The 288358-nt window shown below is 48.8% G+C and overlaps 1 protein-coding gene across 2 annotated transcripts; it reads left to right on the top strand.

Moving 5' to 3' along the window:
* Positions 1–189063: 189063 nt before the first annotated feature.
* Positions 189064–287066, top strand: cd34 (CD34 molecule). 2 transcript variants are annotated; one of them, XM_072480281.1, is made up of 5 exons: positions 189064–189424; positions 240592–240669; positions 248912–249105; positions 277792–277932; positions 284203–287066. In XM_072480281.1, exons 1-5 carry the CDS (start codon positions 189355–189357, stop codon positions 284236–284238), a joined length of 519 nt encoding a protein of 172 aa, XP_072336382.1. In that variant the 5' UTR covers positions 189064–189354; the 3' UTR covers positions 284239–287066. The 2 variants fall into 2 exon arrangements, with proteins under 2 accessions (XP_072336382.1, XP_072336381.1); XM_072480280.1 differs by having other exon boundaries at positions 189072–189424; positions 284148–287066.
* Positions 287067–288358: the final 1292 nt, after the last annotated feature.

Here is a 288358-nt window from a genome sequence, read left to right as displayed (position 1 = left end):
GATTCATACACCTTCTGGCTGTGACTGCAGCTATCCAGCTCTGAAAACGAAACTAAAACACACACTGCAGCCTGCTCATAAACGAAAGTAAAAGGCTGATAGGACAGCCCAGCTCCACCCACACTCTGCCATCCCTGCAGTAATATGAGCAGCCAAACATTTCTTAAAGCGACATTCTCATGACACTGTGCATGGCCATCTATCCCCGGGGACTCACCTTACCTGTGCGCCCCTGGTGGCTTCCCTTCACCTCGTTCCATCTTTCAAAAACAGTTGTAAACCTTTTTGACATAACATTATGTCGACAAGGGGGCATTCCAAATGAGGAGTGTCGTTACAACGGGTAAACTCGCTAATTATATTGAAATGAGGTTTCCAACCTTCCTGGGGTGGAACCTCATTATACCATCGGCGGTGGTGGGAGTGGGGGGTTATTTTCTGAGCCTCGCGATATTCTGTGCCCACATTGCCGTTTGTCATACACGTTGTTGTAATACACAGGGACACAGTAGCCAATGTGTAGATAGATACTGCGGGTGTATCGGCAATATTCCATCCCCTCAGTGCCCGCACTTCCCCCCACCACATAATTAGAGGCCCCCCTCCACTCTGCACATGAGCTCCCACGGGGGCCTGCCTCCGAAACCACCCCCAGTGCCGACCTGGCAGTGCAATCCTGTGCCGGGAGTGTGCCCAAGGTAGTGCCCAAGGGCAGGGCACTACCCAGGTATGTGTCCAGCCCCCCCCCCCTAATACTTAACCTTTGCACTCCCAGAGGATTGAAATTCACTTTTTTAAAAAAGCCTGTTGTAAACCTCACCAACGTTTCGGCGGCAAGGTTTGAATATTCAGTGAAGGGGATCATGTGGCGGGGAGTTGGATATTGATACTAAAATGTATTCAAATGCATTAAAATGAGGTTCTCGCCCTTTGTGGGCATGAACCTCGTGACGTTGCTGGTAAAGGGTCGGCAAAATCGGGTAACGCAATCTCTCCGGAGGGAATCATGTTTTCCGACCCTCTCCGGATTTCCATAAGCGTCGCCTTTCCCTCTGACGGCAAACACGGGCTGAAAGCCTCCCCCAATATCTCAGCAGGATATCAAGTTCCTCAGGGCAGAGACCTAGGCCGTACCATCATCCCTCCATCATAAAGTCAGAAATGAGGATGTTCTCTGCTGTTTGTACAATGTTCAGTTGCATTCCTCGAATCAGTCCTTGCTCACAAAGGGCAAGACCTGGTCAACATTCAGATTTAGGCTGACAAGCTGCAAGTAACATTTGATTCATACACGTGCCAAGCAACTTAACTGAATCAGCCACATAAATACTGTGGCTACAAGAGCAGGCTGGGGGCTGTGTTTTCTGCACTGAATAACTCATATCCTGACTCCCCAAATCTTTTCCACTATCTACAAGTCACAAGTCATGAGTGTGATGAAATACGCACCACTTACTTGAATGAGTACAGTTCCACAATACTCAAGGAGCTCTACACCAACCGGGACAAGGCAGCCCGCTTGATTGGCATCCCGGCCACCACCTAAAACATTCACTCCCCCTCCCCACCACCAGAAAACCATGACTGCCTTGTGTACCACCTACAGGATACAATGCAGCAACTTGCCGAAGCTCCTTCAAATTTATCTGCAAAACCCCTGGACTTCTATCACAAGGGTAGAAGATGCGCAGAAACACCACCACCTGCAAGTTCCCTTCCAAGTCATACACGATCTTTACTTAAGAATCTTTTGCAGTTGGGAAGACTTCAGGCGGCGATCGCGAAATGAGGAGCCGCAGCAAACATGCTCCCGCACAGCCACAAAATCACAGCTTTTTTGGGAGGGTTTTCCCGAGGAATTTTCAAAAAAAAAAAAAAAAAAAAATTCTTTAGGCCCCGCGAATTCGGCCCTGCCCAGGCGCCAAAGCTCCGATCCATGGAGCTGGAGAGGGAGAGAACAAAAAAGGAGAGATTGGTCTCGGTGAGCTGCACGTGGAGGAGGAGTGGGGATCGCTCAGAAACGGCCTGAAAGTCGGAGCACAGAGAGGATCACAAGAACAAAATAAGAATTTTTAAATTCAACCTTCCTTGTTCCTCTCCTGCAAATTTTTTTTAAAAAAGAAAAACATTTTTAAAGGGAAAAAAAAACTTTTTTTTTTAAATCCCTTTTTATTTAAAAAAATCGTTTTTAAAAGGATTAAATAAAAACCCTTGGGGGTTTTGAGTAATTTGCCGTTTGGTTTCAGAAAGGCTTGCATGAAAACCCGCACATGGGGGAGGAATGGAGAAGCGTGCTGAAAACGGAAATAAACGCCATAAAGGAGGAGATAAAAACGGAGATGAACGCCATGAGGGAGGCACTCAGGACGGAGCTCCACACAATGATGAAGGAGATGCTGGCGGAGACAACAGAAAAAATGCAGCGAACCATCAACGGCCTGGAAAGGAAGGTGGAGGTGCAGGAGAAAACTATTCAGGAGTTGGAGAGGGCCGCCTCGGACCAGAGCGACAGGATGGTAACTCAGGAAACCGAGGTGAAAAGGCTGGTAACGACCCAGGGGAGCCGAAGAGGGAAAGTGGAGGACCATGAAAATAGGTCCAGACGGCAGAATGTTAAAATAGTAGGTGTGCCAGAGGGGATGGAGGGCAGAGATCCAACAGGATACGTCACACAAATGCTGGGCAAGCTAGTGGGAAGGGAGAAGTTTCCAAACCCCCCAGAAATCGACAGGGCGCACAGGTCGCTCCGACACAGGCCCAAAGCTGGGGAGCAGCCCAGAGCGATTATCGTGAAGCTGCACAGGTTCCAAGACAGGCAAAAAATCCTAAAGTGGGCCCGGCAGACGAAAGCGAGCACGTGGGAAGGGAAGACCATAAGGGTGTACCAGGACATTGGGGCGGACCTGGCCAAAAAAAGGGCTGAATTCAACAGGGCCAAATCAGCACTCTACAAAAGTAATGTGAACTTTGGGATGTTATTCCCGGCCAAACTCTGGGTAACATTTGAGGGGAAGGAGCTGTTTTTATACACCCCAGCGACAGTGGAGGAGTTCGTTAGAGCGAACAAACTGGGGGAGGGACAGCCACAACGGCCATCGTGAAAGCGACGGGGATGGAAAAGAAAGGAAGAATCGGAACAAAGAGCAGCGGGCAGACCGCAAACAGAGACAATAAGATCACGAACTGTACACACGTGTTTGGTGCACTGTGCGGGACTGTGCTGACTCATTCCCGGGCTCGTTCCACCTCTCAATGCAATGGGGGGGAGCGAAGCAAGGTGAATGAGGGTGAAAAAGACGGACAGGAGGGCGAGACAAGGGCTAGCAAAAGGAAGGCAAAACAGGACCAGAGCAGGGCAAGTGCCTGGAGGGGGGCCACCGTGCTAGCGAGGAGGGCTAACACGGGAGGGCAGGAAGAAAGGAGGGCCGCGGTGTGCTTCCCAGGGGAGAGGGAGCGCCTTGCACAAAGAGAATGGGGGGGCAGGGCAGAAGGGGGGAAGAACACAGGGGGGGGGGGACAGAGGAACAGGGACTAAGTGGGGGGGGGGGAGAGGAGTCAGGGGGAGAGCGCAGAACAAAAGAGAAGCAAAGGGAAGGGTGAGGTAGATAAGCAGCACAAACACAGGCCTCGGCAGGCATGGAGCAGGGCGAGGAACCAAGAAGGTGCCACAAACAGCCACTCGGGTGGGCTTCAGGATGAAGGGAGACCCTGGGGTGCAGGGGCGCAGCCATGTGGCTTACACACAGCTGGCGGCCATGGTGGGTGCCCCCTGGACAAAAGGAAATCCCGGAGCCCTGGGGCCCGACCTCATGGTGAGAGCGGTGACCGAGGCCATTTTGTATGGCCCCCTAATGAAGAGAAACCCTGGAGGGCAGGGGCGCATCCACCAGGTAAGTATGGGTGAGTCCGCAGGACCGGGGGGGGTTAAAAACCCCTCACTAGGATTGTTACCTGGAACGTAAGGGGACTCAACGGCCTGGTCAAATGATCCAGTGTCTTCACCCACCCAAGAAGCCTGAAAGCAGACATAATCTACCTACAAGAGATGCACCTGAGGGAGAAGGACCGACGGCTGGTAAGGAAGGGCTGGGTGGGACAGACATACCACTCATGCTACGGGACGAGGGCTAGGGGAGTAGCAATATTAATTAGTAAGAGGACGAGGTTTACGGAAAGCAAGACAGTTACGGACCCAGGGGGACGGTACGCCATGGTCAGCGGTGTCCTGGAAGGGGCACCGGTCGTACTGGTAAATGTGTTCGCTCCCAACTGGGACGACACAGAATTCATAAAGAAGACCATGGCAGAAATCCCCGACCTTGACACACACCGACTGATCATGGGGGGCGACTTCAACTGTGTACAGGACTCACTGACCGACCGATCAAACCCCAGAGCAGGGAAAAAGACTGGCATGGCTAGGGAACTAGGAGCATTTATGGAGCAGATGGGGGCGGTGGACCCATGGAGGTTCCTGCACCCGTGAGAGAAAGAATTTTCATACTTCTCACAAGTACACAAGGTATACACCCGTATCGACTTCTTTGCAGTGGGGAAATCGGTGCTTCCAGGGATCACGGGAACGGAGTACTCCGCGATCGTTATCTCTGACCACGCTCCACACTATATGGATCTGAGGTTGGAGACAGGCCGTGCCCAGCGCCCCACATGGAGGCTGAACACGGACCTCCTGGCCGACAAGGCCTTCTGTCAGGAAACATCGCGGGCCATAGGCGACTACGTGAGTAACAACCAAAACGGGGAGGTCTCACCTTCCACGTTCTGGGAGGCACTGAAGGCCATGATTAGAAGAGAGATCATTGCCTACAAGGTGAGCAGAGATAGGGAAGAGAGGGTGGCCAGGCAACAACTGGTTGACTCCATCCTGGAAGTCGACAGAAAATACTCCAAGGCCCGACCGTAGGGCTGCTGGCGGAGAGGAAAAAGCTGCAAATGGACTTTAACCTGCTATCCACTAGGAAAGCAGTGTACCAACTCCATCAGACACGGGGGACCTTCTACGAACACGGAGACAAGGCTGGCCACCTATTGGCTCACCAGCTGAGAAAGCAGGCAGCCACAAGGGAAATAGCGCAGGTAAAGGATAGCAGAGGCAGACTGGTAACAGAACCAAAGGAGGTCAATCGGGCATTTGAGACCTTCTACCGGGGACTGTGCACCTCCGAGCCCCAATAGACCTGGGAGAAATCATGGAGAGCATCAGCTCCATGCAGGCGGGGAAGGCACCGGGACCCGATGGGTTCCCGGCGACTTCTACAAAGAATTTGCATCACTCCTGACCCCACACCTAAGGGATATGTTCGCGGACTCACTGGCAAGGGGCACCCTGCCACCAACGCTAGCGCGGGCCACAATTTCACTGATACCCGAAAAAGATAAAGACCTGACGGAATGTGGATCATACAGACCCATTTCATTGCTGAACGTGGATGCGAAAATACTCGCAAAGGTCCTGGCCAAAAGGCTGGAGGGCTCTGTACCAGAGGTGGTCGCAGAGGACCAAACCGGCTTTGTCAAGGGTAGGCAGCTCACAGCGAACATCAGGCAGCAGCTGAACGTAATAATGCCCCCCTCTGGGGAGAGAACACCAGAGGTGATCGTCTCCCTGGATGCAGAATAGGCCTTCGACAGAGTCAAAGGGAAATACCTCCTTGAGGTACTGGAACGGTTTGGGCTAGGAGCGGGGTTCATCACCTGGGTGAGGCTCCTGTACAACGCTCTCAAAGCGAGCGTCTGAACTAACACCACCAGCTCTAAATACTTCCAGCTGCAGAGAGGAACAAGACAGGGCTGCCCTCTGTCCCCAATCTTGTTCGGGCTAGCGATCGAACCCTTGGCGATAGCCCTGCGGGCTGCGAAAAGCTGGAAGGGAATCCGGAGAGGAGACAGAGAGCACAGAGTCTCACAGTACGCAGATGACCTGCTCCTCTATGTCTCGAAGCCACAGGAGGGACTGAAGGCAATACTGCAAATGCAGTATTCTCGGGCTACAAACTTAACCTGGGCAAAAGCGAAGCATTCCCACTGAACCCAAATGGGGGAGGGAGGGAGCTGGAGGGGCTCCCGTTCAAAACAGCCCAGAACAGATTCCGCTACCTGGGGATCCAGATAGCCAGAGACTGGACACAGATCCACAAGTGGAACCTGACCAGCCTGGTGGAGGAAGTAAGAAGAGACCTTCAAAGGTGGGGCTCACTCCCACTCTCCCTAGCGGGAAGAGTGCAGACGATCAAGATGAACGTACTGCCAAAGTTCCTCTTCCTGTTTAGATCCATTCCGATCTTCATCCCCAAGGCCTTTTTCCAAAACGTAGACCGTCTAATCATGGCGTTTGTATGGGGGGTGGGGGTAAGAACCCAAGAATCCCAAAACAGACACTGCAAAGAAGGAAAATCAAAGGGGGCTTGGCCTTACCAAACCTACAATACTACCACTGGGCAGCAACGGCAGAAAGAGTGAGGGGATGGGTACAAGAACCTGACACAGATTGGGTACAAATGGAGGAGGCATCCTGTCAAGGAACGACCCTCTGGGCCCTGGCTACAGCAGCACTCCCATCCCCCTCAACAAGATACACAACGAGCCCAGTGGTAGCGGCCACGCTGAGAACATGGACCCAGCTCAGACAACACTTCGGGATAACTAAAATGTCCCCCATGGCCCCCATCTGCGGCAATCACAGATTCGCCCCCAGCTAAGCTAGATACCACCTTCAAAAGGTGGAGGCGGGACGGGGGCACATTGATGGTCGGGGACTTCTACGTAGGGCACAGACTGGCGATACTGGACGAACCGACGAGGAAGTGGAGGGTAGCAAAAGGACAGGAAATGAGACACCTCCAAATAAAACACTTCCTCCGCAAAGTGACAGTGGGGTACCCTGGGACCCCAGAAAGCACACTACTAGAGGACCTGAAAGGCACAAGCAACGAGAAGGGGGGGCTATGTGGGAAAATATACGGACAGCTACTGGACAGAGCCGGGACTCCACTGGACGAGATCAGACAAAAATGGGAGGACCAACTGGGGACAGGGGTCGGATGGGGACTCGGGAGCGAAGCACTGAGCAGGGTGAACTCCACCTCCTCCTTCGCAAGGCAAAGCCTAATGCAGCTCAAAGTGGTGCACAGAGTGCACCTGACCAGAACCCGAATGAGCAGGTTCTTCCCGGAGGCGGAGGACAAATGTGAGCGGTGCCAGAGGGGCCCGGCCAACCACACCCACATGTTTTGGGCTTGCCCCAAGCTTGCTGGGTTCTGGACAGCCTTCTCCGAGGCAATGTCCAAGGTTGTGGGGGTGAGGGTGAAGCCATGCCCAATAGTGGCAATCTTCGGGGTATTGGAGCAGCCAGAGTTACACATGGGGAAGGGGGCCAACGCCCTTGCTTTCGCTTCCCTAATCGCACGCCGGAGAATCCTGCTCGGCTGGCGATCAGCAGCACCATCCACAGCTGCAGACTGGCTCACTGATCTCTCGGAATTTCTCCACCTGGAGAAGATTAAGTACGCCATCCGAGGGTCAGAGGAAGGCTTCCTGGATACTTGGGGGCAGTTTGTCGGTCTGTTCCAAAACCTGTTCGAGGCCAGCAACGAGGAGTAACCTAATAAGAATGTTTTGTTTTAAAACACCAAGATAGATGAGTTACCAAAAGACTGCGCAACCCGGGGGGGGGGGGGGGGGGGGGGGGGGTAAAGGAAATTAGCGCAGGCGAGAAAAATCTGATATGTATATATACAACTGTTTGTAAATATGAGAAATGGCAATAAAAAGATTTTTTTAAAAAAAGAATTTTTTGCAGTTGAGTCAAAATCCGGAAACTTCCTCCTTTAACTGCATTGCGAGAAAACTTTCACTACGCACTCAGTAATGATTGCACAAGGTCTTCTCCAGGGCAATTGGGCAATAAATGCTGGTCTTATCAGTGACATCCACATCACATGACCGAATAACAAAATGGTGTCAGCCAGTGTGATGAATAGATTCAACATATACGTGGACTAAAAGATGGTGAGAATTAAGCATTAAGCTAGCCAACTTTATCTCTCACTGGTTCACCTGCTCCATACAGTCAACACGAGAGTCTGGAGATCCAGCAAACCGCCATCTCCAGTGCATGGAGTTAAAATACATTTCTGTTGACATTAGCAGCATTTATACTGTTATTCTATAGTTTTTGGCTTCAAATTCAAAGTCATCGTTGTCAATCCCGAGGAAATTATCTGGGTTTTTCTCTCCTGGACAGAAGCTAATTCAGAAGATCATCAGTTAAATGCATCCATGATCTGCTCTGGTATAGTTACACAACACAAACAGGTACACATCACCTATTACCTCCATTCATTATAATGTCAGTAAAATTGACCTTGCCAATCAATAAAACTGACAGTGAAGCTGCCTGCAATCCTAAAGGTGACTGCACGCTTAGTGCTCCGGCTTGTTTTGTTAAAGGAGTGTGCTGGCGGAAGGGGGAAGAAAAAGCTTTCAAAGAAAAATACTCTACCCCCCCCCCTCGACTGAGAGGAATGTTCCGTGTTAGCCCAATGCCACACACCCATTCAGGTTCTCTGTAGTGTGTCAGGAGTCATTGAATCCTGCTAAGCTGTCACCAGTGATTAGCAGAGTCATCTACTCCCCATAATGCAGTGCCGCCTGAGCACACAGCAATGCTCCCCGAGGAATTAATTTCTTCAGCGCATCGACATCCAGGAAGGAAAAGGAAGCTGATCTCCCTTCTTTAAAACCGGCCATTGGCCGAATCAACTCGTTGCTGATGCCAACTGACAGGGAATGGGTCGCTCTGATGTGAACTGTCCTGTCTCTGCAGGGACGCGGTTTTAACCTGAAACTATAACATTTCTCCTTGCAGTTAAAAAGCATTTGTAAAATCTACATTTGGAACAAGACGAGGAGATGTTTTGTTTGGAAAACTCTTCGCCTCACAAAGCTATGGGGCTGTATTCTCCGTTCCTGCGGCTAAGTGCCCAACGCCAGGGTGTTTCACGATGGGAAAATCAGCGACTCACCCGCACCGATTACACTACCAGTGAGGGGCTAGCAGTGTCGCCGCATGAAACAGTCACGGAATGCGTGAAAAATGGTGGGAGAATCGTCGGGTCGTGCTGGACATGCGCAGGGCTGATAAGCTGCAACTGCGCGTACGTCTACACTCCCCACACCATCCGCACCGGAAAAGATGGCGCCGGTTGTGCTGGACCGTGTACCCACCCACCCCGACCCCACAGCCCTCCTCCTGGCCACCCCACATCCCCTCCCCTCCCCCCCAGCCCTGGCAGAAGCCCCCCGGCCAGTGGCACAGCTCTCGGCAGAGTATGGCGGTGCTGGACACTGTCCGCACGCCCTCCATCTCTCTCTCTCCGCAACCGCCACACCAGGCTCACAATCTCTGAGACCACACGGGAACTTGGCCCATCGAAGGCGGAGCATCGCGGGTGGGCCCGATAATTATATGCAAACAGGGTTGCGACTGCACGAGGAGCACGTCTCAATGACGCCAATTTGGAGGGGACAGAGCATCGCGACCATGTGACAAACCGGCCGCGATTGTGCCATCGGAAGCCATTCTTCGTCTGATTTTGGGATCGGGCAAAGGGAAATCCCACCCATAACCTTTGAGTAGATTATTACATTTCTATACGTTCTCAATAATTCAGAGGGCTGACATTAAATTATCCCAACTTTTAGATTTTCCAAACCGTTTGGATTACACCTTCATTCAATGTTACATACAATTAGGAGCATTCAGCCACTTGGCCCCTCGAGCCTGCTTCACCATTTGATAACATCATGGCTGCACCTGATTGTGACCTCAAATCGACTTTCCTTTCTGCTCCCTATATCATTTAACTCACTTGCCAACCAAGAATTTACCTATCTTATTGATAGGATATTTTTGGCTCGTCCCATTCAAATGAAAAATAAAATTTAATTTATACAACACGGTAGCACAGTTGCTTCACAGCTCCAGGGTCCAGGTTCGATTCCCAGCTTGGGTCACTGTCTGTGCGGAATCTGCACGTTCTCCCCATGTCTGCGTGGGTTTCCTCCGGGTGCTCCAGCTTCCTCCCACAGAACAAAGATGTGCCGGTTAGGTGGATTGTCCATGATAAATCGCCCTTAGTGTAGGTGGTGTTACTGGGTTACGGGGATGGGGTGGAGGCTGAGCTTATGTAGGGTGCTCTTTCCAAGGGCCGGTGCAGACTCAATGGGCCGTATGGCCTCCTTCTGCACTGTAAATTCTATGATTATAATGGAACAAATACAGAGGCCCAAATCTTCTGATATGGGAAGAGGCCTCCGACTCAATTTACGAAGCTGATGTGATAGGGGCACTGTGGAGGTCCCAATGTATGCACAACCCTATATTTAAGTGGGGAACTAAAGTTCCCCAATGCCAGGTTTCCCCTGCCTGGATTACTCTGTGATTCCAATGTCCAATGACAGTGCAATGCAGACGACCAGAACCATGCAGACTTGGGCTGTTTGAGTTACACTTACCCTGGATTTTGCATGGATTAATTTAGAGGCTTATATAGCAGATAAAAAGAGCATAACCAGTCAGAGTTTCAAAGCACTGCAGAACCAAAGAACCAACAGTAATTACCCAGATCACCTCCAAAGGCACTGTATGGGTCAGGTCACATGTTGGGGAACAATGGGCTGGTTTCTTTGAGCCTCCGTGCCAAAATCGCGATCGGCATGGGGCAGAGAATGGGCTTCAACGACAAAATCCGGTCTGACGCCGCTCGCTGCGAGTTGCGCGCCCACGGTCTACGTGGCGTGGGTAGAGGGTCATTGACAGAGACCTCCCCGCACGATTCAACGAGGGTAACTGGCCGAGTTCTAACCACGTTTTGCCTGTCGGGAATGGCCAGTGGCGGCTGCGGACTCAGTCCGTGTCCGCCCTGGTGGGGGGCGGGTTGGATCCTTCACCGGGGGGGGGGTGGCCTCATAGACGGCTCCGCAGTGCGAGTCCGCCATGTCTTACGGGGCGGATACCGCTGGCCGCCGTCTTGCGCATGCGCAGACTCCATACCAGAAGTGTAGGGCCCCGTATCCGCAGCCAGAGCTGCGAGAAGCACTCCAGGGCCCTGCTAACCCCCGGCAGATAGGAGAATCACTCTGCACTTTCTTAAGGAAAGTCCAGAGTGAAACACCCGCGTTTTGATGCTGGCGTGGGGACATAGCCCCATTATTGGAGAATCCCATCCATGAAGAAGGATCTGCACAACCTGTCCACTGACGAATTTGGAGGTGCAAGGTATGAGACAAAGAAGAGGGGCGGTACATGGAGCCAGGAAATGGAGTGCATTGGGTGGTTAGCTGATTCAGCCACCCATGTTTGTTCTGCATCTCTTTCCTGATAATGTTTACCCCTTCCTGGCCCCTGGATATTTCTACCCCCTCCTGCACCCTGGATGTGCTTGTACCTGCCCTCACCTCCTCTCCCGACTCACCTTCCGTAATCCCTGACTGGAGTCGTCATTGTCGGTGAGTGAGCATTTTTATGAGGTGAGGGGATGAACACTGTTGGGAGTTCAGAGAAGGGTGAACACTTCACAGGGTGAGGGGTGGGCTTAGCAGAATCAGTGGAGTAAGGCAGTTTCAAAGGTGGACAGCGCCATTTAAAACGATGTAAGTCAAAGATAGATCTTAAGGGCCATGTCTTTAGTTGAGGAAGAAAAAGGGTCGTGCCTGTGCCGGGATCACCTCTGGCAACTGGCTAACCAACTCTGTTTGCCCTTTTCTCCCTGCTGGAGCCAGCATCAGAAGGTGCAAAGGTACCAAGTGGTAAGTAGATTAAATCAGAGTCATCACCTCGACAGGAAGATCTACACCATTGTATATCTAAACATGTATATAAATACAAAAACAAAGCACCTCCCAGTGGATGCTGGAAACCTGAATAACTATAGAACAGCTGTAAACAGCTAACGGGTGTAGGAACATCTGGGGAAAGAGAAACTGAGATAAAAGGCGGAATTCTCCGTTTCTGCGGCTAAGAGTCGTTGCCGGCGTGGGACATGTGGGGCTGGATTTAGCACGTCGGCAGGATGTTCTGTTTCGCCGGCTGGTCAATGGGCATTTCCCATTGTGTGGCAGCCCCACGCTATTGGAAATCCCCTGGGCTTCCGACAAAACGGAGCATCCCGACGGTGGAGATTCCGGTACCACCGAGGGGCTAGCACCGGTGCCACATGAAATGCCCATGGATCGCACCATAAATGGCCTGAGAATGGCCGGGACACAGGCCGCACTTGCGCACGGCTGACGACCTGCACCGGTCGCGCCCTACAACATGGCTCTGGCCGTGCGCGACCCTAACCCGACAACCGTGACCCCACTGGCCACTCGCCACCAGTCCCCCCAGCCCTAGCAGAAGCCCCCCCGGTCAGCGGCACAGATCCTGGGCGAGTGTGGCAGCGCTGGACACAGTCCGCAGCCAGCACACCGGGTTACCGCACAGTTGGGACCACACGTGGCCCATTCCATTTGGAGCTCGGCTCATCGGGGGCGGAGGACCGTGGGTGAGCTGGCTGATGAAGCGCTACCGCCGTTGAAATGATGCACGCCACGCATCGCGATGACGCCAGTTTGGAGGGGGCGGACCAACGTCAAACCGGCGTCAGCCCCGATCTCGGCGTGGAAATCCATCCTCCGCCCGATCATCAAACACGATTTTGGCATCGGGCTGCGGAGAATCCAGCCCAACATTTCAGTGAATGGCCTTTTGTCAGAATACAATGATATAATTGATTTTATTAGCGCTGTATGGTTTGCCTTGTGAATGAGGGCAAGAATCAATAAAAATGGATTCTGGGGCCTTATCGACATACTCAGGGTGGACCGTCGACAACAATCACATCTCCGCAGGCAGTTCCCCCAGTGGGAATTGTCAATTTACCAACACATTCCTTGCTTTCTTCGGCCCTTGAGTAAATCCTGGAAGGGAGGGTTGCAGTGGCTATGATGGGGACGAGAGGCAGGTGTGATCATGAGCCCTTGTTTTTGGGCAAGCAATGCGATTTTAAAAATTGTTTTGTGGGCAATGCGGGATCCAGTGAAGAATCCTGAGTGGAACAAGCCTGAGGCTTACCCCACTCATCAAGAACTAATTTCGTCAAGAGTTCCTTCAAACTTTGCCCATAATTAGAATATTTAAAGAGTAGGCACATAATTGGCATAATAAAGCACCTGTTTGAGGAATCCATCCAGGTCTGAACCCTAATACTTCTTTGCGTGCATTCTCAGAACCGAGACATAGAGAGAGATTCCACTCAATGATATGAATGCAAATCATTTATTGTCACAAGTAGGCTTCAAATGAAGTTACTGTGAAAAGCCCCTAGTCGCCACATTCCGGCGCCTGTTCGGGGCGGCTGGTGCGGGAATTGAACCCGCGCTGCTGGCCTTGGTCTGCTTTACAAGTCAGCTATTTAGCCCACTGTGCTAAACCAGCCCCGCAAGTCTTTAATTGCATAGTCGCTTTGATTATCAAAAGGAATTAGCAAAGGAGCAGGAAGAAAACAAATACATTTTCAGAAGGATGCCACGAGAGTGGAGAAGAAGTTTACAAGAATGGTTCCAGGGATGAGAAACTTCAATTATGAGGATAGATTGGAGAGGTTGGGACTGTTCTCCTTGGAGAGAAGAAGGCTAAGAGGGGATTTGATAGAGATGTTCAAAATCATGAGGGGGCTAGACAGAGTAGACAGGGAGAAACTGTTCCAGCTCGTAAAAGGATCGAGAACAAAAAGGCGCAGACTTAAAGTCATTTGCAAAAGAAGCAAATGTGATGTGAGAAAAAACAAGTGGTTCGTGTCTGGAATGCGCTGCCTGGAGGGATGTCAGAGGCAGGTTCAATCGAGCCATTCAAAAGGACGTCAGATGATTACTTGAACAGAAAGAATGTGCAGAGGCATGGAGAAAAGGCAAGGGAATTAAGTCATGATGCTTGTTTGGAGTGTTGGCACAGGCACCATCGGCCAAACGGCCTTTTTCTCCACCATAACAATTCTGAGAATCTGTGAAGAACTCGCTGTCCAATTTTCTCATTTTCGCACCTCAGTACTGCCCAACGAGGTGAGGGAAATCCAATCTCAGTTGCAAAAACTATCAATGCCACAAAACCGCTTCTATTATTACTCGGCCTAATAAAATATGCACATCCTTGTAACGTTTGAGATGATTGCTCCATTCTGTATCAAAGTAATGATGTATTATTGGGTTGGTTTAGGGATGTGACAAATCCATATTCGCAAATACCGCCGAAGCAAGTATCTTTCTCATGAAAGGACATTCAGCATTCCCAGTGCAAACGTTGTTATATAAAGTGCGGTAATATTTAGACTCTAGAGGGAGATGGAAGCTGTTTTGTTTTAAGTTTTAAATGCTAACTTTATTTCCCCCCACTTTGTCCAATAATATGAACAGCTCCAGGCTGCAGATGTGCTTTCGTTAATCAGTTTGTGGGTGGAGGAGTCCTCAACATGGTCACACCATAGCGTATGGCAGGAACTGTGAGTTTTCATTTATCAGGTGAGAATTGGCTTTTTTTATTTTTACTGGTGTGAAAAAACAGTGCCCGGAACTGTAAAAATAATACTGATACTTCAGAAATACATCGTCAGATTGTAGACTTTCTACTCAATGAATGAATGGATGTTCTTTTCAGTGGACCACTGCTTCCCTCCTCTCCGGAAATCACTGACAGTTATTGGAGTACAATCCCTCAATCAGCCCTCCAGTACCCTTGCCCGGCAAGAGTCTGCCTGCCTTTTCCAGTGTAAGTGGCCAAACAGGATCGGGAGCCTGGCTGAGTTTCCCCATCTGTATTCCATGGTCTGATTTCATTCCCAGCTGCAAGACCAGCTGACTGAGTAAAAGTCAGGAATTGGACCTGGGCCATTTAATGCTAACTTAATGGTTTTTGATATTTTGGAAATCTTGAAATCTGGCTGGGCCCATGCCGGTTTCTCACGTGCCTCCTAATTCTCCAATATAATGGGAAGGACATATATTACGAGCCTCGTTGTTACAGACAAAAAAATGTGTTCAGAGGCCTCAAACGTGTGTTAGCACTTTTGTAATGTAAATAAGGAGCCTCTTTGAGATCTCCACCACAATATTAATTTGTCCTGGGCACACATTCAATTAAACTGAGGTTTGCAGGTGGTCCAACCTGTGATTCTTAAAGTGACAGTGGTAATGTCACTGGCTGAGTAATCCAGAGGCCTAGGCTAATGCCCTAGGGACACGGGTTCAAATCCCACCATGGCAGCTTGTGGAATTTAAAGCAAATTAATAAAATATCTGAAACATAAAAGTAATTGTGACCATGGCAACTGATCATTGACTATTGCAAAAACTCATCTGGTTCACAAATTTCCTTTAGGGAAGGAAATCTGCCATCCTTAGCTGGTCTGGCCTACACATGACTCCTGACCTACATTGCCTTCTGAAATGGTCTAGCAAACCAATCAGTTCAAGGCAAATAGGGATGAAAATGGGTAACACATGTTGGCATTTCCAGTGATGGTCACACCCCATGATTTTTTAAAAAAGTTGCCTGTTAAACCACAACCAGCAATTTGCGAGTAAAATGTTTTGTCTATTTCTCTGTTTGAGAAGCTGATAAGTCCAGGACCGGGTGAAATGCATCTGAGGATACTGAGGGATATTAGGGTGGAAATTGCAATGTCAGAGGCCATAAGTTTCTAATTCTCCTTAGATACTGCCAGAGAACTGGAGAGTTCTAAATGTTTATACCCTTGTTCAAAAAGAGTGTATCAGGATAAGATTAGCAACTGCAGGACAGTCAGTCTAACCTTGCTGGTGGGGAAGCTTTTAGAAATGATAATTTGGAACAAAATTAACAGCCATCTGGACAAATGCTGAGGAATTAATGAAAGCCAGCATAGAGCTGTTGAGGGTAAATTATATTTAACTAACTTGATTGAATTTTTGCTGAGGTACTAGAGAGCTGAAGATAATACCATTGATGTGTTTATGAACTTCGAAAAGTCATTTCATAAATTGCCTCGTAACAGACTTGTCTGCCAAGTTAGAGCTGATGGAATAAAAGGAACACTAGTAGCATGTTTACAAAATTGGCAAGTGACAGGAAACCGAGAGTATGGTTGTTTTTCAGACTGGAGGAAGGTTTATAGTGGAGTGTCTTGGTGTTCAGACCCATAGTTTTCTTGACCTAAAGACTTGAACTTCGGTGAACAGGGCACAATTTCAAGATTTGCAGATGACGCAAAACTTACAAGTATTGTAAACAGTCAGGAGTCTGGTGTTAAACTTCAAAAATGACAGGTAGGCCAATGGGATGGGCAGGACAGTGGGATGGGCAGGACAGGTGGGAGATGAAATTTAAATGCAGAGAAGTGTGCAATGATTCAATTTAAGTGAGGAAAATGGGCAGAGACAATATAGAATAAGGGGAATAAGGGGTAGCATTCGAAAGGAGATGCAGGAGCAGAGAGGCATGGGGGTACATGTACACATATACATGTAATCATTGAAGGTGGTAGGGTTGTTTGAAAGATGGACAAATGAATCATACAGGATCCAAGACTTTATTAATGAGGACATAGAATAAAAGAGAAAAAAGGTTATAAGAAATCTGTACAAAACAGTAGTTCAGCTTCAACTGGAGTGTGTGTCCGATTCTGGGCACCACACGATAGGAAGGATGTGAATGAAGAGGCTGAGGAAAAGTCTCACGAGAATGGTTCCAGGGATAAGGAACTTCAGTTACATGGATTACAGGGGAAGTTCTCTTAGGAGAAGAGAAGTTAAAGAGGCAGTTTGATAGAGGCGTTTGAAACCATGAGGGATCTGGACCAAGTAGTTGGGGAGAAACTGTTCCAATTTGGAACAGGATACAGCAGGATACAGAACCAGAGAAAGACAACTGAAGATGATTGGCAAAAGATGTGATAGAGAGACATTAAATTGAGGCTTTCAAAAGAGAATTGGACAATTAGCTAAAGAGAAAGCAATTGCAGAGCTACGGGAGAGGGGAATTGTTCTTGCCGAGATCCAGCACAGCATAATGGTCCGAATGGCCTCCTTCTGTGCTGTACCATTCTATGATTCTATAAAACGTAATTTGTGAAGGAAGGGTACTGGATGACACACCTCCTGCTTTATTTAACCATTGGCTGGGCTAGCAACCTTTGACTTCTAAGATTTCCTAACCTAATAGTTATTAATTTTTCATAAAATGTAACAGGTACTATGACTATATTACGATTAGAGTCAAAAGTGTTTCTCAAGTTCAAGTACGTCCCATTAATATCTCTATTCTCTTCACATGTTCAATTTTGAAATCTTTAATCCCTTTCTCTCAGAATTGTTATGACAAGGCTTAGATTCTTCTGATCCAGTGGGGGGCATACTGACAGCAGCACGGACAACAGGGACTTCACAGAGGAAAGTACTGTGACTGGCAGTGACTCCATAGATGGGAATAACAGCAGCTTGACTAATGAGAGTAGGCATGGGAAACCTTAAAGAAAAGCAAATGTTTAAAGGAACAGGGCAAAGCATTAGTCTGACTTGGCATACAGCCAGACCCACATGGGAAAATAAGATTAATTCCAATACCCTCGAATTTCTCCCCAACACAAGTCATGCAATCAGAGCAGGAACTGACACTAGATGCAATTATTGCTTGTTTTTATTTACTCTTGTCCTCCACAGTTGGAGGTTGGGAGGGGGGGGAGGGGGGGGGAGGGCACAGTTCAGGAATCCTCTAGTTCAAGGGGAATAAATCTGAATTTATTTGAACTTAAATCATTCGTGCTGTTTAAAAATGGAAGACATATCCCTTGCAATATCTTGGTGCCTCATAACTTCCAAGAAAACATTTCTGAACATTATTGTTTTGCCCCGGCTACTGGAGGCTCATGAGAAGGGCAACTAGGGATGGGCAATAAATGATGGCCTAACTGGCAATGTCCACATCCCATAAATTAATTTAAAAAAAAAGAATGCATAGAATGTGGGTTTGCTCAGATGCCCACCGGAGGGTCCCAATTTGGACTTTGCAGGAGAGTGATAGTGAAATGAAAGTCGCCATAATCCCAGTGGATCGTAAACTGCTCTCCCCTTTTGAGAGAGAGAGCTGACAGGTGGTGATTTAACCTGAGGGTCACCACACCTCAGGCGAGGGGCAAGGTTGAGACATCAGGGACATTGTGGGTAACCTCAGCTGGTACGGGAATCAAACCGATGCTGCTGGCGTCGCTCCGCAGCGCCAACTAGCCAACCAGTCAATCGAGTTAAGAAACAGTTTTTGACCACTTGTAACTTTCTATCTTTGTATTTAATTTTTTTATTCTGGATTTTTCTGTGTGAGACTCTGTGATTGACTCTGGTGTCTTGTCTTTTATTCCACTAATATTTAGGTTTTCCCCAAAACATTCCAGCAGCTTTACCAAACTTTCAAACCTCAATCAGTGCTCAAACTGCATGTTCAAGGCATTTGTGCTCCCCATTCCCCAGGCCATTGAACAGATGTTCAGTGCACTGTGCAAGTTCCACCTCTGCTCCCTAATCTCCAGAGCAGTTGATGTAGCCACTGTTTAAATGGCTCTCTCTGTTTCTCTGGCACCGGACAAAGTAATCAGTCCCCCCCTATAAGTTGCTGCTTCACTCCCCCAAGTACATTAACAGCTGCTCAGTGCATAGTTAACACTTAGTAAGTTTGAAAGAATAAATCAGAGCAGCTCCGCCTTGGGGGCTCCTTTGAAATGCCGCCCGTGATGGTAAAATTCACAGGTGCCTTGAACCAGCCTCAATGACTTGTTAACCTTCTATTCATTGACCTGTAGAATTGACCCTTCAATAGCATGGGGGTTGTGCTCTTCTCATGCTTATTGACTGAGTGGCTAATGCTCTTTCAGTGCTCAGAGACACAGAAGGATTTTGTGAAAACGTAATGTTCAGTTTGCTGCAGGGGTGAGCAAGCTAGCCTTAACTCTGACATTTAACACAACTTATTGTGAACTAATCAAGCTCATCAATTTTGCAATTGGACCCCCAAGTCAACAAATCATAGAAGTTACAGTGCAGAAGGAGGCCATTCGGCCCATTGAGTCTACACCGGCCCCTGAAAGAACCCCACCGAAGTCCAGACCTCGACCCTGTAATCCAGCAACACCACCTAACGTTTGGACACTCCGGGACAATTTAACGTGACCAGTCCACCTAACCCGCACATCTTTAGAAAAGCAAATTACTGCGGATGCTGAAATCTGAAATCAAAAAACGCACATCTTTTGACTGTGGGAGGAAACCGGAGCACCCGGAGCAAACCCATGCAGACACGGGGAGAACGTACAGACTCCGCACGTACAGTGACCCAAGCTGGGAATCGAACCCGGGTCCCTGGTGTTGTGAAGAAATAGTGCTAACCACTGTGCTACCGTGCCTAGTCAGAGCGAGAACCACATCTTAAACTTTGGTCTAGCGAGACTGGGGCTCTGGCCCTATATAGATTATCAGCATATCCTTCAAAACACTTGAACATGGTCTGGTTAAGCACAGGGCTAAATAGCTGGCTTTTAAAGCAGACCAAGGCAGGCCAGCAGCGTGGTTCAATTCCCATACCAGCCTCCCTGGACAGGTGCCAGAGTGTGGCATCTAGGGGCTTTTCACAGCAACTTCATTTGAAGCCTACTTGTGACAATAAGCGCATTTCATTTCATTTCATTTCACATGCTGCAGGTAAACTGGTCCATTAGTGGCTGCTTCATACTTTGTTGAGGCTTCAAGGTCTCACCTGCCGGCTGGAGAGGCGGCGAGAGATCAGTACTACATCTTATCCATCACACTGGATATCCCAATACACCCCCTACCTCCAGGACATGACAAGCTGGCTGCACAGCTTAACCTGCCATGCATGCAGGCCCATCTCAGCTGGGTTAATGCCTGTTGGATGAGGCCTTTAAGTGGTCATTAATTGATCAATTAAGTGCCTCCATTTGTAGTAAGCTGGGAAGGTCAATTATGAGCTTCCCGCCCAGAGTTTATTTCCAGTGGAGCTGGGAAGGCAGTGTTCCAGTAAACCACCATCTGTCTAATGACATGTCCTTCCCACATCCAAACTGGCCAACAGCAAAAACACAAGATTCTTCCCAGAGTATCAAAGTCGTGGCAATGAGGGCAAAATGATAAATCAAGTGACTGGGATTCTTGCAACTTTGCTAAATTTCTCGGATTTAACCCAACTCAAACATTTCTGGTTAGTTTGTTCATTCCTAAAATCTCACCATGTGCACTCAGAAGGACACATTGTCCCCTGTGACTGAACACTGCTATTTTTGCTTTCCTGTTATCCGTCTCCCTCTGTCACAGTGGGAGGCAGGCAAATGCTTGACATCTGTGCTGAAGCCAGAACGACAAAACACAAAACTTTTTTTTTTCTAATTTGTTTTAATTAGTTTTTAAAAGCACTAGTTGTTAATCTGGTCGGAAAATCTGTTGATGAAATGTGGCTAATGCTAAACTGCAGGAAGGCTATGTGCCCTGTTCCGTACGTTTGTTTTCAACACAAGTCCTTCTTGCTGAACGAATGCGTATGTTCCTGTCAGGGTGAAATTTGTCCCGAAATGGTGCGATATGTGCAACTCTGTTCACTTCTTTCACACCTAGCATTTACTATTTGCATCCTGCTTCAGTACCCGCCCAGCTCTAATCAGCATGCAGATTAATGGCATTTCTCAGCATTACTGCAGCTATTTTAGGGGCTGCATCAAATGTTTGCAGATTTGTAGAGCTGGATTTTCAATCTGGGGTCAGGGGCCCAAGGCCTGGATCCTATCCGGGACCCGACCCGCGCCATGTAAACAACAATGACTCAACCCGATTGTTACACGCCAAGCCCTAATTGGGCCGAAGGTGGGTTCAGCGCTCAATTATTGGCTCCAGGAGCTGCCTGCTGGGATCTATCTCAGAAGGGTAGATGGCGGTCGTGACTGGGCTTGCCATTGCCTTCAGGAATGGACAGACAAACGAGTAGAGGGCCATTGGGCACCTGGTCTAAGTGACCAAATGCCCGTCACATTGGGTAATTACTCTGAAATAAAATACAGAAAATGCTGGGAAAACTCAGCAGATCCGGCAGCATCTGTGGAGAAAGAAAGAGAGTTAATGTTTCATGTCCGTATGACTCTTCTTCAGAAGCAATTAAAGTAATTCATCTGCTCTTCTCAAGTGGAGACAACCTTTCAACACTGCAATAACAGCTCAGTTTGACTATCATTTTATTGAATTGAAATAAGTCACAATAAAAGCTCCCTGTTGCGCTGCCTACAGCTGTGCACCAATGTGTCCCAGGGCATTTGCTCTTTCCACTCTCCGCAAGTTTGATTCTGGCCCTGTCCAGCCCATGAAGAAGCTCCTCAATGAGCTTCACAACAAGTTGTGCGCATTGCTTCACATCGTCCTCCCTCTCTTTGAAGCCTGTACATTACGGAGCTAATGGAAGACTGACCTTCCCTCAGAGTGCTTTCAAAGAGCATCTGCTCTCGCCCCCATAGGGGGCTAACAGGCAGGCAGGGCCACAACCTAAACATCCCATTTGAAAGACAGAAGCCTAGAGGTTCAGTCTTGCTGAACTTTGTTCTGCAGGCATAAAATGGGAGTTTTCAGGGTCCAACACAGCAAGAGGGGTACGTGTTGTGCAAGAAGTGAGCCAGTTGCCATAGTATCCCTACAGTGCAGAAGGAGGCCATTCAGCCTATCGAGCCTGCATCATCCCCCAAAAGAGCACCCTACTTAGGCCCATGTCCCCACCCTATCCCCGTAACCCCACCTAGCCTTTTGGACACTTAGGGGCAATTGAGCATGGCCAGTCCACCACACCTGCACATCTCTGGACTGTGGGGAAAACCAGAGCATCCGGAGGAAACCCACCCAGCCAAGGGGAGGACATGCAAACTCCACACGGACAGTCACCCAAGGCTGGAATTGAATCCGGGTCCCTGAAGCTGTGAGGCAGTAGTAATAACCACTGTGCCACTATGCCGCCATACTGGATTTACCCATAGTTGATATCCAGTGTCATGCCAGAAGCAGTTAAAAGCCAAATTAAAATATTGAGAGCAACATTAAAATACACTACTGGAAGGGCCCTTCTGTGAAATTGCTCTATGGCAGTAACAATGCGGTAAATTCACCCTGCACATCATGGCACTAACAGGCAGTAACAAATCTGCAGATAGTTATTTAAAAGTCCATGGTCACTCCTGATGCACCGTCAATTACCACAAGACGAGAATGGTGGAACAATCGAGGCTTTATTGAACAAGGTGTTGTGTCTCCTGTAGCTGGAACCAGAACGGCTGCAGCACAGAAGAGCACACTTTTTTATACACCGCCTGCTGGTGTATTCACCCCCTGTTAAAAAAGAGTCCGGCGGGGGTGGTGGAAAACATTACAAGTTAAGTCTGTCGGGGGCCTTGACCCTCCTCTGCGATCGCCTCAGTCCTGGTGGTGATGTGGGCACCCACTTGGTCACCTGTGACTCCGGGAGCGTGTTGTCCTCGTCTTCGTCACCCCTGAGTGGAACCAGTGGGAGGACGGATCCTGCTGGGGTGGGGGCTGCGGTGAGGTTTGCTGGAGGGAGGGTGAGTGCTGCAGGGGTGAATGAGGCAACCGGGGAGGGGGGGGCGGTGTCAGGTCGGGGGTTGTGGGTGGGGATCCCGCGGGTGCCAGGTCCTGGAGGGATACTGTGTCTTGGTGCCCGTCGGGGTGTGCCACGTAGGCGTACTGCGGGTTTGCGTGTAAGAGGTGGACTTTTCCGACCAAGGGGTCCGACTTATGGGTCTTCACATGCTTCCGGAGGAGGACGGGTCCAGGAACTGTCAGCCATGTTGGGAGTGAGACCCCGGAGGTGGACTTCCTGGAGAAGGCAAACACACGTTCGTGAGGGGTCTCATTAGTCGCGGTGCAGAGGAGCGAACGGATAGAGTGGAGTGCGTCGGTGAGGACCTCCTGCCAGCGGGAGACCGGGAGATTTTTAGACTGCAGGGCCAGCAGGACAGCCTTCCAGACCATCCCGTTCTCCCTCTCCACCTGCCTGTTTCCCCGGGGGTTGTAGCTGGTCGTCCTGCTCGAGGCGATGCCCTTGCTGAGCAGGAACTGATGCAACTCATCACTCCTGAAAGAGGATCCCCGATCACTGTGGATATAGGTGGGGAAACCGAACAGAGTGAAGATGCTGTGCAGGGCTTTGATTACTGAGGCAGAAGTCATATCGGGGCATGGGATGGCGAAAAGGAACCGGGAGTACTCATCAATCACATTCAGGAAATACGTGTTGTGGTCGGTGCAGGAAGACTTGGCAGTCTCTGGTGACAGTCCTGACCTCCTCAATGGAGTAGGGCAGGTTGCGGGCCTTGATAAAATGGAAGAAACGGGAGACCCCGGGGTGGCAGAGGTGATAGTGGAGAGCCCGGAGTCGGTCCACTTGTGCGCTGACACATGTACCGCAGGATAGGGCATCAGGGGGCTCATTGAGCGATACAAGATCTCATAATTATAGGTGGAGAGCTCAATCCTCCACCTCAAGATCTTGTCATATTTGATCTTGCCCCGCTGTGTATTATAAAACATAAAGGGAACCGACCGTTGGTCAGTGAGGAGAGTGAATCTCCTGTCGGCCAGGTGATGCCTCCAATGTCGCACAGCTTCCACAATGGCTTGGGCCTTCTTTTCGACAGAGGAGTGCCGAATTTCGGAGGCATGGAGGGTGCGGGAAATGAAGGCCACAGGCCTGCCCGCCTGGTTGAGGGTGGCAGCCAGAGCTATGTCCGATACATCGCTCTCCACCTGAAAGGGGAGGGACTCGTCGACCGCGTGCATCAAGGCCTTGGCGATGTCCGCCTTAATGTGGACTGAATGAGTGGGTGGGCCTTGTCCGCATAATTAGGGACCCACTGGGCGTAATAGGAGAAAAACCCCAGGCATCGTTTCAGGGCCTTGGGGCAGTGGGGGAGAGGGAGTTCCAGGAGGGGGCGGATTCGGTCAGGGTCGGGCCCTTGGACTCCATTTTCCACTACATAGCCAAGGATGGCTAAGTGGTTGGTGCGTAACACGTATTTCTCCTTATTGTATGTGAGATTAAGGAGTTTGGTGGTATGGAGGAATTTTTGGAGGTTTGCGTCGGGGTCCTGCTGATCGTGGCCGCAGATGGTGACGTTATCTAGATACGGGAAGGTGGCCCGCAGTCCGTACCGGTCAACCATTCGGTCCATCTCTCGCTGGAAGGCTGAGACCCCATTAGAGACGCCGAAAGGGACCCTAAGGAAGTGATAGAGGTGGCCATCAAGACGAGAGTAATGGAATAATCGAGGCTTTATTGAACAAGATGTTGTGCCTCCTGTAGCTGGAACCAGAATGGCTGCAGCACAGAAGAGCGCACACATTTATACGCCGCCTACTGGGCGGAGCCAGCAGGCAGGGAGTTACCATTGTACCTCTAATATACGGGAAGTGCCGTAATACATATAATATACCACGAATGGTGACTACCACAACTCCGTTCAGGTTAGTTGCTGGTTTGTCATCTTAGGCTTCTGGCTAATACCTGGGCCTTTCCGTGACTATTTTCTGCTTTCCATTGTGGAATTCTGACTTGTGGAATAACTTTGAATCTGAAACTCAAATGCTGGAGGTAGCGGGCGTAGTTAATTCTTCCACTAGGGAATCACTTGGAAGAAATCACAGGTGAAGAGTTGTATTTAATACACTAACACTAAGATGAGATATGATGGGAAAAACATAATTAAAAGAAAAGTTAGCACAAAATTGGTTACACTCTACTTGAACATTGTGCACATGGTTTCTTTCCGATTGTGGAGAATAAAATAAAGCAAATACTGAGCATTGATGTTATCTGGCAAAGTGCAGAAGCCGGCCTTTCAGACGATGTTTGGAGCGACTGCCTGAATGCTAACCAGGATTCCTTAAAGAGGTAGCTCAAGTACTCAGCTGAGTATCTCTTTCATTAGTTTGCATTGTTGTGATATTTTTCTGTTCTGACGTTGATTGTATCATTATCATGTTCGAAGAGCCGAGGTCGCCACCAAGTCATTCTCATAGTTTATTTTTCCCCTCAATTAGGCCTGGCGCAGTTGATTATCTTAAAATGAGAGAATCGTCTCTGTTTTCTAGATAACTGAAGTCGATGCCATATTCCCAGTCCCGGAGTGTTTATTCAAACTGTTGCATTGCGCTAGAGGTCAGGGTGGCCACATGACACCATTAACGAGCCTTTTTTCTTCGCAGTGGGAAAAATTGGTCAGTCCGTTCATGTTAGGAAAGGGAATGAAAATATTGGCCTCACTGAACATGGAACCAGTTACCTGTTTGATACAGCAAGTTGTCTAATACTGCAGATGTTCTCTGTGGAAACAGCCAGAGGTATATAGTTTAATGTACCGCGGGCCTTGATTGGCAGTACCATGTCTAAGGTGTGGTTGACTGCGAGGCTAACTTCAGCAGATGGCACAATTCTCTAACTGGGTCCCTGCTGCATCTGTCAGTGAATGCCATTCCTCTCCATCACTATTGATCGCTTGTGCCTATATTTCCTTTGGGTGGCATTATGGTGGGGGGTATAGTCTGCCTCTATGCTCGTCTAATGTCCCTGGAATGTCTATGGTGTTGTTGACTGCGAGGCTAACTTCAGCAGATGACACAGTTCTCTAACTGGGTCCCTGCTGCATCTGTCAGTGAATGCCATTCCTCTCCATCACTATTGATCGCTTGTGCCTATATTTCCTTTGGGTGGCATTATGGTGGGGGGTATAGTCTGCCTCTATGCTTGTCTAATGTCCCTGGAATGTCTATGGTGTGGTTGACTGCGAGGCTAACTTCAGCAGATGACACAGTTCTCTAACTGGGTCCCTGCTGCATCTGTCAGTGAATGCCATTCCTCTCCATCACTGTTGATTGCTTGTGCCTATAGTTCCTTTGGGTGGCATTATGGTGGGGGGTATAGTCTGCCTCTAATGAAATGAAAATCGCTTATTGTCACAAGTAGGCTTCAAATGAAGTTACTGTGAAACGCCCCTAGTCGCCACATTCCGGCGCCTGTTCATGGAGGCTGTTACGGGAATTGAACCATGCTGCTGGCCTGCCTTGGTCTGCTTTCAAAGCCAGCGATTTAGCCCTAAGGCTCATCTAATGTCCCTGGAATACCTTTCTGCCTTTCTTTATCCTCCTAACTGAAATCCAATTAGAGAGGGAGTACTCATTAATCCAGTAGTTTCCAATATTGAATGAGCAGGGAAGGCTTTAAAGGATTCCTCCTTGACAGATGATAGCCTCGCTGTCATTTAATCCCTATTTTAAATGGGTAAACTTAGTGCTAGATGAATAAACAATGGTAAGTCCAGGTGTTGACCTTTCTTAATTGCTTGAATCTGCACTGATGATAAAACACTCGCATTTTGCGTGAGAATGAAGACCAGTGAGTAATCAGGTCAGGGAAATAGTGTAGGTCAGCAAGCGAGATCAAAGCTGCACAGGAACTGGGTATGAACTGGGAGCTGGGTATGCATTTCTCTAGCTGTTGTAATCTGATGGGAATTGAGTTTTATATTGAGAATTTACTAGCTGATCCTATCAAAGCTCCATTCTAATCTGTGAATATGAAAATCACTGTTGTAATACTCATCATAAGAAGGTTACACAACTCAGAGTCACAGGTTGTTCACAGTCAGTGGGGGAGTTGCTGAAGGTGGGAGGAATGCAGATTCATGTCTGTGCCATTTTGATGAATGGATTACGGTTTTAAAATGAAGGACTGAAGTGTTATATCCTTTGAGGTTGACTCTGAATACACCGTCTGAATTGACCTCAACAGACTTTTATTTATAGATTTAATAGCAATCTATCCATCATTACACAGCATTAATGGCATTGTTTGATGGAGTGCAACCACTCATTTGGTTGCTCTCCTCCGAGGAGTTTGTGTCCGATTTACATCCGCAAGAAGCTCATTTTCCCAATTTGGCTTTGAGAAAATTCTATTTCAACCTCTGGAGCTTAATAAAATGTATACAGGTAAATAATTTCTCATCAGTCATTTCCGCACACGGACCTGCTGCCTCTGAGATTTGGAGGGTGGAAATGTGAAACCTTGAGGGGGTTGGAGGGCAAATGGCAGTTTTCCCTTTGCTGTAAACTGTGGAGCTTTGTCATGTATAAACTGGCTCCAGGCACACTCCTCAACCGATCAATGGCTGAAAGAGATTCTACGAACAAACAGAAAATGGGAATCTTGCCGCATGCAGAGCAGCAGCGAGGCAATGCTCACTTTAATTTCAGAGAGGGCTTCCTTTTCACATGCATTTACATTTACGTCTTGTAAATCTCGCAAAGAGCTTTAGAGCAGTAAAACACCAGCTGGTTTACAGGGGTGTCTTATAAATTCCGAGCGGTTCAATTCCTTCAGAAGGGATTATTGATAGATTACTCCTTAAATTCCAAAATAATTACCAGAGGACAGGAAATGGGAGGGTGGGTAAATTTTAAGGGGACTGGTGTCGTTGAACTACATGAACAAGGGCGAGTGAATGAAAATCAATCTCTTTCCAGATTGTGGAGATAAAATCCAATTATAGTCTTCTCTATAATACAGTTGTGGAAGACAGGAAATAATGTGGACTTCCTTTAGCAGTTGTGCTTTCCATTTAGGGTTTCAGGCTGGAGTTTTCTTTAAACTGATTAATGTTAATAATAAAGTAATAAGTTTCAAGTGTTAATATTTTATTTTAAGAAAAATAATTGTCATTTTGTCAGTAGCTATTAATGAATGTCTTTATCCTCCTACTTTGCTACCTAAAACTGTTTGGTCAGGATGATGAGTCAGCCTGGGAGGCAATTGTCTCCGTGGATACTGCCAGTACCACTTTGTGATCTGTGCTTCTGAAGAGAGAGACAGTTTTGTGTAGCGCACAATGACTTACGAGAGACGAATAGAGATGAAGTCAATGAGGCTTTATTAAGCGTGACTTGTTCCCCGCAGTTCAGCAACAGACTGGAGCTGCGGGGAGAACTCCTGGTTCTTATACTCCGCCTTCAGGGCGGAGCTAGAGATCAACAGCCAACCAACCATCTGTCAGCCAATGGCATCACGGTTTCACAGTCCCACATGACCACTAATGCATACTACCACATTCACCCCTTGTTAAAAATGAACCCGGCGGGGTGGTGCTTCGCAGGGTGGTAGGGGTTTACAAGGCTGGTCCTGGGAGGAAAAACTTTTGCATGTCATTACAGTGACCTACACTTTGCCCTACACTGGGCTATGTACAGGGTTTGTGAACTATTTACAATATTCGTAAGAAGAAGAAAAAAGAACATTCTCATTAAAGTCCACAACATTTTTGTGTTACACCGATGCCACGAGTCGAGCGGGCGGTCTGGTCTTCCTTGTCGATCGCCTCAGCCCTGGTGGTGGTGCCGGTGCTTGTTCCAGCGTTGTCGTCTCTGGGAGCTTTACGGTGTCTGCTTCTGCTTCACTCCTGGTCGGACATGGGAGGAGGACCGATCCTCCCGGGAAGGGGGCGGTCGCGGGGTGCGCCGGTGGCAGGGAGGGGGTGATTGGTGTCGGGGGGGTGTGCGTGTTGCCGGCGGGCGCCGGGTCTCGCAGGGAGACCGTGTCCTGTCGGCCGTCGGGGTACGCCACGTAGGCGTACTGCGGGTTCGCGTGGAGGAGGTGAACCCTCTCGACCAACGGGTCCGACTTGTGCGCCCGCACATGTTTCTGGAGCAAGATGGGTCCTGGGGCCGCCAGCCAGGTCAGCAGCGACGTTCCAGAGGAGGACTTCCTGGGGAAGGCAAGGAGGCGCTCAGGAGGCGTTTGATTAGTGGTGGTACACAGCAGCGACCGGATGGAGTGGAGAGCGTCCGGGAGGACCTCCTGCCACCGTGAAACTGGGAGATCCCTGAACCGTAGGGCCAGTAGGACGGTCTTCCAGACCGTGCCGTTCTCCCTCTCTACTTGCCCGTTCCCCCGGGGGTTGTAGCTGGTTGTCCTGCTCGAGGCTATACCCTTGCTGAGCAGGAACTGGCGCAGCTCGTCACTCATGAAGGAGGACCCCCTGTCGCTATGGATATATGCGGGGCAACTGAACAGTGTGAATATGTGCCAAGGGCTTTAATAACTGTGGCCGCTGTCATGTCGGGGCAGGGGATGGCGAAAGGGAAACGAGAGTACTCGTCCACCACATTCAGGAAGTATGTGTTGCGGTCGGTGGAGGGGAGGGGCCCTTTGAAATCCAGACTGAGGTGTTCAAAGGGACGGGAAGCCTTGATCAGGTGCGCTCTATCCGGCCTGAAAAAGTGCGGTTTGCACTCTGCGCAGATGTGGCAGTTCCTGGTGACTGTACGGACCTCCTCCACGGAGGGAAAATGGTAGAACCGAGTGACCCCCGGGTGGCAGAGGTCCTCGTGGAGGGTTTGGAGACGGTTTATTTGTGCGTTGGCACATGTGCCGCGGGATAGGGCATCGGACGGCTCGTTCAGCTTTCCAGGACGGTACAAGATCTCGTAGTTGAAGGTGGAGAGCTCGATCCTCCACCTTAAGATCTTGTCGTTTTCGATTTTGCCCCGCTGTGTATTATCGAACATGAAAGCTACCGACCGTTGGTCAGTGAGGAGAGTGAATCTCCTGCCGGCCAGGTAATGCCTCCAATGTTGCACAGCTTCCACTATGGCTTGGGCTTCCTTTTCCACTGAGGAGTGGCGGATTTCTGAGGCGTGGAGGGTTCGGGAGAAAAAGGCCACGGGTCTGCCCGCTTGGTTAAGGGTGGCCGCTAGAGCTACATCGGAGGCGTCGCTCTCGACCTGGAAGGGGAGGGACTCGTCGATGGCGCGCATCGTGGCCTTTGCGATATCCGCTTTGATGCGGCTGAAGGCCTGGCGAGCCTCTGTCGACAGGGGGAAGGTAGTGGTCTGTATTAGGGGGCGGGCCTTGTCTGCGTACTGGGAGACCCACTGGGCGTAATATGAAAAGAACCCCAGGCAGCGTTTCAGGGCTTTGGAGCAGTGGGGGAGGGGAAATTCCATGAGGGGGCGCATACGTTCGGGGTCGGGGCCTATTATCCCATTGCGCACTACATATCCCAAGATGGCTAGCCGGTTTGTGCTAAACACGCACTTGTCCTCGTTGTCTGTGAGGTTCAAGGCTTTAGCGGTCTGGAGGAATTTTTGGAGGTTGGCGTCGTGATCCTGCTGATCGTGGCCGCAGATGGTTACGTTGTCGAGATACGGGAACGTGGCCTGCAACCCGTGTTGATCAACCATTCGGTCCATCTCCCGTTGGAAGACCGAGACCCCGTTTGTGACGCCAAATGGGACCCTTAGGAAGTGGTATAGTCGCCCGTCTGCCTCGAAGGCTGTGTACTTGCGGTCACTTGGGCGGATGGGGAGCTGATGGTAGGCGGCCTTGAGGTCCACGGTGGAGAAGACCTTATATTGGGCAATCCGATTGACCATGTCGGATATGCGGGGGAGAGGGTACGCATCTAGCTGTGTGTACCTGTTGATGGTCTGGCTATAGTCTATGACCATCCTTTGCTTCTCCCCTGTCTTTACTACTACCACCTGTGCTCTCCAGGGACTATTGCTGGCCTGGATTATGCCTTCCTTCAGCAGCCGCTGGACTTCGGACCGAATAAATGTCCGGTCCTGGGCGCTGTACCGTCTGCTCCTAGTGGCGACGGGTTTGCAATCCGGGGTGAGGTTTGCAAACAAGGATGGGGGTTCAACTTTGAGGGTTGCGAGGCCGCAGATAGTGAGTGGGGGTATTGGGCCGCCGAATTGGAATGTTAGGCTCTGCAGGTTGCACTGGAAGTCTAATCCCAGTAATATGGGCACGCAGAGTTGGGGAAGGACGTAGAGCCTGTAGTTTTTAAACTCCCTCCCTTGCACCGTTAGGGTCACTATGCAGAACCCTTTGATCTGTACGGAGTGGGATCCTGTAGCTAGGGAAATCTTTTGCGTACTGGGACGGATGGTCAACAGCGTCTTACCGTGTCGGGGTGGATGAAGCTTTCTGTGCTCCCAGAGTCGATCAGGCATGGTGTCTCGTGTCCGTTGATCAGCACCGTTGTTGTCATCGTCTGGAGCGTCTGGGGCCGTGCTTGGTCCAGTGTCACCGAGGCCAGACGTGGTCGCAGTGTCTCAGCGTCTTCTTCGAACCCCGTGGAGCCGTCGATGCTGGGGTCCATTGTTGTCGTCCAAGATGGCGGCGGGGGTGAACAAAATGGCCGTCCCCATGCATCGCACATGGCTGGGGGGTCCCAAGATGGCGGCCGGGGTGGACAAAATGGCCACCCCCATGCATCGCACATGGCTGGGGGGTCACAAGATGGCGGCGCCCATCCTCCCCTCGTGGTGGCCGGGACCCAAAATGGCGGCGCCTGCGGGTCGCACATGGGGCGCTGGGGGGGGTTGGGGAGCATTTGGGATGCGCTGGACTCTTTCTTCTCCGGGGACAGCGGCGACCCCCCGGGACCGGCACACAGCCACGAAATGGCCCTTTTTGCCACAGCTCTTGCAAATCGCTGCGCGGGCCGGGCAGCGCTGCCGGGGGTGTTTCGCCTGCCCGCAGAAATAGCAGCGGGCCCCCCCGGGATGACCTGGCGTCTGAACCGCGCAAGCCTGTGAGGGGGGGGGGGGTTTGTCGCGACGGGGGTCCACGGAACCCAAGGGGCTGCCGCGCGGTCGGGGCCGTCCGCGCGGGCGTTTTGCGCGGCCATATCTAGGGAAGCTGCAAGGGCCCGTGCCTCTGAGAGTCCTAGCGACTCTTTTTCTAACAGTCTTTGGCGGATTTGGGGTGAGTTCATACCTGCCACAAACGCAACGCGAATTAACATGTCCGTGTGTTCAGCCGTGTTTACCGGCGGGCAGCTGCAGGCCCGTCCCAAAATTAGCAGCGCGGCGTAGAATTCGTCTAGCGATTCTCCGGGACTTTGCCGTCTCGTTGCGAGTTGGTAGCGTGCGTAGACCTGGTTCACTGGGCGAACGTAGACGCTCTTTAGTGCTGCGAACGCCGTCTGGAAATCCTCTGCGTCTTCTATGAGAGGGAAAATTTCCGGGCTTACCCTCGAATGCAGGACCTGCAGTTTCTGGTCTTCTGTGATCCGGCCGGGGGCCGTTCGGAGGTTGCCTTCAAAACATGCTTGCCAGTGTTTAAATACTGCTGCCGAGTTCGCTGCGTGGGGGCTGATCCTCAGGCATTCCGGGACGATCCTGAGGCTCCATAGTCCTTTAAGCACGCTTAATAAATTGTAGCGCACAATGACTTACGAGAGACGAACAGAGATGAAGTCGATGAGGCTTTATTAAGCGTGACTTGTTCCCCGCAGTTCAGCAACAGACTGGAGCTGCGAGGAGAACTCCTGGTTCTTATACTCCGCCTTCAGGGCGGAGCTAGAGATCAACAGCCAACCAGGACCCGGGATCTGTCAGCCAATGGCATCACGGCTTCACAGTCCCACATGACCCCTAATGCATACTACCACATTTTGAAAATGTATTTAGGAGATGTGGGTGTCGCTGGCTAGGCCAGCATTTATTGCCCATTCCTAGTTGTCCTTCAGAAGGTGGTGGTGAGCTGCCTTCTTGAACCGCTTCAGTCCCTGAGGTGTGGGTTCATCCACAGTGCTGTTAGGGAGGAAATTCCAGGCTTTTGACCCAGCGACAATGAAGGAATGGCAAAAAAACTTCCAAGTCAGGATGACGAGTAACATGGAGGGGAACCTTGACCTTCTAGATAGTAGTGGTCGTGGGTTTAAAAGGTGTTGCCTAAGGATCGTTGGTGAGTAGTCGCACCCCCCCCCCCCCCCCCCCCCCACCCCCCACCGGTGCATCTTGGAGATGGTACACACTGTTGCCATTGTTCGTCTGAGGTGGCGGAAGTGAATGTTTGTTGAAGGGGAACAATCAAGCGGGCTGCTTTGTCTTAGATAGTCTTGAACTTCTTGAATGTTGTTGTACTCATCCAGGCAAGTGGAGAGTATTCCATCACACTCCTGACTTGTGACTTACAAGTGGTGGACAGGCCTTGGACTGTAAAGAGGTGAGTTACTTGCCTTTGACCTGCTCTTGCAGCCACAATATTAATGTGGTGTTTCCAGTTCAGTTTCTGGTCAATGGTAACCGCCAGATGTTCAGTAAGAAGTCTTACAACACCAGGTTAAAGTCCAACAGGTTAACGCTGGCATCTTCACATTATGGCCCCCAAGATGTTGATAGTTGGGGGATTCAGTGATGTTAATCCATTGAATGTCTAGAAGCGATGGGTACATCTTATCCTGTTGGAGATGGCCACTACCTGGCACTTGTGAGATGCAAATGTCACTTGCTATTTGGCAGCCCAAGCCTGGATATTGTCCAGGTCTTGCTGTATTTGAACATGGACTGCTTCAGTATCTGAGGAATTGTGAGGAACACTGAACATTGTGCAGTCATCAGCGAACATCCCCATTTCTGACCTTGTGATGGAAGGGAGGCTATTGGTTGAGCAGCTGAAGATGGTTGGATCCAGAACACCACCCTGATGAACTCCTACAGTGATGTCCTGGAGCTGAGATGAATGTCCTCCAAAGACCACAACCATCTTCCATTGTGCCAGGTATGACTCCAACCAATGGAGGGCTTTCCCGCTGATTCCCATTGACTCCAGTTTAGCTCGGGTTCCTTGATGCCACACTCGGGCAAAAGCTGCCTTGATGTCAAGGGCAGTCACTCTCACCCCATTTCTGGAGTTCAGGGGTTTTGTGGCACTGGTAGAACCCAAACTAAGCATCAGTGAGAAGATTATTGCTGAGTAAGTGCTGCTTGATAGCGCTATTGATGGCCCCTTCTATCACTTCACTGATGATCAAGTAGGTTGATGGGGCAGTAATTGACCGGGTTAGATTTGTCCTGTTTCTTGTGTACAGGACAAACCTGAGCAATTTTCCACATTGCCAGGTGGATGCCAGTGTCGTAGCTGTACCGGAATGTCTTGGCTATGGTTGTGGCATGTTCTGGAGCACAAATCTTCAGTATTATTGCCAAAATATTGTCAGGGCCCATAGCCTTTGCAGTATCCAATGCCTTCAGCCGTTTCTTGATGTCACGTGGAATGAATTGAATTGGCTGAAGACCAACTGATGCTGGGGGCCCTCCGGAGCAGTCTGAGACCATCCACTCAGCACTTCTGGCAGAAAGATGCTTCAGCCATATCTCTCGCACTAATGTACTGGGCTCCTCCATCATTGAGAATGAGGATATTTGTGGAGCCTCCTTCTAAAGTAAGTTGTTTAATTGTCCGCCTGTGATGAATGCAGAATTCTAGATATATTGGATTATAAACATTTGGAAATTTAAGGGATAAAAGCCTGGGTTAGAGTGTGTTTGACTGCAGTAGTCCTGTTTTTAAAAGCATCTTGTTTTGCAAGAGCGGAAAGCTTTTAAGGGCTAGAGGTGAAATTGACCATCATAAAAGCATGGGCAATGCACTGAAGCTGACTACGGGGAGTCCCTGGGGAGTTAATGGCTGGGATTCTCCAATCCCACGGCCAGGTTCTGACGGCGGCATGAAAAGCGGCGGCAACCACTCCGGCGGCAATGGTCCTCGATCATCAGGTATGCTCCCCTTCCTTGGGGGCTAGGTCGGCGTTGGAGTGGTCTCCGCAGCTCCAGGAGGCGCGGCACGGCTGGCGCGAGTTCGCGCATGCGCGCCACGGCCACCGTGATTCCGCACATGCGCGTGGATTCCCGTCTCCGCGCCGGTCCCCGGGCAATATGGCGGAGCCCTACAGGGGCCTGGCGTGGAAGAAAATAGGCCCCCATGGAACCAGCCTGCCCGCCGATCAGTAGGCCCCGATCACAGGCCAGGCCACCGTGGAGGCCCCCCCTCGGGGTCGGATCCCCCCCGCCCCCCCCCCCCCCAACCAGGACGGCCCCCGCACACAGAACTTCCAGGTTCCGCCGTGTGGGACCATACGTGACCTATGCCGGCGGGACTCGGCCGAACTCGGCGGCCACTCGGCCTGTCGGATCCCGGAGAATCGCCGGGGGGGGGGGCACTTTCAACGGCCCCTGACCGGCGCAGCAGCGATCCTGCGGGCGCCCGAGAATCGACGCCAGAGAATTGGCGAGCTGGCATCGGGGCGGGTTGGGCAATTCTCGCGCTCCCCCGGGGATTCTCTGACCCGCCGTGGGGTCGGAGAATCCCGGCCAATGTGTTTTCAACCTGGGGAGTTGATTTGTTTTCAGCTTGGGGTGATGATGTCATTGCTGGGTGAAGCTGAGGCATTCAGATGTTTTGAGAAAGCATTTGAGTGAAATTCTGATCTGGCTAACACTGAGCCAATAAGAAATGCTTTTTCTCTCACAGTTGGATAGTTAAAAAAATGTTAGTAGTATTTAAAACAATGCAGACTTGTCAGAGGGCAAGGGGGAAGCTGAAATAAACCAGTTGAAACAGCTTTTTGAAGTCATCCAGTCAGAGTCTGCATGGGCTCTAACAAAAGCCAAGTATGCTCTGGCCCAGGTAAGGTGCTCTTTCAGAGGGTCGGTGCACACTCAATGGGCCAGATGGACTCCATCTGCACTGCACGGATTCTATGAATGTCTCAGGTTGTGATTTTCCAGTCCTGACAACAATGGGTTTAATGGCGGTGTTGGGGGGGAGGAGGTGGGGAGACAATGAGGTGAGAACTGAAAAATTGGTTTCCCACTACCATGAAATAACAATAGGAATGGTGCTTCCCCAGCCATCATGGCGGGCCGTCATTCCCACCGGAGGCCGGTGTGAAGTAATTTTGCTTCTTGTTCATGGGATGCAGATGAAACCCTGACTCAAATTGTTCACCCACACATCCAAAACATGGCGTGGTCATGTCAGGGCTCCCCAGGAAGAAGGCTTGTGGCAACTAACGCTGTGCAAGATGGAGGTCTACGGCCACAGCTGACCCTCGAACACCACGTATAGAAGTGGGTAGATGGAGCTTCTACCATGTGGATCTTCACTCTGATGGAGCTTCCAGGATGCAGATATTCACATTGCAGGTGTCCAGTTGCATGAGATACTGTTAAGTAGAAATGGTCTGTGCGGGGGGGGGAGATGTAGATTAAACAGGGAGGAGAGGAACAAAGAGGTGGGATGTGTGTGGAGGCCTTGAAGGGAGCAGTGAGTTGGTAGGGTGGGGGTTGAGGGTCCTGCAATGATGGGTAAATGGATGTTGAGAATTGTTGGAGAGGACACGGAAGTAAAACTAGATTCTTGTGGTTGGCAGGATGAACAAGTGAGCACATGTTAATTGTCACGGGGGTGGACTCATTGGGAAGGATGATAGGGGAAGGTTGTAGGGTCACTGTGTGGGTATGTCAAAGGTTACACCAGAAGGGCCAATGGTTATCGGGGTGCGGGGTAGGTCACAGGGGAAGGTGTTGGACTCCATCTGGAAAGTCACATAGACCATGGTCGCTTGCAATTATGTAGAGACAGGATGAAGATTCTAAGATGCACCTTGGGAGTTGGGTCAGTGAGGGTGGGTGGAGCGCACAAGCTTAACGACTACAAATCACAATTAATCCACATCAGACCTCATTAAGGTTCAAGTGTAATCCATTTACGAAAGTGTAAGAACATTAAGAATTATAGTGCATTGAGACAACTACATATGGAATCATAATCTTGTGGTCCCTACCACTTCTTCTAGGTGTTCCCCCAACATTTGCAGCAGGGATGGAGGCAGCCTGCTCACCACTTTGCCCTGTTGTCTTGGATATCCTTGGCCAGTGTCCTCTGGAGACCCACGGCTTACTTTAGGCTGCCCTGCTGTGGGCAGCTGCTCCCTCTGTTGTCACAGAGGACAAAGCTGAAGGGGCCACGGGCAAGGGGGAATCTGAAGGGCTGAATATCTTAGAGAGTCCTGAGTGGAGGTTCCAGGGGTGTTAACCAGCTACTCCTTCTCCTTTTGGGTGATAAGGGCCCCTCCCTGTCCCCTTGAGGGGAAGAGGAAGCTGGAGGGAGGTCAAGGTGCCCCAACCCCCTACCACACAGTCACAGCAAGATCTCACCCATGGCTACAGTGATAGAGGGTGGGTCTGTGCGCATCTCTGACAGAAATTTAACATTCCACCAGTCATAATTTTCTGTGGCATTTACCATCTTCCTCATGGAGACCTCCATGCACGCACAGGTCTGAAACACTTGAGCAGAGAGCAGGCGGATGGACTCCTCCACCTCACATGCTACTCTTTTCATGGCCTCCGTCATCTCTGCCTGATGTTACCTGCCCCTCGCAAATTCTTCAGCGTCTCAGGCTGGGCCAATCGCAAAGCCTCATCATTCGAATTGTGAATCGCAGTTGCCTCCTCTGAGTGCTGGTGAGCTTGGCTGATCCTGCCTTCTCCAGCTGTGGGCATGTGTCTGTCCAGTGTTCACCAGAATGTGTGATTCTGCCTGAACTAGATCTCATGCCCACTGAAGTGTGTGCCTCTGTGCCAGTGGAGGGTGCAGGTGACTGTTCTATAGGTGCAATTACTTCCCCCTCCCAATTGTCCATTGTCCTAAGTGGCAATTTTATCATGGCCAATCCACCTAACCTGCATATATTTGGACTGTGGGAGGAAAGCGGAGCACCCAGAGCACCACAAACACTGGGAGAAAGTGCAAACTCCACACAGTCATCCAAGGCTGGAATTGAACTTGGGTCCCTGGCATTGTGAGGCAGCAGTGCTAACCACTCTGCCAACTCGACGAGGAGAAACCTTTTCTCTCAGAAGGTTGTGCGACTTTGGAACTCTCTGGCCTCAGCAGGGTAACTGAATACTTTTGAGACAAAAGGTAGGTCGATTCTTTTTCGGCAAGGGAATCAAAGCTTATCAGGGGTCGATGGGAATGCAGAATTCAACGCAAACAGATTAGCCATGACCTTATTGAATGGTGGAGCAGGCTCGAAGGGCTGAATGGCCTACTTCTGCTCCTATTTCGTTATGTTTGCATGTTCATATCTGGAATGCATTGCCTGAGAAAGCAGTGGAGGCAGGTTCAATCAAGGCAGTAAAGAAGGATTTGGATTATTATCTGAAAGGGAAGAATGTGCAGGGCTACAAGGTGAAGGCGGGGTGGGGGGTGGGGTGGGAGGCAAGGAATAGCTCTTTGAGAGACATGACAGGGCGAATCACCTCCTTCCGTGCTCTGACCATCCTGTGATGCTGGGTTTCAACATTAACGCTTCACCTTCCATAGAAAGGTTGCCTACTCACTGTATAGGTTCGAAATGAAGAAGTCTCCTTTAGAGGAGATATTGAAGAGCTGTACAGAACAATGCAACAGCCTGTATCAGGAGGAGGGAAATTATTTTGCATTTCCTATTTAAATAGAGGAAGGAAATTATATGTTTAGCTCCTTTCTTCTGCATCCCTGATGTATATTCATTGTACGGAAACCTGTTTCCGAGCTTGAGTCACTGTGCTGAGTCTGTAACCAGCTTGTGGTAACAAACCTGGCAATTGTCCCTGTCTGCTTCTTTACAGGAAAGTGCTTAGTTTTTGTTCCGCGTTTGCGCAGCAGAGATGGGAAAGTGAGGCGGGGGATGGGGAGGATGTGAGGGGTGGTGGGAGTGGGAGGGGGGGGGTCTTCGGTATAAAGCCATCCCAACATAATGAATCACCGTGTCCCAACAGCTGTTTTGCATAACTAACGTTTTGACACACATAAATCAAGTGAAGTGTCCTGGAACCAGTAACGATGAACAATTCTGGATAAACTCCAAGAATTGAAGAGTAGCAAAGTATAAAAGGATCCACCCCCACCCCCCCCTCATTCAGTCCATTGCAAATTTGTGTCTGACATGAGCATAATTTTATTTTTTCAATGAATTTCAGAATCTATTTCTTCATGTAAATGGAGGGGTGGGAGGGCTTTGAAAATATAGGATTGTCACCTGTGCAGTTCTGGACTGGATAGACATGTTTTCTTTAATGCGTAGCTTCAACATTTTTAAAGATTAAGAAATTGCCAGAATGTCTTGTTTTTAAAGTTGGAAAAACCTTTTCTGCCTCTGTGTCTCCTAGTGCTGTACTTTATTCCAGCGCTTGAGAATAGAAATTATGCGGGAAATCGTTCTTGCTGATGTGTGACATGAAATTAGTATATTTTGAAAAGTGGAGGGAATTCAATGCTCATCAGTTACAGATGTTGCAACACTCAGATTGAATTATATTTGAGGGTTGGCTTATTGAATTTAGTAATAGTTTAGTTTCTGTATAATTCATTCTTGATGGTAGAAAAATGGCCTCTTTTCAGAAAAAGCTCTGATTTGCTCTTCCGTTCTGTGATGCCGGAGTTTGCTGACTTAATCATAAACCAAGTTCAGAGGCCAAGTTTAAAATATGGTCCTTGTTTCTTGCAAAATTATCTCTCTGCAAATGACAGAACTATCAGATCATTGGGTTTGTACTTCCCCTAAAGTGGTCCCTACACTCTCGTCGGTTTGATAATAACGACTTGAGATTTGCTTGTGTTGTATTTACTGCTGACTCACAAAGCGCCTGACATTTTCTGGTCAATAAACATAATGAAAAAGTGGATGTAAATAAATAGTGGGGTGATGTCGACAGAAAAAACCAGGGGAAGAAGCTCTCTAGTTTATTGCTTCTTTGACAACAGCTCAACCCTGCAAACAGAAATTATTAGTGCAAATTTGGGGAAAGGCAGATCAGTTTAATTTGTTCATACCAGATATGAAAAGGAAACTTGCGCTAAGTTGCTTGGCTTCTGGAGGTTATCAAAAAAATAAATGTGACTCAGACCTCGTGTGACTGACCTTAAAGAACAGGACAATACTGTTGAAGTATTGAGATAACAGTGAGAGAAAGAAATAATACAGAGGGGTTTTCTGCCTGAGAGCTTGGTGTATAGTAGCAATCGAAGGCTGTGGCTTCTGCTTTTAGAGATTTTTTTTTTTAATCATAGAATTTACAGTGCAGAAGGAGGCCATTCGGCCCATCGAGTCTGCACCGGCTCTTGGAAAGAGCACCATACCCAAGGTCAACATCTCCACCCTATCCCCATAACCCAGTAACCCCACCCAACACTAAGGGCAATTTTGGACACTAAGGGCAATTTATCATGGCCAATCCACCTAACCTGCACATCTTTGGGCTGTGGGAGGAAACCGGAGCACCCGGAGGAAACCCACGCACACACGGGGAGGATGTGCAGATTCCGCACAGACAGTGACCCAAGCCGGAATCGAACCTGGGACCCTGGAGCTGTGAAGCAATTGTGCTATCCACAAGGCTACCGTGCTGCCCACTGTATGACTTGGGCTGGGAAATTGGTGTGTGAAGCTGCATTGTGCCTCGATGTGGATTTGGACTGAAGGACCAGAAGGCCCTTTTTCCGATTCCATCTAAATCTGTTGCCCATTGTAGGTCTATGGGGTCTATGGGGAAAGAGCGGATTGCAATTAATCAGCCTTTTCAAGCTAAATTGTTCTTTTCCCCAATTTTGCACTAATAATTCTTGTTTTCAGGATTTGATCGTGTTCAAAGAAGCTTTTTCAAGGAACAAGCTATCGGGACCAATGGCCTCCTTTGGTGCTGTCTGCCTCTATGATATTCAGAATTGATGAAAACACATAGTCAGAGACCAGACCTGCCCAAGAGTACGGAAGACATAGAAGGTGCATGCTATACCCCTACCGAACAGCCTGACATGCAGCCAGATTCCTGGGCATGATGGATAATTGCAGTTATGTGTTTATATCAAGTTATTGTTTCTTGTGTGTACACATTCATCCATGCAGTGCGTGCATGTTCCTTGTTAACAACACATCTATTATTTAAATGAAATGCTTCTGTTTCAGAATTTAAAAAAAATATATCATTATTGCACGTGTGCATTGATTGATATGTATTCATTTGTTCGCAGTCTAACAAATCACGTTCAAATGCCATGATTTGCGTGACTTTTTGAGCATTTTATTACTAACTTTCTACAACAAGCTGTTTTGCATACTTTGAATGAAAACACCAGCCACAAAACAGATGGAACGTTCTCATAGCACTCGTGAGGGTCTCCCAGGGGATCAGAAGCCCTCAGCTGCATGCCCTTTGGGCAGGGTGGTGTACTGGCACTGCTGGTGCCACCTGGACACCCTGGCTGTGCCAGCTTTGCAACATGGAAGTGCCACCTGGGTGCCAGCCTGGCACTGCCACCGTGCCCAAATGGCATTTGCAGCTGGCATGGACGCTGCCAAGGTGCCAGGTTGGCACCGCCAAGGTGTAAAGCTGGCATTTTTGCGCGTGCACAATCGGGCCAGGGTGGCTGGTGTGGGTGTTGGGGGGTGGGGGGAGTTTGCAGGGGAGCCGAGGACCCTCCCATAGTGTGTTCGGGTTGGGTGCGAGGTTAGGGATCATTTTGGGGGCCTCGGAGAGCCGAGCTCCATACTGTACAAAAGGGGGCTATGTGCGGCCTTGGCCACGCTTTCCTCATTCAGGCCCCTTGTACAACACGAGTTGCGTTGAATAGCTCTGCGTTTGTTGCCACTTCAAGTGACGGGAAGCACATGGATAAACGTGCTCGCTAGGGGGCTTTGTTCCCTTTTGGGAAGATAGCACCAGTACCTCATTGTTGATCTGTACCCCACCCTTACTGGCACAACTGAGATCAGCAACTCCAGACAGCACAGGTATATCTGCATTCTATCTTGTGCCAACAACTTACACCCCAGCACTCTGATACAGTGAATTGGACCTTCACTATACTTGCTAACACTACCGTGCCCTCAAAGAAATCAAATTTTGATTCTCACAATTGATTTTTCGTGGTCCAGTGTAGTGCAAGTTAAAACTGCTGAATGGAAAATGTTGGCAAAAAAGCTGCGATCATAGCAAGAAAGGTCTTCAGTCTTTTCCTTGAAGCCATATTCAATGTAGAACAAAGCTGAATGAAGAACTTCATTTGCTGATTTGTTTTTTTAGTTCAAACTCTCATCATCAAATTCTTTCCTGCTTTCCGATAACATTTGTAATCCGATGCGTTAAATGGGAATAAATTCAGAAAATGTTAGAAATGCTCAGCAGGTTCGATTGGATCTGTGGAGAGGGAAACAGAGTTAAAATTTCAGGTCGATAACCTTTCATCAGAAGGGGGATGTCATGATATCCACATCAGCATATCATGGTGCAATCACACACACACTGATGGACAGGCAGCTGGACCAACCAGCACACACATAACATCGCAGCCAATCACCAGTGAGAGCACACGCACTATAAAACAGGGAACACCACAGTTCCCGCTCATTCTACCAGGAGATAGCTCAGAGCACAGAGCTCACAGCGCGCCACTCAGACATAGACCATGTGCTGAGTGCCTCACTAAGATAGTGATAGGGCTGGGTCCACAGGTTAGCTGGTGAAGCACGTATCCAAGCCAGCAGTTAGTTGTTACTGTTGATTAGACAATAAAACAGAGTTGTACCATCTACAGCCGTGTTGGATCATTTGTGCATCAGAACACCCAACACGACATGATACCAGTAGTGGACGCTAACCAGCGACTGTGAGACCTACGTGCACCCTTTCAGAAATCCACCATCCTGCTCCATGGAAAACATCAGCCTGCCGCAGCCACTCCGAATCGCTGGCAATCCCGGCGTAAACTGGAAGCTGTTTAAACAGCGCTTCCAGCTCTTCCTCGAAGCCACAGACAGGGAGAATGCATCGGACACCAGGAAGATCGCCCTCCTCCTCTCCACGGCGGGGCAACACGCCACCAACATCTATTACTCCCTGGCATTCGCGGAAGGCGAGGAAAAAACAAAATATAAGACGGTGCTTCTGAAGTTCGATGAACACTTCAGCGTGGAAGTCAATGAGAGCTTCGAAAGGTACCTATTCCAGCAGCGCCTGTAGGGTAAGGATGAGCCTTTCCAATCTTACTTGACACACCTCCGTATCCTCGCACAGTCCTGCGGCTATGGGGCCACCTCCGACTCCATGATACGGGAATAGATAGTTTTTGGGGTCATCTTGGACACCCTACGCCAGCAGCTCCTTAAAATAAAGTGCCTCACCCTAGCGACTGCCATCGAGACCTGTGTCCTCCATGAGAACGCGACCAGCCGGTACTCCCAAATCCAGGCGGCCGAAACGGCACAGCACGGGTCATACGAGGCGGAGCGGGTCCAGTCGATCGAGTTCCTCCCGGCCCGCGGCCCGGATGAGGGCGGCCATTTTGCGCACTTTCGGAGGCCTCCCCCGCTTGTACGCGCCAAAAGAGGGGACGTTGACGCAGAGGAACGTGATGCGCAGGCGCGCTCTACTCAGGACCGCACCGTGCACATGCGCCATGACGTCATGACATGCGGCAACTGTGGCTCCGCCCACTTAAAGCGGCAATGTCCGGCCAAAGCGCGACAATGCCTTCGATGTGGCAGGATGGGCCACTATGCTGCCTGCTGTCGAGCAGCTCAACCTGCCAACTCCTAACAATTCCGCAGGGACGTGCGGGCGATTCAGCCCCCCTACACTGAGTCATATCCAGATAGTATGCAGACCAGCGACACCGAAGACAGGGAGCCATTCCGCGTTGCGGTAATCCACAAGAAACGGATGTCCCCAAGTCGGAACCACCAGCCGCTGCCAGTGCACAGCATTGATCCGGGCGATGACTGGTGTGCTACCCTAACGGTCAACCCGAATTCGTCACCCACCTGAGAGACTTGACTTATGAGCCTGTTCGCACATTGGACTCACTGAATTGTTTTACAGTACTGTTAACGAGTTTTCTCTTCTTGTCGTTCATTGTTCCTGAAGATTTCTCTCGTCGTTTGTTGATTGCATTTGTTCTGTTATTGGTACAACCTCGTTGTTCTGTTGCACCTGACACCTTCCTCTGTATATAGTTTAGCCTCATGTACATGTTGTAAATATTGCACACACATACTCAGATGCACTCAGTTCACATTTCTATTTATTATCATGTAGGCACATATCCTTTGTGAAAGGGGGGGATGTCATGATATCCACATCAGCGTATCATGGTGCAATCACACACACACTGATGGACAGGCAGTTGGACCAACCAGCACACACATAACATCGCAGCCAATCACCAGTGAGAGCACACGCACTATAAAACAGGGAACACCACAGTTCCCGCTCATTCTACCAGGAGATAGCTCAGAGCACAGAGCTCACAGCGCACCTCTCAGACATAGACCATGTGCTGAGTGCCTCACTAAGATAGTGATAGGGCTGGGTCCACAGGTTAGCTGGTGAAGCACGTACCCAAGCCAGTAGTTAGTTGTTACCATTGATTAGACAATAGAACAGAGTTGTACCATCTACAGCCGCGTTGGATCATTTGTACATCAGAACACCCAACACAACAGGGGAAAGGTTAGAAATTCAATAGGTTTTAAGCATGTGGGAATGGGGGGAGCTTGGAAAAAGCGAAGGGATGGTTGGTGATAGGGCGGAAGTTGGGAGACCTTAAATGACAGAAGAGTTGGTGGGAACAGCCAAAGGTGATGGTAATAGTAAATAAAGAAAAGATGCATCTGGAGAAGGTGCGAATGACAGAATGGTAAACTTCTGCCATCTCAAAGCAAAACTAAGAGAATAACAAGGTTAATATTGAAACGTGCAAACTAAAGGCAACAAAACGGGGACAGAAATTATGATCTGAAATTGTTGAATTCAAGTGATTAAGTCTAGAAGGCTGTAAAGTCTCTAATTGAAAAATGAGGGGCGGGATTCTCCCACATGAAGGCAGAGTGTTGACGCTGTTGTAAAAACTGAAGAGTTCAACGACAGCGTCATCGGACCGCTATGTGTAGTGATCCTCTGCCCTATAAGAGGCCAGCACGGCACTGGAGTGACCCACGCCGCTCCAGCTGCCGATACCGGCATTAAATTGGCGCCGTGGGTCTGCGTATGCGCGCTGCGACCGGCGCGAATGCGCGCATGCAACATGGCATAGGGCTACAGGGGCCGGCACAAAGCAAAAGAGACCCTCACCACGAGAGGCTGGCCCACCGATCGGTAGGCCCCGATCGTGGTTGGGCCCCCCTCCCCCCCCACCAGGCCGCCCCAGACAGGATGGACGCCAATGTCCCACCGGGTAAGACCAGATGTGAACGCCGCTGGTGGATCTCGGGCTTTTTTGGGCGGCCACTCGCCCATCCCAAGCGGAGAATTGCCGGGGGGGCCGCGTAGAGCGGACCCCAACCGGCACCGTGCCGACCGCGCCAGCACCAATGGCGCCAATTCTCCACTCTCTGGAGAATCGGCGGACAAGTGTCGGGGGCGGCGTTGCTCGCATCTCGCCCGGCCCAGCGATTCTCCGACCCGGCGTAGGCTGAGAGAATCCTGCCCGAGGTGCGGTTCCTCCAGCTTGCATTGAGCTACATTGCGGATGGCCAAGAGCAGAGATGTCAGTGTGAGAGCAAGATGGAGAATTTAAATGACAGTTGACCAAAAGCTTAGGGTTTTTCTTGCAGATCATTGTATTGTAAGCAGCAAATACAGTTTACAAACTTTGTCATGTGAGAGTACCTTTAAGAAATGGGTGTTCAAGAAATGTACCTTTAAGAAATGGGTGTTTATTAGTGATGTCAGAGTGTGGGTGGAGCTGGGCTGTCTGTCAGCTTTTTACTTTCGTTTTAGGCTGTTTGCTGCAGGGTGTGTTTTAGTTTTGTTTTCAGAGCAGGAAAGCTGCAGTCACAGCCAGAAGGTGTATGAGTCTCTCTCTCTGTAATCTAAAAACTGTAAATCGATCCTTTGGTGATTTAAAACTAAGAACTGCTCTCAGTAGTGACTTTAATCTGATGTGCTTCTGTTTAAAGGTTTTTTTTAAGTCTTATGGATGTTAAAAGGGCAGCTTAAGGATTACTTAGTGTTGTATTCTTTGGGGGTTGTATTTGAATTAATGGTTGCTAAGATGTTGACTGTATGTTTTAAAAAGGTGAACTTGAGTTCATAGAATAAACATTGTTTTGCTTTAAAAAATACTTTTCCATTTCTGCTGTACCACACCTGTAGAGTGGGCTGTGTGCTCCCCATACCACAATCTATCTATTAAAAGTTATGGGTCAGGTGAATTCCGTGAAACACTTTGGGGTTCTCTGCCTGGCCCATAACAAATTGAAGGAAGCGCACATAAATCACGTTCACCTGAAAATAAACACTTGCAGCTTGATTGGTGAGGAGGGAGGTGATAAAATGGCAGATGTTGCATCTCCTGTGCTGGCAGTAGCAAATGCCGTGGGAAGGGGGTTGGATACTGGGGAGTGGATCATGACATTGTAGAGGGAATCCTTCAGAAAGGGAGGGAGGGGAAGATTTAATGAATGGTGGCCTCATGCTAGAGGTGAAAGATCAGGAGGCTGGTGGGTAGTGGGTGAGATCAAGGGGAGCCTTATCATTGGTCGAAGAGGGAGCGGAAGGTTTGAGAGCATAAGCCCATTGTATTTGTTGTATCCAGTGTGGTCGGCTGTTTCTCTGTCAAATTCTAATTTGTCTGTGCAGAAGCTTGGGATGTTACATTGAAGATGCTATATAAATCCAAGTTGTTGCTGTAAACTGACATGATTTCTTTTGGCAATAGTTCGGGAGCTGAATGGGTTAGGCTGATCTTTGTACAACCACTGTAGTAAGTATCACTATGCTATCCATAACCTCAAACTGATGATCCATTGGAACTATACCTGCTGCTCCGGTGTCTTTCCTGAATTAGACACAGTGGGCTGGATTCTCCCAAAATGGGACTATATCGCCACGCCAGTGTAAAAACGATGGCGTTTCACTCCCACGTTTCTGATAAAAAAGAAGAATTGATTCACTCACCTGCAGGGGGCTAGTAGGGACCCAGAGTGATTCACGCCGCCTTGGCTGCGGATAAAGGCCCCCGCACGTCTGGTTTCAAGTCTGCGCATGAGCACGGTGGCGGCCTCCAGCGGCCGCACCGAGTGCCATGGCGGACTCGGACCGCAGAGGCAGCTGCAAGATGTAGGCCCCCCCCCCCCCCCCGAACGGCCGTGCGCCCGAAGATCCGATTCGCCCGATCTGTCAAATGGCAGCCCATAAGGCACCCCCCACAGTGCCCGATCCCCCCGCCCCTCACCAGGGCGCACTGAGTCCGCAGCCGCCATGCGAGGTTCCCGAACGGCAGTAGGTGATTAGAACCATGCCGTCAGGAACTCGGCCGGTTGGGAGCGGAGGATCATTGGGCAGGCCTCTGGCTATGCCCCCCCCAGCCGCGCAGAGTACTCCGCGAACACGACGATTCCCGGAACCTGGAGAATCGCTGGATGGGCGCCGGGCCTGATTTTGGCGTGAAAGTTGATTCTTCGCCCCCGCGCCAAATGCGATTTTGGGGTGGGGCTGCGGAGAATCCAGCCCAGTGTCTGGCTCTTGTTGCAGAAAGGCATCTTGTGATACTTGCTTTTTGACTTCCTTCTGCAATTTTCAGATGAAAACTTGTTCACGCTCTAACTTGTGTGAGCTGAATGGCACACAGAGGGCAACAGGGCATCTGGGACCAAGAATCCTTAACCTTAATCCTTATCCAATGAGATTGAAGAGAGCGGGGTAGTGGGATTAGTTTGGGATTAATACAGGGCCATGGGGACAGAATGAAATGAAATGAAAATGAAAATCGCTTATTGTCACAAGTAGGTTTCAAATGAAGTTACTGTTGAAAGCCCCTAGTCGCCACATTCCGGCGCCTGTTCGGGGAGGCTGGTACGGGGCAGAGAATCAAACAAGAGTGATGGGTAGTCCAGGGACGGAAAGAGAGAGAAAATAGGGGAAGAAAGATTGGATTAAAAGAGACAGAAAGGAAAAGTAAGTTTTAAAATCAAACATTCTTAAAATCTCAATAATTTACCATCTAAAGGAATGAGACTCCACAGTTTTAATTGTTCATATTCTGGGTCAGAGAGCTGATTGGCATTGCTTTAACATATACATTAGGCAGGTATTTTCTACAGTGAGTTCTCTTGAAAATTAATGTGAAAATTCAACAACTTCTGAAAAATCATTGAATCATAGAATTTACAGAGCAGAAGGAAACATTCGGCCCATCAAATCTGCACCGACCCTTGGAAAGAGCACCTTACTTAAGCCCACACCTCCACCCTATCCTCGCAACCCCACCGAACTATTTTGGACACTAAGGACAATTTAACATGGCCAATCCACCTAACCTGCACATTTTGGACTGTGGGAGGAAACCGGAGCACCCGGAGGAAACCCACGCACACACGGGGAGAAAGTGCAGACTCTGCACAGACAGTGACCCAAACCGAGAATCGAACCTGGGACCCTGGAGCTGTGAAGCAACTGTGCGACCGTGCCCCCCCTGACCAACAGCGTCGGAAACACACTGATATTTTACCAGCAATGTGCAATCCAATATTGTAAATGCTGCCGCAATATATTGCCTTCCATGCTTACAGCAGTCCTCACCATAGCTAAGTTGAATATTGTAAATTTCAACTAAATATTTTATATTTTTGATCACTGGGCATATGGACTGAGTAATTGACTCCCCTCTTGTTTAGTGTTTCCCTTTACAAGAGAGGAAGATACCTACAATGAATTAAATGGTCAATAACCTTTCTTCCATCATTAGGTAAGAAGTGGGTGTTGTGTTCTGTGATATAACCATTGTAATGAGGTACACAGAACATCTCGATGTTTCATTAGAAAGGTGATTTATTGACAAACACATGGAAAGATAACTAAAAGATTACTATACAGACAATGGCGACTAAATGAATTCAGTGAATTCTCCTGGAACTACTCTAAGTGCGACTAGCCTCTCGTATGTCCTACTACCTACTTGAGGGTGTCTTCAGTCATGTGTTAGATGTCTGGCACCACCTGCTAGTCGGAGGTCATATCAATACGATGTGCACTGATATACAACTGTATACATTTATGTGTACATACATATCACCACAGTGGGGATGTTTACTCATGACTGCTGAATGTTCAGTACCACTTGCGATTCCTTAGATACCGACGCAGTCCATGTCCAAATGCAGCAAGACCTGGTCAATATCAGGCTTGGGCTGAGAAGCGGCAAGTACCATTCGTGCCATATAAGTGCCAGGCAATGACCACCTTCAACAAGAGGGAATCTAACCATCGCCCCTTGACATTTAATGACATCACCGTGGCTACACGACCATGATTACAGCGGTTCAAGATGGCAACTCACCATCACCTTCTCAAGGGAAATTAAGGATGGTCAATAAATGGTGTCCGAGCCAGCGACACCAACATCCCTGAATGAATTTTTTAAAAATTCTTGATTCTGAGCCGTTAATCGGAGTAGTTTCTGTTCCCTTCATTGTTGTTGATTGGAGAGAGGGGGGAGAATTTGTGAGGGGAAAGATGACAAATACCCTGTTTTATGGGCATGAGAAGCTAAGGGAGTCAAATACTGTTAGTGAGAGAGGGAGTGATTTGAAGGGATAGTTTCTGTGCGAGCTTTGTGTACCCACTTTACAAGGAGTGTATCCATCTCAGCGCAAGCAATTCCACAGAAGATACACTGGTACTTTTAAAGACATGATTTATTTCACTTATTTTTGACTTTCAACATTCTGGAATATAATACTTTTGCAGGCGTCATGGACAGAAAAGACATTGCTATTTTGAAACCAGTAAAAATGAAGGATTTCAGTGTTACAACATGAGCTGGCTAAGGTTACTGCTCCTGATGCAGTAATGATGGGACTGTATAGTGAAATAGGTCATAAATCATTTATATGCATTGGTCCCATGTTCAGTGTACAAATAAATCGAGAGAAAAATCTCCACTACTGAGATTAGGAACAAATATCGAGACCTCTAAATATTTAAACAATTGTAAATCATTCGCTGTGATGGATCTCAATTGGTACATTCCATTTTTCCATTTTGTTTTCCTTCTGCCCTATTTGAGAGAATGTTCTGTTCATGCATTAACTATTTAAGACCTGGAGCAAGCAATAAAGTATTGAGCGGTGAAATGGTAGGATTTGAGGGTAAAGCTTAGTGTCCAATGCATGGTGCAATTCTAACTGTCTCTAAACGCACATTTTGTTTCACATGTCAGACAGGGAATGACATTCCCGATGTTTGGTGTGTTCCCCTGTCCATTGTACACTGACCCTGGGCATCCGATTGAGCTGAATTTTAATAAAGTGTCACTGACTCTTTGCTCTCCGCAAGCACCAGCTTGGACATACTGTGGTAAACACCACTAGTAACATTGCATGTATTACGGTACTGCCCCTGTATTACAGGTACAACAGTAAATCCCCGCCTGCTGGCTCCTCCCAGCAGGCGGCGTATACAAGTGTATGCTCTCCTGCGCTGCTCCCATTCTGGTTCCAGCATCTTGTGCAATAAAGCCTCGATTGTTTCACCATTCTCGTCTCGTGGTAATTGACGGTACATCAATTTATTGCACAAGATTTTAAAAGATGAACATCTTAATCAAGCCTGATTGCCTGGAGCTGAGCCCTCACGCAGCCAATGCCACGCCCACCCTCGACCACTGGCTAGCCTGCTTCGAAGGCTACCTCAGAGCAGCCACTGAAGAACTATCGGACCCACAGAAGCTCCAAGTCCCCTACTCACGGGTGAGCCCTCAAGTTTTTCCCCTCATCCGGGATGCGTCCACCAACACAGAAACGATGACGCTACTAAAGGGACACTACATTAAGTCGGTGAATCAAGTGTACGCCAGGCACCTCCTGTCCACGAGACGGCAACTACCGGGAGAGACTCTGGACGATTTCTTGCGGGCCCTACAGATTCTCGGTAGGAACTGTGACTGCCAGGCAGTTTCGGCAGTCCAACACACCGAACTACTAATCAGAGACGCTTACGTCACGGGCATGAAGTCTACGTACGTTCGCCAGCGGCTATTGGAAGGGGGTACGCTCGATCTTGCAGAGACTAGGCAGCTCGCTAACTCACTAGAAGTGGCCTCCTGTAATCTGGAGGCCTACACCCCTGACTGCGCGGCACCCTCCTGGGCATCGTGGGCCCCACCAGCTGCCGACTCAAGCTCACCGCAAGCCTGCGCCGCGCGGCAGCCAGCCAACTCCGGGGGGCCCAAGTGTTATTTATGTGGCCAGAGCAAATATCCCAGGCAGTGCTGCCCGGCACGGAGTGCGACCTGCAATGGGTGTGGGAAGAAGGGCCACTTTGTTTCCGTTTGCCAGGCCTGGTCGGTCGCCGCTGTTTCCAGGCCCGGCATTACTACACCACCACGTGTGATCCAGGGGCGCCGCCACCTTCTCCACCATAACCCACGTGCGGCCCATGGTCGCCGCCATCTTTATTGCCACCTACCATGTGCGCCCCGTGGGCACCGCCATCTTTGGAGCCATTTTGGACCGCGCCTCAGGACCCCTGTCGTCTGGCCGTTCACTGCCTGCTGATCCCTCTGCTACCGCATATCAGCCTGGGACCTCCCAACATCTTCCACAGCTCGCCTCCATCACCCTGGATCAGTCTCGGCCCCACAACCTCGCGACTGCTATGACAACGGTGAAGATCAACGGGCTCGAGACGACCTGCCTCTTTGACTCCGGGAGCACAGAGAGTTTCATCCACCCCACTACGGTAAGGCGCTGCTCCCTCCCGGTACTCCCCGTCACGCAGAAAATCTCCCTGGCTTCCGGATCCCAATCTGTTGAAATCCGGGGGTACTGTGTCGCGACCCTCACCGTTCAGGGCATAGAGTTTAGCAACTTCAGGCTCTACGTCCTCCCCCACCTCTGCACTGCCCTGTTACTAGGCCTTGATTTTCAATGCCACCTCCAAAGCCTTACTTTGAAATTTGGCGGACACCTGCCCCCCCACCCCACCCCCCTCACCGTCTGTGGTCTCTCGAAGTCCGCCTATCACCAGCTCCCCATCTGCCTGGAGGACCACCAATACACTGCATTCGAAGCAGATGGCCGCATCTATCACTTCCTTAGAGTTCCCTTCGGCGTCACCAATGGGGTCTCGGTCTTCCAGCGAGAGACGAACCGAATGGTTGACCAGTACGGGCTGCGGGCCACCTTCCCGTACCTAGATAATGTCACCATCTGCGGCCACGATCAGCAGGACCACAACGCAAACCTCCAAAAATTCTTCCATACCACCAAACTCCTTAACCTTACCAACAATAAGGAGAAATGCATGTTCCACACCAACCACTTAGCCATCCTTGGCTACATAGTGGAAAATGGAGTCCTAGGGCCCGGCCCTGACCGCATGCGCCCCTCCTGGAACTCCCTCTCCCTCACTGCCCCAAGGCCCTGAAACGATGCCTGGGGTTTTTCTCGTATTACTCCCAGTGGGTCCCGAATTATGCGGACAAGGCCCGCCCACTCATCAAGTCCACAGTTTTCCCCCTGACGGTTGAGGCCTGCCAGGCCTTCAACCACATCAAGGCGGACATCGCCAAGGCCACAATGCACGCAGTCGACGAGACCCTCCCCTTTCAGGTGGAGAGCGATGCATCAGACATAGCTCTGGCCGCCACCCTCAACCAGGTGGGCAGACCCGTGGCTTTCTTTTCCCGCACCCTCCATGCCTCCGAAATTCGGCACTCCTCTGTCGAAAAGGAGGCCCAAGCCATTGTGGAAGCTGTGCGACACTGGAGGCATTACCTGGCCGGCAGGAGATTCACTCTCCTCAATGACCAACGGTCGGTTGCCTTCATGTTTAACAATACGCAGCAGGGCAAGATCAAAAATGACAAGTTCTTGAGGTGGAGGATCGAGCTCTCTGATGTGTTCAGTGAGTTGATTCAATGCTGACTGCAACTGTATGCAGTGAAACTAGAAACAGGCTTCCGACACAGGAAATGGTCCAACACTGTTTTATTGAACTTGCTGATTGCTGTACATAATCTGCTGTGGGTTGACACTCTATTAATCTAACTGATAACCTCCTACTGGCTTGACCAGACTAGCTCTCTGCCACATGGAGATGGTGCTCACTGGCTTGTGCATTCTAACTATCTCAGTAGCTGTGTCCTGTGAGAGAGAGAGAGTCTTAATGCCCTGTGGGCTTTCTAGTGATGGTGTCCTGTCTGGTGATTGGTTGTTCTGTGTCGTGTGTGTTCCTTGATTATCCTGTGTGTCAATCACTGCCTGTCTACATCTCATTATATACATGAGTGGATATTATGACACTCTCCACCTATAACTATGAAATCCTGTATCGCCCGGGGAAGCTCAATGAGCCCCCTGATGCCCTATCCCGCGGTACATGTGCCAGCACACAAGTGGACCGACTCCGGGCTCTCCACTATGACCTCTGCCATGCGGGGGTCACCCGGTTCTTCCATTTTGTCAAGGCCCGCAACCTGCCCTACTCCATTGAGGAGGTCAGGACCGCAACCAGGGACTGCCAAGCCTGCGCAGAGTGCAAGCCGCACGTCTACTGGCCAGATAGAGCGCACCTGGTGAAGGCCTCCTGCCCCTTTGAGCGCCTCAGCATGGACTTAAAAGGGCCCCTCCCCTCCACGACCGTAACGTGTACTTCCTCAACGTAATTGATGAGTACTCCCGGTTCCCTTTCGCCATCCCATGCCCCGACATGACTTCTGCCACGGTCATCAAAGCCCTGCACAGCATGTTCACCCTGTTTGTTTTCCCCACCTATATCCACAGCGATCGGGGATCCGCCTTCATGAGTGTTGAGCTGCGTCAGTTTCTGCTCAGCAAAGGCATTGCCTCGAGCAGGACGACCAGCTGCAACCCCCGGGCAAATGGGCAGGTGGAGAGGGAGAACGGGACGGTCTGGAAGTCTGTCCTGCTGGCCCTTTGGTCTAGAAATCTCCCTGTCTCCCGCTGGCAGGAGGTCCTCCCTGACGCGCTCCACTCCATCAGGTCGCTCCTGTGCACCACCATGATTGAGACCCCTCACGAACGTGTGTTTGCCTTCCCCAGGAAGTCCACCTCCGGGGTCTTGCTCCCAACATGGCTGACAGTTCCTGGGCCCGTCCTCCTCTGGAAGCATGTGCGGAGCCATAAATCGGATCCCTTGGTCGAGAAAGTCCACTTCCTCCATGCAAACCCGCAGTACGCCTACGTGGCACACCCCAACGGGCGGCAGGACACAGTCTCCCTCCGGAACCTGGCACCCGCTGGGTCCCCACCCACAACCCCCGACCTGATACCGCTCCTCCCCCCCTCGGTTGCCTCATTCACCCCTGCGCCATCCACCCTCCCACCAACGAACCTCACCGCAGCCTCCACCCCAGCAGTATCCGTCCCCTCACTGGATCCACTAAGGGGTGACAAAGACGAGGACAACACGCTCCCGGAGTCGCAGGTGACCACATCGGCGCCCACACCACCACCAGGACTGAGGTGATCGCGGCGGAGGGTCAGAGCCCCCGAAAGACTCAATCTGTAATGTTGTTCTTCACCCCAGCCAAACTCTTTTTAAACAGGGGGTGAATGTGGTAAACACCACTAGTAACATTGCATGTATTACGGTACTGCCACTGTATTACAGGTACAACAGTAAATCCCCGCCTGCTGGCTCCTCCCAGCAGGTGGTGTATAAAAGTGTCTGCTCTCCTGCACTGCCTCCATTCTGGTTCCAGCTGCAGGAGGCACAACATCTTGTGCAATAAAGCCTCGATTGTTTCACCATTCTCGTCTCGTGGTAATTGACGGTACATCACATACCCATCCCAGGGATTTAGAGAGGGAGCTAAAAAGCAAAAGCAGCACATTCAATCAAACATAACACCAGGGAACGGAGATGGCACAGGAAGAAGGGGAATCTGCTGCCTGATCGCCTGAGCGTTGTGGGGTATGTGCGGCCCATGAGATATTTTGTTGATCGTTGCCTACACGTAGGGTTATCACATTCCCCTGGTTTTCATCCATGTAGCTTTTTTCCTATCAGCATGATTGAAGTGATATGCATGTAAAACAAGGCCAAATAAGGTGAGGTGCATACTGATTGCTCACGACATCAACTGGGAGAGCCATGCACGCCATCTGCATCCAATCAAGGGTAAATATTTTGAAGTTGATGACAGTTCTATGAATATATGAATGATTAAGTATTTTCTATAACTTCTTATGAAATAGTTGGCCTGTATTAAATGTATTTAATCCTATTCATAGGGTCACAGTTAGTGAACATGCCCGATTTCAATCTTGCAGCCCACTGCGATGAAGGAGTGCCACTCCTGCGGCCCACTTACTAGCCTAGTTTGCCCATCACTCGTCTTACATGGGCAGCGCGGTGGCGCAGTGGCTAGCACTGCTTCCCACTGCGCTGAGGACCCGGGTTCGATCCAGGCCCTGGGTCACTGTGCGTGTGGCGTTTGCACATTCTCCCCGTGTCTGCGTGGGTTTCGCCCCCAATTCACAAAATATTTGCAAGTTCGGTAGATTGACCACGCTAAATTGCCCCTGAATTGGAAAATAATAATTGGGTACTCTAAATTTTTTGGAAAAAATCACTCGTCTTACACTTCAGTTAATGAGCTGGGGATCTCATGGACCAGTCTTGTAAATTAAGATAGTTTCTGGGCATCAAGCACCGGAGCAGGCATTGAACCCCCGTGTGCTGTAGGTATCATAACAGATGTCCCCTATCCACATGTGCAGTACCGTGTTAATTACTTGGCAACAGTATAATCGGCCAATAGACATCTGCAGTGCGTTTCTGCATAACAGAGGCTTTGTGGACATCAGCACTTTTCTTTTTTTTTAACTTCAATTCATTTTTTCCAATTAGGGTGCAATTTAGCGTGGCCAATCCACCTACCCAGCACATCTTTGTGTTGCGGGGCGAAACCCACAGAAACACGCGGAGCATGTGTAAACTCCACACGGACAGTGACCCAGAGCCGGGAAACATCAGGACTTTTCTAACTGATATTCAGACTGTAGCCACCGAAGCTGCTGGTTCTAGAATGGTCTGAGATATTTATTCCCCATCCCACCTCCCCAATGCCAAATTGGTAATTGATTATAGGAACCCTGAGAGAGGACTTCCCTCATCATGAGAGCTATTGGGCGGGATTCTCCGCGAACCGCGGGGCGGGGGGTCCGGGCGCCGAGGAGTGGCGTGAACCACTCCGGCGTCGGGCTGCCCCAAAGGTGTGGAGTCCTCCGCACCTTCAGGGGCTCGGCCAGCGCCGGAGTGTTTGGCGCCGTGCCAGTCGTCGCGGAAGGGCTTGGCACCAGGCCAACCGGCGGTGAAGGGCCTCCGTTGGCCGGTGTGAGTTGGTGCATGTGCGGGAGCCCGTGGAGCCGGTAAGGACCTGTTGTGATTCACGTTGGCGGGACTCGCCGAAAACGGGGGGCCGCTCGGCCCATCGTGGACCGGAGAATCGCCGGGGGGGCCGCTGCCAGTGGCCACCAACCGGCGGGGCACGATTCCCGCCCCCGCCAAAACCCCGGCGGCCGGCGGGGGCGGGATTCACAACCCGCCGGTTGGTGGCCACTGGCAGCGGCCCCTCCGGCGATTCTCCAACCCGACGGGGGGGTGGGGGGGTCAGAGAATCCCGCCCATTATGTCAATCAATGGTCATGTTGAGACAGTAGCCAGTCGAAGGACCGCAACATTCTTAGGCACAGATGATGCTGTCTCCTAGTTGTAAACATTACTGGCACCTAACTCCCTCTGACACAAATAACAATGTCTCAGGCTCTTGAGTGCAGTCCTCACCCTGCTCCAAAGCGCAGCAGATCGATCGGCTGATTCATCGATATTGAGGCAAAGACCAGCTCCCTGAAACAGAGTAACTGGCAACCTCAACTCCCGTCACCCTGGCAGTACTTCAATGCAACAACAAATTAGGATTCAGAGGATATTTTCATCAAACAAAATCACAAATATCGCGCAGTGTGTTTGGATAACAAAAATATGGATTGTGGAGCAGGTTATGTTACTTGAATTGTAATTTATGAGTTGTATTGAAAAAGAGGAAGACACAGGGATGTATATGGGAGACATGGGGAGGATGTAAATATGACTGTTCGTGCAATAAGCACATCTGCAGGAGAAGACTGGATGTGAAAATATGTGAGGTCATTTCACTTGCACTCTACCTGCTGTTCCACCACCTTACTTAACCTGCTGGGACCCCATGTTGATACCTTTTTTTATAGCAATGTTTCCCAACATAGAGAGGTGACCCTAGATGTTCTGGCTGGGCAATATTACTGGATGGGAATTCACAGATCAAACCAAACGCTTGAAGTTTTGTTTTAACGGTGGATAGGATGGAAAAGAAGTAAAGGCATTTTCAGCTTGTTGAGAAATTTGGCCAGACAATGCCAAGAGTTCTGTGAACATTTCTGGGGCTGGATTCTCTGTTTTGCAATGCCGTGAGGGCAATTTGCGATCGGGTGGAGAATCCAGCATCAAGCAAAAAACGGTCATTGAGACCCATTTGCATCCCATTAATGGGCCGGGCAACATATTCATCAAGTCGGCGTGATTCTCCAGTCCTCTGGGCGGAAATTGGTGCAAGTCTTTACAAACATGGCCCTGGCGCAGTGAACCTCATGGTGTGCTGTCAATGCCAGTCAGAATAGGCAGCACGGAAGTGTCATGTTGGGTGTTCTGGTTTACAAACAGGCCAACAATGCTGGAAGTGGTGTAACGCTATTTTATTAACTGTTCAACTATGCTAACAGACCGTAAACGTGGGTATAAGCAATACCAGCTTAACTGTGGACCCTTTCCTATCACTAGCTATGGTGAGGCACTCAGCACATGGTGAATGTCTGTGATGCAGGCTGTGAGCTCTGTGCTCTGAGCTGGCTGCTGCTAGAATGAGCGGGAACTCTCCTGTCCCCTGTCTTTATAGTGCTTGTGCTCTCACTGGTGGTTGGCTGCGGTGTTGTGTATGCTGATTGGTCCCACTGCATGTCCATCAGTGTGTGTGTGTGTTTGCACCATAATATACTGATATATATTATGACATCCCCCTTTTTTACAAAGAACATGTGCCTATGTGAGAATAAATAACGTGTAATGAGTGTATCTGACCATGTGTGTGCAGTATTTACATAACTATGTACATGAGGCTAGCCTATATACACGGGAAGGTGCCTGGTGCAGAAAAAAAAAGAAAGGTGTTACACCAACAACAAAACTAATAACGAATGCTATAAACAAACTAGTGAAATGCTGAAACAGGACGAAAGAACAAAGCATTGAGTCCAACATTGTAAGGCTCATAAATCAAGTCTCTGAGGTGGGCGACGAATTCAGGTTGACCGCCTCAAGGGTGGGTCAGGGGCCACCGGCTGAGGATCGGGCCGGGCCACGGCCAAGTGAGGAGGATGCAGAGTATTCGGAATCTCCACATCGTCCAGGTTGGGGACAACAGGAGGGCGTGGCACCGGTGGAGGATCGCGTAGTGAGCGTGGAACCAGACGAAGGGCACGCCGATTGTGGCGGCGAATGGAGCCATCAGGCAGACGAAACAGGAATGAGCGGGGAGCCACCAGCCGAAGAAACACAGCAGTCACAGACCAGCCACCCTCCGGAAGATGGATTCGGACGTTGTCACCTGGCGTCAGAGCAGGAAGATCAGTCGCTTGAGTGTCATGCGCCGCCTTGTGCTGCGCGCGAGATTGTTGCATCCGCTGAAGGACCGGAGCATGGTCGAGGTATGAGACGTGAATGGACGGTGCAGTTGTCTCGAGGGCGTGACCCATCAGCAGCTGTGCTGGTGACAGGCCTGTGGACAGTGGAGCCGAGTGATAGGCCAGCTCGGCGAGGCAGTACCTGCCAAATAGGGCGTTGAAAGTACACAGCTTTCTGCTGGACTTGTCCAATTGAATCTGCCAGAAGTCCTTTGATGCATTCAGCTTGGTGAATATGTTGGTCCGAGCCATCTCGCACGTGATCTCCTCACGCTTGCGGATAGGGTAATGCTCCCGCATGATGTTACGATTTAAATCCTTCGGGTCAATACAGATCTGGAGCTCGCCGGAAGGCTTCTTGATGCACACCATGGAATTGACCCAGTCGGTTGGTTCCGTCACTCTCGAAAGCACTCCTTGGTCCTGGAGGTCCTGCAGCTGCTGCTTGAGGCGGTCCTTGAGGGGTGCTGGGACTCTGCGAGGTGCATGAACCACAGGCGTGGCGTCCTGTTTGAGCAGGATTTTGTATGTGTAGGGAAGTGTGGCCATGCCTTCGAAGACATCTCAGTGTTGAATGATGATGGCACTTAGTTGCGCCCTGAAGTCCGCATCTTGGAAGTCAGACGTGTCCTCTGGAGAGAGGGAATGAATGCGCTGCACGAGGTTGAGGAGCTTGCACGCCTGTGCGCCTAGCAGGGAGTCCTTTAAGGAGCCCACGATCTCGAAGGGTAGGGTGACTTTTCGTGAGTTGTATGTCACCTCGAGTTGGCATGACCTGGTGGCGGGGATAACGTTACCATTGTAGTCGACCAGTTGGCAATTGGATGGAAGAATTGTTGGTTTGACCCCCAGGGTTTGAAATGCTGACCATGCGAGGAGATTGGCGGAAGCACCAGTGTCCAGACGGAATCTGATCTAGGATCGGTTGACCGTCAGGGTGGCACACCACTCATCGTCCGGATCAATGCTGTGCACCGACAGTGGCTGGTGCGTTCGATTCGGGGACAGCCTGTTCTTGGTTATGACAGCGACTCGAAAAGGCTCCCTGTCCTCGGTGTCACTGGTCTGCATGAAGTCAGGATCGGACTCGGTGAAGGTGAGTTGGATTGCTCGAACATTCCTGCGAGGCTGGTTAAATTGTTGCGAGTTGGCAGGCTGGGCTGCTCGACAGCAGGCAGCATAGCCAAGCCTGCCACAGCGTAGGCACTGTCGCGATTTTGCAGGGCATTGCCGCTTTAAGTGGGCAGAGCCACAGTTGCCGCACATCGTGACGTCAGTGCGTTCATTGTGCCACCGCGCATGCGCGGTACAGTCTTGCATGGTGCGGGCCTGCGCATCGCGTTCCTCCATGTCACCGTCCCCTTGTTTGGCGCATACAGCGCGGGGGGCCTCGGAAAGTGCGCGATATGGCCGCCCTCCTCCAGACTGCGGCCCGGGAGGTGTCGATTGTTTGGACCCGTTCCGCCCTTGGGGCCCTTGCCGCGCTGTTTCAGCTGCCTGTATGTAGGAGTACCGGCTGGTGGCATTCTCACGCAGGATGTCCGACATGACCCCCAAAACAATCTGGTCGCTATCATGGAGTCGGAGGTGGGCCCGTAGCCACAGGATTGCGCGAGGTTGCGGAGGTGTGTTAAATAGGATTGGAAAGGCTCGTCCTTACCCTGCAAGCGCTGCTGGAACAGGTAGCTTTCGAAGCTTTCGTTGACTTCAACACTGAAGTGTGTGTCGAATTTGAGGAGCACCGTCTTGTACTTGGTCTTGTCCTCGTCGTCCGCGAATGTCAGGGAGTTAAAGATGTGGATGGCATGTTGCCCAGCCATGGAGAGAAGAAGGGCTATCTTCCTGGTGTCCGATGCATTCTCCCTGTCCGTGGCCTCGAGGGATAGCTGGAAGCGCTGTTTAAATATCTTCCAATTTACCCCGAGATTGCCAGCGATGCGGAGCGGCGGCGGCGGGTTGATGTTCTCCATGCTGTAGGATGCCAGAATGCTGAGAAGTTGCAGGTAGGTCTCACAAGTGCTAGATTGTGGCCACTCCTTGTATCATGTCGTGTTGGGTGTTCTTGTTTACAAACAGGCTCACAATGCTGGAAGTGGTGTAACGCTATTTTATTAACTGTTCAACTATGTTAACATACTGTAAACATGGGTATAAGCAACACCAGCTTAACTGTGGATCCTTTCCTATCACTAGCTATGGTGAGGCACTCAGCACATGGTGAATGTCTGTGGTGCAGACTGTGAGCTCTGTGCTCTGAGCTGGCTGCTGCTAGAATGAGCGGGAACTCTCCTGTCCCCTGTCTTTATAGTGCTTGTGCTCTCACTGGTGATTGGCTGTGGTGTTATGCATGCTGGTTGGTCCTACTGCATGTCCATCAGTGTCTGCATGTGATTGCACCATAATGTACTGATGTATATTATGACAGGAAGCACAGTGGTTAGCACAGTTGCTTCACAGCTCCAGGGTCTTCGGTTCGATTCCCGGCTCGGGTCACTCTCTGTGCGGAGTCTGCACGTTCTCCCCGTGTGCGTGGGTTTCCTCCGGGTGCTCCGGGTTCCTTCCACAGTCCAAAGATGTGCAGGTTAGATGGATTGGCCATTATAAATTGCCTGTAGTGTCCAAAAAGGTGAGGTGGGGTTACTGGGTTACAGGGATGGGGTGGAGGTGTGGGTTTAAGTGGTGTGCTCTTTCTAAGGACCGGTGCAGACTCGATGGGCCAAATGGTCTCCATCTGCACTGCAGATTCTATGATTCTATGTTCTAGATTCCTACTCTAATGGGGGCAGTGTACCTTTAGGGCAAAATTTTCCCGGGCTGGTGGAGGTGGGTTCACGTCCGTGTGGAATGACATTGGGTCAGGATTCCGATGTTAACCTGCCCTCTTCCTGCATTCCCCAGGGAAGGTTCCAATTTATGTGGGGAAGCCCCCTTGTTCTGGTGGGATATCAAATCAGGTGATTAAAAAGAAATTAAGAGCCTTCTTTCCCAATAGCGCAAGGTTTCCATACTCCCTCCCCATGGATAAAAGGATTTCCTTCTTTGACATCACTGTCGGTATTTACGTTTCTGAGTTTGCGTGCAATTTAGCGGCTGTTACGGGAATCTTCCACATGCCGAATGTGGCTGCTAAATTGTGGCCATTGACAATGGCCAGCAAGTTGACTGTCACTGTTGGCTTCCCACCCCCCAGATAGCGAAGTGTGTGTGCTAGTAATGGCTTGTGTGGAGAGGACAAAATAACACAGTTTTTGGAGGGTGTCTGTGAGGTATGGCTGCAAGAGGGGAAGAGGATGAAGGTGATTGTAAGTGTTGGTTTCTCAGATGTGGATGTGAGGTACCCGGAGAGAGTGGTATGATTGGAGCTGTAGGTGTGTTGTCCTGAGGAGCGCTGTTTGGGGGAGTCAGTGTGTGGGGCTTGGCACCTGAAATTACTTTGACGTTTATCTGTCAGACCCTCCTGAGTCCTGCATCCTCTTTGTGCTATATCTCCAGGTCAGTGGGACCATATTGTCCGCTCCCTCCCATCCTTGTACTAGCTCACACCACTACAGCCCCTCAGATCCTCTGGATACCTCAAAACACAGCTAAGAGAGAGAGACTCAGGGGAGGCAGCCTTCACAGGTCTCCATTCACTCCCTTGGTTCCTGCAGCTTCAAAGATCAAAGTGTTGGAGAGCCATAACCCGTGTCGTGGCACCTTCAATTAGAAAGCATTCCTTTGACAGAATGGCGTGTCACCCCCACCGCCCTGTCTAATTGGTTGGCGTACCCGAAGGTGGGATGCTCATGCCGTTGCTCCAGGAACGAGCCGACACAAAGCCTGAATGTTAGGTCCTAGACCTTACGACCCCCATTTTGGCAAGGGACTAAATGGAAATTAATCCACCCATTATATCTGTATTTAGCAGGTGTTGCACATTACCATAGGATTGTAATAGCCTTCGCTGCAGAGGCCAACGTTGGTCTTCCATGAATCTTAAATTTGCTTTTCACTGTCAAATATTGGTGGCACTGTAGACTGCCTTAAAATTAAAAGGTCTAGGGTAGTTGCCTGAGAACTGAGTCTTTACTTACTTAGCACAGTGCCGATAAGAGATAAGAAAGAAGACAGGCATTTACAAAACATCTTTCATGGCCTCAGGACAACCCAAAGCACCCTACAGCCAATGAAATACGATCGGACGTAGTTATATTTTAATACTGGTAGCAAATAAGCTAAACAGAGAATAAGGGGATTCTCCGATCCCCCGACGGTTTGGAGAATCGGCGGGGGGGCGGGAATCCCGCCTGACGCCGGCTGCCGAATTCTCCGGTGGCAGTTTTCGGGCGGGGGCGGGGATCACGTCGCGCCGGTCGGGGGCCATTGGCAGCGGCTCCCCGAGCGGCCGCCCGTTTTTGGCCAGTCACGCCAGCGTGAAATGGACATGGTCCATCCCGGTGGGACCTGGCATGTCGGCTGTCTAGCGGGATCCTCGGGGGGGATCCAGTCCTGGGGGGGCCCCCCAAGGTGGCCTGGCCTGCGATTGGGGCCCACCGATCTGCAGGCGGGCCTGTGCCGTGGGGGCACTCTTTCCCACCGTGTCGGCCTCTGTAGGGCTCTGCCATGGCTGGTGCGGAGCAGAAATCCCCTGCGCATACACAGGAAACATGCCAGTGGTTCTGCTCATGCGCCAGAACACGCTGGCAGTCCTGCGCATGTGCCAACTCACGCCGGCCGGCGGCGGCCCTTCGGCGCCGATTGGCGTGGCGCCAACCCCTCCAGCGCCAGAGGATTCCGCAACTTCCGGGCGGCCCGACGCCGGAGTGGTTCGTGCCGTTCTTGGCGCCGGTACAGGCTGCCCCGCCAATTGCGGGAGAATCTTTATTTGATTCATGTAGAGAGTGGCATTGGGAACCGGGGCAATTGGGCACAATCTGCATCCCTGCATCTTGGGATCCCTTCCACTCTATAAAATTACAAAGATCCTCTTCTGTTGCCTATGAAGAACCCCAAACAAATACTGCTCCTGTGGCTTGCATTGCTAAAGCACATCTGATTGGCTGGAATTCACAATGTCCCAATAGGCAGTTTGAAGTGACACCCACACATTAAAAAAAAACAGAGGAGTTGCGATTTATGCAAACACTGGTGAGGCCAGGCAGGGGCCTGCACTGGAGTTTGGCGAGGGCCTGCCCGCAGCATGTGGCATAACTCCATATATTCTCTGACAAATCAGAGTTTCTGATTGTTCGCTGAGCAAGTACACACATACGGGCCCCACTGCCCGTATACTTCAAGGTGGGGTGTGTCTGTGGTTGGCTGCAGAGTATCGCAGTTTGACCCGCATAACATCCCTCAGTTGGGCCTCCTTTGTTCCTTCTAAAAAAGCAAGGCTTAAAAGGACATTCACATCAGAAAGCTATTATGTCACCATGGCAACAGAAGCCAAAAAAGGCATCACGCGAGCAATAGCCACAGGTTCTTCAAAGGCCTCGGTGGCAACACAAAAAAACAAAAGCCAGAAGAGAAACATTTCAATAATTTGGCAGTGTCACTGCCAGCTTTAAAGAGTACCATATGAAAATGTGATTAAGGCTTGAAGGCTATTTCTCCATTTATTTTCCTGCTTTTTTTCTATTTCCTGTTTCCACTTTGTGTGTATTCTTAACCCCCTCCTCTTCCTCATCCACTTGGCAACATCATATATATGGACGGCGAGTCAGAACACTTTGTGCTAACTGTTGAGGAACTTCCATTTTATTTTGGGGTAAGCATACTCATAGCACAATGGGTTCCCACATGTGTCTTTTGGAAGAGGAAGAGCACCGATGAAGGTGAGGTCAGATTGGACCAGATGCACTGATTCATTCGCTGGTGTACTCATTTTTATCTTCACAGCTAAGTCACATGTATCTTGATTATAGAATCATAGATTCATAGAATTTATAGTGCAGAAGCAGGCCACTCGGCCCATCGAGTCTGCACCGGCCCTTGGAAAGAGCACCCTACCCAAGCCCACGCCTCCACCCTATCCCCGTAACGCCACCTAACCTTTTTTGGACACTAAGGGCAATTTAGCATGGCCAAGCCACTTTTAACCTGCACATCTTTGGACTGTGGGAGGAAACTGGAGCACCCGGAGGAAACCCATGCAAACAAGGGGAGAACGTGCAGACTCCTCACAGACAGTGACCCAAGCCAGGAATCGAACCTGGAGTGGTAAAGCAATTGTGCTGACCACTGTGTTACCGTGCTGCCCACGGATTGTCGGAGGGGCAGCACACATGCTGAGGCTACAACTCACAACGGGAGGTCATGAAAGATTTGTGTTTATTCCCCACATGGACTGCAGTGGTTTAACAAGGGTGTTCACCATTGCAGAAGCGCTGGGCCACGAAAGACTAGCGACCAAGGATTTAAACAATAGTTTATTCATAGTTGAGCAGCTATTACATGCCCGCGCTCCTGGGAGAACTCCCATGCTCCTATCATGTGAGTTCATAAGTAACCGTGTCATCACGTGACCACGCGGACGACAATCATGAAAGAGCAACTGGGGATGGGGGTAAATGCAGCCTTGCTGATGTTGTTCATATCCGCCTAAAATGCATGAACCAGAAAATCCCCAAAATGGCATCATTATTCTACTACGTGCTTTGGGTTCCTACAGATCACCTGCAGTTATCTGGCAATGATTTGGACACATTAGGATAAAGTTTTGTTTATTTTTATGAACTGGAAAATTGGAAACACATTTTGTAATTTCCTTTGCCCACCTCAGACAGGAGGTTCAATTTCTATGTTGCATCTACAATTTTTGAAAACTTCATTCATGGGATGTGGGCGTTGCTGGCTGGTCGATGTTTATTAGCCACCCCCGAGGGCATTTAAATGCCAACAGCATTGATGTGGATGTGGGGGTCACTTGTAGGCCAGACCACGTAAGGACGACACATTTCTTTCCCGAAAGGACATTAGTGAACCAGATGGGTTTATATGACAATGGCTTCATGGTCAGCGTTGATTTTTAATTCCAGACTTTTATTGAATTCTAGTTTCACCATCTGGTGGAATATGAACCCAGGTCCCCAGAGCATTACCCCGTGTCTCTGGATTAATAGTCCATGAGCAATATAACCAGGTCACTGCCTTCCCCGAATACCTACAATAATAATCTACATGTGTAAAACTGAAGGCAACTGTGCTTTATCCCAAAACATAGTTCAACGTATGTTTTTAAACAACTTGCAAAAAAAAAAAGATCCTGGTATGTGGTGCTGGTCTCTACGGAGACTTAAAATGATAGGTGTCAAAGTCAATTCAACAGCGAAGTGCTGTGGATGCTGGAAATCAGGGAAAAAGACAGAAAATGCTGGAGATATGTTGTGTTATGTACTCTGGGATAACAGTGGATGCAGCATTAACCAAAACATACTCCGGACCTTGAAGTTGGTTCAATCTGATTTATTGAACCAGTAGCACAGATAGCACAGTTCTCCATGAGTTTGACTCTCTGCTAACCTAAGTGTGGTTACTCTGTCTGACTGAACCAGATTAGCTCTCAGCCACGTGCTGGAGGTGTGATGCTGTACATACACCCTGACTCACTCTGTAGATGTTCATCAGTGGAAAGAGGTGGAGGGTGAGTGCCTCATGCCTTTTATAGTGATATCCCACCCCTGAGTGTCCTGCCTGCTCATTGGTCATGTCCTGTTCTCTGTGTTCATTAGCTGCCTGTCTGTGCCTGTCTGTATATCATTATCTGCATATCATGACATCTCCCTTTTAAAAAATGTTTTGTTGGCATATGGGAATGTACTGACATGTGGCGGCATGTATGAACATATTTACAAGCGGTGGCATATGTGAACATATTTACATGTGAAGACAGCTGTCTCATGTGAGAAAACAGAACATAGCAAACAAAACAAATGTTCACAAGTCCATTTTCTGGGGCTTGCGTCTGATCCTTGTCGACCGCCGGAGAGGAGGTGGTGGGGACGACGGCGCCTTGGCAGGCGGGATGGAAGCCTGACTCGTGACCTCGTAGTTCGAGGTATCAGGAGGTGGCAAAACAACGGACGGAAACGGAGAAGAAAGCGGTTGCGGGCAGACAACTTTGCGCAGTGCCCGTCTGTTTCGTCGCACAACAGAACCACCAGCCATACGTACAACATACGAGCGGGGCGCAGCCTGTTGAACAACGACAGCTGGAACAAACCAGCCACCATCCGGTATCTTGATCCTGACAGTGTCTGCCGGGGATAACACGGGCAAATCGGTGGCATGAGCATCATAGCCCTGCTTTTGCTGGTTTCGGAGCTGCTGCGCCTTCTGCAGCACCGGGAAGTGATCCAGGTTGGGCACGTGTATGGCTGGAAGTGTCGTCCGCAGGTCCCTGTTCATCAGGAGTTGAGCCGGCGACATGCCAGTGGACAGTGGCGTCGCCCTGTACGCAAGCAAGCGAGGTAGATGTCAGAAGCAGAATCCGCGGCCTTGCAGATGAGCTGTTTCACAATGTGCACCCCTTTTTCAACCTTCCCATTGGACTGCGGATAGTGCGGGCTGGAAGTGACATGTTTGAAATGGTATGACTTGGCAAACATAGACCACTCGTGGCTGTTGAAGCACGGGCCATTGTCACTCATGACAGTGAGTGGGATACCATGCCTGGAGAACGTCTCCTTACAGGCCTTGATGACGGTCCGAGACGTGAGGTCTGAGAGCATCACGACTTCAGGGTAGTTGGAGAAATAGTCAATAATCAACACGTAGTCGCTACCATTCGCACAAAAGAGGTTGATGCCAACCTTGGACCACGGGGAGGTCTCGATTTCATGCTGCTGGAGCGTCTCCTTGCTCTGCGCTGGCTGGAAGCATTGACAGGTCGCACAGTTGAGGACCATGTTCGAGATATCCTGGCTAATACCAGGCCAGTAGACAGCCTGCCTGTCTCTGCGTCTGCACTTCTCGACGCCCAGGTGTCCCTCATGGATTTGGTGGAGCACCAAGCTCTGGAGACTGAGTGGAATGACAATCCGGTCCTGCTTGAGGAGGATACCATCAATCACCGTTAGGTCGCCCTTTACATTGTAAAATTGAGTGCACTGCCCTTTCTGCCAGCCATTGGCGAGGTGGTGCATGACACGCTGCAAGAGGGGGTCTTTGGCTGTCTCCTCGCGGATACGAACCACCTTCTCTTCAGACAACGAGAGGGTGCTAGCACACAGCTGCACCTGTGATTCAATCTGCCGGATGATTTCCAGCGGTTATCTAGGCAATGTGATAGATCGGGACAATGCATCAGCGATGATGAGCTCCTTGCCAGGCGTGTACACTAAAGTCGTACCTGATGTGTTGGGTATGCCGGGTCTGCGAGGACTGCCTTTACTGCAGTAGTGAGAGAGACAGACTTCCAACACTTGAAGAAATGCAACTCGATTTTATTGAACTCTTAACTATCATACATACTTTAACTGTGGGTTGACACTATGCTGACTTGACTGGAGACCTGAGGATAACCTGACCAGACTATCTTACTACCACATGGTGTATGTTCTAGTTGCTGCTCATGGGTTCTGGCTGTCTCAGAGGTTGGATCCCAAGAGAGCGGGAAAACTAGTGCCCTCTGGCTTTATAGTGGTCGTGTCCTGTCTGGTGATTGGCTACTGTGTTCACTGGTCATCCTGTGTGTCAATCACTGCCTGTCTGTGCACCATCATATACCTATGTGTATATTATGACATCTCCCATCCACCCTTTTTTTTTTACTTATTTAAAAAAATGTGTGTAGGTCAATAAATAGTGAGTGTGTGTGTGTGTGTACAGGAGCCTGACTGTATGTTAACATATTTACATGGGAAGGTGTCCAGTGCAGATAGAGGACAGATACCAAATTAGGAAGAAACAATATGTACAGATGTGTAAACGGATCACAAGGTAATGCAACATTCAGTCTATAAATTCAGTCTCTGTGGCGGGCGACGAATTCTGGTTGACCGCCTCAAAGGTGGGTCAGGGGCCGCCTGCACTCGATCGGGCGGAACTGCCTCCAATGTAGAGGTCGGTAAAAGAACTGGCAGATCGGTGGCCTCATGGAAGGGCGCGTCCTGAGAAACCAACATGCGAGGCGGGACATCACGTTCAGGTGGCGGGCGTGGAAGTAGCCGCAGTGCCCGTCTATTACGCCGAAGAAAGGAGCCATCATGTATGCGAATGAGGAACGATCTCGGGGCCACTTGCTTAACCACCACAGCCAGGGCAGACCAGCCACCGTCAGGTAGCTGAACATGAACTCGGTCAGCAGGAGCCAGAGCAGGGAGATCTGTGGCGTGGGCGTCGAACGCCAACTTGCATTGATCCCGAGACTGCTGCATCCTCTGCAGGACCGGAAAATTGTCAAGGTCCGGGATGTGGATAGCCGTAGTGTGCGGTTCATTAGTAGCTGTGCTGGGGACAGGCCAGCGGACAAAGGAGTCGCCCTGTAGGCTAACAGCGCCAGGTTAAAATCTGAACCCGAGTCAGCAGCTTTGCACAACAGTCTTTTAACAATGTGGACACCCTTTTCAGCCTTCCCATTCGACTGGGGGTAGTGGGGGCTGTAGCCACTTAAAATGGCCAACTCCCGATTCAAAATGGCGACCGGCAAAGGCTGATGGGAAAGTCAGCCAACAAGACAAAAACCAGCAGCTGCAGGTTGGCTGTGTATTTACCTCTGGAAATATCGATACCAGCAACCATCAGCATAACAAAACAACAGCCATCTGCATACTAATGAGAAATCCCCGGGAACAATAAGCAACATTTAGACACACAAAGCAAAACCAGACTCTTCGGCGCCAGCAGCAGTCTACACAAAAGGAGGTGAACGAGCACCTCAAGACCGCCCATCGATCAGGGAACCGCTCCAGCATTGGAGAAAATCGAACCAAGCGATTGGGACAAAGTCCAATCACTTGGGACAAGGTACAGGGTCCGCCCCGAAAGGCAGGAAGCTCCTGGGGACTATAAGAATTGAGCCCCAAGTTCAAATCGCTCTCTTCTTCTCCACCTCTTCGCTCTCTTCACGCTCTTCTTCCTGCCCGGGTCACCCATCAATAACGAACCAACATTGACTGTGACTGGAGCAGTGAAGATCGAAATTGTAAGTCTTAATTCAACGCTCGCTACGAGATAGGCGCTCCTAGCTACCAATCCGTACCAACTTCGAATCCCGCAGGCTCAGAACTCGAACGAAAGGCCATTTGTTTCCCTGACCTGGTGGGCCAGTCCAATGTTAAGTATAGGCCTGTGTTTACTGTAGCAGAGAGAGAGCCAGGCTTCCAACACTTGAAGAAATGCAACTCGATTTTATTGAACTCTTAACTATCATACTTTAACTGTGGGTTGACACTGTGCTGACTTGACTGGAGACCTGAGGCTAACCTGACCAGACAATCTTCTACCACATGGTGTATGTTCTAGTTGCTGCTCACGGGCTCTGACTGTCTCAGAGGCTGGATCCCAAGAGAGTGGGAAGACTAGTGCCCTCTGGCTTTATAATGGTCGTGTCCTGTCTGGTGATTGGCTGCTGTGTTCTGTGTGTTCACTGGTCATCCTGTGTGTCAATCTCTGCCTGGCTGTGCACCATCATATACCTGTGTACCCACAAATACCTGTGTGTATATTATGACAGTACCTTCTGAGTTTGAGGAGGATGCGCTGCAACTGAGGCGTCATGTCGTTCAGGTCCTTGTGGGTAATATGGACCAGAGGCCTATGATCCGTCTCGACAGTGAATGTCAGCAGGCCGTAGACATAGTTGTGAAACTTGAGAATGCCAGTGAGAAGACCCAGGCATTCCTTCTCTATTTGCGAATACCTTGTTTTGGTGGGCATCATGGCCCTCGATGCGGAGGCTACAGGCGCCCAGGATGAAGTGTCATCGCGTTGAAGCAGCACCACACCGATGCCATCCTGGCTCGCATCTGTTGGGATCTTCGTCTCCCTGTCTGGGTTGCAAAATGCCAAGACGGGTGCAGTGGTGAGCTTGGCTTTTAGCTCCAACCACTCTGCCTGATGTGCTGCCTTCCACTCAAAGGCAGTGGACTTTTTCACCAGGTTTCGTAGGGCCGTGGTGTGTGAGGCCAGGTTGGGGATGAACTTGCCCAGAAAATTCACCATGCCCAGGAAGCGCAACACCGCCTTCATGTCTTCAGGGACCTTCATGGCTTCAATGGCCTTGACCTTGTCTGTGTCCGGGCGCACGCCCTGCTGAGAGATCTGGTCACCTAGGAACTTGAGTGTCGACATGCCAAAGCAACATTTGGACCTGTTCAGCTTCAGGCCATTGGCATGGACACGGCAGAATACCTGCTGGAGACGGGAAACATGCTCTTCAGGGGTCGTGGACCATATGATGATGTCGTCCACGAACCCCTTCAATGCCGTCCATCATCTGCTCCATGATGCGATGGAAAATCTCCGATGCCGAGACAATGCAAACGGCATGCGATTATAGCAGTATCTGCCAAACGGTGTGTTGAAGGTGCAGAGCCTTCTGCTGGACTCATCCAGCTGAATTTGCCAAAATCCATGTGACGTATCTACCTTGGTGAAAAAACGTGCGTGTGCCATCTCACTTGTGAGTTCCTCCCACTTCGGGATGGGGTAGTGTTCACGCATTATATTCGTATTGAGATCCTTGGGATCAATGCAGATGCGCAGGTCTCCCGAAGGCTTTCTAACACATACCATCGAGCTGACCCAGTCAGTCGGTTCGGTTACGTCGCAAATGATGCCCTGTTGCTGAAGATCCTTGAGCTGTGCCTTCAGGCGCTCCCTCAGTGGAGCTGGGACCCGGTGTGGTGTGTGGACCACTGGCTTGGCATCAGGTCAGAGCAGAATCTTGTATCGATATGGCAGCGTGCCCATCCCGTCGAACACATCCGGATACTGAGCGAGGATGCCGTCAATGCCGGCCTGAAGACCCACATTGGGGGATGTCGTTGTGTAAACCCGCTGCACGAGGTTCAGCTGCTTGCAGGCATGCACGCCAAGTAGGGATGCCCTGTCTGGCTTGACAATTTCAAAACGTAACCGTGCATGGGTGCTCCGGTTGAAGACGAGTAGATGGCAGGATCCCAGTGCCATGATGGCATTTCCGTTGTAGTCCAGGAGCCTGCAGGCTGCTGGAAGGACCTTGGGGGGCTTCTTGATGCGTTTGGAATTCTGCCTGTGGCAGAAGCACCTGTGTCCAGCTTAAACTGGATGGAGCAGCGATTGATCTGCATCACCGCACACCATTCGTCCGCAGAATCCACAGCGAGGGTGGATTGAATTTGTGATGAGTTGGATGTGGCATATTCACATTTGGTAATGATGCCCACACAGTAGGTGGAGTCCAGGCATTCTTCCTCTGGTTCCGTTGTGCTGCCAGGATCAGAATCCTGTAATCATTGTTGCCCACTCTGAACACGCCGTCGTCGGAATTGGGAGCGCTGGCTCCTGACTGGTGGTGCAGACCTGCACAAGGCTGCATGGTGTCCAGGCTTCCCGCAGTTTAAACATCGCCTGCCTCTTGCAGGGCAGTGTTTCTTTAAGTGGGCGTTGCCGCAGTTCGAGCACGTCATGACGTCGGCGTCCTGACACTCCGCCCGTCGTCGCACATGCGCAGTGCGGGTGTCGGCCACTTCGTTCTCCCGTTTGCATCGCGCATGCGTGGGGCCCCGGGAAAAGCACGCAAAATGGCCGCTTTCATCAATGCTGAGGCGCTGCATCCGGGAGATGGCCTGCACACTCTCTGCCTCGTGGGAGACAAGTTTCTCATTTTCAGTCAATTTGTACTGGGCATAGCGATTTTTGGCGTGTTCATGCACTGTGCATGTTTCAATCGCAACTGGCAGGGTCATATGCTTTATTTTCAATAGCTGCTCCTTCAGAGGATCAGAGTGAACTCCAAAAACGATTTGTTCTCTGATCATGGAGTCAGCAATATCACCAAAGTTGCAAGGCAGCGCTAGCAGGCGGAAGTTAGTAAAGAAGGAGTTGAAAGAATCATATTTCCCATGTAGACGCTGTTTGAATATGTAGCGCTCGAAGATTTCATTGGTGTCCACTTCACAGTGACTGCCAAACTTGTCCAGGATGGTCTGAAACTTTGTGTTGTCCTGACCTTCGGTGAAGTGAAAAGAATTGAAGAGTTCGATGGCTTGATTACCCGCTATTGAGAGGAGAAGCGCGATCTTGCTTGCATCAGACGCACCCACAAGGTCTGAAGCTTTGAAGCACAGCAGAAACTTTTGCTTGAATGTCCGCCAGTTGGCACTGAGATTGCCGGAGGTCCTGAGCTGGTGAAGAGCCTCAATCTTCTCCATGGTGCCGGGATACAAAGAACAACAAAGAACAAAGAAATGTACAGCACAGGAACAGGCCCTTCGGCCCTCCAAACCCGTGCCGACCATGCTGCCCGACTAAACTACAATCTTCTACACTTCCTGGGTCCGTATCCTTCTATTCCCATCCTATTCATATATTTGTCAAGATGCCCCAAATACATTTGCTGATTGTCATGGGATGGACTGAGGTAAACCACCTAGATTAAACAGTCTCCTGGTTGTGTTATGTACTCTGGGATCGCACAGGCTGAAACTGGATGCAACTTTAACCGGTGGAAATATATTGGCGGCTCCTCAACATGACTCCTTGAGTGGGCCTTAATTATTTCAATTAGCTGCCCGGCTCCAGCAGTTCACAGTCTTTCCCTCACCCAACCAACTGCAATTCTCGCTGGGGTCTTTCCCACCTGACAGGTAACCAGAGCTGTCAATTAGGCTGGCTTTTGAATAGGGGAGCTCTCTTTTAATAATAAGCGCACATGCGCAAAGTTTTAAACAGGGGGGAAATCTGCACTTTCACATTTCCTGGGCATGGCTCCCCCACTGTGCTCCAAATCCACACCCCGGTGAACATTGGGGTCAATGTTTCTACATGTAGAACTTCCAGCACTGGGATCATAAAAAATCTCCGATATTCAAAGAGTGGTAAGAATGTGCAACTTGCTACCAGAGGGAGCAGTCGAGGCAAATAGTATAGGTGCCTTTCAAGGGGTGCTGAGTGAGTGAATAAGGGAGAAAGAAATGAAGGAAAATGGTTATGGGGTTAGATAAGGAAGAATTGAAAGAGGTTAGAATGGAGCATAAATGCCAGCCAAGGCCATTTGGGCTGAATGGCCTGTTTCTATGCTGTACATTGTCTGGTGTAAAGTTTCTGGTCCCGTACACCATGGAAATCGACACAGGCAGGGGGCAGACGGACAATTTGACGGACCATTTATAGGTCCTTTGGCCTCGGGCGGGAATTTCGGTCTTGGGGCGCGCGACCAGAAAATCCCGCCCTTGACATGACAAACTGGATATTTGGAAATTCAGCCTGTAAGATAAAGCTAAAGAGATGAGGGAGAAATCAGCCTTTTATTTGCACGTAATGTGAGGCGGTACGTTGGCAATCAATTGAAGAAAATCAGCAGAAAGTAAAAAATGGGCTCCGATTCATGATCGCCCACTTCCTTCCACTGCATTGCGACCAATGTCCTGCCCACTAAGTTTTATTACACAATTGCCAGTGATAACATATGCAATCTTTAGAAACTTTAACAGTTAGTGTATAGGGTGCTGAAGACGCAAACAAGGTCAACATCTAAAACAAGGTCAACATCCAAAACAGAAAGATGCTCTGTGCAAGATCAGTAGGGCTTGCCGCCACGCCAACCGAAGGACCTCCGCCGGCCGGCGCGCGTGTACTGGCGACACCCCAGCGCATGCGTAGAGGGGTTCTTCTCTGCACCGGCCATGTTGGAGGTTGACAGCAGCCGGTGCGGAGGGAAAGAGTGCCCCCACGGCACAGGCCCGCCCGCGGATCGGTGGGCCCCGATCGTGGGCCAGGCCACCGTGGGGGCAGCCCCTGGGGCCAGATCCCCCTGCGCCCTCCCGAGGACTCTGCAGGCCGCCCGTGGAGCCAGGTCCCGCTGGTAAGGGCCTGTTGTGATTTACGCCGGCGGGCCTGCCGAAATCGGGCAGCCACTCGGCCCATCGTGGGCCGGAGAATCGCCGGGGGGGGGGGGGGGGGGGGGGGGGGGACGCTGCCAGCAGCAGCCGATCGGCACGCTGCGATTCCCGCCCCCAGCCAAAACCCCGGCGCCGGAGAATTCAGCAGCCGGCGAGGGCGGGATTCACGCCGCCCCCCGCCGATTCTCCGACCCGGTGGGGGGGGGTCGGAGAATCCCGCCCATGAAATCATTACTTGGGCGTTCATCAGATAGGTCGAGCCAAATTTAAAAAAATGCTCCCAATTGTAATTATTTTTCAGCATCAACCAGCACTATTGTCAGATCACAGTGCCTCTTCTCCTGGGCCTCATGTCAAAATTGCCAAATAACTTCCAATTCTCGCCTGTTTGCGTCACACTTATTTCAAACCTGCTCTAAGCTATCAGAACCTAATGTGATATATTCAAAGACAATTGTAACAAACGGAATGAACTGAAATAAAACTCTCTTGTGAAGTTATGGAGGAGCAGCTCAGTCAATCCCCACATACACTTGGTGTGAGAGACACCTACAGACCAGAGGAAAAAGCATTTCAGCCCTGCACTCCATTGTAATGTTGAATGAATCCTTGAGTTCGGGGGTAACATGTGTTACGCAAACAGGTATATTTTGAGGATAACAGCTCAAAAACAGGCAAAGCTAGAACCTTCCACTGTCTTTTAGTGTGGCCTGCATATTCTGTGGAGCTTTGTGACTTAAATTGATTCACAAAACGACGATTAAAATCATTTCATTTTTACATTCCAGAATGGGCCAGTTTGAGCTTCTGAAATTATTTGCCTGTTAAATGAGGAAAACAATTTTGCTTCTCATTTTGTTGTCCGCAATGCACTGAACTGTAAATGTCTCCCATGCTAGAAATATTCATTTCCAGCAACCACAATCATAAAATATTCATTTCATAGAATGTACGGTGCAGTAGGAGGCCATTCGGCCCATCGAGTCTGCACCGGCTCTTTGAAAGAGCACCCTACCCAAGGTCAACACCTACACCCTATCTCCATAACCCAGTAACCCCACCCAACACTAAGGGCAATTTTGGACACTAAGGGCAATTTATCATGGCCAATCCACCTAACCTGCACATCTTTGGACTGTGGGAGGAAACCGGAGCACCCGGAGGAAACCCACGCACACACGGGGAGAACGCACAGTCAGTGACCCAAGCCAGGAATCGAACCTGGGACCCTGGAGCTGTGAAGCAATTGTGCTAGCCACTATGCTACCATGCTGCCCCTTCCTGAAGCTATTTCTTTTTATTAGATCTTTGCAGGTTGCAATCTCACAAATTCCAATTCAGAATGTTCTGGGATACCACGACCAAAAAGCGTGGGACAATCCAGCAGTGCAGATGAAAGGGAGAGAGTTCATGCACCATAATTAGAAAAGACACTGAGAAGGCCAATACTGAGTCACAATCCAAACTTACTACGTTGGACTGATGTATTCAGTAAGCCCTCGGAAAGGTTTAACTTTCTATTGGAGTGAAATGGTCCTCTGGCACCTTACTGAGTTTTAGGTTTATTTTATTAAGTGGATACACACACATGCGCACATAAACCCCATCATGGGTTCTGTCTTTTCTTTGATTTTGATGGGTCAATGAAGTGTCAACTACTCAACTGACAACGGGCATGTTGGCTACTCAGCCCACTTTGAAATTTCTCGAGTACCGCAGAACTGTACAGCTTTCCTGCATGCGAAAGGGCCATTCAGTTCGTCTCATCTATGCCAGCTCAAGAACTGGAGCAAATCCAGAACGCTTCACATCGCCCTGTTCTTTCCCCGAGGCTGCGTATCTTCCTCTGCTTTGAATATTGAGCCAATTTCAGCAATCACTACATTTAACATGTGTGGTAGTACCAGGTATTGCGGTACCTGAGAGGCTGCTGACCATTGGTTAGACCCAGGAGTCGACCATTGGCTGTATTATGGAGCTCCGCCCTGAAGGCGGGGTATAAGAGATGGTGCCATCCCAGCAGCCTTCACTTTCTGTATCGAAGATGCTGGGGAAAAGGTTCTAGCAGATTAAAGCCTTCAGTTATGGAATCACTTCGTCTTGAGTGTAATTGATTGCGCATCAATTTAATCTGCTACAACTTAAATTGGAAGGATGGATCTCCGAATCAAACCGGAGTGCCTCCAGCTCAGCCCCCACGTGGATAACACTGCTGCTATTTTTAAACACTGGCTGGCGTGCTTTAAGGGCTACCTCGACACGGCCATTGACACCCCTACGGAAGGACAGAAGATGCATCTCCTGCGCTCCCGGGTCAGCCCTGGGATCTACACCCTTATCGAGGAGGCGGAGAACTATGTTGCCGCTATCGAACTGCTAGAAGGACATTATATCTGCCCTGTAAACCAGGTCTACGCTCGTCACCTGCTTGCGACTAGGCGGCAAAGCCCCGAGGAAATGTTGGAAGATTTCTACCGGGCGCTACTGGTGCAGGGCCGAAACTGTGGCTGCCCGCAAGTTTCGGGGAGCGACCACATGGAACTTTTAATCAGGGATGCCTTCATTGCAGGTATGAGCTCCCCCGATATCCACCGGAGACTCCTAGAAAGGGACACTCGGGACTTACAGAGGCACGGGCCCTGGCCGGGTCCATGGACGTTGCCTACAAAAACGCACTGTCTTTTGCCCTCGATCGCGCGGTGGCCCCTTGGGCTGCACGGCACCCCACAGCGGCAGCCCCTCAGTCCTTCCCCCTGACCCTGCAAGCCAGTGCGGCGAGACGGCCCGCTAATGCCGCTGTGCCTCGCTGATTCTTCTGCGAGCAGGCGAACAATCCCCGCCCGCGCTGCCCTGCCCGCACCGCCGCCTGCAAAGGGTGCGGCAAGAAGGGCCACTTTGTGGGGATCTGCCAGGCCCGCGCCGTGGCCGCGGTCTCCAGCGACTATGGACCGCCGCGACAACCCCCCCTTCAGGCCCCGACCGGCCAGCGCTCACCACCACCTCCCTATCCTAGCGCCACGTGTGACTCACGGGCGTGGCCATCTTGCCCCCCGGACTCCACGCTGGGCGGGTGGGCGCCGCCATTTTGTCCATCGCCGCCGCCATCTTCTTCATCCCCGGCCATCATGTGCGATCCATGGGTGATGCGATCTTGGATGGGGCCCCAGGCCCCCAGCACGGCCGGCTACACGCTGCCCGACCAGAACTCGCAATTGCTTCATCTGGCCTCGGTGACACTGGACCAAAGTCGACCCCGGACACTCGCAACGGCTACAACGATGGTCCTCATCAACGGCCAATGGACGTCGTGCCTGATTGACTCTGGGAGCACGGAAAGCTTTGTTCATCGCGACACGGTAAGGCGCTGTTCACTTGTAACCCACCCTGTAAATCAAAGGATCTCCCTGGCCTCCAGGTCACACTCGGTGGAGATACAGGGGTTCTACCTAGCGAACCTCACTGTCCAAGGCAGGAAATTCAACAATTTCCGTCTGTTCGTCCTGCCACACCTCTGCGCGGCTACCCTCCTGGGGCTGGACTTCCAATGTCATTTGCAAAGCCTGACTTTTAAATTCGGCGGCCCTATACCTCCCCTTACTGTCTGCGGCCTTGCGACCCTAAAGGTCGACCCGCCTTCCCTGTTTGCGAACCACACCCCGGATTGCAAACCCGTCGCCACCAGGAGCAGACGGTACAGTGCCCAGGACCGGCCCTTCATCAGGTCAGAGGTCCAAAGGCTGCTGGGGGAAGGGGTCATCGAAGCGAGCAACAGTCCCTGGAGAGCTCACGTAGTGGTGGTAAAGACCAGGGAAAAGCATAGGATGGTCATAGACTACAGCCAGACCATCAACAGGTTTACGCAGCTAGATGCGTACCCTCTCCCCTGTATAGCCGACCTGGTAAACAGGATCGCACAATACAAGGTCTTCTCCGCGGTGGACCTCAAGTCCGCCTACCACCAGCTACCCCTCCGCACTAGTGACCGCAAGTACACTGCCTTCGAAGCAGATGGGCGGCTCTATCAATTTTTAAGAGTTCCCTTTGGTGTCACTAATGGGGTCTCGATCTTCCAGCGAGAGATGGACCGAATGGTTGACCGGTACGGCTTACGCGCAACGTTCCCGTATCTGGATAACGTCACCATCTGCGGCCATGACCAGCAGGACCACGACACCAACCTCCGCAAATTCCTCCAGACCGCGAAAATCCTTAATCTGACATACAAGAAGGATAAATGCGTGTTTAGCACCGACCGTCTAGACATTCTAGGCTACATAGTGCGAAGTGGGGTCATAGGCCCCGACCCTGAGCGCATGCGCCCCCTTATGGAGTTCCCCCTCCCTCACTGCCCAAGGCCCTGAAGCGTTGCCTCGGGTTCTTCAGCTATTATGCACAGTGGGTCCCCAATTACGCAGACAAAGCCCGACCCCTGATCCAGTCCTCAACCTTCCCCCTGTCGACGGAGGCCCGCCAGGCCTTCAGCCGCATCAAAGCAGACATTGCAAAGGCCACGATGCGCGCCATCGACGAGTCCCTCCCCTCCCAGGTCGAGAGCGATGCGTCCGACGTCGCTCTGGCCGCCACCCTCAACCAAGCGGGCAGGCCCGTGGCGTTCTTCTCCTGTACCCTCCGTGCTTCCGAAATTTGCCACTCCTCGGTCGAAAAAGTAGCACAAGCCATAGTTGAAGCTGTGAGACATTGGAGGCATTACCTGGCCGGCAAGAGATTCACTCTCCTCACGAACCAATGGTCAGTTGCCTTCATGCTCGATAATGCACAGCGGGGCAAGATTAAAAACGACAAGATCTTGCGGTGGAGGATAGAACTCTCCACCTTTAACTACGAGATCTTGTACCGTCCAGGGAAGCTGAACGAGCCTCCTGATGCCCTGTCCCGCAGCACTTGTGCCACTGCACAAGTGGACCGCTTCCGAGCCCTCCACGAGGACCTCTGCCAGCCGGGGATCAATCGTTTCTTCCATTTCGTCAAGACCCGCAACCTGCCCTACTCCATCAAGGAGGTCAGGACAGTCACCAGGGACTGCCAAATCTGCGCAGAGTGCAAACCGCACTTCTACCGGCCAGAGAGGGCGCACCTGATAAAGGCTTCCCATCCCTTTGAACGCCTCAGCATGGATTTCAAAGACCCCCTCCCCTCCACCGACCGCAACACGTACTTCCTGAACATGATTGATGAGTACTCCCGGTTCTCATTCGCCATCCCCTGCCCAGACATGACCACAACCACCATCATCAAGGCCCTCCAGGGTATCTTTACACTGTTCGGTTTCCCCGCATACATTCACAGTGATAGGGGGTCCTCCTTTATGAGCGACGGACTGCGTCAATTCCTGCTCAGCAAGGGAATTGCCTCGAGCAGGACGACCAGTTACAACCCCCGGGGAAACGGGCAGGTAGAGAGGGAGAACGGATCGGTCTGGAAGACCGATCTACTGGCCCTCCGGTCCAGGAATCTCCCGGTCTCCCGCTGGCAACAGATCCTCCCGATGGCCCTCCCCGCCATCCGGTCGCTGCTCTGTACAACCACAAATCCGACGCCTCATGAACGTCTCCTTGTTTTCCCCAGGAAGTCCACCTCCAGGACCTCGCTCCCAACCTGGCTAGCGACACCCAGACCCATCCTGCTTCGGAAGCACGTGCGTTCGCAAAAGTTGGACCCGTTGGTCGAGAGGGTCCACCTGCTGCACGCTAACCCCCAGTACGCCTACGTGGCGTTCCCTGACGGCAGGCAAGACACAGTCTCCCTTCGGGACCTGGTGCCCGCCGGAACCCCATGCGCACCTGAACCATTGCCCCCACCTTCCCCACAGCACCTCACTGGAGGGTCAGTACTCCTGCCGCTCCTGCCTAGGCCCGACCACCCTCCCTGTCAATCTTTTGCCCCTACAGCGCCGCTTAGGGGTGACAAAGCTGCCAGGGAGGATGACACCACACTCCCGGAGACGCTCCAGAAGGACGACCAGGCCGCCCGATCGACTGATTGTTGCACTATGAACACTTTGTACATATCCTCGACATCACGGTACCTCCATACCTGGTCATACCATGCTAAAGGCGACTATTAACGCTGGCCACCACCCCCTCCGGGCTCTTTTTTAACAGGGGGTGAATGTGGTAGTACCAGGTATTGCGGTACCTGAGAGGCTGATGACCATTGGTTAGGCCCAGGAGTCTACCATTGGCTGTATTACGTAGCTCCGCCCTGAAGGTGGGGTATAAGAGATGCTGCCATCCCTGCAGCCTTCACTTTCTGTATCGAAGCTGCTGGGGAAAAGGTTCTAGTAGATTAAAGCCTTCAGTTATGGAATCACTTTGTCTTGAGTGTAATTGATTGCGCATCAACGTGTTGCACTTGAACATAGTTTTTCAACATTTAGTATAGCATTTACCATAGTGATGATTCAAAATTTGTCACCAAGCCACATCAAGAAATATTATCTAGGGCTCGGTCAAAAAGGGAGGCATGTCTTGGATTGGATTTGGATTGGATTTTGTTTATTGTCCCGTGTACCGAGGTACAGTGAAAAGTATTTTTCTGCAAGCAGCTCAACAGATCATTGAGTACATGAAAAGAAAAGAAGGGGCAGCACGGTGGCGCAGTGGTTAGCACTGGGACTACGGCGCTGAGGACCCGGGTTCGAACCCTGGCCCTGGGTCACAGTCCGTGTGGAGTTTGCACATTCTGCCTGTGTCTGCGTGGGTTTCACCCCCACAACCCAAAGATGCGCTGGTTAGGTGGATTGGCCATGTTAAATTGCCCCTTAATTGGAAAAATGAAAAGAAAAATGAAAAGAAAAGAAAAGAAATACATAATAGGGCAACTCTCCTTGTAACTACAATTGACATCATTCACAATTGAGACAATTAAAAATGATTTCTGGTAATATAAGGAAAATTGGGTATGTTTCATAACACTCCCTCCCACCCCCCTGCCCCCATTAGTGTCAAATCAATGCACGATATGCAACTTGGATGGAGTGCGATGGTCTGAGAATTGCAGGACAATTGGATAAAATGAGGAATGGGAGCAAACACAAGATGGTTTGGAATTCAACCATACACAAGGGTCAGAGTAATACAGCTCTGGTTATTGTTTGATAGTTGGTGTTTAGTCGCTCCTACAATTTAATAAGAGGTTCGAAGCAGGAGCTCAGACTGATGAATTCTCACGTTCAGCCACAGGGAAGGAGCTGCAGGCAGCTCTTTGTTGCAGCAATGTAAGGAACAAAACAAAACATGAAAGGGACACATGGACAACAGCGAGAATCACTGCAGGAAAGCAGCCAAAAGACTGAGGGAGAAAAGGCAATGCAGGACAGTGAGTATTTATGGTCAGGATCTTATAGTCCCACCAAGACGCGTCTCCCCAACCCCTCTCTACCCACCAGCGTGCACAATGGTCCATTTAAATTATCGTTTGCTTTAGTGGGACAGGAATATTCAGTTGGATGGAAGGGGCTGTAAAATCCTTGACTATGTTATCAGCAAAGTATGGTGCGGTAATACTGCAACTCTAGCCTGAACTTCATTGTTATTCTAAAATGACAAGCTAAACTCTGGTAAGAAGTGGGACAGAATGTTTTGGCCCCATTGAGGTTGAAAAGGGTGCTGACCTTTTAGGGGAACCACATTCAGGGCCCAACAGACCAGCCCACACCCACAAAGCAAGCAGCCAGCGAGCCTTTACAAGAGCACTGACTGTAGTCTGACTGGGATTTTTCTAGTTGGCCTCCAGTTTCCTTACTCAGCGTGGGGGAGTAGGTGGGGGAGGGGCTGTTGAACTACCTGGAGGTGGCATGTGTTGTGTTATGCTTCTTCATGTAGCATAAGCTGCTTCCTTGATGTATACTCTGACAAAGGAAGGTTCAGACTTGGAGATAGATTTAACACATTTATTGAACAGTTAACAATTCTCCTACTTGAGTTCGACTCTCCTGCTGATCTTGCTATAGTAACTCAATCTAACTAACCAGTCTGCTCTAATCCATGCGGTAGGCGTGATGCTTCCTGATCTGCCCCGTGCCTCTCTCTAGTGTCACCTGTGGAAAAGAGAAAGAGCATATGTGCCCTGTCCTTTTATATGGGTAGCCCCATTTGGTAGTGACACCTCTGGGTGTGTCTTGACTGCCCATTGGTCGTGTCCTATCTTACTGACCTATTGGTTGAATGTCTGTGTGTCATGATGTCTCTGGTGCTCCCTCTAGTGTTTACTTAGTCTTAGTGTATTTGCATTAACCCCTTGTGTATTTACAGTGATGCATATCACCACGGCATGTAGTGCATGTTGGCGGTGGCAGTGCTCCAGGCAGGACTACAGGCTCTCCCCGCCTGCTTGTGCGCAAGTGCAGCCAAAGACCACCCAGTGGAGGGATTCTACTGCCAGAGAAGTGGCCAGGCAGTCTTTTCTGACTTTTATTTACATTTTTTAAAAGGTTGGTGAACGACCACCCATTGAGGCACCCTCTCTGTTACTCACCTTTGCTGCAGCCTGCTGCTCCTCTCAAACTGGGAGGCCTCGGATTGGCCCTCCTGCTTCGAGAACCCACCCACCACCCTAAAGAGGACAGGGAACCTGGCGTCATGTCAATTAAAGGGGAAAATTCCAGGTCAGTGACAGGTTTCCCTCTGGGTTTGGGATCCAGAAACATTACCTCCTGTTGCTTCAGGGACAAATGCTGGACGGCTCACAAGTAGAACTCCCCTGCTCTTCTTCATTCGGTGCCATGGGAATCCTTCCTGCACTCCTGAATGGTCAAATTACAGGAGGTTCGGCTCAGCACCTCTTCCAGCAGGCGGTACCTTCATCAGTACAGCACTTCCACAGTAAAGTACTCAATTGTCAGCCCAGATTCCCTGCTCAAATATCTGGAATGCTATTTGAATCCCCCAACCTTTGGATTCAGATGTGAGGGTGCTTTCATCGAGCTACTTGTTCACAAAATCTTCCTGCGCAACCTAATCTCCTTTAAAGAATATAAAAACAGAAGATAATAAATAGCTGCATCGAACATAGAAAGGAAAAATGGGATAGGTGGCTCTGATGGTAGATTCAAATGGGAGGAGGCTCAAGTGGAGCATGAACACCAATGTAGAATGGTAGGGCAGAATGGCCTTTTTCCATGCTGTATATCCTATGTAATCTCATCTTCCTATCTCCAGTTTCCCACCCTCAAAGTGAACATTCAGCTTGTGAGGTGAGATTCCCTAGAGCGAGCAACCTCAGGATATTTGGGTTTGACTCTGCATGCTGTATAACTCTGCACAGTATAACCTATCGAGGCTTCACTAAAATGTTTGCCAAGTGCTGATGTTAGAACATTCGCTGTACAGACATTTACAATGAAAGACATGAAGCGTTCTTGGGATAAAAAGGAAAGAGCTAATTCGGTAAGTTCAAGGAACAAAAGATTTCCAGAAATGTTTGGGCTCCAAGATGAAAGGTGAGCAAAATTGCAGCCCTGTAAAGACTGAATGCTGAGCAGGACATGATGTGATGAGCTCAAAATGAGCATAAGGAAGGGAAACTGCATGCAGCAGAGGATGCATCCAAGTGGGAGAGCCTGAACTTTGGTCGGAATTTTCCAGTGATTCCCACTGGACGGATCCTCCAGTCCCGCTGGTGTGTACGGAGGTTTCAGTCCTCTGCCATGGGAGGACCCGCTGTGGGCATTTGTGAAATTCCGGCCATCAGGTCGAAACTTCAATGACACTTGCTTCAAATCGAAAAACTTGAAATCAGAAAAGAATAACAGTGCTGAGTTTAGGCGAAGTGCCGATGCAGCTTAACACTATATCGCGGTCGGAGAATGACTTACTGGAGGCCATTACCAAACTGCGCGGAATGCTGGAGAGTTTAAAAGGGGAAATATGAGAATCAAGAAACCAAGCAGAGCAGGGACAGCAGTCAGCTTTTAAACGACAGCCGCAAAGAGCGTCTGGAAGAGAAACATAAGCTGCAGGATCATAACGCAGAGCCTGAGGAGTAGTACAGTGAGGTCCAAGATTGGCTGCAACGTGCGACTTTAGCTGAGGGGAAGACGCAGCATTTTACCACCGAAGCAATATGGCATGTCTTGGCCGGAATTCACCGGCAGTTCGCTGGCGGCGGGATTCCCGATGGCATGGGGTGGCTTCAATGGGAAATCCCATTGAAGCGGCGGGAATACAGAATCCCGCCACCAGCCAACAGCGCTCCAGCTCCCGCTGCCGCGAAACACGTGGATGGGAGGCCGGAGAAGCCAGCCCACTGTTTTTTTTTTAGAAAAGGCAAAATATAAAAGACTTCGAAAGACTTTCATTGAGAAACAACTTTGGGTGTGCTGGTTACCCGGATTGGCCATACTAAATTGCCCCTTGGTGTCCAAAGATGTGTAGGTTAGGTGGGTTACGGGGATAGGGTGGGGCAGTAAGCCTAGGTTGGACGCAGTTTCAGAGTGTCTGCACCAACCTTCTGCACTGTAGGGATTCTATGATTCTATGGATTCTATAGATCATAGAATTTACAGTGCAGAACATAGAACATAGAACATAGAACGATACAGCGCAGTACAGGCCCCTCGGCCCACGATGTTGCACCGAAACAAAAGCCATCTAACCTACACTATGCCATTATCATCCATATGTTTATCCAATAAACTTTTAAATGCCCTCAATGTTGGCGAGTTCACTACTGTAGCAGGTAGGGCATTCCACGGCCTCACTACTCTTTGCGTAAAGAACCTACCTCTGACCTCTGTCCTATATCTATTACCCCTCAGTTTAAAGTTATGTCCCCTCGTGCCAGCCATTTCCATCCGCGGGAGAAGGCTCTCACTGTCCACCCTATCTAACCCCCTGATCATTTTGTATGCCTCTATTAAGTCTCCTCTTTACCTTCTTCTCTCCAACGAAAACAACCTCAAGTCCATCAGCCTTTCCTCATAAGATTTTCCCTCCATACCAGGCAACATCCTGGTAAATCTCCTCTGCACCCGCTCCAAAGCCTCCACGTCCTTCCTATAATGCGGTGACCAGAACTGTACGCAATACTCCAAATGCGGCCGTACCAGAGTTCTGTACAGCTGCAACATGACCTCCTGACTCCGGAACTCAATCCCTCTACCAATAAAGGCTAACACTCCATAGGCCTTCTTCACAACCCTATCAACCTGGGTGGCAACTTTCAGGGATCTATGTACATGGACACCTAGATCCCTCTGCTCATCCACACTTCCAAGAACTTTACCATTAGCCAAATATTCTGCATTCCTGTTATTCCTTCCAAAGTGAATCACCTCACACTTCTCTACATTAAACTCCATTTGCCACCTCTCAGCCCAGCTCTGCAGCTTATCTATATCATTCTGTAACCTGCTACATCCTTCCACACTATCGACAACACCACCGACTTTAGTATCGTCTGCAAATTTACTCACCCACCCTTCTGCGCCTTCCTCTAGGTCATTGATAAAAATGACAAACAGCAACGGCCCCAGAACAGATCCTTGTGGTACTCCACTTGTAACTGAACTCCATTCTGAACATTCCCCATCAACCACCACCCTTTGTCTTCTTTCAGCTAGCCAATTTCTGATCCATATCTCTAAATCACCCTCAATCCCCAGCCTCCGTATTTTCTGCAATAGCCTACCGTGGGGAACCTTATCAAACGCTTTGCTGAAATCCATATACACCACATCAACTGCTCTACCCTCGTCTACCTGTTCAGTTACCTTCTCAAAGAAGGAGGCCACTCGGCCCATCGAGCTGCACCGGCCCTTGGAAAAAGCACCCCACTTAAGCCCGTGCCTCCACCCTATCCCAGTAACCCAGTAACCCCACCCAACCATTTTGGACACAAAGGCAAATTTATCATGGCTAATCCACCTAACCTGCACATCCTTGGCTGTGTGAGGAAACCGGAGCACCCGGAGGAAACCCACACAGACACGGGGAGAACGTGCAGACTCTGCACAGACAGTAACCCAAGCTGGGAATCGAACCTGGGACTCTGGAGCTGTAAAGCAACTGTGCTAACCACTGTGCTACCGTGCTGCCCTGTAAAAGCTGATTGTTAATCGACTTTAGTTTTCTAAAAATGTAACGATTTATTTTAAGTTATGATGATGTGTGGCATTTTCTATTTCTTTTTAAAGAAAATGGATGTATTATAATATTATATTATTCCTAACGAGTTAGGAACTGATAGTTATGAGAATGTACATCCAGGTGCGATATTTACTGCTGCACTGCAGTCAGTTGCCAAACAACAATGTATCAGTCCATCAACACATGGAGAGCTTGAACGCCTCCACCTCGTGTGCGGCTCTTTGAGGGGGTAGAAGATGTGTGTGACCTTTGCGGGGGGTTTGGTCCTGTCCAAAGCTGGAGGATTACCGGAATGAGGTTTTTAGGGTATTCTCTAAAGTGGTGCACGTGAAACTGGACCCGGGCACTCGGGAGGCCATATTCGGGGTGTCGGACCAGCCGGGGTTGGAAACAGGCGTGGAGGCAGATGTTGTAGCCTTCGCCTCGTTGATCGGCCGAAGGCGGATCCTGTTAGGGTGAAGATCAACCTCTCCACCCTGTGCTCTAGCATGGCGGGGGACCTGCACTTTCGAGAATTGGATTACATCGAACATTGGGTGGGGGGTGGGGGGGGGGGGGGGGCTGGGAGGGTTGGGGGAAGAGGGACTGTATGTGTTAATGGTAACTATGGGTGATTCCTGATTCCTTTTTGTCATTTGGTTATGTTAACATGCAGGCTAATGTCTGGGGTTTGGTGGGGGGGGGGGGGGGATCGTTGTTATTGATGTGGGAATTGACATTACATTCGCTACTGATTATTGTTTATTGTTGGGTGCAAATTTGGGAGAAAATGTGAAAAAGGAGGAGAATAAAAATATTTTTTTTAAAAACACATGAAGAGCTGTCTGAATACACTGAATGGAGCTCCAGCATTTTGACTCAAAAGTGTGATTATTTTAAACTTCAGGGAACAAGAAGACATCACACACTGTAATCGTCATCCATGCCTCTATTGTCCGTAGGTTCCATTACTCCAAGCCCCTTTCTCCAACCTCCCAAAGTCTACCCTGCAAGAAACTTTCATCCCTTTGCTCCCATACCCCAGCCAACATTAATTCTCCACCACCAACCTTTCCCGGCATGGTCCCCCCCCCCCGCCCCCCCACCCCCCACCCCCACCCCAGTGGATCAAATTCAAAATGATCATCCTTTTCTACATCCCTCCATCTTTCCCTGACTCTGCAAACTTTTCCAGGGTTAAGTCTTCCAAGTTTTGTCTCCTTTCTCTGTACTGCCACCACTCTGTGTCTGCTCCCAGAGCCTCCATTCCTCTTTGTTCCTTACACTGGAAACCCCCCCTTAAATCCCAAAGACCAAGGGTTGAATTTTTCAGCCCTTTATCCTGCCGGGACCTTCCTGTCCCGCTGATGGCAAACGCCCCCACAGTGGGTTCTACATTAACTCTGTATATGCCAGACCCTTATATTACAATGTACAGCCTTGTATATAGTCCAGCCTTGAGCATTATATTGTGTGAAAGAAGCTATCTAAATGCACTTGCTGTTTGGAACGGGAGCAGTGTGTGTAATCATGTGCAGAACTCTCCTCTAGGTGGGTGAATAGGAGTTCCAGCAAGGCAGGAATGTAAGGAGAGTGCTACCTGATGTAGATTTCACACGGCAGTTATCAGTTTAACCTTCTCATTCAAAGGATGTGAACATCGCGGGTCAGGCCACCATTTATTTCCCATCCCCAATTGACCTTGAGAAGGTGATGCTAAAATGCATCCTTCAATGGTGCTGAACATTGTGCAGTCATCAGCGAACATCCCCACTCCTGACTTTATGGTTGAAGGGAGGTCATTGATGAAAGAGCTGAAGATATTTGGACCTAGGACACCTCATTGAGGAACTCCTGCAGCATCTCTGGAACGGGGATAATTGGTCTCCAACCGCCACAGCCATCTTCCTTTGCGCCAGGTATGACTCCAACCAGCAGAGGGAGAGTTTCCCCCGGTTCCCCATTGATTCCACTTTTGCTAGAACTCCTTTCAGAATTCCTTTGGTTTGACCACAAAGCCTGGGGAAAAAAGGTAGTTTCATTTTCAAATGTCACTTGCAAGATTGGAAATCTAATAATTTCACTAAATGTTTTTTTGCAGATTTGTGCCTGGAGTGTGAATGATGCTGGCAAAGCAGCTTTAATAACCTATTCCAGGAGAAGTTAGTTGATGAGGGGTTCCTTGCGCTGTTACAGATCTTGGGACATTTGTGTCCTCTTGATGGTCGTTAGGTTGAGGATTCCATTGTTAGAATTCCAGTTTGATGGAGGAAAAAGGTGGCTTTTTCAAAATTGATGGGGTATACTCCATACTGCCACAAGGGGGCGGTGGTGCACCAGTAAATGTTACTTAAGTTCCAGCAAAAATCTCATTCACATTTTAGCTATCGCACATGCTAGATGGAGGTTAGTCTTAGGCACCATGGCAATTGATGATTGTACCCTGATCCGAAGTGACGTTGGGGCCTGTACTGAAATCAAAATCCTATTATACAGCGCACACCCAGCCCCTGATACGTAAGAACTCAACCTAGCTAGGGGGTTTGCCTCTCACCAAATTTCTTTGAGGGTCAAATATAGAATATTGTCAGAATTGGAGTAAAGAATGTGTATCTAATAAACACTGACATAATATAAGAGTTTAGATACCTCCAACTACCATATCTAAATCTAGGCTCTCTGCCAGCAATGCAGGTAAATAAATATAACGGTATAAGGAAAGCAATAGAAATACATCGATGTCTGGTGAAGGGAAAGGATCAAGTTCATATTTCAGCCCATAGTGGATTTATTTCTACCCGCAGGGAAATAAGACAGAAAAGGTTTAGCCATTGTTAAATATTTTGTGTAACAGAGAAAAAAAAATCACATCAGACTAAATTTTTAAATAACTTACAAACATAGCATAACATGACACCGCTCTGCGGAGAAGGGTTATTGGACTGCACATTTGGCATCTGAATGGTGAGGTTGGAAGTGGTCCTGACATGGCGCCTCAGGCCCCTTTTCCATGTAACAGGGCAGTTAACAGGCAACTTAGCAGCAAAGAGGGATTGAAGTTCAGGTTGCTGTATTGTCAGTTGGGGTCTGTGGTAAGCAATGATGTGGAGATGCCGGCGTTGGACTGGGATGGGCACCGTAAGAAGTCTTACAACACCAGGTTAAAGTCCAACAGGTTTGTTTGGAATCACTAGCTTTCGGAGCGCAGCTCCTTCCTCAGCTGAGTCACTTCACCTGGTGAAGGAGCTGTGCTCCGAAAGCTAGTGATTCCAAACAAACCTGTTGGACTTTAACCTGGTGTTGTAAGACTTCTAACTGTGGTAAGCTAGGGAGGGGATGACCAGATTGGAAGTGGGGGGAGGGGATGAGCGGTTTGAGAGACTGGACCGATCAAGAGGTAATGGTGGCTGAGGATGCCGAGTGGAACAGTGGTAATCGAGGGCGGGATGTAGAGATGTTGACTGTGACTGCGGGGTTGGAGGGTTTATTAGTTGTAATCTGTTACGCCACACGCAGGTCTGATCTTCCAGGGTGTCACCAGAGTTGGCTCTGGCTGTGCCTGAGCAGCGGTTCAAAAATGTGTGGTCTGTGAGGGTCTTCGAGGTGGTCCGCGGGCTGATCCAAAATTAAAGTCACCAAGGCTGCTGTTCGGTGAGAATGGTCTGAGAGACCTTTGGCTCCACGTTCGGCCTAAGTATCCTGGGCTCACCGATGCAGGCCTGAAGTACCTCCTGCTATTTCCAACAACATACCACAGCGAGATCGGATTATCAACGCTGGTGAGGCTGAAAACGAAGAAGAGGAACAGGCCAGACGTGGGCCCGGCCTGTGACTGAAGCTCTCCAGCTTGAATCCGAGCATCACCTCACTGGTATCTCATTAAGAGCAGTTACCATTCTGGCCATTAATTCTGGTGCGTCTTTTTGCAGTGCCAAGCGAAGGCGGGTGGGGCGGGGCGGACTTGCAGGTGGTCCGTGGGGTCATTTGCCCCAACTCAATGGGCCGAGGGTGAAAATGTTTGAGGACCATCGCCTCAGAGTAAAGCAATTCTGCAGTGGGCACGTTTAGCAGACAAACTGCAAGTCCGAACACCTGTTTCACACACACTGACGTTTTGCCCTTTGCCAATGTTGTGGGGGGCATACCTCTGGGCCAGAATGAGCTGGCGCTGGATGCTGTGGAATGGCCACTTTCCTAGGCTTCCAGGTTGATGCTCAATGCTTGGAAATTAGCCTCACAGTATTTTACTCAAAAGAAAAAGGGATTGTTTTAAGAAATGCAAATTATTTAAATTAGAGCTTGACAGTTATTTTAAATCTGTATCCAATGAGAGTATCTGAAACTTGAAGCTTTAATGCTGCAGATTACCATTTTAATTAAAAATGTCAGGTGCAATCAGAGATATCAAGTAAAAGACTTTTATCTTCATGTTTATTATTGGTTTGGTGGTGTTGAGCTCGGTTTATTTTGATGACATTTTGACTCGCTTTAATTCAGCTCTGTGCATTTGCTGAACCCAACCAGGTCAGTAAACAATACAGAAATGAACATCGTAAATTTAAATCACCTGATTTACAGTGCCCTGCCTATGAGCACACCAGCTATAAAGCTATCACATCGCTGAGATATTCCCATGTCTTCTGCCATTTTCACTTGATTCGAAAACGAGCTATGTTGCCATGTCAACAATTCAGTTCTGGCCCTCTGAGCGAGGTTACATTACACGCACTGACCTAGGGCACCCAAGAGTATGTTGTATAGCTGACTGCAAAGGGCAGGGCAAGTCATCAAGCACAACTTTTAGCCTCCTTGGATGAAAGCCAGATTAAATACAGCATTTTTCACATAAACATCTGCAGGATTAAATCAGCAAATGGATATTCCTCATGAATTGATGGAAGTGGAGGTGCTACCAGGAGTAGGGACGGGGTCAGTGCCCTGGAGTTTATATATTCTTAATTGTTTTTCCAATCTACTTGCGTCAGGAATCCACATTTTGTTAAGATGAGGGTGGGGGAGGACTTTAACTTGGACTGGATTTCAGTGGGGCGAGCATCAGAGATGGCTGACGTCAGCAACTTGAGGCCTGGGCTGTTGGCACTCCAGGATTTCAGTTACACCCTGACACCAGCTGTCGGCCCCAATCAAGCAAACTGAGACAGCTGACCGGGGGCCATGGGCCAACTGGTTAAAATTGCAAGGTGGTTCATTGGCTGATCATTCAGTCACTGGCTTCAAAACAACAACTTGCATTGATACAGCACTTCACTCTATTAAAGCACCCCAAGATGCTTCACAGGGACATTATTATACAAAATAGGAGACCAAGTCACACCAGGAAATATGGGTCACATGACCAACAGCTTGGTCAAAAAAGGTTGTGTCACAACAACAGGAAACTATGACTGAGAGCAGCCAACAACTTTGCCAGCTAACCGTAAACATATTGCACTGTTCAAAGGAGACCTGGGGCGGGATTCTCTGTTGTTTGACGTCGAAATCACGAAACGCGATTGGGCAGAGAATAGGTTCCGAGGCTAAAGTCGCGGCCAGCACCGATTTGATGCCAAATCGCTATTCTCCATCACCTCGACTGTAGCGTCAATGCAGTCCGGAACGCATGTACAGTAAACCCCGTATGCATATCATTAGTGAGCCCAACCCAGTATTCTCCGGGGCCTCCTTGATGCTCCGCCTCCAATGGGCCGAGTTCCCAATGGCGCGGTTCACTTGTGCTTTTAAAAATCATGAAACCAGCGTCATGGCTGCAGAGGGAGAGAGAGGGGGGTACGGAAAGTGGCCACCATCACCATAGTTTGCTGACAGGTGTGCCGCTGGCCAGGGGGGTCTCTGCCAGGGCCGGGGGTAGGGGGGTAGCAGGGGGTGGTGGGCAGGAGGTGGCTGGGAGCGCTAAACACAACCAGTGCCATCTTGTTGGCAAAGATGGTGTATGTGGGGAGTAAAGTATGTATGTGTGGCTGCAGCTTGTCAGCCTCCCGAGCATCAATCATGGACCCGGCAAATCCGGCACCGATTTTCATTGGAATCGATTGTGTTCCACGTGACTCCAGTGCTAGCTCCTCCACAGTTTCTGAATCAGTCCAGGTCCGGTGGCAGCTTTGCTGTCATCAAAGTCCTCAAATTCTGCATTGCCATCAACACTTAGTCTCAGAAACGGAGAATCACACCGCAGTTGTGCAACCATTCGATCCTTCGAGCCTACTCTACCATTCATTATGATCATGTTTGATCATCCAGTTCAATACCTTGATCCTGTCTTCCGCTCTTGATGTCTTTTGTCCCAAGAGCTATATCTAATTCCTTCTAGAAATTACACAATGTTTTCCCCTCAACTACTTTTTATGGTAGTGAATTCCACAGATTCACCACTCTCTGGGTGAAATATTTTCTCCTCACCTCATATTTGTTGGTCGGCTCATATTCGTCAGTCATTTTTCGAACAATAGGATGGTTGTAACTATTGCAGCAGAATGTGGTAATGCAGATTTGCCATTCTGCTTAACAGTAATTTTGATTCTGTTTTATATGTTGTTTACAAACAAACAGACATACGAAAGCAGGAGAAGGCCATTCAGCCCCTCAAGCCTGCTCTGCCAATCAGTAAGATCATGGCTGATCTGATTGTGACCTCAACTCCACTTTGTGGCCCTCCCCAATACCCTTTGACTCCCTAGATGGTCAAGACACTATCTACCTCTGCCTTAAAAAATTCTTCAGTGATCCTGCCTCTTTCGCTCTCTGGGGGAGAGAGTTCCAAATACTAATGGCGCTCTGAGAGAAAAACATTCTCCTCATCTCAATCTTGAATGGGAGACTCCTTGGCTGGATTCCCTGTTCCTGAGGCTAAGTGCCAGCGCGAACGGAGAATCCGCGGGAGTTTCACAACAGGAAAATCGGCGCGAACCCCTCACCGATTCCAAGCACTGTCGCCGCATGAAATGCCCGCAGATCGCGACAAAAGTGGCTGGAAATTTGCTGGGCTCTGGGCCGTGCATGTGCAGGGCTGCACCAGTCACGCTATAAAACATGGCGCCGGCCATGCTCAAACCCTAACCCTCCAACCGCGACCCCACATCCCACCCTCTGGCCACCCCCCACCAGTCACCCCACCCCTAGCAGAAGCCCCCCTAGCCAGCGGCATGGATCCCGGATGAGTGTGGCAGCGCTGGACACTGTCTGCAGGCGGCACGCCGGGTTCCCGACGGCTGGGACCACATGTGGACTGCGCCATCGGGAACTCGGCCCTTCGGGTGCGGAGCATCACAGGTGGGCCGGCCGATGATACGTCAACTGCATTGCAATGGTGCACGCGCGTGTCCCGATGATGCCGGTTTGGAGAGGACGGAGCATGGCGGACTGGTGTCAAACCGGCGCCTGCCCCGATTCCGGGGTCGGAATCCATTCTCCGCCTGATCATCGATCCCGATTTCGGCATCGGGCTATGGAGAATTGAACCCTCTATTTTTAAATGGTGTCCCCCGGTTCTAATCTATCTCACAAGGGTAAACATTGCTTCAGCATCCACCCTGCCAATTCCCCTCAGGATCTCACATGTTTCAATAAGATCAGCTCTCAATCTTCAAAACTCCAACGTGAACAGGCCCAGCCTTTTCAAATAAGATAGAGAAATTAAGATGGCTGATGTCACACCAACAGTTCTCAATGAAAAGACCTTTGAGTAGGTAGGAGGCTAAAGAGAGGGTCCAAGGGGAGGGAGAATACTGAGGGTGAGTAAAAGGGTCAATTGAACTGAGGGAGGACTCCTGCCCAAAGAAGAGAGCATGGAGTTGAAGGTGAGAGAAGAAGAGTTCCACATTGTGCTGAGCCCAGAATTCATTGAGATGAGGGGATAAAACTGGGTTCTTGGCTGAGCACAGATCATTCAGCCTCAGAGAGGGGAAGGTCAAAGGGAATAGTGAATGCATGGCAAGAGCTGGAGTTAGAAGAAGGATGCGCTCAGAGAGAAGGCAAGTGAAGGAAGGATCAGGAGGGGCGTCAGTAATCATTGGGAGCTTGTATTCCTTAACATCTGAAAGGAAGAGAAAAAGTTTCTTCAGGTGTTGGATGAGACAAAGAATGAAATTAAACTGGTGACATGGGCAATTTAGAGATAGTTGGTGCTGCTCGAGAGAGATATCAGGGCACATATGGCAGTGCATGATACTGAGTGTGGATCCCAGGATGTGGTGATGTGATCTTCGCAGTCTATAGAATGTTGTAAGTCTCGGAGACACCTGTAATTCTGGGTGGAGTCAAAACATGATGGATGGAACCTTAGTTGGAACCCACGTGAGGTAAGTCGGAGCTAATGACAATCACTAAGGAAAGAGACGTGGCCGTGAAAGTAAGTTTTGGTAAACACCTTAACAAACACGAGGCAAGAAATGGAAAGCAATGAAGGTGGAAGAGGCAAAACGGAAATCCTGCCGAAGAGAAGCCCAGAAGTTCTTCAAGGTAGGCATTCCTGGAAAAGAAGCGGCAGAGAATTAAACACTAACATAACAAAATGCTGTTGATGTTGGGGATCTGGAATAAAAACAAAAAGTATTGGAAAAGCACTGTGTACTGAAGAAGTGTTATATGGACACTGAATGCTAATTCTGTTTCTCTCTCCACAGATGCTGACAGACCTGCTGAGCTTTTCCAGCACTTTTTTTTAATATTTCAAATCTCCAGCATCCACCTTTTGCTTTTATTGAAGAAATGGTACTTTCACATTAACATACCAATGCAATTAAGATTTGTCTTACAACCCTTTTCACTTCTGGCACATATGTAACATTACCAGAACAGTTACAAAGTATCTCCCAGCTCTCCAGCAGACTCACTTCTCCCCACTCCCCATGCTAGCTCAAAACTCCCAGTGTCCTTTGAAAATTGTTCCACTCAGCTCTGGGTTTTCTGAAACCACTTTTCACCAGCAAAGCCTCTTTTGGTTACTCCATGTTCCTTAAATCTCCAAAGGTCCCAACTGTTCTCTTTCTTTCAAACAGAACACCAATTCTTAATAGTAATAATAATATAATCTTTATTGTCACAAGTAGGTTTACATTAACACTGCAATGAAGTTACTGTGAAAATTCCCTAGTCGCCACACCACGGCGACTGTTCAGGTACACTGAGAGTGAATTCAGAATGTCCATTTAACCTAACAAGCACCTCTTTCGGGACTTGTGGGAGGAAGCCGGAGCACCTGGAAGAATCCCATACAGTCACGGGGAGAGCGTGCAGACTCCGCACAGACAGCGACCTAAACCAGGAACCTGGATCCCTGTGAAGCAACAGTGCTCACCACTGTGCTACCATGCCACCCCTACTGTGCTACCATGCTGCCCCAGCATCCCGCTTAGTTGTTAACACAAAAATAGTACTTCCTTGCTTATCTACAGCTGTATCTTCTTTGTTTCTCAGCTTCTAAAAAAAACCAGCGAGTGTTGTTCTGTGAGACACTGTGAAAGCTGTTAAGGTTATCACATAACAATTCAAGAGGTTACTGTCTGAGGTTTGCTACCCCATGACAACCAGGTCATATGGGCATGTCACCAAGCAGTTAGTTATCTTGGGCAAAATTCTCCCCCAACGGCGGGATGTCCGCCGACTGGCGCCAAAAACGGCGCCAATCAGACGGGCATCGCGCCGGCCCAAAGGTGCGGAATGCTCCGCATCTTTGGGGGCCGAGCCCCAACATTGAGGGGCTAGGCCGGCGCCGGAGGGATTTCCGCCCCGCCAGCTGGCGGAAATGGCTTTTGTTGCCCCACCAGCTGGCGGAAATGGCGTTTGGTGCCCCGCCAACTGGCGCGGAAATGCGGCGCATGCGCGGGAGCGTCAGTGGCCGCCGACAGTTTCCCGCGCATGCGCAGTGGGGAGAGTCTCTTCCGCCTCCGCCATGGTGGAGACCGTGGCGGAGGTGGAAGGGAAAGAGTGCCCCCACGGCACAGGCCCGCCCGCGGATCGGTGGGCCCCAATCGCGGGCCAGGCCACCGTGGGGGCACCCCCTGGGGTCAGATCACCCCGCGCCCCCCCAGGACCCCAGAGCCCGCCCACGCCGCCTGGTCCCGCCGGTAAATACCAGCTTTGATTTACGCCGGCGGGACAGGCAATTTCTGGGTAAGACTTCGGCCCATCCGGGCCGGAGAATTGAGCGGGCGGTCCCGCCAACCGGCGCGGCCCGATTCCCGCCCCTGCCCAATCTCCGGTACCGGAGACTTCGGCGGGGGCGGGGGCTGGATTCACAGCGGCCAACGGCCATTCTCTGACCCGGAGGGGGTTCGGAGAATGACGCCCCATGTTTCCATTAATGTTAAAGGGGGCATTTATTTAAAGCTCAGCATTCAATTCACTTTTTACCTGATTTAATAGCTTCACTTCATTGTTTTAAACATAAAATGACCTAATGGTATGATTCTCGAGATGCTCACTAAAGACAAGTCAGACTAAATGAAAGCAGAAGATAAACCTGGTAATTAAAAATAATATTACGTTTTTGTTATATCCAGTTCGTCACTAAGAGTCTCACCTGGATCTCAAAGATACGATTAACATTCCCGAAGACGCAGGCATTCGGCACTTACCGTAACTTGTGATATGAGATCAAAGTAATTTAGAGTTATGATTCTAGAAAAGACCCAAAAATATTAAGAGGAATATCTTTTGCTGAATATCGCAAGCTGGTTATGTTTATAAATAAACTATAACTATGGCACATTCATATTTTTGATTCCAACATTTAGCTGCAACGCATCAACGTCGTTTTCATTTTATTGTTGTTTGTTCATATCTTATTTTATCTATTGATCAAGAAAGTCAGTTTTAGGAAATCAATATTTAACTATTTTACTTTTTAGAAAGCAAAGGATTCAATGTACTGATAATTCCAGGATACAAATAAAGCAAATATTCTTGATCTGAATTATAGAAAGAACATTAACAGCAGTAAACAGCCAAAGCAAGTATTTTGCCACTCAAATGAAACAGTGCAGATTAACCTTTGTGGTTTTTGACTGACTTTGGAAACTGGCATGATCCTTCACTGGTGAACGTGATTTGGGGTCCAATTCGAAGCATGTTTTTAAAGCAATGTTGTTCACTTCAGCAACAGCTGCAAAAGATGATGGGTGGTGCTATCGTTCCAGGGAGTTGTAACGGTGGCCCAATCCACAGGAGTGCCCTGCCCTGATGCATTGAGCTGCCATGTTGGCAGCCTTGCTGCTTTCCACCACAGATGTTAGATCCAGTGGGGTTTCCTTAAACACAGTTCATGTCCTTTTGTCTCCACTTTAACAAGAAGCACGCCATAAAATTTTCAACCACAAGAAATTTGTCTCATGTTTGTTTTTCGCACGTTTAACAGACTAGCAGCCAGGTTATATTGGCCATTTCATGTGTTGCAGGGCAGCATGGTAGCACAGTGGTTAGCACAGTTGCATCACAGCGCCAGGGTCTCAGCTCCCCGGCTTCGGCCACTGTCTGTGTGGAACCTGCACGCTGTGGAGTCTGCGTGGGTTTCCGCCGAGTGCTCCGGTTTTCTCCCACAGTCCAAAGATGTGCTGGTTAGGTGGATTGGCCACGCTAAATTGCCCTTAGTGTTCAAAAAGGTTGGGTTGAGTTTGGTTGGGTTACGGGGATGGGGTGGAGGTGTGGGCTTGGGTAGGGTGCTCTTTCCAAGGGCCGGTGCGGACTCGATGGGCTGAATGGCCTCCTTCTGCACTGTAATTTCTATGATTCATGTTGTCATAATATACACACAAGTATATGATGGTGCAGAGACAGACACTGACTGACACACTGAAAGACCAATCAACTCACAGAACACAGCAGCCAATCACCAGACAGGACACGGCCACTATATAGCCAGAGGGCACTAGTTTTCCCGCTCATTCGGGATGCAGCCTCTGAGACAGCCAGAGCCCGTGATCAGTAACACGAACATCTGCCATGTGCTCGCAGTATAGTCTGGTCAGGTTAGCCTCAGGTCTCCAGTCAACCTAACATAGTGTCAACCCACAGTGCAAGTATGTTTAACAGCTCATAGCTAAATAAAATAGAGTTGTACTTGTACAAGTGTTGGTAGCCTGTCTCTCTCACTGCTCTGGTAAACGCAGTCCTCGCAGACCCAGCATACCCAACACATCATGGTACCAGTACGTGATGTTAGAGTTTGATGGACCTACCCTGAAATAATCTGCCTTCGACCAGCGATCAGCCATCCGGTAGTATGGACAGTGTCCGCCCTCCCCCGCCGCTCCGCATCACCGGCAACCGGTGCGAACTGGAAGATTTTTAAACAACAGTTTCAACTGTACCTCGAAGCTACCGACCTGGAAGCTGCCTCAGACGCCAGAAAGATTGCTCTCTTTCTCTTCACGGCTGGGGACCACGCCATCCATATTTTCAACTCCCTCACATTCGCTGAAGGTGAGGACAAGCCCAAGTTCAAGACAGTCCTGCTCAAATTCGACAGCCAATGTGACATCAAAGTCAACGAAAGTTTTGAATGCTTCGTCTTTCAACAGCGTCTGCAGGGTAAGGATGAACCTCTTCAATCTTTCCTCACCCATCTTTGCATCCTCGCGCAATACTGCAATTCCGGCTCCACCTTCGATTCAATGATCCGTGTCCAGATCGTTTTCGGTGTGCACTCGGACCCCCTACGCCAGCAGCTCCTCAAAATTAAACAGCTCACCCTCGCTATAGCCATCGAAACCTGTGTTCTGCATGAGCATGCCACTAACCGATACTCGCACATTCAAGTGGCAGAGGCGGCGTGGCAAGGCCCCCATGAAGCAGAGCAGGTGCAGGATGTAAAACAGCTCCAGGGCCTGAGCCTGGATGAGGGCGGCCATTTCGCGCGCTTTTCCCGGGCTCCCGCACATGCGCGCAACGACCGAGGGGACGGCGAGGCCAAAGACCGAACTGCGTAGGCGCGCACTACGTAAGACCGCACCGCGCATGCGCGATGGCGCACTGAGCGTTCTGACGTCACAACGTGCGCCAACTGTGGCTCCTCCCACTTAAAGCGGCAATGTCCCGCCAAATCTCGACGCTGTCTCCAGTGTGGCAAGCTTGGCCACTATGCAGCCCGGTGCAGGTCTGCTTAAGCACCTGCCTCCCGTTGCTCCCACCGGCAGCGCAGGGACGTCCGAACCATACAACAACCGGTCACCGATTCCGACATGATTCCAGACCCTGACACCGAGGATCTCAAATCCCCGTTCCTGGTGGGCATCATCACCAAGCACACGGTGCTTAAAAAGAAATAGGCCAAGCCCTTCCCAGTGATGAGCATTGTCCGGACGATGAGTGGTGTGCCACCCTCACGGTCAACAAATCTCACATTCGATTCAGGCTGGACACCGGCGTTTCAGCCAACCTCATTGCGCTGTCTGACCTGGTCAGCCTCCACATTAAGCCGACCATCCTTCCATCCGCCTGCCAGCTTCTCGACTACAATGGCAATGCCATTGCTGCCAGCGGCTCATGCCAACTTGTGGCGTTGCACCGTTCCTTAAAGGCCACCCTGCCCTTCGAGATTGTAGGGGCCACTAAAGCTTCTCTGCTCGGTGCTCAGGCGTGCACACATCATCCTGCTGTTGAACTTGCTTTGTTCCTTGTAATCTTTTCTCAGCGACTGGTACGTGTTTAGTAAAGAGCATACTATATGCTTCCACTTCCTCAGTAAAATTTGAATCTTCCATTTTGATTCCTTCCGGTGGGATTTTTGATAATGCATGTGTTTTTATTCTGATCCTACCCTTTTCTGATCACTCACTAAATCGTATCTCATGAGTCTTTGTCTGAAATGTTGATTTCTAGGCAGCGTTTTTGTACTTTTCTTTAGGTTAAGAGGAGTAATCAAAGATTTGTGGTCAGTTTCACTTTTAAACCTTAATCAGAGAATGTCTCGCCGGCCCATGTGGCTGTGAATGCATCTCTCTCGATGGTTGCACACCTTTTCTCTCTGCCCCTGAGAGATCTGCGGTACAATAAACTGTTTCACCTTTTTAAAACCTGAAACAGCGCAGCTCCTAATCCTGTCGATGATGCAGCCACTGCTACAATTGTTGGCAACTCTGGATCATAGCGTGCTAGACGTTCTGGTGAAATTAGAAGACCTTCGATCTTGTCAAAACCATTTTGGGCGCAATTCCCCCATTTGCAGACTAAGTGCTCTCGCCAGCGGGAAAACCGGATTGCTTGGATTGGATTTTGTTTATTGTCACGTGTATCGAGGTACAGTGAAAAGTATTTTTCTGCGAGCAGCTCAACAGATCATTAAGTACATGTAAAGAAAAGAAAATACATAGTAGGGCAGCACAAGGTACACCGTGTAACTACATAAACACTGGCATTGGGTGAAGCATACAGGGGTGTAGTGTTAATCAAGTCAGTCCATAAGAGGGTCATTTAGGAGTCTGGTAACAGCAGGGAAGAAGCTGTTTTTGAGTCTGTTTGTGCGTCTTCTCAGACTTTTGTACCTCCTGCCCGATGGAAGAAGTTGGAACAGTGAGTAAGCCGGGTGGGAGGGGTCTTTGATTATGCTGCCCGCTTTCCCCAAGCAGCGGGAGGTGTAGATGGAGTCAATGGTTGGGAGGCAGGTTTGTGTGATGGACTGGGCTGTGTTCACGACTCTCTGTAGTTTCTTGCGGTCTTGGGCCGAGCAGTTGCCATACCAGGCTGTGATGCAGCCAGATAGGATGCTTTCTATGGTACATCTGTAAAAGTTGCTTGCTGCTGGCAGCGCCTGCCAGGTGGGATTCAATCATGTTTACTATTTTAAAATGTGCATATCAGGAAGCATGCTGGCCCCCCCCCCCCCCCCCCCCACCCCTTCACCCATTTTAGGACTCCATTTTTAAAGGGTGCCCCACCCCAGTGTTCACAGGCCGGCAGTCCTCCCCCACAATGGAAATGGTAACCCTGGATGGCAAGGGGAGCACACCAAATCGCTCAGCAAAGAGGGGCATCCTCCCCCACCACTTAAATAAGGAGTCATCCCCACTTCCCCACACATGCAAGAGGGCGATCCGCCCCCCCCCCCCCAATCAGGTTCCCCCTTCAGGCTCCACCCCTTGGCAGTGCCAACAGTTCACTGCCCCCTGGCTCTGCCCCCAGCACTGACACCTTGGCCTGGTGTGTTGGACCCCAAGCGGGAGTCATGGAGGTCAGTACTGTGTCTATGTGCCACTCTGCCACTGTCAGGCTACAGAGGTAAGGGTCCTGGAAGTTTGGTGGCTTGGGTTGTGGGCAAGGGGTTGACCTCAGGACTCTCCCCCACAATGAGGGTCTCATGTCTGGACTGTCCCTCCTAGCCCTGGGAAACCTGAAGATCACTCTTGGTATGATAACTTCAGGCAGCTCTCTGATCAAAATCTTCACTCTTGTCTGTGTACTGTGGAAACTTTGAAGTGGCCTGGTCACTTTAACCCCCATGCCCCCAGACACCTGGAAAGCTTCCAAATCACAGCAACACTCCATTCTGCACGTCTCTGTCATAACAATAATATCATAGTACCATTTGTCAACCCGTGCCTGCAGTTCACCAATCTTATTAACCACTCCCCGTGGATTCACATCCATTCTGATTTAGGCTCTTTTACTTTCTCCACTACTCTGACCCCATCTAACGACTAACTATTGCTTATTCTGATTTTATCAAACTCTCCAAGTATACTATTTACCTTGATACTACTACCTGTTAAATCCTCCTTGTCTGTTAATAATTCTCCACTTTTTACTGCCAGTTTTTCTCCTCTCCACTCTGAATTTCTCTCAGGTTCCCATTCCCAATGTCAAATCTGTATCTTGTAGGATTTTGAAGACAGCTATCATTTGATGGTCACGTTCTTCCCTTTATGAACCATGTGAGAGAGTGTCATCCATAGGGCATGCTGTTCCTCCAATGCCTTGTCGGGTCGTATTTTGGAATATCTCAAGGTGCATAAGCAATACTGAATGGTAACCTGTTAAAACATAAGTGACCAAATGGGGTGATGAAAGTAGCTAGCAAGCTGGATTCAGCTGCCAAAAGTTACTGTTAGGAGCCAATTTTGTGAAGAGGGTGTTTCTGTTAATCTGGCGACATTTATATCCACAGATGCTCTCGTGCTCTCCTGGCTTGCTTGAGTCACATCTACGCAGATTTTAATTGATTCTGCGACCAATCTGGAATATCACTTCATCGATATGGTTAATGGAGCAACAACTCCTTGTTGTAACATGTGTTCAATCTTCCTCTGGACTCTGTCTCAGAGCAGCTGAGGAATTGTCCTCACTGTCAAGGAACATATAGGATTAGCATTTCCCTTCGGGGGGGGGGGGGGGGGGTATGTGATGTTCTGTTTTCAGCTTTCCTAAGCTTGAAAATAAGGATGGAAAATTCCCTTCTGAATGTATTACTGAAATGTTCATCAGCAATTTCATCAACCTTGTAAATTAGCCTCAGCTGAAAACACACTTTTCTGCTCAATAGTGATAGATTCTGGTTCTGCGTAACATACAGGGGTTCAATCATTTCTTCATCTTTCTATCCTAATCTCGCCAAGCGGTGGCCTATTACTTCTGGTAGACCACGTAACTGGATTGTGGAAGGTTGCAATGTGATATTTTTAAGCCATTTTACTTCATCAGATAGTGCTGCAACATTGTAGCAGCTTGAATTCCGTGGGGTGACCATCAACTTCTAATTTAATGCTCCAATAATAATGTCCTGTTTCGCTAAGCTCTCAGAAGAAGGTTATTTGTGGCATTTCCACTTCTTAGAATTTACTTGGTTTCGTTATTGTCTCTTTCTTCCTATAAGCTACGGGAACGTTGGATCTGCCGGTATTTTGTAACTGCCCTAACCTCCCACAGTTGTGATACTGATCTGCTGGGCAATCCTCCTACTCCCGTCGGGTTTTCCTCCACTCCCCGCCCCCCCCCCCCCCACCCCCACCCCCGCCCCCCAGCCCACCATACCAAGAGCATCTCAAGATGGCAGTTGATGTGCTTTTTCACAATTTAATGGGCTTTGCTTCATTACACTTTCTCATTTGTATCCAACATATTGAATGGCGTCACTCATTATTTTCCAAGCGATATCACTTTTCCCACAAACATCCACTCATCTTAGCTTACGAAGCTCAAAATAACATGCTCTTCGTACTGCTTTTATGAGTTAAGTCTTCCCTTGTTTTCAAAAGATCGGATAAGATTTCATCTAAGGCTCCAACAGCTATACAATCAAGTATTAATTCACCTCTGAAGATTCCATAATTCACTGTGAGTCTGCACATAGATTAATCCATGGATTCAATCGACTTTCGCCTTCTGTTGTTAAATATGCTCACTTAATTATCAAATTTATTTGAACACACAAATATAAATTCAATGCCTGGAGGGCTTTTCATCAATGCCCTGTCTTCCAATAACATCATCGGTTATGGGCTTCTACTGCATAGAGTAACGCATTAATCTGTTTCTTCTAGTTCTTATATAAACCTGAAGCTGATCTATATTTGCAAAAGCTCTGCTTCCAATTGTCTCACTGTTGAGCCTGCCGTGAGTCTTCAGTACTTCGGAATGTTTCTTGGAGTGGCAATGCATTTTCCATGCTTACCCTAAGCTCTGGATCTGCTGCTGCTTCAGTACCTTGGCTTGTAGATTGTGATCTGTACTGTCTGGACTCCATGTCTATCTGTTTGCTTGTCCTTCCTGTCTGTTTTCCAAGGACTTTCAGGTTTGCAGTCTTCTCCAGGAGTTTGTATTGGGTCTTTATGCTCTGTCTGCTGCCACCATGTTTTACTTTGAGTTTGGGGATTAGATGTGCCCGTTGCCCGTTACCCTATGTCATGTGAGAGTACCTTTAAGAAATGGGTGTTTAAGGAATATACCTTTAAGAAATGGGTGTTTATTAGTAATGTCAGAGTGTGGGTGGAGCTGGGCTGTCTGTCAGCTTTTTACTTTTGTTTTAGGCTGTTTGCTGCAGGGTATGTTTTAGTTTCGTTTTCAGAGCTGGATAGCTGCAGTCACAGCCAGAAGGGGCATTAGGCTCTCTCTCTGTAATCTAAAAACTGTAAATCGATCCTTTGGTGAATTAAAACTAATAACTGCTCTCAGTAGTGACTTTAACCTGATGTGCTTCTGTTAAATGTTCTTTTTTAAGTCTTATGGATGTTAAAAGGACAGCTTAAGGATTACTTAGTGTTGTATTCTTTGGGGGTTGTATTTGAGTTGATGGTTGCTAAGATGTTCACTGTATGTTTTAAAAAGGTTAACTTGAGTTCATAGAATAAACATTGTTTTGCTTTAAAAAATACTTTTTAATTTCTGCTGTACCAGATCTGTAGAGTGGGCCATGTGCTCCCCATTACCACAATCTATTAAAAGTTGTGGGTCAGGTGAACTCCATGATCCACTTTGGGGTTCTCTAAACTCTCGCCCATAAACCTAGATTGATACCACAGGCTGCTATTCACAATAAAAAATCTTGTTCATTTACAGATCTGTACATAGCTCAGTACGCTACACGAGGCTGTATTTCTGCTTACCGACAGACATCAATCTCTTCGTCATGTGACACTGCATCAGAGTTACATCAGTAGAAGGTACTCCTGATGTTAATCCTTTACTGCACAATTGTGAATGGACTGAGGAAGATGGGTCAGTGATAAAGGGAAAGTTTGCAGCAGAACACTTCATTGTAACTGTTCAATATGCTGAATAGTAAAGGTGTGTATTGAAATGTAACAAAAGAAAGGTAGCGCTGTCAGTGTTAAATTACCTGTGACTGGAATGTTTGCATTTCTGATGAACATGGCAATTAATCCTGTTCAACAATGGAGAGAATCTCCCCTGCTTAAATCACTTAACATATTGGAGGGATTATACACCTATTAAAATATTAAATACAAATATCAATAATTGCTTTAACTTTATAATATAATTCATAGAACACATAGTTGAAAATGATCTATAAGTCTACACTTTTTATTTTGTGAAATCCTACCTGTTTAATTTGTGCATTATTGATTAGTCTGGGCTCATAAATAAAATGGGAGCATGTCAACCATTAAAATGCAATTCACCCTGCTAAACTTAATCCATTCAAACTTCTATTAAAAAGGAGTGTTAATTGTTAAGGTGCCATGGATTCTACTACTCTATTGCTAAATATAAGTGAGTGAGATGCCTTTGGTATATCATTACTTACGAGTGCGTGGTATAGTTTTTAGCCGTGACTCGTGCTGGGGAATGAATACACCACTACAGCAGTGTTTCAGTATCTCGCCATAGCGGCGTTTCACCACACATAAACCTAGGTAGATTATCAGTATCCCTGCCTACGTGTTAAAAACTGTCTGTGATAAATCATGATGGGAAGCTAAGGCACCTATAACAGAACCTACCCGATTGTCCATCCATTAAAAATGCAGAGAAGGAGGCAGCACAGTAGCACAATGGGTAGCACTGTTGCTTCACAGCGCCAGGGTCACAGGTTTGATTCCTGGCTTGGGTCACTGTCTGTGCGGAGTCTGCACATTCTCCCTGTGCCTGCATGGATTTCCTCCTGGTGCTCCGGTTTCCTCCCACAAGTCCCGAAAGACTTGTTGTTAGGTGAATTGGGCATTCTAAATTCTCCTCCGTGTACCCGAACAGGCGCCGGAATGTGGTGACTAGGGGCTTTTCACGGTAACGTTATTTGCAGTGTCAATGTAAGCCTATTTGTGACAATAAAAATTATTAACAAAAATGCAGAGAAGAAAAAGATGAAAATCTACTGCAGTGAATATTGGTGGGTTATTTAACATGCACCCAATTTGACATCTTCCAGCTCATGTTGGCCTTTGGAAAACCTCCACATTGTTACATCATCACTGATTGTCGTACTTACTAAAAGCATGGTGCGATAACCAAGATCCCCACTTAAATAATGTTGGTATCTGGTTCAGGACCAGTAATTATTGTTGCAAAGGAGATGAAATTTGAAATCCCAGTTGCTTACTAAGAGAATAAAGCCACAAGATTCCACAGCTTTTAAACAAACAGAAGAATTTTATTATACAAGAGTCAATAAAGCAAACAGTCAATATTATCTACCTTCCACGATAACATCTAGAATAAACATGAGGTAAACATGAATGAACAGGCCAACTGAGTTTGAACACAAATCACAAATTGACAAATGGCAGAAGCAACCAAGACAGATGCCACGATTTTTCTCACAGCCCATCCAGACATCAGTAACCACCGTGAGTCATGAAACATCATTTAAACTCTGTCTTTCTAATGAAGGGTTTAATTCGAGGGAAGAGTCTCTGATTTCCCTTCAACAACCACCCTAACTCACACTGCTCCAATGATTACCAAATTCCAAGTTGCTCAATCTCCTCTCCCATGACTGTGTTCCACAAGTTTACAAGGCTGCACCCCAGCATCTAATCACTGGCACAGTCCCAGCTCTCCAACTGCACAGAACAGAGCACCACTGCCCACAGGCCCAGCTTCATCAAACAAACGCCACTTCAGTAGACAAGGGAAGATGTTCCCAATGGTGGATATGTCCAGAACCAGGGGTCACAGTCTGACAATTCAGGGTAAACCATTTTGGACAGAGATGAGGAGACATTTCTTCACCCAGAGTGGTGAGCCCTTGGAATTCATTACCACAGGAAGTAGTTGATGCTAAAACATTGAATATATTCAAGAGGCAGCTGGATATAGCACTTGGGGAGAATGGGATCTAAGGCTATGGGGAGAAAGCAGGATTGGATGATCAGCCATGATCATGATAAATGGCAGAACAGGCTCGAAGGGCCAAAAGGCCTCCTCCTGCTCCTATCTTCTATGTATCTATGTAAGTTTCATTGAGACGATACTGTTTGCAGGCCTACCTGAGTCCCAGACTCCCAGCAGCAAGGAGCTATCAACTTCTTCCGTCAAATCCTATAATGTGGGTGCGCTATTTGCTCCATTAAAATGTTCCTGTGGCTGCATTACTGCACTGCACAACAAGTCGCCTGGCTGTGATTTTTGTACTATCTCTGAGCATTTGTGTGGCCTGCGTCCCTGTCACCCTCTGCACTTGCACTGGAGCATGAGCACATTGGGAGTTGTAGTCCTCAGGCCCCGAAAACACACAACACAAACCCAAATATACAGATTTCCTCACAATAATGATCCTTCTTATTCATCAGACAATGTAGCAGGAAGAAACGTCTGTCAGGTGACCTAATTATACATTACAGACATACTTGAAACACTTTTATTTCATTCTAATTGATGCAACAAAATGCTCGCGACTCCTCCCATGATAAATTCCTTTTTGACAATTATCTCTTCTCCAGCAAGTGAAAATCGATCTTGAAGGAGCTGCATGCTACATGGGTGACTCATCGGCTGTGTCTGAAATAATTTAATGTTGTCTAAGCATTTCGAACTTTAATCTTCAAACAGTCAGAATGTGAAAAATGCCTGAACTAACCTCACAAATGTGACAAATGACATCATTTCCCTCTAACATCTGGTGTTTGTGAATAGTTTTAAAAACATTTCTCTCTTTATACAGCCAATAGTATGTTTTTAAGAGTGCCGCATTCACAGTGGTTATATTAGATAGGTGTGGCTCGGACATTTCAAAAACTCTTTATGGCTTCAACACAGTATCACAGAACCTTTGCAGTGCAGAAAGAGGCCATTCGGCCCATTGAGCCTGCACTGGCTCTCTGAATGAGCATTCTACTTGGTCCCACTCCCCTGCTTTATCCCTGTAACCGTGCACATTCTTTCTTTCCAGATAGCAACCCTTTACGAATACCTCGACCGAACCTGCCTCCCTCGCCCTCTCCGGAAGTTTGTTCCAAACTCCAACCACTCACTGCGTGAAAAAGGTTTTCCTCCCATCATTTCTACTCCTTTTACCCATTATTTGAAGCTGTGCCCTCTCGTTATTAATATACTTTTGAGTAGGAATAGTTTTATCACTAGTGACCCCGTCCATACCCCTCAGGACCTTGAATACCTCTATCAAGTCTCCTTTCAGCCTTCTTTTCTCCAAGGAAAACGCATGCCTGGCAATGTAAGAACATAGGGGCAGGAAACTCCTTCAGACGACGCCGGAATCGGGAGACGCAATTGGGCAGAGAAGTGATTTTGTCACCAAAATCGTGGTGGGCACCGGTTACACGGCAAATCGTAATTGAATGTCATCTGGTTGGCTGGGGTGGTGTGTGTGGGGAGTTAAGTGTGTATATGCGGCTGCAGCTTATCAGCCTCCCGGGTGTCGATCACGGACCCGGCGAATCTGCCACCATTTCTCATTGGAATCGATTGTGTTCCACGTGGCGCTGGTGCTAGTCCCTCCACGGTCGCTGAATCAGTCCAGGTGCTGCGCTAGTTTTGCTGTTGTTGAAGTCCATGAATCCTACAGTCAACACTTTAGTCTCAGGAACGGCGAAACTCACCGAAGAAATTAAAGCACAAATAGGCCATATATATATCGGCCATATGGCGTAAATAAGATCATGGGCGGAATTCTCCGCAATCGGCGCGATGTCCGCTGACCGGCGCCAAAAACGGCGCGAATCAGTCCGGCATCGCGCCGCCCCAAAGGTGCGGAATCCTCTGCATCTTAAGGGGCCGAGCCCTAACCTTGAGGGGCTAGGCCCGCGCCGGACTGATTTCCGCCCCGCCAGCTGGCGGGAAAGGCCTTTGGTGCCCCGCCAGCTGGCGCGGAAATTACATTGCCGGGCGGCGCATGCGCGGGAGCGTCAGCGGCCGCTCACAGCATCCCCACGCATGCGCAGTGGAGGGGGACTCTTCCCACTCCGCCATGGTGGAGGCCATGGCGAAGGCGGAAGGAAAAGAGTGCCCCACGGCACTGGCCCGCCCGCGGATCGGTGGGCCCCGATCGCGGGCCTGGCCACCGTGGGGGCACCCCCAGGACCCCGGAGCCCACCCGCGCCGCCGGTAAGAAAGGTGGTTTAATCCACGCCGGAGGGACAGGGATTCCAGCAGCGGGACTTCGGCCCATCCGGGCCGGAGAATCGCCGGGGGGGGGGGGGCCCGCCAACCGGCGCGCCGTGATTCCCGCCCCCGCCAAATATCCGGTGGCGGAGAATTCGCCAACCGGCGGGGGCGGGATTCACGCCAGCCTCCGGCGATTCTCCGACCCTGCGGGGGGTCGGAGAATCCCGCCCCATAACAGAACGACTTGTACATCAACTCCAACTTCCGGCTCCATCCCCAACTACCTTGACTTCCTTTGTGCCCAAAATTCAACGGATTGTTTCATTTTTTTAAAAGAAATGTTGTTTAGCCATGATACTGAAAGTGGCCAACCATCTTTATTCTTGGTAATTGTTCAGGAATTGATGTCCTATATCCAGGATCTAGAAAGGCTGCTTCCAGAATTTAATTTGCTTGAAAGTACTTTGTGGGTCAGTTGTCCCTATGCCAGACGTGATATAAAGCTACCCACACATTCAAACAAAGGCCTGGAGTCTCCACCCTGCGACGCCGGAAACGCGAATCGTGTCAGGAAGTGAATTGGGTGTACGTCCAAAATCAAGGTTCACTCCCAGTGCTGAACTGAATGCCGTGCGCCGGTCCTTCGCTGCGGTGGGGGTGGGACTGAGTGGGGTGGGAGGGGGAGACATGTGGAGGGTTGGGCTGACGTGCAACTCAGGGTCACCATGTAGCCTGATGGATTTGGATGGGCAGGGCTGTACTCATCGTGCTAACATGTCTTCTCTGCCCCCCCCCCCCCCCCCCCGCCCCCACCCTGGAACCTATCTGAGATATCGCTGGTATCTGTAAACAGGGGCAGCCACACTGTGATGGATGCCCTATTGATGCATGATCAATGACCACTAAAGCGAGGTTGTAGTCCAATTGAAGGCTTTAATAAGCTAGATGTTTCCCCCAGCAGCTCAGGTACAGAATGTCGGCTGCTGGGGCGGCTGGGCTCTTATACCCTACCTAGCAGGGCGGAGCTACCATACAGTTTGACCAATGGGAAACATACATTATTTTTCAATGGTGTTCCAGCATTACCAGGTACCGTAATACCTCTCCAGAGACTACCACATTCACCCCCTGTTAAAAAAGAGTCCGGCAGGGGTGGTGGCCTGACATTACAGCATGGTAACGTGGTAGAAATTATAGTTATGGAGGTACCGTAATACCTCCGTACAGCATTTAGTAACTATTTACAATTCTATTTACTATTTACAATTTATGATTCATAATTAAGTAAACACTTTAAAATGAAGCAATCAGTTGATCGGGGCCCTGGTCATCCTGTGTGATCATCGAAGCTTTGGTGGTGACTCCGGCGGAGGCTCGGGCGTCTGTGACTCCGGGAGCGTGGCCTCAATCCCTGCGGCAGCTTCGACCCCCGTAGACGGTGCTGGTGGGAAAAATGGTTGACCTGGGAAGGGAGCGTCTGCGGGGTGCGTTGGTGGGTGGGGGGGCCTAGACGGGGCCGGCGGAAGGACCGACCCTCCTTTAAGGTGCACAAGTGGGAAGGAGGGTGGGACTGGTGCCTGGGGTGTGCGTGGGGCTCTGGCGGGCGCCAGGTCTCGTAGGGAGACCGTGTCTTGTCGGCCGTCGGGGTACGCCACGTAGGCGTACTGGGGGTTAGCGTGGAGAAGATGGATCCTCTCGACCAGCGGGTCCGACTTGAGCGCCCGCAAGTGCTTTCGGAGCAGGATGGGTCCGGGAGCTGCAAGCCAGGTCGGGAGCGAGGTCCCAGAGGAGGACTTCCTGGGGAAGACAAGGAGACATTTGTGAGGTGTTTGGTTGGCTGTGATACACAGCAGTGACCGGATGGAGTGGAGGTCATCCAGGAGGACTTCCTGTCAGCAGGAGACTGGGAGATTCCAGGACCGTAGGCCAGTAAGACGGTCTTCCAGACCGTTCCGTTCTCCCTCTCTACCTGTCCGTTACCCCGGGGGTTGTAACTGGTCGTCCTGCTCGAGGCGATGCCCTTGCTGAGCAGGAATTGACGCAGTTCATCGCTCATAAAGGAGGACGCCCTATCACTATGTATGTAAGCGGGGAACCAGAACAGTGCAAAGATGCTATGGAGGGCCTTGATGACGGTGGTTGCGGTCATGTCGGGGGAGGGGATGGCGAATGGGAACCGGGAGTACTCGTCAATCACGTTCAGGAAGTACGTGTTGCGGTCGGTGGAGGGGAGGGGGCCTTTGAAGTCCATGCTGAGGCGTTCAAAGGGACGGGAAGCCTTTATCAGGTGCGCTTTCTCTGGCCGGTAGAAGTGCGGTTTGCACTACGCGCAGATTTGGCAGTCCCTGGTGGCTGTCCTGACCTCCTCGATGGAGTGGGGCAGGTTGCGGGTCTTGATAAAGTGGATAAAGTGGAAAAAGCGAGTGACCCCCGGGTGGCAGAGGTGCTCGTGGAGGGCTCGGAGGCGGTCCACTTGTGCATTGGCACATGTGCCGCGGGGCAGGGCATCAGGAGGCTCGTTTTGCTTCCCGGGACGAAACAAGATCTCGTAGTTGTAGGTGGAGAGTTCGATCCTCCACCTCAAGATCGTATCGTTTTTTTATCTTGCCCGCTGTGCATTATCGAACATGAAAGCAACCGACCGTTGGTCAGTGAGGAGAGGGAATCTCCTGCCGGCCAGGTAATGCCTCCAATGTCACACAGCTTCTATTATGGCCTGGGCCTCCTTTTCGACTGAGGAGTGGCAGATTTCGGAAGCATGGAGGGTACGTGAGAAGAAGGCCACGGGTCTGCCCGCTTGGTTGAGGGTGGCCGCCAGAGCTATGTCAGACGCGTCGCTCTCGACCTAAAAGGAGAGGGACTCTTCGATGGCGTGCATCGTGGCCTTTGCAATATCTGTTTTGATGCGGCTGAAGGCCTGTCGGGCCTCTACCGACAGGGGAAAAACACTGGATTGGATCGGGGACGGGCCTTGTCCGCATAGTTGGGGACCCACTGGGCATAGTAAGAGAAAAACCCTAGGCAGCGCTTCAGGGCCTTGGAGCAGTGACGGAGGGGGAACTCTATAAGGGGGCGCATGTGTTCAGGGTCGGGGCCTGTAACTCCATTTCGTACTACGTAGCCGAGGATGGCAATGCGGTCGGTGCTAAACACGCATTTATCCTTGTTGTATGTAAGGTTAAGGATCTTTGCGGTCTGGAGGAATTTTCGGAGGTTGGTGTCGTGGTCCTGCTGGTCGTGGCCGCAGATGGGGACATTATCGAGGTACGGGAATGTTGCCCGTAAACCGTACCGGTCAACCATTCGGTCCATCTCGCGCTGGAAGACCGAGACCCCGTTGGTGACACCTAAGGGAATCCTTAAGTGATAGAGCCGCCCATCTGCCTCAAAGGCAGTGTATTTGCGGTCATTAGTGCGGATGGGGAGCTTGTGGTAGGCGGACTTAAGATCCACCATGGAGGAGACCTTGTAATGCGCGATCCTGTTTACCAGGTCGGATATGCGGGGGGGGAGGGTACGCGTCCAGCTGCGTAAACCTGTTGATGGACTGGCTGTAGTTGATGACCATCCTATGCTTCTCCCCAGTCTTTACCACCACTACTTCAGCTCTCCAGGGACTGTTGCTAGCTTCAATTACTCCTTCCCTCAGTAGCCTTTGGACCTCTGACCTAATAAAGATCCGATCCTGGGCACTGTACCGTCTGCTCCTGGTGGCGACAGGTTTGCAATCCGGGCTGAGGTTCACAAACAGGGAAGGCGGATTGACCTTGAGGGTTGCGAGGCCGCAGACAGTGAGGGGGGGGGGGGGTATAGGGCCGCCGAATTTGAAAGTTAGACTTGGAGATTACACTGGAAGTCTAAACCTAGGAGTGTGGCCGTGCAGATGTGGGGAAGGATGTAGAGCCGGTAATTTTTAAACTCCCTTCCCTGGACTGTTAGGTTTGCTACACAAAACCCCTTTATCTCCACTGAGTGGGAACCGGAGGCCAGGGAGATTTTTTGATTAATGGGGTGGACTAGGAGAGAGCAGCGCCTCACCGTGTCGGGGTGTATGAAGCTCTCTGTGCTCCCAGAGTCGATTAAGCAGGACGTCTCATGTCCGTTGATTGGTACTGTCTTTGTAGCACTTGAGAGTGTTCGAGGCCGGGACTGATCCAAGGTCACCGAGGCTAATCTCAGCAGTTGAATGTTCTCTTCAGACGGTGTGTGGTCAGCCGAGCTGGGGTCCTGGGAGTCCATCCAAGATGGCGGCTCCCATTGGTCGCACATGGCTGGGGGTGCACAAAGTGGCGGCGCCCATCCATCGAACGTGGCATCCGCGGGACAAATGGCAGCGCCCGTGGGCCGCACGTGGCCCTGGAGTAGGAAGATGGCGGCGCCTGGTGGCCGCACGGGGACCGTGGAGAGGTTTGTGGTGGCGGTCCGCATTCGCCGCCGGAGACCGCGGCGACCACACGGGCCTGGCATACCACTACGAAGTGGCCCTTTTTACCGCATCCCTTGCAGGTGGATGCGCGGGCCGGGTGTGCTTGGCCTGCCCGCAAAAGTAGCAGCAGGGCTCCCCGGGGTTGCCAGGCCGCCTTGCAGCACAAGGTTGTGGGGGGATGGGGGATGTTTCAGGGTCAGCTGCGGAGGGGTTCCACGCTGCCCAGGGGGCTGCCGCGCGGTCGGGAAGGTAAGCGCGGGCGTTATCTGGAGGTCACATCCAGGGAGCCTGCAAGGGCCCGTGCCTCCTTGAGGCCTAGAGTGTCTTTTTCCAGCAATCGCTGGCGGATTTGGGAGGACAGCATACCTGCCACGAAAGCGTCCCGGATCAAGGGTTCTGCGTGGTCGCTCGCCGAAACTTGCGGGCAGCTGCAGTTTCTCCCCAACACCATGAGTGCACAGTAGAATTCTTCCAGTGATTTGTCACCTCGTTGCTAGCAGATGTCGGGCATAGACCTGGTTTACCGGGTGAATATAATATCCTTTTAGCAGCTCTATTGCTGCGTCAAAGTCTTCCGCTTCCTCGAGGGTCTAAATTTCCAGGCTCACCCTCGAGTGCAGGACTTGCATTTTCTTTTCTCCCGTGGGTGTGATTTTGGCCGTTCCGCGATATCCTTTAAAACATGCCAGCCAGTGCTTGAAGACTGTCGCTGAGTTCGCCGCGTGGGGGCTGAGTTGCAGACACTCCGGCTTGATTCGGAGTTCCATTCTTTTAAATCTAGCTTATTAAATTGATGCACGATCAATGACCATTAAAGCGAGGTTGTAGTCCACCTGAAGGCTTTAATAAGCGAGATGTTTCCCCCAGCAGCTCAGGTCCAGAATGAAGGCTGCTGAGGCGGCACGAGCTCTTATACCCTGCCTAGCAGGGCAGAGCTACTATACAGTTTGACCAATGGGAAACATACAATGTTTACCAATGGTGTTCCAGCATTACCAGGTACCGTAATACCTCTACAGAGAGTACCACACCTATGCGCCCGGGCAGCGAACTACATATCCTTCAGTCTGGACCAAACCCATCAGGGTACCCGGGCAGCAGGATTTGCTCCCCTCGCTGGCATGCCCGATGCCCAGAGGGTGATAGATGGGACACATGTCGCCCTATGAGCAGTGGCTCATCAGGGGGTGCCCTTCATCAACATGCTCGATGCCCAGGCAGCATGCACAACACTTACTTCCTGGTGCACTCTGAGGTTCCTGACACCTTCGAGGCGCTCCCTTGGGGGAGTGGTTGGCTTTGGACGACAAGGGTTACCCGCTGAGGTCATGACTAATGATGCCTGTCCGGAGGCCCCAGACTGATGCGGAGACTCATTATAACGATGCCCATGCAGCAACCAGGAGCAACATTGAGCGATGCATCAGGGTCCACAATTTGCAGTTCCGGGGCCTGTTCCGTTTTGGTGGGGCTCCCCAATATAACCCCAGGTCTCGCACATCATGATGGCCTGCTGTATCCTGCAGAACATCACGTAGCAAAGGGGGGACATGTTGGAGGAGGAGCAAGAATGCCAGACCTCATCTGATGAGGAGAATGGCAAGGAGTACCAGGAAATGGAACTCGGGTTGGCACAGCAGGCTGCTCCTGAATGCTCCAGGGCTGCCGCACACGGAACAATCTCATCATCTCCGTGTTCGCCGACTAGGGGTCTGGCCACTTGAAGCTCTGCCACCTTGTTCCATCTCTCCATACTCCCCCATAGCTGTTCACACCTCTTCCGTCCCTCCCCCCTTCAATACATTCCCCAACTCCAGCTCCTCCACCCATCTCTGTGGGAGCTACCAGCATCACTACATGGTGTTGGGCCTGGGTTGGCAGTCTCAGCGGGCCTTGTCCACGGGACAGAGGATGATGCCTCGCTGTGACATGGAACTGAATGGGCCCAGCCTACATTCGGGTGTCACAAGTGAAGATGTGTCACCCTGTTCTTCCTGCTGCCCATCAGATGTGCCAGTGGAATTCAGAAGCACTGGGATGTCCCAGCATCCCCTGTGAAGGCATTGCCACAGGCTCCATCACTTCCTCCTCCCTCAGGGTGCTTAATAGCCCCCAGGCTACTCCATGGAATAGAGGTGAGGCTGGAGTTAGCTCCGGAGGTTCTACCTTCACCTAGTGTCCGTTCTTGACTCCGTCAGGGTCTCAATACCGTCAACCCTGGAGCACAGAGACTGGGACATGTTCCTCAGCGAATGCAACATGTCCCTCAGCGCTTCGGCCATGTCACTATGTGATTGGCCGAAGTTAGTCAGTACACGGCCAATGCTCGTAATGCCCTAAGCCACGAGCCTTTGTGACTGAGCCACTCTCTGGAGCGCTGCAGCCATGTCCATGTCGGCCCAGTGCATGGCTGCCTTGACTGGGCTCCCCTGCCCTAAGCCTCAGCCATCGACCGCACAGTGTGCTCCAAGCCTTGGACCTCTTGACCATGGCTATGACTTTCTCACCAAAGGCTTCCACCATGGACGCCACCCGTTTGGTGTTGGCCTGGGTACCATATGGTGCTGGCATGATCTCCTTCACCTGAACGAGGGTGGACTCCTCCAATTGCACCTGTAGGTGCTGGAAAATATCTGACATCCCTCCTGTCGACCTGACTCTGCGTCTGCATCTCTACCAGTGCTGGGATTGTTCTTTCTGGAAGCGCAATACTTGTCTGGGTTTCAGTTAATTCCTATGGAATTCCTACCTCCACCTGATGTGCTGCAGCATGTGTGAAGAGCGCACCGGAAATGACCCAGGAGACTCTTCACTATTATCACCCACCGAGGTGATAGTCTCTGGGATGGTAGGGGGTGCAGGTGAATGCAGGGCCAAGATGTTGGTGTCATCCTCGCACTGGTCCTCCAGGGTGTGCTGGGGTTGTGGCTGGGGGGGCGAGGTACCAGGATGGGCCGGTCTGTTGGTGATCTTGCAAGACAAAAGACAAGACAAACGGTGAGATATTGGTAAGGAGTGGTCTAGGCTAGGATTGCGGGGTGACTCACTTGCAAGGGGACATCACTTTGAATTGGGGGCTCACTTGATTGTGCCATGCCCACTGATGCCTGGGAGATAGCTCTCTCTTCACTGTCCTGGCTCCTTCATCACCTTCTGCTTACCTGTGGTGAGAACCCGCTGGTCTGGTGGGCCCCTCTTGTCTTATTCTGCTCCCGGCAATCTTATCCTAGGGGATTATTATGGGCCATGGTGCAATGCCTGGACGCATTGCACCAAGGGGGGGGGGGGGCGTCTTTAGTTGGTGGCCTGTGTGTGCAAGGCACCTGGCTGAAGAGGACAATACAGATGTTGGGGTTTGGTGCAGGGTGGGATGTAAGAGGGATGCAGGCTGATGGGCTTTGTTTGGCCCCCTAGGGATGTGAGGGTGTTGTGAGGAGTAAGGGATGGGAGTGATGCCAGGGGCACAGAGGTGGTGCCTAACCCAAGCATGCCAGTCCACCTGGTGATGCTGGCAGCACTGACCACCTCTGCCACCTCCGCCCCAGGCCCAGTTCACATCAGCGGGCGGTAGTCTCCTGCCCACCCTGGGGAACAGAGTGCCCTGCCTCTCCTCACCGCATCCAGTCCAGCACTCTGTCAGCAGATCTTGGTGCTGCCCGCTGCAGGGCCATCCTCTTGACTGGAATGGGTGTGTGCGGTGAGTGGAGTGATTATAAGCAGTTCCAGCTTGTCAAGCTCTCCAGCGCCAATTCCGGCCTGAGCGAATCCGATGTTGGCTGCAATTAGAATTGCTCTAGATTGACAGGGCAGAGTACTGGCCCATCAGCATGTCCTGAATTGCTCCGGAACCAACGCCCCCCAACGGGACCGCGAACCTCACGCAATTCAGTCCCGGCATAAACACTTAGTCTCTGAAACAAGTAACCCTGTGTCACTGCACCAATTTTGAAGTCCCCGGCCGTCCCTACCCCATATTCCACCTCCCATACCAGCAATCTTTGCAATCTACCTTGAGGCTGTTGGGTAGTACCAGTGGACAAGTGATTCCAAGCAATGCTTAAACTCAGGGGAACATTGTGCTTCAACCAGTATAGCACTCAAATTGGATTGGATTGGATTTATTTATTGTCACGTGTACCGAGGTATGGTGAAAAGTATTTTTCTGCGAGCAGCTCAAACAGATCATTTAGTACATGAAAATAAAATAAAATAAAAAGAATATACATAATAGGGCAACACAAGGTGCAAAAATACCAAAGAAAACATGGATCTTCCTTGCCACTAATCTAAATAAAGACCAAGGGCGGGTCTCCAATGTACCAGACCCATTTTCTGGCGCGACGTGGCGCGTCCTGACCAGCAGCGGGATCCTCCGTCCCGGAACCCGGCCAATGGGGCTTCCCACGCAATCGGGAAACCCGCGGGCGTGAGTGCACTGCCGGCGAAGCAGAGGATCCCGCCGACGGAGAGTCCTGCCCCAGGAGATCTGGGCTGCCAGAACCAGCAGCCGAAGATCATTAGAAAAGACAAATTGGGTGGTTTAATGTTATTAACACCACTTATGCTCACGGTCATCTGGAACCACTATGCATCAAACCCTTCCAGCCTCGGCTGGATACAAACACAAGCTGCAGAATTGAAAGGACATTTTGTGCACATTATGATGCAGCCTAGTAATCAAAAAGCCTTCCGCCCATCAAAAAAAGTTGTTGGAAGAGCAAATAGTCCCATGGCGTGATTCAAAGAAGAACAGGAGAGTTTGCACAATGTCCCGGCTCAGACTTACCCCCCAATCAACACAACATAAAATATGAAAGGTGCTTTTAGAAGTGCGCGTTCCTTCTTTGCAATGATCAGTTCAGTATGCTGGCTATGGTTGTGTGCCTGTTTGGACAGTGCAAATGCTGTGATTCGCTGACTCTGTCGCACGTCTAGTTAATTCAATCTCCGTTGCTATGGTGCGGGGTTCACTCCATATGTGTTTAACATTTGCATTATTGTGCTTCAGTCTGTGAGATCATGTCCCCAAATGGGACCCCATTGTGTGAACGAGAAACAGCTGTTTGAAGCATGATGCAATCTTGCTCACAGTTATGAGATGTAAACATTCACAAATGTTCACGTAAAGCATTTGTGATCTTCCAGCGTAAATAGTTTCCCATGTTCTTGCAAACAGTATGGGGAAGAATTTTATCTTGTATTTCTCACCACAACATGCTTTCCTTACTTACTCCTATCACTTCACGACAATAAACAGTTGGATTCCTGCCTATGTCTTTCTCTCTCCCATTCTCTCTCCCAACTACCAGCAGTTAAATTCAGCCTGGATTTTATTCTTCCTTTTTGAATTTGGGACAGCACACTTTACAAGAGCTGAAAGAAAGCCAACTGCATAATTGCCAGATATTATGGAAGTTATTATAATGTCCGAGTGTTTATGACACTGGATTGGCAAACCATGGCAAATTGGGTACTGAATTCAGTAGAAATTCTGCCGCACCCAGAAACAGAACCAAAATGGTCATCGAGATCACCTGCCTGAACCAGGTGCTCAGTGATATGCCATCAATTAAGATGGAGAGGCAGCACGGTGGCGCAGTGGGTTAGCCCTGCAGTCTCACAGCGCCGAGGTCCCAGGTTCGATCCCGGCTCTGGGTCACTGTCCGTGTGGAGTTTGCACATTCTCCCCGTGTTTGCGTGGGTTTTGCCCCCACAACCCAAAGATGATCTTTCAAAAGTCACTGGAGTCAGGGAAAGTCCCAGAGGATTGGAAACTCGCTGTTGTAACCCCCCTGTTCAAGAAGGGAACAAGGAAAAAGATAAAAAATTATAGGCCAATTAGCCTAACCTCGGTTGTTGGCAAGATTCTAGAATCCATTGTTAAGGATGAGATTTCTAAATTCTTGGAAGTGCAGGGTCGGATTAGGACAAGTCAGCATGGATTTAGTAAGGGGAGGTCGTGCCTGACAAACCTGTTAGAGTTCTTTGAAGAGATAACAAATAGGTTAGACCAAGGAGAGCCAATGGATGTTATCTATCTTGACTTCCAAAAGGCCTTTGATAAGGTGCCTCATGGGAGACTGCTGAGTAAAATAAGGGCCCATGGTATTCGAGGCAAGGTACTAACATGGATTGATGATTGGCTGTCAGGCAGAAGGCAGAGAGTTGGGATAAAAGGTTCTTTTTCGGAATGGCAACCAGTGACGAGTGGTGTCCCGCAGGGTTCAGTGTTGGGGCCACAGCTGATCTTTTTATATATTAACGATCTAGATGACGGGTCTGGGGGCATTCTGGCTAAGTTTGCCGATGATACAAAGATAGGTGGAGGGGCAGGTAGTATGGAGGAGTTGGGGAGGCTGCAGAAAGATTTAGATAGTTTAGGAGAGTGGTCCAAGAAATGGCTGATGAAATTCAACGTGGGCAAGTGCGAGGTCTTGCACTTTGGAAAAAAGAATAGAGGCATGGACTATTTTCTAAACAGTGACAAAATTCATAATGCTGAAGTGCAAAGGGACTTGGGAGTCCTAGTCCAGGATTCTCTAAAGGTAAACTTGCAGGTTGAGTCCGTAATTAAGAAAGCAAATGCAATGTTGTCATTCATCTCAAGAGGCTTGGAATATAAAAGCAGGGATGTACTTCTGAAGCTTTATAAAGCATTAGTTAGGCCCCATTTAGAATACTGTGAGCAATTTTGGGCCCCACGCCTCAGGAAGGACATACTGGCACTGGAGCGGGTCCAGCGGAGATTCACACGGATGATCCCAGGAATGGTAGGCCTAACATACGATGAACGTCTGAGGATCCTGGGATTATATTCATTGGAGTTTAGGAGGTTGAGGGGAGATCTAATAGAAACTTGCAAGATAATGAATGGCTTAGATAGGGTGGATGTAGGGAAGTTGTTTCCATTAGCAGGGGGGACTAGGACCCGGGGGCACAGCCTTAGAATAAATGGGAGTCACTTTAGAACAGAGATGAGGAGAAATTTCTTCAGCCAGAGAGTGGTGGGTCTGTGGAATTCATTGCCACAGAGGGCGGTGGAGGCCGGGACGTTGAGTGTCTTTAAGACAGAAGTTGATAAATTCTTGATTTCTCGAGGAATTAAGGGCTATGGAGAGAGAGCGGGTAAATGGAGTTGAAATCAGCCATGATTGAATGGTGGAATGGACTCGATGGGCCAAATGGCCTTACTTCCGCTCCTATGTCTTATGGTCTTATGTGCAGAGTAGGTGAATTGGCCACACTAAATTGCCCCTTAATTGGAAAAAAATGAATTGGGTACTCTAAATTATTATTTTTTTTAATTTAAAAATTAAGTCGGAGAACGCAGAGTGAATTAACTATGGCTTTAATTGACTTACAACAGAGCTGGCAGCGTGCCCCAGAATGAGGCACTGTGAGAGGTCGCAGCTTATATACCCAGGCCCTAGGGGGAGGAGCCACGGGCAGAGCCAAAACCGTACAACATGTAATATAGTGGCAATACTGTACAACATGTAATACTGTGGCAGCACAATACAACACAGTGGGTTCACCACACTCAGTTAATTGCTTATGTAAACCAGGGGCCTAACACCTGTTGGAATCCCTTTTCCAATGGTCCTTAGAGGGACTGTTGGAGGAGGTCACCCACAATAAGTAAGTAAAATACATTTACCTGCCTGGGTATGGACCGAAAGGAGCAGCAACGCTCCACATTAAAACTGAGGGCAGCTCAGCTTTATTCATGGTTCAACTTATTGAATACTAAAATGTGTTACTTTGTGTTCTTGAAAGCCTTTCTCAACACTCCCAGTCCCTTTACGGAATTTTCCTCTCTCTGACCTTCACCTAATTTCGGGGCTAAATTCCTCTTGACTTTAATAATGATTACTTCAAAACATCCTCATATTTTTGCCACATCCTTTCTCTTTGCTGTTTGTTCCATTTCATTTCCTTCATATGTTTCCTACAATGTTGGCTTGCCTAAAAGTGACCTTCATAGACTCTCTTCAACTTTCCATCTCAATTTTCCCTTGGAAGTGTCAATATTATGGTCACTTGGCCCAGAGGTTCCTTCACTACCACTTAATTTATTGCCTCCTATTTTTTTAGGTCAGATGAAATCCAATATTCTAGTATTTCCCTTGGCTGGTTCACTTGCACGCAGTGTCCGAAGCAAATTCTGTGTCGAAATACAGATGAATAAAGTCCAAAGTCCATCCAGTCCACCTTTTACCATCCTGGTTGTTACATTTTGCAATGATAATGGAGACATTTACTAATCATAGCAACCAGTCCCTATCTTGTAGCCTGCAACAAAACCAGGCAAAAGGATAATGAACATAAAGTGGGGGAGAGCCTTGGGAATCACAGGTTCAAAGATACCCCTTAGTCTTCACAACCGTGCTCACCCACCACATCTCAAGCCTCAAATTAATCGTATATTATATCCTAAGATATTATTTTCTGAAATAAATCACTCCAAACATAAAATTTACAGTGCAGAAGGAGGCCATTTGGCCCATCGAGTCTGCACCAGCCCTTGGAAAGAGCACCCAACTTAAGCCTACGCCTCCACCCTATCCCCGTAACCCCACCTAACCTTTTGGACATTAAGGGACAATTTAGCATGGCCAATCCACCTAAGCTGCACATCTTTGAACTGTGGGAGGAAACCAGAGCACCCAGAGGAAACTCACGCAGACACAGGAAGGACAAAGCGACTCCACACAGACAGTCACCCAAGGCCGGAATTGAACCCGGGTCCCTGGAGCTATGGGGCAGCAGTGCTAATCACTGTGCCATCGTGTCACCACAATATATTCATGCTGACAGCATGACTTTCCATGCCTATTGTCAATATTACCTATTCTTGTGAAGCTTATTCCCTCCCAGACTATTTTATTTATCTTAATTTGATAAGGCTCGAACCAATGGATAAAAGTCCAACAACTAGCTATGGCAAAAGTGAAGCACCTTTATCTACATGGCCCACCTGGTTGGCTTCTTCGTATCTACGGTTATACAAAGAGATTTTAACACAATTTTACTTCTAGAAACTAGCCCAACATTATTAGAAGCATAATAGCTACAGAACCAGAAATTACTTCACTTACTCTCTCTGTCTCTTTTTTTAACCCACTGCATTGTCGTGTTAGATACACTGGTCTAACACTGGCTGCAACTGGATGCAGCTTAGATCAGAAAGATACTCCAGACCTCGAAGTTAGTACAATCAGGTTTATTGAACTAATAGTACAGTTCTCTGTGAGTTTGACTCCCTGCTAACTTAAGTGTTCCTTTGTTCGGTGGGCGTCATTGCCCTTGATGCGTAGGCAACCGGTGCCCAGGATGAAGTGTCATCGCGTTGCAGCACAACCGCACCGATGCCATCCTGGCTCGCATCTGTCGAGATTTTTGTTTCCCTGTCTGGGTCGAAAAATGCTAACACGGGTGCAGCGGTGAGCTTGGCTTTCAGCTCCAACCACTCTGCCTGATGGGCTGCCTTCCGCTCGAAGGCAGTGGACTTCTTCACTAGGTTTCGTAGGGCCATTGTGTGAGGCCATGTTTGGGATGAACTTGCCCAGAAAATTGACCATGCCCAGGAAGCGCAATACCGCCTTCTTGTCTTCCGGGACCTTCATGGCTGCGATGACCTTGACCTTGTCTGTGTTGGGGCACACACCCTGCTGAGAGATCTGATCTCCTGGGAACTTGAATGTTGACATGCCAAAGCAACATTTGGCCCTGTTCAGCTTCAGGCCATTGGCGTGGACACAGCGGAATACCTGCTGGAGACGGGAAACATGCTCCTCCGGGGTCGTGGACCATATGATGACGTCGTCCATGTACACACGAACCCCTTCGATGCCCTCCACCATGTGCTCCATGATGTGATGAAATATCTCCGATGCCGAGACGATGCCGAACAACATACGGTTATAGCAGTACCTTCCAAACGGTGTGTTGAAGGTGAAGAGCCTTCTGCTGGACTCATCCAGCTGGATTTCCCAGAATCCATGTGACGCATCTAACTTCGTGAAAAACCGTGCATGTGCATCTCACTGGTGAGTTCCTCCCGCATTGGAATGGGGTAGTGTTCACGCATTATATTCTGGTTGAGATCCTTGGGATCAATGCAGATGCGCTGGTCTCCAGAGGGTTTTTTAACCATCACCATCGAGCTGACCCAGTCAGTCAGTTTGATTACCCTGGAAATGATCAGTTGCTGCTGCAGCTCCTTGAACTGTTCCTTCAGGCAATCCTTCAGAGGAGCTGGGACCCGGCGTGATGCATGGACCACTGGCTTGGCATCAGGGTGCAGTAGGATGTTGTACCGATATGGCAAAGTGCCCATCCCATCAAACACATCTGGATACTGAGCGAGCATGTCGTCAATGCCAGCTTGAAGATCCACGTTGGAGGATGTCGTCGAATAAACCCGCTGCACTAGGTTTAGCTTTTTGCAGGCATGCGTGCTCAATAGGGATGCCCAGAACGGCTTGACGATTTCAAACCTTAGCCGTGCATGGGTACTCCGGTTGGAGACGAATAGGTGGCAGGACCGAGTGCCGTTATGGCATTACCGTTATAGCCCAGGAGGAAGGACCTTGGGGGGCTTCTTGATGCGTTTGAAGTCTGCCTGTGAGAGGAGGTTGGCAGAAGCACCTGTGTCCAGCTTGAACTGGATGGAGCAGCAGTTGACCTGCATCACCGCACGCCATTCGCCCTCCGAATCCACAGCGAGGATGGACTGAATGCGAGATGAGTTCGGTGTGGCGTGTTCATGTGTGGTAATGATGCCCACTCGGTAGGCGGACTCCGGGCAGTCGTCCTCTGGCTACATTGTACTGCCAGGATCAGAATCCTGTACTCGTCGTTCTGGACGCGCCGTCGTCGGAATTGGGAGTGCTGGCCCCTGACTAGTGGTGCAGACCTGCACAAGGCTGCATAGTGTCCATGCTTCCCGCAGTTTAAACATTGCCTGCCTCTTGCAGGGCAGTGGCCCTTTAAGTGGGCATTGCCACAGTTCTGCACGTCATGACGTCAGCGTTGTGACGCGGTGTATGTTGTCGCACATGCGCAGTGCAGTTTGCGGATGTCTGCACCTGTGCAGTGTGGGTGTCGGCTGCTTCGTTATCCCGTTTGCATCGCGCATGCGTAGGGCTCTGGGAAAAGTGCGTGAGATGGCCGCTGTCTTCAATGCTGAGGCGCTGCATCTGGGAGATGGCCTGCACACTCTCTGCCGCATGGGAGGCATGTTTCTCATTTGTATTGGGAATACTGATTTTTTTGTGCGCTCGTGCACTGTACACGTTTCAATTGTGACTGGCAGGGTCATATGCTTGATTGTTAAGAGCTGCTCTCACAGAGGATCAGAGTGAACTCCAAACACGATTTGGTCGCTGCTCATGGAATCAGCAATATCACCAAAGTTGCAGGACAGCGCTAGCAGGTGGAGGCTAGTTAAGAAGGCACTGAAAGATTCATCTTTACCTTGAAGACGTTGTTTGAATATGTAGCGCTCGAAGATTTCATTGGTGTTCACTTCACAGTGACTATCGAGCTTGTCCAGGATGGTCTGAAACTTTGTCTTGTCCTGGTCTTCGGTGAAGTTAAACGAGTTGAAGAGTTTGATGGCTTGATCACCCGCTGTTGAGAGGAGAAGCGCGATCTTTCTTGTCTCAGCCGCACCCTCGAGGTCTGAGGCTTCGATGTACAGCAGAAACTTTTGCTTGAATATCTGCCAGTTGGCACTGAAATTGCCGGAGGTCCTGAGCTGGTGAGAAGCCTGAATCTCCTCCATGGTGCCGGGATACATTTGCTGGTTGTCACGGAACGGACTAAGGTAAGCCACCTTAAATTAGTAGTCTCCTGGTATCATGTCGTGTTAGGTACACTGGTCTAACACTGGCTGCAACTGGAAGCAGCTTAGATCAGAAAGATACTCCAGACCTCGAAGTTAGTTCAATCAGGTTTATTGAACGATGAGCACAGTTAGCACAGTTCTCTGTCAGTTCGACTCGCTGCTAACTTAAGTGTGGTTACTCTGTCTGACTGAACCAGACAAGCTCTTAGTCACGTGGTGGAGGTGTGAGATTGTAACAACACCTTGACTGACTCTCTAGATATTCATCAGTGAAAAGCGGCGGAGTGTGAGTGCCTCGTGTCTTTTATAGTCAGATCCCCCCTGAGTGTCCTGCCTGCTTATTGGTAATGTCCTGTTCTCTGTGACCATTAGCTGCTTGTCTGTATATCATTATGTGTGTGTCTGCATATCATGACATGCATGATCCTTAAAGGGGCCATTTTGGTCATGCAGAGCACTCATCTTAATGATTTGCTGGGGTTTTTTTGCACAATGTGACTGTTTGCCATGTGAGACTGGCTTGTGGTAGGATTCTCACCTCAGCGGATCATGGGATCAACTCCAGCTCCAGAGAACTGGGTGCACAATCTAGGCTGACACTCCATCACTGTGCTTCTGGAAGTACTGCATTCTGAATGAGATATTAAAGTGAACAGCTGGATCAACGAGCAGCGGGAGCATCCAGCAGCTGGAGCAAGGAGCAACTGGAGCCTCCAGGAACTGGAGTAATGATCAGCTGGAGCAATGAGAAACTGGAGCAACGAACAGCTGCGGCAATGAGCAGCAGGAGCAATGAGCAACTGGAGCAACAAGCAGCTGGAGTAATGAGCAGCTGGAGCAATGAGCAACTGGAGTAACGAGCAGCTGGAGTAATGAGCAGCTGGAGCAATGAGCAACTGGAGTAACGAGCAGCTGGAGTAACGAGCAGCTGGAGTAATGAGCAACTGGAGTAACGAGCAGCTGAAGGAACGAGCAGCTGGAGCAACGAGCAGCTGGAGCAAGGAACAGCTGGAGTAATGAGAAACTGGAGCAATGAGCAGCTGGAGTAATGAGCAGCTGGTGTAATGAGCAGCTGGAGTAACGAGTAGCTGGAGCAATGAGCAGCAGGAGCAATGAGCAGCTGGAGTAATGAGCAGCTGGAGCAATGAGCAGTTGGAGTAATGAGCAGCAGGAGTAATGAGCAGCTGGAGCAACGAGCAGCTGGAGCAATGAGCAGCTGGAGTAATGAGCAGTTGGAGTTCTGAGCAGCTGGAGCAACGAGCTGCTGGAGCAATGGGCAGCTGGAGCAATGAGCAGTTGGAGTTCTGAGCAGCTGGAGCAACGAGCAGCTGGAGTAATGAGCAGCTGGAGCAATGAGCAGTTGGAGTAATGAGCAGCTGGAGTAATGAGCAGCTGGAGCAACGAGCAGCTGGAGCAATGAGCAGCTGGAGTAATGAGCAGCTGGAGCAATGAGCAGCTGGAGTAATGAGCATCTGGAGTTATGAGCAGTTGGAGCTCTGAGCAGCTGGAGCAACAAGCAGCTGGAGCAATGAGCCGCTGGAGTAATGAGCAGTTGGAGTTCTGAGCAGCTGGAGCAACGAGCCACTGGAGCAATGAGCAGCTGGAGTAATGAGCAGCTGGAACAATGAGCAGTTGGAGTAATGAGCAGCTGGAGCAACGAGCAGCTGGAGCAATGAGCAGCTGGAGTAATGAGCAGTTGGAGTTCTGAGCAGCTGGAGCAACGAGCTGCTGGAGTAATGAGCAGCTGGAGTAATGAGCAGTTGGAGTAATGAGCAGCTGGATTAATGAGCAGCTGGAGCAACGAGCAGCTGGAGCAATGAGCAGCTGGAGTAATGAGCAGCTGGAGTAATGAGCAGCTGGAGTAATGAGCAGCTGGAGTAATGAGCAGCTGGAGTAACGAGTAGCTGGAGTAATGAGTAGCTGGAGTAATGAGTAGCTGGAGTAATGAGCATCTGGAGTAATGAGCAACTGGAGTAATGAGGAACTGGAGCAATGAGCAGCTGGAGCAATGAGCAGCTGGAGTAACGAGTAGCTGGAGTAATGAGCAACTGGTGGAACACGCCGCTGGAGTAATGAGCAGCTGGAGCAAAGAGGCGCTGGAGTAATGAGCAGCTGGAGCAACGAGCTGCTGGAGTAATGAGCAGCTGGAGCAACGAGCCGCTGGAGTAATGAGCAGTTGGAGTAATGAGCAGCTGGAGCAACGAGCCGCTGCAGTGATGAGCAGCTGGAGTAATGAACAGCTGGAGCAATGAGCCGCTGGAGTAATGAGCAGCTGGAGCAATGAGCAGTTGGAGTTCTGAGCAGCTGGAGCAATGAGCAGCTGGAGCAATGAGCAGCTGGAGTAATGAGCAGCTGGAGCAATGAGCAGTTGGAGTAATGAGCAGCTGGAGTAATGAGCAGCTGGAGCAACAAGCAGCTGCAGCAACGGACAGTTGGAGTAATGAGCAGCTGGTGCAACGAGCCGCTGGAGCAATGAGCAGCTGGAGTAATGAGCAGCTGGTGCAACGAGCCACTGGAGCAATGAGCAGCCGGAGTAATGAGCAGTTGCAGTAATGAGCAGCTGGAGTAATGAGCAACTGGAGCAACGAGCAGCAGGAGTAATGAGCAACTGGAGCAGTGAGCAACTGGAGCAACAAGCAGCTGGAGTAACGAGCAGCTGGAGCAATGGCAGCTGGGGTAATGAGCAGATGGAGTAACGAGCAACTGGAGCAATGACAGCTGGAGTAATGAGCAGCTGGAGTAATGAGCAGCTGGAGCAAAGAGAAACTGAAGTAACGAGCAGCTGGAGTAATGAACAACTGGAGCAACGAGCAGCTGGAGTAACGAGCAGCTGGAGCAATGAGCAACTGGAGTAAAGAGCAACTGAAGTTACGAGCAGCTGGAGTAATGAACAACTGGAGCAATGAGCAGCTGGAGCAACGAGCTGCTGGAGTAATGAATAGCTGGAGTAAAGACAGCTGGAGTAATGAGCAGCTGGAGCAATGAGCAGCTGGAGTAATGAGCAGCTGGAGTAATGAGCAGCTGGAGTAATGAGCAGCTGGAGTAATGAGCAGCTGGAGTAATGAGCAGCTGGAGCAACGAGCCGCTGAAGTAATGAGCAACTGGAGTAATGAGCAGCTGGAGCAACGAGCAGCTGGAGCAACGAGCAGCTGGAGTAACGAGCAGCTGGAGCAATGAGCAGCTGGATCAATGAGCAGCTGGAGTAATGAGCAGCTGGAGCAACGAGCAGCTGGAGTAACGAGCAACTGGAGCAATGACCAACTGTGGTAATGACAGCTGGGGTAATGAGCAGCTGGAGTAATGAGCAGCTGGAATAATGAGCAGCTGGAGCAATGAGCAGCTGGAGCAATGAGCAGCTGGAGTAATGAGCAGCTGGAGCAATGAGCAGCTGGAGCAATGAGCAGCTGGAGCAATGAGCAGCTGGAGCAATGAGCAGCTGGAGTAATGAGCAGCTGGAGCAACGAGCCGCTGAAGTAATGAGCAGCTGGAGTAATGAGCAGCTGGAGCAACGAGCAGCTGGAGCAACGAGCAGCTGGAGCAACGAGCAGCTGGAGCAACGAGCAGCTGGAGTAATGAGCAGCTGGAGCAACGAGCAGATGGAGTAACGAGCAGCTGGAGTAATGAGCAGCTGGAGCAACGAGCAGCTGGAGTAACGAGCAACTGGAGCAATGACCAACTGTGGTAATGACAGCTGGGGTAATGAGCAGCTGGAGTAATGAGCAGCTGGAGCAATGAGCAGCTGGAGCAATGAGCAGCTGGAGCAATGAGCAGCTGGAGCAATGAGCAGCTGGAGCAATGAGCAGCTGGAGTAATGAGCAGCTGGAGCAACGAGCCGCTGAAGTAATGAGCAGCTGGAGTAATGAGCAGCTGGAGTAATGAGCAGCTGGAGCAACGAGCAGCTGGAGTAACAAGCAGCTGGAGCAATGAGCAGCTGGAGCAATGATTAGCTGGAGCAATGAGCAGCTGGAGTAATGAGCAGCTGGAGTAATGAGCAGCTGGAGCAATGCGCAGCTGGAGCAGCGAGCAGCTGGAGTAACGAGCAGCTGGAGTAACGAGCAACTGGAGCAATGACCAACTGTGGTAATGACAGCTGGGGTAATGAGCAGCTGGAGTAATGAGCAGCTGGAATAATGAGCAGCTGGAGCAATGAGCAGCTGGAGTAATGAGCAGCTGGAGTAATGAGCAGCTGGAGTAATGAGCAGCTGGAGTAATGAGCAGCTGGAGCAACGAGCAGCTGGAGCAACGAGCAGCTGGAGTAACAAGCAGCTGGAGCAATGAGCAGCTGGAGCAATGAGCAGCTGGAGCAATGAGCAGCTGGAGCAACGAGCCGCTGAAGTAATGAGCAGCTGGAGTAATGAGCAGCTGGAGTAATGAGCAGCTGGAGCAGCGAGCAGCTGGAGTAACAAGCAGCTGGAGCAATGCGCAACTGGAACAATGAGCAGCTGGAGTAATGAGCAGCTGGAGCAATGCGCAGCTGGAGCAGCGAGCAGCTGGAGTAACGAGCAGCTGGAGCAATGAGCAGCTGGAGCAATGAGCAGCTGGAGCAACGAGCAGCTGGAGTAACAATCAGCTGGAGCAATGAGCAACTGGAGCAACGAGCAGCTGGAGTAACGTGCAGCTGGAGCAATGCGCAACTGGAACAATGAGCAGCTGGAGTAATGAGCAGCTGGAGCAATGCGCAGCTGGAGCAACGAGCAGCTGGAGCAATGAGCAGCTGGAGCAATGAGCAGCTGGAGCAATGAGCAGCTGGAGCAACGAGCAGCTGGAGTAACTATCAGCTGGAGCAATGAGCAACTGGAACAATGAGCAGCTGGAGCAACGAGCAGCTGGAGTAATGAGCAGCTGGAGCAATGAACAGCTGGAGTAATGAGCAGCTGGAGCAACGAGCAGCTGAAGTAATGAACAGCTGGAGTAATGAGCAGCTGGAGTAATGAGCAGCTGGAGCAATGAACAACTGGAGTAATGACAGCTGGGGTAATGAGCAGCTGGAGTAATGAGCAGCTGGAGTAATGAGCAGCTGGAGCAATGAGCAGCTGGAGTAATGAGCAGCTGGAGAAATGAGCAACTGGAGCAATGACAGCTAGAGCAATGAGCAGCTGGAGTAATGATCAGCTGGAGCAATGAGTAACTGGAGCAACAAGCAGCTGGAATAATGAGCAACTGGAGCAACGAGCAGCTGGAGTAACGAGCAGCTGGAGCAATGAGCAGCTGGAGCAATGAGCAGCTGGAGCAATGAGCACCTGGAGTAATGAGCAGCTGGAGCAATGAGCAGCTGGAGTAATGAGCAGCTGGAGCAATGAGCAGCTGGAGTAATGAGCAGCTGGAGTAATGAGCAACTGGAGCAATGACAGCTGGAGCAATGAGCAGCTGGAGCAATGAGCAGCTGGAGTAATGAGCAGCTGGAGCAATGAGCAGCTGGAGTAATGAGCAACTGGAGCAATGACAGCTGGAGCAATGAACAGCTGGAGTAATGATCAGCTGGAGCAATGAGTAACTGGAGCAACAAGCAGCTGGAATAATGAGCAACTGGAGCAACGAGCAGCTGGAGTAACGAGCAGCTGGAGCAATGAGCAGCTGGAGCAATGAGCAGCTGGAGCAATGAGCAGCTGGAGCAACGAGCAGCTGGAGTAATGAGCAGCTGGAGTAATGAGCAGCTGGAGTAACAAGCAGCTGGAGCAATGAGCAGCTGGAGTAATGAGCAGCTGGAGCAACGAGCAGCTGGAGTAATGAGCAGCTGGAGTAATGAGCAGCTGGAGTAATGAGCAGCTGGTGGAACAAGCAGCTGGAGCAATGAGCAGCTGGAGTAATGATCAGCTGGAGCAATGTGTAACTGGAGCAACAAGCAGCTGGAATAATAAGCAACTGGAGCAACGAGCAGCTGGCGTAATGAGTAGCTGGAGTAATGAGCAGCTGGAGTAATGAGCAGCTGGAGTAATGAGCAGCTGGAGCAACGAGCAGCTGGATTGTCAAACAGTTCACCTGTGATTGAGTGTGCCGGTAGTGAAGTGTCCTGTGATTGGGGGGGTGAGGGTGCGGTTGGGTACTGTGATTTGGATAGTGATGGTGGGGGTGGGGACTGTGATTGGGGTGTGAAGCTGGGGGTGGAGACTTTAATTGGGGAATGAATGTCAGGATGGGGACGGTGATTGGTGTGTGAGGGTGGTGACTGTGATTGGGGAGATGGTGGGGACTGTGATTGCGGGGGAAGGTGGGGGTGGGAACTGTGATTGGGGTTTGAAGGTGGGGACGGGGACTGTGATTCGGGGGTGAAGGTCGGGATGGGGACGGTGATTGGTGTGTGAGGGTGGTGACTGTGATTGGGGGGAAGGTGGGGAATGTGATTGCGGGGGAAGGTGGGGGTGGGGACTGTGATTGGGAGGAAGGTGGGGACTGTGATTACGGGGAAGGTGGGGGTGGGGGTCTGTGATTGGGGTTTGAAGGTGGGGATGGGGTATGTGATTTGGGGGTGAAGGTTGGGATGGGGACAATGATTGGTGTGTGAGGGTGCTGACTGTGATTGGGGGGCAGCCTAAATTTGGTGACTTGATGCTGTGGGCCATAGGGCCATTGGAGCAGTGCTATCCCCATTTTCTGAACAACCAAATACAAAATTATATGCAGTCATGTGTAACTGTGAGTTACCCAAGTTACCCACTATGCAACAACTGTTCTCATGCATCAACAAACTGTTAGTTATTCCCAAGTGTCACTGCACGTGCATTGCATACATAGTTGTTAAATCATGCCTGTCTTTTAATAGTGTACGTGTGTATCATTATTATCTATTCATTTGGGTGATGTTCCCTCTCTAGGGATTGCCGTTCCCGTGGCACTTGCTGCCATGGTAACTGAGACTGTTGTTCCATTTCTGTTGTTGGGGACCAGTGGACTTCTGGGAGTGATGGTCGTCCCATACTGCAACTAGTAAGATCTTCCTGAGCTGCCTACAGTGAAGGAACAGCCTCTCTGTTTGGTCATATATTCCTGCAGCTTGTGTCAATATCTTCAGATGTTCACTTCCACAATGTACGATTGAGGTGATCAACTGTTCTAAATATGTCCCAAGTTACCATCTGGGCTGAATCCTGTTGTGAGCATTGATGGTTTTTACCATGACTTGTACTCCAATTCTGAACTCAGGCAATGGTTTGGCAGTGTTGTCAAAATGAAATTTGGCTTTCTGCCATTGCAGCTTTATATATTGTTACTACTTCTGCTTTCAGTCACTTTTTTGCGATTGGAAGAGCAGTTTGTGTGCGGTGTGGCATTAGTCTTTGGATTGGACTACTTTCCATGCCTTCAGTCGGTGTGTTTCTCCATTGAAGATTGCCTTGTATACATCAATGTACTTCTGTTTCCCTTGCTTCCCTCCCTCGTCAAAAAGAAGAAGGAAGCATTTGTCAGGGCTAGAAGGCTGGGTATAGACGAAGCCTGGACTATAAGGAAAGTAGGAAGGAACTTAAGCAAGGAGTCAGGAGGGCTAAAAGGGGTCACGAAAAGTCATTGGCAAATAGGGTTAAGGAAAATCCCAAGGCTTTTGACATGTACATAAAAAGCAAGAGGATAGCCAGGGAAAGAGTTGACCCACTGAAGGACAGGGGAGGGAATCTATGTGTGGAGCCAGAGGAAATGGGTGAGGTACTAAATGAATACTTTGCATCAGTATTCGCAAAAGAGAAGGAATTGGTGGATTTTGAATCTGGAGAAGGATGTGTAGATAGCCGGGTCATATTGAGATCCAAAAGGACGATGTGATGGGCGTCTTGAAAAATACTAAGGTGGATAAGTCCCCAGGGCCTGATGGGATCTACCCCAGAATACTGAAGGAGGCAAGAGAGGAAATTGCTGAGGCCTTGACAGAAATCTTTGGATCCTCACTGTCTTCAGGTGGTGTCCCAGAGGACTGGAGAATAGCCAAGGTTGTTCCTTTGTTTAAGAAGAGTAACACGGATAATCCAGGTAGCTACAGGCCGGTGAGCCTTACGTCAGTGGTAGGGAAATTACTGGAGAGAATTCTTCGAGACAGGAGCTACTCCCATTTGGAAGCAAAGTAGACGTATTAGCGAGAGGCAGTACGTTTTTGTGAAGGGGAGGTTGTGTCTCACTAACTTGATAGAGTTTTTTGAGGAGGTCACAAAGATGATTGATGTAGATAGGGCAGTGGATGTTGTCTATACGGACTTCAGTAAGGCCTTTGACAAGGTCCCTCATGGCAAACTGGTACAAAAGGTGAAGTCACACGACATCAGACGTGAGCTGGCAAGATAGATGCAGAACTGGCTAGGTCATAGAAGGCAGAGAGTAGCAATGGAAGGGTGTTTGTTTGATTGGAAAGCTGTGACCAGTGGTGTTCTGCAGGGTTCAGTGATAGGACCTTTGCTGTTCGTAGTATATATAAATGATTTGGAGGAAAATATAACTGGTCTGATTAGTAAGTTTGCGGACGACACAAATGTTGGTGGAATAGCGGATAGCGATGAGGACTGTCAGAGGATACAGCAGGATTTAGATCGTTTGGAGACTTGGGCGGAGAGATGGCAGATGGAGTTTAATCCGGACAAATATGAGGTAATGCATTTTGCTACCTAATAGGGTAGGGAATATACAGTGAATGGTAGAGCCCTCAAGAGTATTGACAATCAGAGAGATCTCGGTGTACAGGTCCACAGGTCAATGAAAGGGGCAACACAGGTGGAGAAGGTAGTCAAGAAGGCATACGGCATGCTTGCCTTCATTGGCCGGGGCATTGAGTATAAAAATTGGCAAGTCATGTTGCAGCTGTATAAAACCTTAGTTAGGCCACACTTGGAGTAGAGTGTTCAATTCTGGTCGCCACACTACCGGAAGGATGTGGAGGCTTTAGAGAGGGTGCAGAAGAGATTTACCAGGATGTTGCCTGGTATGGAGGGCATTAGCTTTGAGGAGAGGTTGAATAAACTTAGTTTGTTCTCACTGGAATGAAGGAGATTGAGGGGCGACCTGATAGAGGTCTACAAAATTATGAGGGGCATAGACAGAGTGGATAGTCAGAGACGTTTTCCCAGGGTAGAGGGGTCAATTACTAAGGGGCGTAGGTTTAAAGTGAGAGGGGCAAGGTTTAGAGGAGATGTATGTTTTTTACACAAGAGGGTAGTGGGAGCCTGGAACTCGCTGCCGGAGGAGGGGGTGGAAGCAGGGACGATAGTGACGTTTAAGGGGCATCTTGACAAATACATGAATAGGATGGGAATAGAGGGATACGGACCCCGGATGTGTAGGAGATTTTAATTTTGATGGGCAGCAGGGTCGGCGCAGGCTTGGAGGGCCGAAGGGCCTGTTCCTTTGCTGTACTTTTCTTTGTTCTTTTTGTTTGTATGTAATGTTGTTGATATCTGTAAACCAAGTAATATTCTTTGCAGAAGTTTTGGAACAGATAGTTGTGGTTTGAGAAAAATGCTTTGAAGTGGTTTGTGGTTATGCTCCACTGTCGCTTTGTCTCTCCCAAGTAGGTATTGATGAAAACACTCACGAGCAAAAACAATAGCCAGGCACTCTTTCTCAATCAGAGCATTGGGTCGTTCAATTTGCATTAATTCCCTAAATGCAAATGCAAGTCTCTGCCTTGATGTATTAGGGTTGCTCCAAGACCAATCCTCACAGGTGCCACACTGCGAGGTGACTTCATTCTCGGTGTCATAGTACATAAGCATTGGCGATTTTGTGACTAGTTATTTGACTTTGGTGAACGCTGCTTCTTGTTCTGTGCAACAATACCACTGCACCTCCTTGGCAGCGTGCTTGTGCAATGGTTCACACTCTGACAACAGGTCAACATTTTACGAACTAGTTCAAGAGTCCAATAAATTGTTGCACTGCTTTCATATTAATCGGTTGCTGCATTTCCCACCTTGTCTAGGGTGAAACTATTTTGCCCTCAGCACATGATCTGTGTACTTGAATTCAGGACTGAGCAGGCATATTAAATTCTGATCATGGTCAGCTAAGACTTCTTCCCTTGTGTCGCCGCATCCATGGGCTGGTACAGCATCCACTATGGCTTCCACTCCTAGAAAATCACTGTCTATTTCATGTTGTCTGGGTAGATACTGTTCTGGAACCATGGAAATGGCAAATGGTATGAGCACATTCTGGATTCCCTGAAATGCCCCCAGAATGTAGTTAGAAAGCTTTCATCCCGGTTCACTCTCCAGTAACTGTCCCTCGCATCTACAGCCGTAAAGATCTTGAGCGTGATTCTCCCTTGCCTGATGCCGAAATAGGGAACGGCGATCAGGTGGAGAATGGTTCCCGACACTGAAATTTAACGATGACCCACCCCCTCCAAATCAACGTTATCAAGACGCGCGCTGCGCGCAGTTGCAACCTCGTTTGAATATAATTATCAGTCCCACCCACGATGCTCCATCTCCGATGGACCGAGTTCCCGATGGCGCAGACCACGTGTGATTTCAGTGGTCGTGAGCCTGGTGAGGTGGCTTGGGAGGGAGAGGGCGTGTGGACAGTGTCCAGCATCGCCATACTCCACCAAGAGCCGAGACGCTGGCCAGGGGGCTTCTGCCAGGGCTTGGGGGGAATGGTTAGGAGATGGCCATGAGGTGGGCTGTGGGGTTGAGTTAGGCGGGTACACGGTCCAGCACAACTGGCGCCATATTCTGCGGTGTGAATAGTGCCTGTGTGTGTGTGGGGGGAGGGGGGGGAGGGGTGTAGTCGTACGCTGCAGCTGCCCTGCATATGTCCAGCACAGACCCAGAGATTCTCCCACCATTTTCCGCGTGTTCCTCGTGTGTTTCAAGTGCCGTCAGTGCTAGCCCCTCACCAGTAGCGGAATTGGTGCGGGTGTGGTGCCGATTTGTCCACCATGAAACACCACGGATCCTCCGTTAGCGTCAGCACTTAGACGCAGGAATGGAGAATCCAGCCCCTTAACCTTAACGAATTGTGGCAAAATTTCTTCAATGGTTGGCATAGAGTAGTGAGATCTCTTCAGCACTTTATTTAGAGTCATAGAGTTTTACAGCACGGAAAGAGGCCCTTCGACACATCGCGTTCAAGTCAACCATCAAGCACCTAACTATTCTAATCCCACATTCCAGCTCTTGGTCCGTAGCCTTGTATGCAATGGTATTTCAAGTGCCCATCTAAATACTTACTAAATGTTGTGAGGGTTCCTGCCTCTACCACCCTTTCAGGCAGTGAGCTTCAGATTCCCACCAACCTCTGGTGAAAATGTTTTTCCTTACATCTCCTCTAACCCCCTGCCCATTATCTTAAATTTATGCCCCCTGGTTATTGATCACTCCACCAAGGGAAAAATACCTTATTACCCACCCATCCTATCCCTCATAATTTTGTACACCTGTCCCTCATAATTTTATACACCTCAATTAGGTACAACTCCAGGGAAAACAATCCAGTATTCCAAATTGCCCTGGATCCAGTGGGCTCTTACCTTTTCATCATCCTCACATTTGGGACCTTGTCAAAAGCCTTACTAGACAATGTAGACTACATCAACCGCACTACCCTCATCTACACACTGAGTCACCTCCTCAAAATATTTAATCAAATATGTTAGATATGATCACCCTTTGACAAAACCACACTGATTAACCCTGATCAATCCTTGCCTCTCCAAGTGGAGATTAATTCTTTCCCTCAGAATTTTCTCCAGTAGTTTTCCTACCACTAAAGTTGGACTCACTGGCCTGTAATTTCCTGATACATCCCTACTTCCCTTCTTGAATAATGGCACCACATTAGCTGTCCTCTAGTCCTCTGGCACCCCTCCTATGGCCAGAGCAAATTTGAAATGTTTTGTCCGAGCCACTGCGATCTCCTCCCTTGCTTTCTACAGCAGCTTGGGATACATCTCACCTGACCCCAGGGATCTATCCACCTTTAGGTCCGTTAACACTGGTAATACCTCCTCCCTCTTAATGTTAAGTCATTCAAGTAAATCACAATGTGCCTCCTGATTGCTATACCCACATCATCCTTCTCTGTAGTGAACACAGATGCAAAGTACTCATTTAAATCCGCACCTATATTTTCCACACATAAATTGCCAAGTTAGATCCCTAATGGACCCTACACTTTAGATCTTTTGTGTTTAAGCATACTCGTAGCTTTCCATGTTGTTTCGCTGCTTCCAAGCTACCAATATGTACTTCTCACATCTTTGATTACTCTCTTCGTTCGAGCTCTTCTATCTTGATTTTATAGGTTTGACTTTTATAGGGGCAGCACGGTAGCATTGTGGATAGCACAATTGCTTCACAGCTCCAGGGTCCCAGGTTCGATTCTGGCTTGGGTCACTGTCTGTGCGGAGTCTGCACGTCCTCCCCGTGTGTGTGTGGGTTTCCTCCGGGTGCTCCGGTTTCCTCCCACAGTCCAAAGATGTGCAGGTTAGGTGGATTGGCCGTGATAAATTGCCCTTAGTGTCCAAAATTGCCCTTAGTGTTGGGTGGGGTTGCTGGGTTGTGGGGATAGGGTGGAGGTGTTGACCTTGGGTAGGGTGCTCTTTCCAAGAGCGGGTGCAGACTCGATGGGCCGGGTGGCCTCCTTCTGCACTGTAAATTCTATGATAATCTATGACTTGAGGGCAGCTGCAACTCTTCTCGGCCGATTCTGAATTGGTCTGACACACTCATCTACTTTGAGATGATGTTTTTAGGTCGGAATCCAAACCTTGTAAACACGTCTTTGTAATGCTCTAGGATCTGTTCAGCCATCAATGCTTTTGTGTGCTGTGGCACCTTGTAAATCTCTGTTGGCATGCTTAGGGTTATCATGCTCCAGCTGATATGAGTGGCCATTCTATACCATCGATGATCTGGAATCGGAGATCTTAATTTGTGCCATTGCTTCGGGCTCTCAGATTAATTTGTCCTCTCAATATGAGTACCATGCTATCGTATAGTCTCAAGCTTACTCTCCAGGGCTTCATTTTTGGAGTGCCATGTTAAGCCACTTCGCAAAGGCTGTGAAGGTCATGATGTTGCATGGCACACCAAGGTCGTCCTGACTCTTCTTCTTCACTTCTGCGTTCATCATTCTGGCAGACACAAACCATTTATCACCTGTAGACTTGATGGAGCCAACGTGTTCTATCATGGATAGTCCTCATCAGACTCTTGTGCTGACATCTCTCCAGTGGACTTCAGTACGGGCTTGTTTTGCTTCTTTCTAGCCAAACACTTGTGTGTGAAATGATTTAGCTTTCTTGCAGTTAACATATTGCTTCCCCCACAGTAGACAATCCTTCTTTTCATTCGTATGACATCCTCTGCAGTATCTGCATCCTGTCCTTTGCCCATGATTGTTCTGCTCTTTCTGTCTGGAATGTCTCTCCGCGTAATATATCTCTTGATCTTTCTGCCATACATGTGCTCTTACTGATGTTTTATAACCCTCTGCGTTTCTGCATATCTATTGCTTTCTTGGGAGTAAGTTTCTCTTCTCCCAGTAGACTTGCTGCTCTCAGTGTAGGATCTCTTAATGCCTAAGACAAATCTAATGAAATCATCTTTTAGTTGCCCGAATTCACATGATTCTGTGAGCATTTACTGAAGTCACATACTGATCAGTGTACTCTTTTTCACCTTGAACTCTGATGTTGAACACATACCTATCATAAGTTACATTCACTTGGGGTTCAAAGCATGTTTACAAGGTTTTCAAAGTTTCTGCTGCTTTTTTCTCTGTTTTCTGGATCGATTTAGGATGGAATACAATTTGTAGTGGTCTCTGCCTAGCAGTGTTAAAAGTATTACTACTCATATGGGATCCAGCTCATTATTCAAATCTTTTGAAATCTTATAGTTTTGCCATTGCAAGTGGAAAAATGGTCAGTTCTGCCGCATATCTAGCGGTTTTTCACAGTAACTTCATTGAAGCCTACTTGTGACAATAAGCGATTATTATTCTTATTTATTATTATATCTCATTTATTTATTTAACCTTTATTTATCCAGTTAAGTCAATGGAGAACCAATTCTCATTTACAACAACGATCTGGCCAAAATGCTTACGTCGCAGCAACAGACATTGCACAACAGTAATTTAAACACGGAAAACAATCAAATACACTATAGCAATGAACTGGATTTGTTTAAAGCCAGGCAAATAACAAAATAATCACCAAAGTGGCTCTCATTTGTCCTGTCAGCTTTTCACTGGTGCCGCCATTCCTCTGAGCTGCTGCTGGTGCCGGTTCCGCTGCTGGTCTTGGTACTCCAGCCACTCCTGGTGATGGTGCACTGGTTGCTCCCGGTGATGGTACTGCTCCATGAGTTAGTGCTCTAGCCTCTCCCAGTGTCAGTGTTCCAGCAGCTCACGGTGTCAGCCCTGCTCCAGGTCTTGGCCCTCCAGCCGCTCCTGAGGCAGGAGGGGCAGCACGGTAGCACAGTGGTTAGCACAGTTGCTTCACAGCTCCAGGGTCCCAGGTTTGATTCCCGGCTTGGGTCATTATCTGTGCGGAGTCTGCATGTTCTCCCCCGTGTGTGTGTGTGGGTTTCATCCGGGTGCTCCGGTTTCCTCCCACAAGTCCCGAAAGACGTGCATGTTAGGTGAATTAGGCATTCTGAATTCCAAAGATGCACAGGTTAGGTGGATTTGCAATTCTATATTCCCCTTAGTATCCAAAATGGTTAGGTGGGGTTACTGGGTTACCGGGATAAAGGGGATAGGGTGGAGGCGTGGGGCTTAAGTAGGGTGCTCTTTCCAAGGGCCGATGCAGACTCGATGGGCTGAATGGCCTCGTCCTGCATTGTAAATTATTTGGTTCTATGATTCTGATGCCGGGCCTGCTCCCGGCTTTAGTATTCCAGCCACTCCTGGTACCTCACCCAGTATTTTACTTTCAACCTTCAACTTGTGTTTGCTTTTCCTTGTCTGTCTTTTTTTTTCAGCAGCTTTTAGCAGGTTGGGACATTTCTGTGTTCCTCTTTGAGTGGCTGTGGTTCCTGTTACAGCTTTCCAAAACTCAAGCTCAGCTCCACTAATGACACCATGTTAATGAGCTCCAAGTCTTTCTAGTCTAGTGCCTTTACGGAAATTATGGTAAGATGGCTGCCAGCAGGGAGGCCCTCATGGCGAGGTCACATGACAATGGCCAGCAATAAGAGATGTAATAATGATTAATTTCAAAACCCAAATAACAGCCACCTGTAAACACTAATTTGGGGAATCTGGAACTCAATGTCTGAAAGGGTGGGGGAGGCATTTAGAAGAGCACTTGAAACGCCATAGAATATTACAGACAAGTGCTGGAAAATGGGATTGGAATGGATGGTTTTTTTTCTGGCCACGCAGACACAATGGGCAGAGGTGCCTCTTTCTGTGCTGTAAAACTCTTTGACTCCATTTGCCATTGTGTGTACAGGTTGGGCGGGATTCCCTCAGCCCAGGGCCGGGCCTGAGAATCCCCGCGACCGGCGTTAATCGCACCACGCCGCCCCAACGGTGGCAAGCATTCTCCGCAGAGCAACCGGCGTGGTTGGCGCGGCGCAAGTCGAGGGCCGCTGTACACGCCGGCCCACCAATTCTCGGCCCGGGATGGGCCAAGCGGCCGTCGTAAGAGAGCCGAGTCCCGCCAGCGCCGTCCACACCTGCTCTCAGCCGACGGGAACTCGGCGTGGAAGGGTTGGGGGGGCGGCCTGTTGGGGGGGGGGGTCCGACCCCGGGGGGGGGCTCCGATGTGGCCTGGCCCGCGATCGGGGCCCACCGATCGGCGGGCTGGCCTCTCTGGCTGGCGGCTTCCTTTCTTCCGTGCCGGCCCCTGTAGTCCTGCGCCATGTTGCGTTGGGGCCGGCGCGTTGAAGGAAGCCACTGCGCATGCGCATGTTGGCGCCGGTGCCGCTGCGCATGCCCAAATCCCGCGGCGCCCATTTGACGCCGGGATCAGCAGCTGGAGCAGCGTGAACCACTCCAGTGCCGTGCTGGCCCCATGTAGGGCCCAGAATTGCTGATCCTGAGGCCGTGTTGACGCCGTCGCATTTCTCGACGGCGTTTCCGACAGTGTCAACACTTAGCCTCAGGATCACAGAATCCCGCCCGTTGTTTCAGGTGGAGACCAATTTTTTGCACCCATGGCAACTGATCTGTCCTGAACAAAGTTTCTGACTCAATATCTTCTCCATCACTAAAACTATCTCCATGATGTCTCTGTCTGTACTCCTGCCACCGCCCATCGACTACTTGACTTGAAACCATAATCCATGTCTGTATAACCTCCAGATTCAATCATTCCAATGCTCTCTTGACTGACCTTCCATCCTTCAATTTTCACAACCTTCAGCTCAGCCAAAACTACTGACCTATAGGGGGCGATTCTCTGAGCCCTGCGCCGGGCTGGAGAATCGCCGCAACCTCGCAACGACGCGCCGACGCCGGCACGTGATTCTCCGAGGTGCGGAGAATCACCGCCATTTGTGCCGCCGTGTTTGACGCGGCGCCGGCCACGGGCCGCTGGAATTGGCAGGGCTGCCGATTCTCCGGCCCGGATGGGCCGAGCGGCCGCGCGCAAAAAGCAGAGTCCCGCTGGCGCCGTTTACCCATGGTCGCTGCCGGTGGGAACTTCGCTGCGCGAAGGGTCGGGTGGCGGCCTGTGGGGCGGGGAAAAGCGCTCCTTCACTGGGGAGGTCCTCCGATGGGGTCTGGCCCGCAATCGGGGTCCACCGATCGGCGGGCCGGCCTCTCCCCCCCCCGGGCTGACTTTGTTGCGCGGCCGGCCTCTGGACCCCCACGCCATGTTGCGTAGAGGCCGGCGTGCTGAAGAAGTCCTCCGTGCATGTGCAGGTTGGCACGGCCCAACTGCGCATGCGCAGGTTGGCGCGGCGCCCATTTGGTGCCGGGAAGGGAGTCTGGAGTGGCGTGACCCACTCCAGTGCCATGCTGGCCCCCAGTGGGGGATAGAATCGGTCGTCCCCGTGCCCATTTCGCGCTGTCATGAAACGCGACGGCGTTCACGACGGCATGAACACTTAGCCTCCATTTTGGAGAATCGCCCCCATAACCTTTGTGCTCGCGGACTCTCACAATCCACTCATTGCAATCTGCCCTCAGCTTGACGTTTCCAATTTGAAATTCTCATCTTTGTGATCAAATCCTTTAAAGCCATGTCACTCTCTGGCTGCAGAATCTCCTCCAGCCCTACACAACTCCAAGTGGACTTCATGTAGCCATCTCTGATGCACCCTCCTTTCCATTTTCCCCAACATGGCCGACAACCCTAGAAGCTACCACCTCTCGAATTTTCTTCCTTAACCTGTCTCTGTGCATCATCTCTCCTTCTAGAAGGCCTCTTTGATCAAACTTTTAGTCACCCCGACTAGTATCGTCTCCCTTGACTGGGTGTCAATTTTTGTCCAATTACATGTCCTGGGAGATTTTATTTTGTTAAAGACACCATAAAAAGGTAAAATGTTGTTGTTAAGGAACCAATATGGCAACTCAAAGAATCGGGAAAATATTTGGTCAGAATTCTTGGGTCCTTCGCTGGCGGCGGGATTCTCTGGTGCCGCCGGAAGCCGTCCCATGGGTTTCCCGAAGGTGTGGAGTGGCTTCAATGGGAATTCCCATTTACAGCAATGGGAGCAGAGAATCCCGGAGCACCAGCAAACAACGCACCACCTCCTGCCACTGGGAAACATGCGGCTGGAGGCTGGAGAATTCCGCCCATGTTGTTTTTTGCTCTTTTTATGCAAATTAATGATTTCCAATTGTCCGCTCCCTTTCAAATGAATGAAAATAAATGCACCTGTTTATCAGTCATAATGTCTTCCTGGCCAAATATTCTTTTCCATTTCAAATTATCATCATTTAATTTTTGGTTTTCCCCACTTGTATTACTTCTATAAGTTTCTTACTTGTATCTTAACACCAGTCACCTATAGTCCTGATTTCATTGCAGTTTGAAAATTATGCATATTGAGATCGGAAGAAGGTAAAGATATTGCATTTTAATGTGTAGCTGGTTTCATTTGTGTCTCTTTGACAAAATGTGATTTTTTTCGAGTGAAACTCTTTAACAGTTACATCCAGCAGAAGGAATAAGCAGAGTGAAGTAAAGGGAATGGAATGTTATCTTAACACAAACAGTGGACAGAGTTATCCGACCTCCCTACACAATGTATCCTCTAGAGCAGCCGGCATTGGCTGGGAGTGGGATCTATCGTTCTTGCCCATGTATCGGGTGTTACGTTCGCACCCTCCGCCACCGGTAAACTGGCTATGGAGGCAGTCACCATGGATAAGCGGCTGGAAATTTTTGCCAATGAATTTTAAGCAAGACTTAAAGCTTGTCCACCAGTCAGTAAAATTTGGTAAGGAAAAAAATACAACAATTGCACTTCATGGATCAGGTGGCAAGATTCAAATGAGGAAACTATCATCTTCATTACTGGAGCAGTAACCTGCTGAATCGGAAACCCACTGGAAAGTAAAATTGTGTGTGTTCTTTAACGGGCAGATAATTCACTCTGCTAGTTTACTGCCTAAATGGTAACGGTGAACATATCCCCCAGATCCACACATTGGTTAGGATGACAATCGTCTTTACATTTTTTTCCAAAGTGAGAATTGTATTTTTTCTTCACTCCCAGGTAGTTTGTGATGCTCAAAATAAAAATCAGTGCTTTAAGGTGTATCAGAAAGATTATTTATTGAAGATGCTCCAGCTTCCCACATGGAACCACCTTTACAAATCCAGGCTCAAAATGACTAATTTCCTGATTGTATGTGGTTTTGCTCATCGCAAAGTGCCCCATCTGTCTGAAACACAACTCCCCTATGATCGTGTTTAGGCTTGTTTTCCAATTGCAGCTTGCAGCTGGAAATGTGCAAGGGCTGACTTTCAGAATAAAAAGCTGTTTAGGTCCAAGTTGAGCTTTGTTTTGGCCAAGCCCAGTCAACCAGCCAAGCTAGGATAAGCTCATATTTCTGCTCTAGATTAAAATGTATTCCCAGCTGGTGCTGCGTGTGTTGTGTTAACCACCTAACTATTCTCAATAACTTGAGTTCTCAGCTGGGACGTTGGGTGCAGCTTTACTATGCACCCAGCAAAAAGACGTAAACTCAGCATATCATAGAGTAGCTACTTAAATTGCCTTCCCAGCTGAAAAACCTTAGAGTCAAAGCGGGAAAGCCGTCAATTAGAAATGCAATAAGCAACAAAGATATTTGAGTAACACGACTATTATGGGCCAGATTAACACAGACCACAGGTGGGATTTTCTAGTTATGCTGCCCAGAAATTGGTTCCCACCCGAGGTCAGCGAACCTTCAAATGGTCTGCCAAACTTTCCGCCCCGCCTGCAACGATTCCTGTGGCGGGTGGGAAAGGAAAATTTACCCCTACATTTTTAAAAGTGTCAGCTTTATTTAATTCTCATAATGACCTTCATCCATCAAGGTTACAATTTTGAACACATGAAGAGAGTGCTTAATAGAGCACATACTCTTCTTAACTCAATGTTATTCCAATTAGATTGCTCTTCCTTGATGCTTTCCCCTACCTAGTTGATTCCCTAGAACTACGATGCTGAAAAAATAAATATTTTTATTAAGAGCTATCATCTCACTGAGGAGACTCCAGGACAATTCATATCCCACAACCTGCTCTGAAAACTCGGCTCTCCTTTTGACAGCTGTGACAGATTCCACCAGCTCAGACAATCCACAGCACAGACAATCCACAACATTGTAAAACAACCCACAACATTCTAAAATCCATTTCCCCTCAGTCCCAATGTTAACAGATTCTTTAAAAAATCCAAGATCCAATCTGGATCTGCATTTTCTACAAATTCGAATCAGTTCTTCCTTGAGCCTGACTCTACCTGTGCACCACATTTCATTTAAATCCATCCATTATTTTTAGATTAGAGGTATACCATTTTCAGGTAACAGATTAATAGGTGAAAACATTACTTCCTCCCAGCTTCATTGGCAGAGGTAACTAAAACAAGGAGTTATGAATGACTGATACTTGGATACTCTGTTATATCACTCTAGCTGCAGGAATATATTTCAACTCTTATTGCAAAAGGATTTGAGTACAGGAGTAAATAAGTCTTGTTGCAATTGTGTGGAAAATTGTGGGACCACACCTCGGTTATTGTGTATAGTTTTGGGCTCCTTACCGAGGAAAGGATATACTTTCCTTAAAGGGAGTGTAACAAAACTTCAGCAGACTATTCCCTGGGATGGCAGGATTGTCCCGAGGAGATGTTGAAGAAACTGGAGCTGTACTCTCTATAGATTAGAAGAATGAGAGGTAATTTCATTAGAATATGCTTAAGGGATCAACAGAGTAGATGCAGGAAAGATGTCCCCCCTGAATTGGGGGGGGGGGGGGGTTGGAATTCTACAACCAGGGGACACAGCCTCTGAATAAGGGGCAGGCCATTTAGGACTGGGCTGAGGAGGAATTTCTTCACTCAGAGGGTGGTGAATATTTACACCAGAGGGTCGTGGAGGCTCAGTCACGGAACCTATTCCAGACAGATCGATAGACTTCTAGATATTAAAGATATGAAGGGTATGGGTATTGTGTCGGAAAATGGGGTTGAGGTAGAATATCAGCCACGATTTAGTTGAATGATTGAGCAGGTTCAAAGGGCTGAATGGCTTTCTCCTGCTCCTATTTCCTACATTCCTATCCTTTTTGTCATCTTAGTTAATGTTCGAATTCCAACATCAAAGCAACTTTTTATTATTCGATCATGTGATATGGGTGTCTCTGACAAGGCCAGAATGTATTGTCAACCCACAACAATCTGCGTGGTGTAGGTACACCATAAGCGCCGTTAGGGTGAGATTTCCATGATTTTAATCCAGTGCCGATGAAAGAGCAATGATAGACCTCCAAATCAGAATGATGTGTGACTTGAAGGGGAATTTGTAGGTGGTGGTGCTGCCTTTGTTCTTCTAGGCAGTGGAAGTTGCCGGTTTGGGAAATGCTGTCAGGGATGCCTTGAGGACTTTCTACGGTGCAGATGGTACACACTACAGTGATAGATGCTGTGCCAATTAAGTGGGCTGCTTTGTCCTAGACGTTGTTAAGTTTCACTCATCCAGGCAAGTGGAGAGTATTCCTGCATAATCCGAACTTGTATTTTGTAGATAATGGACATGCTTTGGGTGAAGGAGATAAGTTACTCCTTACTGAATACGGAACCTATGATCTGTCCCTGTAACCGCAATAGATATATGGCTGGTTCAGTTAAGTTTCTGGGGAATGCTGAATACTCCCCCCTCATCCACACTCCTCCCCCAGCCCCCCGCTCCCCCCCTCCCGGATGTTGATGGTGGGAACCTTCAGCGATTCAGCCTTCAAATGTCATGGGATGGTGGTTAGTCTCTCCTTTGTTGGAGATGGTCATTAGCCTGGCACTGTGTTGCGAATGTTGCCACTTGTCAGCCCTGCGTTGAGGTTGTTCTACGTGAACAGCTTCATTATCGGTGGAGTTGAAAATGGTACTAAACGCTGTGCAATTACAAGCAAATGTCCACACTTAGGAACATGGAAACATAGGCATTATTCTGGCATGATAGAATCATGGAAAAGTTACAACAGAGAAGGAGGCCATTCGGCCCATCTTGTTCATTCCAGAATGTTGGAGGGAAGGTCATTGATGAAGCAAATGAAGATGGCTGGGCCCAGGCACTGCGTCGATGAACTCCTCCAGCAAAGTATTGGGATCTCCAACAGCCGCAGCCATCTTCACTTCTGCGAGCAAGTTATTCTCCGATGCCAATTGGCATCAATTTACAATGGTCCATCATGCCACATTCGGTCAAATACTGCCTGACGTTTAGGCCAATCATTCTCATCTCAACTCTGGAATTCAACTGCTTTGTCCATGTTTGGAGCAAATGGTAATCAGATATAAGTTGAATGCTCTTCCCAGGATCCAAACTGAGCACTGTGGAGGGTAATGGTGAGTAAGTGCTATTTGATAGCACCATTGAGGACACCTCCCATCATTTTGCTGAAGACTGAGAATTTTACTGATGGGGCGGGAACTGAATGATTTTTACGGATACGACATACCTGGGAAATTATCCACATTATTGGGTGGAAGCCAAACTTGTAGTTGTACTAGGTCAGCTTGGTGAGAGGCATGGCTAGTTTTGAGGATAAGCTTTCAGCACTACAATCGGATGTTGCCAGGGCCCATTGCCTTTTCTGTCTTACCTTTTGTGACTACCCGTTTTAATCATGCCAACACTGCTGTCTGTGCCTTCAACTGACTAGGCCACAAACTCTGGGGTTCCTTCTGATAATGATAATAATCTTTATTGTCACAAGTAGACTCACATTAACACTGTGTGGTAGTATGTATTGGGGGTCATGTGGGACTGGAAGCCCTAATGTCATTGGCTGACAGATCCCGGGTCCTGGTTGGCCGTTGGCCTCTTGCTCCGCCCTGAAGGCGGAGTATAAGAAGCCAGAGCCCTCCCCCGCAGGCCATTCTACTATCGAGCTGCGGGGGAACAGACACGCTTAATAAAGCCTCATCGACTTCACTCTATTCGTCTCACGGAGTCTTTGTGCGCTACACACTGCAATGAAGTTACTGTGAAAAGCCCCTAGTCGCCATATTCCGGCGCCTGTTGGGGTACACGGAGGGAGAATTCAGAATGTCCAAATTATCTAACAGCACGTCTTTCGGGGCTTGTGGGAAGAAACCAGAGCACCCGGAGGAAACCCACGCAGACACGGGGAGAACGTGCAAACTCCGCACAGACAGTGACCCAAGCTGGTAATCGAACCTTGGACCCCGGCGCTGTGACGCAACAGTGCTAACACTGTGCTACCATGCCGCCTTCAACTTGTTTTCGCCTTTACCTCAATCTCTTTCCTTTAACGTGCGCCTCAGAACCTATCTCTTTATTCAAGCTTTTAATATCTGTCCTAATATCTTTGTCATAATATACACCAGAATATTATGGTGCAGACACACTGATGGACATGCAGTAGGACCAATCAGCATACACAACACCGCAGCCAATCACCAGTGAGAGCACGCGCACTATAAAGACAGGGAACAGGAGATTTCCCGCTCATTCTAGTAGCAACCAGCTCGGAGCACAGAGCTCACAGCCTGCAACACAGACCTCACAGCCTGCAACACAGACATTCACCATGTGCTGAGTGCATCACCTGGTTAGGACTAGGCAAGGGTCAACAGTTAAAGCTGGTATTGCATTTACCCACAGTTCAAGTATGTTAATATAGTTAACCATGATAATAAAATAGAGTGGCACCACTTCCAGTGTTGGTGACCTGTTTGTGATGCAGAACACCCAACACAGCAATCTTCTCATGCGATTTGGTAAAAGATTTGCTTGGGTGAAGCATGCTGGAAGACATTTTACTATATAGGAGGTGCAGGTTGTTGTTGTCGCGCTGAGTTAATCTGAGCCAGGATATCTGTAATCTGAGCTAGGTACCGTTAACTTTCCAAGAAGATTCAATGGCACGTTTCTGTCTTAAAACGGGCTGCAATCATTCTACATCCAAAGTGCATTGTTTACTGTGTTAGTTACTGTGGTTTTATTAAGCGAGCTTAAAAGACTATGGAGCTCCGGATCGCCCCGGAATGCCTGCGGATCAGCCCCCACACAGCGAACTCGGCAGCAGTATTTAAACACTGGCAAGCATGTTTTGAAGGCTACCTCCGAACGGCCCCCGGCCGGATCACAGAAGATCAGAAAATGCAGGTCCTGCATTCGAGGGTAAGCCCGGAAATTTACCCTCTCACAGAAGACGCAGAGGATTTCCCGATGGCGCTCGCATTACTGAAGAGCATCTACGTTCGCCCTTTCAACCAGGTCTACGCGCGCTACCAACTCGCAATGAGACGGCAAAGTCCCGGAGAATCGCTAGAAGAATTCTACGCCGCGCTGCTAATTTTGGGACGGGGCTGCAGCTCCCCGCCGGTGAACGCGATCGAACACACGGACATGCTAATTCACGATGCTTTTGTGGCAGGTATGAACTCTCCCCAAATCCGCCAAAGACTTTTAGAAAGAGAGTCGTTAGGACTCTCAGAGGCACGGGCCCTTGCAGCATCCCTAGATGTGGCCTCGCAAAACGCCCGCTCCTACTGCCCCGACCGCGCGGCAGCCCCTTGGACTCCGTGGACCCCCGTCGCGACAACCCCTCACAGGCTTGCGCGGTTAAAGCGCCAGACCATCCCAGGGGGGCCCGCTGCTATTTCTGCGGGCAAGCGAAACACCCCCGGCAGCGCTGCCCGGCCCACGCAGCTATTTGTAAAAGCTGCGGCAAGAAGGGCCATTACGCGGCTGTGTGCCGGTCCCGGGGGGTCGCCGCAATCCCCGGAGAAGAACGAGTCCAGCATAGCCCGAACGCTCCCCAACCCCCCCCAGCGCCCCATGTGCGACCCGCGGGTGCCGCCATTTTGGGTCCCGGGCACCACGAGGGGAGGATGGGCACCGCCATCTTGTGACCCCCCAGCCACGTGCGATTCATGGGGGCGGCCATTTTGTCCACCCCCGACCACGTGCGATCCATGGGGGCGGCCATTTTGTCCACCCCCGGCCGCGTGCGATTCATGGACGCCACCATTTTGGATGACAACAAAGGACCCCAGCATCGACGTCTCCACGGGGTACGAAGAAGACGCCGCGGCACTACTACCACGACTGGCTTCGGTGACTCTGGACCAATCACGGCCCCGGATGCTCCAGACGACGACAACAACGGTGCTGATCAACGGACACGAGACATCATGCTTGATCGACTCCGGGAGCACCGAAAGTTTCATTCACCCAGACACGGTAAGACGCTGTTTTCTGACCATCCATCCAAGTACGCAAAAGATTTCCCTAGCTGCAGGATCCCACTCCATAGAGATCAAAGGGTTCTGCATCGCGAACCTAACGGTGCAAGGGAGGGAGTTTAAGAACTACAGGATCTACGTCCTTCCCCAACTCTGCGCGCCCACATTACTGGGATTAGATTTCCAGTGTAACCTGCAGAGCCTAACATTTCAGTTCGGCGGCCCAATAACCCCACTCACTATCTGCGGCCTCGCAACTCTCAAGGTTGAACCGCCGTCCTTCTTTGCAAACCTCACCCCAGATTGCAAACTAGGAGCAGATGGTACAGCGCCCAGGACCGGATATTTATTCGGTCTGAAGTCCAGCGGTTGCTGAAGGAAGGCATAATCCAGGCCAGCAATAGTCCCTGGAGAGCCCAGGTGGTAGTAGTAAAGACCGGGGAGAAGCAAAGGATGGTCATAGACTATAGCCAGACCATCAACAGGTACACACAGCTAGATGCGTACCCTCTCCCCCGCATATCCGACATGGTAAATCGGATTGCCCAGTATAAGGTTTTCTCCACCGTGGACCTCAAGTCCGCCTACCACCAGCTCCCCATCCGCCCAGGTGACCGCAAGTACACAGCCTTCGAGGCAGACGGGCGTCTATACCACTTCCTCAGGATCCCATTTGGTGTCACGAACGGGGTCTCGGTCTTCCAACGGGAGATGGACCGAATGGTTGACCAGCACGGGTTGCAGGCCACGTTCCCGTATCTCGACAACGTAACCATCTGCGGCCACGATCAGCAGGACCACGACGCCAACCTCCAAAAATTCCTCCAGACCGCTAACACCCTGAACCTCACATGCAACGAGGAAAAGTGCGTTTTTAGCACAAACCGGTTGGCCATCCTGGGATACGTAGTGCGCAATGGGATAATAGGCCCCGACCCCGAGTAGAGAGGGAGAACGGCATGGTCTGGAAGACCGTCCTGCTGGCCCTACGGTCCAGGGATCTCCCAGTTTCCCGGTGGCAGGAGGTACTCCCGGATGCTCTCCACTCCATCCGGTCACTGCTGTGTACCACCACTAACCAAATGCCTCATGAGCGCCTCTTTGTCTTCCCCAGGAAGTCCTCCTCCGGAACGTCACTGCCGACCTGGCTGGCGGCCCCAGGACCCATCTTGCTCCAGAAACATGTGCGGGCGCACAAATCGGACCCGTTGGTCGAGAGGGTTCACCTTCTCCACGCGAACCCGCAGTACGCCTACGTGGCGTATCCCGAAGGCCGACAGGACACGGTCTCCCTGCGGGACCTGGCGCCCGCCGGCAACACACACACCCCCCCGACACCGATCATCCCCTCCCTACCACCGGCGCACCCCGCGACCGCCCCCTCCCGGGAGGATCGGTCCTCCTCCCGTGCCCGCCCAGGAGTGAAACAGGAACGAACACCGAAACGCTCCCGGAGACGACAACGCCTGAACAAGCACCTGCACCACCTCCGGGGCTGAGGCGATCGACGAGGAAGACCAGACCGCCCGCTCGACTCGTGGCATCCGCGTGACACCCTAATGCTGTTGTATTGTAACAAAAAAATGTTTTTCTCTTGCTAATATTGTAGATAGTTTCACAAACTTTGTACATAGCCCAGTGTAGGGCTAAAACTGTAGTAACATGTCCGAAATTTTCCTCCCAGGACCAGCCTTGTAAACCCCTACCACCATGCGAACCACCACCCCGCCGGGTTCCTTTTTAACAAGGGGTGAATGTGGTGGTATGTATTAGGGGTCATGTGGGACTGTGAAGCCATGATGCTATTGGCTGACAGATCCCGGGTCCTGGTTGGCTGCTGACTCCTGGCTCCGCCCTGAAGGCGGAATATAAGAACCCGAGCTTCTCCCCGCCGCTTCATTCTGTTGCTGAACTGCTGGGGACAAGTCTCGCTTAATAAAGCCTCAATCGACTTCATCACTTCTCGTCTCTCTCGTAAGTCATTGTGCGCTACAGTTACCAACTCTGTATCCACCTCCAGGATAGAGCACCTGAAACAGCATCAGCTTCAGGGGTTTAATGTCTTTTTGGGATACCCTTTCCAAATTTGGTTTGTGTCTGACCTCAACATGTACTGCGTGTTCTGGGGAAAGTATTCTGAGGCACTTGGCAGCTAAACCAGCAATCCTTAAAGGAACCACTGGAGGGTGCCTCAGGAAAGGCAAGTTTCAATACTTTTACTCAAATTACTGTGGAGTCAGGATGTCAAAGTGGACTGCTGCTTGCAGACCACATTCATTTTGTGGGCTGCTCCTGCCCATTGCTTGCTCCACCTCTCGGTTGCTCCAGTCCCAGCACGCGTTGCTCCCTGGACTGTTCTTATGTACTCCGACACGCGCCGAATTTGAAGCCTGTGCCACCAATACTGGCACTGCCTGTGAATTACCAGTGAAAATGAGCCTGCCGACCAAATGGCCTGTCACCGATCTCATTAGGCTTTCGAGTGTGAACCAGTTTCCAAGCCAAAATATAGATAATGGGTAAGTCCAAGATTGGGTTTTGCTGTGACTCCCCCACTGAACTCAAATACATAATGGCACTCCGCATCAAGGTTCACGTTTAGAGGAAGGCTGTAGAATTCCTGATAGGACAATTGTCCAACCACACCAACAAGAAAGGAATTAAATAAAATCTACTCTAATTATCTTATCTCATCAGGGAAATAGAGAGATTTACACTCTCTATGTCATTGTTTGGAAACATTAGTGCAACCCATGTTCTGTATTATGTTGAAATAAAACTTGACAGCAATAACTTAGTCTTGTTGCACTAACACTGGGGCCTGACCTTTGTTCTTGTGGTTCATGGTGCCCGCAGAACCCTTCGGTTAAATCACAGTCTTCTGGTTTATTGAACAGTCAATATTCTTTCAATGAAGGAAACTCAGTGGGCTGAATTTTTTGCCTGTCGCGTTTGCAGAATCGGTAGAAATGCATTCCCGCCGTGGTCGGCTCCAGAGCATAGTTTCATGCCAGCCGGCCAATTAAAAGGCAGCCCGCGTGAGGCGCAGGCTGGGAAAGGCTCGGCGCCACCGGGAAAGGTGGCAAGAGGGCGGGCACTGAGAAAAAAGAGGGTGCGGGTTGGCGATTCTAATGTGTTCCATGGGGGGTGGACAGTCACTGAACTGTCTCAGGGAGCTGCAGACCTGTGCAAAGTAAATAAAGGCGGAAAATCGATGGAAGGAGTGTCGACGCAGCACATTCAAACACAAAACTCAGTCCTCAGGCAGCATTTTAAATTTTATTCCAGCCTGGACATTTCATCCCGCCCTGGTTCAAAGTTGAAGTTAAAACATAAAGGTTGCCTGGCCATTCGGCCCGCCTGCCAACCGGAAAAATAGGCACCTAATTCGGCACTTAACGAGCTAAATTGGCATCTTCCGGTGCACGCGCACGCCTCTGACCAGAATACTGCATGAGTGCCGCTGACAGTGGGACACACGCCTGACGTCTTATGCGATATCACAAGCTGCTGGTGGGGCACACGGCCACCTGTGCAACATTAAATTCTGGCCAATATTTAGCCAGTGGAGGCAAGATTTCCTCCGCACACTGGCTGCTGCAACCTGTAAGCACATTCTGTATAAATCATTCCTGCTGTTGCTACATCTCGTGCACATCCGCCACCAGCCGTCCCGACGGCCGATATGTAGTTAGAACCACGCCAACGGGAAACCGGCCTGTTTTCCTCGGAGAATCGTTGGGGGGGCCTCTGTCAATGGCCCCCTACCCGCATAGTTCGCGCACGAGAGACTCCCGAGCGATTCTCCGTGGACCGGAGAATCGCGGGAGCAGCGTCGGACTGGATTTCGGGGTAAACGCCCATGCTCCGTCCCCACGCTGATTGCGATTTCAGCACGGAGGCTCAGAGAATCCAGCCCCCTGTTTCCCGGGGTGGGAAGGAGGCTGCCATCCGCGAATGTGAACAGGACCTGTGCACAGGTGGCAGAGGCCATGAGAGCCATGGGCCCCACCATTAGGATGGGCCAGCAGTGCAGAAAGAAGCTGCTTGACCTCCACAGGGCAACCATGTATCCCGGCCCCACGTCCCATCCCCTGGCTGCCTCCGCTACTTCCCTCAGCTGTGGCAGACACCCTCCCAGCCAGGAGCAGAACTGGCAGCCCATGACTGCGCCTTTGGGACCGTGTCTTACCTAGGGACTAGGGATAACCCTAGGAATTACAGGCCAGTTAGTCTTACTTCGGTGGTAGGCAAGGTCATGGAATGGGCACTGAAGGATAGGATTTCTGAGCATCTGGAAAGACACTGCTTGATTAGGGATAGTCAGCACGGATTTGTGAGGGGTAGGTCTTGCCTTACAAGTCTTATTGAATTCTTTGAGGAGGTGACCAAGCATGTGGATGAAGGTAAAGCAGTGGATGTAGTGTACATGGATTTTAGTAAGACATTTGATAAGGTTCCCATGGTAGGCTTCTGCAGAAAGTAAGGAGGCATGGGATAGTGGGAAGTTTTGCCAGTTGGATAACGAACTGGCTAACCGATAGAAGTCAGAGAGTGATGGTGGATGGCAAATATTCAGCCTGGATCCCAGTTGCCAATGGCATACTGCAGGGATCAGTTCTGGGTTCTCTGCTGTTTGTGATTTTCATTAATGACTTGGATGAGGGAGGTGAAGGGTGGGTCAGTAAATTTGCAGACGATACGAAGATTGGTGGAGTTGTGTCGGCTGCAAAGATACATAGATAGGATGCAGAGTGGGCTGAGAAGTGGCAGATGGAGTTTAACCCTGAAAAGTGTGAGGTTGTCCATTTTGGAAGGACAAATATGAATGCGGAATACAGGGTTAACGATAGAGTTCTTGGCAATGTAGAGGAGCAGAGAGATCTTGGGGTCTATGTTCATACATCTTTGAAAGTTGCCACTCAAGTGGATAGAGCTGTGAAGAAGGCCTATGGTGTGCTAGCGTTCATTAACAGAGGGATTGAATTTAAGAGCCGTGAGGTGATGATGCAGCTGTACAAAACTTTGGTAAGGCCACATTTGGAGTGCTGTGTACAGTTCTGGTCGCCTCATTTTAGGAAGGATGTGGAAGCTTTGGAAAAGGTGCAAAGGAGATTTACCAGGATGTTGCCTGGAATGGAGAGTAGGTCTTACGAGGAAAGGTTGAGGGTGCGAGGCCTTTTCTCATTAGAACGGAGAAGGATGAGGGGCGACTTGATAGAGGTTTATAAGATGATCAGGGGAATAGATAGAGTAGACAGTCACAGACTTTTCCCCCGGGTGGAACAAACCATTACAAGGGGACATAAATTTAAGGTGAATAGTGGAAGATATAGGGGGGATGTCAGAGGTAGGTTCTTTACGCAGAGAGTAGTGGGGGCATGGAATGCACTGCCTGTGGAAGTAGTTGAGTCAGAAACATTAGGGACCTTCAAGCAGCTATTGGATAGGTACATGGATTACGGTAAAATGATATAGTGTAGATTTATTTGTTCTTTAGGGCAGCACGGTAGCATTGTAGATAGCACAATTGCTTCACAGCTCCAGGGTCCCAGGTTCGATTCCGGCTTGGGTCACTGTCTGTGTGGAGTCTGCACATCCTCCCCGTGTCTGCGTGGGTTTCCTCCGGGTGCTCTGGTTTCCTCCCACAGTCCAAAGATGTGCAGGTTAGGTGGATTGGCCATGATAAATTGCCCTTAGTGTCCAAAATTGCCCTTAGTGTTGGGTGGAGGTGTTGACTTTGGGTAGGGTGCTCTTTCCAAGAGCTGGTGCAGACTCAATGGGCCAAATGGCCTCTTTCTGCACTGTAAATTCAATGATAATCTATGATTAATCTAGGACAAAGGTTCGGCACAACATCGTGGGCCGAAGGGCCTGTTCTGTGCTGTATTTTTCTATGTTCCATGTTCTCTCTCACCCTCATCAGCCATGGCGCTTGTTTCCCGATTTTAACAAGTGGACCACGCCGACGGTACTTCCTGGTGGAGGCGGAATTTTACAGGAAGCTCGGAAAATGCCGGGTTGGGCCCATTAATGATATGCCAACGGCCTTTACTGTACAATCTGCATGCCCACACCGCCGTGTGGCGTAGAATGCATTGATGCCGCTGTCGAGGCGCTGGAGCATGGCATTCCATTCAGCGTCCGGTGCCGGCCTTGATTTTTGGCTCGCGTGCGATTCTCCGCCCAACCTCGTTACGCGATTCCGGAGTCGGAAAATCCCGCCCATTAATTTAATTTAATTTTGCCAGGTAGTGACACTTCCAGGGCTGTAGCTGCACAATAGATTTCTAATTCCCGTCATTTTTTAAAAAAGGAGTAAAATAGTTAAAAAGCAGGAAGTAGAATTGCAAGATGGTTTGGTAATCCAGGATGTTGGGTTGGGGAGGCCTATTGTAACACAATTGAGCGTTAAATTGGTGAAACAAAGGAAATTGCCTTAAAAGGACAAAATCAAAGTCAGTTTAACAACCAGTACAAGGAGGAAAGAATCAGAGGAAATGACTGCAAAGTGGTGGCAACGCGAAGACAACATCATGCGGGTGGCTATGGGTGGGCACAAATACTGCCACTCAAAAAGGGCAGCTCGGTGGACCTGATAATGCAGAAATTGCAGAGAACGTAGTGCAGGGGTGAAAGGAGTGAATTAAATTGCAATCAATGTAATCAGCACTGTGACAGAGACTGGGCGATATAAAGAAACCCAACAGCAGATTTAAATCAAATGTTTGGCTCAACCTCTTTGATGTTAATCATAATTACTCTGCTATTGCAAATCACAATTTGTGATTTCACAGGGGACAATGTGTGTTTAAAAAAAACATAAGGGAAAGCTAACCCAGCTGTGATGGTCCGGATTAGAATTTTTTTTCTCCAAAATCACAGCTCTCCTATTCTGGGTTCTTTTACAAATGATGGAATATCCGGATGTAGTTATTCCCGGTGAGACAGATACTCTCTTCTACAAGTGTGCAGCTTCTGGTAGAAACTTCAGTTAGTCTGGAAATTAATCCTTCGTTGTTGATGGTTGCTGCAAATAAGGGTTAGTGTAAATCTGGATTTAGAGCTTGGATCCAGCAAGTCTTGTTTCTATGAACCCAAACCCAAGGTTTTATTTTTTTAAATAAATGTAGAGTACACAATTATTTTTTTTTCCAATTAAAGGGCAATTTAGCATGGCCAATCCATCTAACCTGCACATCTGTAGGTTGAGGGGGTGAGGCTTGTGCAGACACGGGGAGAATGTGCAAACTCCACCCAGACAGTGCTAACCACTGTGCCACCGTGCCACCCGTTCCAGCTCTTTGTAATGTCATGGGCACTTTGGGATCCGTAATCATTCAAACCCTCCACAACTTGCAAACATTAGCAGCAGTGTGTACCGTCTACAAGATACATTGCAGGAACTCAACAAGGCACCTTAGATAGCATCTGCATCTTTGTCTGCCCTGGGTGGGCGCTATGTAGCTCTTGTGGGAGGCCACCCCCCCTCCCCCTCCCTGCTGGAGGTGGAACGGCTACTTGTGATCCCATAGAATCACACCATCCTTATAGGTCAACTCGCACAGATGAGTGAAATAGGGTTCTAGTTGCTCAGATTTTTTGTAGCGCCATCCAGTCTGTATAATTCTTTTCCCCTGTGAGAGTCTGGCTGCTCTTTAGGTCCATTTTCAGATGTGCATGGAGGACACTGGAAGAGTGTCTCGGAAGTTCAAAGCCGGTATGATCTTCTGGGGTCCTGGTAGTGGTAGAATGGTCTTGTGAGACAACATGGTTGAATGTGTCCCCTTCGGTTGCAATGGAAGCACACAAACTCCCGAACATGGCAGGTTTCCTGGGGATGGTCCCCCTGCAATGATTCTGTCGGATTCTGTCTGTCTCCCCGATTCCTTCCCGCTCCTTGGGCTCCAGTTCTGTCCCAATGACCATGTCTGGTTCTCCACTGTGTCTATTGATGCTGCCGCAGACCCCCACAGCCGTATCGCCCCATACTTGGTTAACCTCCCTTTCCGCCACGCTTGAAGATCAGTGACGTTTTTTTTGCTCATTCCGTTGCCTGGGCTATCTCGAACGCCTTTTCCAATGTATTTGTGGTCTCTGCCCGAAATTTGTTCTGGATATTAAGGTTATGGATTCCACTAACCAGCCGGTCACGCAACATATCGCTAAGCGCGGTCCTAAAGTCACAGTGCTTAGCAAACTGGGGAAGCCTGGCTTTGAAGGTTGAGACAGAGTCTTTCTGATCCCTCACTACACAGTTAAACTTATAACGTTGGAGAAAAATCAAGAGCCTTGGGTTGTAATGTTCTTTAATCAATTTTACTATCTGGACTCGAAGGTCTTCGAGTCGGTTGCCTCTGGGGACATGAAGTTCCTAATCAAATTAAAGGGGAGGCACTGTGGCGAAGTGAGAGGCGCTGTTGCCTCATGGCGTCAAGGACCTGCGTTCGATCCCGGCCCTGGGTCTCTGTCTGTGTGGAATTTGTACATTTCCCCCGTGTCTGTCTGAGTCTCACCCCCACAACCCAAAGATGTGGAGGGTAGGTGGATTGGCCGCATTAAATTGGCCGCAGAAATTTCCAATTGAGGACAATTTTGGAAATTTTGCTTTAAAATTATACATTTGGGGCCGGTATACTGTCAGAGGTTTCACCTTCTGCTTGTCTTCACCTGTGATCTTGTTCATGGTCGAGAAGAACCGGCGCCGTTCGATGTACTGACTCCATGAATCAACCCCTTGGTCAAATGGGTCTAGTTTCCCAATCATAGGCATTTCCATTTCCGGTTTAAATGATTCCGACTCTTGCTGGAGCTTCCCTACTTCCTGAACTGCTCCTTCCATCTGCTTTAATTCACGCCAACTGTCGACTGCGATCGAAAACTTTTAGATCGTCGCCAGTATGGTTGCTCGAGACAAACTCTGGAGTTTCCAACAATAAACAAAGGAATTTATTCATGAGATGCAAAGTAACAATAATAATATAATAATAATAATAATCGCTTATTGTCACAAGTAGGCTTCAATGAAGTTACTGTGAAAAGTCCCTAGTTGCCACATTCCGGCGCCTGTTCGAGGAGGCCGGGACGAGAATTGAACCCGCGCTGCTGCCTTGTTCTGCATTACAAGCCAGCTGTTTAGCCCAGTGTGCTAAACCAGCCCCTCAAAGGCAATTAGATAACAGGCACAGAACACAATATAACAGGTCTTTACTCTTCAGCTCGCTGGTCCACACTATCTGGGGTCCTCCTCCCAGGACCCCGCGCAAAGTCTCCTTTGGCCAGGGTTCATGCGCTCCTGCGCAATTGGCCCCAAGCTGCTCACATGGGGCGAAATTCTCCGGAAACGGCGCGATGTCCACCAACTGGCGCCCAAAACGGCGCAAATCAGACGGGCATCGCGCCGCCCCAAAGGTGCGGAATGCTCCGCATCTTTGTGGGCCGAGCCCCAACCTTGAGGGGCTAGGTCGGCGCCGGACGAATTTCCGCCCCGCCAGCTGGCGGAAAAGGCCTTTGGTGCCCCGCCAGCTGGCGCGGAAATGACATCTCCGGGCGGCGCATGCGCGGGAGCGTCAGCGGCCGCTAACAGCTTCCCACGCATGCGCAGTGGAGGGAGTCTCTTTTGCCTCCGCCATGGTGGAAACCGTGGCGGAGGCGGAAGGGAAAGAGTGCCCCCACGGCACAGGCCCGCCCGCGGATCGGTGGGCCCTGATCGCGGGCCAGGCCACCGTGGGGGCACCCCCCGGGGCCAGATTGCCCCGCGCCCCCCCCAGGACCCCGGAGCCCGCCCGCGCCGCCTTGTCCCGCCGGTAAGGTAGGTGGTTTAATCTACGCCGGCGGGACAGGCATTTTAGCGGCGGGACTTCGGCCCATCCGGGCCGGAGAATCGCGCGGGGGGCCCGCCAACCGGCGCGGCGCGATTCCCGCCCCCGCCGAATATCCGGTGCCGGAGACTTCGGCAACCGGCGGGGGCGGGATTCACGCCAGCCGCCGGCGATTTTCCGACCCGGCGGGGGGTCGGAGAATCTCGCCCATGGTCTATGGACCTGCACTCTTAGATGGGCCACGCTATTACACCTTCCAGCCCCTGAATGTCTTTACAACAGCGTGTCATGACCCTACATAATATAAATAATGTTTGGTGGTATTAATGCACACATAGAAATTTAGGACATTGTTCAGAGGTTGAAAGTAGAGTCATTTTACACGTGAGTCATAGAGGTCTACTGCACAGAAAAGGCCCTTTGGCCCGTCGGGTCTGCACTGGTCAAAAACAACCACCTAAGTATTCTAATCCCATTTTGCAGCACTTGGTCCATACGCTTGTATGCCCTGGGTCGCAAGTGCACATTTAAATACTTCTTAAATGTTATGAGGGTCTCTGCCTCCACCACCCTTTCAGGCAGTGGGTTCCAGACTCCACCGCTCTCTGGGTGAAAAGGATTTTCCGCACATCCCCTCCTTACCCTCACCCTAAGTCTATGCCCCTGGTCATTGATCCCTCCACCAAGGGGAATTTTTTTTCCAGTCTATTCTATCTATGCCCCTCATAATTTTGTACTCATCAATCATGTCCCCCTCAGCCTCCTCTGCTCCAAGCTAAGCAATTCCAGTCTATCCAATCTCTCTTCATAGCTAAAATTCTCCAGTCCAGGTAACATCCTGGTAAATCTTCTCAGCACTCTTTCCAGTGATATCACATCCCACCCATAATGTGAATTCCAGGACTTTTCACAATACTCTAGCTGTGAACCAATGTTTTGTACAGTTCCAGCATAACTTCCCTGCTCTTAAACTCTATAGCCGATCAATAAAGACAAGTATACCATACGCCTTCTTAACCAGTTTATCCATCTGCGACCTGAAGAGACCTGTGACGAATGCAGGATTTTAGGTATAATGGATAAGAAACATTTGGCAATTTATGGGTTAAAAACCTGGGTTAGACTGAAATAATCATGTTTTGAAAATAATCTCCTTTAGGAGCCAGAGGTCAAATTGACCATCATAAAAGCCCAAATTGACCATCATAAAAGACGAGGGGGAGTCCCTGGGACGTTAATGTGTTTTTAGCGTAGGGAGATGATGTCATTGCTGGGTGGAGCTAAAGCATTCAGACCTTGTGAGAAAGATTTTGAGTTGAGTTCTGATCTGCCTAACACTGAGTCCTCAAGGAAGGTCTTTTGCCCGCCAAAAAGGGCAATTTTAAGCTATTTTTGGCTGTGAGGTTAAAGAGTTTAATACTATATTAATAATAGAGTGTTGTTTTAAAATACCAAATCCTTATTTCTTCATGCAACCACTCCTGGAGCGAAGTATCCTTTCCACACAGTCTGAAAAAAAAATTAGGATTTCAGTCCAGTATTTTAACTACTGTTGGGGTCTGATCAGGGATTGTAATAAACCGTTATAAATGCACACCAAGGTCCCTCTGATCCCTTGTCTTGTTTGGACTGTTCAAGAGCATCACGTCAGACTTATCTGGAAAGAATCCCAATTGTCATTGTGATGAATAATACAATAACTCAGGTTGGATTATGGCCTTGCCTGATCTTGGCTTGAGTCCCACTTTCTTCTATAGTTTGGACTCTTCAGTACCTCTCCAGCTCATAGTTTCCTACTCCTCATTCTTGAGTCCTTGATTCTCCATTCACTTCTCTCCAGCCCTTTGGCCTCCCAGGCTCCCAATCTGAGTACAGCAAACATTTTGTGCATTTAACATGCACTCAAATCAAAGTTCTTCTCTCAGAGGAGCCATGTGCCTCATGGGCTGTGTGGTAACAGAGTCTTAGTTTTTAAAATCTTTTTTTCGAATGGAAAGTAGGATTGTTCCCCTTATATCTGAGTGTCTATCTATTATTGTTTATTATATATAGGGCTGAATGCTCTGTTCAGGAGACTATGTTTTCCTGCCGGAGATGAATCACCTCCGATTTGTGCTCGTGTTGGGAGTGGGAATCCAGAGGCGGTTCACTATCCCGTGCCATATAAATTTATGCATGTCAGGGATTATGAGGGAATCCCTCGCGAATCCACTATCTGACTGCCATTTTGAGAGGGCAGCTCAATATCGACGTCCACAGCTGGGTAACCCCCCCCCCCCCTCGGCACTGCAATTCTGCTCACCACCCCTCACCACCACAGGATTTCCTGGGTCACCCCACCCAGTATTAGGGTGACCCAAACACCCCCCACCAGAGAACCCACATAAGAATGACCACCACCAGAGACCTTTAAGAGAGATCCCACCAGGAATTCCCTGGACGCGATTCTCCGACCCCCCGCCGGGTCGGAGAATCGCTGGGGGCTGGCGTGAATCCCGCCCCCGCCGTGTCCCGAATTTGCCACCACCAGAGAATCGGTGGGGACGGGAATCGCGCCGCGCCGGTTGGCGGGCCCACCCCCGGCGATTCTCCGACCTGCGATGGGCCGAGGTCCTGCCGCTGTCAACCCTCTCCCGCCAGCATGGATTCAACCACCTTTTGAACGGCGGGAGCAGGCGGTGCTGGCGGGCTCCAGGGTCCTGGGGTGGGCGCGGGGCGATCTGGCCCCGGGGGGTGCCCCCACGGTGGCCTGGCCCACGATCGGGGCCCACCGATCCGCGGGCGGGCCTGTGCCGTGGGGGCACTCTTTTTCTTCCGCCTTTGCCATGGTCTTCACTATGGCGGAGGCGGAAGAGACCCCCTCCTCGCGCATGCGCGGGGTTGCCGTGAGCGGCCGCTGACGCTCCTGCGCATGCGTCGCCCGGCGAAGACCTTTCGGCGCTGGCTGGCGTGGCGACAAAGGCCTTTCCCGCCAGCCGGTGGAGCGGAAACCACTCCGGCGCGGGCCTAGCCCCTCAAGGTGAGGGCTTGGCCCCTAAAGGTGCAGAGAATTCCGCAACTTTGGGGCAGCCCGACGCCTGAGTGGTTCCCGCCACTCCATCCCGCCGGGACCCCCCGCCCCACCGGGTACGGGAGAATCCCGCACCACAAACCCCCATATTAGAGACCCCCACTTGAAACCCCCCCATAAGATAGATCCTCACCAGAGACCCCCCTCCCCACCACGATTACAGAAACTGCTGCCTGCAAACCCCTATTACAGAGAACAGCCCAGACAGAGACAGTGAAAAAAAATCACACGCTGAATTCTCCGTTTGGGAGACTAAATGCTGACGCCAATGGAGGACGTGTGGAATTTCACGACCGAAAAATCGGCATGAGATCCTCACTGATTCCGTACCGGTGAGAGGCTAGCACCTGCGCCGACTGAAACTCCGGCGGACCGCGCCGAAAACGGCCGGAGAATGGCCCGGTCCAGGGCCGGGTCCTGGGCCACGCATGGATACGGCTGTCGACCTGCACCATACAACATGGCGCCGGCCATGCACAAACCCAACCCGCCAAACGTGACCCGACAGCTCACACCCTGGCCACCCCCCACCAGTCCCCCCAGCCCTAGCGAAAGCCCCCCCTGGCCAGCGGCATGGATCCCGGCCGAGTGTGGCGGCGCTGGACACTGTCTGCAGCCAGCACCCCGGATTCCCGCATGGCTGGGACCACATGTGGCGTGTGACATCATGAACTCGGCTCATCGGGGGCGGAGCATTGCATTTTGTTCGGCCGATGACGCGCCAACGTTGCTGAAACGGCACGCGGTGCGCGTCACGATGCGTCAGTTTGGAGGGGGCAGAGCATGGCGGACCATTTTCCACCCGATCGCCGATCACAATTTCACCGTTGGGCTATGAAGAATCCCACCCCACAGTTTTAAAACTCACCTGTGGAATACATCTGTTGACTGAGGCAGAGAAAGCAGCACCTGTCAATTCCAAGAAAGGGAAATCACATTATCTGGGTTTAAACCCTGTTTGATCGGCACATCAATGTGAAATTGATTTTACTAAGCTGTGATTGACAACTTACAGATAGCCAGCTGTCTGGATTGTTTAATCCCATTTCCCTTTACGCTTGAGTGGATTTCAGTTAACCTGCTGTTACGGAGAATCCTGCTGCCATGAATGGACCGCGAATCCCACCCCATGTTAGTTAGAAACAAAAAGATGTACAGAAGTGCAGAGATGCCACAATCTATTCTATTCTATCAAATTCTGTGGGAGTTGTCAATAAGTCTCTTACTTCAACTTGTACTGGAACACCAATTTGCTGTTACATGTGCCAGTAATTATTAACACTATTAAATTTAGCTTGTATACTGGAGTCAATCACTCAAAACACATTCCTGCTGGTAAAACGTAACTCAGTAGTGCAGCTCTGCTAAAACTAAATCGTAATTTGGATGCAATTCATTTGGGTATAAAACGTTTATTTAATTGTCAGTGTAAGATCAGCTCTTATCACACTAGGTCCCAATCCTTCACGGCAAAGGGTTGTTCATTCTGACATAACTGAGAGGCACTGTCATTATTACCCTTTTGAAAATGATGCAACGAAAAAAAAGTTTATTCCTTGCTTGTTCAATTGATTTTTCTTAAAAGAATTAATGTCATTTAAGCAACTGCTGTTGACATTTAAATAATGTATTTCATTTACACAATGAGTGCTGATGACATTACCAGGGGAACGAAAGAGTGGCATATGCATTAACATGCACAGTTGAAGCTGAAACACTTGCAAGTCACTGACTGCAGCTTTACCAATGTTAAATCAGCTGTCACATTGTCAGGCTCAGTAATGAGAAAGGCAGAAATAAATGAATAGTGTGAAGGAAAATACTTTTATGTGATGCACTCGCCAAATAGCGGTCTGGTTAGCACAGGGCTAAATTGCTGGCTTTGAAAGCAGACCCAGGCAGGCCAGCAACACGGTTCAATTCCCGTAACAGCCTCCCCGAACAGGCGCCGGAATGTGGCGACTAGGGACTTTTCACAGTAACTTCATTTGAAGCCTACTTGTGACAATAAGCGATTTTCATTTCATTTTCAATAGCTTTCCTAACCACTCGGAAGAAAGAAAGGTGTGCATTTATATAACGCCTTTTCCAGCCACAGGAGATCACAAAGTGCTTTACAACCAATGAAGTGCTTTTGAAGTGTGATCACTGTTATATATAGCAACTAATTTGTGCCCAGCAGGCTCCCACAAACAGCAATGCGATATGGCCAGCTGTTCTGTTTTTGTGGCTTCGAGTGAGGAATAAATATTGGTCAGTTTCGCAGGCAGTCACTCAGCTGATTCCTAGAACGAGGTTTTATGAGGATGGGTTTAATAGGGTATGAGTTATGTATGCGAGAATGCATTCTTGCTGGTTCTGTGCTAAGTAATGTGCAGTGGCGTCAGCAGAGCGTTTGCGCGGGCTTTGAGCAGATCACCATATTGATTTTATGTGCAACGCCCTTAATAATCCTCTCATCATGTTTTACAAGAATCTACAGCGTGGGCACCTCCATACCTTTTCTCTTACATCAACAAAGAACATAGAATTTACAGTGCAGAAGGAGGCAATTCGGCCCATCGAGACTGCACCGGCTCTTGGAAAGAGCACCCTACCCAAGGTCAACACCTCCACCCGATCCCCATAACGCAGTAACCCCACCCAACACTAAGGGCAATTTTGGACACTAAGGGCAATTTATCATGGCCAATCCACCTAGCCTGCACATCTTTGGACTGTGGGAGGAAACCGGAGCACCCGGAGGAAACCCACGCACACACGGGGAGGATGTGCAGACTCCGCACAGACAGTCACCCAAGCCGGGAATCGAACCTGGGTCCCTGGAGCTGTGAAGCAATTGTGCTATCCACAATGCTACCGTGCTGCCCATAAAGAAAAATGAACAGGTGCGAAAACTGGCGATGAAGGTTGAGGGAGAACAAAATTGCTGGATAGAAGATTTTTGTTGACTAATTGTGGGACAGCATCGGGAGCAACGGGATATTCTTAGGACTGAACTCGCGCACACACACACAGACATCGGGCGAAGCACTGTTGCAGATGTGAAGGTTTAACAAACGTTTTCGACAGTAAGAAGGCCAACAGTCGGGAAGACTTTTTGACGTTGAAGTGAGTGGGGTCTGGACTGCAGGGAACGCGCACCTAGCGAAGCTACACGGGCTCTGGGGAACGGGGATTTCAAAGTCTACCGACTCTGCACTGACCACTACTCGGTAGAGAAGTTGAAATACTCATAGATTATCATCGAATTTACATTGCAGAAGGAGGCCATTCAGCCCATTGAGTCTCACCGGCTCTTGGAAAGAGCACCTTACCCAAGGTCAACACCTCCACCCTATCCCCATAACCCAGTAACCCCACCCAACACGAATGGCAATTTTGGACACTTAGGGCAATTTATCATGGCCAACCCACCTAACCTGCACATCTTTGGACTGTGGGAGGAAACCGGAGCACCCGGAGGAAACCCACGCACACACGGGGAGGATGTGCAGACTCCGCACAGACAGTCACCCAAGCCGGGAATCGAACCTGGGACCCTGGAGCTGTGAAGCAATTGTGCTATCCACAATGCTACCGTGCTGCTCTCACTCAGGCAATACTCAGGCAAGAAAGGGAAAGGTTTCCTCGTTGCTTGTTCAAATGATTGTTTGTGCCACACTTCCCAACACATTTGGAAGGAAGTGTAGACCCTAGGAGTCAGGATCCAAAAATTGTGGGAAACAGGAACCATGGACGCGTTCGATGAGGATTATGGAAGATGGACTTTGATTCCAATTGTTTTTAATGGCTAACCAGACACTGGGGGGCCGAAAGGCCGCAACATTTCTCAGCGCAGTTGGCAGTTTATGCTGCTACAGAACCTAGTTCACCCAGCAAAACCAGGAGTCAAGTCTTTCAGTGAATTAATGACATTTTAGAGGGACATTTCTCTCTTAAACCTTTATTGATTTCAGAGAGGTTTCAGTTCCACCCCAGTAGTCAGGAAGAAGTGTAGCCATTCAAAGTTTGTAGCATCATTAAGAAGATTAGCTAGATATTGTGAATTTGGTGCAAAACTTGGGGATACTCTTCGAGACAGGCAGGTTAGTGAGTTATGCAATGAAGCTTATTCAGAGGAAGATGTTACCTAAGTAATTTAACTCAGCAAGCTGTAGTGGAAGTTGCAACATTTAAGGTGCTTGCAATGAGAAAAGCTTCACAGGGGCTGGAGAAAGGATCCACAAAATGGATACATCAATGAACAGGGCTGCAAAGGTGCAACCATGTCACCATTGTACACAGGGTTGGACACTCAGCGGGGGAATACTCGGGTGATTTCAAATACATGCAAGAATTGTGGTAAGGAGGGCCACATTGCCAAAGCGTGTTGGGCTCGGAAAACATCTTTGACACCAAGTAAACAATCTAGTCATGTCTACATATTAATGGATGAAGCTCACGATCATTCAAAAGACAGTGTCACCAAGCTACAGCAAGAGATAAGCTAGGTGTTTTGTCAATGCAGTGTGATCAATAACGGTTTGGGGCATATCCAAATAATGAAGTTCATGAAATTAAAATGGAAGTGGATACGGGCACAGCAGTATCGCTAATACCCGAGACAATTTATCATCAAAAACTGAAGCATCTGCCTTAAAACCATCAAATGTGACACTAAGGATGTACACTGAAGAGGTCTTACCATTAAAAGGATGCATTATGGCGAAAGTTGAAACATTTGGACAGAAAACTAAGTTGCCTCTTCACGTTGTGCGTGGAAGTTTTTCTGTTCTGTTTGGTAGAGCATGGTTAGCTAAGATTAGGATTAACTACAAAACAGTCAATTAATTCGTGGATTTAAAGTGCAAGTATGAGAAGGTGTTCAAAGATTCTCGAGGCTATATGACTGGAGTTTAGCTACACCTAAAACTCAAGCCAGATAGCACACCCAAATGTCTCAAAGCTAGAACCATACAATACACCATCACACCTAATGTTGAAGATGAACTAAACAGACAAAAAGGACAGGAGTCATTGAACCTGTTGCTACAAGTGATTGGGCGACACCGATTATTCCTGTATTAAAACGGGATAGCTCAATGAGAATTTGTGGCGATTTAACAAACATTATTAACCCAGTTTTGCGCAGAGATCATTATCTACTGCCACAGATTGAAGACATGTTTTCTGGACTTTCTGGAGGACAGAAATTCAGGTAAAATTGATCTTTCACAGTCATATCTGCTGAATCATAGCCACTACTCACCACCGTAACGTACAAAGGTCTGTCTCATTACAGAAGACTTCAGTTTGGAATATCATCTGCATCTGCTCTTTTTCAAAGATCCAAGCATCAAATTCTAAGTGGGTCGAATGGGGTGCAGTGTTATTTAGATGACAAACTCATCACTGGTTCAAGTGAGCAGGAACACTTGGAGAATTTGGAAGTGACCCTGAAGCGCTTACAGAGCCACAACCTGAGATTTACGAAGGAAAAGTGTGACCTTTGCAAGTCATCCATAAATCATCTTGGTCATACTATCGACAAAGATGGTTTACATCTTTACGACTAAGAGCCAAAGAAAATGTCAGCAATCTTAGAAGCACCAAGTACTCAAAGTGTGACACAATTAAGGTCGGCTTTAGGATTGATCAATTATTATGGTAAATTTGTGCCGCATTTGGCAACACGATTGAAGCCTTTACACACTCTGCTATGTGTCAAACAGCCATGACAATGGGCAGAAGAATGTGGAAATGCAAACAATGAAATGAAAGAAGTTTTACTGAAGTCAGAGCTATTGGTTCATTATAATCCAAAAATTAAGTTGCAATTAGCTTGAGATTCCTCACCATATGTGATTGGTGCAGTCGTCGTGCACATTATGTTTTCAGGAGAGAAACGACCGATAGCATTTGCTTCACGCACTCTTACTAGCGCAGAAATGAATTACACTCAGCTTTAAAAAGAAGCTTTGAGCATAATGTTTGGTGTAAGAAGGTTCCACCATTACCTTGATGGATGTAATATTACCCTTTAGATGGATCGTCGACGACCCTTGAGTGTAATCTTTGGGCCATGTCAAGGTTACCTTCTTTGGCAGCTAGTGGATTGTAAAGATGGTCATTGATATTATCGGCACATATTTGCAATATCCATTATTGCAAGTCAGAGCAGCATGCAAATGCTGATGCTTTATCACGATTGCCATTACAAGTTAAGCATGATCCAGAAGAACATTTTGTCAATATTTTGTATCTCTCATTAGTGGATAGTGTATCTGTCACTTCACCTCAAGTTGGAAGATATACAAGAACTGATCCAGTGATGGGGAACGTGATGGACTTGGTCCAAAAAGGAACGCTGTCAGACGTTCATGAGAAAAATCCAGGCCTGAAACCTTACATCACACAAAGACTTGAGTTGACAGTACAGAATGGAGTTCTATTGTGAGGATCCATGTGATTATTCCTCCATGCTTACATAGTAGACTCCTTGACCATTTGCATGAGGGACATCATGGTGTGGTAAGGATGAAGGAGATAGCACACAGTTATTTTTGATGCCCAGGATTAGATGTTCAAATTGAAGTGAAAGTTAGGCAATGCCAATCTTGTGCAAAACTAAGGAACACCCCACCATTATAACCATTCCATCTGTGGGAATGGCCAACTCAGCCATGGCAGAAAATACACATTGATTATGTTGGTCTACAGGAGGGCACATTTTCTTAGTACACGTGCATTCAAAATGGCCAGAAGTCACACTAATGAAGTCTATGATGACTGAGCAGACAATTGAAAAACTAAACAAAATGTTCACAAAATTTGGAACACTGGAGCAGATTGTTAGTGACAATGGTACACAGTTTCCTTCCGAGGAGTTTGAGAACTACTTGAAAGGGAATGGTATACACCATATCATGTCAGCTCCATATCATCCATATCAGGATTGGCTGAATGCTTGAAGCAATCATTAAAGCATTCTATTAAAGCATTGAGGGACCAGGGAACATTGCAAAGTAGAGTAAACAAGTTTCTGATATCTTATCAGAACACTGCACATGCGACCACACAAAATCCACCGACAATGCTGTTGTTCAAGGGGAACCAACAAACACAGTTTGAATTGTTAACCCCATCTGAAACTTCAGAGGTTGTCAAATGACAACAACAAGCGCAAATTGCTCGAAGGGAGAAAATCTCTAAAAAGTGAGTATTCAACCAACGAGAGAGAGTGTTAGCTAGCAGTTTACACCACTAACGAGAAATAGGTACCAGCTATGATCCTCGCAAAGACAGACCCAATATCATACATCATACAGACGGATGATGAAAGAGTTTAGTGATGTCATGCTGATCAGTTACTTGCTGCACAAAGTGAGTTTGCACAAACCTCTCAAGAGGGTCTACCTTTGGGAGATATAGAGAGCTATACTTTGGAATGGAGACCAGAGACAGTGACGAGTTCAGATTCCGTTTCTGAGGATCTTTCAATGCCTATAGTGAAATAACTACTCAAGAAGTATCATCTACAGAAAGAAATGAGGACACTTCTGAAGGCGCAAGTAGCTGAGTTGAAGAATGGCAAATTCTACACAAAAGGAATTGATGTTCACCACAGAGACTGTCTTGTTGAATTGTATATGCGTACAGAAATAATATATCAGGGATCTGTTGTATTGTTGTCATTACACCAATGAAGTCAAGAGGAAGGGGTGTTATGTGTCTGGGAATAGGTTCCTGCTGAGTCTGCATCACGTGATGTGTAGTGGCACCAGCAGAGTGTTGGCGTGGGCTTTGAGCTGATCTCCATCTTGACAATATGAGCAACACCTGTAATGAACCCCTCTTCATGTTTTACAAGAATCCAGAGAGTGGGCGCCTCCATACCTTTTCTCTTTGTGACAACAAAGTAATATAACAGTTGGCCTATCATCATTAGAGTTTAGAAGAATGGGAGGTGATGTAATTGAAAAAATGTAAGATTCTGAGGTGGTTTGGCAGGGGAAGTGTTGAGACGGTGTTTCCCCTTGTGTGAAAGTCTATTATGGAGCGAACAGTTTAAAAATAAGGACGACATTTTTCGGCACTTTTCCCCCTGGCGGCTTCTTCCGGTTTCTCCGATGTCCGCCTAACATGATGGGTTCCCTTGTGGTAGAGGATGTGGGCCACAGGAAAAGGCCTCGATATCGGCGCGACTAGAAGATTCTGTCAGCAGCCAACGGCAGGCTGCTACCACCATTGCAAATTATGCCGTGGGAGGTGGGGGTGGAGGGGAGGGTGGTATAGGCCATGTTGGGGGGGGGGGGGCAGAAGTTTCCGTCCAAGGAGTCTTTCCTTTCAGACTGAGGTGAGGAGGATTTTTATTTTCTCTCAGAAAGTTGTTAATCTTTGGAATCTTCTTTCACAGGGAGCAGTGGAGGTTGAATTATTGATATACTGAAGGTTACGTTAGACAGATTTTTTTACATAAGGGAGTCAAGAGTTAAATTGGAGTTACAGTCACAATCAGATCAGCCTCGGTCTTATGCAATGGCGGAGCAGGTTCCTTGGGCGAAGTGGTCTACTCTACCATTCCTTAAAACTTATGAGCGAAGACTGGAGGGATAACTGTCCTTTCCTTCTTTAAAATAGTTCCATGGGATCTTTCATGTCCATCCGGAGCATGAACACATTGGTTTTAAAATCTTGTCCAAAAGACTGAACTGTTGACAGCAGCAACTTTGATCTTTCATTTGAGGTCATGGGCTGTGTCTTAAATTCAGAAACTGCTATCCACAACTGATCCACAGCTGGCATAAGGGAAATTATGGCCTAGAAATTTGTTGATGCTGTGCCTGTTCTATTGATGTATAATTGATGCTTAAACATCCAAAACTGCATGTGGTTTTTGCATCCACATAACTCACTTGACGTTCACCCAAGGCCACTTTGGTAAGGCTATGTTTAATTGTACTGCAACAGTAGGGGGAGCACTTCCTGCACATGCACAGTGTCAGCTGTTGCATTGAAACAAGCAAGTTGGCTTGGCACAGATGCATCTTTTCATATTGCTGGTTCATTTTTTTAAGGGGGGGTATGATGATTGTAGGGAATTGTTATATTATATTTTATATCTGTTGCCATATTGTTATTAAAAACCCTGGTTTAAGATACATATAGGCAGTATATCCACTAAAATAGTGATTAAGGGGTCATAACTGTGAGGTGTTTTAAAAAAAATTATGAATGCATTTGATATAGTGATGTGAGAATTATTTCCTTTGGTTAATGAGTCAGATACCAGCGTAAATGCTTTAAATTCCCTGTGAATAAACAATCCCTCTGTATTCCTTACAGACATGCGACAGTCTTGTCTCAATTCTCCCCTGCACTGTTCCTGGTGTCCCGGGATTCCCTTGCCTCAATTCTCCCTGCACTCTTCCCCATGTGCCAGTGTCTCCTGTCTCCTTTCTCCCCTGCACTGTTCCTGGTGACTTGGGGTTCCCTTGTCTCCCTTTTCCCTTGCACCGTTCCCCGTGTCTGGAGTTCTCTTGCCCCCATTCCCCCCTGCACTCTTCCCCGTGTCCCTGAGTTCTCTTGAGTCCATTCTCCCCGGCACTTTTCCCCGTGTCCCGGAGTACTCTTGCCTCCATTCTCCCCTGCACTGTTCCCCGTGTCCCAGAGTTCTCCTGCCTCCATTCTCCCCTGCACTGATCCCTGTGTCCCTGAGTTCTCTTGCTTCCATTCTCCCAGGCACTCTTCCCCGTGTCCCGGAGTTCTCTTGAGTCCATTCTCCCCGGCATTCTTCCCCGTGTCCCGGAGTACTCTTGCCTCCATTCTCCCCTGCACTGTTCCCCGTGTCCCAGAGTTCTCCTGCCTCCATTCTCCCCTGCACTGATCCCTGTGTCCCAGAGTTCTCTTGCTTCCATTCTCCCAGGCACTCTTCCCCGTGTCCCAGAGTTCTCTTGCCTCCATTCTCCCCGGCACTGTTCCCCATGTCCCGGAGTTCTCTTGCCTCCATTCTCCCCGGCACTGTTCCCCATGTCCCGGAGTTCTCTTGCCTCCATTCTCCCCTGCACTGATCCCTGTGTCCCAGAGTTCTCTTGCTTCCATTCTCCCAGGCACTCTTCCCCATGTCCCGGAGTTCTCTTGCCTCCCTTCTCCCCTGCACTGTTGCCTGTGCCATAGCACCACAAGACAATCATGGGGAAGCTGCTGTAGAAACCTGCCTGTGGCCCCAACTGAATCCATGAATTGTGATCCTCATGCGAGCTATATCAGGTTGAGTGCACTCACCTCCAAGTTGCACTCAAAGTTCAGATTGCCTTTAGGGTGTGAATCGTGCCATTCTGAAATCACACCGACATGTGATTTAAATTTGACATGGGGGAATGATTTCAGCATGTGTTCATTGTAATGAGATGCAAATGTCCTATTTTTAAGTTCCCAATGTTTGACAACGGCAATTGCCGCCCATCATTGATGGGGGAGGGGACAATCATGTCTTGCATTGAAGCCACCAGGAAATGTGTCTCGGACCTTCACGCATTTTCCAGTTGCGCCACTGAACACACCAGCCTCAGTTGGGCAGGGAACATCTCAGCCTTTGTTTCAATGCACCGAGCGGCCTCATGTTTTTCATAGGTGCAGACCTCATCAGTGATTTATTATAGATAGCAGGGGAAGCAAACTTTATTACAGAGGTTATGAGGCAACATTGGGGTCATGGCATTACCTTGTCAAAAATGTGGCAACACAGATGGAAGGCAAGCCTTGGCAGCCAAGCTAAAGGAGCGTTGAATCAATGCCTACCTAGTCTCCCTGCCTCGCTTAAGGTTCATCAAGACCCCTTCTCATCCTCAATCTGTGCTGCCCAGGCTCCTCATCCGGTCCATCTGTGGAATCTTCCTCCGAGGCGTGCAACACTTCCTCGGTTTCCTCATCCTTGAGTGGGCCCCCTGTTGCCAGATGAATGTCCAGGCAATGGAACCTTATCTCCGGTAGCCCGATTGTCCTCTCAACCACCACCCTTGTGGAGGCCTGACTACGATTGTACCTCTCTCCTGTCTCTGTCCTAGGATGCCAGAGTGATGTTATGAGCCACCTTTTCAATGGATACCCTTTGTCACCCAGCAACCAACCATCCAGCTGAGCTGGAGCCATGGCACCTGGGAAAGCTAGAGTATGCATGTATCATGGGAGTTGCCAGGATATATTGCACAGACTTGCAGAAGGTGGGTCTTGTGGTCACATACTATTTCCACTTTCATGGACTGGTAACCGTTGCTATTCAGAAAGGCACCTGGCTGACCTGCTGGTGCCTTGATGGCCATCCGGGTGAGGTCTATGGCATCCTGGATATGGGGAACCAACAATAGCTGTGAAGCCTCTGGTTCGCTCAGCCTGGTTGGCTTGGTTCTTCCAGTAATGAATTAACGTGAGGATACATCTGAAGACACCGTCAGTTACCAGCTTGACACAGCTATGGATGGTTGATTGGGTTAAAACACACATATTATATCCCTAGAGAGAGTGCAGAGGAGGTTTACTAGAATCATACCAGGAATGAGGAATTTTATATGCAAGGAAAGATTCGAGAGATTGAGCTTGTTCTCCTTGGAGCAGAGAAGGTTAAGAGGTGCCCTTATTGAGATGTTCAAAATTATGAACAATTTTGACAGGATAAAGGACATTTTGTTTCAACTAGTTCGTAAGTCAGTGACTAAGGGTCACAATTTCAAGCTGGCCAGCAAGAGAGCTAGGAGTGAGATGAGGAGAAATCTCTTTACTCATAAAGTTGTTTGGAATTAAATGTGCTGTCAGAGAGAGTGTTGGAGGCCGATTCCATAGATTTCAAAAGAGAGCTGTATATATGTGAAAATTATGAATTTGGAAGGCTATGGAGATAGGACTGGGGCATGTCCCATAGCTAGAGAGCTCTTTGGAAGCCAGCGCAGAGACAATGGACCAAATGATCTCCTTCTGCGCTGTAAAATTATCTGATTCTATATCCCCCACTGACCCCTGGAAAGATCCCATGCAAAGAAATTGAGAGCTCCTGTGACCTTCAGAGCCCCTGGTAATAGATGCCCACCCAAACAGTTGGAGGCGATCTCTGGCCCACTCATGTGGCTCAATGATGTCATGGTGTCCTTAGAGTGGGGGAGACTCCTGCGGCACTGGACCTTGGTTATGTTGAGATAATAATCATCTTTAATGTAAGTAGGCTTACATTAACACTGCAATGAAGTTACTGTGAAAAGACCCTAGTAGCCACATTCTGGCACCTGTTCAGGTACACAGAGGGAGAATTCAAAATGTCCAATTCACCTAACAGCATGTCTTTCGGGACTTGTGGGAGGAAACCGGAGCACCCGGAGGAAACCCACACAGACACAGGGAAAACGTGCAGACTCCGCACAGACAGTGACCCAAGCCGGGAGCCGAACCTGGGGCCCTGGTGCTGTCGTGTTATGTACTCTGGGATAACACAGGCTGCAACTGGATGCAGCTTTAACCAAAAGATACTCCAGACCTTGAAGTTAGTTCAATCTGATTTATTGAACCAGTAGCACAGTTAGCACAGTTCTCTATGAGTTCAACTCTCTGCCAACCTAAGTGTGGTTACTCTGTCTGACTGAGCCAGGCTAGCTCTTAGCCACGTGCTGGAGGTGTGATACTGTACATACACCCTGACTCACTCTGTAGATGTTCATCAGTGGAAAGATGCAGAGTGTGAGAGCCTCGTGCCTTTTATAGTGAGATACCACCCCTGAATGTCGTGCCTGCTCATTGGTCATGTCCTGTTCTCTGTGTTCATTAGCTGCCTGTCCGTGCCTGTCTGTATATCATTATCTGCATGTCTGCATATCATGACAAGCGCTGTGAAGCAACAGTGCTAACCACTGCGCTACCGTGCCGCCATATAGGGGGTTGTTTCCTGTATACTGGTAGCAGGATTGTGATGTCTCCTACAGTTCCTCCCAACTTGTTCTTCCTGCTGGCCCTGCACCCTCTATACTTGCCCCTCTCCTCCGACAGGTCTCTCTCTCTGCGACACGGCCTTGAGACACCTCGTCTCCTCTCCCTTCTGCCAGTCTCTTCCTCCTCAGGAGAGGTGCGCCCTGCAGAGCACACAATCCCCATCTGCTGAGATGTAGATAGCAATGCCCCGGGCATTGAAGGCTACGCTGGGAAGAAGTGCACTGACCGAGCTGACAAAACAAAAAAGAGCCCCCATAATAAGGCTAACAAAGTATCTACTTCAGAAGAGAGCAGAGGAAAAGGTCAGAAATCTCAACAATACAGCAACAACAAACTCTCAACTGAACTCCTAACAACTCATGCAAACAATGCTCCAGCCCCCTTTTATTACACCATTGGATAAAAAAAGTGAAAACATGGGGTGGTCACCTGCCCGTGTTACTTGTGCACTGATGCACTATCAATTACGACGAGCCGAGAGTAGAGAGTAATCGAGGTTTTATTACACAGAGATGTGTGGCCTCTTACAGCTGCTGCCGAAATGGCTGCAGTTCGGAGAGCACACACATTTATACTCCACCTACTGGGCGGAGCCAGCAGGCAGGGATCTACCCCCGTACCTGTAGTACATGGGCCTTACCGTAATATCCTCAAATACAGTGAGGTACATACAATATAATACACCAGTGGTGACTACCACATTCACCCCCTGTTAAAAATGAGTCCAGCGGCCGGGGGGGGGGGGGGGGGGGGGGGAATATTTACATACAGGTTGTCATTACAATTTCAGAGAAGGTTACAAATTTAGACAGTCGGGCGCCTTGATGCATCGTTGAGAGCGCCGCAGTGCTGGTGGCGAGTCAGGCATCGGCTCGGTCGTCGGTGACTCCGGGAGCGTGTCGACATCCTCTTCATCCCCGGGTGGGTCCAAGGGGATGACGGATTGTCCTGGAGCGGGGGCTGTGGTGGGGTGTGCTGGGGGAAGGGAGGGTGGGGCCGGGGCGGGGGGGGGGGGGGATGTGGGGACCCAGCTGGTGCCAGGTCCCTGAGACAGACTGTGTCTTGGCGGCCGTCGGGGTACGCTACGCAGGCGTACAGTGGATTTGCGTGGAGTAGCTGTACCCTTTCAACCAACGGGTCCGCCTTGTGGAGCCGCACGTGCTTGCGGAGGAGAACGGGTCCTGGAGCTGTCAGCCACTTTGGGAGCGAAATCCCGGAGGTGGACTTCCTGGGGAAGGCGAAGAGACGGTCATGGGGGTTTCGTTAGTCGCCATGCACAGGAGCGACCGAATGGAGTGAAGTGCGTTGGGGGAGACCTCCTGCCAACGGGATTCCAGGAGATTTCTGGATCGTAGGGTCAGTTGGACTGTCTTCCAGACCGTCCCATTCTCCCGCTACACCTGCCAGTTTCCCCGGGGGTTGTAGCTGGTCATCCTGCTCGAGGCAATGCCCCTGTTGAGCAGGTACTGGCACAGCTCATCGCTCATAAATGAGGATCTCCGGTCGCTGTGGACGTAGGTGGGGAAGCCGAACAGAGCGAAGATGGTGTTGAGGGCTTTGATGACGGTGGCAGACGTCATATCGGGGCATGGGATGGCGAAGGGGAATCTTGAATATTCGTCGACCACATTGAGAAAATACATGTTGCAGTCGATGGAGGGGAGGGGCCCTTTGAAGTCCACGCTGAGGCGTTCAAATGGGCGGGAGGCCTTCACCAGGCGCGCACGGTCTGGCCGGTAGAAGTGCGGTTTACACTCCGCGCAGACCTGGCAGTCTCCTGTGACAGCCCTGACCTCCTCGATGGAGTAGGGCTGATTGCAGATCTTAATGAAGTGATAAAAGCGGGTGACCCCCTGGGTGACAGAGATCATCCTGCAGGGTCCGGAGTCGGTCCACTTGTGCGCTGGCACATATACCTCGGGACAGGGCATCGGGGTACTCGTTGAGCTCACCGGGGCGATACAAAATCTCGTAATTAAAGGTGGAGAGCAAGAACCTCCACTGCAAGATCTTATCATTTTTGATCTTACCCCGCTGTGTGTTGTTAAACATGAAGGTAACTGACCATTGGTCTGTGAGGAGGGTGAATCTCCAGCCGGCTAGGTAATGCCTCCAGTGCCGCACAGCTTCAACGATAGCTTGGGCCTCCTTTTTGACGGAGGAGTGGCAAATTTCGGAGGCATGGAGGGTGCGTGAAAAAAATGTCATGGGTCTGCCTGCCTGGTTGAGGTTGGCGGCCAGAGCGACGTCGGATGCATCGCTCTTGACTTGGAAGGGGAGCGTCTCGTCGACCACGTGCATCGCGGCCTTGGCGATGTCGGCCTTGATACAGTTGAAGGCCTGGTGAGCCTCGGCCGTCAGTGGGAAACCGGTGGAGTGGATGAATGGGCGGGCCTTGTCCGCATAGTTAGGGACCCACTGGGCGGAGTATGAAAAGAACCCCAGGCATTGTTTGAGGGCCTTGGGGCAGTGAGGAAGGGGGAGATCCATGAGGGGGCGCATGCGATCGGGGTTGGGCCCTAGAACTCCGTTCTGAACCACATAGCCGAGGATGGCTAATCGGTTTGTGCTGAACAGACACTTCTCCTTGTTGTAGGTTCGGTTGAGGAATTTGGCGGTGTGGAGAAATTTGTAAATGTTAGCGTCGTGGTCCTGCTGGTCGTGGCTGCAGATGGTGACGTTATCCAGGTACGGGAAAGTGGCCCGCAGTCCGTACCGGTCAACCATTCGATCCATCTCCCGTTGGAAGGCCGAGACCCCGTTAGTGACGCCGAAGGGAACCCTAAGGAAATGGTAAAGGCAGCCGCCCGCTTCAAATGCGGTGTATGGGCGGTCCGCCTTGCAAATGGGGAGCTGGTGGTAGGCAGATTTCAGGTCCACTGTCAAGAAGACCCGGTACTGTGCAATCTGATTGACCATATCAGATACGCGTGGGAGGGGGTACGTGTCGAGCTGCGTGTACCGATTGATGGTCTGACTGTAGTCAACGACCAGCCTGTTTTTCTCCCCCATTTTCATCACTACCACTTGGGCTCTCCAGGGGCTGTTGCTGGCCTCGATTATACCTTCCCGCAGCAGCCGCTGGTCTTCAGACCTGATGAAGGTCCTGTCCTGGGCGCTGTACCGTCTGCTCCTGGTGGCGACGGGTTTGCAATCCGGGGTGAGATTTGCCAACAGAGAAGGCGGGTCGACCTTAAGGGTCGTGAGGCCGCAAACAGTAAGGGGTGGTAGGGGCCCGCCAAATTTCAGGGTTGGGCACTGGAGGTTGCACTGGAAGTCCAGGCCGAGTTGCAAGGCAGCGCAGAGGTTGGGGAGGACGTAGAGCCGGAAGCCGCTGAACTCTACACCCTGGATGGTGAGGGTGGCGATGCAGTACCCCCGGATCGCCACGGAGTGGGATCCGGAGGCCAGGGAGATTCTTTGGTTAATGGGGTGTACCGCGAGGGAGCAGCGCCTTACCGTATCAGGGTGGATGAAGCTCTCAGTGCTCCCGGAGTTCAGAAGGCAGGATATCTCATGCCCGTCGACCTACACCTTTGTCGACGCGGTCGCGAGGTTGTGCGGTCGGGACTCGTCGAACGTGACGTAGGCGAGACGCGGCTGGTCGTCGGCGGTTGCAGGTGATGAGCGGCCCAATGAAGTGCTCGACCGGCAGGGGTCCTGAGGCGGGGTAGATGGCAGCGCACACGGGCTGCATGTGTCCTGAGGCAGGCAAAATGGCTCCGCCCTTTGATTGTGAGGTAAGCCCATTGCTTGTGAGGCGGCGCCCACGGGCCGCACGTGTTGTGAAGGGAGCAAGCTGGCTGCACCCACTGGCCGCACATGGTCTGAGCCGAGGAAGATGGCGGCGCCCACTGGCCGCACGTGGGAGTTGCATGGACAATAGCGGTGATTGAGCGGGCCTGGCACACTGCAGCGAAATGTCCTTTCTTGCCGCAGGCCTTGCAGAGCGCACTCCGTGCCGGGCAGCGCTGCCGGGGTGTTTTGTCTGTCCGGAGAAGTAGCACTTGGGTCCCCCAGGGTTGGTTGGCTGCCGCGCGGCGCAGGCGTGGGGTTGGCTGAGGGTGGTCGCTGATGGGGTCCACGATGGGGTGGCCACTGACGGGGTCCACGCTACCCAGGAGAGGTGGGCCTTGCTTTCAGGGGCATACGCCTGTACGATGCGTGAGGCGACTGTGAGCGAGAGCGCTAGTTTCTTGGTCACCGCGAGGTCAAGCGTAGCCCCTTCTAAGAGGCGCTGACGGATGTAGGCCGACCCTATGCCCGGAATGAACGCATCTCTCATTAGCAGGTTAGAATGTTCAGCGGCCGAAATGGCCTGGCAATCACAGTCTCTCACCAGGGCGAGCAGGGCACACCAGAAATCTTCCACAGACTCACCGGGAAGTTAGTGCCACGTAGACAGGAGCTGCCTGGCGTAGATCTTGTTGGTCTGCTGAGCATAGTTCTCCTTCAGTAGCGCCATGGCCTCGGCGTAGGTAGCCGCGTCCTGGATGAGGGTAAAGACATCGGAACTCAGCCGCATGTACAGAATCTGGAGCTTCTGTGCTTCTGGGATTGAGGCACGATCAATTGGACAAAGACGATAGTTGAATCCAACTGAGACTTTATTGCTATCAGATGTGTGGCCTCCCACAGCAGCTGGCGAAATGGCTGCTGGCTGGAGGACACGTATATTTATACCCCGCCACCTGGGCGGAGCCAGCAGGCACGGACTACCGGCAAACCTGTAGTACAGGTTCTACCGTACATCACCTAATACAGGTGCAACAGTGGTTTACCACATTCACCCCCTGTTAAAAATTGAGTCCCGCGGGAGTGGTGGATAACTATATACAACAATGAGTTAATATTTACAAGATTTGAACAAACAAATGTCCTTTGATGTCTGGTAGACCAGTCAGAGGTTTAGCCGGTCCGGGGCCTTGATGTTCCTCTGGGAGCGACGCAGTGGTGTCGGCGATGTTGGTGCTGATCTGATCGATGGTGACTCCGGGAGCGTGCCAAAATCCTCTTCATCGTCGGGCGTGGGCAGGGGGAGGACGGATGTTCCTGGGGGCGGGTGCTGTTGGGAGCGACGGGGGAGGGGAGGGTGGCGCCGGGGGCAGAGGGGGTGTGGGGGTGGAACCTGTTGGTGCCAGGTCCCTGAGGGAGACAGTATCCTGGCGGCCATCGGGGAACGCCACGTAGGCATACTGGGGGTTTGCGTGGAGCAAGTGCACCCTCTCCACCAATGGGTCCGCCTTGTGGAGTCGGACGTGCTTACGGAGACGCACGGTTCCTGGAGCTGCGAGCCAAGTCGGGAGCGACATCCCAGATGTGGACTTCCTGGGGAAGGCAAAAAGACGTTCACATGGTGTATTGTTAGTGGTAGTGTCCAGTCATGAGCGAATAGAGTGGAGTGCATCATGGAGGACCTCCTGCCACCAGGGGGCCGGGTGGTTCCTGGACATTCAAAGGGGCGGGAGGCCTTCAGCAGGCGCGCGCAGTCCGGCCGGTAGAAGTGCGGCTTGCACTCCGCCCAGACCTGGCAGTCCCTGGTGATTGTTCTTACTTCCTCAACGGAGTAGGGCAGATTTTGTGCCTTAATGAAGTGGTACAACCGTGTGACTCCTGGGTGACAAAGCCTGTCGTGCAGGGCCCGGAGCCGGTCTACCTGTGCGCTGGCACATGTACCTCATGATAGGGCGTCTGGGGGCTCGTTGAGTTTGCCGGGACGATACATAATCTCGTAATTGTAGGTGGAGAGCTCGATCCTCCACCTCAAGATTTTATTGTTCTTGATCTTGCCCCGCTGTGTGTTACTGAACATGAAGGCTACCAACCGTTGGTCAGTGAGGAGAGTGAATCTCCTGCCGGCCAGGTAATGCCTCCAATGCCGCACAGCTTCAACGATAGCTTGAGCCTCCTTTTCGACGGATGAGTGCCGAATTTCTGAGGAATGAAGGGTACGGGAAAAGAATGCCACGGGACTGCCTACCTGATTGAGGGTGGCGGCAAGGGCGACGTCAGATGCGTCGCTTTCTACTTGGAAGGGCAGTGTCTCATCTATGGCGTGCATTGTGGCCTTGACAATATCAGCTCTGATCCGGCGAAGGCCTGTTGGGCTTCGGCTGTCAGGGGAAACTGGGTGGATTGTAAGAGTGGGCAGGCCTTGTCCGCATAGTTTGGGACCCACTGAGCGTAGTACAAAAAGAACCCCAGGCAGCGTTTGAGGGCCTTGGGGCAGTGGAGGAGGGGGAGCTCCATGAGGGGGTGCATGCGGTCGGGATCGGGCCCCGGAACTCCGTTCTGGACCACATAGCCGAGGGTGGCTAAGCGGTTCGTGATGAACACGCACTTATCCTTCTTGTAAGTGAGGTTTAGGAGAGTAGCGATGTGGAGAAATTTAGCACGGTTGGCGTCGTGGTCCTGCTGATCATGGATACAGATGGTGACGTTGTATAGATACGGAAAGGTGGCCTGCAACCCGAACCGGTCGACCATTCGGTCCATCTCCCTTTGGAAGACCGAGGCCCCATTTGTGACGCCAAAGGGGACCCTAAGGAAGTGGTATAAGCGGCCGTCTGCCTCGAAGGTGGTGTATGGATGGCCCGATTTACGGATGGGGAGCTGGTGGTAGGCGGATTTCAGGTCTACCGTTGAGAAGACCCGATACTGCGCAATCTGGTTAACCATGTCAGATATGCGTGGGAGGGGGTACGTGTCGAGCTGCGTGTGTTGATGGTCTGGCTGTAGTCCACGACCATTCGGTGTTTCTCCCCAGTTTTAACTACTACCACTTGAGCTCTCCAGGGGCTGTTGCTGGTCTTGATGATGCCTTCCCGAAGCAGTCGATGGAATTCGGACCTGATGAAAGTCTTGGCCTGGGTGCTGTACCGTCTGCTCCTGGTGGCGACGGGTTTGCAATCTGGGGTTAGATTGGTGTGGTGGTATGTATTAGGGGTAGTACGGTACCTGTGAAGCCGAGAGGCTATTGGCTGACAGGTCCCGCGTCCTGGTTGGATCTGCCACCTGCTGGCTCCGCCCAGAAGGCGGAGTATAAGAGCTGCATTCTGTAACTGAGCTGCTGGGCAACAAGTCTTGCTTTATAAAGCCTCGATTGATTTAATCTCTTCTCGACTTGAGTGAGTAATTGTTGCGCTACAATTTGTTAAGCAAGCTTAAAAGACTATGGAGCTCCGGATCGCCCCGGAGTGTCTGCGAATCAGCCCCCATGCAGCAAACTCGGCGGCCGTGTTTAAACACTGGCTAGCATACTTCGAAGGTTACCTTCGAACGGCCCCCGGCCGGACCACGGAAGATCAGAAAATGCAGGTCCTGCATTCCAGGGTGAGCCCGGAGATCTACACGCTCATCGAAGCCGCAGAGTATTCCCCGACGGCACTCGCCATGCTGAAAGGAGTCTACATTCGGCCCATATCCCAGGTCTACGCACGCCACCAACTTGCGACGAGACGGCAAATCCCCGGAGAATCGCACGACGTGTTCTACAGCGCGCTCTTGATTTTGGGAAGGAACCGCAACTGCCCGTCGGTGAGCGCAAACGAGCACATGGAGCTCCTAATCAGGGATGCTTTTGTGGCAGGTATGACTTCTTCTCAAATTCGCCAAAGACTGTTAGAGAGAGACTCATTAGGACTCACAGAGGCACGGGCCCTTGCGGCCTCCCTCGACGTGGCCTCACAAAATGCCCGCGCCTACGGCCCCGACCGTGCGGCAGCCCCTCGGGGTCCGTGGATCCCCGTTGCGACCGACTCCCCAGCATCCCCCACGCCCCCGCAGGCCTGCGCGGCTAGAGCACCAGACCATCCTGGTGGGCCCCGCTGCTATTTTTGCGGGCAGGCGAAATACCCCCGGCAGCGCTGCCCGGCCCGCTCAGCTATTTGTAAAAGCTGCGGCAAAAAGGGGCATTACGCAGCGGTGTGCCAGTCCCGGGGGGTCGGCGCAATCTCCGGGGGAGAACGGGGACAGCAGACTCAACCCCCCCCCAGCGCTCCACGTGTGGCCCGCGGTAGCCGCAATTTTGGGCCCCGGACACCACGCAGGGAGGATGGGTGCAGCCATCTTGTGACCCCCCGACCGCGTGCGATCCATGGACGCCGCCATCTTGGCTGATAGCCAAGGACCCCAGCATAGACGGCTCCATGGGGTCGGAAGAAAGCGCCATGGTGCAGCAACCAAGACTGGCTTCGGTGACCCTGGACCAATCGCAGCCCCGGACGCTCCAAACGGCAACGACAACGGTGCTGGTCAACGGGTACGAGATGCCATACCTAATCGACTCTGGGAGCACGGAAAGTTTTATCCACCCGGATACGGTAAGACGCTGTTTTCTCTCTATTCGTCCGAGTACCCAAAAGATTTTTCTGGCAGCGGGATCCCATTCCGTAGAGATCACAGGGTTCTGCATCGCGAACCTAATGGTGCTTGGGAGGGAATTTAAGAATTACAGGCTTTATGTCCTTCCCCAACTCTGCGCTCCCACTCTCTTAGGGTTAGATTTCCAGTGTAACCTCCAGAGCCTTACGTTCCAATTCGGCGGCCCAATACCCCCACTCACTATCTGCAGCCTCGCGACCCTCAAGGTTGAACTTCCTTCCTTGTTTGCAAACCTCACCCCGGATTGCAAACCCGTCGCCACTAGGAGCAGACGGTACAGCGCCCAGGACCAAACATTTATCCAGCGGCTGCTGAAGGAAGGCATAATCCAGGCCAGTAATAGTCCCTGGAGAGCCCAGGTGGTAGTTGTGAAGACCGGGGAGAAGCAGAGGATGGTTGTAGACTATAGTCAGACCATCAATAGGTAGACGCAGCTCGATGCGTACCCTCTCCCCCTGCATATCAGACATGGTCAATCGGATTGCACAGTACAAGGTCTGTTCCACCGTGGACCTCAAGTCCGCATACCACCAGCTCCCCATCCGCCCGAGTGACCGCAAGTACACGGCCTTCGAGGCAGACGGGCGGCTCTACCACTTCTTAAGGGTCCCATTTGGCGTCACAAACGGAGTCTCGGTCTTCCAACGGGAGATGGACCGAATGGTTGACCAGCACGGGTTGCGGGCCACGTTCCCATAGCTTGACAATGTAACCATCTGCGGCCATGACCAGCAGGATCACGACGCCAACCTCTGCAAATTCCTCCAGACCGCAAACGCGCTGAACCTCACCTATAACGAGGAAAAATGCGTTTTTAGCACCAACCGTCTGGCCATCCTGGGATATGTAATGCGCAATGGAGTGATAGGCCCCGACCCCGAACGGATGCGCCCCCTTATGGAATTTCCCCTACCCCACTGCTCCAAAGCCCTGAAACGCTGCCTGGGCTTCTTTTCGTATTACGCCCAGTGGGTTCCCCGGTACGCAGACAAGGCCCGCCCATTAATCCAGTCCACTACCTTCCCCCTGTCGACAGAGGCCCGCCAGGCATACAGCCGCATTAAAACGGATATCGCAAAGGCCACGATGCACCCAATCGACGAGTCCCTCCCCTTCCAGGTCGAGAGCGACGCATCTGATGTAGCTCTGGCGGCCACTCTCAACCAAGCGGGCAGACCCGTGGCCTTTTTCTCCCAGACCCTCCATGCCTCAGAAATCCGCCACTCCTCAGTGGAAAAGGAGGCCCAGGCCATAGTGGAAGCTGTGCGACATTGGAGGCATTACGTAGCCGGCAGTAGATTCACTCTCCTCACTGGCCAACGGTCGGTAGCCTTTATGTTCGATAATGCACAGCGGGGCAAAATCAAGAATGACTAGATCTTGAGGTGGAGGATTGAGCTCTCCACCTATAACTATGAGATCTTGTATCGTCCCGGAAAGCTGAACGAGCTGTCCGATGCCCTATCCCATGGCACATGTGCCAATGCACAAGTAGACCGCCTCCAATCCCTCCACGAGGACCTCTGCCATCCGGGGGTCACTCGATTCTACCATTTCGTGAAGTCCCGCAACCTCCCCTACTATGTGGAGGAGGTCCGTACAGCCACCAGGAACTGCCAAATCTGCGCAGAGTGCAAACCATACTTTTTCAGGCTTCCCGTCCCTTTGAGCGCCTCAGTTTGGATTTCAAAGGCCCCCTTCCCTCCACCGACCGCAACGCATACTTCCTGAACTTCCCGAACGTGGTGGACGTGTACTCTCGTTTCCCCTTCGCCATCCCCTGCCCAGACATGACAGCGGCCACAGTCATTAAAGCCCTTGGCACCATCTTTACACTGTTTGGTTTCCCTGCATGCATCCATAGCGACAGGGGGTCCTCCTTCATGAGCGACGAGCTGCGTCAGTTCCTGCTCAGCAAGGGCATTGCTTCGAGCAGGACGACCAGCTACAACCCCCGGGGGAACGGGCAGGTAGAGAGGGAGAACGGTACGGTCTGGAAGACCGTCCTACTGGCCCTACGGTCCAGAAATCTCCCAGTTTCCCGGTGGCAGGAATCCTCCCGGATGCCCTCCACTCCAGCCGGTCGCTGCTATGTACCACCACTAACCAAACGCCTCACGAGCGCCTCCTTGTCTTTCCTAGGAAGTCCTCCTCCGGAACGTCGCTGCCGGCCTGGCTGGCAGCCCCAGGATCCATCTTGCTCCGAAAACATTTGCGGGCGCACAAATCGGACCCGTTGGTCGAGAGGGTTCACCTTCTCCACGCAAACCCTCAGTACGCCTACGTGGCGTACCCCGACGGCCGACAGGACACGGTCTCCCTACGGGACCTGGCACCTGCCGGAAACACACACACACTCCCAACACCGATCACCCCCTCCCTGCCACCGGCGCACCCTACAACCGCTCCCTTCCCGGGTGGATCGGTCCTCCTCCTGTGCCCGCCCAGGAGTAAAGAAACAGGGGATGTACGCCTCGAAGCAAGCTAGCCAGTGCTGGAAGTCCTGAATGGCGCCGCTTGAGTTCGGATCCAGCTGCAGGCGATCCGGTTTGATTCGGAGGTCCATCCTTAGAAACTGATAGCAATAAATTCAGGCACGATCAATAGACAAAGACGATAGTTGAATCCAACTGAGGCTTTATTGCTGTCAGGTGTGTGGCCTCCCACAGCAGCTGGCGAAATGGCTGCTGGCTGGAGGTCACGCATATTTATATCCCGCCTCCTGGGCGGAGCCAGCAGACAGGAACTACCAGCGAACCTGTAGTACAGGTCCTATTGTACATCACCTAATACAGGTGCAACAGTGGTTTACCACAGGGATTGGGTCTGTCGCAGATCCGATGTATGCTTCAAAGCAAGCGAGCCAATGTGCAAAGTCCTTTTTGGCGTTGTCTGCTTGAGGATGCAGCTGCAGGCGATCCGGCTTGATGCGGAGGTCCATCTTTGTAAAATCTCTGTGTAATAAACTGATGCACTATCAATTACGACGAGATGAGAGTAGAGAGTAATCGAGGCTTTATTACACAGAGATGTGTGGCCTCCTACAGCTGCTGCCGAAATGGCTGCAGCTTGGAGAGCACACACATTTATACTCCGCCTACTGGGCGGAGCCAGCAGGCAGGGATCTACCCCTGTACCTGTAGTACAGGGGCCTTACCGTAATACCCTTGTATGCAGTGCAGTATATACAATATAATACAACAGTGGTGACTACCACATGCACCAAGAAATCACACAGGTAATATAACACTCTCGAAGCCTTCCTTGCCTGTGGGCGCCACAGGGGTTGGATTGCTTTATTGACTCCTCTTTTCACATTATGATTTGATCTATGCTAAGTTCCATTGTGTTTTGTTATTTTTGGGCAGTGCCCCTACCAGGAATTTTAAAAAATTATATTGATTTGAATTGACCCAATAAGATCACAGGCAACGTAAGATTTGAGTCAATTGCCCTTTTTTAAAATATAAATTTAGAATACCCAATTCATTTTTCCAATTAAGGGGCAATTTAGTGTGGCCAATCCACCTACCCAGCACATCTTTGGTTTGTGGGGGCGAAACCCACATAAACACGGGGAGAATGTGCAAACTCCACACAGACAGTAACCCATAGCCGGGATCGAACCTGGGACCTCGGCGCCGTGAGGCAGCAATGCTAACCACTGTGCCACCGTGCTGCCCGAGTCAAATGCCCTTTTAACTACGTTAAGCACAGTGGCTACTTGAAGTTGAAGTTCATAGGTGTAATATTAAGGCACGTTTCACTTTTGTTTTAAGGATTTAAGGGTGTGGCTGACTTAGCAGGGTAAGGGTTAACAGAAGACACACTTAATCGAAGCACACAGCACTAGTCATATCCCAAAGGAAATGAACCAGCACAGAATCTGGGGGAAAATGTGCTTCATGAAAGGAAGTACAACACAGAGAACTCCTTTATAACCTAATGTTTCTTTGTTTTTTTTACTGTTTCCTGATGCTGTTGCAGCTCGCCACATAGCAATTACAAATATTTCCCTTTGTTTGGGGCGCACAGAGCTCTGCCTTTTCGATATCCCTGTTCCTGAGCGCGTTTGTCATTAAAAGAGGTGGAGAGAATGGGAGGGGGCTATCAATAATTCAGTATAAAACATCCAGTCTCAACAAGACCACTCCAAAGCACAGCCTGTGTAATGCTGGGCACTGATTTTACAGACTAACCAACAAGACACTGAAGCTCGAATTTAGCTTTTAAACATCATCCTGGCTACCATGTGGAGTTTGGTGAACATTTCAAAAGGACAGCAGCTCTCCCTAACTCTATGTGTACTGTGTTTGATTGGTAAGTAAAGACGTGGAAATAATTGCTTCTGAAGAAATGAAAAATATATTGCATTAATTTCCAACTACAACAAGGAATATCATTTTGTCTTTATTGTATTTGTTAAATGTTTCCTCCTTCCTAAATGTAAATATTTATGAAAGGGGAGCAAGGCTAATGCTAGATTTTTAAATGCAGTCAAAGTTGGTCTTCCAAGAAAATCTATTGATTATCACGCTTGTTAAAATGTCCACGATAATGGAGAGAATTGAAACAATTATTCAACCGCATCTTATATTTCACGACCTTTAAAAAAAAGCTACCCATTTGAAACTGTGTGGAAAGTTTATGCAAGTTTAATAGTTCCGTCAAATGCTCCAATGTTTTAAAACAATCCGAAGCAAACACAACCGTGCAGACTGTTTCAATTGTAATGCATTTCTAGCAAGTTAATGAATTCCAAAGAACAAATAAACTGAATCATTCCAATCAGTTATGTTATTGATCATATTATCTTGATAATGTTGAGGGGCATGTACGAAAAGACAAGGAAATTCATTCATGTGATTTAGATAATAGTGGATTTCTAAATAAAGAAAGGTGATTAGGCATGGAAAAACAAATGCATTGTGATCTAGGAGATGGTAGGTGTGGATAATCAGAATTGACTGGGGAAAACGCCCTGAAGAATGAATCATTGAGAGTGTGATACTTAAGGAAATGTCCGCGGAATCATCATTTCAGTTCACATGTGTGAACAATTAAGGGTGCTGTTTTAAATTGAATGGAGATGGAGCAAAATCCTGTTATTCCCTCAGCTCCATCCTGGAAAGATGAGACAAACATCGCCATATTTTGATGGGCTTTAACTTGAATTTACGGTATTGAAAAATGGTAGGATTCCAACTGGTCAGGAGTAGGTGTAAGGAGATTTATACCAGAACTTGGCTTCCCTTGGCTCAAAGTAATCCATGTGGCCTGATACATGGATGTATGACTTCTCGTTTATTTTTGTCTGATTCTTTGCTGATTGATTTTTAAAAATCATTTTGGCACATCACCAAGTACAAGGGTCCGTAAACAAACCATCTGAGAAATCCAAACAGAGCAAAATTTCTATGTGTCCAATATGGATTGCAGGAACTCTTCTTGCAGTTTCACACTCCAGTTACTGAGAGCTTAGGTACAGAGGAGTTGAGCCAAATCTTGGCTAGTTTAACTTGCTAAAGTATCACATCATGCCAAACAAAGCACTGGTAGATATTCTGCTATTTCTGCAACAGGAACACACACTACTGTACCACTTCGTCACAATTTTGGAAGTGAATGTGAGGCGACCCAGCTTATAGAAACAGGTCACTTGCACATCCCTCCCACCACTATTCCCGACCCCTCCCACACTCCACTTCCATATCCCATTAGTGGAATGAGTAGGCCGGTGAATAATCAGAGGTGTCCTAGAATGCTGGGGTCTGCTTGGTGATGCACAATCGAGATAAGGCGAGTCATAACTAATAGGCTTTAATCAGCTAGATCTGTACCCAGCAGCTTCAATACAGAAAGTGAAGGCTGCTGGGACGGCATTGGTTCTTATACCCCGCCTCTCAGGGCGGAGCTATGTACGTTAGCCAATAGTAGACTCCTAGGTCTAGCCAATGGTCATTCACCTCTCAGGTACTGCAATACCTGGTATTACCACATTCACCCCCTGTTAAAAAAGAACCCAGGGGGGTGATGGCCAGCATTACTGTCGCATTTTGCATGGTAGGACCAGGTATGGAGGTACCGTGATGTCGAGGGTAACAGAAAACGTTTTTTTTTTTGTTTTATGGTACAGCAATCAGACGATCGGGTGGCCTGATCGTCCTTCTGGAGCGTCTGGGCTTCGGCGATGATCCTGGAGGGGGCCCCGGCGGCTGTGGCTCCGGGAACGTGGTGTCTTCCTCCCAGGCAGCTTCGTCACCCCTAGGTGGCGCTGTTGGGGTGAAAAGTGGGCAGGGGGGAGGGGCGCCTGTAGGGGGCGTCGGTGCCTGTTCGGCTCTGGGTAGGGGCGGCGGCAGTACTGACCCTCCAGTCAGGTGCTGCGGGGAGGGTGGGGGTGGGGGTGCGGGCAATGGTGCGGGTGCGCGTTGGGCTCCGGCAGGTCCCGAAGGGAGACTGTGTCTTGGCGGCCGTCGGGGAACGCTACCTCGGCGTACTGGGGGTTGGCATGCAGCAGATGGACCCTCTCGACCAACGGGTCCGACTTGTGTGCCCTCCCATGTTTCCGCAGCAGGATGGGTCCGGGTGTCGCTAGCCAGGTTGGGAGCGAGGTCCCAGAGGAGGAATTCCTGGGGAAAACAAGGAGATGTTCGTGAGGTGTCTGGTTTGTGGTAGTACAGAGCAGCGACCGGATGGAGTGAAGGGCCACTGGGAGGACTTCTTGCCAGCAGGAGACTGGGAGATTCCTGGACCGAAGGGCCAGCAGGACGGTCTTCCAGACCATTCCGTTCTCCCTTTCTACCTGCCCGTTTCCCCGGGGGTTATAACTGGTCGTCCTGCTGGAGACGATGCCTTTGCTGAGCAGGAATTGACGCAGTTCGTAGCTCATAAAGGAGGACCCCCTATCACTGTGAATGTATGCGGGGAAACCGAACAGTGTAAAAATACCCTGGAGGGCCTTGATGATGGTGGTCGTGGTCATAGTCCTGGCAGGGGATGGCGAATGGGAACCGGGAGTATTCGTCAATCACGTTCAGGAAATACGTGTTGCGGTCGGTGGAGGGGAGGGGGCCCTTGAAATCCATGCTGAGGCGTTCAAAGGGACGGGAAGCCTTTATCAGATGCGCTCTCTCTGGCCGGTAGAAGTGCGGTTTGCACTCCGCACAGATTCGGCAGTCCCTGGTGACTGTCCTGACCTCCTCGATGGAGTAGGGCAGTTTGCATGTCTTAATGAAATGAAAGAAATGAGTGACCCCCGGGTGGCAGAGGTCCTCGTGAAGGGCTCGGAGGCAGTCCACTTGTGCGGTGGCACAATTGGCTCGGGACAGGGCATCAGGAAGCTCGTTCAACTTCCCGGGATGGTACAAGATCTCGTAATTGTAGGTGGAGAGTTCTATCCTCCACCGTAAGATCTTGTTGTTTTTAATCTTGCCCCGCTGCGCATTATCGAACATGAAGGCCACCGACCGTTGGTCCGTGAGGAGAGTGAATATCCTGCCGGCCAGGTAATGCCTCCAGTGTCGCACAGCTTCTACTATGGCCTGGGCCTCCTTTTCGACCGATTTCGGCGGCAGCGGTGCGCAGGGGCCTTCTTGGAGGTGAGTAGTGAGTTTAAAAACCTTACCTTTACAGGAGCAGCCCTTTGGATTTCGGCGGCAGCGGTGCGCAGGGGCCTTCTGGGAGGTGAGTAGTTAGTTTAAAAGCTCTTACCTTTACAGGAGCAGCCCTTTGGATTTCGGCGGCAGCGGTGCGCAGGGGCCTTCTGGGAGGTGAGTAGTTAGTTTAAAAGCTCTTACCTTTACAGGAGCAGCCCTTTGGATTTCGGCGGCAGCGGTGCGCAGGGGCCTTCTGGGAGGTGAGTAGTTAGTTTAAAAGCTCTTACCTTTACAGGAGCAGCCCTTTGGATTTCGGCGGCAGCGGTGCGCAGGGGCCTTCTTGGAGGTGAGTAGTGAGTTTAAAAACCTTACCTTTACAGGAGCAGCCCTTTGGATTTCGGCGGCAGCGGTGCGCAGGGGCCTTCTGGGAGGTGAGTAGTTAGTTTAAAAGCTCTTACCTTTACAGGAGCAGCCCTTTGGATTTCGGCGGCAGCGGTGCGCAGGGGCCTTCTGGGAGGTGAGTAGTTAGTTTAAAAGCTCTTACCTTTACAGGAGCAGCCCTTTGGATTTCGGCGGCAGCGGTGCGCAGGGGCCTTCTGGGAGGTGAGTAGTTAGTTTAAAAGCTCTTACCTTTACAGGAGCAGCCCTTTGGATTTCGGCGGCAGCGGTGCGCAGGGGCCTTCTGGGAGGTGAGTAGTTAGTTTAAAAGCTCTTACCTTTACAGGAGCAGCCCTTTGGATTTCGGCGGCAGCGGTGCGCAGGGGCCTTCTTGGAGGTGAGTAGTGAGTTTAAAAACCTTACCTTTACAGGAGCAGCCCTTTGGATTTCGGCGGGAACCGGAAGTTCGACCTCTGGCAAGTCCCCCCCCCAATAAATTCTGGTGGAGAGGAAACCCGAGACACTACACGTGTAGTGTCTCCCACCCACCCTCCTCCTCTAACCTAATAATAAGACCCATTGGTGTAAGGTAAGTGCCATATTATATTATTATATTATTAGCATTGTGCAGGCCAAGGATTGGAGGTGGAGGAGCAGTCTCTGTCAGCGAGAGAACCTGAGAACATCTCAGAAGGTAAGCAAGTGATTTTTACTTTTATACCTTTTTTTCAAATTGTGTGTGTCGGGGGGAAACTGAAGTGACATCACAGAAAAGCTGTGACCTGAGTGGCTGGTTGGGATTCTAACCTAAATTTTTTTGAGTATTTGGGAACTAATTAAACATAATAACTTAATTATAATTTAGAGGATATCTAAGCCAGAGATCGGAGGATATTATAGTTAGCTATCGCATTTCTATTAGAAATCTAGTGCTAGGAAACAGATAGTTGACAGTAACTTTGTAATTTAAAAAAAAAGTATTTATAAAAAAAAAAAGACAAATTTTAATTTTAATTAATTGACGCAATGTCAGTTAGAGGGGTGCTGTGCTCTGACTGTGAGATGTGGCAGGTCCGGGAGGCTTCCAGCGTCCCGGATGGCTTCATCTGCAGAAAGTGCACCCAACTGCAGCTCCTCACAGACCGCATGGTTCGGTTGGAGCAGCAATTGGATGCACTTAGGAGCATGCAGGTGGCGGAAAGCGTCATAGATCGCAGTTATGTAAGTGTGGTCACACCCAAGGTGCAGGCAGAGAAATGGGTCACCACCAGAAAGGGCAGGCAGTCAGTGCAGGAATCCCCTGTGGTTGTCCCCCTCTCGAACAGATATACCCCTTTGGATACTGTCGGGGGGGATAGCCTATCAGGGGAAAACAGCAGCAGCCAGAGCAGTGGCACCACGGCTGGCTCTGATGTTCAGAAGGGAGGGTCAAAGCGCAGAAGAGTAATAGTTATAGGGGACTCTATAGTCAGGGGAACAGATAGGCGCTTCTGTGGACGTGAAAGAGACTCCAGGATGGTATGTTGCCTCCCTGGTGCCAGGGTCCAGGATGTCTCCGAACGGGTAGAGGGAATCCTGAAGGGGGAGGGCAAACAGGTAGAGGTCGTTGTACATATTGGTACTAACGACATAGGCAGGAAGGGGCATGAGGTCCTGCAGCAGGAGTTCAGGGAGCTAGGCAGAAAGTTAAAAGACAGGACCTCGAGGGTTGTAATCTCGGGATTACTCCCTGTGCCACGTGCCAGTGAGGCTAGAAATAGGAAGATAGAGCAGACAAACACGTGGCTAAACAGCTGGTGTAGGAGGGAGGGTTTCTGTTATCTGGACCACTGGGAGCTCTTCCGGGGCAGGTGTGACCTGTATAAGATGGACGGGTTGCATCTAAACCGGAGAGGCATAAATATCCTGGCCGCGAGATTTGCTAGTGTCACACGGGAGGGTTTAAACTAGTATGGCAGGGGGGTGGGCACGGGAGCAATAGGTCAGAAGGTGAGAGCGTTGAGGGAGAACTAGGGAATAGGGACAGTGTGGCTCTGAGGCAGAGCAGACGGGGAGAAGTTGCTGAACACAGCGGGTCTGGTGGCCTGAAGTGCATATGTTTTAATGCAAGGAGCATCACGGGTAAGGCAGATGAACTTAGAGCTTGGATTAGTACTTGGAACTATGATGTTGTTGCCATTACAGAGACCTGGTTGAGGGAAGGGCAGGATTGGCAGCTAAACGTTCCAGGATTTAGATGTTTCAGGCGGGATAGAGGGGGGTGTAAAAGGGGAGGCGGAGTTGCGCTACTTGTTCAGGAGAGTATCACAGCTATACAGCGAGAGGACACCTCAGAGGGCAGTGAGGCTATATGGGTAGAGATCAGGAATAAGAAGGGTGCAGTCACAATGTTGGGGGTATACTACAGGCCTCCCAACAGCCAGCGGGAGATAGAGGAGCAGATAGGTAGACAGATTTTGGAAAAGAGTAAAAACAACAGGGTTGTGGTGATGGGAGACTTCAACTTCCCCAATATTGACTGGGACTCACTTAGTGCCAGGGGCTTAGACGGGGCAGAGTTTGTAAGGAGCATCCAGGAGGGCTTCTTAAAACAATATGTAAACAGTCCAACTAGGGAAGAGGCGGTACTGGACCTGGTATTGGGGAATGAGCCCGGCCAGGTGGTAGATGTTTCAGTAGGGGAGCATTTCGGTAACAGTGACCACAATTCAGTAAGTTTTAAAGTACTGGTGGACAAGGATAAGAGTGGTCCGAGGATGAATGTGCTAAATTGGGGGAAGGCTAATTATAACAATATTAGGCGGGAACTGAAGAACATAGATTGGGGGCGGATGTTTGAGGGCAAATCAACATCTGACATGTGGGAGGCTTTCAAGTGTCAGTTGATAGGAATACAGGACAGGCATGTTCCTGTGAGGAAGAAAGATAAATACGGCAATTTTCGGGAACCTTGGATGACGAATGATATTGTAGGCCTCGTCAAAAAGAAAAAGGAGGCATTTGTCAGGGCTAAAAGGCTGGGAACAGACGAAGCCTGTGTGGCATATAAGGAAAGTAGGAAGGAACTTAAGCAGGGAGTCAGGAGGGCTAGAAGGGGTCATGAAAAGTCATTGGCAAATAGGGTTAAGGAAAATCCCAAGGCTTTTTACACTTACATAAAAAACAAGAGGGTAGCCAGGGAAAGGGTTGGCCCACTGAAGGATAGGCAAGGGAATCTATGTGTGGAGCCAGAGGAAATGGGCGAGGTACTAAATGAATACTTTGCATCAGTATTCACCAAAGAGAAGGAATTGGTAGATGTTGAGTCTGGAGAAGGGGGTGTAGATAGCCTGGGTCACATTGTGATCCAAAAAAACGAGGTGTTGGGTGTCTTAAAAAATATTAAGGTAGATAAGTCCCCAGGGCCGGATGGGATCTACCCCAGAATACTGAAGGAGGCTGGAGAGGAAATTGCTGAGGCCTTGACAGAAATCTTTGGATCCTCGCTGTCTTCAGGGGATGTCCCGGAGGACTGGAGAATAGCCAATGTTGTTCCTCTGTTTAAGAAGGGTGGCAGGGATAATCCCGGGAACTACAGGCCGGTGAGCCTTACTTCAGTGGTAGGGAAATTACTGGAGAGAATTCTTCGAGACAGGATCTACTCCCATTTGGAAGCAAATGGACGTATTAGTGAGAGGCAGCACGGTTTTGTGAAGGGGAGGTCGTGTCTCACTAACTTGATAGAGTTTTTCGAGGAGGTCACTAAGATGATTGATGCAGGTAGGGCAGTAGATGTTGTCTATATGGACTTCAGTAAGGCCTTTGACAAGGTCCCTCATGGTAGCCTAGTACAAAAGGTGAAGTCACACGGGATCAGGGGTGAACTGGCAAGGTGGATACAGAACTGGCTAGGCCATAGAAGGCAGAGGGTAGCAATGGAGGGATGCTTTTCTAATTGGAGGGCTGTGACCAGTGGTGTTCCACAGGGATCAGTGCTGGGACCTTTGCTCTTTGTAGTATATATAAATGATTTGGAGGAAAATGTAACTGGTCTGATTAGTAAGTTTGCAGACGACACAAAGGTTGGTGGAATTGCGGATAGCGATGAGGACTGTCTGAGGATACAGCAGGATTTAGATTGTCTGGAGACTTGGGCGGAGAGATGGCAGATGGAGTTTAACCTGGACAAATGTGAGGTAATGCATTTTGGAAGGGCTAATGCAGGTAGGGAATATACAGTGAATGGTAGAACCCTCAAGAGTATTGAAAGTCAAAGAGATCTAGGAGTACAGGTCCACAGATCACTGAAAGGAGCTACACAGGTGGAGAAGGTAGTCAAGAAGGCATACGGCATGCTTGCCTTCATTGGCCGGGGCATTGAGTATAAGAATTGGCAAGTCATGTTGCAGCTGTATAGAACCTTAGTTAGGCCACACTTGGAGTATAGTGTTCAATTCTGGTCGCCACACTACCAGAAGGATGTGGAGGCTTTAGAGAGGGTGCAGAAGAGATTTACCAGAATGTTGCCTGGTATGGAGGGCATAAGCTATGAGGAGCGATTGAATAAACTCGGTTTGTTCTCACTGGAACGAAGGAGGTTGAGGGGCGACCTGATAGAGGTATACAAAATTATGAGGGGCATAGACAGAGTGGATAGTCAGAGGCTTTTCCCCAGGGTAGAGGGGTCAATTACTAGGGGGCATAGGTTTAAGGTGAGAGGGGCAAAGTTTAGAGTAGATGTACGAGGCAAGTTTTTTACGCAGAGGGTAGTGGGTGCCTGGAACTCACTACCGGAGGAGGTAGTGGAGGCAGGGACGATAGGGACATTTAAGGGGCATCTTGACAAATATATGAATAGGATGGGAATAGAAGGATACGGACCCAGGAAGTGTAGAAGATTGTAGTTTAGTCGGGCAGTATGGTCGGCACGGGCTTGGAGGGCCGAAGGGCCTGTTCCTGTGCTGTACATTTCTTTGTTCTTTGTTCTTTGAGTGGCAAATTTCGGAAGCATGGAGAGTGCGGGAGAAGAAAGCCACGGGTCTGCCCGCCTGGTTGAGGGTGGCCGCCAGAGCTACGTCGGACGCGTCGCTCTCGACCTGGAAGGGGAGGGACTCGTCGATGGTGTGCATCGTGGCTTTTGCGATGTCCGCTTTGATGCGGAAAAGGCCTAGCGGGCCTCCGTCGACAGGGGGAAGGTTGTGGACTGGATCAGGGGTCGAGCTTTGTCTGCGTAATTAGGGACCCATTGTGCATAATAGCTAAAGAGGCCGAGACAGCGCTTTAGGGCCTTGGGGCAGTGAGGGAGGGGGAACTTCATGAGGGGGCGCATGCGCTCAGGGTCGGGGCCTATGACACCGTTTCGCACTACGTTGCCTAGGATGGCTAGACGGTCGGTGCTAAACACGCATTTATCCTTATTGTAGGTCAGATTAAGGATATTCGCAGTCTGGAGAAATTTTCGGAGGTTGGTGTCATGGTCCTGTTGGTCATGGTCGCAGATGGTGACGTTATCAAGATACGGGAAGGTTGCGCGTAAGGCGTACCGGTCAACCATTCGGTCCATCGCACGTTGGAAGACCGAAACCCCGTTCGTGACACCGAAGGTAACCCTTAAAAAGTGATAGAGCCGCCCATCTGCTTCGAAGGAAGTGTACTGGCGGTCACCATGACGGAGGGGCAGCTGGTGGTAGGCAGACTTGAGATCCACCGTGGAGAAAACCTTGTATTGCGCAATCCTGTTTACCAGGTCGGCTATACGGGGGAGAGGATACGCGTCCAGTTGCGTAAACCTGTTGATGGTCTGGCTATAGTCGATGACCATCCTATGTTTCTCCCCGGTCTTTACCACCACTACTTGAGCCCTCAAGGGGTTGTTGCTTGTTTCGATGACCCCTTCCTTCAGCAGCCTTTGGACCTCGGACCTGATGAAGGTCCGGTCCTGGGCACTGTACCATCTGCTCCTGGTGGCGACGGGTTTGCAATCCGGGGTGAGGTTCGCAAACAGGGAAGGCGGGTCGACCTTAAGGGTCGCGAGGCCGCAGACAGTAAGGGGGGGGGGTATTGGGCCGCCAAATTTAAAGGTCAGGCTTTGTAGGTGGCACTGGAAATCCAGCCCAAGAAGGGTGGCTGTGCAGAGGTGCGGCAGAACGTACAGGCGGAAATTGCGGAATTCCCTGCCTTGGACAATGAGGTTCGCTAGGCAGAACCCCTTTATCTCCACTGCGTGTGACCCGGAGGCCAGGGAGATCCGTTGGTTTATGGGATGGGTGACAAGAGAACAGCGCCTTACCGTCTCGGGGTGGACTAAGCTTTCCGTGCTCCCGGAGTTGATCAGGCACGACGTCACGTGGCCGTTGATGGCGATCGGTGTGGTGGCTTTCGCTAGCGTCCGTGGCCGACTCTGGTCCAGGGCCGGTCCAGGGTAACAGAGGCCAGCTGCAGCAAGGGGAAGTTCTGGTCAGGCAGCGTGGAGTCGGCTGTGCAGGGGGCTTGAGGCCCCATCCAAGATGGCGTCAGCCACGGGTCGCACATGGAGTCCGGGGATTCCGAAGATGGCGGCGGCGAGGGACAAAATGGCGTCGCCTACCCATCCAGCGTGGTGGCCGGGGGGCAAAATGGCCACGCCCGTGGAGCGCACGCGGCCAGGGGATAGGAGGGCGGCGGTGGGCTTTGGACGGCTGGGACCTGAACTAAAGGCTGCCGATAGTCGCTGGAGACTGCGGCCATGGTGCGGTCCTGGCAGACCCCGACATAGTGGCCCTTCTTGCCGCACCCTTTGCAGGTGGCGGTGCGGGCCGGGCAGCGCGGGCGGGGATGATTCGCCTGCCCGCAGAAAAAGCAGCGTTGGCCGGTAGCGATAGTGGGCCGTCTCGTCGCGCAGGTTTGCGGGGTTAGGGGATAGGTCTGGGGTGCTGCCGTTACGGGGTGCCACGCAGCCCAAGGGGGCGCCGCGCGCCGGGGGCAAAAGCCAGCGCGTTTTTATACGCAACGTCCATAGACCCCGCCAGGGCCCACGCCTCAGTAAGTCCCAGTGTGTCCATTTCTAGGAGCCTTCGGTGGATATCAGGACAAGTCATACCTGCGACGAAAGCATCCCTAATCAAAAGTTCCGTGTGCTCGTTCCCCGAAACTGGCGGGCATCCATAGTTCCGGCCCAGCACTAGCAGTGCCCGATAGAAGTCTTCCAGTGTTTCATCACGGCTTTGCCTTCTAGTTGCCAGCAGGTGACGGGCGTAGACCTGGTTCACAGGTCGGATATAGTGTCCTTCTAGCAGCTCGATAGCTGCAGCATAATTCTCCGCCTCCTCGATCAGAGGGTAGATTGCAGGGCTGACCCGGGAGCATGGAAGGTGCATTTTCTGCCTTTCCGTGGGGGTGTCGGCGGCCGTGTCGACGAAGCTCTTAAAACACGCCAGCCAGTGCTTGAAGATAGCAGCGGAGTTTTCTGCGTGGGGGCTGAGCTGAAGGCACTCCGGCTTGATGCGGAGATCCATCATTTCAGAAGTAATAGCTGATTAAATTGATGCACAATCAATTGCTCTCGAGACAAGGCGAGTCATAACTAATAGGCTTTAATCAGCTAGAACTGTACCCAGCAGCTTCGATACAGAAAGTGAAGGCTGCTGGGACGGCATGGGTTCTTATACCCCGCCTCTCAGGGCGGAGCTATGTACGTTAGCTAATGGTAGACTCCTGGGTCTAGCCAATGGTCACCCACCTCTCAGGTACTGCAATACCTGGTATTATCACACCTGGTTCCAGTGTTCAATTCCAACGTCTGCTCAGAGGTCTCATTTGGTTCTGAACATCCTTGGATTCTTGTAAAACCCAAAGGGACGTCAATCAGGCAATTAATCACTGGTTGGCCATTAGCTAGTTAATGAGCATTTGTGTGAACCTTCATGAGGCAGACAGCATGTACCAGGAGCACCTTAAGAGCAAAATTAGGGACATCACTTCAGAATGTTGAGGCTACATCCAGAGGAAGTGTCTCGTTTTACGCTGAAAAAATTGGCGCCGCCCCTGCTCCGATGCTCCACCTGGTGGAGGGCTAGCAGCCGTGCCACGTAAAACTCCCAGCGTTCCTGTCATAACGGCAGGCGAATTGCCGGGTCCGTGGCTGCGCATGCACACCGCGGTGACTTGCTGCGGTTGCCCGGCCGCGCATGGACCCTGCCTGCCAAAAACTGACCCCCTGTAATCCCCCTCGTCACATCCAGACCACCGGCCCCCCCAGGCCCCCACCCCCTGCCGCAGCCCCCCCCCGGCCAGCGGAACTACTCCCCCCCCCCCCACCCGACTGTAGTGGCGCTGGACACAGTCCGCAGCCGCCATGCGAGGTTGATGAAAACTCTGAGCACATGTGTCCCGCGCGTCAGGAAGTCGGCCCATTGGGGACAGCGCATCAGGGGAGGGCCTTCAGGTGACGTCCTGAGGCCGTCCCAACAGCATGCAGCGTACTCACCGATGACGCCGTTTTGGAGGGAGCGGAGCATCCGAAAACAGGTGTGCCACTAATTTCGGCGTCAAAAGGGATTCCCTGCCCGATCGCCGATTATGATATTGGCATCGTGCAACAGAGAATCCTGCCCTAAGTGGTGACGCCAACATAGAACTCGTGGACTTTCACGACAGAAAAACTGGCGCAACAACTGGTCCGATTCTGCTACTAAAGAGGGGCTAGCTCCAGTGCCGCATACAATCGATTCCAATGAAAAACAGTACGGGATTCTCCGGGTCCATGATTGACACTCGGGAGGCTGACAAGCTGCAGCCGTACGTACGCATTACTCTCCCCCTCTCCCCACACACACTTATCCCAGCCAACAAGATGGGACTAGTTGTACTGGAGCGCGCACATACAGGTGATGGGTCAGCTGGGGCCAGAGGGTACCCTGGGGGGATGCCCTGGGGGGGGGGGCACCTATACGACCCACGGCACTAAGTTCAAAACGGGCTGTAGCGGTGTGTGCAACTGCATGGCTGCCTTGCCAACTGCGGCAATGGTGTTCCGTGCCCGACCACACCGACCCCACAGCCCACCCCCTGGTCACCCCGCCCCCCCCCCCCTCCCCCCCGCCCCCACTAGTCCTCCGTGCCTGGGCAGAAGCCAAGCGGCTGTGGCGATGTTGGACACTTACCATACCCCATCTCTCTCCCTCAGCAGCCACCATGCCAGTTTTGCAATCTTGAAAAGCGCAAGTTAACCGCGCCATCGGGAACTCGGCCCATCGGAGGCGGGGAATCGCAGAGGCCCTGGAGAATACCGGGTCGGGCCCGCTAATGATGTGCAAACAGTGTCCATTGTACGTGCGTTCCAGAATGCATTGACACCGTTGTCGAGGTGCTGGAGCATTGCGATTTGGTGCCAAATCGGCGCCTGTCGCGATTTTGGCATCTGAACCGATTTTCCATCCAATCACCTTTTACGATTTCGGCATCGGCTAACGGAGAATCCCGCCCAAGATTCTTCTTCTCCAGGTAGCATCCTCGATTATCTGAGAATTGCTGAACCATGGCTTATGCACTGATTTTGCTCTGGGGCTGGGCGAGAAGACAGACCCCAAATCTACCTCAACTGGAACAGGTAAATCGAACCTTGCACTGTTGGAGCTATTCTGAACCATACACTAGCCATCCAACCAACTAAGCTAACCAGCTTACTAGACGTAAGATAACATATGGGGCAGGATTCTCCGACCCCCTGTCGGGTCGGAGAATCCCCAGGGTGCGGCGTGAATCCCGCCCCGCCGCTCCGACGCCGGCTGCCGTATTCTGCGGCGCCGGTTTTTGGGCGGGGGCGGGATTTACACCGCGCCGGTCGGGAATCGTTGGCAGCGCCCCCCCCCCCGGCAAGTCTCCGGGCCCCCAGATGGGCCGAGTGGTCGGGAGTTCCTGCCCAGTCCCGCCGGCGTGAAATGGACATGGTCCATCCCATCGTGACCTGGCTTGGAGGGCGGCTAGCGGTGTCCTCGGGGAGGGGGATATCCTGCCCCGGGTGGGGGCCCCCACAGTGGCCTGGCCCGCGATCAGGGCCCACCGATCAGCAGGCGGGCCTGTGCCGTGGGGGCACTCTTTCCCTCTGCTCCGCCCTCTGTAAGGCTCCGCCACGGACGGCACGGAGAAGAACCCCCCTGCGCATGCGCGGAACCACGCCGGCGGTTCTGCACTTGCGCCAACCCGCGCCGGCCCTTCGGCGCCGGTTGGCTCGGCGCCAAGCCTAACCCCCGGAAGTGTGGAGGATTCCGCAACTTCTGTGCGGCCCGACTCCGGAGTGGTTCGCTCCGCTCTTGGCGCCGGCATCAGGCCACCCCGCCAATTGTGGGAGAATCCCGGCCCATATTCTCATAACCACCTTCGGGACTGCCTTCCAGCACCTGTTGTCCAAAGCCCTAGAATTTCCTCATGGAGGAAGTGGGGGTATAGAGTGTGATATATATCTGTGCAATATCCAGGAAGGTGACAATAATTACGGGCCACCACCATTCATTACCTAGTCCATAGATTTTTGCCACCAATGTAGTGAAGAACCTAAACAAGACAGTTTACAGCTTAATGTCCGGGATACCCAAGTTCAACACAGTGCGCCAGGCCTAATCATCCCCAATTGTTCAATTCACATCCATGTGTGAAGGGATTTAATGAAGAATTAGGTTACCTCTGACTCCAGAGTCCTCAGTGAGACGTTAGTGTAATTCAGAACTCTATACTTCCTGCAACGGCCGCCCACTCTTTGTCGTGTTGGGTGTTCTGATGCACAAATGATCCAACACGGCTGTAGATGGTACAACTCACTTTTATTGTCTAAACAACTGCAACAACTAACTACTGGCTTGGGTACGTGCTTCACCAGCTAACCTGTGGACCCAGCCCTATCACTATCTTTGTGAGGCACTCAGCACATGGTCTATGTCTGAGTGGCACGCTGTGAGCTCTGTGCTCTGAGCTATCTCCTGGTAGAATGAGCGGGAACTGTAGTGTTCCCTGTTTTATAGTGCGTGTGCTCTCACTGGTGATTGGCTGCGATGTTATGTGTGTGCTGGTTGGTCCAACTGCCTGTCCATCAGTGTGTGTGCGATTGCACCATGATACGCTGATCTGGATATCATGGCATCCCCCCTTTCGCAAAGGATATGTGCCTACATACTAATAAATAGAAATGTGTACTGAGTGTATCTGAGTATGTGTGTGCAATATTTACAACATGTACTTGAGGCTAAACTATATACAGAGGAAGGTGTCAGGTGCAACAGAACAACGAGGTTGTACCAATAACAGAACAAATGCAATCAACAAACGATGAGAGAAAACTTCTGGAACAATGAACGACAAGAAAAGAAACTCGTTAACAGTACTGTAAAACAATCCAGTGAGTCCAATGTGCTCACAGGCTCATAAGTCAAGTCTCTCAGGTGGGCAACGAATTTGGGTTGACCATTAGGGTGGCACACCACTCATCGCCCGGATCAATGCTGTGCACTGGCAGCGGCTGGTGGTTCCGACTTGGGGACATCCGGTTCTTGTGGATTACCGCAACGCGGAAGGGCTCCCTGTCTTCGGTATAGCTGGTCTGCATACTATCTGGATATGACTCAGTGTAGGGGGGCTGAATCGCCCGCACGTCCCTGCGAGGCTGGCAGAATTGTTGGGAATTGGCAGGTTGAGCTGCTCGACAGCAGGCAGCATAGTGGCCCATTCTGCCACAGCGGAGGCATTGTCGCGCTTTGGCCGGACATTGCCGCTTTAAGTGGGCGGAGACACAGTTGCCGCACGTCATGACGTCATGGCGTTCATTGCGTTAGTTGCGCCACCGCACATACGCAGTGCGGTCCTGCGTAGAGCGTGTCTGCGTATCACGTCCCTCTGCATCAACGTCCCCTCTTTTAGTGCGTACAAGCGCGGGGGGCCTCGGAAAGCACACAAAATGGCCACCCTCATCCGGGCCGCGGGCCGGGAGGAACTCGGTCGACTGGACCCGCTCCGCCTCGTAGGACCCGAGCCGTGCCGTTTCAGCCGCCTGGATTTGGGAGTACCGGCTGGTCGCGTTCTCATGGAGGACGCAGGTCTCGATGGCAGTCGCTAGGGTGAGGCGCTTTATTTTAAGGAGCTGCTGGCGTAGGGTGTCCGGATGACCCCAAAAACTATCTGATCCCGTATCATGGAGTCGGAGGTGGCCTCATAGCCGCAGGACTGTGCGAGGATACGGAGGTGTGTCAAGTAAGATTGGAGCGGCTCATCCATACCCTGCAGGCGCTGCTGGAATAGGTACCTTTCGAAGCTCTCATTGACTTCCACGCTGAAGTGTTCATCGAACTTCAGAAGCACCGTCTTATATTTTGTTTTGTCCTCGCCTTCCGCGAATGCCAGGGAGTTGAAGATGTGGATGGACTGTTGCCCCGCCGTGGAGAGGAGGAGGGCAGTCTTCCTGGTGTCCAATGCATTCTCTCTGTCTGTGGCTTCTAGGAAGAGCTGGAAGTGCTGTTTAAGCAGCTTCCAGTTTACGCCGAGATTACCAGCGATTTGGAGTGGCTGCGGCAGGCTGATGTTTTCCATGGAGCAGGATGGTGGATTTCTGAAAGGGTGCACGTAGGTCTCACAGTCACTGGTTAGCGTCCACTACTGGTATCATGTCGTGTTGGGTGTTCTGATGCACAATGATCCAACACGGCTGTAGATGGTACAACTCTGTTTTATTGTCTAAACAACTGTAACAACTAACTACTGGCTTAGGTACGTGCTTCACCAGCTAACCTGTGGACCCAGCCCTATCGCTATCTTAGTGAGGCACTCAGCACATGGTCTATGTCTGAGTGGCGCGCTGTGACCTCTGTGCTCTGAGCTATCTCCTGGTAGAATGAGCGGGAACTGTAGTGTTCCTGTTTTATAGTGCGTGTGCTCTCACTGGTGATTGGCTGCGATGTTATGTGTGTGCTGGTTGGTCCAGCTGCCTGTCCATCAGTGTGTGTGTGATTGCACCATGATATGCTGATCTTGGATATCATGACACTCTTGCCACACATTCACTCCATAGAGAGTGCACTGATCTCACTGCGATTGAGTTAGAAAGAGATACACTGCAATCTCCTTGTATTATAAGGAGTATAATAGCAATGCATTCACATACTTTATAACGGGTTGTGCTGTTACCCATTCCACTTATTTAGAGCGATTCATTATTCTACCATCCCCAATTTGCAACCTGTGATTTTTCAATCCTTTAAGTTCCTGGGTGAATGTTCAAAATGGCTGATTTAGTTGCTGATGAGTTGTACTGTTGCTATGCTGCTCATGGCGAGTTCCTGGTACTTGCGCTCTTGTGTAGTAAAGGCTCAAACCCAAATAAAAAATGAATTTCCAAAATGCCTCACTTCTTTAGCAAAGTGCGTTCAAGCAATTGAAAGCAATCGAGAAGTTGTTTCACGCAGTGGTCTGTTTTCATCTGGAGTGCCTTGTCTGAATTCAAATTCTAAAGTAACTTTGAAAGGGAAACATTTGGAGGGTTACCGGTGTTGCTAACTTTTGGTTGGCCCTTAAATCGTAATTTGCTCTGTTTGTTTAACCTTTGCTCTAGAGTCGCCAGGTATCTTTATGATACCGTCAAGAGGTTCAAGTTCAAGTAATGATCAGTAACTCAACACACCAATTAGTAAGATTCAAATCAAAGCACATTTATTATACACAGTAAATCATTACTCATGCATAAACTACTTTCTAGACTATTCCTATCACTAAAAGGCCTATACTTAGCTTCAGACTGGCCCACCAGGTCAGGGGAGCAAATGGCCTTTCATTCAGGTCCGGAGTCTGCAGGATTCAAAAGCTGGTATGGATTGGTAGCTAGGAGCGCCTATCTCGTAGTGAGTGTTGACTTGAGACTTACTTGGTTGGCGGCAGCGATGCAGGTCACTGTCAAGGGTTGGTTCAAGTTGCTGAGTGACCCTGCCAAAGAAGGACGATTTGAACTTGGGGGCTTTACTTTATAGTCCCCAGGGGCTTCCCGCCCTTCGGGGCGGACCCCGTACCTGGTTCCAAGTGATTGGACTGCGTCCCGATCACTTGGATCGATTTCTCCAATACTGGAGTTGTTCCCTGATCGTTGGGCGGTCCCTAAATGTCATTGTGCCTTGGAATCGCTCATTACTATGCAGATGGCTGCTGGTTTCCGTGCTGTCTGGTTGTTTTGCAGGTTTCAATATACATGATTTCTGCACTTGCTGGTCTTTGCCTGTGTTGGCTGAATTTCCCTTCAGCCTTTGCGGTTCTCCATTTTAAGTCGGGAAGTGGCCAACTCGGGTGGCTACACCAGAAAAGGGGAGTGGGATTAATTGGATAGCTCTTTCAACAAGCCAATGCAAGCGCAGTGGGCCAAATTATCTCCCTCTGCACTGTATGATCCAATGATTTTGTAATTAAGTGAAACCTTCACCACTGCTGGAAACCATTTACAGATACTTTAGGGAATTGTTCAACTTTGAATTGTTCTTGGTAGCCCGAGAGTTAATGATCAGTGCGGCAGCTGCTAAACTTTAGTGGTGGAAATTTGTTCCAGTGCTTGCCTAGTGCTTATCCGTCTGCCAGTTCCTGTGCAACTGAAAGGAAGGACATCATTGCAAAGTTTCCCAGATCAATGATGTTCAATACTGTAACCTACACAACATAGTTTCCTTTACTTAGTGCAGGCTTGGCTGCTCGCTGACTTGTGGCTGAAAAGTTCACAGCCATTTCCTGCTGGTAAATTAACACAAATGTTGAATATTTGGCTCAGCCTGTGTTCTCGCCTGCTTGAGATCCTTTTCCCAGACAGCGCAATCAGACAGGTCATTTGAACCAGCATTCATTTTTTTTACAGATGAGTTTTGTACAAATGTGGACAGTGCTGAATGTTTACGGATTACTGTTTTCTGTTTTGAGATGTAATCTCCACCAGAGTATCTAATGTGACAGTTTCATAGCAGGGAAAGATGCCACTGGATCTCTTTATTTTCAACTATAACTTGTAATACAACCCGCATTTCACAGCATTTTTACGGCACAGAAGACCAGTTGGGCCACCATGCCTGCTCCGGCTCTCCAAATGAGGGTGGCACAGTCGTTAGCACTGATGCCTCCCAGCACAAAGGATTGTGTTCAATTCCAGTCTTGGATGACTGCCTATGTGGAGTCTGTAGGTTGCTCCAGTTTCCTACCACAGTCCAAAGATGTGCAGATTAGGTGGATTGACCATGTTAAAATGTCCTTTAGGATCTAAAGATGTGCAGGTTAGATGGATTGATCACGTTAAACTGCCCTTTAGGATCTAAAGATGTGCAGGTTAGGTGGGGTTACAGAGATAGTGCAAGGGAGTGGGCCTAGGTAAGGTGCTCTTTCGGAGGGTTGGTGCAGACTCGATGGGCTGAATGACCTCCTCCTGCACTGTAGGGATTCCAGGAATTCTATGGATTATGGCTAGGTGTCATTCCCCAGCCTTTCCCATGCTTCTGCCTATTTTTCTATTCACCTCTTGAATGCTTCAATTGAACCTACTTCCTCCACACATCTAGGCAGTACATTCCAGACCTGAAACATTTGTGTGAAAAGGCTTTTTCTCACATCGCATTTTTTCTTTTGCAAAACATTGATTATTTTGCTAAACTGGAGTTAATAGGAATCAGGAGGAAAACTCTCTGCAGGTTGGAGTCATACCTGGCATAAAGGAAGATGGTTGTGGTGGTTGGAGGTCAATCATCTCAGCTCCAGGACGTCACCGCATAATTTCCTCGGGGTACTGTCCTAGGCCAAACCATCTTCAGCTTCTTCATCAGTATCCTCAGGTCAGAAGTGGGGATGTTTGCGGATGACTGCACAATGTTCAGCACCATTTGCGACTCTTCATGTCCATGTCCAAATTAATAATAATAATCGCTTATGCCACAAGTAGGCTTTAATGAAGTTACTGTGAAAAGCCCCTAGTCGCCACATTCCGGCGCCTGTTCGGAGAGGTCGGTACGGGAATTGAATCCGCGCTGCTGGCATTGTTCTGCATTACAAGCCAGCTGTTTACCCACTGTGCTAAACCAGCCCCTGCAGCTGCAAATGCAACAAGACCTGGGCAATATCCAGGCTTGGGCTGACAAGGGGCAAGTTGCATTTGTGCCACACAAGTGCCAGGCAATGACCATCTCCTACAAGAGAGATCTAACCATCGACCCTTGACATTAAATGACATTACCATCACTGAATCCTCCACAATCAACATCCTGGGGGTTACCATTGACTAGAAACTGAGTGACTAGCCACATTAATACTGTGGCTACCAGGGCAGGTCAAAGGCTAGGAATCCTACGGCGAGTAACTCCCCTCCTGACCACCCCAAAGCCTGTCCACTATCTACAAGGCAGGTCAGGAGTGCAATGGAATACCCTCAACTTGCCTGGGTGAGTGCAGCTCCAACAAACTCAAGAAGCTCGACACCATCCACAACAAAGCTGCCCTCTTGATTGCTCCCCCTTCCTCAAACAGTCAAACCCTCCACCACTGACGAACAGTGGCAGCAATGTGTACTATCTACAAGATGCAATGCAGTAACTCGCCAAGGTTCCTTAGACAGCACCTTCCAAACCCACAGCCACTACCATCTACACGGACAAGAGCAACAGATCTGGGAACCCCATCATCTGAAGATTCCCCTCCAAGTCACTCACCACCCCAACTTGGAAATATATCGGCGTTGCTTCACTGTCACTGGGGCAAAATCCTAGATCGCCATCCCTAAGAGCACAGTGGGTGTACCTACACCTCAGGGACAGCAGCAGTTCAAGAAGGCAACTCGTCACCACCTTCTGAAGGGCAACTAAGGATGTGCAATAAACGCTGGCCTAACCAGCAAAGCCTACATCCCGTAAATGAATTTTAAACTTTTATAAAATCACCTTAAATCTGTTCCCTCTCTTTCTTGATCCTTTTACAGGGTGGTGGTGGTGGTGGTGGGTGGGGGTGGGGGTGGGGGAGGGGGGTGCCCTGATAGGCCGCGCGCCGATCCTGACCGCCCAAAATTTGCCCGGCCGCATATAAGGCCCCCCCGCCCCTTGATCGGCCCGCCCCTGACCAAGGCGGCCGCAGACTGACTCCGCAGCCTCCACGCTAGTATCCTGACCGGCAGGACCATGTTAGATCCACGGCATCGGGACTTCGGCCAGTCGGGGGCGGAGAATGGCGAGGCGAGCCTCCAGCAATGGCCGATCAGAGCCTGACCCGATTCCGAGCAAGTAAATGGATTCTCCGCCCCGGTGCCGGCCGCGATTTCGGCGTCGGGGTGCAGAGAATCCAGCCCCAAGTAACTGTTAGGACGAGATTTTTAAAATTCAGCGGAAATGTACAAATGAAGCAGTTAAGTTTTATAGAGGGAACTAGATAGCTCAATGAATTAAAACACTTGTCTTTCTGGGAGCAGCATTTGAAACCAGCTCAGATTGATAGTGTTGTCTCTTTCTGCAGTAATAAATACAGCTGCATGAAATGGGCCTGTGCTCTCACAAGCATGATGCCACGGCAATTTGTGCAGGATTAATCAATACCTGAGCGAGCATGATTGTTGCACTGTGTATAATTGGGTCATGCAGATAACTTCTGTTCCCCGTGAGGTTGCTGATGTGTTGGGTGTTCTGGATCACAAACAGGTCACCAACACTGGAAGTGGTGCAACTCCATTTTATTATAAGGTTAACTATATTGACACACTTGAACTGTGGGTAAATGCAATACCAGCTTTAACTGTTGACCCTTGCCTAGTCCTAACCAGGTGATGCACTCAGCACATGGTGAATGTCTGTGTTGCAGGCTGTGAGCTCTGTGCTCCGAGCTGGCTGCTACAGAATGAGCGGGAACTCTCCTGTCCCCTGTCTTTATAGTGCGTGTGCTCTCACTGGTGATTGGCTGCGGTGTTGTGTATGCTGATTGGTCCCACTGCATGTCCATCAGTGTGTGTGTGTGTGTCTGCACCATGATATACTGGTGTATATTTTGACAGTTGCTGCACACAACTGGAGCAGCATTTGTGGTCTCACGATTTAGCTCCGTATTCCTGGGTGTGGAGGTTTTGATTGTCATCCAGGGTTCCCTTTCATGGCCACAGTGAATCCTGCTGAAAAGGCACATTAATGGATGTTAAGTGAGAGCAGGATTGGGCTCCGTAATGATGATCCGCATTGGGCCAACAATCTCTGTGCAAGCTCACACAACAACAACATGGCTATTTGATTGAGGTAATAGATATAAATCAGTGCTAATGGGAAAAAGAGAAATTAGGAGAACATAGAACATACAGTGCAGAAGGAGGCCATGTGGCCCATCGAGTCTGCACCGACCCACTTAAGCCCTCACCTCCACCCAATCCCCGTAACCCAATAACTCCTCCTAACCTATTTTGGACACTAAGGCAATTTAGCATGGCCAATCCACCTAACCTGCACATCTTTGGACTGTGGGAGGAAACCGGAGCACCCGGAGGAAACCCACGCAGACACGGGGAGAACGTGCAGACTCCGCACAGACAGCGACCCAGTTGGTAATCGAACCTGGGACCCTGGCTAGCGTGCTGCCCTAAAGAAAAAGAAGTATAGATCCATTGCAGGTGATGTTAGTTCTACTTGTCTTGCCAGATAGGTAGGCAATTAAAATTGCCCAAACTACATAAGCCCCCTGGAGCTACCACGATCTAGCTGTTTGTGAATTTCACCCATTCTCCTGAGCAGTAGACAAGTGCACCTGTCCAAAACTAGCAGACTCTTTTTTTTTAATACCTGCATGTTGAGTCCCGATGATAAGGTTGAGGCCACTTTCTATTTTCACCACCTGACCTGATGAGTCCGCAGAAGTTATTGAGTTTCGCACCGGGTAAACTCTGCAGGGAAGAAGATCAGGGCCAAAAGATGCCTCAAGAGTTAAGTTCTCAAATTTGATGTTACTTTCCACTAACTTAGGCCAAATGTGTGTCTGCGCGATGTGAGAACGGTTAAATGACCTGAACAAACTCATCCGATGTCGGTTTAAAGGTTAAGCCACAGGCTGCATCTGAATAAACATCATTATGTAACGGCTGTAATTATTTCTTAGCCTTATTAATCACAGATTAGATGACATTTATGGTGAAAACACAGTTCAGCCAGATTTTAAAGCGCATCCTGCCACCTCTGCCATAAATTATGATCAAAGTGACTCAGACAATGCAGACCATTTGTTTTTCAGAGAAATTTTGTTTTTTAAGAGGCCAATAGAGACCTCTGGTACAATACTTCTGTTGATTTGCGTGTATATATTTGGCACTAATCAAGACTTTTAATGTCTCAACTTTCATATATTCTGGTTAATAAAAAGGTTAAATTGCCAACATAATTGACTCTTCCATTTGAAAATCATAGAATCCCTATAGTGCAGAAGGAGGCCATTCGGCCCATCAAGTCTGCACCAACACTCCGAAAGAACACACTACCTCGACCCATGCCCCTGCTCTATCCCCATAACCCCACCTAAACATTTGGACACCAAGGGACAATTTCGCAAGGCCGATCCACCTAACCTGCACATCTTTGGACTGTGGGAGTAAACCGGAGCACCCGGAGGAAACCCACGCAGACACAGGGAGAAAGGTCAGAATCGAACCCAGGTTCCTGGCACTGTGAGGCAGCAGTGCTAACTACTGTGCCACCGTGCCACCTACATTAGACAGATCTTGCTAAAATGGGGATCTCATGCCACATGCCATTAATTAGACCCTTTCGACATCATTCACCAAAAAATAAATTGGATCATAACTTGCTGGAAGTATAACTCTTCAATCAAAAAATGTGATGATTGAGAAAGAGGAACAAAGAAGAGAGATTGTGGATTAGTCAAAAGAACTTACAGAAAGACAAATGAGGAGAGTCAAAGAAGGATGTCATTGAAAGAGCAAGAATAACAGAAATTAAAATTAAGAAAAGAAAGTTAAAATTTCACATTGAGCATTTTCTCTAATAACAATTTACAGTATATAGTATTTAGAGTCTTCAATTTAAATTGTTCCCTTTCTGGGCCAGAAGACTTATTGGAATTGCCTAAACAATTATAATGTCATTAAATAGGTGCTTATACTTTTAAATACCAGACCTACTGTCTGTAAAGAGTTTAGTGTTAATTAATATGAAAATACAACAAGTTCTTAAAAATAACGAAGCGGCTAAGGGCAATTATTTTATTTGTGCCAAGCAAACAGCAGAGTGGGGTAAATCAACCATCAAGTTCTGAAGATTTGCAACTCATGGGCAATTTCTTAATCTCCAGAATTTACTGCCTCATTTGTACAATGCTAATGGCGAGTGTTGTGAATACTTTCAGCATGATATTACCCACCATCACACAAACAGATTTCAGGGTCATCATATAACCCTGCAGTGTTTTAGAATTTTCCAATTAATCCACAATTGTTGAAACCAGACAACAGCAAACTAATGAATGCTTTTATTTGTTGAAGGTTTTATTGTCCTGCCCTGGTGTTCAATTGGCAGGTGATGGGAACTGGTAAATTTGGGTGCCATGCCATTGGTGCAGTGCCCACTGCCTTCGCACTTGCCCCACCACACCACAATTTTGCCAGTGGTGCGTGGAGATGGCAAGAAGCCTGCCTGCCCATGAGTCAATTGAGGCCTCATCCCACTGCCGCTGGGAGTTAATAAACAGCAAGAGAGAAATGGGCTTGCTAGGCTCAACAAAGGCTTCCCTACTTCTGTTTCACCTCCCCTTGGTCTCTCTACCCCATCCCCCTGTGCCCCCCCCCACCCCCCCCCCCCCCCCCACCACCACCACCACATCCTTGCCCACGCACACACACACTTACCTTTAATTCAGGCTCCATGGCTCCCCACCATTGGGGACTGCGGATTGGGGATTGTCGCTTCCTTGTTGAGCATCTAAGTTGTAACCTCTCCTGGTGACACAGCTGGGACCAAGGAGCTATCACCCATTTCATTGGGTAGTAGCTCTCAGAGGTGCCTCGATGGGGGCAAATGTCTCTGCTTATCCCAATTAATAGAAAATTGGCGAAGCTGGTGGCGGACGTTTCTCTGGGGGTAGGAGATTTGGTAGGGGAAGGCAAAATCCAGCCCCAGCTATTCATTGCAAATGCATATTGAACACGTTCTGTAAGCTCTTCTGCCAAATACTGTCCATGTCCATGTGCCACATTCCAACCTCCCTTCCCTTCACCTTAGGAAATGTCATCAAAATCTAGTGTACATGTAAGCCACTGTCATAAATGGTATAATACTTGATAATTGTAATAATTCCAGGAGGGGGGAAGTGAAAGACCAAACTGATTTATTTAAACTGAAAATAAAGCCGCTACCATGGCATACAAAACAAACGTCCCAGCCCAGGACTATCGGGAACTGCCGGTTCAGATCTGGGAGCTACATTTAAAAGTCCCGCGAACAAACCTAAGCTGAAATGGCCTCCACCCACTCACCACAGAACTCGTATTCTACCAAGTCCACAGGGGGATCAATCAGCAATCCCACCCGTGGTACCCATGATGTTTATAACATCCCTCCCCCCTCAAGTCTGAATCATCTCCCTCACTCCTGCGGCGACGAGGCCTCTTTCATCACTTGACACCCAGCCTCTAGTCAGCGGCAGATGGAGCTGGATCAGGGGGCCTGAAGCGGACTGGGGATTGTCGCTTCCTTGTTGCGCATCGAAGTGCCACAGATGGAGGTCCGCCTTTGCCGCTGATCTCCGGCGGAGGATCAATTTCCTCTGTCTCCATTTCGGACTCTGAATCTTTATCGTCAGGAGGAACAATTCTCAGGCCCCCATAGGCTGAGTCCCCTTGCCGGAGGTATTTCCAATGGTCATCAAGGATGCCATCTCTGCTGAAATAGTCTCCACTTGAGAGGATTCCCTGCTTCTCAGCGATGTCCGGTATGACGTGGGTGCAGAAACTTTGCCGGAGTTTTTCTATTATTGCATGAGGATCCGTGGAGGACATACGATGTACTTCTAACCATTTTGGTTGACCATAATAAGGAACATCTTGCTCCTTTTATTCTACCAAGGCCATATTAGAATACCTTGGGGTATTCGCCAATGACCTCGTACAGGCCATTGGTTCCTAGTTCAAAAATGTGTAGCCAGTCCAGACGAATTTCCATCCCTAAAGGACATTAGTGAACCAGATGGGTTTTTACGACAATTGGCAACAATTTCATGGTCTTTTAATTCCAGATTTTTATTGAATTCAAATTTCACCATCTGCAATGGCGGGATTCGAACCCAGGTCCCCAGAGCACTACTCTGGTTTACTGGTCCAGTGATAATACTACTATGCCACCGCCTCCCCAAAGAGTAACCAAGAGTGCTATCTTTCTCGGGTCAATCTTAGAGGTGATGATGCAGTTTAGCTGCATCGTTTCAACCTCTAAGGGCTGATAGACTTGCAAGGCTGGGCTTGAGGTGGCTTTGGTTTCCGGCGTGGACGGAGCACATACTGCTGTTTCTGGCACCCTTGCCTAGGTCGTGTCCTTTGGCTACACTTATAGAGCCTTGCAACTGACACTTGTATTCCTCTGGGGTGGGGGGTTTGGGGGGGGGGCCTTCCCTGGTACTTCTAGGGTTATCCGGCCTTCGTTTGTGATGCCAGAATATCTTGGTTGAATGTTGAGATGGTGGTCGGTGAGGCATGTGGGGCCTCCGCTGGGAAAGCTGACTTTTCTGTATGAGGATCCTCACCCCCCCCACTTACCACACCCCCCCCCCCCCCCCCACCTCACCCACCATCCTGGGAATGCGACTGTCCACCATCCCTTGGAATTCTTGGGCTCCTTCGTCAACGTTCTTCAAGAATCGTGCTAAATCTATAGCCTTTTTAAGGTCTAGGGTGGGTTCTGCCAACAATTCTTTTTGTATTGTGACATTGTTAGTCCCGCATACTGGGGCCAGTCCTCTCTGTCCGCATTATCTGGCTCGAGCTTCCCAAACAAGGGCATTCCTGGGTTTTCCGGTTTGCTTGGTTTCTCACTGGAGCTGTCATCAGAGAGTTTCAAAAAGGCTGCTCAGAATCCCATGCTTGATCCTCATCGCCAATGTGATAATTCCAGGAGGCCTGGAGTGAAAGGCCGAACAGGTTGATTTTAAAATGAAAGTAAAGCCGATAGCCCAGCAAACAAAACAAACGTTCCAGCTCCGGACTATCAGGAACTGCCGGTCCGGGTCTGGGAGCTACTTTTAAAGGCCCTGCTAATGAGCCCCAGCTGGGTGAGCCTCTGCCCGCTCACTATGGGAACTCAGATTCTATGAAGCCCACGGGGAGATCAATCAGCGAACCTCCGTGGTCCTGGTGAGGGTTATCAAAATAATTAATCGCCATTTGGAAACACTGGAATAAGATATCTTCTGCAGCCTTATCCTCCTCATGCAATTTGAAATGTGCATTGGTCAGCCAGGAAGACCACTATTTTCAAACACAGCGATTAAATAATATTGCAATTGTTAGAATTTTGAAACACAAATAGGTGAAGGCTTTACTAAAAAGAAAATTGACCTGGTCGCTACAGAGTTTTTATAAGCTCATTTAATCATTGTCGCTCATTTTGGATCAGGAATAGTGTATGACAATGTGAGGGACAGCAGTGGCCGTTTGATACAATGCTGGTAGTCATGTTGTGATCCACCGTTTACCAGAGCTGTTATCCAACTGAATGTGGAGCCATTGCTGTGAGTACAATGTGCAAAAGAGGTTCATGTGAAGCAAACTGATGTGAAACACAGATGAGAGATGGATTGCTGCACAAAAATATGACCATTATACAAACCTCTAAATTGCAGTCTTTAATTTTAGATAATTGGTAACATCTGCCATTTAGAAAACAGATGTAATATGCACACATACGAACTTTATAACATTTTCCAAGACCCATCGTTTACCTTTCCCAAATTACTCTGACATTCTTGCAAACACAAATGAAAATGTTAGTTTAAAATCAGCCAACTGTTCATCATAACTTTTAAAAGCATTGGCCAGTATTCCTACATGCAGAAAGAATTACGTACGTCATTGCATAATGCCCAAGGCGAATTTCTCGGAGTGTCTAACATTCAATCCATGTATCAAGTCAAAGAAACAAATGTGACACAAATGATACCTTTCCGAAACTGCTGGGTTATTGATATTTAGATCATATAGAGAAAAAAAAATTGTTTAAATCTCCGCTATGGTCATAAGAAAGTGCTTGTGGAATTTGGAGTCACCAGGGTTGGATGAGATATACCCAAGGTGCAGTGGAAAATAAGGGTGGGAATTGTGGCATCTTTCAATTCTCCTTAAATCTGGCCAGAAGGGTGGAGAATTTCAAATGTTACACCCTTGTTCAAAAAAGGGTGTAAGGATAAACCCAGAAATTACAGGACTGTCAATTTAGCCTTGATGTTGGAAAATTTTAGGAACGATAATCTAGGAAATAATTAAAAGCGACAAGAGTGTATTACTTAAGGAAAGGAAGCATGGATTTGTTAAAGGCAAATCTATCTTGCCTAACTTGGTTGAGTTCTTTCATTAGGTACCAGAGAGGATTTATGAGGGTGATGTGGCTTACATAGGCTTGCAAAAGGTGCTTGAGAAATTGCAAGATTATAGACTTGGCAACAAAATTGAAACCCACTGAATGAAAGGGGCCGATATGCGCCAGACCCGACTCAGGACGCAACTCGGACGGTAAATCCCACGAGATTTACCCGGCTCGTCACGCCTCACGAGATCTAAGGGGATCTCATGAGGTGCCACAATCTGGATCTTGCCCACATGGGCAGGACCCAGATTTACATATTCAACAGAGTAGTTAGCCTCACTTGTATATGTCTATGCCAGATCTACCAAGCGCCCAGATCAAATCCCTCGCCTTGGAGACCCTGGTTGGATGCCATTCAGCACTGGTCTCCACAAACGTGGAATAGGCGGAATGATACATGGGAATCTCCCAGGCGATCAGAGACCCCGGAGTGGCTGGACTCTGGGCATGATGGTACTCTGGCAATGCTGATGTCACCTGGGCACCATGTCACTGCCAGAGTATTACCTTGGCAGTGCCACCTGGGCATCCTGGCAAAGCCCAGGTGGTACTTTCAGCCTGGCAGGAGCACTACCAGTGTGCCAGGCTGGCAGTGCCAAGGTGCCCGGGTGGCATTTTGCCCGCACTGAGGATCGGGCCCAGGGGTGCCCTGTTCTTTTTTAAAATAAATTTAGAGTGCCCAATTCATTTTGTTCCAATTAAGAGGCAATTTAGCATGGCCAATCCAACTACCCTGCACATCTTTGGGTTGTGGGGGTGAAACCCACGCAAACACACGGACAGTGACCCAGAGCCGGGATCGAACCTGGGACCTCGGCGCCGTGAGGCAGCAGGGCTAACCCACCGTGCTGCCGTCGGGTGCCCTGTTCTTATGAGATGGGGTGCGGGGAACTCAATGACCACTTATAGGTGAGTTGGGGCATTGGCAGGAAGTCTGGAGGGCACAGTGGCGTCTCGATCTCTTCCTGCACTGGCGAACGGGGCTCGGCGGGGCTTTCCTCGCCGATGCCCCATGAAGCAGAGTTCCGTTTAATACTAGGGCCGCTTTTGATGCTGCCAGTACTGGATGCACCCCGCTAAACATGCTCGACACTGAACTCTGCTTCATTTCCGTTAAAATCACACCCAAGGACCGTTACAGCACTAAGATGAAATTGGTTGACTGACAGGAAACAGTAGTGGTGAACGATGGTTTTCAGTCTGGAGGAAGGTATCCAGTGGGGTTTTTCAGAGGTCTTTTTCTATGGCTTATCTTGGCATCTATTAATGACCTGCACATGGGTCTACATGGCATAATTTCAAAACTTGCAGATGACACAAAACTTAGTCCTATTGTGAACAGTGAAGAGGATAGCAATAAACCAAGGGGACAATGACAGGCTGCTGCAATAACCAGACACTTGGCAGATGAAATTGAATGCAGCAAAATATGCAATGATACATTTTGTTAAGAAGAACCAGGAGGGGCAATAAAAGAAAGGATGCATTTCTAAAGTGGGTGGAGGAGCCGAGAGACTTGAGGTTTATGTGCATACATCACTGAACATGGCAAAGCACTTTTAAGAAAGTAATTAAAAAGCCACACTGGATCCTGGGCTTTATAGAGGCAGACTGGTGGGATCTTCTGGGCCCGTTAACCAGTGGGATTTACTGGTGTCGCTGAAGTCAATGGACTCACAGCCAACTAGCTGGATTTTCTGGAAAATCTAGGCCAAAGGGCATAAAAGCAAGGAGATGATTTATAAAACACTGTTTAGCCTCAACTGGGATATTGTGACCAATTCTGAGCACCAAATCTTAGGAAGGATGTGACTACAATAGAAACGGTGCAGGTAAGAGGCTGGATTTTCCGTTTGGGAGACTAACTCCCCACGCCAGCGTGAAACCGGTGGTGTTTACGTCAGGAAAACTGGCGTATTACGGCCACCGATTCCCTGCTCAGTGGGGGGAGCTAGCAGAGAGGCAGGGTGGAGCTCCCAGCTCTAGCTGCCGATATGGCCCGGAGCATTGCCCGGTCCATGGCCGCGCATGCGCACGGCCTGCAGCGGCCGCAGCCACCATGCTGAGTCCGCAACCAGAACTCGGCCGGTCGGGGATGGAGCATTGCGGGGCGGGCCTCAGGCAACGGCCTGAGGCCGCGGATGCAGTGTGCGATGTACTCCTAGAGTACACCGCTTTTCAGGGGGTGGAGCATCGCGAACGCGCCGCCGCTCCCGATTTTGGCGTCATCGGGGATTCTCCGCCGAACGCGATTTCGGCGTCGGGGATCGGAGAATCCAGCCCAAGATTGATGAGAACAGTTCCACAAATGACGAATTTCAATAACATGGATAGATTCGAGAAGTTAGGTCTGGTTTCAAAAAGAAAATGCTGGAAAATCTCAGCAGGTCTGGCAGCATCTGCCTACAGATGCTGCCAGACCTGCTGAGGTTTTCCAGCATTTTCTTTTTGGTTTCAGATTCCAGCATCCGCAGTAATTTGCTTTTATTGGGATTGTTTTCCTTGGAGAAGGGAAGGTTAAGAGGAGATTTGATAGCTGCACAAAACAATGAGGGCTCTGGTCAAAGTAGATAGAGACATTGGGCGAAATTCTCCCCCAACGGCGCGATGTCCGCCGACTGCCGCCAAAAACGGCGCCAGACGGGCATCGCGCCGGCCCCAAAGGTGCGGAATGCTCTGCATCTTTGGGGGCCGAGCCCCAACATTGAGGGGCTAGGCTGGCGCCGGAGGGATTTCCGCCCTGCCAGCTGGCGGAAATGGCGTTTGGTGCCCCAGCTGGCGCGGAAATGCGGCGCATGCGCGGGAGCGTCAGCGGCCGCCGACAGTTTCCCGCGCATGCGCAGTGGGGAGAGTCTCTTCCGCCTCCGCCATGGTGGAGGCCGTGGCGGAGGCGGAAGGGAAAGAGTTCCACCACGGCACAGGCCCGCCCGCGGATCGGTGGGCCCCGATCGCGGGCCACGCCACCGTGGGGGCACTCCCCGGGGTCAGATCGTCCCGCGCCCCCCCAGGACCCCGGAGCCCGCCCACGCCGCCTGGTCCCGCCGGTAAATACCAGCTTTGATTTACGCCGGCGGGACAGGCAATTTCTGGGCGGGACTTCGGTCCATTCGGGCCGGAGAATTGAGCGGGGGGTCCCGCCAACCGGCGCGGCCCGATTCCCGCCCCCGCCCAATCTCCGGTACCGGAGACTTCGGTGGGGGCGGGGGCGGGATTCACGGCGGCCAACGGCCATTCTCCGACCCGGCGGGGGGTCGGAGAATGACGCCCATTGTCCGCATTGGTGGAAAGATCAAGAAGCACAGGACAATGATTTAAGGCGATGAGCAAAAGAACCAATGGTAACATGAGAAAAAACACTTTTGAGCAGCAAGTGATTTTAGGATCTGAATGGTGTAGTGGCTGAGAGTGTGGTGGAGGTAGACTCAATCACTGTTTCCACAAGGGAAAAGGATAAGCAAGGCAAGAGGGAAAGGGCGGGGAAGTGGGACTAGGTGCTCTTGAAGAGAGCTGGCAAGCACACTTGGGCGGAATTCTCCAACCCCTCCACCACCTCCCTCGCCCCAACGGTGGCACATTTTCCTGAAGCTCACCGTCGGCCGCCAGAAGGATCTGTCAGTCCCGCCGAAGTCAATGGTGATTTATATCCCTTGCCTGTGCCGCCATCGGGGAACCCACAGCAGGAGACAACTTCGGTAGGACCTGAAGGTCCCTCCGGTGGAATGGGCTGGAGAACTTGCCCTGGAGGTCGAATGGCTCATTCTGCGCTGTCACCTGTTCCATGAATCTATGAAACACATTTATTTACTGTTTGATATTTTATCTTATAATCAAATCTATTTATACATAACAATATGAATAATAATTCCAAATTATATATTTACATTCATATGTCACTGGCAAATGTGATTAATTTTATCAATTACACTGATATTTATTTATTGCACCGATATTGTATATTCTCTTTGTGTATGATGGTCATCTATTCATTTCTAATGATTTTATAAAAGACGTAACCACAGCTGAGAGGCAGACGTCAAATTTTGTTAGTGTTGTTCATGTGAGAAACATATTTATCCAAGTGCAATGATAGTGTACGCATTCATTTATTTGTATGTTCCATTCTTCATTTTTATTCAAATAAAAACCATGCGGAAGGCACTGTGAGATCTATTCGTTTTTCAACAAGTCTCAAATGGAATACTGCAAACCTCTAATTATTTGTAATTTCCAAAATGCATTTACCAGAGATCATTAGGAATTAAAGAACATTAGCGTGAAAAGTAGCTTATGGTTTGAATTATCTCTTGAAAAATTGAATTAGGTCAAACCTACCATGAAAATGGTTATACAGAACATTTTGTTAATTTTAACCCAAAATCTCAATGTAAACGTCTTGTTCAGATTCTATTTGCATTACACATTAGAATAACCATTGCTTATTTAAGCAATTAGAAATGCATGAAAAATCCATAATGATCAAATCTGCAGTACTCTTTTGTACAGAGAGAAAATTGCCTTTATTGTGTTTGGTTTCACGATATGTCAATGGGGTACACGCAGATTATGCATATTGGGTAGTAAATCTGCATACCACTGTTATGATTTGGACACTCTTCAGATACTATTTCATATGTGCAACACAAAAGATTGCATCCAGAGGCAAGGTCTTGCTTCCAATGAACTGAAATGTGTCATTGTGTACAAAGCAATCAGTGAGCACTGGCCTTGTATACATTTAATAATATGTAGGAAATAAATTCACTCGATCTTGGGCGGGATTCTCCGTGAACCGGCGGGGTGGGCCACTCCGGCGCCAAGGAGTGGCGTGAATCACTCCGGCGTCAGGCCGCCCCGAGGGTGCGGAATCTTCCACACCTTCAGGGGCTAGGCCGGCGTCAGAGTGTTTGGTGCCGCGCCAGCTGGCTTGGAAGGGCTTGGCGCCACGCCAACCGGCGCCGAAGGACTTCCGCCAGCTGGAGCGAGTTGGCGCATGCGCGGGAGCGCCAGCGTGTGCTGGCGTCATCCCAGCACATGCGAAGGGGGGTTCTTCTCCGCACCAGCCATAGCGGAGGTTGACAGTGGCTGGCGCGGAGGGAATGAGTGCCCCCACGGCACAGGTCCGCCCGCGGATCGGTGGGCCCCGATGGCGGGCCAGGCCATCGTAGGGGCACCCCCCAGGGCCAGATCCCCCCGCGCCCCCGTAGGACTCTGCAGGCCGCCCGTGGAGCCAGGTCCCGCCGGTAAGGACCTGTTGTGATTTACGCCGGCGGGACCCGCCGAAAACGGGCGGCTACTTGGCCCATCGCGCGCCGGAGAATCGCCGGGGGGAGGGGTGGCTGCCAGCAGATCGGAGAATCCTGCCCCTAGACTTTTGGAGGATTGCTGGCTCGGCCATCTTTCTTGTCATAACCCGCACGGAACTTACGAGGTGCCAATGATTAAACTCCTTGTGAGCCTCGCCGAATACAAGCTCCCCCGTTAAAGGGGGCAGGGAACCCTAAGCCATGTAAAGTTATCTTCTGTATAAACTCGGCCAGTTTGGGTACCAACATGAGTGACCCGGCTGGGATCTTTCGTGCTGTGTATGTAATAATTATTGCAATAAAACCTTAGTTCCTTTTAACAACTCGGTGTGGACTCCTTCTTGGTCTACGAAAGTTCTGTTTGAAGGGCACAGACAGTGGCTCACTGACACGCGATCCATATATTGGATCAATAAATGGTCGATGATCAATATATTTTTTTTAAATTTGGAGTACCAATTATTTTTTTTCCAATTCAGGGGCAATTTAGCACAGCCAATCCACTACCCTGCACATCCTTGGGTTGTGGGGGTGAAACCCACGCAGACACGGGGAGAATGTGCAAACTCCACACAGACAGTGACCCAGGGCCAATATTGAACCCGGGTCCTCAGCACCGTAGGCAGCAGTGCTAACCACTGTGCCACCGTGCCTTCCTGGCTGATGATCAATATTAACTGTTTATTAACACCTGGGTGAACTTTGCATTTAATACTTCCTAAGCAGTTCATGAAATGAAATAAAAATCACTTATTGTCACAAGTAGGCTTCAAATGAAGTTACTGTGAAAAGCCCCTAGTCGCCACATTCCGGCGCCTGTTCGGGGAGGCTGTTACGGGAATCGAACCGTGCTGCTGGCTTGCCTTGGTCTGCTTTCAAAGCCAGCGATTTAGCCCTGTGCTAAACAGCCCCTTCATTTGGACAAAGGTGAATCATTTCCATTGCTCTGGTATCGGCACATGAGATGGATAATGTGTACTCATTCAATAGTAATACTAAAACCCTACAAAGAAAGATTAGAATTATAGAATGTTTCATAATTTAAACAGGACAAATCTGTCACACTGTCTGCTTCTAAAACTCCTCAATCATCTGTAATGTAGACTGACACCTGGATTTTACAGATTTTTTTGCAGTACATTGTTTTCTCAGCAATTTGTGATGGTGGTGACTAGTAACTGCTAAAAAGGCTTATAGTGTGGGCTTACATTCAAACTATATGGCATAGTTTCAACTCCCTCTGACCACACTTACCATTCATTTCCACCAATACGGCTATTTTAACACTGTTGTTTTATGATCAAATTTTTGATTCAAATTGGGGTGATATCACTTAGAAAGGACGCCAGTGTAATTTAACTGCCTACTGAGTGGGCTGCCTGCGGCAGACAGCCTGCTTCCAAAGTGGAATCTCCCAGAACCTTACCTTGCTTACCAACCTTTACCATGCAATCTTCATCAGTGTGGATCCAGAAAGTTGCCCCCTTCAGCTGGTCAGGCAGATGCAGTGAGGGTCAGGCCCTTTCATTCTTATCTGTCAGGAGGAGCACAAGCTCTCTCTTTGGGGCCTGCAATGTGCAGTGAACTAGATACCGGCCTTTCAACCCTGACATTTGAATTCAAAATCTTCTCTGTTTGTTGCTGACACAATTTGTATATGACCAGTCTCCATCCAGTTCCTAGGGGACATGGGCAGTGTTTCTCCACCCCAGAGCTGTTCTCAACAACAACACATTTGGCATTCACTTTGGGAGGTCATAGAATAGCTGGCGTACGGGAGAATTAAAAATACCATTTGCTATGGTAATGGTGCAAAGAGAATTTCACATGCAGTATGGAACCTGCCCAATTTTCATTCCATGATGTGACGGTTCAAGGCAATGGCAGGTAGATGGTAGTAATGAAGAACAAAAGTGTTTATCGGTAACTAACAAGAGTAACTTATGAACAGGCACACAATGGGCTGAATTCTCTACCTCCCCAGCCGAGTGTTTCCCTGCAGCGAGTTATTGCTGGCACCGGAATTCTTCATTCCGCCTGCTGGCCAATGAGATTTCCCATTGTAGCCACCAGACGCCACCAGGAAACCCACGGGCGGGTTGCGCTGCCCGCAGAATGGAGAATTCCGCCAACAGAGAATTCACCCCAAAGTCTTTAATATAGGTGTTATCACTCTGGCTCCTGGGCTCATTCTGACCAGAACCCCGCTCCCCAGGACCTGTGCCGATTCCTCATTGGTCAGGGTTTGCGAGCTCCTGCAAAATAGGCCCCAAGCCGTGAAGACGGGCCCCTTAAAGGGGCTGCACTACCACACACAAAATCAATGAATGGGTGAAAATTAACTCTGCAAGGTGACCATTAGGTGGTGAAGACAAATATCTACCCCTTTGCTGAGGTAAAACTTTAAAAGCAAAACCCTGAAATCACTGCACGGGACACTGATCAATGAAAGCCAATGCTTTTGTCTTATGTTACCTGGCCGCTTCTGCAGTTTAAGGCTCCTAGATTCTTTCCACAGTAAAGAAAATCTCTATCATTGTGATGTAAACTGGGACGTACCTGGGTCAGTGTTCCTCAGTACAGATTAATTGCTCATTACTTTGGTTTCTCCCATGAGCTTAGTGCAAATTTCACTGGTCTTCATGGTGAGTAATTTTTGTTAAAGGACCAAATTGTCTAGCTTCGGTGGGAACCTGTGTTGTCTGAGGTATATTAAGAAGGAAGATTTCTTTAATTCTAGGAATTTTTTGCTTCCAAGTTGCAATTGCAAATTCTAATCTATTGCCTGTTCCTCTGTGGGATCAGGCGATAGCCAGTGTACATATGCCTAAATCCTGTAAAAGCTCTTAAGCTTCGGTCAATACAAAATAACATTTGTCAAATTATTTGTGCAGTGAAGCTATTTCATGTTGATGCCTAACGGGGTATAATCATCTGAAAGATTAACTAAAGAGGCAGGACTATACTGTAAGTTATCTCTCAACCACTAGCGAAATACCTTCAAAGTGAAATATTTATCATTGGCAATGCTTGGTATTTGCTGGGGCAAATGATGCTTTACGACAATGATTTTTTTTTTAATAAAGATTCAGCATTGGAACATTCAAAGGCTGATTATTCCGAAATAATAAAATGGAAACACTGATTTTTCTCTCCAGAGTTTGTGCAGCTAGCTGTTTCTTGCAGAACTATACAATCTATTCCAAGGACATCTGCAACTTTATTATAGCTCATCAATGGATTCAAATTTGCCAACTATTTGCTAAGTAGGGTTTGGGAAACACGATGAAGGAATTACATCAGTAAATTAGGTAAGATTTTCCAGAGTGCAGCTGGAAAATATAACCCAGTCGAACGTACTCTTAAGAGGCTTCTTCAGTCCCAGTTTCAACATGTTAACCCTATGTGGAGTATGGTGACATTTGTGCAGCGTTTAAAAGAAACCAAGATGTTTTAAATGGAATGTTGCCGGCCCTTGATGTTCTCGAATTTGTGGGTTGGCAGTGAAGTGTTTTTTTCTTTATTGGTTAATCAAAGCAATATCTGAAATGAAAACTGTGGCCATGAACTGACAACTGAATTCATCTATTAATTTAACCCATTGGTGACGGATTCAATTTGTGAGCCAAGAAAATGTATGGGCTGTAATTTCAGTCCCGCCGTCGGTGCAACCCCCCCTTAACATGGGTTTCCCAGTAGCGGGGGTGCATTCAATGGGAAACCCTGTTGACAATGGCGGGACCAGACAATCCTGCTGCCAGTCAGTGGTGGGCCACTCCCGCTGCTGTGACACGCGGCGGGAGTGCAGAAAGTCCCGCTGAGGGACCACGGCTTTAGTGCGGGATAAGTGAAAGTTAAAAGAAGGAATGTGACTTATCACCTCTGTTACAAGGACGGGACCAGGGTTGTGAAACTTCAATTCTGAAGATAGATTGGAGAGATTGGGACTGTTCTCCTTGGAGAGGAGAAGTCTAAGAGATTTGAGAGATGTTAAAAATCATGAGGGGCTGGGCCGGGTAGAGATGGGGAGACCCACTCCCGCTCGTTAAAGGTTCGAAAATGAGAGGGCAGAGATTTAAAGTGATTTGCAGACAAATGTGATGTGAGGAAAAAACTTTTTCACGTAGCGAGTGGTCGGGGTCTGGAACTATACTGCCCGGAAGTGTGGTGGAGGCAAGTTCATTTGAGGCATTCAAGAGGGCATTAGATGTTTGTTTGATTAGAACCGATGGCCAAAGTGTTTAAGCCCTTTCCACCGGCGGAATCTTCTGCTCCTGCTGATGGCAACATCCTGCTGTGGATTTCCCAGCGTCGAACGGTGCAAGACAGCGAAAACAGCGTGAGAGGAGAGAAAGCCGGGACAGCGAAAACAGCGCGAGAGGAGAGAGAGCCGGGACAGCGAAAACAGCGCGGGAGGAGAGAGAGCCGGGACAGCTAAAACAGCGCGGGAGGAGAGAGCCGGGAGATTTAAAAAGCGCGGGAGGAGAGAGCCGGGACAGCGAAAACAGCGCGAGAGGAGAGAGAGCCAGGACAGCGAAAACAGCGCGGGAGGAGAGAGCCGGGAGATTTTTAAAGCGCGGGAGGAGAGAGCCGGGACAGCAAAACAGCGCGGGAGGAGAGAGAGCCGGGACAGCGAAAACAGCGCGAGAGGAGAGAGAGCCAGGACAGTGAAAACAGCGCGAGAGGCGAGAGAGCCGGGACAGCGAAAACAGCGCGAGAGGAGAGAGAGCCGGGATAGCGAAAACAGCGTGGGAGGAGAGAGCCGGGAGATTTAAAAAGCGCGGGAGGAGAGAGCCGGGACAGTGCTGGGAGAGGTGAGTGCACAAAATGTGTGGCAGGAGTGCCTTTAGACACGGAGTGCTGATTGGAACAGAGTGCATCTGAGTTTAGTTGAGTGACTGAGTTCGGGTGAGTGGCGAGAGAGGGCTGTGTTTTTGTTGGTGTTTGGGTGATACAAAAATGTTTTTTTTTTAATTATTATTTAAATTAATTAACTAATTGAATATGGCTGGACAGGTGATGTGCTGTTGCTGTATGATGATGGAGCTGGTGGATCCCATTGAGACCGTCAGTGACCACATCTGCAGCAAGTGTTGGCTGCTGGAGGAACTTCGGCTCAGAATTGATGAGCTGGAGACCGAGCTGCACACACTGCGGCACATCAGGGAGGGGGAAAATTACCTGGATGCTTTGTTTCAGGAGGCAGTCACACCCAGTAGAATAAGTACTGTTAATTTGGACAGCGGTCAGGGACAGAGTGGTGTGACTGCAAGGGAGGCAGGTCGGGGGATCCTGAGTTTAGGAGTTGAGGAGCCTCAGCCCTTGACCTTGTCCAACAGGTATGAGGTACTTGCTCCCTTTGTGGATGAGGAAGAGGGCTGCAGGGAGGATGCGTTGACTGACCACTGCACCGTGGTACAGGAAGCCATTCAAGAGGGGGGAGCAAAAAGACAAGTGGTAGTTGTAGGGGATTCTATAATTAGGGGTATTGATGGCATCCTTTGTAAGCCAGATCGAGAGTCCCGCATGGTATGTTGCCTGCCCGGTGCCAGGGTGAGGGACATCTCTGATCGGCTTGAAAGGGTTTTGGAGAGGGAGGGGGAGGATCCAGTTGTTGTGGTCCCCGTTGGGACTAACAACATAGGTAAGACTAGGAAAGAGGACCTGTTTGGGGATTATCAAACACTAGGGACTAAATTAAAGAACAGGTCCTCCAGGGTTATAATCTCTGGATTACTACCCGAGCCACGTGCCAATTGGCATAGGGTTGAGAAAATTGGGGAAGTTAACACGTGGCTAAAGGAGTGGTGCGGAAACGAGGGATTCCATTTCATGGGGCATTGGCATCAGTACTGGGGCAGGAGGGTCCTGTACCGTTGGGACAGTCTTCACCTGAACCATTCTGGGACCAGTGTTCTAGCGAATAGGATAAATAGGTTGGTCACAAGGACTTTAAACGAGCAAGTTGGGGGGGAAGGGAAGTGTAAAGCTATGGACATTATAATGGTTAATGGAGATCAAGGCAGCAGGTTACGTGACAGGTTATTATGTAGAGATCTGGGTTCAAAGACAAGGAAAATTAGGAGAAAGGGTAAGAGGAAAAATAATTTGCGAAAAGTTACTGATCAAGGTGTTAGGATTCATAACAAAGACATAAAAACAGCATAAGTGTACTTTACCTGAATGCTCGTAGTATACGAAATAAGGTAAATGAGTTGATGGCGCAAATCATCGTGAATGACTATGATTTAGCGGCCATTACTGAAATATGGTTAAAAGATGGTCACGACTGGGAGTTAAATATCCAAGGGTATCAGACTATACGAAAGGATAGAATGGACGGTAAGGGCGGTGGTGTAGCTTTGTTGTTTAAGGATGGCATCCGGGCAATAGTAAGGGATGATATTGGTGCTATGGAGGACAAGGTTGAATCAATTTGGGTGGAAATCAGGAATAGTAAGGCGAAAAGGTCACTGATAGGAGTAGTCTATAGGCCACCAAATAGTAACAGGATGGTAGGGCAGGCAATAAGCAAAGAAATAACGGATGCATGTAGAAATGGTACAGCGGTTATCATGGGAGATTTTAATCTGCATATCGATTGGTTTAACCAGTTTGGTAAAGGCAGCCTTGAGGAGGAGTTTATAGAATGTGCCCGGGATAATTTCCTGAAACAGTATGTAATGGAACCTACAAGGGAACAAGCGGTCCTAGATCTGGTCCTGTGTAATGAGGCAGGATTGATTAATGATCTCATAGTTCGGGATCCTCGTGGAAGGAGCGACCACAATATGGTGGAATTTAAAATACAGTTGGAGGATGACAAGGTAAAATCAAACACTAGTGTTTTGTGCTTAAACAAAGGCGATTACAATGGGATGAGAGAAGAACTAGCTAAGGTAGACTGGGAGCAAAGACTTCATGGTGAAGCAGTTGAGGAACAGTGGAGAACCTTCCGAGCGATCTTTCACAGTGTTCAGAAAAGGTTCATACCGATAAAAAAGAAAGACGGTAGAAAGGGGAAAAATCGACCGTGGATATCTAAGGAGGTGAGGGAGAGTATCAAATTGAAGGAAAAAACATACAAAGTGGCAAAAATTAGTGGGAGACTAGAGGACTGGGAAGTCTTTAGGGGACAACAGAAAGCTACTAAAAAAGCTATAAAGAAGAGTAAGGTAGACTATGAAAGTAAACTGGCTCAGAACATAAAAGCAGATAGTAAAAGCTTCTACAAATATATAAGACAAAAATGAGTGGCTAAGGTAAATATTGGTCCTTTGGAAGATGAGAAGGGAGATTTAATAATAGGAGACGGGGAAATGGCTGAGGAGCTGAACAGGTTTTTTGGGTCAGTCTTCACAGTGGAGGACACAAATAACATGCCAGTGACGGATGGAAATAAAGATATGATAGGTGAGGACCTTGAGATGATTGTAATCACTAAGGAGGCAGTATTGGGCAAGCTAATGAGGCTAAAGGTAGACAAGTCTCCTGGCCCTGATGGGATGCATCCCAGAGTGTTAAAAGAGATGGCTAGGGAAATTGTAAACGCACTAGTGATAGTTTATCAAAATTCACTAGACTCTGGAGTGGTCCCAGAGGATTGGAAAGTACCAAACGTGACACCACTGTTTCAAAAAGGAGGTCGGCAGAAAGCGGGTAATTATAGGCCGGTAAGCTTAACTTCGGTTGTAGGGAAAATGCTGGAATATATCATTAAGGAGGAAATAGCGGGGCACCTGGAGGGAAATTGTCCCATTGGGCAGACGCAGCATGGGTTCACAAAGGGTAGGTCGTGTCTGACTAATTTGGTAGAATTTTTTGAGGACGTTACCAGTGCAGTAGATAACGGGGAGCCAATGGATGTCGTATATCGGGATTTCCAGAAAGCTTTTGACAAGGTGCCACACAAAAGGTTGCTGCATAAACTAAAGATGCATGGCATTGAGGGTAAAGTGGTAGCATGGGTAGAGGATTGGTTAACTAACAGAAAGCAGAGAGTGGGGATAAATGGGTGTTTCTCTGGTTGGCAACCTGTAACTAGTGGGGTCCCTCAAGGATCAGTGTTGGGCCCGCAGTTGTTCCACAATTTACATCGACGATTTGGAGTTGGGGACCAAGTGCAATGTGTCAAAGTTTGCAGACGACACTAAGATGAGTGGTAAAGCAAAAAGTGCAGACGATACCGGACGTCTGCAGAAGGATTTGGATAGGTTAGGTGAATGGGCTAGGGTCTGGCAGATGGAATTCAATGTTGCCAAGTGTGAGGCTATCCATTTTGGGAGGAATAACAGCAGAATGGATTATTATTTAAACGGTAAGATGTTAAAACATGCTGCTGTGCAGAGGGACCTGGGTGTGCTGGTGCACAAGTCGCAAAAAGTTGGTGTGCAGGTGCAACAGGTGATTAAGAAGGCTAATCGAGTTTTGTCTTTCGTTGCTAGAGGGATGGAGTTCAAGACTAGGGAGGTTATGCTGCAATTGTATAGGGTGTTGGTGAGGCCGCATCTGGAATATTGTGTTCAGTTTTGGTCTCCTTACCTGAGAAAGGACATATTGGCACTGGAGGGAGTGCAGAGGAGATTCACTAGGTTGATCCCAGAGTTGAGGGGATTAGATTATGACGAGAGGTTGAGTAGACTGGGACTGTACTCATTGGAGTTTAGAAGGATGCGGGGGGATCTTATTGAAACATATAAAATTATGAAGGGAATAGATAGGATAGATGCGGGCAGGTTGTTTCTACTGGTCGGGGAAAGCAGAACTAGGGGGCATAGACTCAAAATAAGGGGAAGTAGATTTAGGACGGAGTGTAGGAGGAACTTCTTCACCCAAAGGGTTGTGAATCTCTGGAATTCCTTGCCAGTGAAGCAGTTGAGGCTCCTTCTTTAAACGTTTTTAAGAAAAAGATAGATACCTTTCTAAAGAATAAAGGGATTCGGGGATATGGTGTACGGGCCGGAGAGTGGAGCTGAGTCCACAAAGATCAGCCATGATTTCATTAAATGGCGGAGCAAGCTCGAGGGGCCAGATGGCCTACTCCTGTTCTAGTTCTTATGTTCTATCGGAAAAAGTCAATGACTTTGGTGGGACCGGAACATCCTACTTCCAGCCAACTGTCTCCGTCACTGCGAAACACACCGCCCGGGGTGGGGTAGGTACTGTCTAATATGCAGGGTTACGACAAAAAGGCAGGAGAATGGCACTCGGTTATAATGCTCATTTGGAGAGCTGATGCGGACACAATGGGCTCCACACCATAACAATTATGTAATTCTGTGGTTCTGCTGCCTACCTGTTGTGTCCCGATGTTAAGTTGTCATTTTAAGTAGGAGAGAAGGAAGTCAGAGGAGTCCGCTTTAAAAATGTACAGTAACATCACCAGGTCCCAACAGGCAGTTTTAGGTGGAGGCCTAAGTAGGGGAGCAGACAGATTCCCCACATGACCTGACCTTCTAGGAGGTGGATCCTGCATTAAAAGTGGCCCAGAAAGGTAAATTGTTCATTTTATTTCCCTTATGGGTCAGGAAGAGCAAGAGAGCTGTTCCAGACCTCACAACCTTGAGTTGGGCCTCTTGTGTCCTGGGCTCCCTCACTCCCCCTTCCCCCTCAACGATCACATAAAATGCTTCCCCTCCTCCTGTTGACTGCAACCTCTCCCTGCTAAATTCCAGTTACCCTCATCAGTCAGGTAGCGAATCTGTAACTTCATTTGAAGCCTACTTGTGACAATCAGCGATTTGCATTTCATTTCATTTTCATTTCACAGGAGTCTGAGAAAATTTACAGAAATGAGGCCCAGCAATTAAAATCGGACGATGAATTAAGATTATTTGCTGATCAGCCAGTTCCTGTTAGTCCATGTGTAACTAGCTGTACACTGTGACCTACATAATTCCCTTACTTCAGACTTGGATGTGTCCCAATATTTCTGCAGTTTTGTTATTATCATGAGAAAGAAACCAAAGTTAAATCTGAAATCAATTTTATGTTGGGCCTGGGCGGGAAATAAATTAATGGACCAAATCTTCTGGCCTCTAGATTGTCAGAAAGCATACATATGACTGAGATGCACATCAGAACACAATGGAAGTCTTGATGTGCAGATCTCCATGGGAACTACCCAGGAAGTTTCAACTTTGATAAGTATTTCCCCAGTTCTACGGGACCCTTCCACGAATATCTGCAACTCTGAAATAAAGCTGGAAACTTGACACGTTCTGATGTACTTACTTGGTCTTGTACCTCTGATGTACTTAACCAGGTTAAACATCTAGGTAACTGCAAAACTGACCCCCTCCCTAATCGCCCATTACCCAATTACTGGCGAACCACCCGTCTTCCACTGCCCCAGCGACCACCTGACTACCCCCTGACTACCCACTCAACTCCGACCTCCCAACCTGACTATCCCTTTCTCATTTCACCCACTTATTACCCACCTCACTTACTCACCCATTCATTCATTCAACATGCACTCATCCATTCATTAACATTCAAAGTGGATCTTAGCATATGGTAGCTAGCGTGCTAAAAAGGGAGCATGTCTTCTGCACTGATCTTCTTTACAGGATTGTCATGAGTTGCTATTCTATTTATACTGCTCTGCCTTTGGCTCCACACAAACAATATCTCACCTTAACCTCACCATTATTTTTCAGAAATTACTGGAGTTGAACATTTGAATAGACTTGTCAGTAGAAAGTTAAGTCGGAAAAGTAACAGTGTAACAACGTGATATTCACGAATGAAATGCCAACCAACGTCGTGACCCAGAAGGAGAACAATTTAAACTGCTCAATCTCATTCTTGCATGATGTAAATTGTTGTTCGAGATTTTATCACTGTCACCTCTTTGGATTATTAAATATTTATTTTCTTTTTCTGCCTGTCTTTGGGCATGATCCAATGGCCACACTGTGCCAGAAAAGCAGCTGGTGCAGGGTGGCCAATTAAAGCCGGGAGACCCAGCTCACGGGATCTACCTGGCTCGCAACGCTTCACAAGATCCAATGCGATCTCGTGAGATGTTGCGATGTAAATCCCTTTTTGGAAATCTGCATAGTAGACAGTTAGTCTCACTTTAATGTGCAGATTCCTGAGGTACCTGAGGCTTTGCGATTCATCTGCTTCATCTCGGAGGCCCCCACCTACATGCCCTTTGGGCATGGTGGTGTGCTGGCTCTGCTGGTGCCAGATGGCCGTGCCACCTTGGCAGTGCCAATGTGCCAGCTGGGCAGTGCCCCAGGATATCTGCATTCCAGGGGGAGGGCCGGGGAGCCACCCTGCACTATCCCTGATGTACCAGCAGTCTCCGATGAGAGATCTCTCCCCCGGGTTCCGTTCCACCTGGTCCATGTTTGTGTGGACCATTACTGAACCGCACCTGGCTTCAGCCTCGCTGGGAAGATCCCAGGAGGCCGGTGTTTTGTTACCTGTGTGGTAGGTAACATGTGCTACTCAATCCTTGGTTAGTGATGAGGTATTCTGAATCCCGATGAAGAAGATTCAAATTCTTCCAGTAGTAACAAAAGGTTTATTGAGTAACTACAACAATATTTACATGAGTTCTTTACTTTAACTTTGATACTAGTGATAAGGTTAACAAGATCTAATGGTAGCTATATGTAATTCCACTGGCCATCTAAACTAGTCTGCTGTTGCTTTGATCACAGTGCACCTAAGAGAGAGGGAGAGACCCAATATGGCTGCCTTTTATACCCCTGTTGGTCCAGCCCTCTAGTGATCATGTGGTGCTACTGATTACACATTAACCCCTTGCGTACATGCACACATAGAGATCACTACAGCCAGTAGGTATTGGTGAACGCAAGTAGTTCTAAACCCTACTTCGGCACGCGCCATTTGTTCACTCCCCTTTTGGGCATGCTTCAGATTCCGACATCTTTCGGGATTGGGTAGATCCTGCGAGGCGTGAAGGCTCCCGGGAAGCCTGCACGAGGTCTCTCCCAGGATCTACCAGCTATGTATGCTTTCGCCAAGTGCAATGTGGCCACAAAATCGTGTTTTCTACAAAAGCGTGTAATCTAATTTTTAATTTTCTTTGGGCTGGATTCTTCCATAGAATTATGGGTGGGATTCTTCCACGGGCGAGGCACAGACAATGGAAAAGTCCATTGACCTCGGGTAGAATTCTCCGGTCACCAAACGGTCGGAGAATCCCACCAATAATTCTATTTCTGGATGTGATTCAACTTGCCTTCACCATTACTCTCCATTGTTTCTCTTTTTCTTTCTCAATCCTTAAATCACATTGGTTCAGGAAACACACAGTTGGTCCTGACTGACTGGTCCTGAGGTTTTGGATGCCTTGCTCCTTCATTGAGCCATTGTCAGCTCGCACTCTCAGTAGGTTTGTTACAAACAGTTGAGGAAAAATGAACCGTCTCCCTTTAATTCAGTTCCCTTGGTTACTCCCAAAAAAGGTTTTTCAATTTTACTTTCCCCGTGAATGCATTTTCTAATCTAAATGTATTTATTTTTTAATGAAGAGCCAACCACACCAGGTTTTCCTGAGACAAATAAAGAATAACTTTATTGGTTACTAAACTGGAGGGGAAAAAAGTAATAAGGGTATGACCACACACATACACATTCAGAACTAAAAAGTTAATGTCCAAATAAAAGTTAAAAGAATGTACAATTAAATCCTTTTTCTTGTCAGTGAGGCATAGTGTGTTGAACATTGTGGCCTTTTGAGGTGAGTTTGTTTCCTTTAAAATCCGAAAGTCAATCTGAAGTTCGGGCAGTGCACTTCACTGGAGACACGCATAGCTTCAGAGAGGGAAATTCTTTACTGTTTTTTCCAGCAGTTCTTTTCCAGATGACTTTGATGGTTCCTCTCTGTTACTGGCTTTGCAAAACAAGGTCGTAAACCTCCTTTTGTACGTTCCTAGGGAGTTATTCAATTAATAGGTCTCACAGTCATCATTGGAGATCAAACAATCATAGTTTTTGGGTCATTAATCTCAGAACCCTTTTGACACAGTTTGAGATAGTAGAAACCAACAAGGTATGGGGGTTATTTCATCCTTCACAGGGGGTTTTGAGTATCTGGTGGAGAGTAACTAGCTGGGTAATAGTTCCCATTATCTTCACAGAATTACAGGGGATTAAAAAAAAAATTTTTTTTAAGAGTACCCAATTATTTTTTTTTCCAATTAAGGGGCAATTTAGTGTGGCCAATCCACCTAACCTGCACATCTTTGGGTTGTGGGGGTGAAACCCACGCAGACATGGGGAGAATGTGCAAACTCCACACGGACAGTGACCCAGGGCCGGGATTCGAACCCGGGTCCTCAGTGCCATAGTCCCAGTGCTAACCATTACGCCACATGCCACCCTAATTACAGTGGATTTTAAAGCCTTCCTTTCAAGATTACCTATTTGACATAAACTTTGACACACATTGAAAGAGAGAGGGCAAGTTTCTACGGTAAGTGAATGGCATGTGGCCGATTGGGGGGATGGGCGTGGAGGCGGGATCCGGACATATGGAGGGGGGGATTCGAACATACATCGGGGGGAGGGATACAGTCATCAGGGGTGTGGGGGGTTCAGAATCAGGGGGGGGTTGGACATGGGGGGGGGGGGGGGCGGTGGGAAGGGGGTGCCGGGTTATGGTGTATTGAGTCGGGTGTGTACCAGGTCGGGATGGGGATGTAATTTGGGTCAGCGGCATTGTCGGTTTATGGGTGTGCTCTAGTCATGGGAGTGGTCCGATCGGGGTGGGGAGGGTCAGGTCAGGTCAGGGGATTGGGCCAGGAGGATGTCATTCAGTTCGGCCAATGGAGAGGATGGGGAATCCCTCAGCCTGGGCGTTTAAAATAGTAACTCGGACGTTAAAAGTGCTTTTTTTCCTTCTAAACCTTTCAGAGTAACTTTGGATGTCAAACTGGCAGAACCATCCAAAGTTAACGATTTAAGCCGCTTTGTCATAAGGTTCCCAGTCCAGTGAAATTATCCAGATGAGGAATAGCAATCAAGGAGAGGTAATGGCGGAGTGGTATTGTCACTGGATGAGTAATCCAGAAACCCAGGGCCAAATCTGGGGACCTGGCAGATGGTGAAATTTTAATTTATTAAAAAATCTGGAATTAAAAGCCTAATAATGACCATGAAACCATTCGTAAAAACCCATCTGGTTCATTAATGCCCTTTCGGAAAGAAAATCTGCCACCTTATCTGACCTGGCCTACATGTGACTCCAGATCCACAGCAATGTGTCTGGCTCTCAAATGCCCCCTCAAATGGAGGGAAGTTAGGGATGGGCAATAAATGCAGGCCCAGACAGCGACGCTCACATCCCATAATCCAAATAAGAAAAAATTTAGCAGGCACCAATAATTATGACGTTAATATAATTCTTCTGTACAATTTCCATTGATACTTGTAAAATGACCCCAACCTGCTGCAGTAATATGATATTTATTTTTCTCAGCATGATTGCTGAATTAATTCAACACAGTAATACAAAAGGGACCATTTTATGTCATGAATTTTCTCAGTTGGGAATTTAGTCCAAAACACTTAGAACCGTTCTGATGAGACACAATGATTGTTTAAAATATATCTATTTATTTTTACTTCCAGCATGCTACCTCTAATCCTTCCTTATCAATCTTAGAGTTATAGAATAATGTAGCATGATAAAGCACAGAAGGAGGCCATTCAGCCCCCCATGCCTGTGTGAATCTTTGGAAGAGCTGTCCGATTGCAAGAGTTCCTCTCCCCACTCTTTCCACATGGGCCTGTAAATTTGTTCGCATTAAGTATGTATCTATTTTCTTTTTGAAAGTTATTACTGAATCTGATTTTCCCCACCCTTTCCAGATCAGAATAGCTTGCTGCGAGAAAGTAAACGGTTGTGTGGTGTGGTTTACTTTTATATCTCAACATTTAGAATTTATCTTACAAGGGTAACAGTTGTTACACATGATTATCCAAGATGATTGATCAAAAATACATGAACCTTTAGGGTGCTTAATATTCTCGGCACTTCTCAGCTTAATACAGCCCTCACTGTGTGTGTCAATACTGGAAACAGGGCTGAAAAATAAACATTTTTTATGAGCATTGTAGTTGCAAGTACTTTGTAACGTTGGCATTCCGATTCACCTGATAATTTGCACATTCCGATTCACCTGATAATTTGCACAATGTGTTGATTTTTGGGCATAAATCTCAGCAGCATGTAATGGTATTGTTTAAGTCAGAGCCTTCAAAGCTGCACATCGTTGGCTCTGCATTATTAAGACTGTAACTACAGGGACCACTTTAATTGGTTAGTTTTGGCCTATTCGATGATTGTGGAATGGTTGAGGGAATATTCGCTTTTCAATGTTGGAATTACTGTCGAGTGCATGAGAAGGAAAATAGCTTGTGGTGTTTAAACATGGAGCATGCTCTGCTCTTCACAAATAAGAAACTGAGGTAACAATGTTATTTTAAACAGTGCATGTTTGTGCCAGCAGCTCCATTCCTTTCTTACTGTCCTGTTCTCGGTAACTCGCACACACTACAACAACAAATGTTGTCGTTGAGATTTAAAATGTGTTTCATTACATTTCCACAATTCTCTGATTAAAGATTTTGGTTTGTGAAAGACTTAGCTTGCACAGATGTAAAATAAAAATCTAGTCAGCAAGTGATAAGGAATTATAATTTTATAGTTGGTAAAGCCATAACTAAACAGCATTCCAGCATAATTGTTCACGAGACATGTAAATTTGAGCCCTCTGAGAATGCCTTGCAGTAGAGTTGAAAAGGATATGACCTTTTGGACAGGAACCTAGTATTCTATCCCATGGGATGGTAATTTCTGATCAGCTCTGAACAAAGGAATTGGAACTTTCAAGCTTTCAAGCAGAGAGAGCAAGTCAACAAAAGTCACCACCACATTCCGTACTGCAGTAAGACCTGGACAGTATATTAGTGACACTTTAGAGTGTTAAAAAAATTCCATCAACGATACCTCTGTGGCATTCTCCAGATTAAATGGGAAGGCTGTCAAACAAATGTCTTTGCCCTCCTAGAAGCCAGCTCCACAAACGTTCAAACCAAATTCCTGCAAAATTAGATTTGATGGACCGTACATTGTGCAAATGGCATAAAGGCAACTCCCCCACCAGATCCTGTTCTTTCAACTCAACCTTCTGGGAAATAAAAGGTTTCAAAGACACTGGACTACATTCTACATTTGGGAGACTAATCACTCGCCAGAGCTGAATTGCACGTGATTTACGCTCACTGAGCATGGCGAGGAATATGAGGGATTCTCGAGGGGATCCCGCTATCAGGCCGCCATTTTGAGCAGGCGGCCCGATAGTGAAATCCCGTGGCCAGCCACACCTCACCGTCTGTTTTTCTGAGTGCCTGCCCCCTTTTCCCCCAAGTACATGGGTGACCCGACCCGCCCTCCTCAGGCATCCCCTGAATAGGGAGACACCCACAGTGACACAACCTGCCCCACATGTCCAAAGATCTGTGGGTCAAGAAATGACATGTTCAGTAACATAACAGAAACTCAGGATCCTGAGTAGATGAAATCCTCAAATTGAAAGACAGCCATCAACAAGGACAGCTCTCAAGCAACCTAGTCTCCATACAAGATGGAAGTTTTCAACAGTATATCAGCAGTTTGTGTGTGGATTTTTTGTTTTAGATAGATGAAAATACAATTAGAAATTATAGCAACTGAACAATTCTGCATCAGAAAACTCAGTACACTAGATCCTCTCTAAAATGCAATCAATGTGCAAAGAAAACTTTCTGAAAAATCAATCCTAAATTTGCCTCTTACTAATTTTAGCCTGCTTCTCCATTGTCCAACCTTCTTCATATAATTTAATGTAGATTTCCAGATTCCCCTTTTCCATAATAATATCCACCTTTGGTGGAGCTATAACGTCAACTCTCCCTGAAGGCTAAAATGGTCCACTTTTTCTACTCTTTCTTCATGACTTGGACCTTTAACTTTAGGGATCGCCCACATGTTTTTTAGTATTCACAGTTTCAATGGAAAGAGAGAAATAAGAAACTTAAGCTTTCCTAGAAATTAGAGGCAGTATGAGTGAAGTTCAGGTATGATCACAGTAGATTGGCCCGCCTTTCCCATTTGTTGCAGTTAATTTTGCCCATTTTGTGCCCCTAGCCAAAGATGAGCTCGGGCGGAATTCTCCGACCCCCCCCCCCCGCCGGGCGGGTCGGAGAATCGGCGCGGCGCCGCACGAATCGCACCACTCTGCCCCGACGCCGGGACGAGAATTGGCGCCGGTGTGGCCGGAATGGCGCCGGTCGGGGTATGCGCCGACTCTCCGGTACGGGCCGGCGTGCTGATTCTCCGGCCTGAATGGGCCGAGTGGATGTCAACAAAAAGCCGAGTCCCGCCAGCGCCATTCTAACATCCTCTGAGCCGGCGGGACCTTGGCGTTGAAGGGTCCGGGGGCGGCCTGTGAGGAGTAAACACTTTTACTCCGGCGTCGGCACTTAGCCGCCCTTTGGGAGAATCCTGCCCCTTATCACTCACGTTTGGGGGGCAAAAAAATGTGATTGGGATTTAGTTCCTGCAGCAGAGCTAGGGTTTATGATGAAAATTACACCATCTTATTAACTGGTTTTTGTTCCTTTTTTCAATGCAGACCAATGGAGCTGTCACGGTTCAGCACAAACCACAAATACAACTAACCTTCCAGGAAAGAATGATAGTGCACAATTAAGTGAGTTTTATCATCATTGGTAGGCTATAAGATTCATTATTTATATTTAACTTATCGGTAATTTGATCAGAATTAAATCAAATTTAAAATGTCAAAGGTCACCAATGACTCATATTTATGCTAAAGATGTAACAAATAATTTTGTCACCGGTAGAATCATTGGGTAGATTTTTAACTTGGCTGTTGCATATTATAAAACCTATCCTATTTGTTTATCTATTGATTTCAACACCAGTACTGGACCAGGTTCCAAGTTGCAAATCTACTCCAAGGTCTCCTGATATATCCTCTGACGTAAACTGTTCCTTGTTTGTCTCTTAATGTTGCCAATTAGCCCCAGAAGTTAAATGTTTTTCTTAATTGAATAAACTATCTTAATTTTCTGTCTGCACAGCTCTAACCTCTGCATATATTTTTAATAGTAATTTGGGAAGGAAAGACTTGGACTGTGATTTTTATCACTTGATTTCATGTCCCACTCACCTACTTATGTTAATGTGAAAATTAGTTTAGACGTTTTGAAAGTGTATATGTATATAATGGTTTCCAACGTGCTCCCAAGAGATGATCATAGCAACAGCAGCTGCTGTGCCAGGTAAGATGAAATTAATAATTGCTCCTGCTAAAGGGATTTGCTTTAAAATTGGAATCAATCATTTTGCCAAATGGAATGACATATCGGTTGATCTTCAAATATCCTTCCCTCTTCCTAAAAACTCCATTGCAATAAAGTTGAATGAAAATGCAAAGCAAATATTTTAATGATGCATGTGACTCCACCAAGACTTTGATAAGTTGCATTATCAGGCAGCCCACTCATGGGCAGCATGTGGTGCAGTGGTTAGCACTGGGACTACAGCGCTGAGGACCCGAGCTCGAATCCCGGCCCTGGGTCACTGTCCATGTGGAGTTTGCACATTCTCCCCGTGTCTGCGTGGGTTTCACCCCCACAACCCAAAGATGTGCATGTTAGGTGGATTGGCCATGCTAAATTGCCCCGTAATTGAAAAGAAAATAATTGGGTACTCTAAATTTAAAAAAATATATTTTAAAAAGAAAAAAAAAGGAGGCCCACTCATTAAAGCATTTTTACCCTGATCATGTTTCAGTCATAAAGAAACCTGTAGCCACTCGCTAATAAATTATTTAATAACCAGGTTATTTGCAAAACAGCAGAAATTAATTGGATCTGCTCTGTCCTCAACGGAAATTACTCTGTTTTCATTTCTGTAATCAAAAATAAAACTGGATTGTGAAATATAAAAATTCATCACAGTCCATTTATGGAAATCGATAGAGTACTATGTACTGAAGTATTTGTTGCTATTTTTGTTCAATTTTATCTAACATGAGACAGAACAATTACTTATTTGTGAATTATAAAGAAACTCATTTGTATTAAGCACTTTAACAGGTGGATACACACATATAAACACACACACTGACATACACACATATCAACACACACACTGACATACACACATATAAACACACACACTGACATACACACATATAAACACACACACTGACATACACACATATAAACACACACACTGACATACACACATATAAACACACACACTGACATACAGACATATAAACACACACACTGACATACACACATGCAAACACACACACATCTCTGCGATGACTTTTGACCTGGAATGAGTAAAATAAGGAACATTTTTAATTTCCTTAAAATGTCAGGAATCGGTAATGTTTTGAAAAGGACTTTTAAGAGTTTGGATCAATTGTAAAGGGGTCAATTGTAATCTTCTTGAATAATAAGAAACGCTGGTCCATATGACTTGGCAATCCAGATCTTGGAACAGTACCAACAGGAAGGAAGGTAACATATGAAAGCTATGCAGCTGGCAGAAACTAAGGAGATCTGGAGGCAGAAGGTGATCAGCACACAGATGCAGGATCTCTTGGAGGCACTTTGCGAGCAAGCTAACAAGGTCTAAAGCCGGGAAGGTTATGTGAGTAGCTGGGAGACAGAACAGAACAGGGTATTTTTTTATTCTAAGTGACCATACTGTGAACCAAGGTGCTATTGGGTGGTCAGTTGAAAAGGAACCCTGGGAAGCGACACCATCAGCATTGTCACGACTTGAGAGAGAGGAATTGTAGAAATGTTCCTTATTGTTGATAATCGTACCTTTGAAAGTCAGAGCTGAAAGGTGCTGTTGGATAGGACTCCTGACCTACTCAGTGTGAATAAAGAACAGCATATTGGGAAACTGTATAGCTACCTTGTGCTACATGCCTGCGGAGAGGCAGGGGAGGTGGGGATGATGCAATTGTGTAGGTGTATTGCTATTATATTTAAAGTGAAATTTACTTTTTTATTTGAAGTATAATTTTCCTGTTAATTCATATTTAATTTGCATTGGTTCTGATTTGTACTAAAGTAAAAATTACAAACAGTGAAATTTTGTTGGTAATTTCTTCACATTGGGTCGTTTGGTAAATTTGGTTATTTGGTTTACATTGGTCATATAAGCACAAACACATATACATGAACATACTTCCGCACAAACACGCGCACACACACACATGCAGACATACACACACTTCTCCATATATGTCCCCAAACTGTTACAATCCCTGTAGAGACTGATAACTTTTTCAGAGAAATGAATTTTGCAAATGACCAATGGAAAGAATCAAACGGCACAATTAAGTTTTTAAGACTTTTACTGCAGCAAACAAATTAAAATCATAGAAAATAGAACATCACAGCGCAGTACTGACCCTTAGGCCCTCGATTTTGCGCCGACCTGTGAAACCACTCTTAAGCCCATCTGCACTATTCCCTTATCGTCCATATGTCTATCCAATGACCATTTGAATGCCCTTAGTGTTGGCGAGTCCACTACTGTTGCAGGCAGGGCATTCCATGCCCTTACTACTCTCTGAGTAAAGAACATACCTCTGGCATCAGTCTTATATCTATCTCCCCTCAATTTAAAGCTATGTCCCCTCGTGCTAGACATCACCATCCGAGGAAAAAGGCTCTCACTGTCCACCCTATCTAATCCTCTGATCATCTTATATGCCTCAATTAAGTCACCTCTTAACCTTCTTCTCTCTAACGAAAACAGCCTCAAGTCCCTCAGTCGTTCCTCACAAGATCTTCCCTCCATACCAGGCAACATTCTGGTAAATCTCCTCTGCACCCTTTCCAATGCTTCCACATCCTTCCTATAATGCGGCGACCAGAATTGCACGCAATACTCCAAATGCGGCCGCACCAGAGTTTTGTACAGCTGCAACATGACCTCATGGCTCCGAAACTCAATCCCTCTACCAATAAAAGCTAACACACTGTACGCCTTCTTAACAACCCTCTCAACCTGGGTGGCAACTTTCAGGGATCTATGTACATGGACACCGAGATCTCTCTGCTCATCCACACTGCCAAGAATCTTACCATTAGCCCAGTACTCTGTCTTCCTGTTATTCCTTCCAAAATGAATCACCTCACACTTTGCTGCATTAAACTCCATTTGCCACCTCTCAGCCCAGTGCTGCAGCTTATCTTTGTCCCTCTGTAACTTGTAACATCATTCTGCACTGTCCACCACTCCACCGACTTCAGTGTCATCTGCAAATTTACTCACCCATCCTTCTATGCCCTCCTCCAGGTCATTTATAAAAATGACAAAGAGCAGTGGCCCCAAAACAGCTCCTTGTGGTACACCACTAGTAACTGGACTCCAGTCTGAACATTTCCCATCAACCACCACCCTTTGTCTTCTTCCAGCTAGCCCAATTTCTGATCCAAACTGCTAAATCACCCTGAATCCCATGTCTCCGTATTTTCTGCTGTAGCCTACCGTGGGGAACCTTATCAAACGCTTTACTGAAATCCATATACACCACATCAACTGCTTTACCGTCATCCACCTCTTTGGTCACCTTCTCAAATAACTCAATAAGGTTTGTGAGGCACGACTTACCCTTCACAAAACCGTGTTGACTACCTCTAATCAAATTATTCCTTTCCAGATGATTATACATCCTATCTCTTATAAACCTTTCCAAGACTTTGCCCACAAAAGAAGTAAGGCTCACTGGTCTATAGTTACCGGGGTTGTCTCTACTCCCCTTCTTGAACAAGGGGACAACATTTGCTATCCTCCAGTCTTCTGGCACTATTCCTGTAGACAAAGATGACTTAAAGATCAAAGCCAAAGGCTCAGCAATCTCCTCCCTAGCTTCCCAGAGAATCCTAGGCTAAATCCCATCTGGCCCAGGGGACCTACCTATTTTCACACTTTCCAGAATTCCTAACACCTCCTCCTTATGAACCTCAAGCCCTTCTAGTCTAGTAGCCTGAATCTCAGTATTCTCCTCGACAACATTGTCTTTTTCCTGTGTGAATACTGATGAAAAATATTTATTTAGCACCTCTCCTATCTCCTCGGACCTCAAGCACAACTTCCCACTACTGTCCTTGACTGGCCCTACTCTTACCCTAGTCATTCATTTATTCCTGACATATCTATAGAAAGCTTTAGGGTTATCCTTGATCCTACCTGCCAAAGACTTCTCATGTCCCCTCCTGGCTCTTCTTAGCTCCCTCTTTAGGTCCTTCCTAGCTAACTTGTAACTCTCGAGCGCACAAACTGAAACTTCATGTCTCATCTTTACATAAGTCTCCTTCTTCCTCTTGACAAGTATTTTGACTGCTTTAGTAAATCACGGTTCCCTTGCTCAACCACTTCCTCCCTGCCTGACAGGTACATACTTATCAAGGACACGCAGTAGCTGTTCCTTGAACAAGCTCCACATTTCCATTGTGCCTATCCCCTGCAGTTTTCCTCTCCATCCGATGCATCCTAAGTCTTGCCTCATCGCATCATAATTGCCTTTCCCCCAGATATAACTCTTGCCCTGCAGTATATACCTATCCCTTTCCATCACTAAAGTAAACTTAATCGAATTGTGGTCAATATCACCAAAGTGCTCACCTACATCCAAATCTAACATCTGTCCTGGTTCATTACCCAGTACCAAATCCAATATGGCCTCGCCTCTCATTGGCCTATCTACATACTGTGTCAGGAAACCCTCCTGCACACATTGGACAAAAACAGACCCATCTAAAGTACTCGAACTATAGCGTTTCCAGTCAATATTTGGAAAGTTAAAGTCCCCCATAACAACTATCCTGTTGCTTTCTCTCCTATCCAGAATCATCTTTGCAATCCTTTCCTCTACATCTCTGGAACTTTTCGGAGGCCAATAGAAAACTCCCAACAGGGATGACCTCTCCTTTTCTGTTTCTAACCTCAGCCCTTACTACCTCAGTAGACGAGTCCTCATCAAACGTCCTTTCTGCCACCGTAATACTGTCCTTGACTAATAATGCCACCCCTCCCCCTCTTTTACCACCTTCCCTGAGCTTACTGAAATATCTAAACCCCAGCACCTGCAACAACCATTCCTGTCCCTGCTCTATCCATGTCTCCGAAATGGCCAAAACATCGAAGTCCCAGGTACCAACCCATGCCGCAAGTTCACCCACCTTATTCCGGATGCTCCTGGCATTGAAGAAGACACACTTTAAACCACCTTCCTGCCTGCCGGTACACTCCTGCAACTTTGAAACCTTACTTATGACCTCACTATTCTCAACCTCCTATATACTGGAGCTACAATTCGGGTTCCCAAGTCCCTGATGAACAAGTTTAAACCCTCCCGAAGAGCATTAGCAAATTTCCCCCCAGGATATTGGTACCCCTCTGGTCCAGGTGTAGACCATCCCGTTTGTAGAGGTCCCACCAACCCCAGAATGAGACCCAATTATCCAGAAATCTGAAACCCTCCCTCCTGCACCATCCCTGTAGCCACGTGTTCAATGCCTCTCTCTCCCTATTCCTCGTCTCGCTATCACGTGGCACGGGTAACAACCCAGAGATAATAACTCTGTTTGTCCTAGATCTAAGTTTCCACCCTAGTTCCCTGTATTCCTGCCTTACATCCCTATCCCTTTTCCTATCTGTGTCGTTGGTACCTATGTGGACCACGACTTGGGGCTGCTCCCCCTCCCCCTTAAGGATCCCGAAAACACGATCCGAGACATCACGCACCCTGGAGGCAACACACCAACCGCGAGTCTCTCTCGTTCCCACAGAATCTCCTATCTATCCCCCTAACTATGGAGTCTCCAATGACTAATGCTCTACTCCTCTCCCCCCTTCCCTTCTGAGCAACAGGGACAGACTCTGTGCCAGAGACCTGTACCCCATGGCTTACCCCTGGTAAGTCCCCCCCACCCCCAACAGTATCCAAAGCGGTATACTTGTTACTAAGGGGAACGACCACAGGGGATCCCTGTACTACCTGCTTCCTCCCAGCCCCTCTCACCGTCACCCATCTATCTTTATTCTTCGGAGTAACTACATCCCTGAAGCTTCTATCTATGACCACCTCTGCCTCCCGAATGATCCGAAGTTCATCCAACTCCAGCTCCAGTTCCTTAACGCGGTTTCTGAGGAGCTGGAGATGGATGCACTTCCCACAGATGAAATCAGCAAGGACACTGACGGCATCCCTCACCTCAAACATTCTGCAGGAGGAACATCTCACTAACTTCCCTGCCATCCCCTCCAGATAAAAAAAGAAAAAGAAAGAAAGAGCTTACCTGTTATTCACTCCCCTTCTCAGCAAGCGCTCACTCAGCAACCTCTGCACCCTGCACAATAACACCTGAGGGAAAATAAAATAAAAACTACTTACCAGTCACCAGCCAGTCCCTTACCTGCAGGCTGTGACGTGACGGTTCAACGTCTTTCGACTTCTACCTGCCCCCGAGCTTTCCTCTTGATCTTTACAGCAGTTGGGTTTTTTTTGGTTAGAGGAGGGGGTAGGGAAGGAAACACTGAAGAAGTGTTTCGGGTTTAAGTGTCACTTGACAACAGCTCCTCCATAAACCACCTTCAAGTTAGGGTGAGCACACGGACGTATGCAAATTTCCCCCGCAACAGCCAATCAATATAGATAAAACATCAGTCCTCACCATGCCATGCCAAAAATTCCAGTGGCCTTTGGCAATCATTCCACTCTGCCCAGGTTTTCCTGGATATGATTATCACCAATTAAGCACACCGTGACAAAATCTCCCTCTCCTCCAGGTCACGAGACTGCTAACAATCCATAATTTCAGGGATTCCTTTACCCCATCACCTTTAAATGGTTTAGTTGGCTCTGGTAACATTCTTGAGAGCTTTACTTCTGCTCTCCATCATTTTTACAGATCTGTTCCTAGCAGAGTTCCAATTCTACTGCCCGAGCCGTAGCTGTCCTTTCTGAGATACAGCGAAAGGTGCTAAAACTGTTACCTGACACCTTAGTGAGTTTCTGTTTGTGTTTCTCTCCCTGTAGCAACCAAATCATCTCTCCGAACTGAGGCGTTTTTCAGGAATTTACGCTTCCCATTTTTTTCTGTTTCACTTTAGGTTAAAGACAAATGTCAATCTTGTAAAGTTCAGCATTCATAAAAACACATTAGATAGACAAATTAGCATATGCACAAAGGCATGTACATCCTCCTCGCACAAGCATAGAGACACACGCACACCCGTTCCACCCCCACCCACACACATTCATATACGTGCACAATATATATGCATTCAGACATGCACATACATGCCCACATTCACATTTACTTAAATATATAGATTTTATTTCTGCTGATGGCTCTGACCGCTGTGCACTAAGACAACTGGATTCTGATCAGCTCTGATATCTACTGAGTGCTGAACTGGCTGATTTCAATTGGGATAGCAATTGATTCACCACAATTTATCTTAGCGCCTTTGCATTCACAATCAGAAAAACACGAAATCAACTCTTCCTGCTCCCAATGACGAAAGGAACATAGTATGAAGAGCTTTGGGCACGAAATCAGCTCTGCCACATTCTCACCTGCATAAAACTGCCTGCCAACATTGACAGCTGATATTCGCATATGTACCAGAGGGGCTGTCGGTATTCCAAGAAGCTTTCGGATGTAGAAGGGTTAAATGAGAAGAAGAGTGGTGAAAAGTATTACTTTTTTTGAGTTATTTAATACATATGTCATATTAAAACTGAGATTTGAAACTCCTTGACATTTATTGTAAAAACACAGTCGGATTTTTGACGCCATTCATAGCCTGCGAAAACTGGAAAAATCCGTATGTAGTCAGTAGAAGTCTTTTAACAATTCCATCTATTTGTATGCTTACAGGTGTTGTTACTTCAACCATAAACACACTGAATATATCTGTAAATGCCAGTGATTCTAGTGAAAATTCAACCATCAAACCTACACCAGGTCCCATTGAGCCAATAAGTGAGCTTAATCACGATAAAACTACTTTAAATCTGGAAACAAATTCGAAACCCATCAATGAGGGAAGTGCGGTAAAATCTGAAGTGCAGGTAAATGGAATATTTATAGCTTTATTCATTCTATTTATACGAGAACCTGTTGTGTTATAAATAAAACTGCAATAGTAACTTGGCGGGACATAACTTGAGCATTGCTGAGAAAAGAGACATGCTGTCAAAGCTTTTCATCTTGCACTCATCAGGGAAGGCGCAAGAATGGCAAATTTCAAAGCAAGCGACAATCTATACTGCATGAGAAAAGGGTGCTGATCAATTGGCAAGTCGACTCAGATTAGTTGAGGTGTTGCCATGGAAAATTCAATGGGGAAATATTGTTCCCCCATGCTTTAGTTTAATTCATAAGTGCACAATGCATGGACAGGTTCTTCTGCCTGCAGAGGACAGATGAATATATGTACATTCCAGCAAACGTAAGTGAGCCACTTTGTGAGCCCATCTGATGATCTTAAAGTGATTGTTGGCATAATTCTGAACACACTTGCAATAGTTCAGTAAGTGCCGTCCAATCACATCTAATGTCAGCCATTGGACAGAATCTTCCATTCTGAGGTCTAGGCTTGGTGGTAGATGTGGAAGTGGGAATGATGCCCACTGGGGCAGGGGGGTGGGTGGGGTGGGGGGGGATTGCTGAATCCATGTAATCTTGCGATGTTCAGCACATTGCATATTTATCTGTACAGTGAATGGGGACTCTTATGGCAGGAGCGAAAAGTAAGTCACCGTCCCTTCTGTTAACTCAAGGGGTCGAATAACCAGGCACCAGAACCAGGAGGTGGTGGGGTGGATAGCACCCATGGGGCCCAAAAAAGAACTGGCCAGCAATGCAGGAAATGGATGAATGATCTGCTGTGCTCCACCAGACGAAGGGCACTGTTTACTCCCTGCAAAGTGCCATTCTCATAAGGGCATCTGGCAGTTGAAGGGTTAGAAGGCACAGTGATGTCACACACAGCCAGCAATTGGGACATCAGCACTGAATGAGTGTCATCCACTTTATATTCTCAATCGCAGATCATTTGCAGGACAAACAACCCATTGCTCACTTACTGGGCTGGGCTTAGCAGAGATCATAGGCATGCATGTTCCTAAACTGTCCATCCAACTATTGGGATCACAAACAACCTTTGTATCTTTCTGCAATACAATAAGCCTACAAGCACCTACAATAAGCGGTAATGGCAAACATCCAATTCTTCACATGCATGGTTTGCACTGAGTGCTGAATTTGGTGCATTTTGAGTGCTATAGTAAGAGCTTGGTGACCGAGGGAGTATAAGGCTTCATTTTTATCTAAAGTTTAGTCTTTCTTTTATTTAGTTAATTAACTTAAAAGTTGCTGTTTGGTTTAGAAGAAGGTGAATTTTCAATCAGCTTTAAACAAGCTTCTACTTGTAGGCACTTGCAGCTGGAGCTTGTTAATTAGTTAATTGGATTAGGTTAGTTTTCAGAGGCTAGATTCACAGTATAAAAGTGATCCCCTACAGTGCAGACTTTGTTTGCACTGAGTGCTGAATTTGGTGCTTTTTGAATGCTATAGTAAGAGTTTGGTGACCGAGGGAGTATAAGGCTTCATTTTTATCTAAAGTTTAGTCTTTCTTTTATTTAGTTAATTAACTTAAAAGTTGCTGTTTAGTTTAGAAGAAGGTGAATTTTCAATCAGCTTTAAACAAGCTTCTACTTGTAGGCACTTGCAGCTGGAGCTTGTTAATTAGTTAATTGGATTAGGTCAGTTTTCAGAGGCTAGATTCACAGTATAAAAGTGATCCCCTACAGTGCAGACTTTGTTTGCACTGAGTGCTGAATTTGGTGCATTTTGAGTGCTATAGTAAGAGTTTGGTGACCGAGGGAGTGCTGAATTTGGTGCATTTTGAGTGCTATAGTAAGAGTTTGGTGACCGAGGGAGTGCTGAATTTGGTGCATTTTGAGTGCTATCGTAAGAGTTTGGTGACCGAGGGAGTTAGGTGAGGAGGGAGTAAGGTGCTCCTTTCATTTTGTTTCCGACATTTCCGCAAAGAGTGAGAAGAGAGCCAGGAATTTACAGAAAGTGTAGCTGACTGGGAGCAGAGTCGGAGGGCGGAGATCTAGTTAGTCCACAGGGCAGCTATATTCTGTCAGGTAAGAGGGGATGGAGGCTAGGCTCCTCCTGTAGGATGTGGGTGGTGAGGGATACCACCGGTGTCCCCGCTGACTATACCTGCGGGAAGTGCACCCAACTTCAGCTCCTCAAAGACCGTGTTAGGGAACTGGAGCTGAAGATGGATGAACTTCAGAACATCCGGGAGGCAGATGGGGTGATTGAGAAGAGTTACAGGGAGGTAACCACACCCAAGGTACAGGACAAGAATAGCTGGGTTACAGTCAGGGGGAAAAAAACAAACAGGCAGACAGTGCAGGGATCCATCGTGGCCGTTCCCCTTCAAAACAAGTATACCGCTTTGGATGCTGTTGGGGGGGATGACCTACCGGGGGAAGGCCCTAGCGGCCAGGTCTCTGGTACTGAGTCTGGCTCTGGGGCTCAGAAGGGAAGGGGGGAGAATAGAAAAGCAATAGTTGTAGGAGATTCAATGGTTAGGGGAATAGATAGGAGATTCTGTGGTCGCGAGCGAGACTCCCAGAAGGTATGTTGCCTCCCGGGTGCCAGGGCCAGGGATGTCTCGGATCGTGTCTTCAGGATCTTTAAGGGGGAGGGGGAGCAGCCAGAAGTCGTGGTGCACATTGGTACCAACGACATAGGTAGGAAAAGGGGTGTGGAGGTAATAAACAAGTTTAGGGAGTTAGGCTGGAAGTTAAAAGCCAGGACAGACACAGTCGTCATCTCTGGTTTGTTGCCGGTGCCACGTGATAACGAGGCGAGGAATAGGGAAAGAGTGCAGTTGAACAGGTGGCTGCAGGAATGGTGTAGGAGGGAGGGCTTCACGTATTTGGATAATTGGAGCGCATTCTGGGGAAGGTGGGACCTGTACAAGCAGGACGGGTTGCATCTGAACCAGAGGGGCACCAATATCTTGGGAGAGAGGTTTTCTAGTACTCTTCGGGAGGGTTTAAACTAATTTGGCAGGGGAATGGAAACTGGATTTGTAGTCCAGCAACTAAGGTAGCCGATATTCAGGACGCCAAAGCGTGTAATGAGGCAGTGGGGAAGGGAACACTGACAAAGGAGAGTACTTGCAGGCACGGAGATGGGTTGAAGTGTGTATACTTCAACGCAAGAAGCATCAGGAATAAGGTGGGCGAACTTAAGGCATGGATCGGTACTTGGGACTTCGATGTGGTGGCCATCATGGAAACTTGGATAGAAGAGGGGCAGAAATGGTTGTTGGAGGTCCCTGGTTATAGATGTTTCAATAAGATTAGGGAGGGTGGTAAAAGAGGTGGGGGGGGAGGTGGCATTATTAATTAGAGATAGTATAACAGCTGCAGAAAGGCAGTTTGAGGAGTACCACCCTAATGAGGTAGTATGGGTTGAAGTCAGAAATAGGAAAGGAGCAGTCAACTTGTTAGGAGTTTTCTATAGGCCCCCCAATAGTAGCAGAGATGTGGAGGAACAGATTGGGAAACAGATTTTGGAAAGGTGCAGAAGTCACAGGGTAGTAGTCATGGTGACTTTAACTTCCCAAATATTGAATGGAAACTCTTTAGATCAAATAGTTTGGATGGGGTGGTGTTTGTGCAGTGTGTCCAGGAAGCTTTTCTAACACAGTATGTAGATTGTCCGACCAGAGGAGGGGCAATATTGGATTTAGTACTTGGTAATGAACCAGGGCAAGTGATAGATTTGTTAGTGAGGGAGCATTTTGGAGATAGTGACCACAATTCTGTGACTTTCACTTCAGTAATGGAGAGGGATAGGTGCGTGCAACAGGGCAAGATTTACAATTGGGGGAAGGGTAAATACGATGTTGTCAGACAAGAATTGAAGTGCATAAGTGGAGAATATAGGCTGTTAGAGAAGGACACACGTGAAATGTGGAACTTGTTCAAGGAACAGGTACTACGTGTTCTTGATATGTATGTCCCCGTCAGGCAGGGAAGAGATGATCGAGTGAGGGAACCATGGTTGACAAGAGAGGTTGAATGTCTTGTTAAGAGGAAAAAGGAGACTTATGTAAGGCTGAGGAAACAAGGTTCAGACAGGGCATTGGAGGGATACAAGATAGCCAGGAGGGAACTGAAGAAAGGGATTAGGAGAGCTAAGAGAGGCATGAACAATCTTTGGCGGGTAGGATCAAGGAAAACCCCAAGGCCTTTTACACATATGTGAGAAATATGAGAATGACTAGAGTGAGGGTAGGTCCGATCAAGGACAGTAGCGGGAGATCGTGTATTGAGTCTGAAGAGATAGGAGAGGTCTTGAACGAGTACTTTTCTTCTGTATTTACAAATGAGAGGGGCGATATTGTTCGAGAGGACAGTGTGAAACAGATTGGTAAGCTCGAGGAAATACTTGTTAGGAAGGAAGATGTGTTGGTCATTTTGAAAAACGTGAGGATAGACAAGTCCCCTGGGCCTGACGGGATATATCCAAGGATTCTATGGGAAGCAAGAGATGAAATTGCAGAGCCGTTGGCAATGATCTTTTCGTCCTCACTGTCAACAGGGGTGGTACCAGGGGATTGGAGAGTGGCGAATGTCGTGCCCCTGTTCAAAAAAGGGACTAGGGATAACCCTGGGAATTACAGGCCAGTTAGTCTTACTTCGGTGGTAGGCAAAGTCATGGAAAGGGTACTGAAGGATAGGATTTCTGAGCATCTGGAAAGACACTGCTTGATTAGGGATAGCCAGCACGGATTTGTGAGGGGGAGGTCTTGCCTTACAAGTCTTATTGAATTCTTTGAGTAGGTGACCAATCATGTGGATGAAGGTAAAGCAGTGGATGTAGTGTACATGGATTTTAGTAAGGCATTTGATAAGGTTCCCCATGGTAGGCTTCTGCAGAAAGTAAAGAGGCATGGGATAGTGGGAAATTTGGCCAGTTGGATAATGAACTGGCTAACCGATAGAAGTCAGAAAGTGGTGGTGGATGGCAAATATTCAGCCTGGATCCCAGTTACCAGTGGCGTACCGCAGGGATCAGTTCTGGGTCCTCTGCTGTTTGTGATTTTCATTAATGACTTGGATGAGGGAGTTGAAGGGTGGGTCAGTAAAGACGATACGAAGATTGGTGGAGTTTTGGATAGTAAGGAGGGCTGTTGTCGGCTGCAAAGAGACATAGATAGGATGCAGAGCTGGGCTGAGAAGTGGCAGATGGAGTTTAACCCTGAAAAGTGTGAGGTTGTCCATTTTGGAAGGACAAATATGAATGCGGAATACAGGGTTAACGGTAGGGTTCTTGGCAATGTGGAGGAGCAGAGAGATCTTGGGGTCTATGTTCATACATCTTTGAAAGTTGTCACTCAAGTGGATAGAGCTGTGAAGAAGGCCTATGGTGTGCTCGCGTTCATTAACAGAGGGATTGAATTTAAGAGCCGTGAGGTGATGATGCAGCTGTACAAAACTTTGGTAAGGCCACATTTGGAGTACGGTGTACAGTTCTGGTCGCCTCATTTTACGAAGGATGTGGAAGCTTTGGAAAAGGTGCAAAGAAGATTTACCAGGATGTTGCCTGGAATGGAGAGTAGGTCTTACGAGGAAAGGTTGAGGGTGCTAGGCCTTTTCTCATTAGAGCGGAGAAAGATGAGGGGCGACTTGATAGAGGTTTATAAGATGATCAAGGGAATAGATAGAGTAGACAGTCAGAGACTTTTTCCCCGGGTGGAACAAACCATTACAAGGGGACATAAATTTAAGGTGAAAGGTGGAAGATATAAGAGGGATATCAGAGGTAGGTTCTTTACCCAGAGAGTAGTGGGGGCATGGAATGGACTGCCTGTGGAAGTAGTTGAGTCGGAAACATTAGGGACCTTCAAGCAGCTATTGGATAGGTACATGGATTACGATAAAATTATATAGTGTAGATTTATTTGTTCTTAAGGGCAGCACGGTAACATTGTGGATAGCACAATTGCTTCACAGCTCCAGGGTCCCAGGTTTGATTCCGGCTTGGGTCACTGTCTGTGCGGAGTCTGCATGTCCTCCCCGTGTCTGCGTGGGTTTCCTCCGGGTGCTCCGGTTTCCTCCCACAGTCCAAAGATATGCAGGTTAGGTGGATTGGCCATGATAAATTGCCCTTAGTGTCCAAAATTGCCCTTGGTGTTGGGTGGAGGTGTTGAGTTTGGGTAGGGTGCTCTTTCCAAGAGCCGGTGCAGACTCAAAGGGCCGAATGACCTCCTTCTGCACTGTAAATTCAATGATAATCTATGATTAATCTAGGACAAAGGTTCGGCACAACATCGTGGGCCGAAGGGCCTGTTCTGTGCTGTATTTTCTATGTTGTATGTTCTATGCTCACACTTCATGGGGAGCAGGATCATGTCTGCGCTGAAGGCAAAATAGAACTTCCTCTGGAAGCCAGTGAGGATGCATCCAATCTGCAGTTGTCAGCTGTCTGCACTGACTGCGGGATGTCTTTAATTTACAAGCCTGCTTAGTCAATCACTAAATCTTTCTTTTCTCCATTCTGGTACCAGCAAGAAATGGGAGGATTGACACCTGGATATGCCCCAACCCCAAATCCACCTCTGAGGAGAATGCCTCAGGATCCTTAGAGGGTACACTGTGATGCCATTCACCTGCTCTCCACCAGCGCAGAGGCACTCACCTTGGCAGGTCCAAGTTCTGGAGTAGGCTCGGGATCACAATCTGGTGGGCACATCACTGACATAGGTCCACAGTTGGCGGAGGCAGTGCCAGCTGAAGTCTTTGACACTCGAAAGACTGGTGTAGATCAGACCCCTACTGAGCCCCAAACAAATGATGAGTCTCTGGACTAGGCTCCAGGAAAACTGTAGGAGATGCAGAGACAGGCAGGGAATCTTCATGTAGAATTGCAAGCGGCCATAAGCACATTGGACCAAAGGCTGGAGAAGTCCATCCACGTTTTGTCTGCTGTCGTGGCTTCAGTATGTGAGCGCTTGGCGGTCTCTGTGGAATGGCTGGCAGCCAACTTGGAGACCCAGGCCCAGTACTACATGCAGTGGCTGCTAGAAAAGCAGTCGGATCTGCACTCCACCGCTCGAGGCATTGATGCAGTGCCGCAGTGGCTCGGCAAGAGACAATGCACCCTATCCTCCCTCCAGGTGCCCCTTCTCCTCAAGGAGTCAGGCAGTTCCATCCTGCACACGCATGGAGGAGGCACCATGACCATTTACCAGGGAGGATGGAGGTTTGGAATCCAGAGTTGGCTGCCATCCATGTCCCTTGGAGGTATCCACCTCCCCCCCACCCATCAACCCTGCCTCTGACAACAGCAGATGGCTGGTCACACAGAATTAATGACAGCTACACACCTTCTGTCTGGAATGCAGCCCATTAGTAATGGAGCAATGCTACTTTATTGGCATTGGAACAGTGAGAGCCGTATTCAGCTGATCCTCTTCTCCATGGAGTTGACTAACAGCTAATAGGGTGCCCCCTTCACTCAGCCCGAAAGATATGTCTTTAATTCCTCCCATCCTTGCTGAGAATGAATGCAAGATTTTTGTGTTCTTTCCTTTATTATTTCATGGGATGTGGGCATTGCCAATAAAGCTAGCATTTGATGCCCATGCCTAATTGCTATTGAACAGAGTGGCTTGCTGGGCCATTTCGGAGGGCAGTTAATAGCCACACACATTGCTTTGGATCTGGAGTCACATGTAGGTCAGACCAGGTAAGGATGGCAGATTTCCTTCCCTAAACGACATTAGTGAACCAGCAAGGGTTTTTATGATATTTGACAATGGTTTCATGGTCACTGTTGCAGAGAGTAGCTTTTAATTACATATTTACCAATTGAATTTAAATTCCACAAACTGCTTTGGTGGGATTTGAACCTCTGTTCCCAGAGCTTTAGCCAGTACCTCTGGATTATTAGTCCAATGACGTTATCATGACACCACCATCTCTCCCTCAAGTAACTGCGCAACAACCTTTGAGATATTGAAGATTATGTCTTGGCAGCACTTTCAACACTATTTACCCTTCTTCTGTTACCCAACAAGTTCCCCCATTCTCCGCCACAATCACGGCCTCCTAATTCCTCGCCCTCCTGTACCCATTCAGCCTCTCCCATTTTCCTGGACCCAATTATAATTTTTGTGGGCATTCCTGCTCTCCCTCCATTCCATTCACTGTCGACATGCCCATGCTCCTCCTGACCTGCCCCTCCTGTTCTTGAGGCCAGCTGTACCCTGACTTTCTAAGACTCCCTCATGACATCATCCAAACCCCTCCCTTCTGCCCTCACTCCATCCACCTTCCACGTCCAACCTCGCAGATCGAACTCCATCCTCTGACTGTGACTGTAATCTCTGAGTCTCAGCACTCTCCTCCACATTTAGGACCAAATTCAGGAATTCAACGACCTCACCCTTCAGACACATCTCTCTACGACACTCACTGCCCAGAGAGTCCTTCAACATCCCCCCACAAAGGATATACTTACACTTCTAAACATGCGCCGCACAGTCTTTCCTCCTTCCCAGGACAGTTCCTACTCTTCAATGTTGCCCCTACCTCTCCTGGTCCACCCTCCACCCCACCCTTCCCCACTGGCCCTCCCTCTCCCGGCTCGTCCTCCACTCTATCCTTCCCTGCTGACCCGCGCTCTCCTTGGCCTGTCTCCTCTCTAACATCCCTCGCTGGCCCTCCCTCTCTCAGGCCTGTCTCCACTCTACCCTTTCCTGCTGGTGCCCCCCACTGTCCAGCCTTAGTTCCACCCATTCCTCTCCCTGTGGGCCCAGCCTCCCATGTCCAGCCTTGGCAGAGCTATTCCGACCAATATTGGTGAGGTTGCAAATGGTCCCCCACAAGGAGAAAGCAGCGTCTATTGACCTCTGTGGGAGAAATGAAGCTCACCAAATGCATGCCATTTATATACTGTCGGAAAACTGAACATTTTAAATTCTTGTTGGCGGGGAACATCATTTGGAGGATGAGCTTAATTCCGGCGAGGTGGCCTTTTGAGCATGCGTGAGATGCTAATGCATGCAAAAGGACTTCCTGACATTATTTGTTTGTTTCCCGAGAACAAAATTCTGACAATTCATCCCGCCGTCGAGAAACAGATTTTTGACCTTATGCCAAATTAAGTTCCACTGCCGGCCATGATACCCGCTGCTGATGGGAATAGAAAATTCCGCACACCATGTCTGAGTTTTGCAAGCATGGGTTGGTTGACTATAGTCAGCACTCTGCTTATTGGGAATGGTGCAAGGAACATGCTGCAATCTCAAGGGATGTGGTTTATGAATTTCAGTGCTGGTACAATGCCAAGTTGTTAGGCCATGCATCCCAATGACTGGCAGTTCATATAAACAGGACATCATTTCAGCCGTTCATAATAGGCAGAGTACTGACTATACTGAACCAGCTCATGCTTGCAAAACTCAGAACATCATGTCTAATATTAGATGTTGTTAGATGGACAGCAACTGCTGAACAAAACATGTGCTGAGAATTACACTAACAACCAAGTTAAGATGATCAATCGCAATCACAATGCAACACACACTTGCTAGAACCTATATATATGCAGGGACCCATCCTCTGCAGGCAAAAGAAACATGTCTAGGCATTACACCTTCTTTGAAATAAACTAAAGCATGGAAGACGACAGTTCCCTGCTGCATTCTCCATGGCAACACCTTGCCTAATCAGAGTTGACTTGCCAACTGATCAGCACCCTTTTCTCGAGCAGTATAAATTGTTGCTCCCTTTGAAATTTGGCATTCTTGCATTTGTCTTGATGAGTGCTAGATGAAAAATTCGACAATGTGTCTCTTGTTTCAGTAAAACTACAATCATAGTCAGAATGGTAAAACCTGCAGTAGATTAATGTAAACTTGATAGTGATGAACACACTTTGGTTTTTATTTTGCATTTGTGATGTGAGGAACCATTTGTATTAAGATAAGCACAGTAATAGAACAGAACAAGAAGTGAGAAAATGTGTGAAAGCAACAAGTGCCTATCTTCTGAACAAATCCATATTTCTAAAAGCTTGCATCCTAAAGGATAAAATTCTTATTCTTGCTAAACCCATGTTTGGATCGGACATTCTGCTATGATCTTCAGTTTTCAATATGTGTGCTTGAAAAACAGGAAACATGCTTCTCCCTACATTCCCTCACTTCCCACAAAGCAACAATAGATCTATGCAAGAAGTAAACTATTAACATCATTTCTCAACAGACAAAAAGTGTTTCCTGGTGTTGACGATTTGTTCTTTAAACACATTTTGAAGCAAAACGAATACTCTTCACGGCGCAATTCTAGGAGTCATCGGTTCATCCAAAAGACTGTAAACATTTCCTCTGCTTGTCCCAATCTTCTGTGCTGTGTGAATAGGACGGAGCCCAGAGACACTAACAACTTCAGCCGCAGCACCATTAGATAATTCAGTTGGTGTGGCTACTTCCGCCAGCACTGAGAAACAGCTCTGTTTCCACACAGCATCGTTCTTTCCTGGTCAAACTGGTTCTGCAATATTAACAATATCCACAGGAAATGATCAACATCAAGATGTAGGCTGAGTGATTGGGATAAAGGAATAGAATCCCCTACAGGGAACGCGGAGGGTGGTGGGGGGCAGTGTCAGTTTTATATTTCTGTAGGTTTCAGCTTCAGGTATTGATGGAGATCTTTCGCAGGCTGGGGTGTAAGACCCTTTCTTACATCCCTTGAGTGGACTGCTGTATAACATAGGTGCATATTAACTGCAGAATTGATCTGAACAGGTTACAAGCAGCGTCAGAAACAGAACGCAAACAGGGATTCATGCTTGAGGTCTGCCCTGAGAACGTAGTATATAATGTTGCTCTGTGGAGATTAAAATGAGATACAACCAGAGAGAAAGAAGAATGAGGCATATAATTTATAATACCCTTTTTATTGCTTTTTAATTCATGAGTGAGTTGTAGAGATGGTCCAGAATGTTGCAATGGAATTGTACCTCATCCAGAATTGTGGTATTCTGTGCAAATATACTGATTCCTTTTCCCTTTGACTTAATGGGCTAAAAGGTTTCTCGTTATAAACTTGGCGGAGGGAATGTGTGCCCCAGATGGTGTGCTGCCAATTTAAAATGGAGCACAATGTTTAGCAGCCTGATGGTACTGCAGCAGAGTGACTGCACAACAAGCACTGCGACAATATGTCGACTGCAGACATGATTTTAATGTATCTAACGGCCCAAAATTGCCTGGTAACACTGGTTCAATTACTACTCATTATTTATTATTATTCATGATGAAATTACTAATCATGTGTTGTTATCAAGCAGAAATCCTCAATCAACGTAATGTGCACAATCCTGAAAATATCAATTTTTCCTGCATCATAAGACCACAGGCCATAAGACACAGGAGCAGAATTAGGCCATTCAACCCATATAGTCTGCTCTGCCATTCAATCATTGCTGCTATGTTTCTGATTCCCGTTCTCCTGCCTTCTCCCCATAACGCCTGAACCCCTTATTACTCAAGAACCTATCTATCTCTGTCTTAAAGTTTCAATAAGATCCCCCTCATCCTTCTAAATTTATTCGAGTACAGACCCAGAATTCTCATGTGACAAGTCCTCCATTCCAGGGATCATTCTTGTGAACCTCCTCTAGACTCTTTCCAAGGCCAACACATTCATCCTTAGATATGGGGCCCAAAACTGCTCACAATATTCCAAATGGGATCTCACCAAAGCCTTATACAGCCTCAACAGTATATCCTTGCTCTTGTATTCTAGCCCTCTCGACATTAATGCTAACATTGCATTTGCCTTCCTAACTGCCAACTAACCTGCATATTAAACTTACGAGAATCCTGAACTCTAAGGGACTTTTAAATTCCTTTGTGCTTCTGATTTCTGAAGCCTTTTCATATTTAGAAAATAGTCTATGCCTCTATTCTTCCTACCAAAGTGCACAACTGCACACTTTCCTACATTGTATTCCACTGCCACTTCTTTGCCCTCTCTCCTAGCCTATCCAGGTCCTTCTGCAGCATCTCTGCTTTCTCAACACAATCTGTCCCTCTACATTTCTTTGTATCATCTGCAAACTTAGCAACAATGCCCTCAGTTCCTTCTTCCAGATCATTAATACATATCGTGAATAGCTGTGGCCCCAACACTGACCCCTGCGGAACACCACGAGTCACTGGATGCCATCCTGAAAAGGATGTCTTCATCCCCACTCTCTGCCTTCTGCCAGTCAGACAATCCTCTATCCATGTCAGTACCTTGCCCCTGAGACCAGAGCTCTTATCTTATTTAGCAGCCTCCTCTACGGCACCTTGTCAAAGGCCTTCTGGAAATCCAAATAGATAATGGCCACTGGCTCTCCTTTGTCTAACTTCCTTGTTACCGCCTCAAAAAATTCTAACAGATTTGGCAGGTATGACCTCCCCTTGACAATGCCGTACTGACTCAGCCCTATTTTATCATGCATTTCTCAGTACTCCACAATCTTATCCTTAATAATAGACTCTAAAATCTTACCAACAACTGAAGTCAGGCTAACCAGCCTATAATTTCCTGCCTTCTGCCTCACTCACTTCTTAAACAGCAGTGTTACATTAGCCATTTTTCATCCTCTGAGACTCTCCCTGTCTCCAGTGATTCCTGAAAGATCACCACCAATGCCTCCACAATCTCCTCTGCTATCTCCTTCAGAATAATGGGGTTTAGTCCATTTGGACCGGGTGATGAATCTACCTTCAGACCTTTCAGCTTCCCCAGCACCTTCTCCTTAGTGATGGTCACTCCACTCACCTCTGTCCCCTGATTCTTTTGAAGTTCTGGTACGCCACTGGTGTCTTCCACTGTGAAGACTGATGCAAAGTACCTATTCAGTTCATCTGTCATTTTTATTTCCTATTACTACTTCTCCATCCTCATTTTCCAGCGGTCCAATGTCCATTCTTGCCTCTCTCTTATCTTTTATATATTGAAAAAACTCTTGCAACCTTCTTTTACATTACTAGCTGTTTTACACTTATATTTCATCTTCTCCCCCTTATTGCTTTTTTAATTGTCCTCTGCTTGCTTTTAAAGGCATCCCAATCCCTTGGTTTCCCACTGATCCTCGCCACTATTGTCAGCTTTTGCTTTTGCTTTTATGCTGTCCTTAACTTCCCTCGTCAGCCATTTAGCATGTTTCGTCCTCCATAGGATGATTTTCTGTTGTGCCTCCCGAATAACCCCCCAAAACTTCTGCCATCGCTGTTCCACTGCCTTCCCTGCTGGGCTCCCCTTCAAATCGACTCTGACCAGCTTCTCCCTCATGTTTTTATAATTACCATTATTCAATTGTAAAACATTTTCATCTGATTCCAGCTTCTCCTTCTGAAACTGCAAGGTGAATTCTATCATGTTTCTGGAATATTAAGATATATAACATTTCAAAAATAGACTATCAATGTGTATAATTTATTAAAAGTTTTCTTTATAAGGTGCACTTTCCTGTATTTGCCATATTTAATTCTCATTGCATTTTTCTGTCATAATATTTTTCAACATCCTGCTCCTTCCTGTTTGCATGTCTTGCCTTGTGTCTCAATTTTCCAACACGAAATTTTGAGTTTGTGGGGTTCAAAACTAGAAATACTTTGCAGCAGTAATCAGGGAAGTGCCAACTGCCATTTTGCATATCCAAGTGGTAGTGGGAAGACAGTCCACAGACTCGAAGAATATCCTGCCCATATAGTCCAGTGCTATGGGTGTGGTAAAGGGTGGTCATTTTAGTACAGCCTGTTCAAAAAAGCCTGTGTTTGCAAAGAAGAAAGATAAATAATTTATAGGAACCCCTATGTAAGAAATATAGGAACCAGACAATGAGATAATAACCTTCCTAGGGGAAATGAAAGAGCAAACAAGACAATACTGGAGTGCTAACATCAACATCGTACAGAATTTAAATTGGATAAAGGAGCTGGTGTCGCAGTTTTAGCTGTTAGAGTTCAAGTGGCTGCAAAAAATCACTGCAACCTTCCTCATCCAATTTCAAGGTCCAGAAGGAATCAAGCTAAATGTTAAAGGTCAGCTTGATGCAACACTAAAGTATAAAGATAAGAAAATCTCTGAGACACCATCCCTCTTTCAGAGTGAGGAATGCTCTTTGGTGAGGAGGATAGCCTGCATAGGTGTGAACGAAACCCTTCAAGTTGGTGAAGTCAACAAACAAGAACAAGACAATGAATGCAGAAGAGAATTTCTGAAACTCTTCAGAGGCCAAGTGTGGTGATCTACTGTAATAGGGGATGTAAGGTAGGACCTGCACTACAGGTTCACCAGTAGCTCCTGCTGGCTGGCTCCGCCCAGGGAGAACTGTATAAATATGCATGACCTCCAGTGCCCTGCCATTTTGCCAGCTGCAGCAGGAGGCCACGCATCTGACTGTAATAAAGCCACAGTTGTACCCAACTTTAGTCTTTGTGCAATTGATCGTGCATCAATTTATTACAGTCAGATTTTCCACAGAATGGATATCCGAATTAAGCCCAATCGCCTGCAGCTGGATCCTCACTCGCCAGACGCCAGGAAAGACTTTACTCACTAGCTAGCATGTTTCGAGGCTAACATCAACGGGGCGGACCACCCTCCAACGGAGGCTCAGAAGATAAACGTCCTGCATTCCAGACTGAGCTCCAGCGTGTTCCCGTTGATCCAAGACGCCACGACTTACACAAAAGCAATGGAACTCCTCAAAGAACACTACGCGTAGAAGGCGAACACGCTCTTCGCCAGGCATGTACTTGCCACCTGCTCGCAACTAACTGGTGAGTCCATCGAAGACTTCTGGCGGGCCCTAATTCCACTCATCCGGGACTGTGACTGTCAGGGCGTCACGGCCGCCGAACACGCAAATCTCCTCATGCGCGATGCCTTCGTGACGGGGACTGCGTCGGACCGCATCCGGGAACGATTGCTGGAAGGGGCCACGCTCGAACTGGCGGAGATGAAAACCTTGGCGCTCTCCATGATGCTCGCATCCCGTAACGTACAATCATACCTCTGCCGCCGCGCTGCCCACCCTTCTACCCCTTCCTACCCCTCCTGGACCCCGCCGACGACCTCCTCAGCCGGGGCCCAGCCTTCACAATATGCCTGCGCCGCACGCCGATCCATGCACCCTGGGGGTCCCCGCTGCTACTTCTGCGGTCAGCAGAAGCATTCCCGCCAACACTGCCCGACCCGCACTGCAGTTTGTAAAGCCTGCAGTAAAAAGAGCCACTTCGTGGCTGTGTGCCAGGCCCGCGCAGTCGCTGTGATCGCACCCGCTATCGCACCCTCCCCCACGCCAGACGCACAATGGGAGCCGCCATCTTCTCCTCCCGGGTCCATGGGCGATCAATGGCCGCCGCCATCTTGTCCCCCTTCGGCCACGTGCACCCCATGGGCGCCGCCATCTTGTCCCGACCCCACAATGTGCGCACCATGGGCGCCGCCATCTTGTCCCGACCCCGCAATGTGAGCACCATGGGCGTCGCCATCTTGTTCCCCACAGGGTCCCCGGACATCCCGACATCGGAACCTCACACACTCGCCACCCGAAGCATCTGATGACGCTGGACCAATCTCGCCCGCACAACCTGGCCACCGCATCGACGACGGTTAAAATCAACGGCCACGCGACCTCGTGCTTGCTGGAGTCCGGGAGCACCAAAAGCTTTGTTCACTCCGTCCCGATCCGAGGCTTTTGTACAGTCACCCTCATGGTACATGGCGTAGAATTTAGTAACTTCCGCCTCCATGTCCTTCCTAATCTCTGCGCTGCACTCCTGTTGGGCCTGGGCTTCCAGTGCAACCTCCAGAGCCTCACCCTCAAATTCGGCGGGCCCTTACCCCCCCTTACCGTTTGCGGCCTCGTGACCCTCAAGGTCGATCCCCCCCTCCCTTTTTGCCAATCTAACTGCGGATTGCAAACCTGTTGTCACTAGGAGCAGACGGTACAGCACCCAGGACAGGACCTCCATCAGGTCCGAAGTCCAGCGGCTGATTAAGGAGGGTATCATCGAGGCCAGCAACAGTCTATGGAGAGCCCAAGTGGTAGTGGTTAAAACTGGGGAGAAACACAGGATCATCGTGGACTACAGCCAGCCATCAATCGGTACATGCAGCTCGACGCGTAACCCCTCCCACGCATATCTGATATGGTCAATCAGATTGCGCAGTATTGGGTCTTCTCAACAATTGACCTGAAATCCGCCTACCACCAGCTCCTCATCCTGAAGTCAGATCGGCCATACACTACCTTCGAGGCGGACGGTCGGCTCTACCACTTCCTTAGGGTCACTTTTGGTGTTACAAATGGGGTCTCGGTCTTCCAAAGAGAGATGGACCGAATGGTCAACCAGTACGGTTTGCGGGCCACCTTTCCGTACTTAGATAATGTCACCATCTGCGGCCATGACCAGCAGGACCACGCTGCCAACCTCGATAAATTCCTCCGCACTGCCACTCTTCTCAACCTGACCTACAACAAAGAGAAGTGTCTGTTCAGCACGACCCGGTTAGCCATTCTCGGCTATATAGTCCAAAACGGACTTCTCGGGTCCGACCCCGACCGCATGCGCACCCTCATGGAACTTCCCCTCCCCCTCTGCCCCAAGGCTGCCAAACGCTGCCTGGGGTTCTTTTCCTACTATGCTCAGTGGGTCCCAAACTATGCGGACAAGGCCCGCCCACTCATCCAGTCCACCCAATTCCCCCTCGCAGCCGAGGCACAACACGCTTTCGCCCGCATCAGAGCAGACATCGCCAAGGCCGGGATGCGCGCAGTGGATGAGTCACTGCCTTTCCAAGTAGAAAGCGACGCTTCAGACGTCGCCCTTGCCGCCACTCTAAACCAGGCAGGCAGACCCCTGGCATTCTTTCCCGCACCCTCATGCCTCTGAAATTCGACACTCATCCGTCGAAAAGGAGGCCCAAGCTATCGTTGAAGCTGTGCGGCATTGGAGGCATTACCTGGCCGGTAAGAGATTCACTCTCCTTACGGACCAATGGTCGGTTGCCTTCATGTTCAATAACACACAGCGGGTCAAGATCAAAAATGATAAATCTTGCGGTGGAGAATCGAGCTCTCCACCTATAATTACGAGATCTTGTAACGCCCCGGTAAACTCAATGAGCCCCCAGACGCCCTCTCCCGAGGTACATGTGCCAGCGTACAAGTGGACCAACTCCGGGCCCTACACGACAGCCTTTGTCACCCAGGGGTCACTCGATTGTACCATCTGGTCAAAGCGCACAATCTGCCCTACTCCGTCGAGAAAGTAAGGACAGTCACCAGGGACTGCCAGGTCTGTGCGGACTGCAAGCCACACTTCTACCGGACGGACCGTGCGCGCCTGGTGAAGGCTTCCCACCCCTTTGAACGCCTCAGCGTGGATTTCAAAGGGCACCTCCCCTCCACCGACCGTAACACGTACATTCTCAGTGTGGTCGACAAGTACTCCAGATTCCCCTTCGCCATCCCATGCCCCGATATGACGTCTGCCACCGTCATCAAGGCCCTCAGCACCATCTTCGCCCTGTTTGGTTTCCCCGCCTACATCCACAGTGACAGGGGATCCTCATTCATGAGCGATGAGCTGCTTCAGTTCCTGCTCAGCAGGGGTATGAAAATGAATGAGTATAGCCTCCTGCAGGACGACCAGCTACAACCCCTGGGGAAACGGGCAAGTAGAACGGGAGAATGGGACGGTTTGGAGGGCCATCCAGCTGGCCCTACGGTCCAGGAACCTCACAGCCTCTCGCTGGTAGGAGGTCCTCCCTGACCCTCTACACTCCATCCGGTCACTATTGTGCACCGCCACTAATAATACACCCCATGAACGTGTTTTTACCTTGCCCAGGGAAGGCAGCACGGTAGCATTGTGGTTAGCACAACTGCTTCACAGCTGCAGGGTCCCAGGTTCGATTCCCGGCTTGGGTCACTGTCTGTGCGGAGTCTGCACATTCTCCCCGTGTGTGCGTGGGTTTGCTCCGGGTGCTCCGGTTTCCTCCCACAGTCCAAAGATGTGCAGGTTAGGTGGATTGGCCATGCTAAATTGCCCTTAGTGTCAAAATTGCCCTTAGTGTTGGGTGGGGTTACTGGGCTATGGGGATAGGGTGGAGGTGTAGACCTTGGGTGGGGTACTCTTTCCAGGAGCCGGTGGCAGAATGGCCTCCTTCTGCACTGTAAATTCTATAATTGTATAAAAAGTCCACATCCGGGGTGTCGCTCCTGACTTGGCTCGCTTCTCCAGGACCGGTCCTTCTCCCTAAGCACGTCTGACTCTACAAGGCGGACCCCTTGGTGGACAGGGTTCACCTGCTCCACACCAACCCTCAATATGCCTACGTTGAGTTCCCTGACGGCCGCCAAGATACTGTCTCACTCAGGGACCTGGCACCGTCAGGTTCCACCCCAACACCCTCCCCCCCCCCCACCAATGCACATTACCACGCCACCAATATTGACCCCACCAGACCACCCCCCCTTCCCTTTTCTGCACAAGAGGACAAAGTGGACTTCTGCACGCTCCCGGAGTTCCCCGATGACTGGCCAGCATCAGCACCGCCATCGGTGCCACCTCCACCACCGCCAGCACCGACTTCGCCGCCACCGTTACGCCGTTCCCAACGAAGCACCAAAGCACCGGACCGGCTGAACCTTTGACGGACTCCGGACCGTCAACATGGACTTTTCTTTCCCTACCACTGTACATAATTGCACTAATTGTATATAGTTTCACGTCACCCCCGCCGGACTCATTTTTAACAGAGGGTGAATGTGGTGATCCACTGTAATAGGAGATGTAAGGTAGGACCTGCACTACAGGGTTCGCCGGTAGCTCCTGCTGGCTGGCGCCGCCCAGGGAGAACTGTATAAATATGCATGACCTCCAGTGCCCTGCCATTTCGCCAGCTGCAGCAGGCCACGCATCTGACTGTAATAAAGCCACAGTTGTACCTAACTTTAGTCTTTGTGCAATTGAACGTGCATCACCAAGGAAAATTGAAAACTGTGTGGAACATCATGCTCAAGACAGATTCAAAACCCGTTTGGCTGTTTACACCCACGAGGGATTTAAATGGGTAAGGAATGACAGAGGCAATGCTTCAACAAGGGGTTATTTCGCTAGTCACTAAATATACCAGGTGGTGCTCTGGTATGGTATCTATTCCAAAACCAAATGGCTTCATCCGAATGCGCATTGACCTGACGCAACTGAATAAAACATTGGAATGAGAAAGACATCTAATGGCATCAGTAGATGAGAACCTAGCCAAATTCGCAAAGAGTACACTCTTTACCCAAGCCCGATACAAGAATGGATTTTGGCAGTTACTGCTGGATCAGGAGTGAACACTTCCAACCACCTTAATAACGTCATTTTAATGTTACTTAACGTTTTATTCACCTGCCTTTTGGCATCATATTCACACCTGAAATTTTCCAGAGGGCAATGCCCAGTATACAAAAAGATGGTGCCATATGCCACATGGACGCTATTTTAATCTATGGCTCAACAAAGGAAGAACATGACAAAAGAGTAAGAGAAGTATTGACTACACTGCAAGACGGTGGATTAACACTCTGGGCCATATTATTTACAGGCAACAGGAATCACTGCAACCCCATAGAAGACAAAAGCCACAAAAGAATCCCTGCCAACCAGGAATATCACCGAGCTAGAAAGGTTTATGGATATAATGAAGCAACTGAAAAAATTCCTCGCTCACTATGATAATGAACTTCCATTTATTGTAGTAGAGACTGAGCCAGCAACAGGACTGGAGCAGTGCTATTCCAGAGCCAGGAGGCCTGGCTATTATGCATCAAGGTCCTTAACCAAGAATTGAACATCACTGCACTGTTGTAGAGAAGGAGGCCCTCACAGCAACTTGGGTTTGTGAAGGTTTTCTGATTACATTTTGGGCCTCTAGCTTACGACCAAAACTGATCACAAACCACTGATACCTTTGTTGAACATGAGGAAATTGCAAAGATTCCAGCCCAAATCCAAACATTCAAATTGAGGCTCATGCAGTACAACACTACTACGGAGTATGTGCTGGGTAAATACCAAACTATGGCTGACACCCTGTCATGGATAGATACCAACTTCAACTGCGTAGAACAAGAAGATGAAACTCTATTTGAGGAAATTGAGGCTTTCATGACCTTAACCACATGCAGCAGAGCGGAAGTTGCATGAAATATGAAACACTCAAAAGAGAAGGTGAGGAATGTACATACTGCCTAGACGGATGGCCATAGTTCATTCTGGGTCACTGTCCGTGTGGAGTTTGCACATTCTCCCCGTGTCTGCGTGGGTTTCACCCCCACAACCCAAAGATGTGCAGTGGAGGTGGATTGGCCATGCTAAATTGCCCTTTAATTGGTAAAAATTAATTTGGTACTCCAAAATGTATTTTAAAAAAGATACGTAGATTGGCCATGCTAAATTCCCCTTTAGTGTCCAAAGATGTGCAAGTTAGGTGGGGTTACAGAGATAGGGCGGGACTTGGCCTTGGTGGGGTGCTCTTTCAGAGGATTGGTGCAGACTTGCTGGGCCAAATGCCCTCCTTCTGCACTATAGAGATTCTATGATAACTCTACCCAATGCATCCTCCCCCAGTGGACCTGCATCCTTGGAAATCTTTAGAGAACAAACAAGGACGCCTCCGCCCCTGTTCCCAATTTCCATCACATCATCCCACTTCTGTCAGAGCTGATATGCTCTTTCCATTACTTTCAACTGGTTGGACACATGTCCTACTCTGTCCACATCCTAGCATTTCCCCTGTGCTCCCACACATTGACCCCCACCCCCACCCCACTCCTAATCTGATCCTCATATCCCCTTCCCAGTGCTGCCAAGCAGTGACACTGCCCTTCTTAATGGGCCCTGAGCCCCTCTTCTAGTTCTCCTGCGCCCATGAACCATGTCCAGACCCTGTACCATCTTTCTGATGCTACTAATCCACATGGCTCCCCTTATCTCTTGTATCGGTGCACACAGTTCCCACTTGCAACTTGGGAGATCTTCTCTATGTCCTTCCTCTGCATTTTATAGCTTTAAGAGAAGATACAAGATAAAAATTACCAAATAGAAATCATGGTAATTGACTTATAGTTTATATGCAAATCAGACATGACCATGCAAATTGAGCCTGAAAGTACAATTGACCTTCTTATATTGCATCAAAGAAGTAAAATGTTATTGCATTCACCGCAAACCAGTGGCCCTAAGAACATATTGTTTGTTCCATATCTCCCAACTCCTCATGAGCACTACCAGTGGAAATTATACAAGCATTGTGTATTACAAATAATGCCGGATTACAAATATTATTGGATGGTTATCAGTGAAATTAAGTCTGTATTTTAAGGGCCATCTTTTAATGATCAAACAAATTGATTAGCGACTCTCCAATTACTGCTCCTTATCCCCCTAAATTCTTCCGTCCAATCGGAATATGTTGCCTGTGGATGAAAGTGATTATGTGCTTTCATTATAATATTTATCATTTCTAACGGCAATGATATTTTTAATAGGAATAAAACTAATGCATACATTTGAAGAGCAATGTCTGACAGCATTTGAAGGTTAGGTAGATTGGCAATGCTAAATTGCCCCTTAGTGTCCAAAGGTTAGGTGGGGTTAGAGGGATGTGGTGGGGGATTGGGCCTGGGTGGGGTTCTCTGTCAGAGGGTCGGTTCAGACTCAATGGGTCGAATGGCCTCCTCATGCACTGTACGAATTCTATGATTGAGCTGACTTCTGCAGTTCTTAATGTTTCTATGTGAATGTAAGAATTGCACTCTTTAATCCAATGACAAAAGATCGTTTTTATTTATTCTTGTTATGGGAACGAAATTTGAGTGTTAATTCAGCCTGAGAGAACACTTAAATAAGCTGAGGTACCAGTATTGTGAATTGCCTATTGTTCTGCCGCAATAATCATCCAAAAGATAATTAATCCTGACCCAGACATAAAACTTCTTGGCAAACGAGTTAGAAGTTTGTCACGCTTCAAATACTGTTGTATATCTGCAAAGGAAATAGTCTGGATTACAAGAGTTTCCACTGTGTAAAAATATTTATGTGGGTTAAAATATTCAGGTCATATTCTGTTTGCTGGACTTCTTGTTATTCTCCCTGAAAGAGTTTATTTTCCATTAGCAGTTTGAGATACGTTTGGTTATTATTTCTTGTAGTTTTCTCATAGACATTTCAACATTTTTGGTCCAGAAATGAAATAGATTTCAGATTTGCATTAATTCTCAAGGCCAAGAATTTTCTCTTGCCAGCTGCACTCTCTGTATGTTTCCTGATTATTTTTCACCTGGCTACAAAAGCTGGAATTATTCAAAACCTACGGCTTATTGACAAAAGGGGTATCGTAGTTGGTAGTGAGGGAGGTAAAGAAATTACTGATCCACCTCATTGACTCCACATATTGTTTGAAAAAGGCTTCTACCTTGCAGGTTTGGGGAGGAGTACAACAAAGCGATTGGGAATTATCGTAGCTGCCGCATTAACCCCATTTAGCAAGTGCTTCCTGCATCACCAGTGGGTTTAGTGCATGAGGTAGGCTAGGTCCCACATTCCAGTATCTTAGATTCATTTAGTCAATATCCCCAATCTGACACTAGCCTAGAAATCACAATTGATCAGTTACATTCTGCAATGGACGCTGGGGAAGTTTCACCTCTGAATAGTATTCTTTGAATCTTACCCTTGCCAAAGAAGCAAGATCAGGAGGTACCGGTGCTGTCTAAAGGAGTTGCATCAGCAGAAACAATTGCCGGCATGTTGAGTTGGATAGCAGGCCCCCCAAAAATAATTGCACTTCAAGCAAATGCTTCAAGCCAATTCGGGTATTTCCCAGCAATAACCGGATCATTTGCTGGTGGCTAGCCAAATTCATGGACAATAATATCCTGCGGGATAAAAGAAAAGCAGAATTACAAAGTTAATAATGACCATGGGATAATGTTGTATGTTGGCGCTGTAATGTACTTTGGCTTTGTAATTACTTTGTACATTACTTTGCAAGGTATTTTGGCTCCCATCTTTGTTTTGTCAGTGGCCTAGAAATAGAATGTTAAAAATAAGGATTTGAACGCAGAAATTACAAATTGTACAAGTTGCAACAAAATCATCACATTTACCTGCACAATGTTTTTTCTTCAATGGAGTTGGCCCCCTGGAGATTTGGCTCTTTCAGAGTCCTGAGTTCTTGGAGTTTTCCCGAATGAAGCAGTTCAGCCCTCAGCTTCCAGAATGCACAAATGTTGATTTGCAAATGGACACGTCCCAGAATCCATTTTAAACTCAGGCCAGAATTTTTAGGATGGAGGGGATGGTGGGGTACGTGAGATTTTACACTGGGGCGGGTGAGGCCTTGGACGGGAAGCCTGCCCTTCCCTCAATTAGGATCCTTAAGTAGCCTTCTCACCTCCCAAAATGAACAGTTACATCTTGGGCAAGAAGGCAGGGCGTCTCCACCTGAAGTCGGACACCATCACCCCCCCCCCCCCCCCCCGCAGACATCCCTTCCACCCGGCCTCCCCCCAAACCCCCACTCGCCCTCTTTGTGTCCCTGAGGCGTTCCCTACCCTCCCTACCCTGGGGCCCCTTGAAGTTACCTGGACATCCGGCGCCTGGGCAAAGGCTCTGATGTCCACCTGCATTTCTTCTTCTACCCACTGGAGTGCTGTCCCTGCAAGGACTGGAGAGCTACCGGTTAATTTGATAGGCTGGCAGCTCTCCAAGATGGGACTTCCTCTCAAGTGAAGTGCCCCGTCTGTAGCCAGTTAATGCTCATTCCAGTGTGGAATGGATCTGGGGTGCTCAGAGTCAGTGGGTCTTTGTTTCACTGTTCCTTCTGGCTCTAATGGCAACACCCCACGTTGAGAATTGGGCAGTAGATAACATCCAAATTTTACCTTCAATGACTCCCAGGAACATCAACCTATCACAGTGTAGGTTTCGTTGAGGTGAGGGCAGTGGCTCAGTTCTGATACTTGTGTCGAAGAATAATCTCCCAACATTCATTGCTGACTTGGTGTTGCATTACAGGTCGCTCAAGGGGTCTGAGTTACTCTGACACGTTTACATGCATTTTATAGTTATGGATAGTGATAGTAGAGACTCCAACAATTTTCCCACCACATGGGTGACCAGGAATCTCTCCCGCTCTTGGCACCTACCTTTAGCATGTGCTGGAAGGAATTACAGGTTGATAATCAACCTGTTTGGTCATGTTATGAACGCACCTTCCTTGGCCGTCCAAGTCCGCATGCGGGACTCAAACTTAGAGCATATGGCTCAGAGGCCGTTACGCTGCTACCCACTGTGCCACAAGACCTCCTCCATTGTCATGAATGATGGCTCTTTGTGTAAGATACAAGAAGTGAGTATTGTTCCTCAGCAAGAGGCAATTGAATCAGAAAAGAGAGAAGGTAATTGACAAGAAATGATGTACCTTTTTTTCCAGATATATACAGATTGATATAACAAAGCTGGATACAAGTTGCTTATCCAAAGTGTGCCAGGTATATAGGATGTAGAAATCAGCAGCAGAGAGCAATATCCATCCCAGTTGTTTTGTGACAATGGAAATTTATCAGAGATATAATTTAGCTGGCATGGTGCTTTCTTTTAGTGATGAAGCAGTTGGTTGCTGCTATGATACTCCCTAAGTTTGTGAATCCTGATAGAACATTGAGCTTTTGTTTAATTAATTATTGAGTTCTGTCGTGCAATAAAATATCATTTTTTGAGATAAGGCATGGGAATGGATATGGTGAAGCACATTATTAGGGTCATCACCCTCATTAAAAACATGCAGGTGTGGCTATCACTTGAAGACATTCATGACTCACTTTTCCCTCGTGTTTGACTTAATGGCTGGATTCACTTTCTACGTTCATACGGCTGGTCAGTTATATTAATGACCTTAACATTCATTGAACTGTATCCTGACAATGATCAACTTCTCTTGTAAGGGAGAGGAAAAGATTACGAGTGTGATTTATTGGCCGCGTCCCACCAGAATTGGAACGGCACAAGACCAGTAGATCCTGGGAGAGGCCTCTTCTGGGATTCCCGATGGTCCTTATGCCTTACGAGATCTCGCTAGACGTCACAATCTGGATCCCGCCCACAATGGGCGAAACCCAGACTCGCATAGTTAAAAATGCTTAAAAGCTCACTGAGTTGTGCTGGCGCCAGACCTTTCCGGCATCTATCGGTCTCGCAGGGGCGACCCCAGCCAGATGCCGTTTAGCACCCTGGCAGTGCCACCTGAATGCCAGCCTGGGAGGCAAAATAGAAAGCAGGTTGATAAATGGAAGTAGAATTGACCACATGTTTCATGCCCCATCCCATTTACTTTTCCAGATTCAGCCTGGGTATAAAACAGCCCATTCCACAGTGCCACCCAAGACCAGCTTCATCTCCAACAAAAATGTCCTTAATTGGTCTGTTCTCTGTTGTTTTTTGTTTGATTTCTCCTCCCATTTCTTCGCAGAAGTGTTACATGATCAACCACTTCCCCCACCCCCGCCTCCATCATGCATTTCTAATGTTTCTGATGAGGAACAGATTTCTCTATCTGTTCCTCATACCCAAGTACTCTCGATTCTTGACACACATGTGCCGATTCTGCTGGTTGGTCAGGAAATAATAGATTCCTATTGAGGACTCTTTGTAGTCTTGTGTCTCATACCCTGAAACAGTTATGAATAAATACAGCAGAGGTGGTCTTGTCTTTATAGAGTAGTCATTATGGATTGAAACTCCGATCAAGTCTCAGCACAAGCCGGAGAATCCGAGGATAATCTATGTCGTTAAAATATGTCTGTATTGCTGACAAAGCTAGCAAACTAATTCAAGTAGCAATAATGAATGGTAATTTAAAACAAACCTACTGTGTACATTAAATTTTCCGAAGGAAACCATTTTTTATGCTTGCCAAACTGCTGAGACTTTGGGCATCTAATCTCTCCCCTGTGTGTGTGTGTTCATTGAAAACACTTGGCAAACATGTGCTTCAGACCCGGATGTATTTTTAAGCACCTCAGGGTTTTCTGGAGTACTCGGGACCACTGCTTATTCGAATCCTGTTTTTTGAGCAGCCTCTCGTTTAAGTTGCTAGTCCTTTGCCAATAAACCTGCAATATTTGTTGTCTTAGGTGTCAGCTTTGTCTCACTCATAACATTTTCAGCTCGGAATCAGAAGGTTGTGGTTTGAAACTCCGCTTCAGCAAGCTTGTGCGAATCCAAGCTGATTCTACAATGCAGGACAGTATGGAGGAAGGGATGCATTGTCAGATCTGCTGTCTTTTGGATGAGATATTACAGCCAACAGAGAGAGCCTCTCATGAGACTGTAAAGAAAAAAACTTACAGAACTATTCAAAGAAAAGCAAGGCTGTTCTCCAGAGAAATACTTAACATTTCTCCCTAACTAACATCACTCAAATAGATCATTTGGTTATATGTCCCATCATCGTTCATCAGAACTTGGTGTTCAAAAATCAGCTGCCATCGTTTCCCCTCTTTAAATGTTGACTACACTTCAAACGTATTGTCGATATTTCAATAAAAGGAAATGTGACATCGGCTGTAAAATGCTTTGGTACATTCTAAAGGCATTTTGTTACTGTTCTTAGTAGAATGGGAGCATCAGTGACAACATCAGCATTTATTGCCCATCCCTAATTGCCCTCGAGAAGGTGGTGGGGAGCCATCTTCTTGAACTGCTGCAGTACATTTGGTAACACATTGGTTACATCAACACAAGTCAATTCAGATTTTTCCAAGGCCAACCAATCTCAAGCAAAAGTTTTTTGTTGCAAATATCTTTGTACATAGCAGATTATTTCCTGTGGGAGAATAGATCTGAGGCAACCATGGTTGTTCTTCAATTTGCTTTTCCAACCCATTACATCATTGGTATCACTTGCACGTATTCGCATATTTAATAATCTATTCATGCCGTTGCTGCGTCTAGACTTGAGTATTCCAACCCCCGTGAACATCTCACATTCAACCTTCTGTACACTTGAGATCATCCTCCACTCTGCAGCTTGGGCCCATTCACCCATCGCTCCTGTGCTCAACCTACATTGGCTCCCAGTCAAACACAGCATCAATTTTAAATTCTTACACTTGTTTTAAATCCAGCTACGGTCTCATCTCTGCCCATCTCTATAATACCAGGTTAAAGTCCAACAGGCGTATTTGGAATCACAAGCTGTATCAGGTGATGAACGAGCTATGCTCCGAAAGCTCGTGATTTCAAACAAACCTGTTGGGCCTTAACCTGGTGTTGTGAGACTTCTTACTGTGCCCACCCCAGTCCAATGCCGGCATCTCTACATCATCTCTGTAACCTCCTCCATCCTGACACCTCTCCGTGATGCAATTAAGCATCTAATTCTGGCATCTTGGGCATCTCCAGTTTTAATTGCTCCACGATGTGATGGCTATACCTTCAGCTGCCTAGCCCATAAACTCTGGAATTCTCCCCTGAAATGTGTCTGCTCCTCTACTTCCTTCATTTAAGAGTCTCTTTAAACCCTGTCTTTTTGACCAAGCTACTGGGCATCTGTCCTAATGTCACCTTACATGGCTGAAGCCAGTATTCCCCCCACCCACCCACCATGGTCACAGAATTAACCGTTGCAGAAGCGGCGAACTGCTGGCTCCAGTCCTACCAATGTCAAGGGGTTTCTGCATGGCTAGTCCACCCACGTGGGGGAGACCCTGTCACGGGGTGTCGGATTTGGCAGGATCAGAATATCCTGTCAGTGTGACGGGCTGAAAATTCCCATCCTCGGTATCTAATTCTGCTTTATCACTCTGCTGCATTGCACCTTGGGATATTTTGTACCATTAAAGGCACTATGTATATATATGTTGTTTTACTTTTTCTCGTTTTTATTTGCTGAGGTGATGGATTTGAAATTTGCAGCTGACCTCTGATTTTGTGGCTGGAATTTTACCAACAGTCCATGGGTCTCAACATCAGGACCGTGTTCCAGAGCCCGCGCAGACAGGTGCCAGCGATTGGAGGGGTGAACCCTCTAGGGGTGGGGTCGGAGCCACGAGGGTGGGTATTGTCGTCAGGGCTCAACCCCCTCCCTGGATGAGCTGACCATGTCCCATTCTAGCCAACAGGTGCACAACACAGTTCTAAGTTTCGGAAAATCAAAGTGGAGTTATTAAATGACAGTAAAAAGTGGCCAAATAATTGGATTAAATGGCTGCCGGGGCATGGTAGTCAAATGGCCAAGCTGCTACAATATCTGCCTTTGGAAATATCAATCCCCCTTCCAGCACCTTCCGCTACAATTTCACCAACCTTCTCACCTCGTAATGCGTCTTGAAAGGATTGGTAAAATTTAGTCCTGTGTCTTATTTTGATGACTGCGATGAATTAAGAAAATGTTTGACTAAATTTGTGGCATTAAATGCTGAATGAAAGCGCTTACTGCTACATAAATATTTAAAGCCCCAAAATGACGACACATCACCTCAGTAGCATTTAGAAATTTAACATGTCTGATATCCAAATGCTACTCTTGGTAGCCTTTTGAAATAAATTTTGTCACACTGAGATTATATTTCTTTCTTTTCAGGGTGGTAAGATGGTTTCCAAAGCAGGCCCACCTAAAGTGTTAATCGCATTAATTGTCAGTGGATTGTGCCTTGCTGCAATCATCCTAGCTGTGTACAAACAGATGAACAAACGGACTTGGAGCCCACAGAGCAAGAGACTGGTAATTGTCTAAAGAACAGACAAGATTTATTGACATTCAGTATCAGTGATAAAAACAAAATGGAATCTGTATAGTAGATTGTATCTTTTGACACTGGGATGTCTTGCTGCTGATCAGAGCGTTGATGGGCAGCATAAAGTGTGCGTGTGTGGAGGGAGGGGGGCAGATAGGAATTTGAGCAAAATTCATAATTTCTTAATCTGTTGTCAGAGTGTCCAGGGGAAATTCATTTGCCGAACACTAGTGTCACTCAAAGCTTCACATTATGTTATGGACGATTTAGTACCTGTATTTGTAAACCTGCCAATATGAACGTAGCTGTTAAACATCGATTGTTCAGAGCAAGTCAACATAGAATTCCTACAGTGCAGAAGGGGGCCATTCGGCCCATCAAGTATGCAATAACCGTTTGATAGAGCGCCCCACCTAAGCCTATTCCCATAACCCCACCTAACCTGCACATCTTTGGACACCAAGGGGCAATTTTAGCATGGCCAATCCACCTAATCTGCACATCTTTGGACTGTGGGAGCAAACCGGAGCACCCAGAGGAAACCCATGCAGATACAGGGAGAAAGTGCAAACTCCACACAGTCATCGAGGTCCGAATCGAACCCAGGGCCCTGGTGCTGTGAGGCAGCAGTGCTAACCACTGTGCCACCATGCTGCTGAATATGTGAGGAGAGAAATAGGTGCCAAAGTGAATAATTCCTTTAAAAAAAACACCCATCAATTGAATGCCTATGAATAGTTTTAGACACTCTCTCAACAATCGACAAAGTTTAACTCCGAATGTTTGTGCTTTAAACTATTTCTTCCATTTAATATGCAGCCACCTGATTTCATGGAGAGAGACAGGGGAGGGGCAGAATAAATATTTGAGATTTCTATGCGTCTTTCTAATTGCAAAGGCCTTTTGTTTAAATTTACAAAATACAATCTTTGATAATTTTTAACGGTAAATATTAAGAAGAATGAGAAAATATATAGAGAACTTTGAATCCAATTTCCAGAATAAGTAATAAATTATTGGACTTGATGTTAAACTCTCTCCCATCCCAGCCATCCATCGACAGAGAGGAGATGCAGGTTGGAGTGATGTTAAATTGCCAAATGTATTCAATCTGGCCCCAACCAGCAAACACATGCCTTCATCACCTTTCTGATGCCAAAGGATCTGAGTATCCCTGACGTACAGAATGAATTCTATCCGTGACACAGTAAACACGTTCTATCCCTGGCACAGAGAACACAGTCTACACATGACACAAAACACACTCTATCCATGACACAAAATGTTATATCCATGACACAGTAAACATATTCTATCCATGACACATGCTCTCTGAGTGACACATAGAACATGCTAGAACCATGACACAGAACACACTCCATTTGTGACACAGTGAACACGCTCCATTCTTGACGCAACATGCACTCTATTTGTGACAGAGAACATGTTCTAACTCTGGTGGAAGGAGCACAATCTTCCCCGACGTAAAAACAACATTGGTCCGTTAACTGTAGTAAATAATTCCAAGGTGCTTCGCAAGGCTATTATCAAACAAAATGTGACACCTAGCTACATAAGGGGATATGGTTCTGGCCTGATGTATGATCCGATTACGCGTCGGGACTCGACAAAAGTCTTGATGTTCTGACTTCCTGGGGATAGTGCAGGAGGTTTGGACTTCCGTTGCACAATTCCCCTGCTCCCAGGACCCTCCAAAAAAGTCTCCAACTCGGAGCTAGATTTAGACACTTCGGACAGATCCAATGTACTTACCTGGAAAGTTATCCAGGAAATCTTAGGCACAAAAATCCTAGGCTAACTCCTGTATAACTATATCTCTGACACCCCAGTCACTCACAAGGACTACTTCCAACTTTGAGCCCTCGACTACTCCCAGCCCTCCTGACTCCTCACACCCATGTACCCCCACTCGACCCAACCTGACTTTCCCCTATCACCTGGCTATCCCACGACCCGATTTGAGTGGCCCCAAACCTGACAGCCTCTCCTGATCCAATCCCACCTTCCAATCTACCCACGTGCTACCCACCATACTGTCCACCTGCCACCTTACTCCTGACCACCTCCCACTTGACCCACCTGCGACCTTACCTGCTTACCTCACCTTCCTATATCCATCCTAACACCTTCCCACTCACTCATTAATACACCCAACCATTCACAAACATTTGTCTTTGTGCCGTGGGAAAGCAGGCAAGTGTCTTCAGCACTGATTCTTTTCATTGCTCTCCGTGGGGTTCTGCACTGAGGGAGTTATTCTACATCATGAATCAAAGCTATGGCCTTTTTAAACAAATACAGGAAAGTGGGGATATTTTTTGGTCGGATCAGACAATGTGGTTCTGATGTTAATCAGAAGATTTGGGCCTAGGATCCAGGTTCGATTCCCGGCTTGGGTGAATGTCTGTGCACAGTCAGCGTGGGTTTCCTCCGGGTGCTCCGGTTTCCTCCCACAGTCCAAAGATGTGCAGGTTAGGTGGATTGGAAATGCTAAATTGCCCTTAGTGTCCAAATAGGTCAGGCGAGGTTACTGTGTTACAGGGACAGGGTGGAGGTGTGGGTTTAAGTAGGGTGCTCTTGCCAAGGGCCAGTGCAGACTCGATGGGCTGAATGGCCTCCTTCTGCACTGTAAGTTCTATGATTCTATGGCTAGGTTAGATGACTTAATGCTTAATGGCTTAAAGAAGCACCTGAGAAAAGGAAACAGGTAGAGAGGTTTGGAGTGAGGGTTGGGGGGGGAGACCAGGGCCGGGGGAGGGGGGGGGGGGGGGGGCAGATCTTTGGCCCAGGCAGCTGAGAGGCCAACAGGAAAACTCCCATTTATCGAATGAGAGTTCAAACACAAATTGGCTACAGCCGTAGACCCCACACATTTGACAATTCAGCTCTTTAAACCCTACTCTTAACCAAGCATTTGACCATCTGTCCTAATATCTCCTTATGTGTGTTGGTGTCAGATGTTGTTTTAAAATACTCCCGTGAAGCACCTTGGAATGCTTCACTGTATTTAATGCAGAATGCTTTATAAATACAGATCTGTGGAGGGTGTGGATATTATAATGGACTGGACCTGCTGAGTGTTTTCCAGCATTTTCTGTTTTAACTTCATTGTAATTCTCAGAATGAACTAAAATTTTCAACTTTCAGCATTTGACTCTGTGTTAGTGGAAAGAGAAAGCAGAAACCTCTGACCCAGACGTTCAGCAGGGAGCTTGTGAAAAATTAGTAACATTTTCTTATTAAATACTGCTTCTAAATTCCTTGTGCATAGATGGCAGGAATACTGTGCACTAATTGCACCCAAGGGCGTGGGGGAGGGGGGGGGGGACACAATCTTGAAATTGTGGAACGCTGATCATATAGTTGTCATTATTCCTGAATGTTGTAAAGTCAAGTAAGTCCATCCAGCCTCTATTCTGCTCACATGGGTTAAAGAGCATTATTACTGTGAGCGTAGTTCTGACATTGGTTCTACCTGGCGGGCGCGATCCAAAGGCCACACTGCTCCTTAAAAGCAGCTCGCCGTGGCGCAGTACGGCCAAATAAAGCCGGGAGACCCCGCTCTCAGAATCTACCCGGCTCGCAACGCCTTGTAAAATCTAACTCAATCGCGAGAGACGTTGCGATGTAAATCCCACATATTGTGGGCGGGATCACTTTTTGGCAAACTGCATCTTGGAGCAAGACAGCTAGTCTCACTCTAATGTACAGATTTCCGAGGTGCCTGAGGCTTTGGCATTCATTCCCTTCACCTCGGAGACCTTGGGCGAGCGCCATTCAGCACTAGTCCCCACAAACGGGGACCGGACAGAACGGCATTCAAGAGGTCTCCCAGGGGATCAGAGGCCCCCAGCAGCATGGTGCCACATGGTGCCAGCCTGGCACTGCCAATGTGCCCAGGTGGAATTGCCAGCTGGTATGGGTGCCACGCTGGCATAATTTGCACACATGCCATCAGGCTGGGGGTGCACTCTGTGGGTGTGGGGGGGGATGCAAGGATCGCTTCGGGGCTTCGGAGATCGGGACGCCATTTGGGCATCCCGATCTCTCGCTACATTGGGGCTTGTGGAGCTCCCCGGTGTACAAAATGGGGCTATGTGCGGCCTCGGTCACCCGTTCCCCACTGAGGCACCTTATACAATGTGAGTCGCTGCGAGCACTGGGAAACACATGGCTAAATGCACTTGCTATTGGACTTTGTTCCCATTTAGTTAAATCGAACCCAGAGTGCCATATCACCATTTAAAATGGGGTAGATGGTGGCAGAGTGGTAATGTCACTAGGCTCTCAGGGGACTCTCACTATCAATCAGCTGCACAGGTAGTGAGAGCCCTCTGGTGGTCGGTATTATATGAACACTTCAAAATCATTGGGTGGAATTTTCTGGTCATGCCCGCCCCGGACACAAAATTCTCACCCAAGGCCAATGGACCTTTAAACGATGCGCCAAATTGTCCCTCCCACCCGCAATGATTACCGCGATGAGTGCGGCCAGAAGATTTACCCCAATGTCAATCATATTTCCAGAGCTAACGTTCTGCGGACACCAGTTTAAGTCCCACCAGAGCAGCTCATAGAATCATAGAATTTACAGTGCAGGAGGAGGCCACTTGGCCCATCGAGTTTGCACCGGCCCTTGGAAAGAGCACCCTACCTAAGCCCACACCCCCACCCTATCCCCGCAACCCAGTAACCCCACCCCACCTTTTTGAACAGTAAGGGTAATTTAACGTGGCCAGTACACCTAACCTGCACATCTTTGGAGTTGTGGAAGGAAACCGGAGCACCCGGAGGAAACCCACGCAGAAACAGGGAGAACGTGCAGACTCTGCACAGACAGTGACCCAAGCCAAATGAATCGAAGCTAGGACCCTGGAGCTGTGAAGCAACAGTGCTAACCACTGCGCTACCGTGCCCTCCAGTTGGTGGAGTTTAAATTCGATGACTAAATCTGGAATACAAAGCCAGCTTCAATCACTGTGACCATGACAACTATTATTGATTGTTGTAAAAAAGAACCATCTGGTTCACTTCAAGGAAGGCAATCTGACATCCTTCCCCTGTCTGGCCGAAAATGGCCCAACATGCCACTGGCACTTCAGTTTGGAGGCAATTCGGGATGGGCAACAAATGATGACCTTGTCAGCAACACCCAGATCCTGTGAAAGAATAGAGGAATAAAGAATGATTAGTATCTCCGCAAAAGCCAAACCACAATGACATGTTTGTGAATTCAGTATTCCAACTCCCCCCCCCGCCCCCAACCAACCCCCCCCCCCCCCCCCCCCCCAACCCCCCACCCCTCACTGCCAAGCTCCATTCAGTTTTCCTCATTGTCATTAATGGTTAATGTAAAATGCATCAGAGAGCCAAAGGGGGTAGAATACTGTGTATGGCCGCCTGATGGGTGTTTAACCTGTCACTAATGAAACAGATAAAAGTTTTGTCCAGTTAGTTTGTCATGTTCACGTTCTGTTGCTAACTGAGCAAACCCAAGAACTAATGTAGATATGAGTATTTTGGCTTTTCTTCCAAAATGAATTTGTGTAGATTAGTTGTGCTGCTCTCTACTTCAAACTCGGAGGTAGGGTAGGTCAGCTGCGTGGGTAGTGAGAGCCCTCTGGTGGCCTCCACTGTACCTACAGATCAGAGCCAATGACAATCATGTAACAACCGTTACTATATGAACCAATTAGACAGCTTTCAAGTTGACTAATCCACAAATTTGTATAAAATAAATTGAGCACCAAAATTGTCTGTAAAAAATAGTACTAGATTTTGTTTCATAGAGACCATTAGTTACTCAGCTGTAAAATGAATTGACATGATAATAATCTTTATTGGTTCGGTGAATTGGACATTCTGAATTCTCCGTCAGTGTACCCGAATAGGCACCGGAGTGTGGCGACTGCAGGATTTTCACAGTAACTTCATTGCAGTGTTAATGTAAACCTACTTGTGACACTAATGAAGATTATTATTGCCAAATCAGCACTCCTTCAAGGTGCAACAATCCAAGTCAAAAAAGAAAAAGCGCCCTTTGTGAAATTACTAGTCAAGCAAAATTCCACGGTCCTTTGTCATCAACAGTTTAAGCAACAGAGGGCAACCAGCTATGTCTAACGTCAGCTCAGCAGCAGTACACTGGCCAATACATTCAGTTTCTCCTTTCTTTTTTAAGGATGAGGAGCCCGATGCACAGGATCATGACAGCACAATGTTTTCTGTTGCTTCAGAGGACCAATCAGATGCACATGAGAAGCCAAAACTAAACGGGGAACCACAGGAGAATGGGGAGAACCAAAAGGCCACTGCAGGTGCGTCAACAGGAAATGGCCAGCAGAGGAAGAAAGGAGAGGAAGCGGACACAGAACTGTAACCCACGACAGAAAGAAATCAAGGCCTCACTGCCGGAATCTCTAATTTATGACTTTATGCCAGGTACTATACGTTTGGCTGACAGAACTGAACATAAATCATTGAATTTCAAAATGAAATCAAAACAGTTGCTCGCACACAAAATGTCCTTTAGCTATTTGACCTGGTTTACAATTCAGTGCGCAGCGATATGGCGTGAAAGTTGACTTTTTCTGTAGCAGGTGGTGATCCTTCCAGCTGAAATCAGTTTGACCAAAAAAAAAATAATCAGCGAGATGATTGAATGCATATGAAATTAATATATACTGCTGGTGCAGTGGATGGTAAGAGGCAGTTTATAATTAATTAGGGTAATGCGCAGGGTGAAATTCTACATTGTATCAGTGCTTACTGCCAGCACTTGATGAAAGACAGTGAAATATTCTGTTTCCCCATCACTGCTGTGCCTCAATTTGATGAGTGCATTTTCAAATGGGAAAATGGCATGTCACATCACATTACATTCATTTTGATGCAAACATAAGTTAATCGGATATGCCATTCATTCAAGTAACTGGCGTTTCCTGTTCATCCAGACAGATTTGAGAGGGCAACCCACATACTCAAGTTGCTGACAAGGCAAGGCAAAAAGTGGAAGAAAAATGTTAGTTTGGACAATCAAAGTAGATGCAGGTATAAAGGGGCCTTTTATAGCTACAAATATAATGTTATGGTTTGCCCATCACCCCCATACCCCCGTTCCTGTCGGGGAAGTGTCTGACTTCCTCTCAATAGCCAATACACCGCAGCATTACGGATCAGAAAATTTGCACATTGTAATGATAATAATAATAATAATAATGGCTTATTGTCACAAGTAGGCTTCAATGAAGTTACTGTGAAAAGCCCCTAGTCGCCACATTCCGGCGCTTGTTCGGGGAGGCTGGTACGGGAATTGAACCCGCACTGCTGGCATTGTTCTGCATTACAAGCCAGCTATTTAGCCCACTGTGCTAAACCAGCTCAGGCACCAGAAAAATGCAATCAACTTCATTATATGGATTTGAATAGGCTAATGGCCTCCTTCTGCGCTGTAGTAACTCCATGGCTTTATGTTCTGTTCTTTTGAAGTCCTTGGGTAATTAGTCTGCTCTTCATGGGTGCAAGGGAATTACATATCGATCCACAGAAATTTGGGAATACCTCCTCACCACAGGTGAATACTTGTTCCTAACCTCATGGTGCAAAGGTGGTAAGTGATGAAAATGAATGAGGTGCTGGCTGGCTGACACATGGAAATGAAGTGGGCTTATTGAAGAATTCCTAAGTGATATTATCAGGCGACACCTTTGTTGTGCACAGTACAATAAGAACACTGAATGAAAACAGTTACCCTGCAAAATAACTTTGGCCCCAACAATCTTAAATTAACTATTCCTTTTCACCGAGTCCACTGCACGTTGTGTCTTTTCGAGTTGTGCCTGCAATTCTGTAGCAGTGACAATCGTTGGGAATCTTCCTGCTGAGTTTACGATATCTCTCTAACCCAGCAAACAAAGGTAATAATCTCCACTGATTCAAAGTGCTGGCAGCTTCACTAACATTGGAAGGCTTCACTCCCGTTGCTACATTGCTTTCTGCCTGGTGTTTTTTTTTCTGCATTCGTGTCAGAGGGATGTTTTGTGCCATTTTGTTGGATGTCCCTTAGATGCTGAGCTCAGTGACTCCAATCAGTTTACCTTTAGGCTGTCAGGAGTAGTGGGAGGGCCCCTGCTTCTGGAACCTGTGGCACAAGCATGCCACCGCTGCCAACACAAATGCAGATTTAGAGGGACCTGTTCAATTTCATTTTGAATAAAATGTTTTACCAAAAGTTCATCTTGTTCTGAGAGCCGACCGATAGTACCAGATTCTGTGACAATAAGCAGAGTGGAACTGTTGTCCATTCTGCATGTAACATTCTGTCTGGGAGCCGTAAACATGTGTTATAACATACTGTAAACCGTTAGTTTCTAACCATCGCATTAGAATGTCATAGATTTAGTGTAAAAGGTTACTGAATGATCACACTATATTTTTCTTTACTGTGCTAATACAACGTGATCATATATCAATAAATGGCAGCACCCAATATGATCAACCAGGAATAAATGAAACAAGTGGTGCCTGCATCAACAAACTATATTTTAAGATGATGAATTTACATTTGGCTGAGGAGATCTGAAGAGGTATTAATGTCCCAATCTATCAACCTCCTTTGCAAAATTTTAAGCATCACTTTAATACTGAGAAATGGATGCAATGTTTAAAGTGGTTGATTATCGACGTGCCATAAAACGTGTTGGTACTTTTACAACTTGCTACTGACACCTGTGGACCTCAGATTTACAGCAGCGTGTCCTAATATGTGCCTCTAAAGTTTGATCCTCAGACCAGATTTTGGAATATTTGAAAATATGAAATACATTGTGGAAAATGTTTAAAATTGTTGTGGATGCTTTTTTTAAATAAAAAAAAATGTTAAGCGCATGTTTTTGATTAAAAATGACAAAACATTGTTCAATGAAAAATGTTGAGTGTATAATAATCTGTGTATGTTTTTCCTCAGCTTACAGTTTCTCTAAAATTGCAGTGTTAAGATTACTAACATATGATCGTGGTAAGGTGTCCAAAATGTTTTAACATTTGTTTGATAAATATGATTTATACTTCTAAGCAAAGAAAATAAAGATAGTTAAAACAATTTAAGCTTTTGATTTTTGCACAGAACTCATTGACTGCAGAGAAACATAGTAACATTGAATAGATACGGAATTAGATTAAACGTCAGTACATGCACAATTATTTTCACCACTGTCTATTAAAATACTTAATTAAACATTTGTCCACTATGCCGGCACATCACCATTAATTGACAGGAGCTCTGGGGCTTTGCAGCCACACATCCCCTTTGTTCCAAACGCCACAGTATAAGCACCGTGTTGCACAAGGAACTCAGGACGCTGTTGATGATTTACATTGCTAGCCAGAATGGGCCCTCCCTGACATCGGACAGGGTCAACAACCACCAAACTGAAAGATTCAAAAGGGACTTAGCAACAATGGTTGGTGCCAATCACTTGACTATTGCTTTTGGTGCTCAAAATCCCACACTCCGTGTGAACAGGGCTAACATCAGAGTAATATGGAATTGCTAATGGAAGTGGTCCTGTAACCATTGCATTGATTACTTCTTTCAAAAGTCTGAAAGATGATTAACGATATTTAAGATCTTTCTGGGTCTCATTTAAAATAATGCATTCTAAAAATGCACCTAATTTTTTGATAACTGTAACTTTGTTATTTTAACACATTGTAACTTTACCCTTAATCCAAAACTGTCCAACAGACAGAACTGAGTTCTGGTTATTAAGTACCCTTAGTTAAACAAGTTACCCAGTTCCAGTCAACTTCCTATGCCCCACGATATAAAACTCAGCTTCAGTAATGCATTCAATAGAAATAAAGGTAAACTTCCCATAAAGTACTGAGATTAAATATATCAACTATGTTGTCATTGCCATAAGAACATACAAAATAGGAGCAGGGCGAGGCCACATATGCAGCTCCATCGAGCCTGCTCCACCATCCAATAAGATTATGGCCATCTTTGACTTCAACTTACTTTCCTCCTCGATCCCCATACACATCATAAAGATTCCAGATCAATTTGTGGTTTGCGTTGAGTTAGCTGACCTCTATCGAGGCATTATAGGAATCACTATTATAGCCTACCTCATGTCATTTATATAAGGAAAAAATATCACCCAAGGTTCCTATCTTGGATGATATCTTGGTTGTTATCTTGAACGAAGGTGACTGCTGGATGCTGGTTAAGGACACTTTTAGGTTGGACTGCAATGCTGTAACCTCAACTTCTGAGTTACACATGGAAAACATCTTCTTGCAATTGCTTTAAAATGTTGTGACAGTGCACCATGCAATGCTATAAATTAATGTTATCAAACTTTGGTAAACACAGTTAATCAAAAGTCT

This window comes from Scyliorhinus torazame, chromosome 17, assembly GCF_047496885.1.
Source record: "Scyliorhinus torazame isolate Kashiwa2021f chromosome 17, sScyTor2.1, whole genome shotgun sequence".
In the NCBI taxonomy this organism is placed as follows: domain Eukaryota; kingdom Metazoa; phylum Chordata; class Chondrichthyes; order Carcharhiniformes; family Scyliorhinidae; genus Scyliorhinus; species Scyliorhinus torazame.
The sequence above is the reverse complement of the archived record's forward strand: the minus strand, read 5'-3'. Positions and strand labels throughout refer to the sequence as shown.

Coding starts and splice junctions, on each gene's coding strand:
- cd34 (XM_072480280.1), top strand. CDS start 189,355: ATGTGGAGTTTGGTGAACATTTCAAAAGGACAGCAGCTCTCCCTAACT. Junction 249,106..277,791: donor CGGTAAAATCTGAAGTGCAG/GTAAATGGAATA, acceptor CTTTCTTTTCAG/GGTGGTAAGATGGTTTCCAA. Junction 277,933..284,147: donor GCCCACAGAGCAAGAGACTG/GTAATTGTCTAA, acceptor TTCTTTTTTAAG/GATGAGGAGCCCGATGCACA.